This window comes from Schistocerca serialis, chromosome 1, assembly GCF_023864345.2.
Source record: "Schistocerca serialis cubense isolate TAMUIC-IGC-003099 chromosome 1, iqSchSeri2.2, whole genome shotgun sequence".
Classification (NCBI taxonomy): domain Eukaryota; kingdom Metazoa; phylum Arthropoda; class Insecta; order Orthoptera; family Acrididae; genus Schistocerca; species Schistocerca serialis.
The window spans coordinates 719360300-719648657 of NC_064638.1; the positions used below are offsets into that span (position 1 = coordinate 719360300).

At 42.1% G+C, this 288358-nt stretch overlaps 1 protein-coding gene and 2 pseudogenes across 2 annotated transcripts; 1 reads left to right on the plus strand and 2 right to left on the minus strand.

Moving 5' to 3' along the window:
* Nucleotides 1–585: 585 nt before the first annotated feature.
* On the minus strand, nucleotides 586–199997 carry LOC126481303 (venom protease-like). 2 transcript variants are annotated; one of them, XM_050104965.1, is made up of 10 exons: nucleotides 199873–199971; nucleotides 194318–194402; nucleotides 161561–161598; nucleotides 43136–43218; nucleotides 31850–32128; nucleotides 23324–23453; nucleotides 17480–17643; nucleotides 15880–15981; nucleotides 903–1054; nucleotides 586–814 (listed from the first exon to the last, which is right to left on the minus strand). In XM_050104965.1, the coding sequence occupies exons 4-10, from the start codon at nucleotides 43197–43199 to the stop codon at nucleotides 659–661; spliced, it is 1047 nt and encodes a 348-aa protein (XP_049960922.1). In that variant the 5' UTR covers nucleotides 43200–43218; nucleotides 161561–161598; nucleotides 194318–194402; nucleotides 199873–199971; the 3' UTR covers nucleotides 586–658. The 2 variants fall into 2 exon arrangements, with proteins under 2 accessions (XP_049960922.1, XP_049960915.1); XM_050104958.1 differs by lacking the exon at nucleotides 194318–194402 and having other exon boundaries at nucleotides 199873–199997.
* Nucleotides 22541–22658, plus strand: LOC126429659 (5S ribosomal RNA; annotated as a pseudogene).
* Nucleotides 199998–284906: 84909 nt separating the features above from the next.
* Nucleotides 284907–285024, minus strand: LOC126426742 (5S ribosomal RNA; annotated as a pseudogene).
* Between the last annotated feature and the right edge of the window lie 3334 nt (nucleotides 285025–288358).

Sequence of the window (288358 nt, forward strand, 5' to 3'; positions counted from 1 at the left end):
TGCAACTGACGATTAAATTTTATTCTGAAATATATACTACAATTGCTGAAAATTACAGCTGTGAATAAAATAATAAATCAAATAATCTTTTGAGACAGAGCATGATCTGGTGTACAAAGGCTCCATGGATTCTAACGAGGTACTTATTGGAGGATATAATTTTTAGTACATTACGACTGACCTGTGATACTAGCAATCAAGAATTCCATGGTACCTGTAACGTTCACATTAGTTGTTAAAGCTTTAACTGTTCTCACTGCCAAATTTTCCTGAAATTAGATATTAGATACGAAATCTATGAATATTATATTATGGTTACCAATGGCAGGCAAAAATTATTGATGAAAGGAAGATATCTATTGTAGAATATAGTCACGTACTGCCGCAGCTATCGGAAGCGTATCACAAAATTTTTTCTGCCCAGTTTTTCCTGTGGAATCAAGGGGAATAAATCGAAGCTGACGACTGTCATTTTTTAGATCGTTATATATAACTATGACCTTCTTTATAACTACATCGCCTTACCATACTTTTCTGCTGTACTTTGAAAACAAAGTTTCATTCTGTGAAATAAAATTAAACTGATTAACAATGAATTAAAAAAGTTTATTAGTGTTAAAGTTTTGTTTCATTAACAACTGAAACAGAGTTTGATGATTCAGTCAATATTGTTCTTGATCCAGTCAAGGAATTTTGTGACCCTCGTGTATACTCCTGGGACTCCCGGTTCGGCGCAGTTGTGGCCGTAGGACACGACCCCGATGGTGTAGAATATCCTGCCCTGTGGGAGCATCAGAGGACCGCCAGAGTCTCCCTGAAATGAAGACATCGCGCGTGGTTGTATTCATAATATACAACTCGAATGTGCTGCAGCTCGGAAACAGTCTTGTAAAGAGACTTACCTGGCAAGCATCCTTCCCGCCCTTAGCAAATCCGGCGCACAGAACCCTGTCGTCAATTACTGCCGCATTAAATCGTTCGTACGCCTTCTCGCATGTCTCTGGTTCAACGACTGGCAGCTGTGTTTCCAGGAGATCTGCGCTTGAAGGCCCGCCTGCAATTACGAAGTCAAGTTATTTCTAAGTAAACGTTTAAGTTTTTAAATCAAGCTTCTTTCGATACCACTTTACATTAATGGTGCTAATGTCAGTCATTAGTGCACGGAATTGTCGTTCTTTAATAGCTACTGAAATACGAGAAATCAGCAGTGAGAGTAAAAAGTTTGCACATGCAACCAGTATTCTACACCCTTTTGTTCCTCATGACTGACAATGAAAGAAACAAGATCTTTGCCCCTAATATCTCACTGACAATAAGAAAAAAGTGTCTGTGCCAGAGCTCCTTACCAATTTAATTGGCCGGAGAATTCAAGGCGTTTTAGATTGCCTCTTTCATTCTATCCATTACTCACTGATCTATTTTATCAGTAATTTGAATTTATAGCAACCATACAATCAGAGATACTGGTGAATGTATGTGCAGTATTTTCATGGAGGTCAATATTTTAATGAGTGGGTGTCTTCTACGGAGTAGACCTCAGCACAGTATGGACTAGTTTGGCTTGGTCATGTGGAAGTTGCGCTTCATGGTCCTTAAGGTACAAAACAAAACACAAAAATGGTTCAAATGGCTCTGAGCACTATGGGACCCAACATCTGAGGTCATCAGTTCCCTAGAACTTAGTACTACTTAAACCTAACTAACCTAAGGACATCACACACATCCATGCCCGAGGCAGGATTCGAACCTGCGACCGTAGAGGTCGCGCGGTTCCAGACTGTAGCGCCTAGAACCGCTCGGCCACCCCGGCCGGCAACAAAATACAGAGATGTATACGAATCATTGCTGTCATTTCCACGGATGAAGAATAGAAAATTTTCTGTTTAAAGCGAATTTGACAGACGTTAGATTGTTGTGAAGTGACAGATGGCAACAAATATTGTTATGTTGTGATACGGGGGTCATTTGCATCGGATGCCTGGGGATGGCAGAAGGGTAGTAATGTACCACGTAAATATCATATTGTCTTTGACCACGTGCATTCTTTCAAGGCTTACACCGTCCGCCTGACGTCTTTTTCTTTTCATACCTGCAGCGCAATAAATTTGACAGGAACGTATTCAGACAGAAGAGAACTCAACACATCATTCCTAACGGTGGCAAATAGTCGGATATAAAAGCAACCTTGACCATGCCCCACGGGAGCGTTAAAGAGCTGTTACTACTCACAGTATATACAAATACTCTGGTAAATAGCGTCGGAAGCTCTGCGACAGTGTTTGCGGTCAATGCTGTTGTATGTAGCAAAGTCACAAAGTCGTTCAGCTACTGTGATATACCGGAAGACCTATAGAGAATTGGCGCTTGATGCATGAACTGGCAGAAGATTTTCAACGTTAAGAAATGTAAGGTATTGTGCACAAACAGTCGAAGAGGAACTTACTTTTTGATTACACTATTGACGACAAACCACTGGTAACAGCTACAGCCGTAAAATATTATGAAGTACCCTCCTGGGTACCTCCTTCTAACCAACGCACAGCAGTCACCGGCACAGAGGCAGAACCAGCTTTTCTCAGAAACCACAACATGCCTCCTACTTTCCCACCAAAGGAGCTCTCGCTTGACTCCACTGAAGTCGCAAATGGCGGTGATTTGGGATCAGTGGAACGCACGCTACAGGGCATTTGGCTCAGAGCTGTTCTTGAAGTAACCGCTTGTAACTGTTCGTTGTGTCACTGTAGTGCCAACTGCTACTCAACTGCAGAACAATGCGCCATAGCTATATGGGAACATCCCTTTCAGTACCCTCCGTTTCAGTAGTGCCACAGAGCCCGGTCTTCTTGCGACCGTATATTCTCGTGACCACTGCTGCCAGCTATCATATACAGTGGCCACTCGAGGCCACTTCCTGCCTAGTCTTTCTGCAGTATCGCAGAAGGAACATCCAGCTTCTCATACCTCTATTACATGATCGCCTTCAAACTCAGTGAGGTGTTGATAATGGCGTCTCTGTTGTCTTAAAGACAATCTTCACTAACATCAGCTCACCACATCCCATCTCAAAGGTAAATAATGCTCACGACCGTTACAGAGTGTATTTAAAGCAAACCTGATTTGCATTCTCATAGAGACGCTTCTAGCGCCACTCTTATGCTACTGGCGCGAAATTTGAATAGACATTTCCTTTGGGATGTAAACACACGCCTACCAACTTTCTACACAAGCCATACAACTTCTTCTTGATGCTGCGTATTTTTTCTCTCAGCGTATCAGTGGCAACAGGTGAAAATTTGTGCCAGACCGGGGGTTAAACACGGGTTTCCCGCTTCACGCGAGGAGTTGCCTTAACTGCCTTGGTCATCCGCGCACACTTCGCTTCCGACACAAATTTCCAGCGTGTTAGTCACTACTGACTAAGCAACACCTACCCATGAACCCCTTACTTGGAGACACTGATCCGCACAAGAGCCTGTAGGAGATTAGGCGTGGTGTGCATCTACATGTACCCTGAAAGACACAATCACTGCCTATCGTCACCACATATAGGGTGCCTGGCTTTGAGCTATCCTTGAAGTAACCGATTTGTAACAGTTTGTTGTGTCAGTGTGGTGCCAACTGCTGCTGAAATTGCTTCTGCAGACGCAGTGCAATGTGCGAGAGCCATATGCCAAACACGGCGGTCTTCCCTTTCGGTACTACCAAGTGGCCTTGCCGGAGCCCGGTCTATACAACCGTGCATTCCCGTGACAATAGCTGCCAGCAATCATGTACAGTGGTTACATTTCTCCGGAGACTTTCTCCAGTGTCGCAGAAGGAACATCCAGCTTCTCGTAGCCCTGTTACATGGCATCGTTCAAACTTAGTGAGGTGCTAATAATCGCATCTTCATCGCCTTAAAGGCATTCTTGACTAACATCAACTCACCACGTCCTATCTCAGAGATTTTCACCTTCCATATGTGGAAACAGCCTACCAACTTTCGTTTATGTCGTACAACTTCTTGGTGTTGCGATTTTTTTCCCTTCAGTGTAGCCAGCTGTATATTGTGAGAAGATCCTATCATTCTCAATTCTATCAAGTGATAAGTTACAGAGTACAGCAACCAAAATGGTTCAAATGGCTCTAAGCACTATGGGACTTAACACTTGAGGTCAAGCCGGCCGAAGTGGCCGAGCGGTTAAAGGTGCTACAGTCTGGAACCGCACGACCGCTACGGTCGCAGGTTCGAATCCTGCCTCGGGTATGGATGTGTGTGATGTCCTTAGGTTAGTTAGGTTTAACTAGTTCTAAGTTCTAGGGGACTTATGACCACAGCAGTTGAGTCCCATAGTGCTCAGAGCCATTTGAACAATTTCGAACTTGAGGTCATCAGTCCCCTAGACTTAGAACTACTTAAACCTAACTAACCTAAGGATATCACACACATCCATGCTCGAGGCAGGATTCGAAACTGCGACCGCAACAGCAGCGTGGTTCCGGACTGAAGCGCCTAGAACCGCTCGGCCACGGCGGCCGGTAGTACAGCAACCGTAACAAATAAATGACATCCCTATGGATATGGATTTTTTCCAAGTTAAGTATTTTATGTTGTGCAAACTGTAACAGAGTGATTTAGTATCTTGTGTGTGTTGTAGTACCTTCTGGACCTCCTCCAGATGTAAGTCTAGGCTTGCTAGGACCCATTAAACTGCCGTCGCAAATGTCTCAAGTGTTTTTTCGTCCAGTCCTAAAAATATTTTTGTCCCACAGGCCATTAACGCACAGCATTAACAGAAAGGGTCTCACTTCCCTGAGGCACGACTGAAGGTTCTTCCACACCTGACGATCACTTTCCGTCCAAATAACGCGGTGCGTCCTCCCTATAAAAAATGATCAGTTCAGTCACAAAATGTCGTTTGATACTCCATATTATCGTACTTTCGTTGATAAACATTGGTCTCGTACTTAATCATATGCCTCTGAAGCCACGAAATATTGCATCCACCTGATTACCCTGATCCATGGCTTCAAAGGAGATACATCATAAGGCACGCGATGAATTTCGCACGACATCACAATACATTCTAAGATTCTACAACATATGGAAGTCTGATACCAGACAATAATTTTCTGGATCACTTTTGCTGTCATTATTTTAGGCCAATGTGACCCGTGCTTTCTTCCAACTACTGAGCTCAATGTTTATTCAAGCGATCTATAGTATAATAAGGTTGAAAGAGGGGATAATTATCTGCAAATTCTGTATAGAATCTGACATTTGTTAGGTCCAATCGTGGGGTTTTGTTCAGTTTTAACAATTTCAGCTACTTCTCTATGATGCTGATACTAATAACTATATCGCTCATCTCTGAAGTGAAGCGAGAATTAAACTGCAAAGGTACACCTGACTTTTCCTTTGTACAGGAAAATTTGATGCGAGAGCTCAGAATCTCTGTTTTTACTTTGATACTATCAATTTGAGTTCCAGTGTCATTGATTAGTGGTGACAAGTGTTTCTGTAAGATTCTAGTACAATAGTCATTGACAGCTTGACGCATTGCCCTTCTGAAGCCCAGTGTGTTTCATTTAACTTACCTGTATCTAAAGCATGTCTTGAGTGGCCGCTGCTTCCTTAGAAGGTTCTTTTCAGTCCTAATATGCCGTGGAGGGTCCCTCTCACCATAAACTGTTCTACTAGGCACATACACAGGATGAAAAGCTTGTAAGCGTATTGCAGAAAAGGTTGTGCTGAGAAATAACTGTTCAGAAAAAAATTCTGTACGATGCACCGTTTCCGAGTTAATTAGCACGGAAGTTAGCCAATCATGCTCTTGCGTGCGCAAATTCAAGCAGCCAGCCAGAGACGGTGTCGCCAAACGTGCTCTTCATTTGGTGTCCTAAAACCGAACAAGGGAGCGATACAAAAATTGGGCATGGGATGGTGGTAAGGATCGAATGCGAGCCAAAGGCGGAGCAGTCTGCGCTATCATCTACCCTATGAGAACAACTGACACTAATTGTATGTGAGTGGCCGGCCGGGGTGGCCGAGCGGTTCTAGGCGCTACAGTCTGGAGCCGTGCTACCGCTACGGTCGCAGGTTCCAATCCTGCCTCGGGCATGGATGTGTGTGATGTCCTTAGGTTAGTTAGGTTTAAGTAGTTCTAAGTTCTAGGGGACTGATGACCTCAGAAGTTAAGTCCCATAGTGCTCAGAGCCATTTGAACCATTTTTTTGTATGTGGGTGGCTGCTTGAATTTGCGCGCGCAGCGGCCTGATTAGTTAACTTCAATACTGATTAACTTGGATTGTTGCTCTGTACAACCTACCTTGCCACACACTGACAAGCTCTTCAGACTGTTTCGACCATCCTGTATGTCCAGTACTTGGTCAACTATTCTTCTAAACTTGAACCATTCTACGGTCGATATACGGACGCCTCTTTACCTAGTTTACTGAGCATGTGAATCTTTCTACTTATTTTAATTGATAGTTTCACTTTGGTGATCATTTCTGTTGCAATTGCCTGAAGATCCTTGATACCAGTTTCATTGTGGAAATCGTCAAAGAAGCCATTATGTCTGTTATACGTTGTGAGTGCGTTTACAGAATGTCTGTTCTAAGTAGTTTTCAGAAGAAGCATTTAGTATTGTTTCACAGGCTGCCTTGTCTTTCTCATTACTTACAAAAATATAATTACCCCAATCGATTCTTCATGATTAAAGTCTCCACTACGGAGAGCGGGAGCGTTCGCACGAGTGAAATTAAGTCTGCATTAAAATTTTCGGTTACGTCTTGGGGTAAGTCTGTGGTCGATATAAGGACGCAGTTACAAGTTTACGTGTCGTCACAAGTTCTGCTTCTTCCTTGTGTTACGCTAACGTAAAGTTAAGGAAGTGTACATTCTTGATTGTGTGCATCTGTTCTTCTATTCCTAAATATTACTCATCCATTTCGATACAGAAACTCAATAGCTCACACGTTTACTCATAAACACTATGATCAATTTCCCCCGTCTGAGAGCTCTTCGTTAACAGAAACTGCGTCGCTGAAATTTGCTGTTTATGCATTTTCACTTGCCAGTAAATATTTGTGCTGGCAAAAAATGAAAGCGTAATTCCTGAACGGAAGTTTTACTTCATCTAAACATTTAACTAAAAAAATTCTGAAACTTAAGAAATACATTTTTCAGAAATAAGTAAAAACATTGAATTCTCTCCAACAACAATGATCAAGTTGAACCGACTTTTATTTGGCACTAGCTGCTTGGCACAGTTCGCCACGATGTGCTCTGGTGTAGAGACTGTTCAAGATCTCTGTTGAGAGTCCATCTCATTCCTAAGGAAAAGAGCTGAATGGAAGCCTGGAATGAACCCATGGACTGACAGACTGCGCGTTAGAATAAAAAAGAATGCAATTCGTCTTATGGAAAAGGCAGCTAACGAAACATCTGAAAATAGATCACAACACTAACTGGAAAATATTCATCTAGGACAATGAGGCGCCATAATTCAGGGACGTACGAGAATCCAGTCCATGTGACGACACCTTCAGGCAATTTAAAACTGAAGAAACTTGTTTATTCTAGATATTTTCGCACGTTAATAAGTTGAGAAATCATTTTTAGGGAAACCAAAAAACCAAACCATTATTCGTGAAGAAATAATGTTTTTAGAATAGAGAAGCGAGTTATAAGAATTATATCTCACGTTATTTATAAAGCAAACTGCAGAGAACCGTTAAGAATACTCTGATTTTGACCTGTTTCACAATATAAGCTTTTCGAACAAAGTTTAATGCCACTTATGAATCTACGAAAGTGTATGGGCTTAGGAGTCAAGGAGAGCAGGAAACGAAATGATAAGCCTTACGAAACTGGAAAGTTAGGTTACTGTGAAATACCATCCCATAACGTGACTGACCTACTCCTCTTCTTAACCCGTGGTGTAGTGTGTTTTAGATGTACATGACAGCAACCCAGAACGTGACTGATCTACGTCCCTTCTGAATCTGGGGGGAGTGTGCCTGAGACATATACAGTACCAGCCCCAAATTTGAGTGACCCACCTTCCTTCTGAATCTATGGAGCAGTGTACCTGAGATATACACGGTACCAGTCCCAAAACGTGAATGACACACTTCCCTTCAGAATCCGTGGAGCAGTGTGGCGGAGACGTAAATGATATCAGCCGAAATGTGACTGACCCACCTCACTTTTAAATCGGTGGGGCAGCATGCCTGAGACGTAGATGATACAAGCCCAAAATGTGTGTCACTCACGTCCATTCTGAATCTGTGGGGCAGCATATCTGAGACAGGGATTGCTATCAGGCTGCCTCCACACTATTCTATGACAATCGTCACGGGTGAGGCACATCCTGCACTCGCCAGGAACCTGGCACCACTACTCCAGGTTCCATTCCAGGTGTTCCCTTGTCTGCCTACTGCATGCACCACGTTACTGGGTAGTTTGTAATCTTATTCCTAGTGGATTTCTAGAGGTCAAATTTGATCCTGTGGAGACCGTTGCGTACTGTTTGGGTCGATACAGAACCTCTCCAAAATGACAACACAGTTCTGTTGCGTTCTCCTTGGGATACCAACGAACCATAACTTGTAAGCGGCAGTCATCAGGTAGTGCTGTCGACCACTGTGTGGCACATCTCTAAGTTTGCTGACTCATAGTGGATTTTGAATGAAAGTCGAGGTGTTGTATGCCAGTTCGGCGGCCAACTTTCCATGCTGACAAACTTTCTAGCAGTAAAAGTAACAGTGTACTCATAACTTGCTGAGATTGTAGAGGATTTTGTAATGAGCCAATCGGAGTTTATAAAGAGGAGACTTATACCAATACCGAGTAGGACGCTAGAATGAACTGGTCATTTGTTGTTCAAAATGTATTTATTAAATTAACGGTTTTCGGGTGCATCCCATCAGTAGACATCAAAAAGAAAAGTCTCCATACAAACTCAGCTGAGGTGAGTCTAGTTTATGTGACTGCATAATTTGTATGAAGATTTTTCTTGTTGACGTTATGATGTAATGCTGAGCCCAAAAGGCGTCAATACAATAATGTTGTGCCCTGGGAGCTGGTGTCACTTTGTGTACAGAAGGCTCTGCGCAGAATGTGAGAGAGTGGTCCAGAGTATGCCTGGAGAAGTTAGTGACACAGTGGTATCTGTAATAACATTAAATTACCTGGATGAGTTTACACATTTATAAGGTTATTTCAGTGCACTGGATGGCAATCAAGCATCAGAGCAAGCTGCAAATGCTGATGTGCCTCATCAGATGTGCCTCATCGCCGGCCATTTTGACCGAGCGGTTCTCGGCGCTTCAGTCAGAAACCGCGCTGCTGCTACGGTCGCGGGTTCGAATCCTGCCTCGGACATGGATGTGTTTGATGTCCTTAGGTTAGTTAGGTTTAAGTAGTTCTAAGTTCTAGGGGACTGATGACCTCAGATGTTAAGTCCCATAGTGCTTGGAGCCATTTGAACCATTTGTGTCTCATCACCGGCTCATGACGTTTGAGTTACTGGACGGTGAGCTGCAGCCGAGTGTTGTCGTGAAGACAGCAGCATGGAGATGGGCAGACACTATTCGCCTCGAACATTTTTGTGGTACAGTACAGCCCATATGTCAGTGCTCTCATAGACAGCCCGCTGCATGATTAGCTGAGGACAGCCAACTTTGTGGTCCAGGATGTCGGTTGTCATGAAGAGCAGACCCTGCTCATCCACCACGGATCCATCAAGACTGCAGCAGATTTTCTAGTCAGTCAGAGCCTATACGAATACGCTATGCCTGGATGGTGTGGAGATGTCAGATTGCAAATCACCTGCAATTGACTGAACGAGGGCTGGCAGCACATAAGTCTTCTCCTCATCCGTGAGAGCCCAGTAGGCTACAACGACAGACAATGGCTGTTGTTTGCAACATGTTGGCCGCATCTTGGTACTGAAGTCAGGAAGCAGATAGCAGGTGGACTATCATCAATCAGAGTGTTGTGGTGACAGTGAAAATCATCAGGCCATCTTCCTCTCTGGTTATAGCAACACAGACAGAATGGCGGGATGACTGGATATGTCTTTGAGCTGCAAAAGCCTTATTTAAACAGATGAACTTAGACCTCTGACGTAGTGACTCTAGGTGCATGATCGAATTTGCTCTCATTTACTTGGGATTGCCAGCTCTCTTTGTCTCTCTGTAGTGCTTCAATAATTATTCAGTGTTGCCGAGCTTGGGTCTTTCTGCACTGTTTGACTACTGCAATGACGCTCTGGTACCTGAAGTTATGGAGTGTTAATAATTTTAGGCATGTGCACTGAACTTATTCTGCGGTGCAACACTCTTCTCTTGTTCCAAAAGATTAGTCCAGAATTTTGCGTCTGATCGTCCTCTGTAACACTCTCATACTTTTTAAATGCAATTGTATGCTGTGCTCATTGTACGAGCTTTTCGCTTGTGTGAGCTGACACATATAGATCTACCTGTTTTTCCTAATTCTGTACTATTTTTCCTAACTTTCGTTCTGCTGAACGCTTTTCAAATTTCACTATTTTGCAAGCTGCCACAAGATTACAGTTCTTTTCTTACGCTGTTTTCTGGACAGGTATCTAATTTGTAGGTAATACGGTGAATGGCTACTTCCAAGTCTGAGACAAAAGTAAAGTACGCAAATTGGTATCAGAAACATGCAAGACTGGTGGCTGTAACGCTTATACTTATTAGATTTTGACATCGGTTTCTTGATATTGCTGAATGTGCTGAAGCATTTGTCCCATGGAAATTTTCCCTTGCCTAGATGCTTTTAGCGTATCTAAAGAGCGTATGACGTCGGGATTTAATATTAAGATAGAGTAGATTTTGAGCTGGCAGTACTTTCAACTGTTTCTGTAACCAATACAACGCATAGTGGATTAGTTGAAGTATAGCTGTAGCTGCTATTGCAGCCGGGGGGCAGAAATCTATACTAGCTATCTCACAATCGTGCTGTTCACCAAAATACCCCTATTGTGTAAATTTTATCTTGCCCTTGGGGTCTCACATTCTCATAGGAATTCATGATCACGGTTTCCGGTACAAAGATTAAGTACATCCGATGCACTCCTACACTCTGAAAATGAGATGGAAACAATATTTCCTTCTGGCATCCTGATGCTCCTACTTTTCCTAGAAACAGTGGTACTTCACATGTCTGCATTCAGACTGCCCTTCTCTGGCTGGGCAAATGGTGATTTCTTCCTACAGATATTCCCGTAGGTCTCCTAATGATGTAAGAGCATGAGCTTACACATGCTCAGATATTATTAATACCTCTTACATCTTCACTTGTACCCATTTACTTATTGTCCCTGAGGAAAGAAACTTTCATTATTCTCTTCCTCCTTCCAAAATACTTATACAAAACAACTAACAGATAATACATAACCAAAATACAAATGTAAAGTTCTACAATAACTAATATGAATTCAAAATACACTCGAACAAAGAAAATAATGACATGTATTAAATAGATCCCAGAAATAACATAAGTAAACTCAAATATTACTACACGATGGATGATCTCAGTTTTCAGGGTACACTATGCACATCATGCTTACCAAATGGTGTATGCTTCTTGACTGATCTTGCCTTTTTCATGCGGCATGACTCTGTGGTAGGGGTTTGTGGCAATCCATCCATCGTTCCTTTAAAAGATTTACCATATTAACGTGGATGATAGATGTTTCTGTCAGAAACTTCACTGGAGAAGTCACCTCAATGTCTTTGACAACAACCCCAGTGTTTAGTTAAGCAATTCTGTCTTTCCTTTAGGTGTGTAGGGATTAACGACTAACACCACTTGACCCACTCGATTTTGTGACGATTTTCCATCATGTTGCACTGACTGCTCTTTTTGTTCCAAAGCTCTAGTTTCGGTTTATTCCATGTCTCCTGTATGCTTTCCAATCACTTCACGTGCTCTTGCATATACTTCAAGAATACCATCCAAAGAATGTCATCCAAATATACCATATAAGTATTTGTCTTTAAACCCCCAACTAATAACATTTTGAATGTGGCTGGTCCGTTCTTAAGCTCAAGCAGCATCTTCCTATGCTGGAAATGTCCCCATGGAACCAAGGAAGCCGTCTTTGGTCTATCTTCTGAGACTGCTTCCAGCTGATGATATTCACTTCTTAGATCCACTGTTGTAAAGTAATGACACTGCCCTAAGTTGTCTAACATTTCTGAGGTGGTAAGGATGGGATACGTATCAGTAACGGTTTTTGTGTTCTGGTAGTGGTCACTGCAACAGAATCTGTACTCATTAGTACCATGTGATGAGCTTTTCAGAATGATGATCACAGTCACACCCCATAGGCTATCACTGTACTCTTATACCCTCCAATAACTTTTGATCGATAAACTCCGCCTTTACTGGTTGGAGATACTTTGCTATGCAGTATGGCTTTCTGTAATCTGGTGCATTATTGCCTGTAGATGTACAGACCTGGGTAATATTTGTTGCTGGTAAAGGATGCTTCATGTTAAATAAACCCATAAACCCTAGTACCAAAGCTTCCATTGCCTTCCAGTCACAGCTTGCAAGTGACCCACTTTTTTTTTACCTAACACTGCTGGATCGGTGGTGCATTTGTGGTTCTGGTCATCATGTGACCTATCAATTTCGTCTTCATCTAAAAGCTCAAATGTGGCAGTCATTAAGCCCCTGAATAGGCTAACCATATCTATGCTGAAGTTATCCAAAATAATAAAATAATCATTAATACTACTCATGTGTCTGTGCTTCTGCAAACAAAACAATGCATTTTGTCTATCTGTTCAGTTTCCACCAGCAGTTATACCACATATAATGCTTCACAGGGTAAATTGGTATGAACGGATACCCTCAGTACCTTCCCTGTACCTGCTGGTATCTTATCACGAGACCCACTCTTTAGCATATATGTTAACAGTGTAGTCAGCAACACCTTCGTGAGGGGCGTGTCTTGTGACATTGCCTCGCTTGCAACTACATACCTCTATGCAAACAAAGTCCCATGAGTTCTACTGTATACTGTGACAGATCGATTTTAACATGATGTTTGTCCAGAAAATCTAGCACTACTTCCAAATGTTAACGAAAATTCTTAGTTTCAATAATAAAACTGAGTAGTATCATACCTAAATAATCTGTTATTGTCACCAACTCCATGTATTTTATAAGCTGGAAACCCAAGTTTCCTCCTGCCTACTAGGACCAGGCTGATGAACATGTGCCCGCCTGTGTCTACCAGGAATTTATGTTCATTGCCTCCCAAAAAGCCTGCCAAGCAGCATTCCATCTGTGCATCTGTTGTGCAGTGTTATGTCATATAAAATGCCTTCTGATGCTTGAAGAACTCCGTTTTGTATGTAACAGCTACTACGATTTATTTTGTTTTGACCTGATTCCTGCAGTGTCCAACTCATCCACACTTATAGCATTCAGGTTGCCAACATTGCTTCTGAACATAGCTTTTATGCCCACGTTCGTAAGGCACACATCAATCTTACAACCACTTCATGACACCAGTTGTTGCAACACGATGACCTGGGGTCACTCTGTGTGCAGGAGTCCGAGCACGGAATTTGGAAGAGTGGTCCATAGCATGCCTGGAGGCGTTAGTGACACATTGGCATCTGTGATAACATTTTGTTTGCCTGGAAGAGTTTACGGAGTTGTATGGTTGCCTCAGTGCGTTGGATGGTGGTAGAGCCATGAAGAAGTGCTGACGTGGCTTGTCAGCGAGACATGACGTCGAAGTAGCAGGACAGTGAGATGCAGATATGTGACGCGATGCGGCGGTGTGGAGTCGGGCAGGCGCTGTTCGCCCCTAAACATTTGTGTGGTACAGTACGGCCAACTTCAGCAGCCCTGTGGACAGCCCATCGTGCGCTTATGTGAGGATAGCCGACTGTGTGGTCCAGGAAGTCAACTACCGTGAAAACCAGGTCCTGGTCATCCAACACTGATCGACCAAAACTGCAGCAGCTGTTTATGAGTCGGCTAGGGGGCTGTGCGACCTTGCCACGCCTGGACAGTGTGATGGTGACAGCTTGGGAATCATCCACAACTGACCCTCAGCGGAGGAGAGCTGGCAGAACACCAGTCTTTTCGTCATCCGACATGGCCCAGTAGACAGCAATGGCAATCATAGCTGTGGTTTGCATCAGGTTGGCTGTGCCTTAGTGTTGAAATCAGGAAGTGAGTGGCTGGAGAACCATCATCGATCAGCTTGTTGTGGTTTCACTAAAACTCAATAGATCGTCATTCTCTCTGATAGCGCGACTGGATGTGTCTTTGAGCTCCAAAAGTCTCATTACTTAGACTCTAGCCTGTGGCGACCCTGGGCGCATGACCGAATTTGTCCTCGTTTATTGGTCTCGTCATCACTCCTTGCCTCACTGTGATTGGTCAATAATTATTCTGGGTCTCCGAGCTCAGTATGTCCTGCAATGTTTGACTAGTGCAGTGGTACTCTGGCGCTAGAAGTTACAGAGTGTTACTTTACCTGCCCAGTTGGGTAGCATTGCTGCTTTTGCGATTTTTCTACGCTTTCTCGGAGGTTGTATGGCAATACTCGCCTGATGCCCAATCTTCCACTACATTGGTGGTATGCCTTGTTGACAAGCTGATTGACACACTTGACCTCTCGGCCCTCAGCTCACTGGGCAGCACTTAAAAAAAATATCATGTACACCAATATTCTGATGTGCAACATTAAATAAATTTTGGACAACAAAAGACCAGTTCATTTTAGTGACCTAGCCAGCTCTGGCATAAGTCTCCTCCAGTTCATCTCCTGATTGCAGGTCTCCTTCGCGACTTTACATCGCAGCTCAAGTCAAACAGACTGTTAGTGACATATATTTTCGGTGCAATGGACGGCTCATGGAATATGTCAGATGCCAATCGGATTGTTACAAACAGGGACTATTTGTGTGGCTAGGAAGTCTTTTGTAATGGAGTCCTTAGATAAAAAGTTATCGGTTTATTTGCCGAGTCCAATTCGGGTGTAACGTAATCCAGCGAGAGAAATGCTGTCCTCTGGGCATGAAAGTGGGAGCCTCGCCAGTTTCACGACAGTCAGACTTAGCCCCTGATGACTGTGATGGAAGTAATCATCCAAGGCTCTCGATTTTTATCAGAATCTGGTGTGGCTAGTAAACCAAGAACTTTTCATCCAGGGATTAGTTGTGACTTTTAACACTATCTCGCGAGTTATGACAGGTTGGCATCCTCTATGAAAAACTAATTCACAAGCAGTGCAGAAAGTAAAGGTTTGTTGATTGACAGTTTCTTCATTGACAGTGGTGCATATTGGGGACAAGCTGGGGCTACTTAAGTGACATTTTTTCTATTCTCTGAAGCCTGAAGTTCAGCACCTGCCACAGTGCAGTCAGTGAAGCACATCAGGAATTCCAATTTTATTGTTTGAATCTCACTATGAACTCAACTGAAACTGGGACACCAATGCAATATGTGGACCTAGCATACGTAATGCATAAACTGGTGTTATCATGTGCTACGCTTCTCTAAGAGGCAGTTAACACCAACAGTCGATTGTCTATACACATGCAGGGGCCTTGTGGAACGTGATTGACATACCAGTATCACACAGCACTAATTGTCAACATCTTAGTGGTGATTATGGAATTCGTTAGTAAAACTTCTTTAGTCCTACTTTCTTATTACCTTATGATCTTTTATTATTTCACTATACGAAGTAATTCGTATTATCGTAAGAAACATTAGTACATAATTTTAACAGTTGCGATTTTGTAGATGAAAATATAAATTATTGAATAATTTTATGAACATTGATTGACGTACTCAAAATACTTGCAACAACAAATTTCTTGCATACTTACGAAACTCGATGGCTCCCCATCCGGCTATGAAAGGATTGTACCTGACGAAAGCGTTTGATCTCAGATCGTCAGCGAGCGGCAAGCAAATTGGATGCAGATAAACTGTGAGAAGAGAAATAAGTGCTGTAATTTAACTTCTAAAATGTCGTGAACAATGTCTTTCTAAACATGTGCAATTGATAGTATTACTAACACTCGATAACTACTATATTTTGGATACTGATAACGCAGTATGCCTTGAAATATAGACATAATGGTATACAAAGAAACATGAACTTATAGTTTCCTGTTTGAAATGCAAAATTGCTACACCAACAAGAGTTGGAGGAATCCATTGGCTTGTAAGTTAGCAAAAATGAACTTAAATTCTCACTGGACCCAATTCAAATAACTTAAATTAAAAAGAACAAGAAGATATTTTATAGTTACTTGTAAAAGAATGACTTCCTACATTTCATCTAGTTGCAAAGGACATACCGATTTTTGTACATCAGTGAATTTCCTTCTGGAATATTAGTTTAAATGGGTTAGAGACTGATCGTGTTGCAGATAAGAATGTGCGTGACAGCTAGTATGTTATTTTCCTTTAAGATTTATGCTTGATTGATTTCATATGAATAATACGAAGTACGATGCTCGTGGAACAAAAACTTCTAAGTTTCTAAGCAAGAACGAGTTCTTACAACGTGGCCCTGCTGCCATATTCTTGTAATGCTCATATAAAAAACTAAGCAGAACACGAAATAAATCTGTAGTTCCGAATATGGACAATTTTCAGCTCTATAATGGAATGACAACAATGAAAATTTGTGCTGGATCGGGACTCGAATCCAGATTTCCCGCTTATTGAGAGCGGTCACTTTGCCATCGGGCTATCCGAGCAGGCTTGACAGCCAGATCCAAACTCTCATAGGTCGTCAACCATGTGTCTACAACTTGTACCTGTACATCCATTATTACAGGGAAGACATTTTAACTGAAAGTCGCTTGCCCGGTGTCGGCGGCCGTGTTGTTCAGCAGTACGACGCAGTGTTCCTTTGGACACGCATGCAGCAGCATTTAATAGTGTTGAAGAATCCAACAAGAGCACATTTTTTAAGCGATCTTATTCATAAAAAATACAGTGATAATAATAACAGTAATAATACTGTGCTTCTTTCGGCCATCTTATATAACTGTTTCTAACTCCACTGGGGTTGTAAGGTGCTCTTAGAATACAACTGATGGAAATACTAGTCGGCGGAAGGGAGGGAAGGAAGTTAGGCTATCATAAACTGAGCACTAGCTCAGTGGATCAAGGAAAGATCCTGGACTGGTCCTAGCCGAGCGTGGCACTCAAGTGATTGACGGTTGCCAGTAGCCGGAAGGGAATCTGAAGCTCGTTACCGCCGATTGTTGAGTGCACACCTTATCCATTACAACAGAAATATACCACCAGTGTTAGACAAGGGTTGCTATTTGGAGTGACCACACTCCTTTTTTATTTTTGAATTTACAAGATACGCATTATTGTTCATTTTTCGTCAAACGCACAGACAACTTGGTTTGTTAACATTATCATAATACACTTGTCTTGCCAACTGATTTCCTAAACACTTACATGAGAAAGGAATTTTGTCTTTCAGTTTAAGAATTGCGATGTCATTCTCAAACCGACCCTTGCGATACCCTTCATGCATCTTCTTTTCCAGTATATCTGATTCTATGGGCGTAGCACCATCATCCTCTGCGAGAAGATTGAGATCTCCAATTCGAACTTTATATCTGAAAAACAAAGGATTAAGAAACAACGATGTATTTCACATCTATGGAATACTGTAAAAAGTAATTTCAAACTTCTGAGAAATTAATAACTTATTATAACGGAATCATGGGAGCAAGTGTTCGGAATATTGTTAGAATGACAAACTGCCGATCGTTTTGCAAATCAGTTAAATAAAATAAAAGAAGTGGGCCTGAGTTTATTAGAATATGTTTTTTTGCATTAATTAGGAGCAATCCTGATAATTTTTCCTCTGATGGAACACGAGTTGCCAAACGCAGGTTTTATGGGCTCAGTATTTTCGTTTCCAGTCCGTATTTCTTACTCCGTTGACAGCACAGGTCCCTTGAATGACTGTCTTCACTGACCTCTAGTAATGAACCATAGAAAAGGATCTTTGTCACCTTTTCAAAAGTGTTCATTTATCACTCCCCGCTAATATATTTGGTCACATTACACGTTAATGCTCGAATAAGATCTTAAGTGCAGCTTTTCTTATTTTGTAGGATTTACTAAAGGGCCATTAAATCAAATCCGGTTATAATATTCGCTAAAAAGACAATATTCCAAGTTTTAATAAATTGTGTTGGTACGGCTAGGAGTGATGAAGGAGCGGGTCAGATAAGAACGAATCTGCTGGTTTTGCTGTAAGTTTATAGGAGGGGTGGCCAGGAGGCGGAAGACTAACATTAGTATGGCACGCGACAATTTCCAAAGGAACAAAGAATTTCCTAAGCGGTTGTCTGAGGGCAAGGATCCACATGAATTTGTGTTTCTTGAAGAATTTTACAGGCAGGAGCATTTTGAAATCAAAGATATGGCTGTCCAAGGGCTTATATATCGAATACTTGACTAATCTGGCATGAAGAAACAGGTGGCCTTGGAAACAGCGTCACTGGAGAAAAAAGGAGATGATGTGGACGGTCCATACCCGAAAGTCGATGGTCAATCTTTGAAAACAGAACTTTTTCATCTGTGATACAATGTAAAATACCAGAATGACACAAAAGATGTATTGGTTTCTTAAAAAAAAAGGTCTGGAATTATTTGCTAATGCTGAAGGTGTGAAGCAGAACGCAATTTTACTGCTCTAAGACGAGTGAAGAACGCTGTGGGTTCGAGAGTCACGCAGCACAGGCAAAATCATGTAGCAGTCTGCAGTGTGCACAAGTTCTGTTGAATCAAATAGACTTAAGAAATGTTGCTAGAAAATTTATATCCAATTCTGCAAGAAAGGATAAATATATTTGGCTCACTACGGGACGAACTTTGTAAGATTATTTTACATTATGCTGTTGACATAGTATGTAATTGCCATTTCGGACTTTTTAACTACTTACTTTTTTATTCCTACTTTTCATAGTTTTACATTTGCCTTTTTAAATGTATTTTATATGTTTGAAGAATAAAATAAATCAAATCGTGCATGTGATACCAGTGCTCTATTTAGATTTCCAGCAAATATTAAACTTAATTTAATTTAAAAAACTATTCACATTGAAACTGTTTTAGGAGGTAATACGTAATAACCACGTACGCACTAATAGATTTAAATGTTAATATTACACAACTTTTTTATACTCGGTAATCGCAAAATACGTTCCAGTCCAGGCTTAAACTGGCACGGTTAAGAGTCTGAGGCATCCAGTATGCACAAAAAAACTGGCTTTCGGTCCCAATTTTTTCAACTTTTTTCAATGGGATCTCCCCTTTAGACCCCCTTGTGATGCATACCGAATCTACTGAGTCGTCCCGCCCCCTCGCCACCTCCCAATCACTTAGGACTGGTGATGCCGGTGGACTTAGGATCTTTGTGTTGTAACCAATGTGCGATGAAGAATAGTTACTAATAAATAAAGCAAATGTGCAATCTGCAGATCTGCTGTGTATTTAATTAAACAGAAAGGTAAATAAATCAATAATAAATTAAAAATAACATATTAATTAAAATAAAGTAATTAAAATTAATTGAAATTAAACTGCTGATAGCACATACATCACTCAAATTCCATATATCCTATCTAGAAAAAAAAACTGCAGTACTTAAAAAGAGATCAAAAACCAACAAATAGTTAAAAAAAGTGCAATAGAATGTATAAAAGTTATGAAATATTATAATATAAATGATAAATATATATTATATTATAACTAAGACATTCCGTCGAAAGCTTAATTCATTTCACGTTTGTTGTTAGAGTCTCTGGGGCGATGCCACACCCTCAGACAGTTCATTAACAAACATCATAACCATGTATGTGAATCTTTTCTGGACTAATTTTAAACCTTTGAAGTTTTTATAAAGAATTTTTAATACGTTAAAGTGATGTAAACGTGACAGGAAAAGGAGCCTGTATTAAAAGGAGACAGTATCCCAAGTTACCCCGAAGTCATACACACAGCACATACACGTCTTATTACAATGAGGTGACAAAAGTCATTGGATAGCTATATGCACACATACAAATAGCGATAATACCGTGTACAAAAACTATAAAAACGGCAGTGCATTGACGGAGTTGTCATTTGTTCTCAGGTGAATCACGTAGAAAGGTTTACGACGTAATTATGGCCGCACGACGAGAATTAACATACTTTGAATGCGGATTGGTAGTTGGAGCTAGACTAATGATACATTCCATTTTGGAAATCATTAGAGAATTCAATATTTCGAGATCCACGGTGTCAGGAGTGTGCTGAGAATACCACATTTCAGGCATTACCTCTCACCACAGACAACGCAGTGGCCGATGGCCTTCACTTAACGACCGACAGCAGTGGCGTTTGCGTTGAGTTGTCGGTGCAAACACGCGACACTGCGTTAAATAACCGCAGAAATTAAAGTGGGGCGCAGACGAACGTATCCGTTTGGACAATATGGCGAAATCTAGTGTTAATGGGCTATGGCCGATGACCGATGCGAGTACCTTTGCTAACAGCAAGACATCACCTGCAGCACCCCTCCTGGGCTCGTGACCATATTGGCTGGACGGCAGACAACTGGAAAACTGTAGCCTAGCCTGATCTATATCGATTTCATTTGGTAAGAGCTGATGGTAGTGTTTGAATGTGGCGTAGACCGCACAAAACTATAGACCCAAGTTGTCAACAAGGCACTGTGCAAGCTGGTGGTGGGCCGGTGTGACCGTGCGGTTCTAAGCGCTTCAGTTTAGAATCGCGTGACCGCTACGGTCGCAGGTTCGAATCCTGCCTCGGGCATGAATGTGTGTGATGTCCTTAGGTTAGTTAGGTTTAAGTAGTTCTAAGTTCTAGGGCAGGGCTTCACAACATACGTGCTCACGGAGCAAGCTGTGAGCAGCAAGGCGCGAGCATGGAGCAGCGCGAGCACGCTAACCCCACTACCGGACCAGAGCGGAGAGTGGGGAGAGTCATTTGGGGTACACAACAGCTGCCGCCAGTCAATGTAAATGCGCGGCTACCTGCAGGGATATCACTCACGAATTATTACTGCGACAAATGAAACAAATAAAGGAGAATGTACACGTGCCACATAATTTTATTAGCTTAGTGTATGCCTCTACCATCTGTAGACACTGAAACTAAAGAATTCCACGACAATCCTATATTTTCAACACTTTCTTCAACACTACTTAAAATATCACCTCCGGTTGTAGTGTTCTTCATGGCTACTACATCGAGGAGCTCCTCCCTCACCTGAAGATCTCTATTAACACCTCTAATAAATATGGCAAGCTGCGCTGTTCCAGTGATATCAACACTTTCCTCCAGAGCTAGAGAATACGCCATAAAATCTTTACAGATATTTGCAAGCTGGCTCTGGACGTCGTCTGCCATGTCCTGTACGCGACCCATAATGGTCATGTTAGATAATGGCACAATCCGAAACTGTTCAACTTGAGATGGACACAAATGTTCCGCTGCAACTACCAAACATTATTTTATTAAATCGCCATCAGTGAAGGGGCGCAGGGATTTTGCTAAAAGCAAAGCAATTTTGTAACTCACTCTGAGAGCTTGCTCAGTTGATTTTTCTTCGTCGCCCAGATCTTCTTCGGATAGCTTCCTTTTAAGTTTAATAACTTCCTGTGCACGATCTGGTCCATCACATTTTCCACTTCCGTAGTCTTTCGCGTGGTACGACATATAATGTCGCTGCAAATTAAATTTCGTAAAAGAATTCGGCGTTTTATGACATACTAAACATTTTGCAACACCATCTTTTTCTGTAAACAGATAAAATTCCTCCCAATGGGGGTTGAACTGCGAAAGCATGGTTGGGGTTACACATCGGCGACTTGACATGATTCTTAACCAGCGAAGTGACTGTTAGAGCTGATCGTAGTACTTTAAACGTTACACAGTCGGCGCGAATTCAATAGGCGCGCGCATTTCCCCTCCCTCCCCTCCCTCCCTACTCCGCGACCTTGCACCTGCTCGCGAGCACGTGCCTGAGCAGACGCGAGTACTCGCGCTCAAAACCGGCAAGTTGTTAAGCCCTGTTCTAGGGGGACTGATGACCTCAGTAGTTAAGTCCCATAGTGCTCAGAGCCATTTGAACCAAGCTGGTGGTGGCTCCATAATGGTGTGCGCTACGTTTACATGGAGTGGACTGGGCTCTCTGGGCAGACTGAATCATTAACTGGAAATGGATTTGTTCGGCTGCTTAGAGCCCGTTTGCAGCCATTCATGGACTTCGTATTGCCAAACAGCGATAGAATTTTTATGGATGACAATGCGCCATGTCACCAGGCCACAATCGCTCGTAACTGGTTTGAAAAACATTCTGGACGATTCGAGCGAATGATATAGCCAGCCAGGATCCCATCGGACATTTATGGGAAATAGTCGAGAGGTCAGTTTGTGCACATAATCCTGCATCGATAGCGCTTTCACAATTATGCGCGGTTATACAGACAGCATGCCAACGGCCTTGCCACAGTGGTAACACAGGTTCCCGTCAGATCACCCAAGTTAAGCGCTGTCGGGCTGGGCTAGTACTTGGATGAGTGACCATCCGGTTAACCGAGCGCTGTTGGCAAGCGGGGTGTTCTCAGCCCTTGTGAGGCAAAGCGAGGAGCTACTTGATTGAGAAGTAGCGGCTCCGGTCTCGTAGACTGACATACGGCCGGGAGAGCGGTGTAATGACCACATGCCCCTCCATATCCGCATCCAGTGACGCCTGTGGGCTGGGGATGACACGGCGGTCAGTCGGTACCGTTAGGCCTTCCAAGGCCTGTTTGGACGGAGTTTAGTTTAGTTTAATTTTATACAGGCAGCATGGCCGAATATTTTTGCAGGGGACGTCTAACGACTTGCTGAGTCCATGCCACGTCGAGTTTCTGCACTACGCCGGGAAAAAGGAGGTCCGACGCGGTATTAGGACATATCTCACGACTTTTGTCACCTCAGAGTAACTGACATAAATCCATCTGATCATGGAAGCTTGAACAAACAAAACGCGTAGTGGTAATAAAAATAAATAGTGAGTCGTTACGGTAAACTTGTAATTGCAATTGAAATATTCTTTCTGTCTGAGCACGTTTAACATCATACTCCATCCCAACACTATGTCGAGGGTCATAGCAGAGGTCCGGCATCGGCGGGTTCGACCGACCCGAAAAAATCGATCGCATATCAAACTGTGGGATTAAGGATGTTGCGCACGCCACAGCTCGGGCGTTGCTGGGTGGGCGGCTTACGTACAGGTCGGATCTGTTGTAGACGCAGTGGGCGGCGGTGAGCACGTGCTGGTCGGTGATGAGCGCGCCGCCGCACAGCACGCGCGGCCCGTTGCCGCCGCGGTAGATGAGCGCCGTCAGCCACGGCCACGCCCCTGCAACACGGCACACCCGCCACTCAGCCCGCTGGCAATACAACACACCGCTGGCTGACCAAATTGCAACAGTTAACATAGCTGATAATTAAATTTTAAACTAGAGTAGGAGAAACACTTCCCTAAATTTGTATTTCATTTGGCGGTTGTAACACCCCAACGACCCCCTTAAAGTCAATTAAGACAGAATATCATAATATGAAGTAGCGAAGAGTTATCTTGGCAAATACATCTTTGCTGATAAGCTAACACCAAGAAGATTTGATAACAACAACATTATACATCACTGAGAGTTTTTGTTATGAAAAGCGTAGGAAGAAACCTCAGATTTAATTAATGGACAAATATCCAAGTGATAATTGCAATTAATATCTTCAAAGCTAAGTCCAAGGTGATGTTAGTCAGAGATAACTTTTATGCGGAAGAGAATTTTAAGCGCAACGAAGAAATTCAATGCGCCTACAATACTCTTTCACAGAAGAAGTCGCTTGCTGGCTCTAGTCCTGTAAAGACGTGCGAGAACAATTCTTGTCTCAGTTATTGAGAGTACGGAACACGACGAGATTGTTTTGCGTTCAGAAGTGTTTCTTGCGTGACGTGATTCACGAACTTCGGAAACTGATTCTCTAAGCAGAGACAGGAACTAATAGACGCTTTTAACCGTGCATAACGGGTTAATTTAACTTTATTGACGAAACTAGTGAATATTGGACTTGACTTTCAAATAGTTGGAACTAAAAGAAGAATGGATAGTATATCAAAGGACTACACTCAATTAGTCTCGAGTAGGACACAATTACACGACTTCACGAAGATACTACAGTAACGCTGAAAAGTCAAGTTGTCGTAATTGTCAAGAAACTTAATTTTAATAGAATTAACTTTACCAACCAACTGTGTGTGCGTGTGGTGCGAAAGTTATAAAGTATTTAGTGGTCAATGAACAATAAACTGTTCGTTCGAAGTGAAATATCAAGCGTGGACTACATTATTAAGTGATTTAATCAATGATAGTTAACCAACGACTGTTCAGCAGGGACAATTTAATCTGAATATCAAAATACCTACTTCATTAATTGAAAAGAGAACTTTTGAACATTTTTTTTTTTTTACATTACGGCGTAGGTTCACTCGGACGTGATCAAAGAGTATCTGTGGATCTCGCTTCATACAGGTTCAACAACTCCATAGCAACGAGCCAGCAACGTACGAGAAGACTGATAATTACAATGTTACCTCGCAATTGGTGGTGTGTACGATGCGGATGAGATAAGATTTAACAACTACTGCATATCCGGGCAATGAATCATTCAATCTTAAATCAGAAGAAGCATCCATCGTGCGAGTTCACATTTCTGTCTCCCGTTCACCAACGGGGACCTACGTCATCCCGCATCGTGTCTCAACTCCACTGAAAGAGCTGTGGCAGTAGCAGCTCTACGGCGTCGACAATATCAGCACGCGGTTGGAGTGCGGGGACGCCACAGGGTGTACAGGGTGGGCAGCAGCAATGGCTCTTACCAGGCTGTGCATCCAGTCGAACAACAGACATGGTCTGTCATTCCGTGGGGCTTCAGTTGCATGGCAGAGTTCGTGATGAGGGGGCTACGCTCTCCGCTACCCATGGTCAGATGTTTTCATTGGCGTGAGGGATATGACCATGGCGACGGCCGAACAACCACTGTATCACTGTATCACAAGTTTGGTTGAGATAGCATAGGCAACGTGCACCCTTGCGTCGTCTTGTTTAAAACGCATTGACGTGGAGGCCTCGAAGCTAGGGCTCAGCCACTGGCCTTATCACGTCGTAAATGTAACGCCTGATGTTTAAATTACCGGCTATGCGAATCGAAAATGATAGTACAGTGTACCCAGTGTCTCTCCGCACCATCGTGTCAGTTGGTGGATCCCTGTGACGACGATGAATGCAATCTGACTACGTCCATTCTGTACACAGATATACAATTATTGAATTATATGAAATAAATTCGTCATATCTTCTGAACAGTTTGCGCTAGGACGTTCAAACTGCACGGTTGACCGCGGGGCATGATGGGAATTAGTATACGCATCCGCACATGCCTTGTTGTTGTCGGCCATCTGCACGTGAAAATGGCACCGTACAGCGTGCCTGAGCGTATAGCGCTTGCCAAGCCCTACTAAGCGAGCAACGAAAGCCCAACCGCGGCTCAAAGCAAGTTTGCGACAGAGTTCAAGTTGAAGACAACCGGTCTAAGTGTGTTAACAATCAAGAATTTGATTCGCAAGTTTGAGAGAAAGGGTAGTGTTCGTGATGGTAGTGTTAGGAATGTCGGTCGTCCAAAACAGTTGAAAACACCTGAAAACATTGAGAAGACACGCTCTGTGTTTAAAACCAGCCCAAGGAAATCGTTCAGACGAGCTGCACAACAGGTGGGAATCAACCGGGAGACACTGTCTCAAATTGTTGTTGAAGACCTGCATCTCTCCCCATACGAAATTCAAACCCATCAATCATTAAGCCCCAGGACATGGAACAGCAGCTGTGTTTCGCCAACACTATTGTCCACAGAATTGAGGAAGCCCACTTTCATTTGGATGGATTCGTCAGTACGCAATATTGGCGCATTTTGGGGGACTGAGAATCCGCATTTCGCGATCGAGGTATCTCTTCACTTTCAACGGATGACAGTGTTGTGTGCGATATTCCTTGATGGTACGGTGACTACCGAACGGTACGTGAAGGATTTAGAAGATGACTTCATCCTCATTATCCAAAGTGACCCCGATTTCGACAAGATGTCGTTCATGCAAGTCGGAGCTCGATCTCATATAAGCAGGACAGCATTTGATGTCCTGCACTAGCACTCTGGATACCGCAATCTGCCCTGGGGTACCCGGAGGCCACTGGCATGGGCCTCGATTGCCCACCATATTCTCCGGGTTTGAACACATGCGACTCCTTTTTGTGGGGTTATATTAAAGACAACTACCCCAAAACCAGTGCTAAGCTGTAAACAGCCATTCAGAAGGTCATCGACAGCATCGATGTTCCGACACTTCAGCAGGTTATGGAGAAATCGGTATTCATCTGCGCCACATCGTCGCCAATGATGGCAGGCATATCGAACGTGTCATAACCTAAATCAGATTATCTGTAGTGACGTTTATATGTTAATTAAAGTGTGTGCACGCAGCAGCTTATGACTAATTTACGTTTTTCTCATATAGTTCAACTGTCATGCCGCATTAGTCATGATGCTATGTGTAGAACTGAAAGATAACGTGGTGCTCACTCCTACGTCCTGAGTTGTCCTTGGGCTCGTTTCTCTCTGCTGCCGCATCAAGGGTAGTCGCAATAATGGTCACTGTGCTGGCAGCCTGTGGTTATCCAGACGTCGCTACATCATCTATGCAGATACGTGTCTTCATATAAATAAGCCCAGTTCCTAAGTGAAGATACGTGATGTAGCTATACGGTCCTTCATGACCGATCGAGAATATGTCTGCCCTCTTGAGTGCTAGCCGCATGGAGCATGAGGGGGATCGCTAAACGGCATCTCTGACTTGTATCTCTATCTGTGCACGTGTAACTAAAGGTGTTATGTAACTTCCATGATCTGTAAGTGACAGTAAAATAAAGTTGTATGTTAACAGACGTTAAATCACCTTCTGATAGCTACCACAATTTTTTTTGGTGGCGAAACCGGGAAAAAGAGTTCGGGGCCGGAAACTTTTGGAATTCTCAGACCTCAACGATAATTCAAGAAGACTTACACATCGAGTTTGCCTTTGAAATTCGGCTGAATGCTCAGGGGAAATAGCCAGTGGGTTTTCGTTAATCATGTCCTCGTTAACTTTGTCAACCTGCCGTACAATCAGTCCTTTCAAAACACATTCCGAAACTTTTGGGATTTAGAGACAATAGGCTAATATGTGACGATCAGGACAGAAGAGTGAATGCGAAGGACTCAGCACATGTTGACGGATTTCAAACTTCCTTCTCTACCGAGTGTCAACGAAGAATGGAGGATTTATTCAGGAGAAAGAGCTTTACAAATCGAGCAAGTCAATAACGCGTTGGTCGTCTCTGGCCCTTATGCAAGCAGTTATTCGGCTTGGCATTGATTGATAGAGTTGTTGCTTGTCCTGATGAGGAATATAGTGCAAAATTATGTCCAATTGATGCTTTATATCGTCAAAATCCCGAAAAGGTTGGAGGGCCGTGCCCATAATATTCCAAACGTTCTAAATTGGGGAGAAATCCGGTGACATTGCTGCCACAACTGTTTTGACTGGAGATATTGACATAATGATGAACAAGTAAAGTAAACAAAAGTAAAGGAGTAATGTTGAGCAATGGATATTGTTAAAAGCAACTGTTATGCATTGAAAGACAGGAATCAAGGTTATTGTACTTACCACAATACACAGATTAAAAAAAAAAAAAAAAAACAACAGAGAAATTCTTAGACGTATACGAAATTCCAGAGAAAAATGAACAACTTCTTTGAATGGAGATATTGATATAATAACACTAAGCAAAACATGTGAGAATGATGATAAAACACGATAAAATAAAACTTGGAGAATAATTACAATATGTGGTATAAATAGCGCTACGACATTTTATGGCCCAAGAAAATAAAATGAAGATATATATTTGTAACGTCTTTCATATGAGTAGCTGTAAAAGTATTTTCATTTAAAAAAAAAGAAAAAAAAAACAACAAACCTAACTTCAACCTGTGCTAAATCAACCTAATTTTTTACACTCTCAGGTATCTGTCGTCCTTCGGTTATTATCATCGAGGAGGTAGTTAGGTCCTAGTGCTCATGCCATGCTTATTTCATAAAACTATTTACGGTTTTTGTTTTTATGTCCCAAATATGTTTTAAATTGTTGTCAGTTGCATTATGTTCTGTGGGTGCTACAAATTTAATGGTCAGAATTTTTGTTATAGAATTGTTTTTGCTATGGGCAATTCTCGATTTTCGATACTGCAAAACAAATCTCTTCCACTGTAAGCTCTTTGCTTTCCACATTGTGGGAAGTGATGGTATGGGCCAAAACAAGGAAAAAATGTCCAGTAAACATCTGCTCTTAATTGCATACCTTAAGAGCTATGAGCACTTGTACATCTTCGCTACTTTGAAACAGAACTCTTCTAATGAACAAGTGCTCTTAATTTTTAAGGAATGCATTTTAGAACACATGTCTACTGGGCATTTTTTTTTATTGTTTTGGTCCATACAACAACTTCCCAAAACATGGAAAACACGGAGCTTGTAGCAGATCTGTTTCACAGTATCCAAGATCAAGAATTGCTCTTGGCTCTTAAGGTATGCGTTTTAAAGTGCAGGGTTACTGACTTTTTTGTTTCGAATGATCATTCCTGTTATATCCCTGAATACTGACCATCACTTCTGAAACACCCTGTATGTACATATTTGTTTCTTTGGTGTATCTGAGAATTTACTTAACCATTTCCAATGTGTGTTTAAATTGTGCTTTTATTTCTTTTATGTAGGTGTACAGAATGGAAGCTAGATAATACCTTTATGTGAATACTTGACCTTTTCATTGTGGTGTGATTGGTCTCTAAGTTAATCTATGAAGTTTCATTAACTGAGCCTGGTGGATCTACATCTAGATGGATACTCTGCAGATCACATTTAAGTGACTGGCAGAGGGTTCATCGAACCACCTCCACAATTCTCTATTATTCCAATCTCGTACAGCGCGCGGAAAGATTGAACTCCTATATCTTTTCGTACGAGCTCTGATTTCCCTTATTTTATCGTGGTGATCGTTCCTCCCTTTGTCGGTCGGTGTCAACAAAATATTTTCGCATTCGGAGGAGAAAGTTGGTGATTGGAATTCCGTGAGAAGATTCCGTCTCAACGAAAAACTCCTTTCTTTTAATGATGTCCAGTCCAAATCCTGTCTCATCTCTGTGACACTCTCTCCCATATTTCGCGATAATACAAAACGTGCTGCCTTTAATTGTAATACCTAGGTTTTTAGTTGAATTTACGGCTTGTAGATTACTGATTTATCGTGTAATCGAAGTTTAACGAGTTTATTTTAGTTCAAAAGTGATTCAAATGGCTCTGAGCACTATAGGACTTAACTTCTGTGGTCATCAGTCCGCTAGAACTTAGAACTTCTTAAACCTAACTAACCTAAGGACATCACACACATCCATGCCCGAGGCAGGATTTGAACCTGCGACCGTAGCAGTCACGTGGTTCCGGACTGAGCACCTAGAACCGCTCGGCCACCGCGGCCGGCCTACTTTATTTTAGTACTCAAATGGATGACCTCACAGTTTTCGTTATTTAGGGTCAGCTGCCACTTTTCGCACCATTCGGATATCTTTTCTAAATCGTTTCGTAGTTTGTTTTGATCTTCTGATGACTTTATTAGTCATCTGCAAACAACCTAAGACGACTGCTCAGATTGTCTCTCAAATCGCTTTTACAGATAAGGAACAGCAAAGGGCCTATGACACTATCTTGCGGAACGCCAGAAATCAATTCTGTTTTACTCGATGACTTTCCGTCAGTTACTACGAACTGTGACCTCTCTGACAGGAAATCACAATTGCAGTCACATAACTGAGACGATAATCCATAAGCACGCGATTTCACTACGAGCCGCTTGTGTGGTACAATGTCAAAAGTCTTCCGGAAATCCAGAAAAATGGAATCTATCTGAAATCCCTTGTCGATAGCACTCAACACTTCATGTGAATAAAGAGCTAGTTGTCTTTCACAGGAACGATGTTTTCTGTACCCATGTTGACTGTGTGTCAATGGGCCGTTTTCTTCGAGGTAATTAACAAGATTCGAACACAATATATGTTCGCCGCGACGGATTAGCCGAGCGGTCTTAGGCGCTCCAGTCATGGACTGTGCGGCTGGTCCCGGCGGAGGTTCGAGTCCTCCCTCGAGCATGAGTGTGTGTTGGTCCTTAAGATAATTTAGGTTAAGTAGTGTGTAAGCTTAGGGACTGATGACCTTAGCAGTTAAGTCCCATAAGATTTCAGACACATTTTTGAACAATATATGTTCTAAACTCTTGAATCATATCGACGCTAATGATATGGACCTGTAATTTAGTGGATTATTCCTACTACCTTTCTTGAATATTGGTGTGACCTGTGCAACTTTCCAATCTTGGGTACGGATCTTTTGTCGAGCGAACGGTTGTATATGATTGTTAAGTATGGAGCTAATGCATCAGCATACTCCGAAAGGAACCTAGTTGGTATACAGTCTGGACCAGAAGACTTGCTTTTGTTAAGTGATCTAAGTTGCTTCACTTCTCCGAGGATATTTACTTCTACGTTACTCATGTTGGCAGCTGTTCTCGATTCGAATTCTGGAATATTTACTTCGTCTTCTTTTGAGAAAGCGTTTCGGAAGGCTGTGTTTAGTAACTCTGCTATGACAGCACTGTCTTCGATAGTATCTCCATAGCTAACGCGCAGAGAAGGCATTGATAGTTTCTTGCCGCTGACATACTTCACATACAATCAGAATCTCTTTGGATTTTCTGCCAGGTTTCGAGACAAAGTTTTTTTGTGGAAACTGTTATAAGCATCTCGGATTGAACTCCGTGCTAGATTTCGAGCTTCTGTAAAAGATCGCCAATCTTGGGGATTTTGCGTCTGTTTAAATTTGGCATGTTTGTTTCGTTGTTTCTGCAACAGTGTTCTAACCCGTTTTGTGTACCAAGGAGGATCAGCTTCCTCGTTTGTTAATTTATTTTGGTATAAATCTCTCAATTGCTGCCGATACTATTTCTTTGAATTAAGCCACATCTGGTCTACACTTATATTATTAATTTGTAATGAGTGGAGATTGTCTCTCAGGAAGGCGTCAAGTGAATTTTTATCTGCTTTTTTGAATAGATGTATTTATCGCTTATTTTTCGAGGATTTGGGGATTCAAATATCCAGTCTCGCTACGACAACCCTGAGTTCACTAATCCTTGAATCGGTTTTGATGCTCGTTATTAACGCAGGCTTATTTGTTGCTAAGAGGTCAAGTGTGTTTTCACAACCGTTTACTATTCGCGTGGGCTCATGAACTAACTGCTCGAAATAATTCTCAGAGAATGCGTTTAGCACAATTTCGGATAATATTTTATTTTTTACTTTTAGTTTTGGAGACACTGTGTTGTTTTGATGTTGTTAACACAAAAGGGAAAATAAAAATTGGCTCGTGTTAAAATTAAATAAAATGTTATTTAACATGTATCAGCACATTACCTCTCCCAACACAACCACTGCCCTACCGCCTGATGCTGTCTATGGCATACCTGTTGAAACTATTGTCAACGGTAGAAGCCATGTTACAGGGTACCAGAGCGGTGTCTACCGTTCGGAGTGCTCACGTCGGCCGCTTACCGAGCTCAGCCTTCTTGCCGCCTATGATGCGGACGTGCGTGGTGTTGCTGTAGCCGCAGCGGCCGGGCGCCGGCTCGCCGGGCACCGGGATGGCGGTGCGGCTCTGCAGCTGCGCCTCCTGGCGCGGGCAGCAGACGCGCGGGTCCGAGCCCTCGTAGCCGCACAGCGAGTCCCGCAGCCGCTGCGTCACGCCCGGCTCGTTCCTCCGCGACAGCAGCGCCAGCAGCTCGTCGCACCGCCGGATGTTGATGCACACCTCGTTCTGCTTGCAGTTCGCACCTGTTCCCGACACAAACACAGAGATACAAGAGCTAGACAAAAATATGGAAACATAAAAAACATGACACGTCACCACTTACGTGAGTATGCAGGCCATTAAAAATGCTACACTAAGAAGAAATGCAGATGATAAACGGGTATTTATTGGACAAATATATTATACTAGAACTGGCATGTGATTACATTTTCACGCAATTTGGGTGCATGGATCCTGAGAAATCAGTACCCAGAACAACCAACTCTGGCCGTAATAACGCCTTGATACGCCTGGGCATTGATTCAAACAGAGCTTGGATGGCGTGTACAGGTACAGCTGCTTGTGCAGCTTCAACACGATACCACAGATCATCAAGAATAGCGACCAGCGTATTGTCACGAACCAGTTGCTCGGCCACCATTGAACAGACGTTTTCAATTGGTGAGAGATCTGGAGAATGTGCTGGCCAGGGCAGCAGTCGAACATTTTCTGTATCCAGAAAAGCCCGTACAGGACCTGCAACATTCGATCGTGCATTATCCTGCTGAAATGTAGGGTTTCACAGGGATCGAATAAAGGGTAGAGCCACGGGTCGTAACACATCTGAAATGTAACGTCCACTGTGCAAAGTGCCGTCAGTGCGAACAAGAGGTGACCGAGAAGTGTAACCAACGGCACCCCATACCATCACGCCGGGTGATACGCCAGTATGGCGATGACGAATACACGCTTCCAATGTGCGTTCACCGCGATGTCGCCAAACACGGATGCGACCATCATGATGCTGTAAACAGAACCTGGATTCATCAGAAAAAATGACGTTTTCCCATTCACGCACGCAGGTTCGTCGTTGAGTACACCATCGCAGGCGCTCCTGTCTGTGATGCAGCGTCAAGGGTAACCGCAGCCGTGGTATCCGAGCTGATAGTCCATGCTGCTGCAAACGTCGTCGAACTGTTCGTGCAGATGGTTGTTGTCTTGCGAACGTCCTCATCTGTTCACTCAGCGATCGAGACGTGGCTGCAAGATCCGTTACAGCCATGCGGATGAGATGCCTGTGATCTCGACTGCTAGTGGGTGATACGAGGCCGTTGGGATCCAGCACAGCGTTCCGTATTACCCTCCTGAAACCACCGATTCCATACTCTGCTAATAGTCATTGGATCTCGACCAACGCGAGCTGCAATGTCGCGATACGATAAACTGCAATCGCGATAGGCTACAATCCGACCTTTATCAAAGTCGGAAACGTGATGGTACGCATTTCTCCTCGTTAGACGAAGCATCACAACGTTTCACCAGGCAACGCCGGTCAACTGTTGTTTGTGTATGACAAATCGGTTGGAAACTTTCCTCATGTCAGCACGTTGTAGGTGTCGCCACCGGCGCCAACCTTGTGTGAATGCTCTGAAAAGCTAATCATTGCATATCACAGCATCTTCTTCCTATCGGCTGAATTTCGCGTCTGTAGCATTTCATCTTTGTGGTGTAGCAATTTTAATGGCCAGTAATGTAAATCGAATGTGGAGGGGCAGAAAGGAATGGAAGGAGAAGGAACTAACGATATCACCTGCGGGTAGGTGGCGCTGGGTGGGAGTGTGGGTCGGCCGGGGAGCGAATCGAGATAGTCCGAGTATTTGCGATAAATGCTCCGTCTGGGTGGCGCAGTGGTTAACGCAACTGCCAAGTAAGCAGGAGATCCCGGCTTCGAGCCCCAGTTTGGCACACATTTTCACGGGTCGCCACTGATTCCTCATAAATTCCCGATTCAGGTGAAATAATTAGTTCCTTCCCTCTCATTTGTCCCTCTCTCTCCTTCAGTTTACATGATATCTATCACAGCTGCGGATTCCTTGTAGTGTACGTTCTTTCAGACATGTTCCAAAGAACAGATATCGTGTGTTTGTATAACTGATTCACCATAATGGGGAATGAATCCAGCTTTATTTTACATTGTAATACGTAGCTGACGCATGTGGACATGAATACATCTCACTCCTGTGCGTATAATGCACAGAAACAATATACTATTGTGCATGGTTACGTCTATCAGCCAACACAAAGAAAAAGAATAAGTGATAAATTGTTTTGGAATTTCAACTCGCCCTGCAGTTGGCAGTTCATGGAGCCCTTCGTCTTGTTCTGAAGGTGACACGGTTCGCGAGTGCGACATTTAGTTCTGCTCTGACTTTAGCAGCTGTCTTCTTATTTTTCGTCACAGTCCTCTTCGACGACCGTCTGTCACGATCACTCCACACACAATTTCGTCAGCGTTCTGACTTAGCGGATGACGTTTCTCGCCCGTCCCGTATGCGGTGTAAATCTTCGATAAGATGCCTCTTGAAACACCAAACACTTCGGCTACCTTTGTTATGGAAGCACCCATCACAGGAGCACCAAGAATTTTCCCACGTTCGAAGTCGCTTAGCTCCGACATAATGCACTCACAAGTACACAGAACACTGTTCTGACCACGGATGATACTTCAAACGAATTGAGGACATTGAGGACATTGCGCCTGCCGGAGTGGCCGAGCGGTCTAGGCGCTACAGTCTGGAACCGCGCACCCCTACGGTCGCAGGTTCGAATCCTGCCTCGGGCATGGATGTGTGTGATGTCCTTAGGTTTGTTAGGTTTAAGTAGTTATAAGTTCTAGGGGACCGATGACCACAGCAGTTAAGTCCCATGGTGCTCAGAGCCATTTGAACCATTTGAGGACATTGCACAGGTGCTGTTTGTGGTGAGATTTCTAACAGCACAACCGGCAGGCTTGGATAGTATCTGCATTTATGTTCAAGCATGAATTTATCGCCATGTTTCTGTATTTTCGTCAATTCTCCGATCTCTTAAAGATTTAATAAACTGTTCATTTGCTTGACCTGTTGTTTCCTGTCATATTGATTCGGCATCGGACTATTTGTAGAGAGCATTATTTAAACCCACAAACTTTGGGAGATTGGATGGAACATCAAAGCAACCATTTTTCTTAATGTCATAGTTTGTTGTGAACATTATTTAATCCAGTAGAGACGTATTCATTCTTCAGTTGTAATGAATGATTTATTGTTGTAACGGGCCCTGTTGTTCCGTAGCGAGCATACTTCACTCTTTAGTCGTAATAGCATTGGCATTTAATTTTATGTCATGATCCAGCACGGTACTTCCCTACTAATGGAGCGGTGCACCTGGAGAGAGTACACTGGTACGGTTGGTGCTTACTACATAGCGATGGGGTCTTCAACATTCACGGTTCACATGTCTGGAGTGAGTTTAATCCTCTTGCCACATTTACTCGCGCTCATCAAGTGCTGTTTTACGTAAACAGGTAGGCTGATGTTATTGGTGATTATTTAATTGGGCCATATCTCCTACCTAGGCATTAAATGGCAGAAATTACTACAAATTCCTCACAAGAGCATTGCCAGAATCCTGGAAGACGTGCCACTCCTTACAAGTTAGCGCATGTGGTTCCAACATGACGGGTGCCGGGAAATTTCAGTAGTCTTGTGCGTCGATTCTTGAACCGACAGTATCCAGAAGAGGGGGTTGGCAGAGGTGGTCCAGTACCATGGCCTATTCGATCCCCTGCTTTGATCCCTCTGAAAAATTTTGTGTGGGGAGAGATGCGCAACCAACGCTTGTTGGATCAGAATAGGATCTGGTTGACTGGATAGTGGCAGCAGCAGGAGAAGAAATTAAGGACGATTCTGCAGTTTCTGACCGCGTTAGACAGAGCATGACCCGCCCGTATAACCTTTGTTTAGAAGCAAAGGAGGCATTTTTGAAGTAACTGTTTTGCATTAATGTTGTTGTCCCTTAAATGCCGTGTGACTAGGGCCTCCTGTCGGGTAGACCGTTCGCCGGGAGCAAGTCTTTCGATCTGACGCCACTTCGGCGACTTGCACGTCGATGGGGATGAAATAATGATGATTAGGACAACACAACACCCAGTCCCTGAGCGGAGAAAATCTCCGACCGTGCCGGGAATCGAACCCGGGCCTAACGGCGTTGACGTTCTGTCGCGCTGACCACCGGGGGTCAGTTGTTGTCCCTTGGTAATAAAGATTTAATTACGTTTGCCTTACTTTTTGTCAAGTGTAAGTAAGATTTGATGTCCTCGTACGATGGTACCTGACACGAAAATTCATTAGAAAGAGTGTTTTCAGTGTTCCGTACAACCTCACATAGTTTGTTGATTTAATCAATTTTTTTCCATAGAGAACTTCTTCTACCAGTTTAAAATATGACATTACAGATTTTTTTTGCGTCCCGGGCAATCTCCTATAATTTGTAGGTTTAAATAATTTTCATATTGTATAATTACACGTAATACAACCTAATGGCCTAATTTTTGTTCTTCAGTAATAAAAAAAGCAGAAAAATCGCTAGGACTCCCACTGTTCTTTTGATAAAACCAAGTAAGCCACCTAAAAACAAATAAGAAAAAGTTAAATCAATTGCGTATTGTTTGCATCTCGAGAGCAGCTACTGTTAAATATTGTTGTCGTGAAATGGGTTACGAGAATGAAACATGTATATGGATACATGCTGTTCATTCACAGCTCAGATTATAAAATATAAAGCAAGCAAAATGCCAAAGCTGAAGCAAATAATCTGTAGCATATGGGTCCAAATAATTTGGAAAATATAAAGTAAAGCCTTTATGAGGTCAATTATCATCATTGTGGACTACAAACAGTTCAGTACGTAATGGTACAGTAGCCTTACATATTACAGTAATTGTAGAGGATATCAATGTAACGTATCCCATAAGGTAATACGAAGTTTATCGCTCAGGTCCAACAATACCTTTTTAGGAGGCACGGCAAAGAAAGAGGTCAAACGCGTCACTTCTGTGTGAGCCACGGCATGGTCAGAAAATAAATGCAGCTTATCTCTACTTTAATAATTTCAGAGAGTAATTCTGGCACACACTAATAGTCAGGATACTTTTTTATATATGTGACGTGTAAACTGAAGCGGGAATCTTCATTAATTAGCGTGTCAGTTAAATTTGTACTTCATCAACTTGATGTAACCGTTGCTAGATTTTGAAGTAACTCATCAAACAATATAAAGAGGAAATGTATAATACGAGTACGTAGTCGCCACAGGAGGCGCTAGTGTAAAGGGAGATGATACGCTTACAAGTATCTGCAAGGACTAAAATGCCAATTATCATATTAAAAGGCTAAAAGCTCGTGCTTCAATGCGTTGATGCCCGTAGAATTCCTTGGAAGACTACGTGGAAATGAGTTTCGTGTATCTGTGGGCATTGTCATCAGGAGTCTTCGACCAGGGTGTAATCAATTAGATCAATAGCTGAAAAGCAAATTTCATTAGGTAATTTTGCGTTATTCGCGTAGAAGAAAAAGCTGTTTCTCAGTAGCAGAAATAAAGGATTCAAGCTTGATTTTTTACCACCTGAAATTCAGCTTATCCTAGTCAGTTACCAGCGGAACTACAGTCTAACGTGGGATTCGGTCGACAGAGAGACATCGTATTTCTCTTGCAGGAAAAGTATTATTAAAACTGATAGTCTGGTTATGCGACTGAACTATCCTCCCCATTACTCGCCGTTAATTCGACGTTGGTGCGGTAGCGTTAGGTCAGAAAGAGGCTGTTTCGAATCTTGCTGGTGGAAAGAATTCTCCAAAAGGAGAATGGGTGCTAATATATAGTTCCTGATCCGGATCTTGCACCATTCTACTGCTTTAGATTCTAAAACTCTGCACAGTCTGTCATGGCGCCGAATGAGTGCGCAAAGTTTGGTTATTCCCCTGGTGTTACTGGAGAGAAGAAGGTTATGTTCTGACGCTAGGCTACATCCTCTCCCTTCTCCCTTATCGTTATCAGCAACACTACGCACTCATTATTGTTCTCAGAGAGGTTGAATGCCCTGAGTGATAGTCCAGCGCACTCGTTCACTGGTCTCAGTATTTTCTCATCTCGCTCGTTGCACCTTTGTCGCAGTACGGCTTACTGTCGTTCTTTGGAGAGTTTCGGTAGTTGTAAAAGACATAATTATTTTGCTTGGACAAATGTTTCTATTTCTTCAGACAGTAGGAGGGTGGTTCGGTATTAAAATCACCAAACTCGATGTGAGGTGAAGATGATCTTGTGAGGTTATTTCACTTCTCACCTCAGCACTCCTCAAGGCAGTTATCAACCTCGCCAGAAAATCTAAACGCAGGGTTGTCAATAGGCAGTCCAGAGATATCTCGAGAGACGCTGATTCATCTCACGCCCTTCACAGATCTGTTGCAAACTATCACGCATCAGTTAAGTGCAGATGTAAGAGTTTTGTACTCACTGCGACTTTGAAACTCTCAGGAATAAACTACAGTAGTGTGACGAGGGTTGGGTTTTTTGTCGGATACTGACTATCTGGAAGTGTACGCAAATAAATTTCAAAAAAATAGTCTGGGAAAGCTCTTGGAAACGTGTACACTATGATTAAATTTTTCTTTATTGGATATTAGTAACAAGTTGCTCGCTGCGGGTGGTGGATCTCCATTTACAATCAAACTGCGAAGCACAAATATCAGAGAGCAATGATATAAGCACCCATTTTGCTTCTTTTGGGAAATTGGATCGTAGCCGTACCTTATTATTCGACCTAAAACCGTAAGATCTGTCACGTATCAACGACTAACAGGTAGTGACTTCTTTGATTGTTCGCTAGTAAGCGTTTGTTGTAATACTAATAATCAGTATACTGTATTTGGTCTAGAGAGCGGTGTGCTGACCCCACGCCCCTCCTATCCGCATCCTCCACGGAGGATGACACGGCTGTCGGATGGTCGCGGTAGGCCACTCGTGGCCTGAAGACTGAGTATTTGGTCGCAGTGTAATGACAGAGTCATGAAGGTTTGCCAGAAAAATAAAAAAGAATTCATCTAAGTACTAATAATAGTAATAAGCGTTGTAACTTACATGGAGACATACAATGCCAATCGCTTTCGACTCTTCGATATGAGATCATAAGCATTAGAAAATTGCTGATTTCACGCTCGCTGACTGCATATTGAACGCAAAAGGCGACACAATCAGGCAATATCTGTAAGCAATAAGGCCCAAACGCAGATCATACTGGGTATCCCAGAAATACTCCGAATACTTCATCGAGTAGTAGAGGGTGTTTTGCGGAACAAATCGAGGATAGGAACCCGCATCCAGAAACGTCATACAACGACACTGCAGAGCATCAAAATTGTAGGCACCGGCGCCTGCCACTGCACCACACCTTCGGCAGCAAAGGTGGCATTTTACACTGACGGACCGTAGGCAGAACGTCTCTCAATGTTGTTTGTTATTCAGTGATCGCAACTGACTGCCGTGACCGCCACTGGAAAAGATGTAGCTAGCTGCTACGTACACAGTCATTGTTTCCTATGAATGCGATATTTTGTTGCCTCTGTGGCAACCCTCTTGGAAACCTCTAAAATCTCATGTGGTCCAATGTTTTCGGCATACAGGAGAAAAGTAAACAGCAGGTGGAAAACTATATGTGAAACCATCATCTACCGAGGCAACAGAGCATCGCATTCATAGAAAAAAAGTGTGTGTACGCTGCAGGTAGTCGCACTATCTTCTCCACTGGCGATTGTAGCAACCAGTCGCGATCAGCGAATAGCAAACAACATTGCGAGACGTTCCGCGTGTTGTCTGTCGGCGTACAAAGTCACGTTTGCTGCCGAAGGGGAAGCGCCAGCGCCGGCGCCTCTAACTTCGGCGCTCTGTAGCGTCGTCCGATGACGTTTCCGGACACTGGTTGCTATCCTCTATTTGTTCCTCAAGACACCTTCTACAACCCCTCGAAGTTTGTCGCAACATGTCTAGGACGCACTGTAGAGGCCTCCACTCGACAAGCAGGGCAGAGTTCCAGCAGCAAACGTCGACCCTGACGCCCACCGAAACCAGCGCCTCAGATGGCCACCAGCCGACAGCAGGAATTATGTCACTGAGAATTATACCCAATTACGCTTTTACGCTAAAACAGACTTTTAAAACTTGCTTATGTGCGTACGTAGACTGTGGATTTGCCTATTTGTACATATTTCTCGTTGTCACTTCAATTTTGTCGTGTAAATGAAGGGTTCGATCAGATCAATACAAACTAACTCCTTTCATGATTCATGGTTTCAGTATCATCTCCAGACGTTACTGAGTGCATCCTACTCCTAACAGAGTTGGTTGGAGCATTTAATAACAGTGTGACGCTACAAGTCTCGTTTGTGTTTTACACTTAGTGGGACTCAAATGATAAATCAGTATTTGTGCTCTTCAGCAAGTTCATCTACACACTTGAAAAAGCTTTAAAAGCCGATGTCAACCCATGGCCTCAGTTCCTTATTAATACCATATCTGCCTCCTTAGCCTGATATCCTAGTCTCCAGAGAACTAAACATTCTTAGCCTAACCCTGTCGCCGTCTCACCCCTTCACGTGGCCACTCTTGTGCTAGAGGCACATAATCTAAACTCCCACGTCGTTTCCAATCTGATTATGAGATTCAGAACAAGTATGTAGCGACTGACGTCGGGTTACGACAGCGTTGTTGTACAAATCACACAAATATCTGGAACGGCCATAATTTCAAGGGCGTCTCAAAAATTACTGAATGCAGATTGTTATCGGAAATCCGTACCGTACTGATGCAACAACCTCTTTATTCGACACCAACAAGAGCCCAATCCATTCAGGAAAATGTGTAAACATACTTTACTATCTAAGAATTCAACAGTAATAAAAGGAATGAAATGTTAATTTAGCAAAGACTTTGTAACACATATATCGATTAGAAGTAGGTTTATATCATGTAACTGTGTATCTTCAATTATGAAGCGCGTATTATTTGTTATTTAAAGCCCTTGTTTTGTGGCAGGAAAATTAGAGCTTTATAATGTATATATGAAAAAGGAAAATGATTTGTTAAAATGATAAATTATTATAATAGGTGTATGTTCATGAAAAGAAAATGCTTATTGAAAGCTGGTTTATGCTTAGGACACTTGTATTTGTAATATATAACAGATGTAGGTAAGTCCCTCCGCAACGGAACTGGCATGGCGCGATGTAAAAGGTGGTTTTGATGGTCGAACTGAGCTGCTCCTTGGTGTAAACTGTAGGCAGTATGTGGCTAGCCGTAGCACGGTACACTTCGACGGTGCCAAGAGAGGCAATTGGAAGCTGCTTTGTAAAGGGTTTGCCTCTGATGTGGATCTAGCTATTATTTGGTATTCTCGGCAAGAAGAGATTTATAGAGCATTAGAACATCGAGAGCCGTGAGTACATTCAGCCGCCATGTCGCTTGTTACCAATCTTCACCACTGCTTCACTAACTTTATACATTCAGTAATGTATATGGACATGGACCAATTAATCTGTGTGTGGTTTTAATAATAATCACAAACACAAGCTTGTGTCCGGAACCATATTTTCTATTCTGAACATGAACCTATGCAAGGTCCTCACCTAAGTGCTGCTAAAACTGAGTATCCTGATTTAAATGAACAATTCATGCATTGAAGTGTTTAAAAATGAATTTTACTCTAATGCAACAGGAGTAGTGAGAGTTAAAGTTAAAACCACAGAAGTAAAGTTAGATAGGGTTTTGCTAAAGTACCATTAGTTTATTACAAAATATAGTTTTTTAGGCATATAGTGTAAGATTATGTAAATATTATTGTCTAACATCCCTGCTTCACAGGTTAGAAAAAGGCAAATAAGTTAAGCTCATTTTAGAAATAGTGTGGTTTTGATTTATATCATGAATGGTTCCTTTTTTGAAGTTAATTAAGCTCAGTGTTGCATTTTATTGTCTTGCAAAGTAAATTACGAACTACACCAAGTGAAGTGAATGATTAGCTATGTTTGACTTAGTCTTTTCCATTAGAATAATCATAGATCTTAACTAGTGAAAATATACTAGTTTATCGGTCTCCATCATATTTTCCACTTATTAGAAAATTGAACTATTACTGCTGCTAAGGAAAATGATATATGTAGAGGAGTCTAAACAGTGTATTTATGATATTATTTATCTTTGCCGGCCGCGATGGTCTAGCGGTCCTGGCGCTGCAGTCCGGAACCGCGGGACTGCTCCGGTCGCAGGTTCGAATCCTGCCTCGGGCATGGGTGTGTGTGATGTCCTTAAGTTAGTTAGGTTTAAGTAGTTCTAAGTTTTAGGGGACTTATGACCTAAGATGTTGAGTCCCATAGTGCTCAGAGCCATTTCTTATCTTTATTTGTTTTTTCATGTCAGTTAAGATAGAAGCCCCTCATATCCAAATTTAGTTCTGCACTTCATGCAGTAACATTTCAGTATCTGGTTAAGTGATGTCTTGAGTGTAGCTTGGTCAAATTTGCCTTCTATAATTACTGGTGTGTGCGTTATTGGTAACCGCTGCTACACGCAGTTCAGAGTGCACTGTGTCAGTTTGTGTCCTGTGTGCCATTCAAAGGGAAATATTAATGAAAGTAACTTCAATAACCAATATTAAGTTTCCTTAAACATATATTTCCAAATTCATGTGCCTAATTGGGCTGGCGACCGTTCATTTTTTTTCATTCACTTATGATTTTACCACTTTCATTAACTCCCAAGGTTAAAGTACGTTTAGTTTTTTCTGTTAAATTCAACATATTCAAAATTATAGTCCGATACCTTTGTCCATTAGACACTCGCGGGGTCAATCTTCTAAATCCTCTCAGAGGGTAGCATTAGCTTGTTTCACGGCCAGTTAGTGTTATAACTTCTATGTCCAAAGTACAGAATTGGTTCAGTAAGATGAGCGGGTAGGATCAGTATACAGCCCTCGTTCAATAGTCTTAAAGAAAACATAAGTGACCGCATCGTGTTTCGAACGCTGTTATTTATAGAAGTGGCGTTCATTTCGTTTATCTTGCTTAAAGTGAGCCTTCCTCCTCGACAACGGCTGAATTATCCTATGATGGGAAGTATAATTGCAAAGAACAGTAGGAATTATTACAATAATTATATTGACAGCTCCCTACATGTCTAAGTACCTTCTGATTTCGCAGCAAGAAGTACAGCCAGCAGGAGAGTCAGAGCAGCCCTCTGCAAAACCATTGTTCTCCTCTCGACAGACCTATAACAGAAACAACAATATCAGCAAACACAGTCTTGAAAGCAGAAAAACAGTACAAATCAGAAGTCTATAACATATTGTAGTAAAGAGTTTCAGAGGGCGTTAATGAACTGAAAACTAGCAGGCATCAGTTATCCCAATAACGAAGCACATTGATTAACGTCATGTGCTACACAAGCAGTAGGATCTGCCGTCTTGGGGAGTATATCGGATCTTATAGATAGGTGTATATCGTGTCGTAACGTAAGTTCAGTTATTGAACAGCAATTTCTAATTGTGTAAAGAAGACAAAGAAGGAAATCTGCACTGAACTTATAGATATTACGAGAGAAAGCTTTCGCTGCGTCCTGAACAAATGAATGTTGCGCATATTTTAAACTCCCTACTTAGGTCGGAGTCTGTCCTTCGTAGCCGATTTGTACAGCATGGAGCACGGTTCAAATCAGAGCCTGGCCACCCAAGTATCTCAGTTTCCCAACATAATTTCAATATATGCTGAGCTAATTCCTTAAAAGTGCACGAAATATATTTTATCTGTGTCTGTGGAGAAAACTGTTATTTCTTCATGGGGTGAGCATGGTGCAAACGAAAATTCAATGATTAATTACTATGCTTACCACTGGCTCCTACCTAAAGTCAACACACAGATGTTCGGTGAACTGGAGAATTAATGAAGTAACCTTATTCACAGTAGTGTGGTTCAGCTGAGTTCTTACAAGCAGATTCTTCCAAATTTCGTAAGACCATGCCTCTCAGTCTCCTCCGCTTGATTCAATTCAGCTTCAATGGTTCCCTTACAGCTTTATTACTGTTACCAGACAATTTATCTTGACTTACACCATTGAATAATACACATTCTGATTCACTAAAATGAGTTATATTTCAACATATCAGTTCTATTAAATGTTACTGTCTTCTTACGTTCACTTTCAGAACTACAAGTGACAGTAATTGAACCTAAGAGATGTGTTTACCAAAATTTTTATACGTTTCTTAGAGTACATCTTATTTTCTTCTTTTACGATCTGATAATTTCTTGGTATTTATTCACAAACATCTGCGGTTTCTGCACCTTCCGAGGAGTCGCATAACCCACATCCAACGATCCAGATTTAAATTTTCTGTGGTTTCTTCAGGACACATCCAGTACTGCCAGGATGGCTCGTCTGAAAATGGTCTGGCTGATTTCCTGTTCCTTCCATATCGGATCTGAGCTGGAGTTTTGTCTCTAATAACCTCGTCATCGACAAGGCAATAATCCCTGTTCTTACTCTCGCTTGTATTTCTTTAAAAAAATTTCTCCTCTTTGAACCTTCGCTGTGGCACCAGATCCCTTTTGTATATATGTTTGTCGGGGTAAGTAGGCGAGGATAACAGTGAAGGCTTTTATCTTGAATAACTTGTAAATCCATGTGACACTGTACTTTATTTCAAAGCAAAATGTCTCCTTTCAGCCACTTCTTTCAGCCCTACATGAACTGAAGCAGGATTACGTTCAAATCACGTGGTCCTAAAACCGCGTGACCGGAAGCCCCAAACATCAGCGACAATCAGTTTGAGTCAAACCTAGTATTGTACCCAGATAGTGTTTATGACAGCTGTTCGCGAAACACAGGAAATCCAGGTTCGAATTCCAGTCCGACACAAATTTTCAGTCGTCAGCAAAGTGTTCATTACAAGTTCAGCACATCTGAACAGTTTGCGCCGTTATGATTTCATGTCTTTCCATAGTCGTAGATTTCATCCTCGTCGATCCATTCATCTCATTTCAGTGTATTTAATTCATTTCTGAATATTTACGTTGTTCCTCTGGACACCAATGTGTTTCTTCTGGCATGAAGTTGCAAGTCTCATACCCTGTACGTGTTATCGTTTTAGCTTTTCTCCCGAGATCTTCTGGGTCGGTTTGTGGGAATAAGCGGGAAGGTTTAGATGGTAAGCATGACGTCTAATCTGTCTGAAATTAATTTCAAAAATATAGTTGCTGAGGAAATTGCGCCACGTCCACCGTCACCGACAGCAGCGTCTCGCGGGAGACATAGCTTCCCTGATCGTAGACAGCGGCAGCGGGGTCTCTTCTTGGACCACGACACGCCCTTGATACATTATGCTGAGCAAATAACGGGGCTGAAACTTCGAAATTTCAATGTTTGGTATGAATACAAAAAAAAAAAGAAAAAAATCGGTCAAAACGTTTCGCTGCGAATTAACGACCGGGTACACACGCGTATATAATAGACCACTCCAGACATTGATGCGCAGGGCAGCCTAACTGTCAGGCGCATGCATCTGCGTTTGAGGGCAAAGACGTAAACGGTACTGATCATTGGGCCATGGCTGAGCGACAAGACTGGCGGGGAGGGAGGGATACTCTATGGTTTCCTTCTAAAAGAGTTGGAAGTAACTTAAAGGAAGGATCTGCAGTTTGAGCACGGTTCATCCTTAATTAATGAGTCTCCTAAGTGATAGGTCAGCCTGCATAAACTCACTTAAACTCAAGAGGAAGAGAGCGAAAAACATCATGTTGAATGAGATCTAATTAAATTAATGAAAGAAACCGTAAACTTGAACTAATTTATAGCCTGAGAACGAATGTAAGCCAGCTAATGAAGATATGGACTTTTTTAAGCCAACTTACGAAGATTTGCAAATTATTTTTTTCATTTCACCCCTTCGTTCGCAAGACAGTGCAAGCGCTTTCAGGTCTGCACCCTACTTTAACAGTCTGTTCTGGGATAAGTCACTGACGACGTAACTGACCGGCTAACGCTGAAGTCCTCTTTGTTAACACGTCTCACGTGCCAACACACTATCGCTGCCATATGTTCATGCTACCTGTCCCGATTCGCTTGGCGCTTGTTGCTATAAGTCGCCACGGAACTTTACTAGCTGTAAATACTTCATTTAAATGAATCCTTTTTGTCTATTCCGGCTCACGCGTCCCATCTGTCCGCACACTTTTAAGTTAAGCTTGTGACACCTTTCAGTGCTACCGGCCTTCTGACCTACTCCATTCGTGAGACAGTGAATGGCAAAATGTTCAAACGTGTGTGAAATGCTAAGGGACCAAACTGCTTACGTCATCGGTCCCTAGACTTGCACACTACTTAAAGTAACTTAAACTAAGAACAACACACACACCCATGCCCGAGGGAGGACTCGAACCTCCGGCGGGAGGGACCGCGCATTCCGTGACATGAGACAAGGTATGTAATCGGCCGATCCACATCTGATAAATATCGGCCATCGCAGCGATCCCAGCTATATTTGAGTCGAGAGAGAACAAGAGAAAACAGCGATTCAGAGAAACTGCAGCTCCCTGTCCTGCTGCTCTCGTTTAGGTTTTTCGTAATTTTCGATATTCACTTGAGGCGAATCCAGGATGTGGGACTTTAAATATTTAATTTTAAAAACTTTGATGTTGAATATCATATATAAACTGACTCCTCTAAAATAAGTGTTATCAGAATTTAGTATAATTACCACACTGACTCCATTAGAGTCGGAAGGAAGGTGTATACCAAGAACTACTATAGGACTCGACTGAAATGACTGAGGGAACAAAGGAAACTTTGTCTAGGCTGCAGTTTCCTCGCAATTCTCACGAATACAAGAGAAGTGTCACAATTACTGCGCCCCCTATACTGACACTGGCAAGGAAACTAACAGACTTCGAACGAGTAAACCCGAATAAAAATAATTTTACAACAAGGAGATTTGTCGGTAGCACCACCCAGCAAGATCAGTTATCAATACAATTCTGCACTTGGGTGCAATCGATGACTAAATGTCAATTAGTCTGAAGACCGTAGACGCAGAAGTCGCTGAGAAAACAGCGTGGCACAATCAATTGTGACCAGCAGATTCAATCATAAACGAGGTATTATTTAGAAAAAAGTTAACCATTTATCCGAGTTAAATTTCTTCTTTCCTTACGGTCATCTGCTTCCATTCTTGGCATAACATTACAATTTAATGTTAAATATATATATATATATATATATATATATATATATATATATATATATATATATACTCCTGGAAATGGAAAAAAGAACACATTGACACTGGTGTGTCACACCCACCATACTTGCTCCGGACACTGCGAGAGGGCTGTACAAGCAATGATCACACGCACGGCACAGCGGACACACCAGGAACCGCGGTGTTGGCCGTCGAATGGCGCTAGCTGCGCAGCATTTGTGCACCGCCGCCGTCAGTGTCAGCCAGTTTGCCGTGGCATACGGAGCTCCATCGCAGTCTTTAACACTGGTAGCATGCCGCGACAGCGTGGACGTGAACCGTATGTGCAGTTGACGGACTTTGAGCGAGGGCGTATAGTGGGCATGCGGGAGGCCGGGTGGACGTACCGCCGAATTGCTCAACACGTGGGGCGTGAGGTCTCCACAGTACATCGATGTTGTCGCCAGTGGTCGGCGGAAGGTGCACGTGCCCGTCGACCTGGGACCGGACCGCAGCGACGCACGGATGCACGCCAAGACCGTAGGATCCTACGCAGTGCCGTAGGGGACCGCACCGCCACTTCCCAGCAAATTAGGGACACTGTTGCTCCTGGGGTATCGGCGAGGACCATTCGCAACCGTCTCCATGAAGCTGGGCTACGGTCCCGCACACCGTTAGGCCGTCTTCCGCTCACGCCCCAACATCGTGCAGCCCGCCTCCAGTGGTGTCGCGACAGGCGTGAATGGAGGGACGAATGGAGACGTGTCGTCTTCAGCGATGAGAGTCGCTTCTGCCTTGGTGCCAATGATGGTCGTATGCGTGTTTGGCGCCGTGCAGGTGAGCGCCACAATCAGGACTGCATACGACCGAGGCACACAGGGCCAACACCCGGCATCATGGTGTGGGGAGCGATCTCCTACACTGGCCGTACACTATTGGTGATCGTCGAGGGGACACTGAACAGTGCACGGTACATCCAAACCGTCATCGAACCCATCATTCTACCATTCCTAGACCGGCAAGGGAACTTGCTGTTCCAACAGGACAATGCACGTCCGCATGTATCCCGTGCCACCCAACGTGCTCTAGAAGGTGTAAGTCAACTACCCTGGCCAGCAAGATCTCCGGATCTGTCCCCCATTGAGCATGTTTGGGACTGGATGAAGCGTCGTCTCACGCGGTCTGCACGTCCAGCACGAACGCTGGTCCAACTGAGGCGCCAGGTGGAAATGGCATGGCAAGCCGTTCCACAGGACTACATCCAGCATCTCTACGATCGTCTCCATGGGAGAATAGCAGCCTGCATTGCTGCGAAATGTGGATATACACTGTACTAGTGCCGACATTGTGCATGCTCTGTTGCCTGTGTCTATGTGCCTGTGGTTCTGTCAGTGTGATCATGTGATGTATCTGACCCCAGGAATGTGTCAATAAAGTTTCCCCTTCCTGGGACAATGAATTCACGGTGTTCTTATTTCAATTTCCAGGAGTGTATATATATAAACTTGTAAATATCTTTGATTTTTGGCTTTCCCTTACTTATCATGTAGATGCAGAGTTTGAATGAAGTGAGTAAAACAGAGACGGATTGTAACAGCTCTTTGCAAAGACCTGGAGAATGTCATCCATTACTTTGACTTTTGGAACTGGACTACTGCGGTGATGTTACACCCATAAGGTCGGAGCATGTCCGCATGTTGTTCTTGCCATGTGCGCGTACTGTTCCATTCCGCTTTGTTTTAATCACTTCACTGAAATTCCACATTTACACTTCAATGGCGACAAAAGGAGGGATGTACGACAACACAGTAACTGCTACTTTGGGAAGTATGAGTCTGTAAGTACTGCATGCCTTAACGTGAACTGTTTCAAGGAAATGATTACATTTTTACAATATCGCAAAGCCTGTGTTTGTAAGAAGTACTATGCAAAGTTCCTTCGAGCAGGCATGGCACTTCGGCGACTACCGATGTTCTAAAATACAGGAAATGTATTGGCAAATGCGCATTCGGGCAGCTTCCAACTGTAAAATGGAATGACACCGTCAAAAATTTGTACCGGACCGGGACTCCGTGCGCGGATAGCCGAAATGGTTAAGGCGACCGTTCGTGACAAGCGGGAAATTCGGGTTCGAGTCCCAGTCCTGCACAAGTCTTCGATGTTACCATCCTATTCTACAGTTGTAGGTTGCCGGCATGCGCAGCTGTGAATGCATTTCTTGTTTCCTCTTTTCTCAAGTTTTGCACGAAATGTTTAGAGTCGTCGACCTTCAAGCATCGACGGTACACAAACAGAGTTTCACAGGTAAATGACTTTCGCGGGCTGTGTAGCAGACACAACCCGCGGTTCTAGCTGGCCGAGCACGAGTACTTTCCATGTACATGGGGAACTTCTCAGAAAACGCAACTTGAGCGTCTGAGAGAGGTGAGCTATGGTTAACAGCATGGATTCACGTTTGGAAGGAGCTGCACTCATATTTTTGTCCGACCATTCAGATTCTATCGCTTTCCTAAATCGCTTCGTACAGTGTTGGAACGGTTTCCACAAATCAATTAAATCGAATTTTAGGGTTTTTAAAACAATTCCACACTCGATTTTTGCTCCTCAAGTCCCCTCCTCCTTTTCATCCAACTTTCGTCCTGCTAGATGTACGTCTCTAATGACCTCGCCGTCGACGGCACACTCCCGGCGCGACAGTAATGCAGCGCAGCTTCCAATCCTTGAACACTGTTTTGTTCCTGGCACAACGCCGGTGTTACTCCCTCCTAAACGAATCATGTAGGGCCTTGTGTAGATCGACACCAAACACAACATGCTGTTCTTTTGTTGTTGTTTTTTTTTTTTTTAATGACGCACGGTTACGTTGGAGAGTAAATGTACTTACCTAGGTGTCACCAGTGCACTACGAGTAAACCAACAGCTGGGCTGCGCCAGTGGTATGCATGACCACGCACTTCTGTCCGCTAGCTTTGGCAACGATCGTCATATTGTTGTCCTATGAGTGTATTAACTGATGTGGATAACGCATCCTACCAAGGTTTGCTCCGGTCTGAGGTAATTAGTCATTAAAAGCCATGCCTTGCTGATGTATCACCCCTTATTACTCTCACCGTCTTTTTAATTTGGTTCTAAAAGTGCTGCAGTTCATTCCACTGACAACACTTTGCAATACAGAGTTCTGGTAAATTTTTCTTAACTGCGTTATCTTAAGCAATGTCCTGCTCTCTTTAATTTCGTTCAGTATTTGTTTATTGGATTTTATTTCAGTCCAGGTTCTTCATATCCACACCTCTAGTGCTTCTACTGCTTCCTTCTCCTCCTCCTTTTCCACAGTCCACTTACATCCATACAAAGATCACGCTTAATCATATCGTATTCAATGCAGAAATAACTAAAATACTGGAACGGATAAAGTTGGCCGCCTGCCCGCTGAATATTGGGATAAACTCGACCCTCAGCGGCACATTAAACAAAGTAAACGAAACAGTCCTTTTATCGAAAGTAAAATACGTGATTATATGCCGTGGAAACAGGGCTTAACTCTTCTTGCAATTGCCAGCTTCTGCGGCTGAGATTGTAACACTGCGCTGAGAATTCTTGGCTGACATGGGTGCATCTGCACAGCATCAGCGGGAGCGGAGGGCGTGCCGCACTGCTGATGGTGATTCGGTGCACGTCGGCGACGAGCGCTGCGATCTCTGTGTGGTGTATGATAGAGTGGGCTGTGTGGCGGCAGAGGGTTCCCATCTTTCTATTTCTTTCATGAACCGTTTCTGTAGCCGAGGTCGCTAGCTCACGCCTGTGCGGTGGCACTTGACTTGATGGAAAGTATGGTTTCATCCCGGTGGTGGGTGAAATTATCACTACAAGAATTTGGCCGGTATATCAAGGAGAGGTGGTAGCGTACAGTTCCTGATCACCAGTCATTGCTCCATTGTCCTAGACTAAATTTCAATACTCTCCGCACTGCCTCATCACAGGGTTAGTAAAGGGGCTTACCGACAATCATTCTTCCCACGTGCCATTCGCGAGTGGAACAGGAAAGGGGTGATCAATTAGTGGTACCAGAAGTACCATCCGCCACACACCGTCAGGAGCCTTCTGGCGTATTGATGTAGAATCACTAACAGCCGTGGCCTGCGGTCGCTGAACACAATGTAACGCCATTCGTCAACAGTCCACTCTTCCCAGCCACGACACCACACCAAACGCAGCCGTTACGGTGGTTCCCTAATCCGACTGTTGCTAGTCTCCGGCCTGTGGTGTGGGATGACACAGAGGAGTCCATTACTTGTCATCGGATGCCAGGCGCAGATTTCGGATGTAGCGACGTGCTCGACGCGCAATACGACAATCCTCCCTTTTGGTGGACAGAGGTAGTCAACCGGAACGTTGACGAATATGCCTGCTCTCCCTACTCCGTCCAAAATACGGCCCCTGTCACAAGCGAACGCCCTACAAATCTGGATATTGCACGATTCGACTAGCCAGCCAAATGGAAAATGGTTCAAATGGCTCTGAGACTATCAGTCCCCTAGAACTTAGAACTACTTAAACCTAACTAACCTAAGGACATCACACAAATCCATGCCCGAGACAGGATTCGAACCTGCGACCGTAGCAGTTGCGCGGTTCTGGATTGAAGCGCCTAGAACCGGTCGGCCACCGCTGCCGGCCAACCAGATGGAAACCGACAATGAAGGCCCCTTTCAAACTGTCAGGTGCTCATAATGCGGTCTTAGACGAGTATGCGGAATCTTTGTGGCCTTCACCGTGATCGCTAAACATCTGACGCTGTTCACGTCCTTTATTTACCCTAACAGGCCTAGCAACAACACTAAACACGAACAACACTAATACAATAGTCCCGTTCTACGTGTCACAGAGTACTGCAACTCTTATCATTTACTTATAAATAATTTAATCTGATCTGATCAGGGCCTTCAGGCCCTCTCTTACATCGGGCCATGATTTCAAACATACGGTACCTCTATGTGTACCAAGTTACGTCGACATTGTCCGTGTCTTCTGTGTGCTTCACTTTTTTGCCATTCAGTTGTACTGATCTTGCCACTGCAGTTTTTATAAACATTATTGTACAATCATGTAATTACGATTCCAAAACCGTTGCCAAGTCAGATCATTTTATTCGTTACAATAGGCCTATTTTGACACATAGCCATCGTCAGGTTATCTGTACGTGAATTTAACATAGTGTTGATACAATATTTCTAACATTAAAGGTAAATATTAACTACAAAACATATCTATAAAATTTGTTATATACGTGAGATTTATTGGATTTATTAAAATTTATTGAAATTGTCAATCAAGAGAACGGTTGTAGGCATAAAATATTACGACATTACATCATAGTAAACAAAATTGATTGTAAGCACGCAATAAGTCAAATAATTTGTAGTATAATTATTGCTCTAAAGAAAAGGAAGACAAATTGAAAATTATACCAAATAGCCAATAAGATCTAGTACAACCAACCGTTATTACTCCTAAACACTAATGGAGTGTAACTAAAACAGAGAGACAGGACAGAACCACGATAACGTATGGATGTGAAACCCATTCGATGTATGTGACAAATTTTATAAAAATGTTTTCTAATTAATATTTTCCTATAATGTTAGAAATATTGTATCAGAATTATGCACCATTTACTTACAGATAACCTGGCGATGGCTATTTTCCGAAATAGGCCTGCTGTAACGAATAAAACAATCTGGTTTAGCAGCATTTTTGAAATCGTAATTGCATAATGTCCTTAAAAAACACATGCTACGCAGCGGGCCCAAAACACTACAAATTATTGTACAACGTTACACCTAAAAGGACTGCAACTAACCTTGCTTGTATTGAGACTTGGCAACAGCACGATGTCCACATTTCCGCAATAACAATCAGTTTATTATTCCATATAATCACTTCCAATTTTGAAGTTTTTTTCGCAACCACCTTGATCCGTTTAGTCTCTTTGTATTTTCGTTACTGTCTACAACAACATCTCAAACACATGTACACAACACTACATCTAATTTAGGACAATAATGTTCATCAGAATCCTACATTTCCGGTAATACCGCGTTGTACACAATGTTTACGGATGCAAATAGATCTGTGGATTAACTAAATACTCAGCGTCAAAACAAAACCAAACATGTAGCCCATAATATTTAGTTAGTACCAGAAACGAAACATAATCACTTTTGAAACTGAATCTCTTGCTTCCAAACTCAGAGGTTGCTAGTAGCATTATCTGTATCCTAGTTACGAAAAAGCTCTGATGCTCTCTTGCAATACGGAATTCGGGTCCCGGTCCAGCATACAACATTAATCAGGATGGAAGTTTCACTGAAGATTGAAAGATACATTCTGGAATAACTGAATAATAGCCGCAACAGAAATACGAAAGGTAGTTGTTTTCCGACAAGGATTATCTTGCGTACGTGAGTCACGACTGGCGATGACTGATACCCACCAACGCACTGGTTCACGCCTGCTGCGCGCGTGCGAATGTGGAGAGTTGACGTCACACTGGCATACAATGTGACCTCTCAGAGGACAGATTTAACCACAGCTTTCTTCGAAATCATAGTAGATTCAGCTACACGCAAGTGCGACGCAGCTCACGTATTCTGACGTACGACACGTTTACTGCTCACAAGGAAGCGCTGACTTGAAGGACAAGATTACTGAGAAGTTCACGGACTGTGACGTCGTGGGGTGGCACCACTGTCTCCTGCTGTGCAGAGGAGATTGCAAATCTGAGTCCTGCCACGGAATTGGGGGAAGGTGGGAGGGGGTAGGGTTATTTGTGCTTTCAGTGCGTGTGTCCACTGACCAGTCAAGACGTTGTGACCACCTACCTAATTGCCGGTTTGTCCACCTTTGGCACGCACAACAGCTCGACGCGTCATGGCATGGAAGCAATGAGGCCTTGGTAGGTCGCTGGAGGGACTCGGAACCACATCTGCACACACAGCTCACCTAATTTCTGGGGAGGGGGCTATGAGCTCTGGCGTCATGTGCAATCACATCCCAGACGTTTTCGATCGGGTTCAGATTTGGCGATGAGTTAGGGGACCATAACATCAAATGGAACTCGCCAAAGTGTTCTTCGAACCACTCCATTACACTCCTAGCCCTGTGACATAGGGCATTATCTTGCTGAAAAATGCTACTGCTGTCGGGAAACTTGATCGTCATGAAGGGGTGTGTGTGGTCTGCAACCAGTGTACAATACGCCTAGGCCGTCATAGTGCCTTACACGAGCTCCACTCGACCCATGGGCGTCCACGTGAATGTCCCCCAGAGCATAATGGAGCTGCCGCCAGTTTTTGTTCGACCCAGAGTACAGGTGTCAAAAGAGCTGTTTCCCTGGAAGACGAGGGATTCGCGCTCGCCCTTCGGCATGATGAAGAAGATGGAGATTCATCAGACCATGCAACGCTCAACAATTGCGCCAACGTCCAGTTCCGCTGGTCATGTGCCCATTTCCGTCGTAGTTGCCGATTTGGTGGTGTTAACATTGGCACATGCATGGGTCATCGGCTGCGGGGGCCCACCTTTGGGCGTGTTGGGTGCACTGTGTATCCAGACACACTCGTACTCTACCACAGCTCTCACCTGTCCCGTTTTACCAGTCTGTCCAGCCTACTACGTTCGACATCTGCAGTGAGGGTAGGGCTTCCCAACCCCATGACGTCTGGAAGTGGTTTCACCTTGGTTTCGCCACATATTGAAGACACTCACCACAGCAATCCTCGAACACCCGACAAGTCGTACAGTTTCCGAAATGCTCATGCCGAGTCTCTGGACTATGACAACCAGCTCTTGGTCAGACTCAGATCGCGCGCCTTCCCAATTCTACACACGGACAGCACGCTCATAAATACTACATACGTGTGTCTGACTAGCAGTCGTTCCTCACCAGGCGACGCTGCTGTCGCCTGGACGGGTTTGTATAGATAGTAGGTCTGTGGTCATAATTTTATGGCTGATCAGTGTATACGTGGTGATTTCATATTAAATGACAGGGAAAAATGGATCGAAGCGATTAAAAATGTGTGATGTTTAAATAAAAATATAGATGATACTTGTAAATTAATGGACTGGATAGTTAGTTTCTGAAACTAGATGGAACTGCCGTTTTCTCTGTTGCTTACAAGGTGTGCTACAGTTTACTAAATTTCAGTTACGACACTGTCGTGTTCACAGAGTTGAAAATGGGCATTAATGTTTCATATTAGGTCAAGTGTGGAATCTGTTGTTGTGAAACATGACTATGATTGTCTGCGTCGAATATTGACCAATTCTCAATCATGTTTTGTTTTGTATGTATTAAATTGGCACAGAAGTTCGTGGTGTTTTTTTTTTTTTTTTTTTTTGCTGGTATTCCGGTTCTATGGGTTTATTTGTCGACCGTCACTTTTTGTTTGTAGTTCACCGTTGCTATTTGAGTTTACATGTTGTCATTTTTGTCATCTGGAGATAGTGAGTAGAGCTGTGGATGGTAGAAAATGGAGCGCCAAGTGAAGAAATCGGAACATTTCTGACATATTGTTCTGTTTGACTACAATAGAGGGGTGACAGCAGCGCCATGTTTGAAGATAATCCCACTGTACAGATCACAGCAGTAAAATGGTTTTTTCGTCTTAAGGAAGATCGTTTTGACATTAGATGTGCTCCACATTTAGCAAGACCTTCGGAGTTTGATGTAGATCGTTTTAACGCGTTAAACCTTAATGATCCATTTCAGTGTACTCGAGCACTTGCAAATGTGACGAACTGTGATCATTCCACAACCGTGCGCCATTTGCATACAATGGGGAAGGTTCAAAAATCGGGTGTGTGGGTATCGCATGCTCTAAGCCAAAAATCATAAAAATCAGCGAACGGCCACATGTATATCTCGGTATGTTCGTCATCAGTTGGCTCGTGAACAACACTGACTATTTCTATCCTGCATCGTTACTAGTGATGAGAAAGAAATGTTTGAGCCCAAACAGAGCACCAGCTCCCCGTACAAAGATCTACATGCATTCACAAAAGATAATGTAATGCATCTGCATCTGATGAAACAGCGATGGTGCGGTGTACTACGGGTTGCTTCAGTGAGGTGTAACCATCGCTGCTGACTTTTATTGTCAACAACTGAGGCGACTTGCAGAAGCAATCCAAAAACACCGATCAGAAAAACTGCGTGAAGTAAAGCCAGTTCACGATAACATCCGTCCGCATTCTGCTAGACTGACAAAAAACACTGCAGGAATGGGGTTGGGAAGCCATTCCGTACCCACCTTATTCACCTGATCTTGCGCCCTCAGATTTTTCAGCTTTTCCTCTCTGTATCGAACAACTTTACAGGAACTTCCTTTCTGGATGAAAATGCTTTCCGAAAATAGGTCGACGAGTTCTTCGCCCCAGAACCACGTGATTTTTATAGACGCGGAATCGAAAAGCTAGCTCAGCGTTGTCAGACTGTTGTAAATAGTGAAGGAGAATGATATATTACTGATAACTAAAGTCTCTGTTTTGTGTATCTGTTGTATTTATTAAACTTATGAAAAACTCTACGAACTTATACACCAAACCAAAGCGTCTGTGGAATGACATCATACGTACTCACCCTGAAGATAACACAAAAATCAACAGCTTTTGCTGCTTAGAGATAAGATATCCACATTTAGGGGTCAAAAAGGACTACATCGAGCTGAGTGTTTTCTTCACGGATCCGCTATTATTGTGCAATGAATACCACAAATACTGGAAAAGTCACAATAACGAAGGCAACTCTAACCTTAATGAAGGTTAACTTCAAGATTAATGTTAAATAGAAAAAACCGGTAGTCACTTTCTAAATTACATACTAAAGTCATTGACAGTCTCGATTTCAGTAATTATTTCTTAAGCGTTTATCTTGTCGTGGGGGGTGATTAGAAAAATTTATTTAAATTTAACTTTGCGTCCAAATACCGTTCCTGTCACCACAACCGTCAATTAGTATAGGGAGGAAAGTCATCTGCGCCACCTGTCTGTGAATCGTGAAACCTGTGTTTAAATGTTCGTGTATCGTACTTTCTGAGGCGTAGATTGGAGACCAGCCCGGCATGTCCATGCACGAGCGTGGAAGACCACCTAAATACCACTCAGACTATCTGGTGTTCGAGACCAACAGTCGTTACTCCGCCGTGAGTATTCGGAATGTCTGGCACACTTCCCTGTCTTTCGAGCTAGCACGCTGCGCGGTAAGTAACACGAATAAGTGGGTAACTAACTTGTAATGACGGCATTTCATCATTTCGACGAAAAATTCAATAAATGGCGGCCACTGTGGCCGAGCGGTTCTAGGCGGTTCAGTCCGGAACAGCGCTGCTGCTACGGTCACAGGTTCATATCCTGCCACGGGCAAGGATGTGTGTGAAGTCCTTAGGTTAGTTAGGTTTAAGTAGTTCTACGTCTAGGGGACTGATGACCTCAGATGATTAAGTCCCATAGTGCTTAGAGCCATTTGAACCATTTGAACCATTTGTGAATAAATTTGATACATTAATGTTGTGTGGCATGGGTGCTGAAATTTCCAGGAAGCGTTTGATATAATTCCGCGTTATGGCCTATTGACCGAATGCGAGCAAACGGAATAACGGGCAAGTTTTGCGATCCTAGCAAACAGAATTCAGCACATCGTTCTTGACGGGTGGAAATCGTGTAATGAGAAAACGACTTCTGGTTTACGCGACGCAAGTGATGGAGGACAATTACTGTGTGTGTGACCTGATCGTTTGCGGCGGAATGTTCATGAAGCTCTTCGCGGATGCTGCTGTTTATAGGCGATTCGTCTAAAATCTGTAATGACATTCAGGAACACTTACAGAGGGACCATGCTGTTGCTTAAGAATTGCAGCTGCCCTCATCATAAGTAAAAGTAGCATATCGTGCTTGAAAAACACTCGTTCTTGAATCTGGGATTCACAGGTGAGATACAGAAAATCCAAAGAAGAGCGGTCGTTTCGGCACGGGATCGTTTACCCGGTGCGAGGTGGTCGACAAAGTATCACGCGCAACGCATCTGAAGATGGCTTGCGGAGTTTAGATGTAGTCGAACGTTGTGCCAACATTACGAAAGAGCACTGCCCAAATTATTTTCTTACTGGCCGCCAAAAGAAAAGAAAGCTTGAGCGCCCTTGGAGTCAAATGTAGACAAGTCGGATTCAGGTGTTACCGTTATTTGAGATGATAAATAAATCGTGGAAAAACTGTTGTACAACTGGAATTAGGTGCGTGTGGAATAGAAATACAACGTATAATTCGCTGCGGCTGTAGAATACATAGTGGTGTGCTGTGCCGGAACGACATAACAGAATTGGTATCTTCATTTTATGCGAAATGAGTGTCCTTTCTCAACTACTAGTAACCCGGTCTTGGACGCACAGGTCGTAACACGTACGGTACGTGACTCACGCTACACGGCTCTCGGCAGGTCGTCTATAAAAGGTTCTGAGGCGTATCCACGCCATGTGTGCAGGTAACTTACGACCTGCCGCAGCTAAGCAAGAGCGTATAACCTTCGTAATGTATGTGTTTGTCAGTACCATATACCGTACCGTCCACCTTGTCCCTTTAGTCTGCACACGGACGTTCCTCCAGTGTTAATGTACGGAAACTACGTAGTGGTGTGGAGATACTCGTTAAAGCAAAATCCGAAAGTGCCGTTTAATTTATTTACCGAAAAAGTATCAGAAGAACATCAGATTGATTAATCAGGTCTATTAATCGTTTTACACAAAGCAAATGATTTTAAATTATCCGTACGGGAAATTTAACTATAATATTTAGAGGACAAATTTCAACCTCCGCACTCTTGTCGATGCTTACTGGTTCAGAGGGTACTGTCGGACTATAAACAAATCGATTGACGCGGTCGATTTCCGATCGATGGTAATGTTATTCCTGTTAATACTCTTTGTAAAATCCATGTTAGAAAATGATGTGTAAGGGATGTAAGGGTACACACACACACACACACACACACACACACACACACGCAAACACACACACACAGACTGTAGGCACAACGCAATGCGCAAGTAACTTCATACAGCGACATTTTTATGTATAGTTCATATGTATTTCAAATCCATGGCTTAGACCAAAGGAGCTCTGATATTATGTGTGTCACGCATTTCATCTTGACGTCTCTTTTTAAAGAATCGGAGAAATGCTATGCCAACCTCTGGAATTTATTCATCACAACATTGGCTTGAGTATTCTTCTTCGCCGCTGAAAACGCTAAAGATCACTGTGATAGAGGATGTTTTAGGAGACTAAATCTACATTTGTGCGTAGTTCTTTCAGTACAGGCTTAAAAACACGGTATGTGATAAAGATTTAATTATTAAATGTAGAAGCAGACACCCTTGAAACATAACATACCAATACATATTACATGATTATTGGAGCTCGAATTTTCATACGGTAATATTATACAAGGTGTTATTATCAAATTAGAAAATGTCAATAGACAGAAACTTTGGGTAATAATGACGAATCACGGATATCCAAAGCATCTAGTAAATGTGACATAGAGTTTATATCAAGACACAAATATCACTCTAGATCTCAATGGTAAAACAACTAATGGGATACCAACTAACAAAGGGGTACGACAAGGCTCCTGCATCTGCCCAACTTTGTTCAGCATCTACATTAATAAAATTATACCTATATGGAAATCAGAATTTCAGAAAGGCATCTACCTAGAAAGAAACGTTCTTTTAAATAATTTGCTAGATGCTGATGATGCTGTGATAATAGCATAAAATTAACATGGAAGTTTCAAAAGAAAAAACTAAGACAATGGCCTTCATGGGGAAAGAACCGATCAGAAAAAAATAGTTATAGATCAGAAGATTTTAGAGCAAGTAAACCATTTCAATTATCTCGGATGTGAAATGACATATGACTACAGCAGAGATATTGAAATTAAGCTTAGTAAATTCAGCTGGGTATGTGGAACAATTAACAGAAACGTAAAAAACAAAACCAGGAAATATACTCAAATTAAATTTTACAACACTGTTGCAGTTCCCACACCGCTCTATGGAAGTGAGACCTGGGTGATTACCAAGAAGCAAGAAAGCCGGATTCAGGCACAAGAAATGAAATTCCTTAGAAGCGTTAAAGGTTGCACAAGAGAAGACAGGCTAAGAAATCAAGATATTAGAGAAGAACTGAAAATCTTTAGCCTCAATGATAAAATTCGAGATTACAGAACAAAATGGAACGAACATCTACAAAGAACAGAGAGTGAGAGACTTCACTTAAAGCCAAGAAATTATAAGTGCCATGGGAGAAGAGACAGAGGAAGCCCCCGACCGATATGGGTACCGTAACAGACAATTCCTGCTTAATACCTGAAGAGAAGATGAAGATGATGAATTAAAACGAATGAAAGTCCGTATGAATGCCTTAGTTGTTGATTACAGTCCATTCAAAGACCCATTTTCCAAGCAGAGCCGTGCAACATTTTATTTCCTTGCACACACGTTTCGCAAAATTATCACGACGAGAAAATCAGAAATAGGTCTTTGACGTGTCCTTCATGAATGGACCAGGAAACTTCAAACTTCCAACTTCGTTTAGTAAGCTTTTTAGCATCTCGGAAATCCTGATCCAACTTGAATAGCAGAGACTACCATAGAAGGGCTGTGTAGGTTTGCCGTTGGAATACAGACAATGTTCTGCGAACTGAGTGTCCTTTCTCAGACAATAGTAACCTGGCTAGCAATAACTTGCTTGAGTATTAGGCTTCACCTCTGAAAATTCTGAAGATCACTGAGATGGTGGATGTGTTAGGAGACAGAAATCTGAATTTATATGTAGTTATTTCGGTACAGAGGGAGACCTCGGCATGAAACAGTAAACATAGCGTTGAGAGTTGGTCCGACAGACTAAGAAAATGACTCATTGAAGCTAACATTGATTATTGTCGGATTTGGGCAAGAATATTCTTGAACTGACGATGATCTCCATAGGTTAAAATGTGAGATCAGTCTGACCACATCTGCGTACAACATACATCGACACATAGACAGAGAAGTAGCTGTCGTAAGAAACTGAGTTCGCGGTCGGGGTATCTGGATGGTACATTTGAAAATGAGTGTCTTCTCGTTTGAATCATCCTCACGGTTGCGTTGCTTCCATTAGTTCTTCTGGCTCATGTTGCGGCGTGCCTTTACTCCAGCAGCAGGTCTGACCATCTTGTGGTCGGGCGCCAGTGCACTTGGTTGCCCAAGTTGCGAACGAGGTCGTCCTCCGACATACGGGCTGCCGCATAAAAACGATGCGCCGCCTGCCGGAATCGGTGTTTGAGCAGCGGTACTCCCTCTACTCTGTGGAGTTGTCCGATGCTGGAGTCTCGTGGCAGGCGAAGTGCTAACCTAAGCGCCTTGTTCTGGACCGTCTGCAGCTTTGCGATGGACGAGTCGGCCGCGTTGCCCCACACCTCAGCAGCGTACTCTTAACACTGGCCTGATTAGTGTCAGTTACAGAGTTACGCCGCAGTCTGGGGGACAGGGTCACCGCTGGGTTGAGTAAGGGGTACAACAAGCGCAATCTGCCAAGCGCTTTACCCCCTACTTCCCTGATGTTCGCCTTCCACGTCAGGCGCTGGTCCAGAGTATCGCCTAGGTAGCGTCCGGTGTTCGATCATGGGATGGGGGTAGTTTTCCGCGACACCCGATATGCCTTATAAATCTTCCACTCCTAGTGCTGCCATCTGCCGTCTGTGAGTGGGTATTGCATGTTGGCGTCGAGCTTAGGTGGTGGTCTGTGACTGGACCGTGTATTACTTGCCACACTCAGTTAAATAAACGAAGAGATTTCCTCGAGAAATATATACAAACTCTCAGACACAATCTCTGGAAGAATATTTTTTTGCAAAGAAGTTACTACTACTCCTGTGGATGACTCTCCATCCAAGATAAAATCCTCAACCTAGTCACAAATTTTGTTTGATTACCCCATGTATCAGACTTTTCATAATAAACTCTGGCGTAGCACTATAAATTCCATATTGATTCTGCTATAACGCCCTCTGCAAAACAACAAAGTTTTTCTTTCCTTTTGTTACTGAAGTGTAATGAAATTTTCGGTGACACTCGCTGCCAGTAATCGTTGACCCAATGTATATACAAACAATTCTACAAGCTGTAAGACATGTGTTTGTTATATCCCTACAGAAACTGTATTTTTTTCTTTTTATGTAACGGCTGATCACGGGACTTCTTTGAAGACGGGTCGTGCTCTCGAATATCTGGTCACAAGCCGTAATGGTCGGAAGGCCATCGTCCCTCAGAGCAACGGTCACACATTGTCAAGGTTTTTTCTGTGAGACGTTCATCGTAATTTTTGTAACGAGTGGGTAAATGGAACTGATTTGAATGTAATTAAGTTTATCAGACTGGTATGTTCATTCTAATATGCAAAAATCATAACACAAATAATGTTTTTATTCTTCGTTGAAGCTTAAATACGGTTTCTGGACGTTAGCCATTTCCAAGATTGTGACAAACAATGTTTATCGAATATGTAAAGGAATTGCAATACTTTCTCTGGATTTGTATTTACTGAATTTTTGTGGAAGAGCCGGAAATCAGTTTTTATGACAAGAAAACGTTATAGATTTTTCAATACACTGGAGCCTGGAGAGTTGTTATGTCTGGTCGTATGAATTCGAAAACAACTTTAAGAGAGAAGAATGTGATTCACTATTTTTGACTCCTGTTATCTCTTTCTTCTCACGCTGTAGAAAGCCGAACCTGTAAAGGAATGGAAATTAAAATCATTAGTCAACGAAAGAACAAGTGCCATACCTATGATCTTTCTTGTTCATTAGTATGTGACATGTTGTTAAGGAATAAGTTGTATAATAACAAGGCGCTTAATTAAACCCAAAACTAATACGCTGCACTTGGTGTACAATTACAACAAAATAAAACTGTGTCATATAGTTTGTATACCTAAAACATTAATGTAGTAAAGAAGTTAAACCTCTAACATGTTTTCACCAAAATAAATTGAGACCCACTGAAGATGACAAACAGATGTCGTAAATGTATGCGTAACAAAAGGAAAGAAAACCTTCTTAGTTTCACAGAAGACGTTATTATAAAACTCACAGAGGAATTATACTACCACCCTAACATTTACTAACAAAAGGACGATTATATGGGGTGTTAAACAACATTTGTGACTGGGTTGAGGATTTCTTGGTAGGCAGGGCGCAGCGCGTCATCTTGGCTTCAGAGACATCGACAGAAGCAGAAGTAACTTCAGGCGTATCCTAAGGAAGTATGCAGTGAACCTTGCTGCTAACGTTGTATATTAATGAGCTCTCAGATAATATTAACACCAACCTCAAACTTCTCGCACGTGATGCAATTATCTATCATAAAGTACTGTCTGAAAAAATCTGCAGAACTATTCAAAAAGGTGTTGTTAAGATTTCGAAATGGTGACAAGAATGGTAATATTAATTAGTTATTTGGTTGGTTACATGTACCATAGATCATTTAAACGAATCTTTTATCGAAATAATATGGAATGGATCAGTTTACAGAATATGTATACGCAATTAGTTTTAACGTTGAGGAAAATATTACTTTTAGTCTTTCTCGCGTACTCTTGCAATACACTTAAAAAGTACCTTTCTTTTATAGGTTACCAGCTTTTAAATAATAATTCGTCCATTGAGTAGGAGAAATTGTCTAGGAGAAATTATTTTAGGTTAGATTCAAAACATACCCGTACTTTTTTACCTGTCAGACTTTTTATTTAATTGGGCAGTTGATCAATTTTTTTTTTTGTTTTTTTTTTTTTTTTTTGCGTATTTAACTCCTTTTTGAGCCATTGACAGCTTCAGTAATGGGTAGCAAAGGTCATTTTTTCCTCTAGTTTTGTAGACTGTGGAAGGATGCATTTTTAGAGAATCACTTTATAAGTCCTTCAGAAACACCATTAACAATCTATTAATTTCTCTCTAAAAGGTTTTGTTAGGACACTCGTCTGCAAAATGTGCCAATTCTGCATGATGAATGTTAAGTGGAAGGCCATTCACATTTAGAACGAATATGAGTTGCCCCAAAATTGAAACCTTGTGGGATTTCCTTTATGATTTCTCCACAGTGACTAAATTTTTCTCTCCTTCCGACATGGTTTCAATTATTGAGCATGACTTTTTGCATTCTGTTCATTAAGTATGATTCATACCAGTTGTGTGTAAAGCCATCAGTTTGATACAACTTAATTTTTTTTAAGAGCATAACATAACCCTACACATTTAAATGTTTTGGAACGATAAAAAAATACTAACTGGCGACATTTCATTATTTAAGGGTTGTAATGTTTAGTAAGTGAATGTATAAATATTCTCAGTCGAGCAATCCTTCTGTAATCTAAATTGTGAACTGCTAAGTGAATTGTTTATACTGAAGTGTGAGACTACCCTCCAGTACATTACGTTTTTCGAATATTTTGGAGAAGACGTCAGTAAGGAAACTGGACGATAATTGTTTAAATTTCTTTTGTCACCTTTCTTATAAGTAGATTTAACAATTTCATGCTGGTATTTTAACCTATCTGATGAAACTCCTTGTGCGAATGAAGCATTTCGTATGTCACTAAGGACTTTACTTACAACTCTAGAACAACTTTTCAGAACTGTGATTGAAATCCCATCATCATAATATGAGCTTTTGTTTTTACGATTTTTGAAGTTGTGTTAATGTCAGTGAATGATGCTTGTGCTGTTTGTAATTGCGTAAACTTACGTGAAATGACATTTTTAATATATTTTAATATATTCTCTTGCTTTTCAGTCGAAAAATTTAATACTATTTTAGCTGTCATATGACACCGTCAACTTACGCCTGCTAATGAATAAGCTGTATTCCATTACCAGGGACTTTGAATTCACATCCACAGTTAGAAGTCTGTTAGAGAACCGTAGGTTCTCTGTGGAATTCCAAGGGATGCATAGCAGGTGGCGGGCCCAGAAAAATGGTCTCCCTCAGGGCAGCGTACTGGCACCCTTACATTTTAACATATACACCAACGATCAACCACTGCCAGCTGGTACGGAAAACTATGTCTACGCTGATGACCGTGCTATGGCCGTACAGGGTGACTCCTTATAGGATGTTGAGACAAAGCTCACGGATGCGCTAGACATGCTCTGTCAGTACTACGCCGACAATCAACTCAAGCCGAACCCTAGCAAAACACAAGTTTGCGCCTTCCATCTCCGTAACAAGCAGGCATCCCGTAAGCTGCGTGTCTTCTGGAAGGACACACTCCTCGAACACTGCGTTAACCCCAAATACCTAGGAGTAACCCTAGACAGGGCTCTGACGTATAAACAGCACTGTATTAACACCAAAATGAAGGTGAGCGGCAGAAATAATATTCTTCGGAAAATAACGAACTCCTCCTGGGGCGCAAAGCCAGAGGTAGTGAGGACCACAGCACTAGCAGTTTGCTTCCCAGCAGGCGAATATGCAAGCAATGTCTGGTACAACTCTACCCACGCTAAACAGGCCGACATTGCTCTGAACGAGACCTGCAGGCTCGTCACTGGATGTCTGAAACCGAAGCCAACAGACAAGCTCTACCATCTTGCTGGGATTGCACCTCCTGCAGAGCGAAGAGAAGCGGCAGCCTATAGTGAATGAGTGAGGGCTGAGATGGCAGAGCCACCCCCACCGCAGAACTCAGCCAGCCACCAAACGCTTGAAATCTAGACGCAGTTTTCTCAGAGCAACCGAAGATTTTAGCGACCAACCTGGATCTAGGGTGGAGAGATGGAAGCGGTCGGGAGAAGGGCACTGGATGGAACCAAAGGAAGAATTGGCACCAGGTTACGATGAGGATTGGGTGGTCTGGAGATCACTAAACAGGCTACGCACCAACACTGCACGGTCAAGAGATAACCTTCTGAAGTGGGGATATTCTACTACATCTAATCTCTGCGACTGTGGAGAGGTGCAGACGACCCAGCACATGTATAACTGCCCTGAATGTCCTTCACACTGCACTTTAGAGGATCTGATGTTGGCAACCCCAAATGCTGTCGACGTAGCCCGCTTATGGGCCAAATGCCTATAACATTTTGTTTCTGTGCACTCATATTTATTTATATATTTTATATATATTTTCATATGCCTGTAATTAATTTTTTTTTCTGTGTGCTATTCATTTTTTTTATATTCCTGTATCCATGGTGCTTCTGACACGAAAAAAAAGCTGTTATATTTAGAAACTGAGAGTAAAATAATTGCGATTTGTGAATTATCAGCCACACCATTGTCATTTAATTTGATTGTTAAGGACTCTTGTACACTGAATGGTGTCCTGTCTCCTGTTTCACAATATTTCATATGGTTTTAATCTTATTATCTGGATTATTAGTTTCGTCAGTACTTCTATATTTCTGGATATTTTGTTTCCTTAAAATATTACGGCATTTTATAGAATGTACCCTTTTCTTATTGATAAGCGTCACTCCCATGTACGAATATGCCTCAGTGCTTTAAGGTGCTACATTGTTTATTTGCATTAATTGTGCATCTTAATCAGATAGTCTATTAACAGTTTGGTATAATTACACTACTGGCCATTAAAATTGCTACACCAAGAAGAAATGCAGATGATAAACGGGTATTCATTGGACAAATATATTATACTAGAACTGACATGTGATTACATTTTCACGCAATTTGGGTGCATAGATCTTGAGGAATCAGTACCCAGAACAACCACCTCTGGCCTAATAACGGCCTTGATGCGCCTGGGCATTGAGTCAAACAGAGCTTGGATGGCGTGTACAGGTACAGCTGCCCATGCAGATTCAACACGATACCACAGTTCATCGAGAGTAGTGACTGGCGTATTGTGACGAGCCAGTTGCTCGGCCACCATTGACCCGACGTTTTCAATTGGTGAGAGATCTGGAGAATGTGCTGGCCAGGACAGCAGTCGAACATTTTCTGTATCCAGAAAGGCCCGTACAGGACCTGCAGCATGTGGTCGTGCATTATCCTGCTGAAATGTAGTGTTTCGCAGGGATAGCTTGAAGGGTAGAGCCACGGGTCGTAACACATCTGAAACGTAACGTCCACTGTTCAAAGTGGCGTCAATGCGAACAAGAGGTGACCGAAACGTGTAACCAATGGCACCCCATACCATCACGCCGGGTGATACGCCAGTATGGCGATGACGAATACACGCTTCCGATGTGCGTTCACCACTATGTCGCCCAACACGGATGCGACGATCATGATGCTGTAAACAGAACCTGGATTCATCCGAAAAAATGACGTTTTGCCATTCGTGCACCCAGGTTCGTCGTTGAGTACACCATCGCAGTCGCTCCTGTCTGTGATGCAGCGTCGAGGCTAACCGCAGCCATGGTCTCCGAGCTGATAGTCCATGCTGCTGCAAACGTCGTCGAACCTTTCGTGCAGATGGTTGTTGTCTTGCAAACGTCCCCATCTGTTGACTCAGGGATCGAGACTTGGCTGCACGATCCGTTACAGCCATGCGGATAAGATGCCTGTCATCTCGACTGCTAGTGATATGAGGCCGTTGGGATCCAGCACGGCGTTCCGTATTACCGTCCTGAACCCACCGATTCCATATTCTACTAACAGTCATTGGATCTCGACCAACGCGAGGAGCAATGTCGCTTTACGATAAACCGCAATCGCGATAGTCTATAGTCCGACCTTTATCAAAGTCGGAAACGTGACGGTCCGCATTTCTCCTCCTTACACGAGGCGTCACAACAACGTTTCACCAGGCAACGCCGGTCAACTGCTGTTTGTGTATGAGAAATCGGTTGGAAACTTTCCTCATGGCAGAACGTTGCAGTTGTCGCCACCGGCGCCAACCTTGTGTGAAAGCTCTGAAAAGCTAATCATTTGCATATCACAGAATCTTCTTCCTGTCGGTTAAATTTCGCGTCTGTAGCACGTCATCTTCGTGGTGTAGCAATTTTAATGGCCAGTAGTGTAATTGTGGCAGCCTGAGCACTGTCTGTAAAAATGTTATCAATCAAGGTTCTGCTACTTGATACACACTTTTCGGTAATAATATCGTATGACTACAATATTAATGATCCACAGTTACAGTCCGTCAACTCATACAAATACCCGGATGTAACAGTTTGTAGGGATGTGAAATGAAATGATCACATCGGCTCAGCCTAAGGAAGGCAGGTGGCAGATTTCAGTTCGTTGGCACGATACTGGAAACATGTAGATAGGCTTATAAAATGTGACCGCTTACAAATCAATTGTGGGTCTCATGTTACAATATTGCTCAAGTGTGTGGGACCCATAGTACTAATAGGGGGTACTGAATTCATACAAAGAAAGGCGGCACGAAAGGTCACAGGTTTGTTTGACTTACTGGAGAACGGTACAAGAACATTGGAAAACCTCTTGAAGAGAGACGCCTATTATTCCGCAAAATTCTACTTACGAAATTTCGAGAACCAATATTCAGTGGAGAATCTAGAGAGATTCTTCAACCCCCTGCGTATCACTTCTGCAGGAATCTTGAGGAAAAGGTTAGATTAATTACAACACACACGGAAGCGTTTAAACAGGCATTCTTTTCATGCTTCATACATGACTGGAAGGAGGAGAAACCCTAACGTGTTATGTTATGCCACGCACTTCACAATGCTTGCACGTATGTGGATTTAGGTGTAGAATTGTTTCGCCTAATACGCTGGTGGCCATTAAAATTACACCATGAAGTCAGCATGCAACAAACACGAAATTGCTTGGATTGGCTAATGATTGGCATTGCAGTGCAACGGCACTAAGTATGTAGGAATGACGCTGTCTAGAGTCTTTGTATGAGGAAACATTACGCTTAGAAACCGCAATTTAATGGTGCTTGTTTGAGAACGGATCATTTTTTACTTCGTGTAAGAAGGAGAAAGGTCTATTAGCACGTGTTGGGAATCGTAGCCTATCGGGCCTGCGGTTGGGACATCGCTGCCCGCGTTGGTCGGGACTGCACGACAGTCATGCAAATGTTGAATCTGTGAGTTCAGGAAAACCACACTCATCGCCGTGCATGATATCAACGGATACTATCTCGCTATAGAGGGTGTTAGACCGGTGCCTGTGGCTGTACCGACTGACCACATCTGACCAAGGACTGTTGAGAGACAGCGACACCACCATTCGCCAGCCACTACTCTGGCGCAGAGCTGAAGACTCAATCAATAACGTAAACGTATTTGCCATCCAAGTTCAGTTCGACTCGATGCGCAGCCGGGTTGGAACCATTGTTACTTCCAGAGGTGACAGTTCTGCTCTGTATAGCTCCAGACCTAGTAGAAATTCAACAATGTATTCTTCGTACTATACACCATATACACACAATGCGTAAAATTTCGTCTTCCGTTATCCTGCGAGGTGCCGGGGCTAGCAGTGTATTTAACACTAAATTCTTCTCGAATCTTTATATGGAAATGATGCTCTAAGCCCCCCCCCCCCCCCTTTTTCTAACTCCTACTTTTGCTGTTGCACATGGATTAAGAAGAAACGCGAACTGACTGTAATCGAACCTGCAAGTGGAGTAGAAAAGAGTTTGGCTCCTGCAATAATTTAATTTGATAGACATTAATTAAATAAAGGAAAGTTTCAGTAACGTAGTGAGAAATGAAAGGGTTCCTCTACCGGTTAACAGAATGAAAGTTCTGTCCAAAATAACAATATGATTTATTATGACTACACTCAAAATCATAAACAAAACACATGAAACATTTACAATACATCAAAATGGATCAAATTGGATACTCAAATAAATGCTGTGAAGGTGAAGTTGTCCATAAACTAGATTGTGACATTAATGACGAAGTGGTATGTGGAGCCAATCCCTTGCAACTCAAATCTTAAGAGAAACACACAACCAACCCAACATTAATTGCTGCTACAGTAGTGAGAACTCAGACAATGAACACCCAAGACAGAACAAAGTTAGAAAAAGACGAACAGCCGCACTTTGCTGAGCTCTGATTATCACAGTGCAAATTCCCTAATCTGCCGGTGCTGCGGACATACATTACCAAGCTGTCTTCTTAACTGCAAGGACACGATCTGGCGTACCGGAAGCGATGGCTGGTTGCTTCGACGTCCCGTTGTGGTGATGATAATGTCGCGAGTATAGCCCGAAACAAATTGTCCTGGTCTGGTTGTTCCAGACTAAAGACTTCCTATCAATACAAATGCGCCTCTGAGGGAGACGAAGAAGGCTCGCCACACAATCACTGACGGTACAGTGATTGATTTTAACAATCGAAGTCACACAGTAACTCCGATACAATCAACTTTAGCCAAAACTGCCCAAGACAGACAACATAGGCCGCTTGTACGCAGAACGCTCAATTGGCAACTGTACTTGGAAAGTTACGTTGAAGTCGAAACTTCAGCAACTTCGTTAAACAGTTACAATCAAATAAAAGTATATTAGACAGCCAACGGAAGACAGGCTGTCCAGAGCAGCGAGAGCTCAGTCTTGTAACCTACTCCGACCGAAAGGCGAGAGCCGACTCCCCCAAGAGCCCCCATACAAACCGAACACAGAACATTCCCGCCCCCACGACAGTGGTCATGGTTAAACGTTCCACTCAGCAACTCGAAAACCGGCGGAAAATCCCACTTTAGTGCTGAAGCACTACCATTCCACCAATGGAGATTCTTGGCGCCAATTTCTGCGCCGATTTTGCTACGTCACGGAGCTATTCCCTGAGCAAGCCAATCACAGTTACGATTTTGCAGAAAAACGCGGGAATTTGCCCGCCAAGACTGCTTGGGAACACAAGTCATTCCCACGCCTCTCTGGTAGCCCCCCAGAAAGTGTTTTTGCTAAGTTTCTGCGAAGTAACGGAATCTCCAGCCCAGCCGCTCCTTCAGGTTCCTGCGGGCGTGTCTCCGCCACTATTATGACAATGTCGGCGTCTGGAAAGCATTCACTCGACTCCCTCACACCCGTCGGCTTAACCCTTTCAAGATCAGCAGTGCCCGCCTGTCACCGGACCACCCGGGTGACGAGAGACACTGCGTGGGAAGTCTGCGTGTGAAGGAATAGCAACATTTCACCGCATGCAAGTAGAGAGGGAAATCGAATTACTCAGAGTAAGACAGAAATATGAGAGGGTGCTTCTGCCACCTCTCAATCCTTCTTTATGTTGCATTTTTATGGTTTGCATTGTAGATGTTTGCATTGTATGTATAGTTTGCATTGTAGAGTTTAGCTTACTTTCAGTTTGTACAAGTGAGGTAATTTTCGTCCTGACTGTTGCCATTGGGAGGCAGACGCACGAACGCTGTAGTGCTGTGCATCTGATACCAGTGTGACAAAAAAAGTTACCATAACTCTCATTAAAGAAATGTTGAACTGCCAGTAATAAACCTGTTATCTACAGTGGATGGCACTGATTTCCAAGTACCGTCGAAGGTCGATACGTGTATTTTGTACAGATTTTTCTGTTTCTCGAAATGTATTCAGGCTCCATCAAGGATTTTCCCACTTCCTCTTAGCTGACGCAGGACTGCTGTTTTAAATTTATGCCAGATGGCGTCAGTTAAGGAAAAGAGTGCCAACTATTGTATCGCTTTCAGAATTTAAATCAGTCGTTAGAAAAGAAATAGTACTCCAATCATATGTGCATTAGAAAGAAACGCACGATCCAGAGAAGAAGAGAGATATTCGTGTTTTCTCTTGGTGCATCTGACGAACTGGTAGGGAGGTTTCTTCAGTCGTGTATCTAAAATGCAGATAACTCGATAACTTTGCTCTTTGACAAATGCAGGTGTCAGGAACGACTGTATGATAACAAGTGACAAGATGTCACCTTGTGTGTATAGAAAACGCAGATTTGCCAAGAGCAGCAGCCAGAAGGTAAAATGCAAAGCTGTCTTTAGCTATCTATCGACAGGACAACTTTTTCAAGCCTGTTCTATATCCCCACAGTAATAATCATAATTCTGGGATCTGCGCAAACCCAGAGCGTCGAGGGAAACGTGCGGTAGTTCCTGTGTGAATGTTCAGGGCAGCCTTACGTGCAGAGAGAGTTTTGTACCGTTTTTCTAAGGCGGGAAAGTGCTGTTGCGAGTATATCGTATGGACTTCTAGATTTTTCCTTCTGTGTAATTCTTGTAGTCAAATTGCTTATATCACTCCACGTGTGGCAAGCTACGAGTGAAAAAAGATACACATGCAAACCAAATGTAGTTATAGTTCTACTGTCTTCCTGTTTGTGCACGTATGATGTCACGCCACATCATTACGTTACGGGTCAGTGCCCGTGTTGGGTATCGGTAGAGTCAATTTACCCCTGCCCATTGAACAGAAAGATAAGATCTGATAACTTACTGGTATCTTCCTTTGTATAATATCATCACATTATTAATTATTTTTTTGGGACTCAATATATAGCACGAATTTAGTACCTGATAGTAGAGGTTGTGGAACAGGGCAGAGCTGTGTTAAGGTTTACAGTAAAGAATAATTTCGTGTGGCTCAATGGCCTGGTGGAAGCCTCTCAATTGGTCGTCACTGAGTGTTCATAATCTGCCACAGTTATCCAACAGGAGAAAGGGGACTCAGATTTAACGTGGAATCTGAATCACGAGTCGTTCTGGCGAACGTACATATCATTGAGAGGCGAAGGCAAAATTGAAGGCAGATTGAAAATTTTGATGGCCCGGCTGGAACTCGTTACTGCGACGTCTCGGTTTCCAGGCACTCAATTTTTACCACTAGACCACCAGGCCGGACTGGTAGACAGATGTAAATCGATAAATGCGACAAAGGAGCTCGTATAGTAATTTTTTAAGCTCGATGTGTTGGTGTCCTCTAGTACGAAAGATAATTTGTGCCCTAAAGCAGAATAACTGAGTTGAAAAAGTGTAATCTTTCTATAAAATTAAGAATGACAATTAGAAGCAAAGTTGATCATAAATGTATGTGTAATATATCATTGTTCACATATGGTGCTGTTTCCTTAAAATTATATTTTAAGTACGAAACATTTATACGCTTAGGCCTGAATTACTGTACACCGGTATACGCGAATGTTTACGCTCAAGGCAGTCGTCATCGTATTGTCTTGTAAAGTTTTACGCAACAAACAACTCTGGTTGCAATAAATATAGGAGAAATGAAACTTGTCTGACGTTTACGTTAGCCCGATGAATCACAAATTTGGAAACATTCACACGGTTGTAGGCGCTTCAGTCCCGAGCCGCGCTGCTGCTACGGTCGCAGGTTAGTTAGGTTTAAGTAGTTCTAAGTCTAGGGAACTGATGACCTCAGATGTTAAGTCCCGTAGTGCTTAGAGCCATTTGAACCATTTGAAACATTCACAAATTCAAAGCATCCATTGATTTTGTCACAACCAAAGAAAGAAAGAAAGAAAACAAAAAAATTACAACACTAGAAAATAATTAATTTAAAGTAATGAAATTTTGGGAATATGTCTAGGTGACATATTTAAGTGATTAACATTACAAGATCACAGACTGATGTAAGTGCGACATAAAATATAGCAAATGTGGAATGCTGGTGCATTAATAACCTGTGTAACCGCCAGAATGTTGTATGCAAGCATGCATTGTGTTGTACAGGCGCCGGATGTCAACTTGTGGGATGGGGTTCCATGCCTGTTGCGCTTGGTCAGTACAGGGTCGGTTAATGCTGTTTGTGAATGGCGCTGGAGTTGTCGTCTGATGATGTCCCATATGTGCTCCTTGAAGACAGATCTGGTGATCGAGGGGGCCAAGGCAATGTGTCGACACTGTAGAGCTTGTTGGGTTACAACAGCGGTACGTGGGCGGGCGCTATCCTGTTGGGAAACATGCCCTGGAATGGTGTTGATGAATGGCAGCACAACAGGCCAAATCACCAGACTGAAGTACAAAATTGCAGGCAGAATGCGAGGGATAGCCACGAGAGTGCTCCTGCTGTCATACGAAATCGCACCCGACTGGAACTGCAGGTGCAGGTCCAGTGTGTCTAACATGCAGATAGGTCAGCTGCAAGCCTTCAACTGGCCTCCTTTTAACCAACACACGGCCACCACTGGCACTGAGGCAGAATCAACTTTCATCAGGAAACACAACAGATCTCCACCCTGCCCTGCAATGAGCTCTCTCTTAACACCACTGAAGTCGCAAATAGCGGTGGGCCGGGATCAGTGGAACGCACGCTACAGGGCGTCTGGCTCGTAGCTGTACTTGAAGTAACCGATTTGTAACAGTTCGTTGTGTCACTGCGACGCCAACTGCTGCTCAAATCGCTGCTGCAAATGCAGTACAATGCGCCAGAGCAATACGCCGAACACGATGGTCTTCCCTCTCCGTAGTGCCACGTGGCCGTTCAGAACCCGGTATTCTTGCAGCTATATTCCCCTGACCACCGCTGCCAGCTTTCATGTACACGCAAAGGAACATCCAGCTTCTCGTAGCCCTATTAGACGACTTCGTTCAGTCACAGTGAGGTGATGATAACGGCGGCTTTGTTGCCTTAGAGGCATTCTTGCCTGACATCAACTGACCACGTCCAATCTTAATGGTAACAAACGTTCACGCCCGTTACAGCCTGTATTTGAAGCAAACCTGATTTGCATCCTCATAGTGACGCTACTAGCGCCAGTCTTACGCGACTGGCGCGAAATTTGAAATGATAGCATCTTTCAGATGTAGAAACACACGATCTTCAGTTCATGTCGCACAACTCCTTCTCGGTGTTGGAATTTTTTTCCGTCAGTGTATTTGGCGCATCGCTGCATCTAGTCTTTCATTTTGAAGATATTCTTGACAAATTCTCCTAATGTGTCATTTCATCATCAAAGAGACTAGTTACGACACCTGTGTAATTGTTCTCATCATTTCGAAAATAGGATTGATACCGCTGTTGACGCTAGTCTGTCCATCTTATTTTGCAATCTAATATTTTAAACGTTATCTGACATAATTCGACTACACTTCATTATGTTTGTTTTAAATTAGTTGTATGCATCTTGTACTTCTTTTTGAGATATTACCCTTTCCGTCAACTGATATACTAAATGCTTTGACTTTTCTGATAGAATTTCAACGTCAGCGGCAAACCTTAAAGTTATCATTACTTCTCCCTGAAGTTTAATTCTCTTTTTAAATTTCTCCTTAGCTTAAGTTACTCCTTGATCTACGAGTACGTACAGATTGAATTGCATGGGGGATAGGTTCCACAACTGCCTCGTTCTACTGACTCCCTTTTCCTTTTCTGCAAACTGAAGAGGTCCGCGTGGATGCGGATACATCCTTCGGTACCTGGCGTGATATATTACTTTACGGTTAAAAGTTAAAATAATTGTGTCAATATTACGATTATCGTCAGTAAGATTACACAATAGCGATAGTAATAATTAATATTGTTTTAAGTCATTATTATTACCCTTTTAAGGTTCAAATGGTTCAAATGGCTCTGAGCACTATGGGACTTAACAGCTGAGGTCATCAGACCCCTAGAACTTAGAAGTACTTAAACCTAAGTAACCTAAGGACATCACACACATCCATGCCCGAGGCAGGATTCGAACCTGCGACCGTAGCGGTCGCGCGGTTCCAGACTGACCCTTTTAAGGTGGAGAGTCACTAAGTAACCTGGAATGACGGCGTCGTGAAGAGTGTGGATTCTTTGTTGATATGTGGAAGGGTGAAAGATGACGTCGTACCTTGTTCCTTTTTTTTCCTCATAATTACACGTAGATTGTTAATTATTTCTGAGGTGCCAGTATCTGCCTTATGTATGAGTTCATTCTTGCTTCGCTTGTGCAAATATTTAACGGTTATCGAAACGACAGGAATACTATTCGAAGACTTTCCATCGTTTGGAGCCTTCGCTTCATTTCTGACTCCAATTTCTGTTTCTTATAGAACAAGACTATCTATCGTTTGGACTCTTCGAGTCATTTCTGACTCCTGTTTCTGTTTCGTATAGAACATAAATAATGTACGGCAAAAAACCAGCGAATCAAAGTTCTTCTTAAATGTACAGCATTTTTAACTGCGCACTGCCACGCTTATTACACTGAGAAATGTAGCATTTTGACATGATTTAACATAATAGTGAATTAACGTATATTTAATGAAGGCAGTTCATTAATAACATTTGAAAGGAGACAATATGTGGTGACAACTTGAAACTACTTCATTTGTTGCGGAAAAGGTCCGCATAAAATTTCGCAAAATCTGTTTCAGTAATTATGCCAGAAAACTGTAATGTTTGAACGTATCATGAATGGTACAGGTAGTGCTACATTAAAATATGGTCATGATCTACGTCTATATTCTTGGTCAAAGGAATGTAAACTGTGATATCTCATATTCTCAGATGAAAATTCAGGCCAAGCGGCAGCCTACCGTCAGAGCTCCGGTATACAGAACGGAATGAAGTGATTTGTGAAATTTTAAAATCCATGGACGCAGCTGATTATGAAATACTTACAGATGTGGATAGCATTTCTCTTATCCTTACAGATTTTAGTAGTCGGGTTATTATACATATCCTAGGTAACGTTTCGCTCCCTATATTTCATCCCAAATAAACTCAGAATTCCAGAGAGAAAAGTTGTTAGTTTTACAACTGAAATTATTTCCCTTGAAGACCTGTAGCTTGCAGCTCGAGTCCCAGTAAGCACGTTATGCCAGAACGCGCCTCGTTCTTGGGGCCGGCGGCTGCGTAGCATCGCCGCTCCTCTGCACTTGTCGCCTGGCCTCTTGCGCAGCGCGCTTGGGACCGTGTCGCTATAAATTATCGCGCAGAGAAAATAATCCTCCGCAGTGGCGGTTCTGGCGAAGACAGCATCCGGCTCCGACTCCCGTTACAGCTGCGGAGTTCCCCAGACGTCTCCAACGGAACCCAGGTTGCTCGGATTTGTGTAGAACGACGTTCCAACCACGTTCCGCGTGCTGCGCCTGCTGCAGGGTGGGGGGGGGGGGGGGGGGGGGGGGGGATGGGGGCGCCGCCCTGGCAGCCTCGAGGCAGCAGAGCGTGTCTCGTGTACCGAGCGCTGGCGGCTGGCAGTAGGGGCTGGCGGGAAGTAACCAATCCCACGGTCTGCAGCGCTGCTCCAGCTGAAGAGTAAAGAACCATTTCCACCGCACTGCCGTGTATAAAATCGTCAGTGTAGGTGAATAAAGGCTCTGTGTTACAAATACGGAAATGAGGACAAATCTGAATCGTATGTTCTCTCTCGCGCATCCTACACTGAGGAGCCAAAGACACTGGTACATCTCGCTAAAATCGTGTAGGGCCCCTGCAAGCACTCAGAGGTGCGCAACACGACGTGGCATGGACTCGACTAATGTCTGAAGTAGTGCTGGAGAGAGCTGACACCATGAATCCTGCAAGGCTGTTCATAAATCCGTAAGAGTACGAGGGGGTGGAAATCTCTTCTGAACAGCACGTTGCAAGGCATCCCAGATATGCTCAATAATGTTCATGTCTGGGGAGTCTGATGGCCAGCGGAAGTGTTTAAACTCAGGAAAGCCGGCCGCAGTGGCCGAGGGGTTCTAGGCGCTTCAGTCTGGAACCGCGCGACCGCTAAAGTCGCAGGTTCGAATCCTGCCTCGGGCACGGATGTGCTTGATGTCCTTAGGTTAGTTAGGTTTAAGTAGTTCTAAGTTCTAGGGGACTGATGACCTCAAATGTTAAGTCTCATAGTGCTCAGAGCCATTTGAACCATTTCTTGAAACTCAGGAAAGTGTTCCTCGAACCACTCTGTAGCAATTCTGGACGTGGGGGGGGGGGGGGAAGGGGTGTCGCATTGTCCTGCTGGAATTGCCCAAGTCCGTCGGAATGCGCAGTGGACATGAATAGATGCAGGTGATCAGGCAGGACGCTTACGTACGTGTCACCTCTCAGAGTCTTATCTAGACGTATCAAGGGTCCCATATTACTCCTACTGCAACCGCCCCACACCATTACAGAGCCTTCACCAGCTTGAACAGTCCCCTGCTGACATGCAGCGTCCATATATTCATGAGGTTGTCTCCATACCCGTACGCGGCACCCGCTCGATGCAATTGGAAACGAGACTCGTCCGACAAGGCAACATGTTTCCAGTCATCACCAGTACAATATCGGTGCTGAAGGACCCGGGCGAGGCATAAAGCTTTGTATCGTGCAGTCATCAAGGTACACGAGTGAGCCTTGGGCCCCGAAAGCCCATATCGATGATGTTTCGTTGAATGGTTCGCACGCTGACACTTGTTGATGGACCAGCACTGAAATCTGCAGCAGTTTGCGGAAGGATTGCACTTCTGTCACGCTGAACGATTCTCTTCAGTCGTCGTTAGTTCCGTTCTTGCAGGATCTTTTTCCGGCCGCAGCGATGTCGGAGATTTGATGTTTTACCGGATTCCTGATATTCACGGTTCACTCGTGAAATGGTCGTACGAGAAAATCCTCACTTCATCGCTACCTCGGAGATGCTGTGTCCCATCGCTTGTGCCCCACTGTAACACCACGTTCAAACTCACTTAAATCTTGATAACCTGGCATTGTAGCAGCAGTAACCGATCTAACAACTGCGCCAGACACTTGTTGTTTTATATATTCGTTGCCGAACGCAGCGCCACATTCTGCCTGTTTACATATCTCTGTATTTGAACACGCATCCCTATACCGATTTCTTTGGCGCTTCACTGTATAAAGCAAGTGTTGTTTTCTTCTTGTTGTCTTCAGTTCGAAAACTGTTTTGATGCAGCTCTGCATGATACTCTAGCCTGCACGAGCCTCTTAGTCGCTATATAACTACTGCAGCTTACATCCATTTCAATCCAGTAACTGCCCGTTGGTTCCACTCTAGAAATTTCACCCCCTCTCCTCCCACAAGCGCACACACACACACACACACACACACACACACACACACACACACACACACACACACTTCCCTCCATTGGAAACTGACGATTTCTTGAGACTTCAGAAATTGTACTATCAATCGGCCTTTCTTTTGCTCAAGGTGTACCATACAATTCTTTTTTCCCCATGTCGGGCCGGCCGCAGTGGCCGAGCGGTTCTAGGTGCTTCAGTCTGGAACCGTGCGACTGCTACGGTCGCAGGATCGAATCCTGCCTCAGGCATGGATGTGTGTAATGTCCTTAGTTTAGTTAGCTTTAAGTAGTTCTAAGTTCTAGAGGACTGATGACCTCAGATTTTAAGTCCCATAGTGCTCAGAGCCATTTGAACCGTTTTTTTCCCCATGTCTTCTGCTTGTCGTCTTGCTTATTGTTCACGTTTCAGTTACGTACAAGTCTAATCTCGAGACAAATACGTTCAGAAAAAAAAATTTTTTAATACTTCAGTTTATATTCGATATTACCAGCTTTCCAATTTTCAGGAACGCCTTTCTTGCTCTTGCCAGTCTGCATTTTGTAGCCTCTCTGTTTCGCCCATAATGAGTTATCTCGCTGCCCAGATCGAGAAATTCATTTATTACTTTTAGTGCCTTATGTCTTACCCCAATTCCTTCAGGATTGTCTGATATATTTCCACTACTTTTAGTTAACATTGTGTTGTTGACGACATTCACCTTATAGCCACTTTTTAGACCCTATTCATTGCGTTCAACTAGTCTTCAAAGTCCTTTCCCGTGCTGACAGAATTAAAATCTCATTGGCTTGTCACAAAGTTTCAATTTCCTCTCCTTGATCTTTAATTCCCTTTGCATGTTTCTCCTTCATTTCCTTTACTATTTCTTCAGTGAAAAGATTGAAAAACATCGGAAATAGACTACAGCTCTGTCCTACTCTCTTCTCAACCACTGTTTCCTTTTCAGTACTTCACTCTTAAAGAACCGCGGTCTCGTTTCTGCACGAGTCTAAATAACCTTTCATTCCATGTATTTTATACCTGCTCCCTTAAGTATTTCAAAGAGTATGTTCCAACCAGTATTATCAAAACTTTTAGTAAAACAGCAGCGTTACATTATTCAGTACTGTTCCTTAAGATGTTGCCGGCCGCTGTGGCAGAGCGGTTCTAGGCACTTCAGTCCGGAACCGCGTGACTGCTACGGTCGCAGGTTCGAATCCTGCCTTGGGCATGGATGTGTGTGATATCCTTAGGTTAGTTAGGTTTAAGTAGTTCTACGTTCTAGGGGACTGATGACCTCAAATGTTAACTCCCATAGTGCTCAGAGCCATTTGAACAATTTTGAACCTTGAGATTATTAAGCACTTCCACTGTTTAAGAGACAACTAAGAACTAAGGTTCTGAAAGTCCTTCTGCACTTCCCCTAAATTTTGAAGTCAAAAGGCCTTAAGCGTTCCTCATTAATCACAGTATTTATTGTAACCAAGAATTTTAGTAGGTAGTAATTACACGAATGTTTGTGACCGAATACATCTTACATAATAATAAGAGTCTATGAATCGTTCAGGACAAAAATAATTTTTTTCTTGAAGTACTGTTCGAGTAAGTTTATATTACTTTCATAAATCGCTAGGCATATTCAAAATGATACAAACATATTGCAGCTGCATTTCAGGAAACGTTTAAATAGTACTACGCACTGTAAGTTTAACAAAGAGGATATAAAAGACGGATTTTCTTCAACAACGGTGCCTACAGGAAAAAACTAAGCAAAGCAGTTAGAGCTCAGTCAAAATTCCCCCCCCCCCCTCCTCTCAATCCCTGAATCTGAACAGAATCGAATTACCACTTACAAAACAGCTGTCTTATAAGAAAAGCTAGTTTTTCACGCATCTCGATGTTTATGGCGTCATATCTCCTGAACTATGTGCCGTAAAATGACATAATTTTGCAGGTACATTCATGTGGACACTCTCTGCAAAATGTTTTGGAAATTGAGTAAGTAGTAAAGAAGTTATGACTTGAAACGTCATATCTGATGCTCAAGTTTTACGGCATAAACAACAAAAACGTGTTAAGCGATAAACGTTTTTCTTTGTGGCGAATATCAGTGTGGAATGGGTTTAAAGTTATGTGGATAGCTTGTTGGAAGTCGGTCAACTGCTCTAATTCTCAAATACTGGATGAACACATTGAGCAATTTGTGAGCTGTGAGCTACGCTGCCTCAAGTTACAGGTATATATACAGTCTCTATCTTTAAAATTTTCATTCTTGTGCTAAGCCTGTAATGTAAGATATACCTCCACTGAGTAAACTATGACAGCATTTTAAATCCGATCAATATTTATATGAATTCCACCACCAGAGGCGAGTGGTCAGCGCATCTGACTCTCATGCAACCGTCCCGGGTTCGGTTCCCAACTGGGTCGGAGATTTTCTCCGTTCAAGGACTGGGTGTTGTGTTGTTCTCATCATCTTTCCATCATCATCAACATGCAAGTCTCCCAGTGTGGCGTCACCTGAAACCAAACTACCTCACATGGGGTCTTCTGGCCATCAATGCCATACGATCATTTAAATTTTTCATTTACATGAAATAATGAAAATCAAATTTTTGTTGTCACTGGAGACCGTTAGACAGGCAACTGCAAGTGGTGACTATAAACAATGAGCTATGAACCGTATTAGCCGTTGCAGATGGTTCACAACTCACGTCGTTGCTAACTCTTGCAGAAGGTACTCAGGGTAGTTAATCTACGGACAATTTCGAAGTTTTCATGTTAGAACAAATCGCTGCATAGAATGCAACAATCTAGTTACAAATTACGCAAAGACGAAACATGATGTGTCTTACTGTCTTAGCAGATTGGACATTTAAATGCCCACAGTATCAAGAAATCCGGAAACGCGTGTAATATTTCTGCCTATTAATGTTAAAACAGCCTATGTTGCCTTATATTTTCTATGCCCTGACTAGATCACCGGAGGGTCCTCTTAATGAGAAAGTGCTTCAACGCTAACCATTTGACGATAAGGAGACATAAGATCAAACGAATATGAACGGCTTTTTGCGGCCTCCCTGATTTAAAGTTCCCCCGTATTGCCGCAGGGAAATTTTGAGAATGATGTCGGTATTAAACATTGGAATAGCTAGTTTGAGCTCTGACTTTACAGTATTCAGGTACAATTGAGATGGGAAGGTCAACTTAATATTGTAATCTCCTTGTTCTATTCGAAAATTTAGATTTTGGAACTATGTAAGCTTAAGATTTCGGATAATGTACCAGTGCACTGGGAAGACCGTTTCACTTCACACCGCGAACTAATTACTCTGAGGAATATCAAATTCCAGCACCATGAAGACAGCATGAAATAAACGTTAAATTACGTAACATGAAGTGTAGTACACGCTCGGATATGTAGATCATTAGCACTTTAGGGCAACCAAACAACGTAGATAGAGCTATCGCCATCTGTATTCTGTCTATAAGGAAAGATTACGCAGCGGGTTTCTCATTCAGAAATCGCGTTTGAACGTTGGTTGTATGTCAGAAAAACGTGTTTGCTTTTGTGTCAGATTTCGACTGCCGCATGATCTTGGTCTGTCGTTTCGCGGGAATGCTCTTTGGTCGAAATCCCACCGTTGGCAGCGGATTTCGAATCGAAGGGCTTAGGACGGTCACACTCAACGCCGTGCAGTATCTCTACGGTGCCACGCGACTAATGCTCGATAGACATCGTATTATTCGCTTCACCCGTGTGGTATCGTACAGTCACAGGTCAGGAGACGGGCTCATTTACAGCATGTACTCACGCGGGAAGCGCGACGACATCTGGAGCACCACGGACTCTCGCCATCTTTGCTGTCTCCTTTGATTCATCAGCAGAGATAGGCGCGTCGACAGTTGTGCACCCAGCGATGCACCGGACACATGAGTTGACAGCACATTGTCCTCTAGCCGAATCTCCGTCATGCGTACAGCTTCACGACGGACGTCGCCTTGTGTGGAGGTTCTGAGATGAAATGAACGTTGCCGTATTGCAGTCGTCATCACACCGGCCCAGCGCCCAGCGCGATGGTACGGGTGGCAATGGGTACACAACACGATCACCTCTCGCTCGCATGGAAAGTAATTTGGGGAGCAGATGTTACGTTCCTGATGTGAATGGGCCAGTACTTTTTCACTATCTTGGAGACCTACGTGGCGTTATCTTTGAAGAAGACAACATAAGGCGGTAAGTTGCCTGTGCTGCCTTGATCTACTTCGGTACAGAGGGTGTTCGACTCTCGCCCCAGTCAGTACATTCTCCCGATCTCGCACCTATAGGAAGCATCTGGTCACGGACTGCCACATGTTGCCAGCCACTCTGATAATGAACTCTGGGATTTTGGTACCATCTTTACCACCAAATCACCTACAAATTTCGTACACTACTGGCTATTAAAATTGCTACACCACAAAGATGACGTGCTACAGACGCGAAATTTAACCGACAGGAAGAAGATGCTATGATATGCAAATGATTAGCTTTTCAGAGCGTTCAAACAAGGTTGGCGCCGGTGGCGACACATACAACGTGCTGACATGAGGAAAGTTTCCAACCGATTACTCATACACAAACAGCAGTTGACCGGCGTTGCCTGATGAAACTTTGTTCTGATGCCTCGTGTAAGGAGGAGAAATGCGTACCATCACGTTTCCGACTTTGATAAAGGTCGGACTATAGACTATCGCGATTGCGGTTTATCGTAAAGCGACATTGCTCCTCGCGTTGGTCGAGATCCAATGACTGTTAGCAGAATATGGAATCGGTGGGTTCATGAGGGTAATACGAAACGCCGTGCTGGATCCCAACGGCCTCGTATCACTAGCAGTCGAGATGACAGGCATCTTATCCGCATGGCTGTAACGGATCGTGCAGGCACGTCTCGAACCCTGAGTCAACGGATGGGGACGTTGCAAGACAACAACCATCTGCACGAACAGTTCGACGACGTTTGCAGCAGCATGGACTATCAGCTCGGAGACCATGGCTGCGGTTAGCCTCGACGCTGCATCACAGACGGGAGCGACTGCGATGGTGTACTCAACGACGAACCTGGGTGCACGAATGGGAAAACGTCATTTTTTCGGATGAATCCAGGTTCTGTTTACAGCATCATGATGGTCGCATCCGTGTTTGGCGACATCGCGGTGCACGCACATTGGAAGAGTGTATTCGTCATCGCCATACTGGCGTATCACCCGGCGTGATGGTATGGGGTGCCATTGGTTACACGTCTCGGTCACCTCTTGTTCGCACTGACGGCACTTTGGACAGTGGACGTTACATTTCAGATGTGTACGACCCGTAGCTCTACCCTTCATTCGATCCTTGCGAAACCCTACATTTCAGCAGGATAATGCACGACCGCATGTTGCAGGTCCTGTACGGGCCTTTCTGGATACAGAAAATGTTCGACTGCTGCCCTGGCCAGCACATTCTCCAGATCTCTCACCAACTGAAAACGTCAGGTCAATGGTGGCCGAGCAACTGGCTCGTCACAATACGCCAGTCACTACTCTTGATGGACTGTGGTATCGTGTTGAAGCTGCATGGGCAGCTGTACCTGTACACGCCATCCAAGTTCTGTTTGACTCAATGCACAGGAGTATCAAGGCCGTTATTACGGCCAGAGGTGGTTGTTCTGGGCACTGATTTCTCAGGATCTATGCACCCAAATTGCGTGAAAATGTAATCACATGTCATTCTAATATAATATATTTGTCCAATGAATACCCGTTTATCATCTGCATTTCTTCTTGGAGTAGCAATTTTAATGGCCAGTGGTGTATATTACCGCTGCACTGTATACGCGGAGCAAGTAGCATTTGGTTACTTTCCGTAGTTCCTGATACTGCGATTTTAATGGGTAGCAGTGTAGGTATGAGCGACGACGCGGGAGAGTCCTCCGGCAGCCGCGCGGCGAGAGGAAGCTCCCGTCCTTCTCCCGGCGCGATCACGCCGTCGATAGGCGGCTCACGCGCGACCTTGATGCTTCTTGCGGGAGCCCGGGCCCCATTACGTCACGCTACCGGGACGCGCTTTCAGGCGGCTAACAAATGTCAGCCAGGTGGATTTCCCGTGACAATGTCTTTATTACGAGTCTCCTCCTCGCTCGCAGTACGTAATTCTGCACCTGATTCACAAATCACAGCTTGGGATCATGCGGTGCCTTTTTCTATAACTCTTGCCTCGACAGCCACCTCATTTTATGAATGAAACATACTTCAGCGCATGATGTCGTTACTCACTTTGAACGACGATGCAGTCTTAGTCAGCTACTTCAACCAAATGCCCCATCAAACATCCCAAACTAGCCACATGGTTCAAAAAATTAAGGAAAATAATTCAAGTAAAAACTTTTTCTAGGAAAGACACTACACAAGTGAAAGACATTTCTTTTGTCGTTTTGACAGTACACAACGGGATTTTTATTAATTTATCATTAATGTTAATGTTGTGGTCTACAGTTGAAAGGCTGATTAGATCTAGCTCTGCACGCTAGTCTATCCTATGTCTGCTTAACTACTGCAACCTACATCCATACCAATGTCCTTACTGTACTCAAGCATTCACCTTCCTCTGTAATTTTATAATTTTATCCCTCCCCAACCACATTCGAATACGCGCACTACCCTCCATTTATAAATTGACTATTACATTATACCTCAGAGTTTGCCCTGTCAACGTAGCTCTTTTTTAATTCAAGTTGTGCCATAAATTTCTATTCTCTCCAGTTAGAATCTCTCCTTTAGCCACCCACATGATTTTCAGAACACTTCTGCAGCATCAAATTTCAAAATTATCTATTCTCTTTTTGTCTGAACAACTTACAGTCTACTTTTCACTTCTTTAAAAGGCTATACTCCGGACAAATACCGCCAGAAAAGACTTCCTAACGCTTACATTAAATGTAATAGGTGTAAACAAATTTCTGTTATTCAGAAACGGTATTCTTTCTATCGGCAGCCTGAATTTTATATCCCTTCTACGTCGACCAACGCCACTTATTTTGCTGGCCAAATAGCAAATGATGCCTCTCTAATTATTAGTCCGAAAACGAATGCTTTGACTTACAGGTTGGCGCATAAAAGTGTTAGAAAGTGTTTGAAGACATCCACAGTACGATGTGATTGCGCCTCATTCTGCATGAACCAGGTTAATTTCCTTCAGGAAATGTTCAGAGATTGGATCGTTGCCCTGGACAAATTATCGTTCACTGGACACGGTGTGGAATGACCTCTTTATAGTCCCGATCTCAATCCGTGTGATTATTTCCTATGGCGCAATTTAAAGGACAGAATCTTAAAATATGCACCTTCAACACCCCTGGATCTTGGTACAGCAATCTCCAGAAAGATTTATGCAGTCAAAAGTGATGTTCTCGAGAAATTTATCACGGAATTCAGTTCGAGGCTCTACACACTCATTGTTGCAGAAGGAAAGCACTTTGAAAACCTTCTGTATTAAATTTTAGATTGTCTGCTATAGCAGAAAAGTGATAACACGAATCTATCACCACACATTACGACGCAGCGGACAAAAACTTTTAACACCTATTTTGCACCATCCGGTGATTTGACAGTGATTGTGGTCCCTACTGCTACACTGCAAAAGAGTTCGTCGCTTTCTTCAACGTAGAGCTGTATCTGTGTTATGGAAAGGATAAGACCAGAGGCAGCGAAACCTGGTACAGGCACGTATTTTATTCCTCTCGAATAATATCAAATGGGTCCCAGAACTTAATGTTTTTAACCTGCAGATTGATCATCATCAATCGTGTCACCTCCCCACACTTCATCAGACAATGCACAAGGCTTAACAAAGGTAATTTGCACACAGTTTAACAAATTGTCGGACAAAATCTCTCTTCCGGTTATGAGTCCTTCGCCCATTAGGATTAAACTACCATCTCCGGATCGAACGCAAACGAGAGTGCGTTTGTGGCGTTACTAGGTATTCAGTTTATGTAGAGACAGCAGCTTAATTCACCCCTCGACAAGGAGATATGCACATTATTGCAAAGTATCTTAAATACGTTAAATGTAATGACAATATTCTATCATAAATAGACTGTGAAGTCAGATGGCTGTGAACATTTGAGATCTGCAGCTATGCTCTTGAAAGTGTTCTGATCCCACCAACATAAATAGTATATTAATCGACAGTTTCAGTTTCGAAATTGAAGTTGCTGTTGTCTCTTCCGAAATACTTCTAGCCGGGCAGCAGTATTTCATGAAAAGATAGGAAAATGTCGTCTTTGGACTTTCAAAACTTCCCATTGTGATAGTTCAATAGAATGATGGATATTTTCGGAGCAAAATAAATAACCAACTTATGGAGTAAATTCTGTTTAGCAAGAAATTTTTAAAGGAATCACAACATGCAGTTACAGTTACGTAAGGGAAAATAAAATATTTGACATAGTGTTTCTAAACAATTCACTCACAGTTACAGCAAATTTTTATTACTTGTATACGTATTATGTGAGAGAGATTGTGGATAGAAATAAGCAAGTGTTAAAGATGTTTAATGAAACAGATGGACTTAAGGGGCTCCGGAAAGGCTCAAAATCAAGAAAAGTTCAATTTTTACTTTTTTGCGTTTTCTGAATCTGCAGACTATTACCTTTTAATAGATATATAATTTATTCAATTCCGAAGACTACAACTATTTTTAAATTTTTTTTGAAATGTGTTCTACATGGGAGTGACCCACTGTGGCGCTGTTAAACTGCTGTCAGATGGTGTTATTATTAACGTCCGTGTTCATCAGGTACATTTTAGTGATGTGAGATAAAGTATGTGTTGTGGCTAACCTGTGATGTTTCAATATATATCGTTGGTGTGATTGTCGATTGTTTCATGTTTATTTACTCTGTCGTTATCTCGAAAATATTCGTAATTAATTCTGTTTCTTGAGTCTCTGTTTTGTTGAAGTATAATAATGAGTAAAAGTAAAGTTATTAGAAATCCTCTGAAGGCTTTTAAGAAAAGGAGAAATGTTGGAAAGCCAAAGGTATGTGTTATTACTGTAAACAATAAAGACGATAACCAAGTGAGTGAACCTAACCTCTCAAGTACACCTGCCCATAACAGTCAAAGTGGGAAAGAAAATACTTCACAGAAGAAGCTTGGTTCAATGAGTGAAAACTATGAATGTTTTATGGGCGAATCGGATGTGAATGAAATATTTGATATGTCGGTTCTCAAAGGAATTTTTTCAAACTGTGTAAGATGTATTCATTGTAGTGAAGTTGATATGGAACTCTCCATAATAAAGCACGTAGGACTTGCTAGTGAAATACAACTGAAATGTGATAAGTGTTCATACATGACCACCTTTTGGAACAGTGTTGCAGTAACTGCAACTGAAGAAAATGGTAGCAAAATCTACGAACACAACAACGAGCGATGCTTGCTTTAGACAAGGAACGCCTTCGGGCTGCAGACAGGGCTGTAAAGAGTCTAGAAATACAAGCAAGAGTAAACAGGAGGAGGAACAAGAGGAAGCTGGAGGAGGAGTTTGCAGAGGATGAAGATAATCCATCCTATGGTCCAGGAATGCACTAAAAAGTTAATCCAATCTTTGTCGCTCGATTCCCAAAACTTTTATTTTCTCATACTAATTACATGTTTTCTAAGGATCTTCCAAACATATTTGTTTCAGACTTTCAGTAAATGTTACACAGTACCTTCTGCATAATTTAACACAGCCTTTTTCCAAAAAACTGTATATTTTGAATATATAAATAAAAAATTGCAAAAAAATTTGTGAATTTTAATTACAATTGAAAAAAATCATCTTTAATAACTGAACTAAAATTTTGTAAAATCCCTGTGGTAAGTTGTAGCCCATATTCCAATAAATAATCTGTAAAAAGTTCAACTTCCTACCTCAAATACTTTGTGAGGAAAGATGTAATTTATAAGCGTTATTTTAACATTGCAAGTATAGGGCGTTCCGGAGCCCCTTAAATGTTCCAACAGAGAATCCAAGCTGTATGCTACTTCGTGAAGTACAAGATATTCATGCTGATATCTAATTACAATCAAAGACCATACAATATAATACTAATTATTTGCTAGTGTTACGTTGTGCACCTTGTTCCCATTCTAAGTTAATTTTTGAGCCTTTGGGTCATGAAGTCAAAGTAAACGTTTAGTATGCATTGCTCTTGTCAGTAAACGCATAATGATAACAGAATTTCGTTCAATGTGCATTTGCACAACTGTGAATACTGGCCATGGTGATAGTTGTGTCGACCTATATGTAACGCACGACGTGGACAATGGTGCGTTGGATAGCTATGAGAATGTGTAATGCATGTGAATAGAAATTACCATCACTTAATTGTCAGAAAAGTAACCTTTGAAGGTTCCCCTGTTCATTCGGCACTTTCATTTCTTTCCATTGCATTCTGCTTTCAGTAGATCACGACATTTATCTTTGCAATAACTTGCGTGCATCTGCTACAATTAGTCTCGATTAATAGAAGTAAGCACTGTGAGAAGCCTCGTTGCTTGGTCGCTGTACTTGATTATGCATCTTTGGGGAGTCGGTATGTTTCGACGAATGGGAAGCCTTCGCAGGTTGGAAGCCACGAAGCTGGCCTAGTTTGAAATAGCATTCATCATTCTCCTAGTTTCTGGTGGTGAGGGAGTCCTGTTCTGTGTTCCACCTTATGAGGCAGACTGTCTTTGTCTAGAGGCTATCTGTGACGGTATTGAGATTCTAAAATGATTATTAGGTTATTTGGCATCGCTTCGTCATAGATCCTCCGCGATTAGGCAGGCAGCCCTGTGCTTGCCGTGGTGAAATGGAAACTCACACCTGGTTGAATGGAAGCCGATTACAGCGTCGTATATTATTCTTTCAATTCGTCATGCTGTAATTTCAAAGTTTTCATCCACTTCTTAGTTACAAATTAGTTATTACTTTGTTCAGAGTTGTGGATTAGGAACGTGATGTTTCGATCGCTCGACCTTAATGTGAGTTTTATATCTGCTGCTTTGAGGACCCATGTGGGGTTATAAACCATTTACCTGCGTTTAGTAACTGCATATATGCTTATCAATCTACTTCTTCTGGCATTATTTCGATCTAAACCACATCATTCCTTGTTACTGATGCATAATATAGTACCACGCCGCATAGCCGTCATCTCGTTGTGCACCGTGGTTTCGCCTCACAATCCATAAATATTCTTGTGTATCGATAAGCACATACTGAGTTGCAATCACGAAAAAATGGTTCAAATGGGTCTGAGCACTATGGGACTTAACTTCTGAGGTCATCAGTCCCCTAGAACTTAGAACTACTTAAACCTAACTGACCTAAGGACATCACACACATTCATGCCCGAGGCAGGATTCGAACCTGCGACCGTAGCAGTCGCGCGATTCCAGACTGTAGCGCCTAGAACCGCTCGGCCACGGCGGCCGGCTGCAATCACAAGTCACTAGTAATAAGAAGTTATTCTTCGGATGCTACCTGGCTTCACGTGCAGACGAGATAGGTTGACGGATGCTGTTACGACGATTTCTGATTGCTGGTTGTTGTACAGAGTGATCTCGCATATTGCTATGGTGCTGCGTGAAAAAGAGAGTTGCGAATTATGTATTGGTGCCGAGGCTTTTATTTTTCTTTGTATTTAATATCAATAACTGCAGAACTGAGCTAGAGGCTATAAGCAGAAAGCTAACTCTTGTTCAGTTTTGATTCATTGTTTTGATGAATCATTGCTCATTGTGTAATATTCAAGTACTAACTATGTAAACTAATTTTCATCAGTTTCACCAAATTATGAAAGTACGTATGTGTGTGACTGTTTGTATTGCACTTTAAGAGTCAGGTAACGTGTCCAACTTGTTTTCTGGGGCGTAATAATTATGTTTTTTTTTGTATAGCTAGAAAGTTTCAAGGCTTATGGCAGCAGTCATTGTTTTCTGACAAGTCGTCCTTAAATATATGGCAGTCGTGAGACAGAAGGTCAAAACAGACAGTACACTGAGGTGAGCAGAATTGATAACTGCAGTGATGTGGCAAAACATTACGACTACTGCCCACTCCCAGATTAAATGTTGCCTCGTGGTGCTGGGGGACGTGGCGAAGTAAGGAAACACAGACGAGTAGCGGTGATGCTGGCCGCAAATGAGGAAATCCACTGGCATAGGTGACCTTTACAGAGGGCAAAATGTTATGGCCGGGGGCCCGGTACCTCGCATATTGGAAACGGCGAAGCTGGTCGGCTGTTCGCATGCTGCCATCGTCAGCGGCCATGGAGAACGGTTGAAGGATAGTGGAACCACGAGTAGGCGGCTAGGTGTTGGACGTCCACGCCCCATCATAGAACGTGGAGGTCGGAGGCTTGCCCCCTTTCTAAAGTAGGATGGGTGGCAATCTGTGCTAATCTGAAGGCCGGGTACTCGTACAATCCGGGTGCAGGCACAAGTGCTGCGGTGCGCCACCGTTCAGTGCACTTTTTTTAACATGGGGCTCTACGGAGACGACCCCTGCATTTTCTCGTGTTGAGCATACCGTATTGTCAAGTACGACAGCTGTGGGTACGGGATCATACAGATGTGGTGTATCAGTGTAAAGTGTCGCCTCGCCGGCTGAATCTGGATTTTGGCTACACCAGTTCGCTGAATACGTCATCCAAGTGAACGGCTGTTCGAAACACGCGTCTCACGACGGACGCAGGCCACTGGGGGTAGCAGCGTTACAGCCCTTCTTTGTGTGAAAACCTGCATGCAGAATCGAGGTTTGGGGGAGATCTTGGTGCTCGGTTCCTATTTGAGCAAGGAACATGGGGTAAAATGTATATGATTTAGCCCGGACCAGCGGCAATTTATACAGACATTCGAACCCCTGTCTTACTGTAGCTATGTTACAGTGTATTAAGAAAGGTTTGAACGACGATCCGATGCTGGCGCCCAGGCAAACTGTGTAAATCGATTAATTCCTTTCGGAAAAAAAATAAAAAATAAAAATAAAAAAAATTAATAGGGCTGAAATTAATACGCAGCTAATGACACCTTGTGTATTTGCACTGTTCGGAATTTACGTGCAAAGACAGTCACCCTTAAATATTTCCGAACTGGAGCGCACTGATGGTTAAAGTTTGATCCACCGTATATCACACCTTGGTTTGAGGTGAGTTTTAATCATTTGAAAAAATCCTCCTTGGTTTGAATTTTACGTGGAAAAAACACGTTTTTCTGGAAGGGTTTTCAAGCACCAATTTCTATACTTTAAACCTGTAGGAACTTTGACGAAGGTAGATAAATAGATAAAGTCAAAACTTTTTTTTTTTTTTTTTTTTAAGAATCTGTATCCGTTATCGAGATACGGCGGCTGAAAGTCGAACTAAATGTAGCACGTAAAATTCGTTCTTACGTGAACTGAATGCGCGAAACAATTTAAGTGAATAAAGTAAGTAAAAATACATTCTTATGATAGAAGTGAAAACGCGCTTTCAAAAATCTAGCTTCATTCGTATTTTACGTGCAAAAAACACTTTCTGAATGTTTTTGCACGCATCACTTCTGTGTATTAGACTTGTATGTATCGGTTCAAATTTTGTAAGAAGATACATGTAATTAATGGTATTCCTATTGTTTTGTAAAAGCTTTTTCCGTTGCCACGATATAAGCGAAGCAACAAGTTTCGAACGACTACAAAGTATGCTACACCGGATCGGTCGTTGACCAAGTGGACAAAATTCTACATCGGTTTCTAAGCTGCGGCTGTCTACTCTCAAAATTATGGTAGACTAAAGGCTGGGGAACAAATAAAAAATGCCCCTATCATAGCACAAAGAGGTGCATATGACGTGGGTAGAGTTAGGGATGTAAAAGAAGGGAACTGACTTTTCGAATTGTCTGGTGGCTTCAAAGACATTTAAATCTAAACATCTTGACACATTCGCGTTTTTTTACGAGTTCACTGTTCCCCAGCGCGGTGAGATCTCTTAGACCCAGGCTCGGTTACACGTGTTGTGAGGAGTTAAGAACAAACACACCTAAGTTTATGTCCTCTTACAGAGTGGGATGCATCTACAGTAGGAAGTATCCGAGAGTCGCGGTGCATCTATGATCGGCAGTATCTCAGAGTGAGGATGTATGCATCTAAACTTCAATGACAAGTTGTTTCATATTGGTCGACATCTCAAACGTCATGTTGGATGGCATGATGGCATATGTCATGTTATACGACTGACATCATGTATCATGTGACTTTACTTGACACGATGCGTTATATTACATGACGTGGATACTAATACTAAGAAGTAAAAAACCGCACTCGGGCATGGATGTGGATGATGTCCTTAGGTTAGTTAGAGGACTGATGACTTGAGAAGTTAGGTCCCACAGTGCTTAGAGGCATTTGAACCATTTTTTGAAAAAAACCGCAAATATGTCAAGATGTTTTTATTTAAATGTCTTTGAAGCTGCCAGATAAGTCGGAAACCTAGTTCCGTTCTTTTACATACCTAAATCTGTCCAGGACATATTCGCCTTTTTTTGTGCTACGACAGGAGCATTTTCCATTGTGTTTGTTCTGTTGGGGGACATTCATCTCTGCTTCCATTATACGTATGGTAGTAATCGAAGGCAGCATGAAAACTATTGACTACGTGAACATATTGTTGACCAAATGCACCCCTTCTTGCTTAATGTCTTTGCGATAGCAATGGCATATTCCAGGAGGATAACTATTCGGTCACAATGTCGGAATCGTCCTACAGTGGTTTGAGGAGCACTATAGTGAACTTAGCTTGATGTCTTGGCCACTTGTACACCACCAGCCACTAACAACAGGGTTGCCATGCGCCACCGCCTCCGGCAGACATTCATGGTCTGAAGATGATCTGATGAAAAGATCGAAACCGGTCACCATTAAAAAAGTTAAGCGATCAAGACTGCTTCCAGTTTATTTATAATAATTACAGATCGCTGTTTTCCTATATAAGAACTATGTTCTTTAAAATGTTAAATATATGTCGACATGCTTAAGAACTTTCTTTTCCCACAGTTGGAGACTGATTCGAACAACTTCATTTACCAACAGGATGAGGCACCGCCATACTGAGATCTGGAAGTGCGGGAATTTTGGAATCAAAGTATTACTGAACGATGGATCGGTCGTACTGGACCAAATGATTCAGCCGTACATTACTGGCATCCAAGGTCACCAGACCAGACTACGTGATAATTTCTTGTGGGAATTTATAAAAGACTCCGTTTATGTGCCTCCGTTAATAACAACAATGAATGAACTGAAATCTCGCAAAACAGCAGCTGTGGAAGTTGAACTCGAGACATGCTCGCTACAGTGTGGGAACGTTTGAATACCGCATTGACATACGCCTTGGATCTCAAGGGGGGGCATATTGAACACACATTAAAAGGTAAGAAAAAGAACTTTTTGAGTTTCCCGTTCATCAAAAAACAAAATTAATTGTATGTTTTATTAGTTTCAGAAATGTGGCCGTACTAAATCGGATGATTCTGTTTGGCACAAATAGAGCGCTAGTTTCCTATTGAACCGTAGCGATGTATTTGAATGAACAAAAGCAGTCAGCCCCATCTATGCAAAAAGGGTTTACTATTGATTAGTGTTTAATATCCTACTGCTGACATAACGCTTAGATTGGCATCTATACTGCTGGCCATTAAAATTGCTACACCACGAAGATGACGTTCTACAGACGCGAAATATAACCGACAGGAAGAAGATGCTGTGATATGCAAATGATTAGCTTTTCAGAGCATTCACACAAGGCTGGCGCCGGTGGCGACACCTACAACGTGCTGACATGAGGAAAGTTTCCAACCGATTTCTTATACACAAACAGCAGTTGGCCGGTGTTGCCTGGTGAAACGTTGTTGTGATGCCTCGTGTAAGGACGAGAAATGCGTGCCATCACGTTTCCGACTTTGATAAAGGTCGGATTGTAGCCTATCGCGATTGCGGTTTATCGTATCGCGACATTGGTCGAGATCCAATGACTGTTAGCTGAATATGGAATCGGTGGGTTCAGGAGGATAATACGGAACGCCGTGCTGGATTCCAACGGGATCGTATCACTAGCAGTCGAGACGGATTGTGCAGCCACGTCTCGGTCCCTGAGTCAACAGATGGGGAGGTTTGCAAGACAACAACCATCTGCACGAACAGTTCGACGACGTTTGCAGCAGCATGGACTATCAGCTCGGAGACCATGGCTGCGGTCACCCTTGACGCTGCATCACAGACAGGAGTGCCTGCGATGGTGTCATCAACGACGAACCTGGGTGCACGAATGGCCAAACTTCATTTTTTCGGATGAATCCAGGTTCTCTTTACAGCATCATGATGGTCGCATCCGTGTTTGGCGACATCGCGGTGAACGCACATTGCAAGCGTGTATTCGTCATCGCCATATTGGCGTATCACCCACCGTGATGGTACGGGGTGCCATTGGTCACACGTCTCGGTCACCTCTTGTTCACATTGACGGCACTTTGAACAGTGGACATTACATTTCAGATGTGTTACGACCCGTAGCTCTACCCTTCATTCGATCCTTGTGAAACCCTACATTTCAGCAGGATAATGCACGACCGCATGTTGCAGGTCCTGTACGGGCCTTTCTGGATACAGAAAATGTTCGACTGCTGCCCTGGCCAGCACATTCTCCAGATCTCTCACCAATTGAAAACGTCTGGTCAATGGTGGCCGAGCAACTGCCTCGTCACAATACGCCAGTCACTACTCTTGATGAACTGTGGTGTCGTGTTGAAGCTGTATGGGCAGCTGTACCTGTACACGCCATCCAAGTTCTGTTTGACTCAATGCCCAGAAGTATCAAGGCCGTTATTACGGCCAGAGGTGGTTGTTCTGGGTACTGATTTCTCAGGATCTATGCACCCAAATTGCGTGAAAGTGTAATCACATGTCATTCTAGTATAATGTATTTGTCCAATGAATACCCCGTTTATCATCTGCAATTCTTCTTGGTGTAGCAATTTTAATGGCCAGTAGTGTATTTTCATTCCCTTAGGAACAAGCACCACATTGCGACTTTAGCACAGCAAGCCCTGTAAACAGTGACGGGATGCAGCATATGAGCCTAAACGGCTTCCAATCGTAGACCCATGATGTGTGACCTAGCAACAGCTGGACCCCTAAATTCTTGCTCAGGGGGGACATGCTTTGTGTATCTCCTGCTCGAGTGACGCGGCTGTGTCGGCCAGCTTCTGGGAATCTCCGGCCAGCTCTGACGTCACTGCTCCCGACCGACAGTGACCCCGGGAAGGCACGGCACACCCGTGGCCCTCTGGCCATCAACAGAGGGCCAGGCTGGTGCTGAAGGACGTCCGCCGGTGGCAGAGCGCAGTTTCACAGGAAGGCGAGCGTCGCAGACTCGGAGGCTAGTCGAAGAGGCAACTGCCCTGGGTTACATACGCTAATAGCAGCCATGCACTCAGTAATGGTCACGTGACTAATTCTGATCTAACCTTCGGAACTTGAAGCACTGTTTGCGATAAGGTATTAACAAACCTCTAAATATTCATGAATGATGCCACTGTTAATTGAAAACCGTTTTTGTTTTTATGCTGTGTTCTTGTCAGTGATTTGAAATCAATGACTGGTGATTTCAGCTACGTAAGATTTAAGAGTTTACATTTGATAGGGAATATGCAAATATAAATCGGGATGCAGCTGCATAAGAACCATAATAGTTCGAAAACCTTGCATGCTACTTTCAACGAACTCGCGCCAAAACCCAAGGTTTCCTATCTTGGTCATAAACACGTGGGCATCCGTGCCTGGCGTCTATACTTACATGGATACTCTGCAAGTCACATTTAAGTGCCTTGCAGAGGGTTCGTCGAACCACCTTCACAATTCTCTATTATTCCAATCTCGTATAGCGCGAGGAAAGAATGAACACCTATACCTTTCCGTACGAGCTCTGATTTCCCTTATTTTATCTTTGTGATCGTTCCTCCCTATGAAGGTCGGTGTCAACAAAATATTTTCGCATTCGGAGGAGAAAGCTGGTGACTGGATTTCGTGAGAAGATTCCGTCGCACCGAAAAACGCCTTTCTTTTAATGATGTCCATCCCAAATCCTGTATCATGTCAGTGACACTCTCATATTTCGTGATAATACAAAACGTGCTGCCATTCTTTGAACTTTTTCTATGTACTCCGTCTCTCCTACCTGGTAAGGACCCCACACCGCGCAGCAGTATTCTAAAAGAGGACGGACAAGGGTAGTGTAGCTCTGTTACATTTTCTATGTCTCCTGCCCATAAAACGCAGTCTTTGGTTAGCCTTCCCCCCAAATGATTGGAAAAGAGCACAGGAAGTCCCAGTCTTCAAGAAGGGTCGTCGAGCAGATGCGCAAAACTATAGACCTATATCTCTGAAGTCGATCTGTTGTAGAATTTTAGAACATGTTTTTTGCTCGAGTATCATGTCGTTTTTGGAAACCCAGAATCTACTATGTAGGAATCAACATGGATTCCGGAAACAGCGATCGTGTGAGACCCAACTCGTTTTATTTGTTCATGAGACCCAGAAAATATTAGATACAGGCTCCCAGGTAGATGCTATTTTTCTTGACTTCCGGAAGGCGTTCGATACAGTTCCGCACTGTCGCCTGATAAACAAAGTAAGAGCCTACGGAATATCAGACCAGCTGTGTGGCCGGATTGAAGAGTTTTTAGCAAACAGAACACAGCATGTTGTTATCATTGGAGAGACGTCTACAGACGTTAAAGTAACCTCTGGCGTGCCACAGGGGAGTGTTATGGGACCATTGCTTTTCACAATATATATAAATGACCTAGTAGATAGTGTCGGAAGTTCCATGCGGCTTTTCGCGGATGATGCTGTGGTATACAGAGAAGTTGCAGCATTAGAAAATTGTAGCGAAATGCAGGAAGATCTGCAGCGGATAGGCACTTGGTGCAGGGGGTGGCAACTGACCCTTAACATAGACAAATGTAATGTATTGCGAATACATAGAAAGAGGGATCCTTTATTGTATGATTATATGATAGCGGAACAAACACTGGTAGCAGTTACTTCTGTAAAATATCTGGGAGTATGCGTGCGGAACGATTTGAAGTGGAATGATCATATAAAATTAATTGTTGGTAAGGCGGGTACCAGGTTGAGAGTCATTGGGAGAATCCTTAGAAAATGTAGTCCATCAACAAAGGAGGTGGCTTACAACACTCGTTCGACCTATGCCTGAGTATTGCTCATCAGTGTGGGATCCGTACCAGATTGGGTTGACGGAGGAGATAGAGAGGTTCCAAAGAAGAGCGGCGCGTTTCGTCACAGGGTTATTTGGTAACCGTGATTGCGTTACGGAGATGTCTGACAAACTCAAGTGGCAGACTTTGCAAGAGAGGCGCTCTGCATCGCGGTGTAGCTTGCTCGCCAGGTTTCGAGAGGGTGCGTTTCTGGATGAGGTATCGAATATATTGCTTCCCCCTACTTATACCTCCCGAGGAGATCACGAATGTAAAATTAGAGAGATTAGAGCGCGCACGGAGGCTTTCAGACAGTCGTTCTTCCCGCGAACCATACGCGACTGGAACAGGAAAGGGAGGTAATGACAGTGGCACTTAAAGTGCCCTCCGCCACACACCGTTGGGTGACTTGCAGAGTATAAATGTACTCGTAGATGTAGATGTAGAACATTTTGTATGTGTTCCTTCCAATTTAAGTTGTTCCTAACTGTAATACCTAGGTATTTAGTTGAATTTACAGCTCTTAGATTAAACTGATTTATCGTCTAACCGAAGTTTAACGAGTTCCTTTTATCACTCATGTGGATGACCTCACACTTTTCGTTATTTATGGTCAACTGCCAATTTTCGCACCATTCAGATATTTTTTCTAAATCGTTCTGCAATTTGTTTTGATCTTCTGATGACTTTATTAATCGATAAACGACAGCGTCATCTACACACAACCTACGACGGCTGCTCAGATTGTCTCCCAAATCGTTTATATAGATAAAGAAAAGCAAAGGGCCTATAACACTACCTTGGGGAACACCAGAAATCACTTCTGTTTTACTCGATGACTTTCCGTCGATTACTACGAACTGTGACCTCTCTGACAGGAAATCACAAATAACTGAGACGATATTCCATAAGCACGCAATTACACTACGAGCCGTTTGTGTGGTACAGTGTCAAAAGTCTTCCGGAATTCCAGAAATACGGAATAGGTCTGAAATCCCTTGTCAATAGCACTCAAAACTTCATGTGAATAAATTTCATTACAGTCCTTCTGGGTGTGCTGATGCTTAACATGCTAAAATATCCGATATTTCAGTCATGTTGTAGATGCGCAGTCTATCCTCCGAGAAAGGCCGCCGCAACACACCTGAAAAGCCCAATATTTTTGTATTTTAGAGTTTCAAGTATTTTGTTAGACAGAGCTGAAATACATCCAAAATAGTGGTCGTCAAACTTGAATGCTGAAGAGCCAATAGTGACATTGTATGGCGGCATCTCGGGCGGCATTTGTACCGGTCTTACTATCAATTGGTAACCTACGTAAATCGGTGTGTTATGAGCCTCCAGTGGACTATCTACAGTAAGGGCGCGATAAGTTGGCCGCCAGCCTCTAAGTACTGTTCGTTAAAAGTCGGCGACGTTCAAAAAATTTCGTGTCATCAGTTCTCTGTTTCTGATTGCTGCCAAACTCAGCGTCCCAATAGTTGTGACGTTATAGTTTCGTGGTGAAGTGGTGTTGCCTTTACTACATGTGCGAATGACTTTGATTAATAATTATATTTGTACTTACCTATATTAAATGCACTATTTAATATGAGATAACAGCACAAAAAGTTTGATAAATGATTTAAATACCTTTCTTCTACTCACTGCCTTGTATTACAGCAGCTTTAATTAATCTAATATTCCTTGCTTCAAGCAAGTACCGCACTTGACCATCTCCGTAATGCACATTCCTTTTATGTCAAAATTTATACAATAGCAGCTGATCGGTACGAGTTGCGCACGCCCGTCAGTTTTCAGTACTGGAAGACAATGAAACATTCCCCCTCTCCCATCGCCGATTGCCGCAGAGGCTGCCTACTTGCTCCTTTGCCTCTGAGGAAAGCTGCCAACTATACGTACATCACGACCAAGCCAGCCTCACGAATGCTTGATTTGGGCTGCAATTTGATGATCACTGATTCAGGACTGTCATGAGATTCTTATATCTGGTTTCGTGTCTCAAAATAACTGCCGTCGCAGCCCTAATTGCTTATTTCATTTTTGAACCAATTGCTCTGGTAACAATAAAACTTTACGTAACTTATTTGCAGATTGCTAATTCATTTCAGGGCAGCTTTACTAGGTACAGACATACAATATATCAGCGACACATGAAAATTTTTGCGGGACCGGTATTCGAACCCAAGTTTCCCACTTATCGCTAGCGGTCACGTTTACCACTTCGAGTATCCGTGCACGCTCCCGGACTGATCCAGATCTCCGCATGCCACACTGTGCACTTCCTCTAATGTTCATACATTTGATTCCCACAACAGGGAGGGACCAAAGTTATTACCTTCGTTTGAGCCCGTATACGCAAGTAAATTTATTTTATTTTACAATGTCTACAGACATTTCCATGTATCCACAACTCTATTAAAAATTACGAAACTTACTCGCTGGTTGGGAATTCATTTGACGTCTCTTGTACTATATATGGTATGGTGTGGCGTGTGAAGTGTGCATGGATATCCAAAGTGGTTAAGGCGACAGCTCCCGATAAGTAGGAAATGTAGGTTCGAGCCCCTATCCGGCACGGGTTTTCACATGTCAGTAATAGACCGTATATCTGTTCTAGCACATCTGACGTCAAATGAATTCTTAACGTGCGAATAAGTTAAGTCATATTTAATACAGATGTGAATCACTAGCAATATCTACAGACATTATAAAACAACGCAGAAATAACAGTTCGAAATTAACGCCTTATCAATTTCGAGGTCATCAGAGACGAAGTACAAGTTCAAGTGGCCATGAATGGAGCAACAAATCGGTCACATCCTCGTTAACCACCACTCACCTAAATTGATATTGTAAAAAGAGTACAACAATTAAATTGGATGGGTATTTGTTTTACACTCCATCAGGAGTGGGCGAACTTCAGTATAATGCGATACTGAAAAAGCAAGGAAATAATTATGTAAGGAATAATGTTAAGATATGGTATGAGGCAATCTTACGGATAAATGGACCAAAACACCAACTGCGGACATTCTAGATAATTACCCGCATTAGTCAACCATCCAGTTTTTGATTTGTCTTAAAGCCCGGACCATTTTCCACCACAAACTGACCATGTAAATAGGTTGATGAAGGCATTTGATGCCACTCACAAAGAAGCCCCAGCTCACTTCGCTATGCACTTCCGCATATAATTCAGTACATATTCCTGACAGAACAGGGAGGGTCTGCGTGCTAATAGAACAGTTATTCTGAGCCCTATTCCAGTTAAAGACAATTATGCTCTGTGGTGTCATCCGCAGAACGAGGTCTCATGCAAAAGTTGAAACCTCACGACGGCACCACAAGTAAAGACAGTCGCTGTCAAAAGCAGCAGCGAATCGGAGACGTCGGTGTAGACACACCCCCAAGTAACTTCATTCCCAGTTAAAGACAATTGCACTCTGGTGTGAAACTGCCATTCTGCAATAAAATCAGCGACACCATCAAATAAATGTGTGGAAACACTTGGGGTCGAGTCTACGCCGACGCCTCCGATTCGCTGCTGCTTTTGACAGCGACTGTCTTTACTTGTGGTGCCGTCGTGAGGTATCAACTTTTGCATGAGTCCTCGTTCTGCGGATGACACCACAGAGTATAATTGTTTTTAATTTGATATAGAGCTCAGAATAACTGTTCTATTAGCACTCAGATCCCCCTATTATGTCAGGAATATGTACTGAATTAGATGCGGAAGTGCGTACCGAAGTGAGCTGTATCTCCTTCGTGTGTGGCATCAAATGTCTTCATCAACCTATTTTGATGGTCAGTTTGTGGCGGAAAATGGTCCGAGCTTTAAGCCAAACCAAAAACTGGATGGTTGACTAATGCGGGTAATTATCTAGAATGTCCTCAATTGGTGTTTTGGTCCACATATCCGTACGATTGCCTCATACCATATCTTAAAATTATTCCTTACATAATTTTTTCCTTGCTTTTTCAGTATGGCATTATACTGAAGTTCTCACACTCCTGATGGAGTGTAAAACAAATACCCATCTAGGCATCCTAATTTAATTGTTGTAGTCTTTTTACAAAATCAGTTTAGTATGTGAAGTATGCTAGCGGCAAGACACAATCAATGCTTTCTCTGCGCGATAGCAATGGAGATACTATTGAAGACAGTGCTGGCAAAACAGAGTTGCTGAACACAGCCTTCCGAAACACCTTCACAAAAGAAGACGAAGTAAATATTCCAGAATTCGAATCAAGAATAGGTGCCAACATGAGTAACGTGGAAGTAGGTAACCTCGGAGTCGTGAAGCTACCTGAGTCACTTAATAAAAACAAGTCTTCTGGTCCAGACTGTACACCAATTAGGTTCAATCCAAGGTATGCTGACGCAACAGCTCCGTACTTAACAACCATATACAACCGTTCGCTCGACGGAAGATCCGTATCCAGGGACTAGAAAAGTAGCACAGTTCACACCAATATTAAAGGAAGGTAGTAGGAATAATCCACTAAATTACAGGCCCATATCATTAACCTTGATATAGGCAGGATTTTGGAACATATATTGTGTTCGAACATTATGAATTACCTCGAAGAAAACGGTCTATTGACACACAGTCAACATGGGTTTAGAAAACATCGTTCTTGTGAAATACAACTAGCTCTTTATTCGCATGAAGTGTTGAGTGCTATTGACAAGGGAATTCAGATCGATTCCGTATTTCCGGAAGGCTTTTGACACTACCACATAAGCGGCTTGTAGTGAAATTGCATGCTTATGGAATATCGTCTCAGTTATGTGACTTGCTGTCAGAGAGGTCACAGTTCGTAGTAATTGACGGAAAGTCGTAGAGTAAAACAGAAGTGATTTCAGGCGTTCCCCAAGGTAGTGTCATAGGCCCTTTCCTGTTTATTATCTATACAAACGATTTGGGAGAGAATCTGAGCAACCGTCGTAGGTTGTTTGGAGTTGACGCTGTCGTTTGTCGACTTGTAAAGTCACCAGAAAATCAAAGAAAATAGGAAAACGATTTAGAAAAGATATCTGAATGGTGCGACACTTGGCAATTGACCCTATATAACGAAATATGTTAGGTCACCCACGTGAGTGCTAAAAGGAATTCTTTAAACTTCGGTTACACGAGAAATCAGTCAAATCTAAAGGCCGTAAATCCAACTAAATACCTAGGAACTACAATTACGAACAACTTTAATTGGAAGGAAAACATAGGAAATGTTGTGGGGAAGGCTAACCAAAGACTGCGTTTTATTGGCAGGACACTTAGAAAACGTAACAGATCTACTGAAGAGACTGCCCACACTACGCTTGTGCGTCCTCTTTGAGCATACTGCTCCGTGGTGTGGGATCCTTGCAAGATAGGATTGACGGAGTACACCGAAAAAGTTCAAAGAAGTGCAGCACGTTTTGTATTGTCACGAAATATGCAAGAGAGTGTCACTGAAATAATACAGGAATCTTCTTACGAAATTCCAATCACCAACTTTCTCTTCCGAAAGGTCCGCCCCCGGTAGCTGCGTGGTCAGCGCGACAGACTGTCAATCCAAAGGGCCCGGGTTCGATTCCCGGCTGGGTCGGAGATTTTCTCCGCTCAGGGACTGGGTGTTGTGTTGTCCTAATCATCATTATTTCATCCCCATCGACGCGCAAGTAGCCGAAGTGGCGCCAAATCGAAAGACTTGCACCAGGCGAACGGTCTATCCGACGGGAGGCCCTCGTCACACGACATTTCATTTTTTCCGAAAGTGAAAATACTTTGTTGACGCCGACCTACGTAGGAAGAAAAGATCACCACCATAAAACAAGGGAAATCAGAGCTCGTAGGGAAATATATAGATGTTCGTTCTTTTCGCGTGCTATGCGAGATTGGAATAAAAGAATTGTGAAGGTGGTTCGATGAACCCTCTGCCAGGCACTTAAATATGATTTCCAGAGTATCCATGTCGATGTAAATGTGGATGTAGATAATTTGTGTGTATGTGTTATAATACGTGCTCGTTCTCCTCCTACCATACACCACGTTAACAGATCTCTGTGTTATCAGTTCTTTCTTTTGGGGACATCTACGGTAACTTCATATGAAGCATTGACATAAAAAGAATGAAATAACATGCAGCGATTGTAATAGCCTGTAGTGGGTTTCGAAACGCACAGATATAACAATGCTTGTGCAAAACAGCGACAGTTAGAGGGCATTCAAATGCTGAGGACATGTACCAGCAATAATGATTGAAAATAAACGACGTGAAAAGGGTAAAAGCAAGAGTCAGTATCCCCGACGACATCAAAGAGTAGAACATCAGCAGTGAACCGTTTCGAATGGAGCGGAATTGCCGGTCATCGGGATGAGACATTACGAGTGGTACTATGAAATTTCGAAAAGACTTGCAGATTATGTCAGGGATTAATTAAAAGATTGATTACTTACTCTCAATACAAAGAAGTTTAATTCGTCCACTAATTTTTAGGTGTTTATTTTAGTTCATTTGTCAGAAAAATCCGATTTTTTGTTATTTTCCTGCTTATTGGTGAAATGAAACGCCGACGGTTGCGTAGATCGTCTTTCCCCATCTAATGAATTGTGAATAAATCAATGACTGATCAAGGTTGGTACAATTACAGACAGTACATCATATACTAATATTCTAAAACAATCGGAATAACGCCGTAGTTCGAATGCCAATCGTTTCATCTCGTGTGACTGTTGAGAAATAAATATCGTGGATGCCACCATCTTCACTCACTTGGCAAAACGCACTTCATAATGCACTTTTAATTATGTTTCCCAGCGAAAGAATCTTGTTCGCTGATGCAGCGTAGTTGGGAAGCCGGTTTCACAATACAGAGTAAATTATTTAATAGAAAAAGTTGTTTCATGTGTGACACATTTTTGCCAGAAGCCTTTTACCCAATCTAAGATTTTCAGGAAAGGAGTAAGAACCAGCGTCCTATGGTCACGGAGTTAACTGCGTCATTTTTCATAGTGCTGCCTAGAGCACGTCAGTGTAACTCACGTGACACGGAACTGGGTTTGGACAGTTAGATGTTACCGAAAATGGAGCTCAGATTACTCTTACGTTTGTCCACGTGAGGTAGAAACGCAACTGGCAACCATGTGAATGGTCGCTATGGGGAAGTGCGTCTGGTGGAGATGTGACAGCTTTGACTGTAGACATAGGGAGCTGCTCCTTAGATTCTCTGTATTGTGAGCAGGGACCTCCAACCAGCTAGGGATATTGACGATATAACGCGCCAATTGCACAGAGGTTGGCACTGTCCCTCAGGAGGACATCCAGCAACTCTGTCAGTGTCAAACCGAGTAACTGCTTGCATTAGGGCCAGATGTGGACCAGCTCATTATTGACTTGCACTATGTTTGGAGCTCTTTCCCTTGAATAAATCATCCAATTTTTTAAAAAAATTGTAACCAGTTGTTTGTCTGTACATGTACTTCACACTTATCAGTTTATGTCCAATTCGGATAATTTCTTCGTAGTGTGGAGCTTTTTTTTTTCTTAGAGTGTATTAAGTAACGCATCGTAGTACTGTTAAGTGTGAAGAATGTTCCAGTACATTCTTCCGAAAATATTATAGCTTCGAATAAGCTTACAGTGCGATACTATCCGAAACGTAGGAAGCCTACTTAAAATGCTGAGGTCTTTTTCGTCTTGCCCGAGCTTAGTGTTTCAGATGTATTATGGCGACCGTGAGGAGTGCCAGTACAGGGATAAGGTTGAGACTGAATTCTATGGATAATGGGAAGTGGTAATACGACGCCTGGTGTGGGTCCAAGGCTTACATCCCTCGAATGGTACCAGGCTGCTACCGAGCTTGGCCGCCCCATCCCACTGACAGCCAGAGATTTAAAAACACGGTTTAATACCGTTGAATTGATAAACGTGTTGTTTTAAACCGTTTAAAACCGCGTAAGAACGGTAGGAATGGGCCTTTCCATCCCGGTTGTCGCGCAACCTGCTATACCATAGAGCAGCGTGTACTGCATATGCATCAGGGGCTAACGTACTGGCAGGAACGGAACGAATCCGGAAAAACCTAGAGAACTAGGGTCACAGCTTATAGTTGTATATGAAGCCGGAGAATGCTGTCGCGGCTCAACTGACGTTGCGCTTAGCTGTCTTACGCAATCAAACCAGATAGTTCAGTTAGCGGAATGTGTCCTCGATCAAAGATGTGGAATAGCTTCTATGTAAAACAAGATTTTTGTAAGAAAATTATTGGCTTTCGGTACGTGCCCATACAGCCATATCAACAGTGGGAAGACGACAGTGCGTTGCGACAATTCAGAACATTTGTAGGAGTCTAGCTGCACGCTGGTACGAAGTTGCGTACAGTATGCTTAGACTTGTCATGTGACGCCATCCAGGCATGTCAGTTATGATTATACGACGATAAGGAGAACACAACACGCGGTCTCCAACCAAAGAAAATCTCCGACCCGGCCGGGAATCGAACCAGGGCTCCTTCCATTAACACTCTGAGGCGCAAACCCGCAGCTACCGACACGGACGTAAGGCAAGTTGATGGTGAGAAAGAGGCAACATGTAAATATTGTAAAGTATTGTTAAAAGAACATCTCACCTGATGCGATCTTTATCGTCCGTCTGTTAAGCGGTTAGCTTCGGATGATGCATTCCAAGTAAAAAGGGAAAAAGACAACAAATTAATTAGAAAATTAAGTATCAAGGACAGCGTCTTCATCTATGCCATCGTCAACGCCTTCCGGTTCTTCTCTCAGTGAACAACTTAGGATAGATTCACCACAACCCTTTTCGTACGGGCATAAGTGTATCCACCGGCCGTTGCTAGGGCTATAAATGCTTCAGCTGCTCCACTACCTATGCTGAATTCGTAATATCGGCGGGAAGCATTTCACAATGTGGCTGTGAGCCTCCTGGTCACCACCTGCTTATCACATGATTGCTTTCTGCCGAATATTGTGGTGCGAAGACATTATCACAAAGAAATCGAATTCTTCACCTGCTCTTGCATTGATTTCGGATGGATGAACTGATGTGTCAGGGAATAATGTCGTGAAAGTGGCAAGACTTCAGCCAATATTTATAAAAGCTTACAACCTGGAGGGAAAATGGAAACTGCACAGTATATTCTCTCGTAAATATTTGAAGTTGTTGGTAAAATAGGTGCGGAGAGGTTCGTAGTAGTGCTCACAGACAACGTGAGCAATGTGCATGCTGCGTGGAAAGCAATAGAGGAAAAATATACACAGATATACTGTACAGGCTGTTTAGCACATATCTTTAATCTACTAACAAAGGACACGATGTCAATGAGGATTCTGGAAGAATGCTTCCATCTAGCGAAGGAAATAGTAAAAACCTTAAGAGCACTTTGTCCCCTACGCTTTATTGAAAATAAAGGGGAAAGAGAAATACAGTCATACCTATGTGACACTAACGTTTCCATCACAAATCCATTAGGCGGGTACTGCGATTTGTTTGGACAGCTTATTCAACAATAAAAAGGCGGTATTACAAACTATTTGTTTAGAGTGATCGTGGTATCAAGCAGAAATCTATAGACTCATGAGTCGGCAGATGCTGTTTGAGGTGGTCGCTATATCAAGCAGAAATTTATAGATACCAGTCTTTGAATGCTGGCCCCTATTTTGACCGGAACCGAGGTTGGAATCTGCCCACACGCCGGCCAGAGGACCTGAAGATGGGATCATCGCCGAAACTGGTAACCCAACAACATAACAGTTTGGAAATTAGACGGCTGAAAGGTGTTTGATTTGACATTCTGATTTATATATATATTTGAACTTCAGGTACATGGGTGACTCATGGGTATTCGAAACATTCGGGCCATCGTGTGACGACGAATCTGATTAATATCGTGGTAACTGACTACCAGAAAGTATATTTCTGTTTGTTCCAAAGATTACACGGTAATCTATTTGTTGTTGTGCTTTTTCAATGAAAATTTTTTTATAATTTACCGTGGACTATGTGAGGTAGACGTTTGACAAAGTTTTCTTATAATGTATTTTCTGCTCCTGATATTTCTAGTACAGTTTATACACAGTTTGGAGTTACATATTGAATAATAATGTATTTCTATGCTGTGAACTTCGGACTGTGTCTAAGAAATAAAGCACACATTGTAACATTTTTGGAATGTTATTTTTTTATGTGCACTGAAATTACCAATCTAATCAATTACGAGGGCTGTCCAGAAAGTAAGTTCCGATTGAACGCGAAATGGAAACCACAGTGAATATCAGAAATGTTTTATTTGTAACAATTAGCTACACCTTCCTGCTACTTCTCTACCCAGTCGCCGTTCTGACTTAGACATTTGTCGTAGCGTTGTACCAACTTTTCAATACCCTCATAATAGAAGGCAGCCACCAGTGCTTTCCGCCAATTCTCCACGCTGGCCTACAGCTCGTTGTCTGTGCCAAAATGTTGTCTTCATAGACAGCGGTTCGTGTGACCAGAGACGGAACTCAGAGGGAGACAATTACGGGCTGTATTGTGGGTAATCAAATATTTCCAATAGAAAACGATGCCCCTGCAAAATGCGGCTGAGAATTGTCTTGAAGAAGAAACAGCACGACAGTTATGTAAAATGGCTGCATAGCTTCAGGCGAAATTTCTCACCACGCCCTCGTACTTGGCGGGTGACACTATTTTCTAGACATCTTTACGCGCTCACTGTGAGCTCAGAAATGAGAAGAGCGACGTGATGTTATCTGGGGTCATACTAGAGACACTGCCCAACACATCTGTGTAAAGCTTAATCGGATTTTCATAGTAGTTTCCATTTCGAGACCAATCGGAACTTACTTTCTGGACACCCCTCGTATACCAACACTGAGGTGACAAAGATCATGGCATATCTCCTACCATCGTTTCGGACCTCCTTTGTGCGGCGTATGCAGCAGATAAATGTGACATGGACCCAACAAGTTGATGAAGTCACCTACAGAAACGTTGAGCCATGCTTCCTCTATAGCCGTCCATAGTTGCGAAAGTATTGCCGGTGCAGAATTTTGTAAACGAACTAACCTCTCCATATGTCCCATGGATATTCGATTGGATTCATGCCGGGCGATCTGAGTGGCCAATTTACGCATCGAACTGTCGAGAACGTTCTTCAAACCAGTCGCGAACAATTGCGGCCTGGTCACATGGCACATTATCACCCATAAAAATTCCATTGTTGTTTGGAAACATCAAATCCACGAATGGCTGCAAATGGTCTCTAAGTAATAGAACATAACCACGCGCAATCAATGACTGGTTCTGTTGGACAGAGGATCCAGTCTGTTCCACGTACACACAGCCCGCACCATTATGGAGCTACCACCAGCTTGCACAGTGCCTTGTTGACAACTTAGGTCCATGGCCTCGTGGGGTCTGCGTCACACTCGACCACTACCATCAGCTCTTACCAACTGATTTCTGGACTCATCCGACCAGATCGCTACTCTCCAGTCGTCTAAGGTCCACCCTACGTTGTCGCTAGTTCAGGAGAGGCGACGCAGGCAACGTGCTGTTAGCAAAGGCACTCGCGTCTGTCGTCTTCCGCCATAGTCCATCAAGCCACATTTCGCCGCACTGTCTTAAGGATACGTTCATCGTACGTTCCACATTGATTTCTGAAGTTATGTCACGCAGTGTTGCTAGTCTATTAGCACTGACAACTCTACGAAAACTCCTCCGCTGCTCTCGGTCGGTAAGTGAAGGCCGTCGGCCACAGGATGTGGCGAGAGCTAATGCCTGAAATGTTATATTCTCGGCCCGCTCTTGATACTGGGGATCTCGGAATAGCGAATTCCCTAACGATTTTCAAAATGGGGCGTCCCATGGGTCTAGCTCCAACAACTATCGCCGTCTTTAATCCCCATCGTGCGGCCATAATCACGTCGGAAACCCTTTCACATCACCTGAGTAGAAATGACAGCTATATATGTGCATATCGCTATACCACGACTTTGGCACCTCAGTGTACAGTACCTGGTATTAAACGGCTTAAAACCCACGTTTGGGATTTAATCCAGGACGTTCGTTCAAAGTCTGCTGAGCAGAAATAGTACCCTGTCGTATTTCGTCTTCTTTCCTTCCAAACATTGGCGTCTGCATTATGCATCTCCAAGATTCCAGACAATTTCAGAATCTTACAACAGCTATTTAGCCAAACAGTGTAGTAAATTTCCGTACATTTGTGTTGCATCGAAAACGTACGACCGTACTTTCTTTTGTTTTACGTGGTACAGTGCATATTCTATCCCTGATTACTTTGTACGTTTAGTAGCCAAAGAACATTACAACAACAGGGATTTCCGTTTATGCTGTTCAGAGCAATTAAATGGCACAGTGTATTTTTTGGTTCTGGTTGCTTTGTACGTTACGTAGCAAAAGAACATCAAAGCAACAGAGATTTCAATTTCCTTTTAACAGAAAGGGACAGGTTTCCTCTGCAACCTTCAAAGATGAAATATCAAACTATTTTAATTATTTTACATGCATTGTACCTCAAACTTCAGTTTACTGTTTATATTCGGTATGTTACTTCTGTTCAGGGTTCAGATAATCTGGATACCCTAGATGTGGCGTAGTCGTTGGAGACGTTTCTCGAATACTCGGTAATGTGAATTAGCAAACAAGACAGTGACCTATCATGAAAATTAGTGAATCACATTTTTTGTGGTTTTCTGAAGTTGGTGCAGTGCGTTTTTGTCCTTTATGTGAAAGAATTTCGGTCCTTCCTAAAACTGAGAGCGTCTATAATGAGCTCGCTGTCGAAATAGCCCTACAAAACGAAAGAAGCAATGGCCCACGCCGACTCGCATTTAAGCTCTACACTGGATCTAAAACGCTTTTAATAAGAAGCAGGCCATAAGACAGGTCCACCAAGTTCTTTTTTTGTGAGGACAGCGTAGTCAGAACGCTGAAAAAAGGCAAGACGTGATTCACGCCAGTAAAAATGTCTGCGTAGAGACGTGTCTCGCGATACGTACATTCCGGGAAGGTCGGTACTGCGGTCAGAGACTGGCATCGTGTTGTAATGGGCGTTGCCTGTCTTTATTATTCCCGGACACGTATTTGCATTTTAAATTCCGGCGGAGACAGTTGTCCTTGGTAAGGCCCACGTTCCACTTTGACATGTCTGTTGACGAACGTACGAGGGGACACCGTAACCAAAAAACAATCTGTACCGGAACATTCTTCCGAGAAAACAACCAATGCAAAATTTAAAGAAAGTTATTGTTTTATGAAGGGAACGAGTGGGAATAGAGTATGTTTCATTTAAGGTTGAAGACAATACAGATATACTTAAGAAAAATGTGTCCGTAAATATCATCGCTTACTGTTATAAGTATTCCGTTTTTTATAACGTTCACAAATATCAAAAGAACTAGAAAAACCATTTGATTATCAACAATTTTTGATTTGAATGCAGCCGAGATAATTTTTAATTTGTTTAGAAAAAAGATCAAAATAAAATGAGGTAAAAAATTACAGTCTCCTTGCAAGTGAAAATGGCTATATGTGAGGCTAGTATCCTACAACTACTACATAAATCCAAGCAAATAAATAAATAAAATAAAAATAAAAAGAACATCGTTTTAGGTATAGTTTCATGAGTAGGACTGAAAATTTTTTTACGAACTTCCAACATGCTGGAGTAGCTGTGGGTCAGCAAATTCTGTTCATCAGTACAACGAAAAACCAGGCCAAAGCTCCAAATTTTACGTTTTTTATTCAGTCGATGATTATTTTCGGGCCGGGACTCATTGTCAGATACTCCGTATGCGATGAAACTGTTCGTTGCACGTTTTTGACATAGTTTTCACATATTAGGAAATAGCATTTTTGACTGTTATGACGATTTGAAAATAGGTCTCGGTCCGAACTAGTCATCGAATGAATAAAAAAAGTAAAATTTGAGTTTTTGGACTGGTTGTTCGTTGCACTGAAAAATGATTTGTTCGTTAATGTTAAAACTAATCATATGGAAACTAATCTGTTATACACATTCTTTAAATTGACTCATTTCACATAAATTTGGTAAAAAAAGAAACGTTCAGTGATCAGTGGAACGTGTGACTAACAAACTACGCCAAAGCAATGCTCCCTAGAGGCACAATTCCTCGTGCGATTTATTTCTTGCACAACACTTAAATTATGAAAATGATATCGTTAATTTTTAAAGTGAAAACGTGTTTCATTGTACTGCCAGTTTCTGCATTTACTCATCTGAATATCACAAATTAATGCTTAGGGAAAGGGTGACAGTTTCTTCAGGAATCTAATTTAGCAGCAATGTGGAAAATGAAGAGGGCTTAGGGACAACAGGCAGAAAAAATGTTTACGGAAATCCCTTATTACACTAAGGAACCGATAGCTGTAACACGTGCTAAGACAGTGCATCCACCAGTCGTTGTAGTAGCACGGGACTGGAAAACTGCGTCTCACTAGCCGAAACATTCATTTCTATTAAAAATGTGACTTATTTCAATTCTGATAATTTAATGAAAATGCCTCTTGGTCTCAAATTTAACGGCAATCGTGCTGTTCCTCCCCTCTGTTGCATTACTTCGGCGTAGCGCCTAAGGAAAAAAAAACATAGTTGTGGCATAAGACGACACAGTACTACTGAATGTTGTACACATTGTAGGAGATGCCAACGAAAAACTATTTCGTCATGCAACACCGGAAGGAGAAGTGTGTGAAAAAAAAAATGTAACTGATCGTAAATCAGATTTCAAGCTACTAGCCAAAGGGCACATTCAGTCGGTTTCTGTTTGTACACATGAGTTTGAACTCTAAGAGCTCCAGTTGTAATCTATTCCAACAAAAATGACAGCATTACCTAGACATGTGTACGAACTTGCACAGAGGAATAAGTACGCATTCTCTCATGCTCTATGCATGAATGAATCAAGAAAAATCTGAATATATAAAACAATAAAATGTAAATTCCGAAAATTACGTTACTTATTGCTCTTAAACCTAAAGTGATGGAAGCATTTCGTTCTACGTAAGATTCTTTTATTACCAACTTTACCTTCCCCTATCCCGAAGACAACTGGAAAAGATAAAGTAAAATGGAATATGGTTAAGTTATCAAAATTGATGCTATGAAACAGAGATCAAATTGAATTTTAAACCAAGACGCATGGTTTTTTTCTTTTTTCCCTTTTTACAAACGAATACAGAAAGCGGAAAATATAGCTGAGGGCTTTACTGTAAACAAGAAAGTTAACGTCAATATTGCAGCTATTGCAGGATTCACAGGGAGAAGAACTTGACACTTTCAAAAACTAGTGGAGGGTATTCAATCGAAATCATCCAAATCGATGCGGTGATGTGGTCATGTTGGCAAAAAGGGTTATAGAAGATAACAAATGGCCATGAGAGATTTTAATGCAAAAGTAGGACAAAACCTAAACAATAATTTGCTATGAAACCTCAGATATCATAACAGAAATAACCGGGGTCATATGTCAGCATAATTTTCCGAGAATAATAGTATTTCTGTCTTTTTACACATTCTTCAAGGAGAAAATGAACCGCAAATAGCCTTTGCACGAAGGAAATTATACTAACACGAAACTGACTACATGTTATCGAAATAATTAATATGTTGTACAGGATGTTCAAAGTAACGTTTGAATAACAAGTGATTATGGACTAATAAGATGCAGATTAACAATATATCTGAAGCTATGAAAATAATTAATTGGCGAGGAAGTCTGACATGTAGATTATGAGTATATAGGAAGGGCGTTCAATGAATAATGCAAGATATTTATTTCTGAAAGCAGATTGGTTTTATTCAGAATTCCAATACACCACGTTATTCCTCACTCTTTTGGCTACAAAATCCTAATTTTTCAACATAATCTCAGTTCGATGTGACGCTCTGATGTCACCTTATTGGGAGAGCCTGTATGCTCACATGGTGCCATTCTGCGGTCGACGTAGGAGCCAACGTCTCGCTCCATCAATGGCCTCCCCATTATCCATGTACTGCTTCCCGCTGAGTGCATTATTCATTGGGCCAAACAGATGTAAGTCTGAAGATGCGAGATCCAAGCTGTAGCGCGGGTGAAAAAAAAAAAAAGAAAAGAAAATAAAATAAAAAGAAAAAACAGTCCAATGAAGTTCGGTGGTCTCTTCTCGGGTGCGCAGACTTGTTTGAGGCCTCGTGTTGTTATGGAGAATGAGAAGTATGTTCGCATTTCTGTGGCGATGAACACAGTGAAGTTCCTTCAGTTTCGTGATGGTAGCAAAATACTCGTAAACTTCAGAGTTGATCGTTGCACTGAGAAGGAGGACATGAAACAGAATACAAGCAATATAACCCCTTCAGAGACCAGGAGACCGTCGCCATGACTTTAACGGGTGAGGGTGCGGCTTTGAAGTTTTTATTTCGAGGAGAGGTGGTGTGGCGCAGTTTTACCGTTTTAGTTTCCGGTTCGAAGCGATGAACCCATGTTTCATCGCCTGTTACGATGTTCGACAAAAAATTGTCACGATCAGCCTCATAAGGTGCAAATCAATTCCGCAAAGATGGACTTCGTTGCTTCTTATGGTCTTCTATTAGGCGCGAGGAACTAGTGTGCACGCACCTTTGAGTACTCTAACTCAGGGGCCTCCAAAATTTTTAGTCCGCGGGCCACATTGACTCCTCCACGAAGTCATAAGGGCCAAGATCTACCTAGTGAGATTAAAGCATCCTAGCACTCCCGTGATCACCGTAATGTAAGGCTAAAGGAAAGATGAAATCGCAAAAATCCAAGGTTGTGGGAATAGCTAGCACTGAAACGAACTACTATTTTTATTTAATTACATAATTTTGATTGATGGACGTACCTGACCGAAATTCTGGCGTATTTTATTCTGGCGAATTTCGCCGACAAAAAAGTATGTCACTGCACATTCTTCACGAAAGCGTCCTGCAAAGTTGACGAAATCTCAAAATCATTGCTAGCAACAATATTACTGCAAGACGTAACAGAGGTAGAGTATGTCAACGCATTGTTATTTCAAGCGGTGCAACAATAAGTTTAGTTATGTGGTCTTGTAGTGAGGAGCAGAGCCAATGTCGCGGTGTATTGGTCGCGATGGGCCTCGAAACTCAATTGGTGGCAGTATAGGTAGCACCTCAAATATTTGGCGGGTCGGATACCGGGGATGTCCGGCCAACTAACGCGGGCTGGTTTCCCAGCCCTCGCCGGCCGGTTTCGGCCCGCGGGCCGTAGTTTGGAGACCCCTGCTCTAACTAGCCGGCCGCTGTGGCCGAGCGGCTCTAGGCGCTTCAGGCCGGAACCGCGCTGCTGCTACGGTCGCAGGTTCGAATCCTGCCTCGGGCATGGATGTGTTTGACGTCCTTAGGTTAGTTAGGTTTAACTAGTTCTAAGTCTAGGGGACTAATGACCTCAGATGTTACGCCTCATAGTGCTTAGAGCCATTTGAACCATCTGAAGTACTCTAACTGGTGGACGGATGTGTCAACACCACCAACAGAGACGTCCAGTTGACCAATGAGGTGTCTGCTGGTGATCCATCGATCAGATCGAATGAGAGTGTCCACAAGTTCCCACACTGCAAAAGTCACAGCTGTTTGCCGCCGGCCGACAAGCGGGAGATCGGACAGGTTTGCGCGACCTTGGGATTATGACAGACGTCTCGCCCAAGACTCACCGTAATTTTGTTCACTGACAGGCCTCCGCAGACATTCCGTGAGCTCCTATGATTATCTGCGATGATCCGGTTTTCCGCCAAAAGAATCTCAACGACAGCTCTCTGCTTGGAGCTCACCTTCGTCACAGACGCAATTTTTAAGGTTACGTACAGCGTCACTACCAATCGGAATTTCATGAAACTACAGGGATTGAAGCAGGAATATTCGACGATGTCCCACACCAAATTCCGCATTTTTCAACAGAAGTTGGCCGAGATAAAAGTGTTGGATTATTTATTGAACACCTGTCGCAAGTAAAAATATGGAAGTACCGGGTGATCAAAAAGTCAGTATAAATTTGAAACCTGAATAAATGCCGGAATAATGTAGATAGAGAGGTACAAATTGACACACATGCTTGGAATGACATAGGGTTTTATTAGAACCAAAAAAATACAAAAGTTCAAAAAATGTCCGACAGATGGCGCTTCATCTGATCAGAATAGCAATAATTAGCATAACAAAGTAAGACAAAGCAAAGATGATGTTCTTTACAGGAAATGCTCAATAGGTCCACCATCATTCCCAAAAATGTCCGACAGATGGCGCTTCATCTGATCAGAATAACAATAATTAGCTTAACAAAGTAAGACAAAGCAAAGATGATCTTATTTACAGGAAATGCTCAATATGTCCACCATCATTCGTCAACAATAGCTGTAGTCGAGGAATAATGTTGTGAAAAGCACTGTAAAGCATGTCCGGAGTTATGGTGAGGCACTGGCGTTGGATGTTGTCTTTCAGCATCCTAGAGATGTCGGTCGATCACGATACACTTGCGACTTCAGGTAACCCCAAAGCCAATAATCGCACGGACTGAGGTCTGGGGTCCTGGGAGGCCAAGCATGACGAAAGTGACGTCTGAGCACACGATCATCACCAAACGACACGCGCAAGAGATCTTTCACGCGTCTAGCAATACTTGGTTTTTTTTTTGTTCTAATAAAACTCCATATCATTCCAAGCATGTATGTCAATTTTTACCTCTCCATCTACATTATTCCGTGGTTTATTAAGTTTTCAAATTTATACTGACTTTTTGATCACCCGGTATATTAAATCAAACAATACGTTCATCATCTTATAAAATGAAGAAGACACGTGGATCAAAGACACAATTACTCATGAAAGCAAATTAGAGTAACAGAAAAAGATATTGCAGGTATGAAGAGAGGAAAAGAAGAGAAAACTCAACAGTAATGCATAGAAAGAGCGAGAAGTTTAACGCTTATAGCAGAATACGCTCAACTGAACGGCACTGTTCAGATACGTTTTTGAGAAGTTACGACGCACCATATGTGAATGGAACGGCAATAATGATTAATATATGGTACTACTAAAACTACTCTATCACACATTTCAGTTATTTACAGAAAACGTATGACTAACGATTGAAGTCTTGCATGTAAGTACTGTCTATGCAGCAAGGTGTTATGCGGTATCTGACTTTCGTTGAAATATCTGAGATTCTGTAACTCCTTGGTGACCTATTTCTATTGCAGAGAGAGCCGCTGGCCCCTGGCCAGATTTTGGACGAATTGAGGCTTGGGTGATACAGTTGATACCTCTCATGCTGTGACAAATAATATAGACAGTAATAGTGGATGCAATGACAGCATGTTACGCTTGGAAAGAAATATTTGTTAGGGGTCTGCAGGTGACTGCAACAAATAAGTATCTTGTAGGACCTGCAGATATTGCAGAGTTGTGCGCCAACACTTGCAAAACACTGTGAGGAAGGTGTCTCATTGAAGTTCCCAAGGTTAAGAGCTTCATCGTTGTGCAAGGAAACCTGTTTTTCAGCGAGGTGAATAAAAGACCTGTCGCAAACGATGGACGGCAACCATGCAATCCTCAGATTTTCAAGTGACACAGAGCTAGTCGGCGATACGGGATGAACGCTGTAAAATAAAATAACAGCAACACGAAGAAGAAAACCTTTTAAATAAAACTATATGGTTCCAGAGACGTTTACAAGTCTCAAACATTTAAGATGTGTATACGCTGACTGAAGTCACGAATGAAAATTTGTTAAAGTTTAGAGGTAGATACCAAGTGCGCTGAAGCGTGAACGGGAATCTGGACTGAGGAGGAAGGCGTGCTAGGACAGTCCGTAGTACAGGTGTGCAAAGCCACTGTGCCACGTGGGGTAGTGGTTAGCGAATCCGCCTAGTGAGCAAGGAACCCGAGTTTATATTCCGCCCTTGGTGCAAATTTTCATTCGTCGGTTTAGTTGGCATATATATATCTTTTTAAAGTTCGCGATATATTTTTCAACAGTAGACAATTAAAATAATTTTCTAAAAACGCTACCAGAAGTGGAAATTGCACCTAAATATTGTAATAGAATTTTTGTAACGCAGTAATGGTCTGTTGATTACACGTGAAAGTTAAACCAGCTGTCGCACCCGGATCGCTCCTTTCTGAGGGCAGTACGCCATCAGCTGTGGTAGCTGAGCACTTTGGAGGACCATATTTAATGCTCAACGTGCTGAAGAGACTCTCCCACGACGCTGTGGATATGAAAGTATAATGTGGCGGGAAGCTTGGCTTTTCTTCAATCTCGAGTATGTTACTGACAAGGACTTGTCCTACGTGTCTGCGAACCATATATTATGAACTTTGAGTGTGAAAAGTGACATCTGTGCACCTGTTTAAAGGAATGGGAAAGAGCCTGTAGCTAATTGCAATTCGAGTGAATTCGTGAACAATATCCATTCTCTGTGGAAGTTTGGCGTATTGTGTGAGCCACGATTTGGCACGAAGCTCCATCTCGTCACATATGAACCGAAAGAGTTTGTTTTGCTTTCGGAATTTGGGGTGCGTTCTGCAGTCATTGTATAACGTAGCAAATGTCGGAGACTGTTTCTGACAGATCAAGGGAGAACAGGAATCCTCAAAAATGCTTTGATGGTCCCTGTTGTACTCAACAGAGTGAAAAATAAACAAACTGCCGTTGTGTTTTGCTACGAAGTATCTTCCACCATATCGTGAGCAGTTGTAGATATACTTTCCACTCTCGTATTCATAAATAGCTACGTTTTGGATGTGTGCTGTTGAAACACGTGTTGCAAGCTTAAAACATTCGAAGGAACCCTGAAAGTAAAGAGTCTCCGTATCACATTTTAATAAAGGCCTGCCATTCCACGTATAGCATTCATTTCACAGGCCACTACATTCACAGGCCAATAAACTGACGCGCCACTATGATGAATGATCTAATAATTATTACTAATGTTGTTCAAAATCAGCTGAATTCTCTGAAACTCAACGAGCTACCATATCGCGGCGGCGTTCCTGTGAAGTTCTACACAGAATTTGCAAGCGAATTAGCTTAATTCTTGACCACAATTTACTCCAGGTCACTGCAACAAGGAACTGTTGTTGAGTGACTGGCAAAGAGCCCAAGTCAATTCGTATCTCTTCTCATACCATCAGCAGCCACTCATGCCATTGTACTGAAATCCACTGAATGGCGAAGGCCACCTCCGAACATCTTCACGTTTTACGATCTTCAGTTTCTCGCATCCATTTCGATCTTGCACTTCTTCTAACCTCATCTGCCCACCATCCATTACGTCGCCGTCTTGGTCTTTTATTGTCTCTTGAAATGCGTGATAATACTCAATTGATTCGTGGATTATCCATCGTATAGCTATATATCACCAATATTTTATTTACATTTTAAAAACTCTTACTTACGGATTCCATTCTAGTCTATTTGCTGATTTATTTATAAGTTTTCCTATCTTTTCTAGTGATTTGTAACATTCACATTTCAAAAGGAAAAAGGAAGATTAGGGTTTAACGTCCGATCGACACGGAGGGGAGGTCATGAGAGACGGAGCGCAAGCTGAGATTGTTTCAAGGAACGGAAAGAAATCGGCCTTGTCCGTTCAAAGGACCCTCCTGGCATTTGCCTGAAGCGGTTTAGGGAAATCATGGAAAACGTAAATCTGGGTGACCGGACGGGGATTTGAACCGTCGTCCTCCCGAATGCGAGTCCAGTGTGTCAACCACTGCTTCAGCTCCCTCTGTGATATTTCAGATATTCGCTGAGCATCCCTCTTTTTTATTTAATAGCTCTCGCATTAAAAGACCATGTCTGATTGCTGTAACTCACAGTTATCGCCCACCTCCCTATATGTAGCAGAATTACAGAACGTATTTCGAGAGGACAATATGAATATCCGACAATGTGGATTATTAGAAGAACGACCGTATTAAATACAACTTCCACTTCTCACACATGACATCCTGTCTGACACTGATAAAGTTTGATTCATTGTTTGTAGATGTCTGTAAGTGCTTTCTTTCCGAATCACACGCCACCTTTCACCAACTACATAACGGCCATATCCGATGTGTCACTAAGTTCAGAACTTGACTGAAAACTTTTGAGAGACGACTGACAGCACTTTCTAATGGGTTGAAAGTTAGTAATGCGCTAAGCGAATGAAAAGCCTCGATTCATCAGCAAGGCACTCAGAATCTACAGCTTGTTTACAAAAGAGACATCTTGGCCGTACTGCAGTGCGACCAAAGTGTGCTGAATGAAAATCAGATCAGGCAAACAGGAGACATTGAACGTATACAAAAAATGGCTGTGCGATACTCAGATTTTTTGGACGTGAAAATCTCCGAAAAAATATGAGTAACGTTGCCATATATCTAGCGATAGTTTCTTATTTAATTTTACCCTGATTACCTTTCATACGCCTACGTGGTCCCCAGGTGATGAAGAGACTGAAAAAATGTATGATTGGAAAAAAGAAATTCAGTTCGTTAACACGGACCGGTGTAAAGTGATGAAGGGAGAAGTCAACTGATGGAATTTTGCACAGAGCACAGCTTAATCGTTGCTAACACTTGGATTACGAATCGTGAAAGAAGGTTGTGTTCGTGGAAGAGACCAGGAGATACCGAAAGTATTCATATCGATATATAATAGTAAGAGATACTCTCAGCACATTTTAAGATGCAAACTATTTCCAGAAGCAGATGTGAACTATGGACGTAATTTACTGGCAATTAACCGCAGATTAAAAGTGAATAAAGCACAAAATGTAGAAAATTAGGGAGATGAGGACTTTATACATTGAAAGAACCAGACATTCTTGAGCAATAGGCAACGATTAACTGGAACAGGGAAAATCACGACAGCAGGAGAATGGATAGCTTTGAGAGATGACACAGTGAAGCCAAAATGGGATGAAATACAAAAAAAAGGAAAGCCAAGAAAAACATTCAGTATATAAAATTTAATCGATGAAAAGAAAACATAAACATTGAGAAAATGAATTAAAGAATAGGAACGTCTGAAAATCAGACTGACAGAAACTGCAAAATCACAAATCAGTAACGCCTAGAGAAGCTGTAGAATAGGTAGATATCAGTTAAAGAAAAACTGAAGAAATCTTTGGAGAAAAGAGAAGCTCCTGCATGAATATTAAGAGCTCAGATAGCAAGTCAGTACCACCCAAAGAAGGGAAGGCTAATAAGTGGAATGAATATACAGGAAGGCTACATTAAACAGGTGACATAACCTAAGACTTCAAGAAGAGTGTAATAATCCCAAATCCGAAGAAGACAGGTACTGACAGGTCTGAATGCTACCGAACCATCAGTTTGACAAGTCATGGTTGCAAAATACTTACGCAAATTATTTGCAGAAGAATGAAAACTCTGCTAGAAGACAACTGCGAAGAAGACTGGCTTGGGCTCCGGAGATACGTAGGAACGCGCGAGACAATTCCGATTCTTTGACTTAGCTTAGAACATACATTGAAAAAAGACAAACTCACATTACAGAATCTGTAGACCTAGACAAACACTTCTGACAGTGTTCATCGGAGTATTTGAAATTCTGGAAGAAGGAGGGATGAAACACAGTGAGAAAGGTTATTTGCAACTTGTACAGAAACCAGACTTCAGTTACAAGAGCCAAAGGAAATGAAAGAGAAGCAGTAATTAAGAAGGGAGTGAGAAAGGTTTTTATCCTATCGCCTATGTTTACCAGTCTATAAATTGGCAAGTAGTACAGGAAACAAAAGAGAAACCAGGAAAGGGAATTAACGTTCAAGGAAAAGAACTGAAAACTTCCAATTTTTCGATGACATTGTAATTCTATCACAGACTTAAAAGATCTATTGAAAGAAACGGATAGTGCCTTAAACAGAGGCTGTGAGATGAATGTTGGCAAAAGCAGAAAAAGTGGTACTGGAGTGTAATAAAATTATACCAAACAGTGCTGAGGAACCGAGATTAGAAACTGAGACGCTAAACGTTGTAGAAGAGTTTTTTTCCATCTGGGCAGCAAGATAAATGACGGTGGTCGAAGGAGAGAGGATGTAAAACTGGCAATAGCAAGAAAAACGTTTGTGTGAAAGAGAAATTTTTTAACATCTGATAAAAATTTATGAGTTCTGTAGCCTTTTCTGTAAGTGTAGACAGGGACGATAAGTAAACTACACAAGAATAGTGGCTTTAGGAATCGGATGATATTTGACTGAAAGAAGGGATCAGTTGACAGAACATACAGTGATTCCAGTGAGGCGTCAATTCGGTAATCGAGGGATGCGAGTTGGGTAAAAATTATAGTCAGAGACCAAGGCTTGACTACCGTAAGCAGGTTAAGAGTGAAGTGGGTTGCAGTAGGTATGCCGAGAGGAAGAAATCTGCAAAGGACAGATCAACATGGAGAGTTCCATCACAACAGTCTTCCAACTGAAGTACACTACACCAAGTACATCGAAATGTTAAACCCTATGCGAACTGTAGGACTATCAGGAAAACAAAAATCTAATTTATCGTTAGTGAATTGTACGGTGACATGTTTGTTCGAAATAGATTATAACTTTATTCCTAGAGAAAATTTCACAGCTTATAAATTTAAATCGATCAAACAATCCACTGAAACTTCCTGGCAGATTAAAACTGTGTGCCCGACCGAGACTCGAACTCGGGACCTTTGCCTTTCGCGGGCAAGTGCTCTACCATCTTTTTTTTTTTTAATTCTTTGTTGATCTCATTTTGTTCTATTTTGTTCGTTGTATATGATCGGGCGGACGTCTCATGACAACCGTTCAGGTTGTTCGTTGAACAGTTCACTCAGTTTTTTTATTACAGAGGGTAGCTAAACCCTCTGACCGAACACGCTGAGCTACCGTGCCGGCTAACCATCTGAGCTACCGAAGCACGACTCACGCCCGGTACTCACAGCCTTACTTCTGCCAGTATCTCGTCTCCTACCTTCCAAACTTTACAGAAGCTCTCCTGCGAAACTTGCAGAACTAGCACTCCTGAAAGAAAGGAAATTGCCGAGACATGGCTTAGCCACAGCCTGGGGGATGTTTCCAGAATGAGATATTCACTCTGCAGCGGAGTGTGCGCTGATGTGAAACTTCCTGGCAGATTAAAACTGTGTGCCCGACCGAGACTCGAACTCGGGACCTTTGCCTTTCGCGGGCAAGTGCTCTACCATCTGAGCTACCGAAGCACGACTCACGCCCGGTACTCACAGCTTTACTTCTGCCAGTATCTCGTCTCCTACCTTCCAAACTTTACAGAAGCTCTCCTGCGAAACTTGCAGAACTAGCACTCCTGAAAGAAAGGATATTGCGGAGACATGGCTTAGCCACAGCCTGGGGGATGTTTCCAGAATGAGATATTCACTCTGCAGCGGAGTGTGCGCTGATATGAAACTTCCTGGCAGATTAAAACTGTGTGCCCGACCGAGACCCGAACTCGGGACCTTTGCCTTTTGCGGGCAAGTGCTCTATCATCTGAGCTACCGAAGCACGACTCACACCCGGTACTCACAGCTTTACTTCTGCTCAGATGGTAGAGCACTTGCCCGCGAAAGGCAAAGGTCCCGAGTTCGAGTCTCGGTCGGGCACACAGTTTTAATCTGCCAGGAAGTTTCATATCAGCGCACACTCCGCTGCAGAGCGAATATCTTATTCTGAATCCTCTGAATTCTGTATGAGTCCGCCATTCGATAACAGAAATTCGGTACAGTTCTAAATTGGTGCGCAGTTGCCTAGAATATTAGTGGAAGAAGGAAAATTAACAATTAAAAGTTGAACGACAGACGAAGGAGAAGTAATGACGTAAATTGTTTCTTGAAGTTTTCGCGGCGGATAGAATATGAAATCATTTTAGGGCGTGTATCCGGGATATTATTTACTGTTGTACCGGTATTTCAGCTGACAATCTTTCACCCATTCACAAGGTTAGTGGATTGCAATGCTCGTAAGATTTTTAAAGCCTTTTACACTGTGTTGTAATTGCACTGCGTCCAAGATTGCACTACTGATAACAGAATATTTAATCCAAATGTACCAGTTCACTCTGCTGGCTGTCAGCATCGGACACCACATTCCGTAAGAACGGACATACAAAATATTAAATTAACAGCTCTACAAGTGAAAACGCAGATCAACCAAGAGAGGACCAAGAAGACAGAGGCGTAAAGTCTACGTCCGTTCTACCGTACGTCGTAAATATTTCTTCGGAAACTGCAAAAATAGTAAAGAAGAATAAAGTACATGTAATCCTCCTTCCAGTATAAAATGTCAAATCCAAACACCTTCAGCCGTCTAAACTTCCAGTTTTATTTTATTTGTGCAACCTGTTTCAGCGTTACATTAGGCCATGGTCAGGCCCTCTGACCTGATCGACGTGTAGGAAGAATGATGATCGAAGGGGTCGCTGTGTTAAGACGAGATGTATGGATACAAGTCGCTGAGTGCTGGCCCCAATTTCTAGTAGACTGGAGTGGGATTCCTCCTACGCGTCGGTCACGGGGCCTGAAGATGGCGTAATGTAACGATGACACTGTTTGCACAAATAAAATATAACTAGAATTTAGACTGCTGAAGGTGTTTAGATTTGACATTTCATATTGAACAGTAGAGATCCCGCAACCATCTTAAGTGTGGTAAAAGGTACGTAGGACAAAGAACGTGAACTGTGATTGAACGTTGCACTGAATACCAGCGATACATTCTCCTACTACAGTCCTACAAATCTGCAATGGCTTAACACTGTCGTTCCATTGAACACTCCATTGATTACGGGTAAGTTAAGATTACTGGCCACAGCCTCATCCCACTGGGATTCAGTGGTCAAGGAGGCCATGCAAATACAATCAGCAAACGACCTGCTTAAACGAGAGGAGAAGAGGGTTTCCAGCTCGACAAATCATGGAAACCATCATTTCACTTCTGCTCTCTCAAGGTAATATTGTTCTTAATCTTCACAATACTCGGAAACACTGGATTCGCGGCCTCTGCGCTTGCTTTGTTTAGCTCTTAGAGGCGTAAAGTTATGTATGTGACTGACGCTCTTATTATCGATAGTGCTATCCTTGATGCATGCACGTTTACTTGCATGCGATTCACCTTGGGAGTGGCTGAAAGGCTGTCAGCCGAAATATCGACACAAGAGTTAACAATATTCCGGACTCACTTCCGAAAAATGGTGGAATGTGATGACGTAATACTAGTGTTCACGAGACTTTGCACCTATGTCCTGGGCTAAATCCCAATCCTCTTCCCTGTGCCTGACAAAAAGTGAGTATGTGGCACTGTTGACCGTGATGAGGACGTCGGATGGGGACGTGAATCTCGACAGACTTCTTGATGTGATTCCAGAGCAGCAGGCTACGCACTCTTTAGCGGCTTGTGGGGGGTGTGATGTACAAAGACGTGACTCGTAGCAACGCAGACACAGCACTAGCACTTGTCACCCTCAGCCACAAGTTACAGGTTACAAGTGCACAGCAGTCTCTTAACTGAAGACAGTACACAAACACACCTCTTTAAAACATTGGAAAGAAAACAAGGAAATCTTTTAATGCGCCGTATCTTACAATAAAGTATGAGACTAACTATGATTCGAACGACGTAGAGCGAACCACAATAACGTAAAATTTTCAAAACTTTTGCATAGACAGTGAATAAATAAATAATTATAAAGCATTTCCCACTCTCAGGAGACACACATTCACATTTTTGTGGAAGACGTCCCAAGACTGACGTTCTTGGTGCGAACAGTAGGAAATGACTCCGTAACAGTTACTAGTTAAGCCTAGTTTCCTTCAGTGAACTGATGACTCGTATTATGGCCGTGAAGGAGAACCTCTGACGTCAACTTGACCAACGATGTCCGCCAGCTACTGAAATCCAGGTGCCACATCCGTCGACTGAGAGATAAGTCTGAGAGAAGAGCTGATAAGTCATTCCGGTGCGCTCCTCCATGCGTGGAATGTAACTTGACAGCATAAAAACAGTCTTCTGCGTCTTGTCACTAATGTGGTGTTGTTTGTTCAGGAAGTGTCTTTGAACTGCTGTCGTTTAGACGTGGCACAACGCATTTAGCATTGTCTTAATACGTAAGAACAAGTTCCTCGGGACCGATGACCGTAGCAGTCTGGTCCCTTCAATCCTACAAACCAACCAACCAGCAAGTACCTCCTCATCGTCCTACCGCCTTATGCAGTTACTTATAAGGAGGACGTACAGTGTAAAGAAGATTTCGGACAGTGACGCAGTTCGGCATTTTTCATATTAACAAAGAAATCATAAGTGTTACATAAATTCCCTGCAGGTGAGCGAAGACCGAACCCACGACCTTCGAAGCGGTCGTCCGGCACTTTACCACTGAGCCACCGAGAAACCCAATGCAACGACAGTGAAGTACTCACTTCAGTCTTCATCTGTGAGAATGGTATTCTGAAGCAATGAAAGCACTGAAAAAACTCGCATAAAGATGAAATTTTAATCAACGCATCCCAAAAGCATGGGAATATTCAAGTATCATTTTGGTAGTGTTCTGTCAGGGTGTTCATGCTGTAACACTTCCCTCTTCGTAGATACAGTCATCCTCAATGACACAAAGAAACATTCTGCGACAATCTCGAAAGAGTCGAACGAAATACCCAAACACGATCATAGTGTGAATGGAAATCTCCGTGCTACTGTTAAGAAGCCACGAGAAGAAAATGAGAAGACGTCTGTACGCTACTCAATGAAGATGTTGCAGTGCATTCAGTGCAGCAATGAAGTCTCAACAGAAATGCAAAATAGTAGGAAATATCACTGAGCAGTATCTGTCAACAGTGTAGATCCTGCAGTGAAATCTTCAGTTGGGAGAAAGATTACTGTGTGATCGTGTCTACTGTCGATAACTGCTTGCAAAACAATAATATGCGCATCAACATAAAGCAGAACGCATTCATACTGCATGCTTTGCAGAGAAATGATCTCACAGTGGAAAAATAGTAATTATGAATCTACGTTCCCAGGGTCCTGAACTGAATACTGTTGAATAAGTAAATGAGACGCTGGAGCGCTGATATCGCTCAAAACCGCACATCGAATGAGGCCAGCATTACAGCTCTTCGTGGAGAGCGAGCTCACGTTCTCCGAGGAAGCTTTTCGTCGCATAAGCGCTAGACAGTCGCAAGTATACACGGGAGAACGGAGGTTGTAGTGAGGGTTGCTGAACCAAATACCTACTAGGTGCCACTATTTGATGTAGGCTCATGAGAGAGCATTAGATGGAATTTCTACTGTGTAATACATATTTTCGGTAACAAAGCATATGTGAACATTAACGAAATATTATATGTACGAATGGATGTCTAATAAAACGATGTTGGATAGCAAATGCTCGTGGTATATCTCAAACAAGACTCACCTCTACACTAGGTATTCAATGCAGATAAGACAACAGAATACAAGCCGATTCTATTGAATATCTATAGGAACATTTACTGACCGTAGTCAGTGACATACTGGAAGTATTTCGCGGGATTGGAGACTGAAAACCTGATATAAAATTACTGACGAGAACCTTATCAAAAACAACTAACAAGAGGTCTGGAAAGTGACTAGCAAAACCAAACAGCTACAAGAAAGAAATGACAAAAGGAGCTATAAGCTAAAAAATTAAATTACAGATTTAAGTTTTACACACACACTCACACATGCGCGCACACACGCACATACACACATATGAATTAGGGTTGCGCTTTTTTATTGTTTTTTTTTCATCATTTGGTTTTTGGCCGCCAATTAATCCAACTCGAAAAGTTCTCTAGATATATATATCATGTTAGGTGCTCCAAAACGTTAGCAGACTACTGTTTACGATTGCTTCTTGTTATTAGTTTCTGTCGTGTACACGCAGCGATTGTTTTACATAGAAAATATCACAGTGCATTCGTGACGTTTTTCTGGTCTTAAATGCATCTCTGATCCAGTAATACGTCAGATTTCGTCTCGTAACATTCTTTTAGTTATATATTTCGAATAACCAAGAAGTATGTGATATAAAAGACTCCTTTCGTAATCCAGCATTTTCCTTAATACAGACTGACAAAGTGATGTTCGTCTATGTCCTCTTCCAGAAAATCCTGAGAACATACGAGCATTTTGCTATGGTCGTTTTCCAGTCTTTTTTTCTCACAGTGTTGTCCCAAACAGCTTCCCTACTTAGATTGATGGGTAATCTAAAGCCAAATGACAAAAATAAAACCACTACATTAAAAACAAAAAGCGCAACCATAATATTCACACACATAAAAGGAAATACCGGTTGTACGAGTCCACTTACGAATAACGTGTAATTCCTTTACACTTTCGATAATAATCATAATGATTAGTATATCTGCGAACGATGGAAGCTGGCATGGCATTTTTTATCAAAACACTTCCACATACTTTTTTTTTTTTTTGCTACTAACATAATGGACCTCGGTTTCTCGTTTGTGACGTCATGCAAACTCTCTCCGTAAGTGAAACGCTAGGAACCTCTGTGCTTATCACAGAGAAACAACAGTGCACTACAATGGTACAATTCATCAAGGAACGAGATCAGTTCTCTATGTTGAAATAAAAAGCTTTGGAGAAAGAATCGGCCAACACAGATAGATTTAAAATTAAACAAATCTGAAATATCAAACTATCTCGGAATGTAGAAAGTGTAACGCGTATCGAAACAACAATACGCAGCCAGCAGAGCAGGAAGCCATAATCCAAGACCTGAGAAAACAGACTATAAATGGTAAACTGCAAAAATATAAGACAGAAACAGAATTTTGGGCGAATGGATGACAGAAGTTTACCTAAACAAGTAGTGCAACACCGTAGCGGGCTTCAAGAAATCACGTATGTTTATTCTTTCTTGGTAAACGTAAGTTCATTGAAGATATTGTTCCATGGTCATGGACAGAGCCGTTCGTGTAGTAATTACCATTGCTATTTTCTGTTTGGTAAATGTGTTCACCCGGTGCAATTACAATCCACAATGTTTTGAACAGATCTTTACAAATAGCTCGACTACTAGTTTTGGTTATTATTCTCATGGCATTTCCCTGGAGTTTGAAAGCTGTATTCATATTTTGTGTATTTGATCCTGTCACACACTGAGGACGGGACTCTAAGGGTAGAACATGCTGATAATCTTCTGTCTGCAAGTATCTTTGTGTGTTCACACCACTCCAACCGAGAATTAATATTCCTAGATTTTTCTTTACATTGTCTATAGAGGTGTCACATACATTTGATTTAAGAGTGACATTTATCCTCTTCATGCTGAAATTCATGACATTGCTTTTTTATGTTCAGTGTCATTTTATTGCTTATTTACCAACGGCAAACTTCCTTGAGGGTTTCATTTGGTTTCTCTGTAAGGAGTTCTCTTCATTTCCCAGAGACTATAATATTGTTGTCACCAGCAAAGAGAGTTTTTTTCCCCATGGCTGATACTAGTGGGCAGATCATTGACGTGAAATTTCCTGGCAGATTAAAAATGTGTACAGAACCAAGCCTCTCACTCAGGATCTTTGCCTTTCGAGGGGTAAGTGCTCTTCTACCAACCCTGCTACCCAAGCACGACTAAGGACTTGTCCTCACTGTTTTACTTCCTTCAGTACGCTCTGTTGTACCTTCCAGATATTTCAATCATTCTGGAAACGTCCACAGGCTGTGGTTAAGCCATATCTCCGCAATATCCTTTCTTCCAGAAATGTTAGTCCAGCAAGTTTCGCAGGAGAATTTCTACGAAGTTCGGAATATATGGTGGAAGCATAGCTGTGAGGAGGGGTCTCGATCGTACTTGAGGAGCTCAGTCGATAGAACACTTGCCCGGAAAAGGTGAAGATTCCGAGTTCGAGTCTCAGTCCGGCACAAAGGTTTAAGCTGCCAGGGTGCGTCATATCACCGCACTCTCCGCTGCTGAGTGAAAATTCATTCTCATAAGTCATTGATGCTACCATGAGAAACTCCTATATTAATGTATATTGGCTCTGGTAAGTGTTTTGGTGAAACTTTAGGCTATTTGAGGTATTTGTTATCCTTACCCTTTGTTCAAATGGCTCTGAGCACTATGGGACTTAACTTCTGAGGCCATCAGTCGCCTAGAACTTAGAACTAATTAAACCTAACTAACCTAAGGACATCACACACATCCATGCCCGAGGTAGGATTCGAACCTGCGACTGTAGCGGTCGCCCGACTCCAGACTGTAGCGCCTAGAACCGCACGTCCACTCCGGCCGGCTTTACGCTTTGTACTCTACATGCTAGGTGTGATCGGAACCAGTTATTAGCTCCTGTCTTATTCCTAAAGCTTCTAGCTTATTTAGTAGAATTTATGGCCAACAGCATCAAAAGACTTAGAAAGATCTAAAATATGTCTGTGACAATTAATGTTTGTCAGGAGCGTCAAGTACCATTTTTAGGGTCCTATTACAAGTGATTCCGTACTTCTACCACTTCGGAAACCGAAATGTGATGCAGTTAAAATATAATATATATTCCAGTACCTTCAAGTAATTCATCAATCTGTCCTTACTTGATTCTATTATGTGACAGCAGGGAAATGGGTGAGTAATTTTCTGTCTTCTGTATTACCTTTCTTTAGCGCAGGAACAACTCTTGCCTGCTTTACATGCCCTGGAAATTTCACTGATGTGAAGGATTCGTTTGCTGTGTTTGTTAAGGGGGCTTGTATACTTTCTATACATTGGTACTGCAAAAATGCGTGTGAAATCTTATTGGAATTAACTGCTAAGGTCATCAGTCCCTAAGCTTACACACTACTTAACCTAAATTATCCTAAGGACAAACACACACACCCATGCCCGAGGGAGGACTCGAACCTCCTCCGGGACCAGCCGCACAGTCCATGACTATTGGTACTTCATCTAGGCCTATTTTCTTTCTTTTTTTTTTTGATATTGTATAGTTTTAATGACGTCATGCGTGGTGGTAGTCGTTCCTATACGCTACTACTTGAACGGAATGATCCTGTGACAACTGGGAGAATTTACAAACGCAGGCCGAGCGATAAATTCTTATTCTAGACAGAAGACAGAAACACGAGGGGTAAGACAGCTCGCTTGCTTCGCCCAGTTTAATCTTAGCCGCGTTTTTTTCTTGCTTTTTTTCGGTCAGTTTATACACCTCATATCCATCTGTGCCCTTCCGGGGACCGTTGTCACCACTCCGTCGGGACGGCCCTGCCGAGTTGACGGTTTGATAGTTGTTGATGGTTTTCCCGAAATTGTAATCGTCTTAGATATTGCAATTGCAATTTCCTTCTATAAAAATTACATTCCTTAGCTAGCACTAGTACGTTATTAATATCTATATCCTGGCCGTCTTCTTTCTTATGCTACATTATTATATAGATTTTACACTTCGTTTTGATGGTTTGTGAGCTTCGATCTCTTAATCGCGTTCTTTTACTGTCCTCTGAGTAGAGTGAAGTACGAGTAGGGCAGGCTCCTGGATGCTGCTTTCATGTCTGCACTTTGCCTGCGAAACGCTAACAGAGGCGAGCGGCCGTGTGAATGAGCGGTGCGCCGGTTGCAAGGCACACGTGACCTCACAGGGCCGCCGCCTTGGCAGGCCGAGCTGAGCGCAGAGCCCACGCCGCAGGTTACTCACTGCCCAGCCCGACCTTGTTCGCCGGAAACGCCTCTTACCGTAAATACAGAGGAAATGTCGTCACGGATACGATTCCGTCAGCGTCATGTGTCTTTTACCCACTGTTGGGTAAAGGCCTCATCGAAACTTCTCCACAGACACCTATCTCTATTTTAACCCATTCTACTATGCTGTTCCCATTGACTGATTTCGTCTATCCATTTTCCGTTAGTATGTTGTCTAGTTGTTTCTTTTCACGGCTAGTAAACATCCCCAAAATGTCATGCACTGCAAGACAATCAGATTAGTAAGTACAGCCGCTGAATCACTTTTTAAGTCGCTTGTCTGATTTCCCTGCACTTCGTAATAGCCGGCCGCGGTGGTCTAGCGGTTCTGGCGCTGCAGTCCGGAACCGCGGGACTGCTACGGTCGCAGGTTCGAATCCTGCCTCGGGCATGGGTGTGTGTGATGTCCTTAGGTTAGTTAGGTTTAAGTAGTTCTAAGTTCTAGGGGACTTATGACCTAAGATGTTGAGTCCCATAGTGCTCAGAGCCATTTGAACCATTTGAACTTCGTAGTACACATCAAGCTGTTGCCGTTGTATTTTATTGCTGGCAGTGTTCGAAGATTTCCCTTCAACTATTTAAAGAAGTACGTGGAAATATTTTGTCTGCAGTATTTACAGAGTTAGATGTTGTTTGTGACCTCCTGTGGGAGTTTGCATCGAAACTGGTGTCAGCTATCATGAGACAGTTCTAGAAACAATGATTACCGAAGCACAATGGGTAACTAAAACAAGTGGAAAACTTTATTTGTTCAGTAAACTACGTAAAGAAATAGTAATGGCGTATCTCAATGAGAAACTTAAAACTTCTAGCTCAGGACAGGAAAAAAGTGGAGGAACTATGGCTCGTGTTTAAAAATTGGTTCTACATCTACATATACATTTATACTCCGCAAGCCACCCAACGGTGTGTGGCGGAGGGCACTTTACGTGCCACTGTCATTACCTCCCTTTCCTGTTCCAGTCGCGTATGGTTCGCGGGAAGAACACCAAGTGCCTATCCGCTGCTGATCTCCCAGCATTTCGCTGCACTTTTTTTAATGCTGCAACTTCTCTGTATACTACAGCATCATCCGCGAAAAACCGCATGGAACTTCCAACACTATCTACTAGGTCATTCATGATGGGAGGGACAAACAGTGGTATACAGGTTTAGTCACCGTAAATAAAACTTTAAATAAACAGAGAATACTGCTCAATGCGTGTAAAACAAAGCATAGGTGTATACAGAGCGATTCAGTTGTCCGTACTGGTGTCGTTTTATGCAACCCGCAACGTTGTATTTGGCCTTCAAAAACCACACGCGGGATTCCCATATTCTCTCGCTCGCTACGCGCAAACTACTAGTCATACAAAAACATGGACAGGAGCATTTTGTACGAAATTTAATGTAGGTATTTAAATTTTATACTGGAACACGTTTCGCAAGAGGATATAATTTTCAAATCATTGAAGAAAAAGGTTCAAAAGCAACCGTCAAACGCACCCCACTCCCACACGCAGCCGCCACCGATCAACATTTATGTTGTTCATGGCCCCCCCCCCCCCCTCCTACCACATACACAAATTTGCGACTGCACGAAGTATTTCCCACATTCGACCTTTTCTGGTCTTCATTAACTGGTCTTACTACGGCGCCGACTTAGTCGAGCACTTACAAAATATAACACGGACGTTTGTGTAAATTTTACCTAACAATTTTGTGAATTTTAGCAGCATTTAAGAAACAGTTACACCGTTGTATTCGTCGGATTTTTGACGACCAAACTACTGCGCTTGTAAGGGGTAAGTCTGGATCGAATTGTCAACGTAATTAGTTTTAACCAAATATTTACAAAAATCGTCTCCCTTTCATTACCCCTATGGGCACGCTTAAATTAATAATATCAAGGAAATAGCTGACGATGTTGATTGTAGTAATAGCCTAAACGAGAGAGACCAAGGAAAGGTCGAATATCTGGAATAGTTCGGCAGTTTTTTTTACAGTAGTAGGAGCGAGTGCCACGAACAACATACTAGAAACCCTGACTAGTGAGGGATGAGTGTGTGTGTGGGGGGGGGGGGGGGGGGGGGAAGGGGGAAGTTGTGTCTGAAGGTCACTTTCATACGCTTTTCTCGAATAACTCTTGCGAAAACTTAGCCCATTTCAAAATTTAACTACATTAAATTTTCTACAAAACGGCCCTGTTCATTTTTGCTTATCATTAATAGCATGCGCGTGGCGAGCGAGAGTATATGGAAAACTCGCGCGTGGTTTTTGAAGACCAGACATAACATTGCGGTTTGCATAAAACGACACGGTAGGTGCAACTGAATTACCCTGTATATAGGGGATTGCTAAATGAAAAGTGCTTAGCTGTGCAGAGAACAATATGCAAAGCCTCCAGTGACCACCGTAGCAGAATACTATTGAAAGATCTTTCACTAAACCCAAAGTCTTATGTAAAGACTCTCAGTGGCACTAAAGTTAGTGTTTTGGCTCTGATGAATGAGAGAGTAATTTAAACTGAGGGGAGTAACGCAAAAGCAAAAAATTTTAACTTATTTTTCAAATGTTTGCTGCATTACAAAGGATAATCCAGGATAACTGCCTCATATCCAACCCCAGTGAGAAGATAAGTGAAATGATATTAATATCAATTGCGTTGAGAAACAGCTCAATGTTCAACAAAGGTCCAGGGCCCCATGGAATTCCTATCAAGTTCTGTACTGAATTTGTGGCTGAGCTAGACCCTCATTTAACTATAATCTACCGTAGATCCCTCGAACAAAAAACCGTGCCAAGTAATTGGAAGAAAGCACAGATCAGATCCATCTGCAAGAAGGGGAGCAGAAGTTATTCACAAAACTACTACCCAAAATCATCGTCATCAATTTGTTGTCGAATCTTAGAACACAATCTGAGCTCAGACGTAATGAGGTATCTTGAACAGAATGATCTCGTCACTGCCATCCAGCACGGATTCGGAAAACACCGATCATGTGAAAACCCAATTTGCGCTTTTCTCACATGGCATTCTGAAATCTTTGGATCAAGGCAGTCAGGTAAATGCAATATTTCTCGATTTCCGAAAAGCATTCGACACAGTATCACATCTACGCTTATTGTCAAAAATACGATCGTATGGTGTATTAAGTGGAATTTGCAACTATTGTTTGTATATTATTTGTATGTTGAGAATTTTTTGATAGAAAAGACGCCGCAAGTTATCTTGGATGAAGAGACATCGACTGACGTAGAAGCAACTTCGGCTGTGTCTCAGGGAAGTGTGTTGAGACCCTTGCTGTTCATGTTGTATGCTAATGACTTTTCGCACGATATTAATAGGCTTTTCGTAGATGATCCAGTCATCTACAGTGAAGTGCTGTCTGAAAGAAACTGCGCATACTTAAGTCAGATCTTGATAAGATTTGAAACTAGAGCAGAGGCTGCCAACTTGCTTTACATGTCCAGAAACGTAAAATTATACACTTCACGAAACGAAAAAACTTAGTGTTGTATGACTATAATTCAATGAGTCACAGCTTTAACAGGTCAACTCATACAAATACCTGGGTGTAACACTTCGTAGGGATATGAAATGGAACTATTATATAGCCTCAGTCGTAGGTAAATCAGGTAGCAGACTTGGGGTTGCTGGTAGAATACCAGGGAAATGCCATCGGTCTTAAAAGCAGATAGCTAACAAATCACAAATCACTCGCAGGACACATCGTAGAATGTTGCTGTGGGACCCGTACCAGATAGGACTGACAGGGGATGTTGAACGTATACAGAGAAGGATAGCACGAATGGGCACAGGTTTGTTTGATCCGTGCTACAGTGTTACAGAGAACAATCGTGAGAAATTCTACTTACAAAGATTCAAGAACCGGATTTAAACGAGGACTCTAGGAACATACTACAGCCCTCTACACATCGCTCCCGTAGGGATCGTGAGGGGAAGAATAAATTGATGAGATCACGCACGGAGGCACTTGAAGAATCATTTTTCCCACGCTTCATAAGCGAATGGAACGGTAAAAAGCGCTAATGACTGGTAAAATGTGATGTGGGCTACCCTCTGCCGTGCACTTCACAGTGAATTGCAGAGTATAGATACAAAGATTATCCAGGTGTGTGTAGAATCAAATTATTTTCATATTTTGAACATTCCCTCGTCATGGCATTTTAGTCGTGTTCTGTGATCCTTTCAAACCGATGAACTGTAACTGCCGTAACACCGTACAGATACAGTTCTTTGTTTTGGGCAGTTAACTCCGGGGCGTAACTAGGTTGTGGCAGCCGGAGCACGTACCTTAGACGCCATTTCCTTGTGGGGACTGTTTGATAACAACGGAAAACACACGCAAAAATGGAAAGGTACAGGGTACGGGAAGGGGTAGGAAGAGTAAGATGCAAGAGATTAAGAACGGATTGGATACTAGCAAAATGAGGAACTGTATGAAGATATTTTCATTTATTTTGATTGGATTGTGTTGAGCAAGAGCTCCGTAACACATAACTCTTCCAGATACATACGGGGGTCACCACTATAGCTGGGCCAGCTGAGCCAACGCAGCGAAAGAGTAAACAGGACATTTGCTATTTGTTGTTCTGTTTGTTCCGGGTTTACATTGATCGGCCATGAAACAATGAAAAACGATTCGCAACTTTGCTTCAAGCAATGTGAAATTGGATTTCGAATTGTACCATCCAAAAGAGAATTACTCAAATGTGTACAGTCTTCTGCATTCGGAAGTCGGACTGATGTCACTAACCAAGTGAACATGTGAAGTACAGTGGAGGATGAAAAAAAAAAAAAGAGGACTTAATCGGACGACTACGAAGGAGGAGGAACGGAGGAACGGTCACAAAGTCTAAATTTGCCCTGGACGCTGATAGTCCTACAGACGTCCCTGAGTATACCACAAATAGAATAAAATTGGAAAATTGGTGAAGATAATAAAGTAACTCTTGGAGAACACCGTTTTTTTTATTACTTAAGAATGAACATGACCAGTCACAATCGCAAGGAACTTCTTTTTTTTAAAGTGGTTACAGGTTTCGATCTATTTTTAGACCATCTTCAGACTTATCATCATAATGGTAGACGTTGACGGTGAAAGGATCAGACGCTATTGTCTCCCCGAAGCTGTTAGTAGTTAGCGTTCGTGGAGACCTAACGGCTGACCCTTTCATCGCCACCGTTTACCATCATGGTGGTAGGTCCGAAGATGGTCTAAAACAGGCCGAACGCGGTATCCTCATAAAAAAAGAAGTTTCTAGCGGTTGTGGCTGTTCATGTTCATTCTTAGGTTAATACGAGACTGGAATAGAAGGGAGAACTGACAGAGGTACTCAAAGTACCCTCCGCCACACATCGTCAGGTGGCTTGCGGAGTATGGATGTAGATGTAGATGTAGAATAAAGTGTCTTGACTGTTCATTGTCTAGAATTGAGACACGGGTAGCTGAATTAATTGTGGCCACATTTTTTTTTAATGGTACTCCAAAATTTTGCCCAGAGATGAAAACATCGACGAAGTACGTAATGTGTTACCAAATGTCGGGTGTCAAAAATGTATATAATAGCTAACACCAGAGGCATTCCTGAGAAAACAGTAAGCGAAATTTTAAGAGCACATCAAAAATGAAGTGTGACAAAACTAAAGCCGAACAGTAGCAAATGCCGAAAATTAATTTGTCAGGAATTTTTGGGCGGTTTCAAAATAATCCAGGTTCTCTTGTACGCCGATCTGGTACAGCGAGCCCGCTGCACAAAGCAAAGAAGGCTGGAAGCTCTGCACCAAAATGGCGGCATCGTCGTCGACATCATCTGTGAGAACCGACGGCCAGTGTTTTATGCAATGTATGAGGGACCTTTATTACAGATGACTTTGAAACGTGTAAAACAATAAACGAAAACCATATTTGGTACACTCTGACCTCTAGAGAAAACAGAAAACGTTTTGAGTAGAAAGACAGGATACGGAAGCTGTAAACGATTCTTCAAACCTCCCAGAATGGTATTTTATGGATGGTATCTTCACAGTGTAAAAATTTCAATCAAACAGGATAACGGCGAACTTTAACTTCTTTCTTTTATTACACAGGAAACACCGTTTTTCATAGTGATCTCTCAGTTCGTGTTCCCTGCTGGTGAACGATGGTACGAGGGTTGTTTGAAAAGTTCTCGGAACGGAATAGAAAAAAAGTACTTACATCACTGAATTTTTTTAAAATTCTTCCATGTAGTCTCCTTGTAGATTAATGCACTTGGTCCAACGATGTTCCAGTGCCTTGATCCCATCTCGAAAATAAGTTTCCTCCAGGCCTGCAAAATAGTTGTCAACTCCGGCTATCAATTCTTTGTTTGAAGTGAATCTTCGTCCACGAAGAAAAATATTCAGTTTTGGGAAGAGATGGACGTCTGACGGAGCCATATCGGATGAATAAGGCGGATGTGGAAACATTCATACTCTAGCTCGTGTAATTTTGCGGGTCAAAATGGCTCTGAGCACTATGGGACTTAACAGCCGTGGTCATCAGTCCCCTAGAACTACTTAAACCTAACTAACCTAAGGACATCACACACATCCATGTCCGAGGCAGGATTCGAACCTGCGACCGTAGCAGTCGCGCGGTTCCGGACTGCGCGCCTAGAACCGCGAGATTTTGCGGGTCGACGGTACGTGTGCGGGCGCGCATTGTCTTGATGGAAGATGACTTTCTTCCTTGCTAAACCTAGCCTTTTTTCGCGTATCTTTTGTTGTAATTTTTCCAGGAGGTTAGCTTAGTATTCTCCAGTAATTGTTTGCCCAGTGGGGAGATAATCTACAAACTGAATCCCCTTCGCATCCCAGAACACTGACGCCATGACCTTTCCCGCCTTTCTTTGGTGGCGGAGAATCAGCATGTCTCCACTGCTGTGACTATTGTTTTGTCTCTGGGGTATGGTAGTGTACCCAGGTTTCATCTGTGGTCACAAACCTGCGCAAAAAATCTTGTTGATTTCTCCTAAAAGGGGCCAAATCTTGTTCCGATATGTCCATTCTCATGCGTTTTTGGACCGGAGTCAAGAGTCGAGGCACTCATCTTGCAGATAATTTTTTAATTCCTAATTCTTTAGTTAAAATGTGATATACCTTTCAGATGACATCTGGCAAGCTTGAGCAATTTGACGCACTTTCAATCGGCGATCCTCCATGACCATTTTGCGCAGTTTTGCAATGATTTCTGGAGTAGTGACACATCTTGGTTGACAACTTTTAACATTTTGAATGTTCGGACAATAAGTTGCCGTCTCTTTAATCTAAGAATAGATTATCAATGCAGCTGGCCGCTGTCTCTGTGTAATGTCTTGTCTGCATAGACGTGTATCTGTTATCTTTAAGATCCCTTCACCTTCACACCTAAGTCTATACAGTAAAGTAAGGCCCTCCCAGTTCTTGGCTGATCCGTGATAAGACAGGCGAAAAATTAGACTAATGGAGGATTATTAGTATTATCTCTATTTTCATTCGCTCTCTCTCTTTCTCTCCTTTATCTATGTACAGTTTTTAATATAATATTTCACTACGTGAAATCAGCCACATAGAATCTTTGGTGGAGTCCTTCGTTTTGGTAATCAGCGGCTGGCTTGCTGTAAGAGATCTTTACATTTATTATTACTGTTAAACACTGCAGTCAGTCGGGAGAATCAATCGTTTGGACAATTTGTTCCTTTTACGAAAGATTGCGAATTCCAGATGTGTACGAAGCCTTTTTGGACGATTTAACACAGACTCAGTGATTGCAGGTTCTCTTCGACACAGCAGAAACTTCCCCACTAATAACAGGGCCAACGTGATCAACAAATGATTCATAAAAAACTCATTCGTTCATTCACTCCAGAAAAAAAAGTCACAAACCTTATTTATGGAGGAAATCTTGTATTAAATCCATCTCCATTACATGTCCAGATCTCCGGTGATTCCACGCCTTAATTATTTTCCTTTTACAAGCTCTTTCTCTTCAAAACAAACCGATAGCGGCACAAATGTTAATTGGATCGCTTTAGCGAGAAGAAAAACAGAATATATATCTCTCAGAAACACGTCGATCCCTCAACAGATACTCCAGAAGCTGTCCCCGTTACCACTCTAACAACCATGGAGAATGCATATATGCATCTCTGTTATTTCAAAGAATAAACGCACTAGAAAATACTTTGGCGTTGACGAGCTGTCGCCGCATATATTACGAGAAAATCAGATCAGATAACTTTTCCAAAGTGAATGAATGTGGATGGTTTGATTGAAAATGATTAATTGGTGCGTGGTAGAGGGTATTTGCTGTGGGGACATTACACACTGCGCGGATCATCATCTTAGCTCTCCCGACCAAATTTAAATTCATTTGTCCACTTGGCAACAGTTGAATATGAAGGAGCAGAGTCCTCCAGTGTGTTCCGGAAATCTGCATGAATGTCCTTTGCTTTCATACCTTTCTTTACGAAGTACTTAATCACTGCTCTAACCTCGATTTTTTCCATCTTCGCAGACACTATGCGGGAACAACAGAGCTCTTCCAAGAACACGTGTTTACAGGCAAAACGTCCAATGAATATCACGTGAACAACTCGTTGCGCTAGCGCTGACCTCTCGTGGTGGTTCCGAGAACTTTTCAAACCACCCTCGTAGCTACACATCGTTCAAAGTATGCTCAAGGATTCCGTAATCTGCTTCAGGCAAATATGGGAATGCAGTATTTACGAATGAGCCATAAAATTATGACCACTGCCCACCACGAGACAGAATTACACGTGCTGACAAGCTTTGAAACGTGACGCGTTATGGAAAGTGTGTAAACTGAGCATAGACGAATGGGGAACCATTCTAGCGCAAATAGGGAAATCCGTCGACATAAGCGACTTTTACACTCCTGGAAATTGAAATAAGAACACCGTGAATTCATTGTTCCAGGAAGGGGAAACTTTATTGACACATTCCTGGGGTCAGATACATCACATGATCACACTGACAGAACCACAGGCACATAGACACAAGCAACAGAGCATGCACAATGTCGGCACTAGTACAGTGTATATCCACCTTTCGCAGCATTGCAGGCTGCTATTCTCCCATGGAGACGATCGTAGAGATGCTGGATATAGTCCTGTGGAACGGCTTGCCATGCCATTTCCACCTGGCGCCTCAGTTGGACCAGCGTTCGTGCTGGACGTGCAGACCGCGTGAGACGACGCTTCATCCAGTCCCAAACATGCTCAATGGGGGACAGATCCGGAGATCTTGCTGGCCAGGGTAGTTGACTTACACCTTCTAGAGCACGTTGGGTGGCACGGGATACATGCGGACGTGCATTGTCCTGTTGGAACAGCAAGTTCCCTTGCCGGTCTAGGAATGGTAGAACGATGGGTTCGATGACGGTTTGGATGTACCGTGCACTATTCAGTGTCCCCTCGACGATCACCAGTGGTGTACGGCCAGTGTAGGAGATCGCTCCCCGCACCATAATGCCGGGTGTTGGCCCTGTGTGCCTCGGTCGTATGCAGTCCTGATTGTGGCGCTCACCTGCACGGCGCCAAACACGCATACGACCATCATTGGCACCAAGGCAGAAGCGACTCTCATCGCTGAAGACGACACGTCTCCATTCGTCCCTCCATTCACACCTGTCGCGACACCACTGGAGGCGGGCTGCACGATGTTGGGGCGTGAGCGGAAGACGGCCTAACGGTGTGCGGGACCGTAGCCCAGCTTCATGGAGACGGTTGCGAATGGTCCTCGCCGATACCCCAGGAGCAACAGTGTCCCTAATTTGCTGGGAAGTGGCGGTGCGGTCCCCTACGGCACTGCGTAGGATCCTACGGTCTTGGCGTGCATCCGTGCGTCGCTGCGGTCCGGTCCCAGGTCGACGGGCACGTGCACCTTCCGCCGACCACTGGCGACAACATCGATGTACTGTGGAGACCTCACGCCCCACGTGTTGAGCAATTCGGCGGTACGTCCACCCGGCCTCCCGCATGCCCACTATACGCCCTCGCCCAAAGTCCGTCAACTGCACATACGGTTCACGTCCACGCTGTCGCGGCATGCTACCAGTGTTAAAGACTGCGAAGGAGCTCCGTATGCCACGGCAAACTGGCTGACACTGACGGCGGCGGTGCACAAATGCTGCGCAGCTAGCGCCATTCGACGGCCAACACCGCGGTTCCTGGTGTGTCCGCTGTGCCGTGCGTGTGATCATTGCTTGTACAGCCCTCTCGCAGTATCCGGAGCAAGTATGGTGGGTCTGACACACCGGTGTCAATGTGTTCTTTTTTCCATTTCCAGGAGTGTATAAATGACAAATTGTTATGGCTCGGCTCCCGAAACCGAGCATATCTGAAACGCCGTAGCTGGTCGGCTGTTGGTGTGCTACTGTCGTGAGCGTCTATGGAAAATGGATGAAGGAGGGTGAAACTAAGCGCGGGCAACTTGTCGGACGTCCACGCCTCATCACAGACCGTCAACGTCGGAGGCTGACCTGCACTGTAAAACAGCATAGCGGAAATCTGTGGCAAATCTGCCTACAGAGTACAGTCCTGATACAGACACAGGTGTTTCAGAGCACACCTTTTAGTGCACACTTTTGGACATGGAGCTCCGTAGCAGACGACCCCTACGCGTTCCCACGTTGACCCAATGACGTCATCAATTACGGTTGCAGTGAGCACGTAATCGTAGAAATTACACCGTGGATCAGTTGAAACCTTTCACCTGGTCGGATGAATCACGTTTCTTGTTATACCAAGCAGATGGTATTACCAGGACACGCAGTATCAAGCTAACGGCTGCTCGAACCATGCACCACTACATGGACGATAGCTGGCGGGAGCAGTATAACGCTATGGGGTACATTCGCCTGCGCATCCAAGGGACCTGCGGCAGTATTCGAAGGTAGCATAACAACTGCAGACTGTGGACCACCTACATGTCTTCGTGCTTGATGTTTTCCACGACAACGATTACATCTTGCAGCAAGATTATTGTCCGTGTCACAATGCCATAATCGTCTTGCAGTGCTTTGAGGAGCATGATAGCGAACTCAGGGTTGCCATGAAATTCGACTGTTCTGAATCCGATGTAACCCATCTGGAACGCTATCGGGTACCAGCTCCGCGATCTCAAACCACTGGCCCTCAATTTAAGGTAGGTATTTGACCTGTTTGTGGATATCTGGCGATATATTCTTACCTCCGGAATCCTATCAAGGATTTGTCAAATTCGTGACACGTAGAAGCGCTAACTATTCGATTCCCGGTGATTTTCTACTATTTGAAGTTTCATTGTCGGGTTCAGCGTTTCACGTACAACTACAGCGTTACAGTAGCAGCAGTGAACAGCAGCAGTAGTGTCCGTTTGAGACAGTAGGAGGTGTTGCCAGCCCTGGACGGCCAAGGCGCGTAGGAGTGTCGGCTGTTGCTATAAAGACGGCGACGCTGCTGCGAGCGCAGTGGGTGAAGGCCGGTCCTCAGCTGTTGGCTGACCTTCAGACGCAGTGGTGGCCGCGGTGGAATCCATGAGGTGGCGCACTGCTCCACATTTTGTACTCATATTCGGAGGAAAAGCTGTTCAAATATCCGCATGATATCCAAATTTAACTTCCTAATAGTTAACGTGTTCCCTTAAAAAATTCACGGTATATTTCCTTCCCCATCCTTGCCCAGTCCCAAAATTTACTCCGTCACTAGAGATATCGATATTTATGTGTGAAAACGTTGCATTACACTGTGTGTCACAGTATTTTAAATTCACTGTCCTTACTTAGACACTGTATGGCTCGCTGACTCAGTAAGCCGGCTCGTCAGCTCAGCGTGTTCGGTCAGGTGACTGGCAACCCTCAGTATAAAACTAATCTGAGCGAAATTTACAGCGATGGAAGTAGAGAGATCCTAGTAAAGCACAGTGGTGTTCAAAGCAATCTTCAGACTGTTGGCAGCTTTACATTTTTCTTAATTATTTAACTGCCCTATGTCATTCTGGACCTACCCCAGCATACTTCCTTCAATGAACCTACCAACGATTCCATCTATTTCTCCAATTGAGTCTCTAGTGGTACCAATTTCGACACATCTTTGAGTTCTAACCCACTAATACTAAAGACCCGTTATTTCTTCTAATAAATTGGCATTGCAAAATCATGAATCGCAATTCAACAATCTAGGAACGCTCACTGCACCACTGAAATTTATTTTTGTCTAGCTTTAGTTGAAAGAAAAACGAAAAGAGTGCATTGCTCCTGAATCTCTGAATATTATGGAACAAAGACGGAAACAAAGGATCTACAAGTCGCAGTTTGGATTTCTAAATGGTACCGATATTGATAAGGCTATCTATACAGTAAGAATGTGCTTAATTCATTAGACAATAAATTACAGGCCACTTGTATATTTTGTGATCTGTCAAAGACATTAACTGCGTCAATCACAATATCCTTTTAAGTAAATTAGAATGTTACGGTGTAACACGCAATTCTGCAAAATGGTTCAGATCCTACTTCTGTGACAGAAAACAAAGGGTGTCTGTAGGAAAGGGACGGGTATTAAGCTATCAGGCATCATCCAACTGTGAACCAATAAAATGTGGTGTCCCCCAAAATTCCATCTTAGGGTCCCTTACTTTTTATTGTATATGTAAATGATCTTTCATCAGTAATATTACCAGATGCCAAATTTGTTTTGTATACAGATGATACAAATACTGCAATAAATAGCAAATCAAGTACAGCCTTAGAAAGCACGACTAATGAAATTTTCAAGGACATTAACAAATAGTTCCTGGCCAATTCTTTCTTACTAAACCTTGAAAAACATCCTACATGCAGATCAGAACATGTAAAAGGTTTCCTGCTAATATGTGCCTAAAATACAGTACGATGACAAGTAGATAGAAGAACTTGGGAAGACCATACCACAGAACTGGTGAAGCACATAAACAAATCTCTGTTTGCTATGTAAATGTAGCCAGACATAGGTGACACAGGTGTTGCCAGACATAGGTGACACAAAATTAAAAAAGCTAGCGTACTATGCTTACTTTCATTCCATGTCATACAGGATTATTTTCTGGGGTAACTCGTCAGGTCAACCTAAAGTCTTCCGAACCCAAAACATTTGCAATGCGAATTGTTTGTGGGGTGAAGTCAACAATGTCCTGCAGAGGGGTGCTTAAGGAAATGGGGATATGGACTACTGCTTTCCAATATATTTTTCCCTTGATGAAGTTTTCCATTAAAAATATATCATTTTTTTAAAAAATCAACAGTTCCGTTCATGGAATCAATACTAGAAATAAGAATAAGTTTCACAAATATTTAAAGTCACTTAGTTCGGTTTAAGAAGATTTCCACTACTCAGCAATACACATTTTCAAAAACATGCCAGCAAGTTATAAGAAGTTCAACTAATAATACAGTTCAGTTTGAGTAGAGTCTAAAGGATTCATTGGTGCCTAACTCGTTCTACTTAATTTGATGAATTTTTTAGCAGAACAGACTGATGCCTGTATGTTATTGATGATATTGAATAATGTGAATATTGTGTACAATCTGACTTCTGTACAAATTTTGTGCAGTAATGCGATCATTGTAAGTAAGTGCCGTAAAATGGTTCTTTTCTTTTTTTTATTAATGATGCATGGCTGCAATAGCTTAAGAATTATCATATGCATTTACGTAAGTGTATTGAACATTTAATATTTGGTGACATGTTTTATATCCTTTTAAATGTATATGTGATTATGTTTTTTTTTAATTTTTTAAAACTGGTTCCACATCTACAAGGGCAATTTCATTTGGGAGCTGAGGAAGGTCATTAGGATATCTGTTCTTATTTTGCAAATATTTATTGTGCATTCTTGTTTTCTTACATGTTCCACATCCCAGAGGATCTCCTCACTATGGATCAGTTGGAATGAAAAGTATATCTAATCTAATCTGAACTAACAGAAAGACAACAATCTGGAAAACGAAGTCAACAGGGAGGCAAGACAGCAAATTGACAAATCTGTTGAGGACGTCCACTTGACAGTGGAAAATGATATGAAAGAAGGAAACCTATATAGAGCGTACAGATTCTAAAATCTGTTCTTTACGCAAAAGAGACAAGTGAAGAGCAGACATGGATAAAAAAGACATTGTGCAAGATGATGATGATGATGAAACTACGAGCGAGTGGAAACACTACACAGAGATAAAATGTACAATGTTGGAAAACTGTCCGGAGGTGTCATTTCATCGCTTTTTTTTTTTTAAACTGCATTGGTGAATTTATCTTAAAAGGGGAATTCAAACTAGCTCTGAAAAAAGGTCTGGCTATAGACAATATTTTTATCGAACTGATCAAAGCGGGGGGCAGAGAAATGAAAAAGCGGCTTATGTGTAACGCATATGAACCGGGAAAACTGCCTAAGGATTCTGCGAGAAACCTTATAATTCTCATCCTTAAGAGGACGAATGCCTTGAATTGTGAAAGTTACCGAACGTATAGCGTGCCTGTGAATGAATGGAAAATAACAAACAACATAACCGTCCTCAGTCATCAGAAGATAATCGGCTTATAGCAGTCCTTCCCTTCTTCGGAGCTACAACAAATAAAATAGAGTCCCTGTCAGACACGATATTCAGTCCATTTTCCGAACACCCAAGGAAATTAGAAAAAAATGGTTCAAATGGCTCTGAGCACTATGGGACTCAACTGCTGAGGTCATTAGTCCCCTAGAACTTAGAACTAGTTAAACCTAACTAACCTAAGGACATCACAAACATCCATGCCCGAGGCAGGATTCGAACCTGCGACCGTAGCGGTCTTGCGGTTCCAGGCTGCAGCGCCTTTAACCGCACGGCCACTTCGGCCGGCAGGAAATTAGAGTGCCACACCCAGTAAAAGACAGCCTTGGTCTCAAATTACGATTTGGTTTGAGAAACGGAAATATTATCCCACGCTTATACAGACTGGGATACTGTCATCTAAGAAGTCAATGAGATCAGACTGTGTTACAGATTTAATCGGGTCAGCGGCTATACCCTTAGTGATGCGTTGTAATGGGCGATCGACGCTGAAAGGCAAGTGAGAAATAAGCTGACTCATCCAGCATCTAACGTCACTATCAGTGTTCTTCCATCATAGACATCGACATAATCTCCGGTAGCGTATGGAAGTTCCGTGACATCGTGACGTTTCCATGACATAATTCGGCCAACTAAATACTGCAACACACGTCCTACAGACGACTCCCAACGTTGAGGATGGAGGAAGTCATGGGAAGCTTGAGATTACAGACAAATCTGACGCGGCAAGAAATCCGTGAATTGTTTGTTCAAGAATGTCCTCGTAACAAACCATGTTTTCATAATGATCCTCAAGCCAATAACAAAAAATTAAAGCCACATCTGAGAAAATACGTTGAGTTGTTACGAGAACTGAGGAACCACAGATGGAATATTAGCTTTAAAATTGTAGAGAAACGCATGGAAAAGAGTTTAACGGCATGGATAGCTATTGCAGATATACAGAAGGCGTTTGGTAATGAAAACTAAAAATGTTCAAATGTGTATGAATTACTAAGGGACCAAACTGCCGAGGTCATCGGTCCCTAGACTTACACACTACTTAAACTACCTGACGTTAAGAACAACGCACACACCCATACCCGAGGGAGGACTCGAACCTGAGGCGGGAGGGGCCGCGCAGTCAGTGACATTGCGCCTCTAACTTTGCGGCGTTGCTGAAGAAACAGACTACAGAGACAGAGAGATGATATGAACTTTTAAAAAGCTGAAACGGTGGTCACTGGTTGACTCACAACACAAGATGCAGCACAGGCTCGGAACGGATTCTTCTCCATCCCTTCCCCTGCGCCTAGAGGACAAATACTACAGTCTTCGATCAGGTGTTACGCTGAGAGCTTGCAAACTCTTGCTTTTTTGTTATTGAACATGAGCTTGGACGTGTTTTCATCCTCGTGATGCTAATTTGTCCATATTAAACGCCATCCTTGCTACTTTGGAAGCAGAAGTAACCACACGATCGCCTAGAATCGTCCGTTGAGTGTATTCATTATGTAAAAATAGGATCATTCTGGAGATAAGGTATAGACTGAAGCCATTTTTTAACTGGCTCCAAAAGTCTATCCTGTGGTCAGAAAAAGACAAAGGCATACCAACTCCAATAGAATCACGCCTAAAAGGCACTTGGTGCGGAACCAACCTTGAGGTTGTGAATAACTTTAACTTTAACTTCCCGAAATAATATGATTTACATCCTGCTCTAAGCTGTTTGAGACGATGTACTATATCTACAACTTAATGAGAGCAGTTTGAGGAAATATGAAGTTACTTTTTCTAACAAACCTTAATTTGTAACACATTACTTTCTCGAAGCCTTCAAAATGAACGCACGTATCCGTTACATATTTGAATCTAACAGTGGTTTGTGTTTCTATTGTGGAAGTGGAGGTTCTCCATTCTTATGACACAGCTGACAGTATAGTAAACAAAACGTCAAAGCCGAGCAACGAGCTCCAAGAACTCCTGAGAGGGCATGATTTGCACTAACGCGCGAGGCCACATCTGACGGCCTTGGGGCCGCCTTTACAAGTAGAAACTCAGTGGCGCGTGAGTTGTAGTTGCAGTCCGCGACGTCTGCAGCATTTGCTGTGACAAAATAAATCAGAAAAAACACCCTGGAAACCTCTTCCCCCTCTCCCAAGTATTCCTCCTGCAGTCCCACCTTCAATCTCTTCCAGCGCGTCTACGCGGTCAGAGTACGAGATGTACGACTGCCACATGTTGCACTCGAGTTCTATCTCTGCCATTGCAAAGGCAGAAAGATCACCGGGACCACTTACCCTCGTAAGGCCAAACCAGAAGTTGCATTGTGACTATGAAGTAGTAAAACGTCGTACTAGTTATCAGGGTATAGATGGACCACCAGAAACCGATGCAATATTGACTGCCCTGAGATAAACGCCTATAACTTTTTAAAAGAATCTATAATTCATCTCAGATTTCGACATGGAGAGCCAGAAAATCAGTAAAAGGATGTCACAGAAAAGTTGGAGTCGTAGATGATGAGGTAGCACACGACTGATTCAGCTGTGTATGTGAGCTATTGGTTCCTAAACCAGAGTCGGCTTCAGAGTTTGTCGTGGTTGGCCGGTTGCACCATAGAGTCCTCGCCGGCTGCCGGAAACAGGCGAGGAGCGGGCTGGGTGATGAGCAAGATGCTTTGTAGATGTCGGGAAAGAGCTGTCCGGAGCTGCACTGCTGTCCACGTCGAGTGCAGAGAGTTGTGGAAGCTACTGTCCACCAGCCGGCAGGCGGCAAGGCAAGTGACGAATCAGAGGCAAGCTCTCTACGAATGTTCCTAACTTGAAGGGGTCTGACAGGAAGAGGAAATATTGAACGTAATTAAGAGAGGAGAGTGCTATAGTCCGATCCACGAACGATGGCGGTTCGCCCACTCGAGGCGTGAACGGGAATGGCATTGTTGACTATTCCAGACGACAGTTGCAGTGCGCGTACTTTCAGATCGAAGGTAGCGTATATACTGGAAATTATGTCTCTCGCCTGCTTATGCAGAATTATGACTTACCACCATCACCAGCGGTGACAGCACGCAACAAATGAAATAGAAATTCACTAAACAACTCCCTACGATCATGTTTAATGCTAGCATTAGTTACGACATTCAGAAAAGAGCGCTCAGAACACTACTGAATGCTCATTGGCTGTCGCAGTATGCGTGACGTAGGTGCACAGGACAAGCCTAAACTCAACCGCCACCGCTCGTGACTCTAAGTGTAGTAGCAGCGAAAAGCATCGTGATAGAAATTTGTGAATCACGATGGTTACCTATACTCTCGTCATACATCACGTAAAGTATTCGGTAAGTATTTCACTTTTCAAAGAGTATTATTATTTCCGAATCACTAGTTTCAAGGCGATCCTGAGCCTAAATTCGAGTGGTGCTAGCAATTTTTGTCTCGATGGGTTGATGTTGTCGTGGTCTTCAGTCCGGAGACTGGTCTGATGCAGCGCTCCATGCTACTCTATCCTGTGCAAGCTTCTTCATCTCCCAGTACCTACTGCAACCTACATCCTTCTGAATCTGTTTACTGTATTCATCTCTTGGTCTCCCTCTACGATTTTTACCCTCCGCGCTGCCCTCCAGTACTAAACTGGTGATCCCTTGATGCCTCAGAATATGTCCTACCAAGCGATCCCTTCTAGTCAAGTTGTGCCACAAATTGCTCTCCTCCCCAATTCTATTCAATACCTCCTCATTAGTTATGTGATCTACCCATCTAATCTTTAGCATTTTTCTGTAGCACCACATTTCGAAAGCTTCTATTCTCTTCTTGTCCAAACTATTTATCGTCATTGTTTCACTTCCATACATGGCTACACTCCATACAAATATTTCCAGAAAAGACTTCCTGACACTTAAATCCATACTCGATGTTAATAAATTTCTCTTCTTCAGAAACGTTTTCCTTGCCGTTGCCAGTCTACATTTTATATCCTCTCTACTTCGACCATCATCAGTTATTTTGCTCCCCAAATAGCAAAACTCATTTACTACTTTAAGCGTCTCATTTCCTAATCTAATACCGTTAGCATCACCCGATGTAATTCGACTACATTCTATTATCCTCGTTTTGCTTTTGTTGATGTTCATCCTGTTTTCAAGCCACTGTCCATTCCGTTCAGCTGCTCTTCCAGGTCCTTTGCTGTCTCTGACAGAATTACAATGTCATCGGCGAACCTCAAAGTATGTGTGGTATTTCGTTGTATCTTTGTCGTGAGTCAGACGTAATGTAGACGTTTAGAGAAGAGTAAATTTAGAATACCATTGCCATCACAATGATTTTTGTCTTCCAGTATCAAGCGTGCTTTCATAGCCGTTTAAGAGATAAAAGTTTATTCCCTAATTGGCGGATTAAGTGATATGTGGTCACATTGTGTATTCTCACATCTCTTTGAATAACATCTTGTGGTCCTAAAAGCTCTTACATGTTAGTCTTGTTTCAGATCTCAAATATAGCCATATTCCGCTTGAGTACTGGATTTAACTGTTTGGCTGCCCGTCTGCATACGATCTCCATCCTTCCATCTTCAGAAGATGTTCTGTGTCACAAAATTGATTCGACCATGAGCAAACAATATTTAACAGAGTGTACAAAATTAAGCGATTGTAATTCAGACTTAACTACAATGTATTCTGAAGCAAGAACGCCAATGAAAGTAAGTCAAATGCCAGAACATAATAATAGTAATAATTCTTTTATGTCTTAATTCCACTTCCAGACCACAAACTTATACAACAGCCAATTAATTTGGGCCTACGATAATCACCTTCAAAACCTGAGTACAAGCGTTTTTCTAACACTGCCAACCAACAAATGTAAGTGTGATACAGTCAGAGAATAAGTCAGAGTAAACCATGAAACGACGTAGGACTTCTGGCAAATGGGAATGAATCAGAAGTAAGCTATGAAACGATGTAGCTTTTCTGACTTATTCTTATTCACTGACTGTAGTATACAACATTTGATGGCTTGATATATTAGAAAAGCTTATGTACGCAGGTTTTGAAGATGATCGTCATAGACAGGAATTAGCTACCTGTTTTGTTAGATCGTGAACTGTAACTGGAATTAAGACATAAGCCGTTACCTGCGTAACTATACTTTTCTGCGACTATGCATCAACTTGTGCACTACATCTTTGATACGCCACATCCATGCGAGAAATTGTTTACTTGAACGATCATTTTTGTGTTACCAAATACGTACCCTGAAAGCGCATAAGTTTCGTTACAGCATATTGCTGATGAAAGAGAGCAATGAACCTTCAATTTTGCAAAATCGTATTTTGGACTTTCTTTCAAAGGTATATAACTCGAATGCTTTTATTTGACAACGTTATTTGTTTTTTGATCAAGACCGCTTGAATTTTTGTCTCTAAATGACACCATCTTCTTTTCCTTATTATTTCGTAGAGACATTTCTTCCCCATATATATATACAATATTTTTATCGAACTGATCAAAGCGGGGGGCAGAGAAATGAAAAAGCGGCTTATGTGTAAGGCATATGAACCGGGAAAACTGCCTAAGGATTCTGTGAGAAACCTTATAATTCCCATCCTTAAGAGGATATATATATATATGGTGCCAGATTAAGATTGGAGTGGAATCATTCGTAATAAAAACCGGTAGCGTTCAAACCACCCCATGTGATGTTGATGGGATTTTTCCACCTTACACGCAGAAGGAATATAACGTGAAACGGAAAAGGTTAGAACGAGCTGAAAACACCTAAGATGGCAGCGGTTTCGCGTGGCGCCGGAGTCGTAGAGGCCGCTTCGAGTGTTTGCACCAACGTGTGAAGCGGTGACTCAAACATTCGCGCTGCGGCCGACGCCCGCCGCTCTTGTCCAAAGTACACCGACGGCCATTGAAATTGCAACACTAGGAATAAAGAAAACAGCGAAATTATATTTAGTGTGCGAGTACAGTACATCAGGGTGCAAACATTATTCAGTTAGCAGGTGATTTGGGGGTATATAGGGAGCAAAATTAAGTATAACAAGCAGCCGCCTCCGGCTCAAAAAATGGCTCTATCACAGCTGGACATTATATTGAGCCTGGATAAGGGTACCTCATTCCATGCTGCTTTAGTTCACCAATTGTAGTAATTGGCGCCAGATCCTCGGTAGCTCATATTTTTTCAGTGGGTGAGATTTGTGGAGACAGCATTGGGCAGGGAAACAGTCGAACACCCTCCGTATCATGGTAGGTCAAGATAGCACTGGCAACTTGAGGCCTTGCGTTATCTTGTTGAAAGATAATGCCACAGATACAACGAAGACGGGTCCTTAATACTTCAGAAAAGTAATGCTTGCTGTTCATATTACCAGCTTTGCGAACCAGAAGTGATAATGTTGTGTACTCCATGTCACCCCATACCATTATGCTGGGTGCTGAGCCTGTAAGATGATGAAGAATGGTTTCTGGAAACGTTCGTTTTCGGCAACGGTCGACATGCTGATTGTCGATCGCTAGACGTCTGGATACTTGTCCTGGTGCAGACGTGCTCATTACCTGACTCATGGCGGAGACCATAGGAAATGCAGGCCCTGCAACAAACTTGTGACGTTACACTAGTTGCATACCCGATATACGAGGGTTGGCTGAAAGGTAATGCCTCCACCTTCGTAACTCTCCAACAGTTGGCAGCATTGGTATGCGGCAGGTACCGGCTTGTTCCGTAGCCTCTGCTCTACAGTTCCAGTTGGCGGGAAGCCTTAGCATTGAACGGTTGTGTTGTTACAGTGTAAAGTATGGAAACCTGCGCAGACGGTCGGTCAGTGCGATTTAAGCAACGTGCAGTCAATGAATTCTTAATAGGAGAAGGTGTCACACCAAAGGAGATTCATCAGAGAATGAAAGTAGTTTATGGTGATTGTGTTGTGAGTACTGTGCGTCGTTGGGCAAGTAAGTTTAAAGATGTTGAGGCGGGAACATCTGACCCGCGTGACAAGCAAAGAGTTGGACGTCCTGTGGCAGCAACCACCGAGTTTCACAAGCAAAATGTTGATAAATTGATTCAGGATGATCGTCGTATACGACAGAAATTGCAAGCACAATCGGCATTTCACAACAACGTCCCAAAGGAAAAGGGAAATGTTTTCCTGGAGCATGACAATGCCAAACCACACGCCGGCCGGTGTAGCCGGTCGGTTCTAGGCGCTTCAGTCTGGAACCGCGCGACCGCTACGGGGCACGTTCGAATCCAGCCTCAGGGAAGGATGTGTGTGATGTCCTTAGGTTAGTTAGGTTTAAATAGTTCTAAGTTCTAGGGGACTGATGGCCTCAGATGTTAAGTCCCATAGTGCTCAGATCCATTTGAACCAAACCACACACTTCACGTGCCACCACAGCAGAACTTCAGAGACTGAATCTCACCACCGTACGGCATCCTCCATACAGTCCAGATTTAGCTCCGTCTGACTTCCATCTGTTCCCAAAAATGAAACACATCTGCGGGGATATCGTTATGCTCCTGATGAAGACGTTGAGAGAACTGTGAGACTGTGGTTGTGCAAACAGAGTGTCGACTTCTTCCTTGACGGCTTCAGAAAACTTGTTTATCGTTGGCAGAAATGTATGCAACTGGCTGGTCATTATGTGGAAAAGTGTATATTGGTAATTAAAGATCACCATCTAAGGAATATTTCTGCGTTTGACTTATTAAAATATTCCCATCCCAACCTAATTAACGAAGATGGAGGCATTACTTTTCATTCAACCCTCGTACATTACGAACGCTCGGCTCCGTCCGCGGCTCGTGGGATATCAATACGTCAATGAAAAGGTTCTCATAAAAGGTGTTAACTTGCTCATGTGTTGTCGAGAACCTGCGTGTATTTAAACGTGCTGTTACGAGTTGTTAAAAGGTCTGAATTACTAACTCGCTTCCCGCTGGAGACGACCTCTGGAACTCGTAAGACCTTTAGTGTCACGTGCTGAGATGCACGCCTCAGGTCTAGTATATCTCGTTAGCCCCACACTCAAGGCACGTGACGTCGCTGTACGATCCTGCACAGCAGAGCACACAATATGTCTTTCCTCTTTGGCGCTAGTCGCATGGGGGGTGATCAGGTGTTCCATAGCGTTGAATATATGCCCGTCCTGAAACCATGAATTCCATATTCATATGACAGTTTTGGGATACATGATCCTCCGCTGGCAAATTCCGGCACGTGCTGCTCGGCGTTTGTCCTTACATGGCAAATTTAAACGCATTTCTGAATTATACACAAAACGTATGTAGCCTTATTCGCACATACTTCGTGTGAGTGCGCTTAGTTGTCAATCATTTGCATATCCGAGCGTGCAGTACACGTCATACCAACTTGACATTTATTGCATGCTTTCCCCATCGTGTTGTAGGTTTAACGACCATCAGTACAGTTACCCCTTATTACCTTTAATTCTACGAAGGTGGCCTGCACGTTGTCATTAAAAGTAGATCGTTATATCGGCTATTGTAAATAATGTACTCAACAACCAAAGTGCAAATAAAAGACTCATCCATAGAACTAGCTTACTTGCATACGTGCATCGCCTCCGATAACAATAAAGCTTGCGAACTGGTATGTTCGCAGTATCAAGCATAACAGTTTTTGGAACACTATCTCTTGCTTGGGATACCCATTCAGCTGATTTTGTTTGCGTTTTATTGTTGGTGAATAATGGTAACATTTATCGTTTTAGCGAGCCACATCAATAGAGGTAGACAATTTGAACACTGCTACAGACTAAAGATGATATAGAAAAAGTTAATCATTCTCAAAGTGGCCTTTCTCTAATAGTTTCAAATTCCTGAACATTAAATTCAAACCTCCCCTCTTTCGTTCTTCAAGCTCATAAAAGGCGTGATCGATCTTCATTATCTACAAACTACCTTACAGGCTTGATTTGAAAACCACGGTACTTCAGTAGGCATGGTACTATGATAACTGGTATGCTCTTTCCTCCCTCTCATGTTTGACTGACTTAGCCAGCCAGTTATATGAGGAAGTAACGTTAAAGATGGACTCCGAATCACGGTTCGATTTGACGTTTCTGACATTAGTAAATCATTACCAGAGGTTATAATAGGGGTAAGTGACAAGAAATCTAGGACTGTCTTAGGATGGTATGCCAAACCTTTGCAATTATAATCTGATGCTTACGAATGGGCCACATTAAATAATGGTTTACTTAGAGGCATAAGGCAAAGAAACAGCAGTCGTATACGAAATAATTAATGTCAAGTTAGATAAGTTCCATTCCTTGAAAATATTGACCTCCCAAAGAAAGTTGCATGCCATGAATTAACAGAAGACATGATGAATTCAGCAAACAAAAAAGGAATAATACTGGAACAATACTTTATTCTACCAACATTCAAGATTTTCCCCAGGAGAATCTGCAGTTTAAGAATGCGATAAGTAAGATCTTATACCCCATCGATCATGTTAACATGTGGCAAGCAAGATGTTAGGAAGTTGCAGGGACATCTTATCTGCTCAGAGGAATTGATCGCGATAGCTGTTGCAACTAGTGCTCCACATATCTCATAGTACTTCAATCGAGCCGGAACATTGTTTGTTTACCTTTACAAACATGTTAGATAGCAGCCGTTTTTCCAGCGAGACAAGTAGCAGTAGTGTTTTAAATATTTGGGCAGTTCTGGGAAAGAAGGACATGAGGTGGGTCGTCTGGAATAGAACTTCCATTGATAGCCCTCCTCCTCCTCCTCCTCCTCCTCCTCCCCCCCTCTCCCCGCGCCCAACATGGCGCCGCGGTTATCATTTTGGACGAATATCGCACTAGGGATGCTGCACTGTCTCGCAACATACGCAACTTCGTTTAGTTGTGATCTATGAATAAGAGGAAACAAAGTTGTAAAAACAATGGGAACCAATGTGACTGTGACGTGTGAGATTCGGGCATTAAATCACTTTCAAATTCTAGTAAAAATCCCTGTCGAGTCTGTGAAGTTGATGTGAACGAGGCAAAGAGTGAAACACTACTCCCAAAGTGGGCGTGACTGTCCAGCACAGGACTCGGCAAATTTCGTGGTTCAGTCCAACTGACAAGTCGATGGAAGGGGTTGATCTGATGACTGTTATTGCTTTCCAGTTCCAGAAATTTCACGATTATCCTCCACGAAACTGTTACAACCATAGGTGCAGGCTTTCTTGATGGCAGTATACAAAAAATAGTTCTTCACTAAGACGAGGTGGCAGAAACACTGACAACAAAAAAGTACTGTAAGGTAAGATTACTGTAACACCCCACCCGTCACTTATCTGGTTTTGGTGTGTGTTCACCCCAGCTAATTGACTAACAGACCAACAGAGAGTGCAAAACTGCCGCAATATCGGATAACGCAAAGAAAGTAATAAGGCCCTGTGACTCCTGATTGAACTGCGGTGGCAGTGTTGACAAGAATTGATTCAGAACTGATCCCTTTTATTAAAAAGGGGTGCACATTGATGTTATATTCAGCTATTGAACACCAGATGCAAATGTTGAACATTAAATTAATTAAGAAAGTGACTTGGGATTTCAACTACTTGATTGAAAACAGATGCAGTCGATTAGCACAAAATTATATTTACTCACGACCTTCAATCATCACATTACATGACTCTCCTAACAGGCAGTGGGAATAAATTGCGTTTACGTGGAGTGAAACACGATAAATCAAAATTAATTCCTATCGACTGACCCAGGCGTAGTGCGAAGTGCAAGAAGAATTCTACAATACGCGGCCCATGAAACCCTCGTGGAAACTTTGCCGACGTGATCCAACAACTTAATCAGTGGCCGGAGTGGGCGCAATATCACCGAATTCAGCGTGGCGGGGCGGTGTCGTTGTGTGGACGACGGTGCTGCAAGGCTGCGCTCGTCTATTCACTCCTAGCTATCTTGCTCAGTACATAGCTAAACGAAAACTTTCTATCCAAGCTCAATCGTTCCGTTTGCTAAGTCCTAAACTGCAGAGATGCTCACTCTCTCTCAGGCAAGCTGAGTAAAGAGCGCCACGTCCCCACTCTAGGCAAGCTTGGAACGGAAGACCTCTACGGAGACTTCTGCCAGTCCGCTCTTCGCCTCGGTTTTCCCTCCAGCAAAATCACTTACGCCAATTGCAGCGCAAGTCCCGTTAATTATGCGTCGTTTCCCAGCGCCGACCAATGCCTGCTCTGGGAAGTGAACAAATTCCCACAAAATTTCCCTTCTTCTCAACTTCTGCTATTTAGTTCCTCCCAGGCCACCCATCAAGGTTAGCGTCTTCACAAAACACCAATTTTTCCGAAATTCTGACTTCCAGGAGAGTACTTCAAATTCCTTGGTCCTACGTTCCCATCGGAGGCTGGCGTATTTCATTCTGTCGCTCTTCACCTGATTTACTTCAGACTCGGTGGACCGTGAATTCAGCGTGAAGTTGCTATAGTCACGAACACACATATTTTGGCCTCTGTTGACCGCTTCACCGTAGCTTTGCGCGGCTTTCTCGTATGTTTCACTGAAAACGGGACGACGGACATTTATCAACAGGCGTACAAGTTCTCTGTCTGCTTCCCGGTACACCAGCATGGGGTCAACCACCCTCTCACTGTCACTCATCTTAAGGCAGCTGGAGGCCGCGCCCCGTTACCGCTTTCTCAGAGCTTGAGCCACCCTAAGCTGCCTATTGTCGCTTCCCTTCGTGCGCCGCCACCCGGCCGCGGTCAACTCTGAGTACTTCCCTGGGATAAACTAGCCTCCAATAAATCGATGCGTTTCCACAAAGTTTTCACGTCGAGTGAATTACTTTAAAACGATCACCCAACATTAATTATTCCAATACGTCCATACCCTCTACAAGATGCGTTGTGCCTTGTCAGTCATTTTTGTTCAGCCCTACTGTTCGCTCAACGTGAGTTCGGTGATCTTTAATGACTTCATGAAAGTGGCACAGTTCTTGCCATCTTACAATACAAATGTAAATGTTGTAGTTTATTTTCTCAACTCAACGGAACTTCAGCTGTATTATATGGTTGAACAACTTTCTGTACCTTCTACACGCACTACATCCACTTCATCCTATCGACCGCCACTAAAGGCAATCGGAAATTTTACGCTATGTTACTCCACAACACGACACCACACTTCGTGAGGAATTCTGGTTCCATCATCAGGTACGCTGTCGAAGTGGCTTCTACAGACTTGCGGTTGACTTATACCGCTTTCCCCAGCGTGTACGGAACAGTGTTCCGTCGTCGCCTTCATCCGAAGCGCGTTCTGAGCGAATAGGTGGCAGTACTTTCGGCGACTGCAGAGATGGTATTGGTGGCTTACCTGATGTTGCTCCGTCCGCCTCGGCAGTCTTCTGTTATGGTTGATGAGTAGCTCTTGCTTCTCATTAATAACACTAAGGGATGTTCCCACTCACTGCTGAGAGTTTAGCCACAGTTACTGTTTCTCAGTTGGTCTTTGGTTTGTATTTGGATGGCTTTAGTGATGACACAGACACATTATTTGGATGCTTGTGCCAAAATGCTGCAGCCTTCGTATTCCGTAGCTTGTAATTCGAACAAACAGTGCTCTACAGCCATCGACTTGCTGGCTGTGATAAACGGGTGAGCTGCTGGCGTTCACGGGAGCGACCTGCTACTGCACGTGTCGCTAGACCTATGTACTGTTTTCCTCACTGGCAGGGGACCTGGTATACCCTTTTGAAGCCCTAATTCGTCCAGTGTGGACAAAGCCTTTATCCAATAGACTGGCTCTTTTTCGGGAAAGACTTGACAGATCCCTACAAAACACCACGTTATGACAGTATTCTCTCCACCAGCTAAAACTGGGACATTGCTGTGGAGCGTAAAAATGATCTGGGTCCACGTAAGGCCGGGTGACAGGATTGTTCGCCGAAATATTGCACCCGTTGCACACCGAGTGTCGACAGTACACTATGGACTGTTCTGACGATATCAAACGCCCTTCGTGGAATGCTGTGACCTTGGTAACTTCACCGTGTTCATCATGGTAGAGCGTAATGATACGACTGGCTTGCGGAATATTTACGTGCATCTTCCATCTCTCATTCGTGTGGAATATGGACGCACCTAACCCTCCTTATATATATATATATATATATATATATATATATATATATGGTATTTAATATAAACTGCCACTGCTTCTCATATCCTGGCTGCCAAAGGCTATCTCCTGTCCTCACTTAAACGGCATACATTCGTATTCCATCTCAGTGGTTTTGCTTCGATTGCATCCATTATAGTGGTGCCTAGGTTCATTCTCTTACGTATGTCTTTATTTTTAATTTTATACTGTAGTGTCAGCCTACAGCAACACCTTGAGTATCTCATCTACACTGGCAGTAAGTTCCTCCTCATTCTTGCAGTTATTTCCTACATTTCTGCTCCAAAAGTTGTTATATATCCTACAATAATTTTAAATATCCTATTATTCGTTTCTGATCTAACATGTGTGTTCCATGAAACTCCATTTAATTGTTTGTTGCTCTTCTGCCTTGACCGATGCGGTTCTTAATTTCGATTTTACTGGATCCACCTTTTTAATAATGAGTCCCAGATATTTAAGACAGTTCACAGATCTCACTAACTTAGAATCTAACTTCAGGTCTTGACTCGCTCCTCCAGTAACTAAACATTCCGTTTTCTCTAAAGAAATCGCTAAACCGCATTTTTGGAAGTAACCACCACCGAAATGTAGTCGGCTTCAAGACTACCTATGACGAAAATGCCTGGCAGTTACTGTGAGTTTCGTTTGGTTTGTCCACACATAAGTTTTCCTGCAAGTGAATATATGAGGGCTGTTCGGAAAGCAAGGTCCGATCGGCCGCTAAATGGAAACCACAGTATAAATCAAAAACGTTTTATTTGCAACAGTTAGCTGCACCTCCCATCTACTTCTCTATATAGTCGCCGCTCCCACTTACGCATTTTTCGTAGCGTTGTACCAACTTTCCAATACTCTCATCGTAGATGGCATTTTTCGTAGCGTTGCACCAACTTTCCAATACTCTCGTCGTAGATGGCAGCCACCTCTGCTTTCTGCAACTTCTCTCTGCTGGCTTGCAGTTCACTGTCTTAGCCAAGATGTAGTATTCGTAGCCAGCGGTTCATGTGAGCAGAGACGAACATCTGAGGGAGCCAGGTGACCGGGCTATATGGTGAGTGATCACATACTTTCCATTGAAAAAGCTTCAAGGGTGTTCTCATTGCCCCTGCAGTGTGCGACGATTGAGAATTGTCATGAAGAAGAAAACAATTGACAGGTAAGCTATGTAGGGTTGCATGAAATCAGACGGAACCTCTCAACGGGCGCCGTACTTGGCAGGAGAAACTATTTTGGAGACAGCTTTACGTGCTCACTCGTAAATGAAAAATGCGACGTAACGCCATCGACAGGCGTACTAGAGACACTGCGCAACACATAGGTGCAAGGCTTCACCGGATTTTTACTGTCGTTACCATTTCGTGCCCTATGGGACTTTACTTTCAGAATAGCCCTCTGTTATCAGCATTGCAATGGATGAAGGGAGCACTCACAAAAGATAGTGAACTGGTTGTGCTATTCCAGGTAGTTCAGTCCTTTTGCTCCCACGTTACGACACGATGTACACATTCAAGACACGTACAGTGACTGATGAAAGAAGCAAATCGCAAGCAAGGTTGAAATGCTGCATTTGGCCACCATACATGTTTCTATGGCTTACGGGTCGAAGCCAGCAGTGCCGATTCAGGCTCTACTTACGCAGTCGGCACTCGAATATGTCGTTGAAATCAGGACACCTGAAAAGAACGGAAAATTTCTTATAGAACAAATACCGTAAACAATAATACATAGTATAATATATGACAGTAGTATCTGTTCCCGAAAGAACAGTTACCGTGGATGACCATGCAGCTTTGCTAGAAATGAAATGATAATTAAATGGACACCCTAGCTGCACACAGGCGTTGATGTATTTCGTTGGGGACATGTTGAAAATGTGTGCCCCGACCGGGACTCGAACCCGGGATCTCCTGCTTACATGGCAGACGCTCTATCCATCTGAGCCACCGTTGGCACAGAGGATAGTGCGACTGCAGGGACTTATCCTTTACACTCTCTCCGTGAGATCCACATTCCCAATATGTCCACACCACTACATTCCTAGTACGCCTAATAGATGTTTGCCCACCATACTCATTACTCGTGGCAGATTAATCTACCAAGTCCCGTACGAGTTCGGGCATAGCGTGTGCGTTCGCACAAGAAGGTCAATGACCGGGAAGCCATATTTCACTATATATAGTTAAATATGGCTTCCCGGCCGTTGACCTTCTTGTGCGAACGCACACGCTATGCCCGAACTCGTACGGGACTTGGTAGATTAATCTGCCACGAGTAATGAGTATGGTGGGCAAACATCTACTAGGCGTACTACGAATGTAGTGGTGTGGACATGTTGGGAATGTGGATCTCACGGAGAGCGTGCAAGGGATAAGTCCCTGCAGTCGCACTATCCTCTGTGCCAACGGTGGCTCAGATGATAGAGCGTCTGCCATGTAAGCAGGAGATCCCGGGTTCGAGTCCCGGTAGGGGCACACATTTTCGACATGTCCCCAATGAAATACATCAACGCCTGTTTGCAGCTAGGGTGTCCATTTAATTATCATTTCACATAGTATAATAATGGATAGTATCGGTAACCGTATCTTATGGTATAAGGAAAGAATATTAGCGCTCAACCATCCATCGACAACGAACTCATTACTGACGGAGCACAAGCTAAGAGTGAGACGTATGAGGAAAGGTGTCGGCCGTTCCGTTTCAAAGTAATCACTCCGCTTTAAACGAATTAGAGAAATCACAGAAACGAAAGTCTGGATGGCCGGACATGAATATGAACTGCAATCTTCGTTCAGAACGCGTGTGCCACGTGCATTACCACTGAACCAGATCATCCGATTCATTTGATCTAATTTGTTGTCTCCATCATCATATTGTATGTCAAGAGCAACTTAGTCCCAGCCGACAGCCGCACAGAAATCTCGGCACGAATCGTGAACACTTGTGGTGTTGACATGGTTACGAGGTAATTGCATCTGTGGTGGTAAGTTCCTGTGGAGCCAAATTGATGAGGTCATCGGTCCCTAGGCTTACACACTATTTAATCTAACTTGAACTAACTTACACTAAGGACAACACACACACACACACACACACACACACACACACACATGCCCAAGGGAGGACTCGAGCCTCCTACGAGGGAAGCCGCACGAACCGTGGTAAGGCGCACAAGACCACGCGGCTAGTCAAATCTGTGCCAAAGTATTCACTCACTGGTTGACGTACAATTTACGTGACTGAGAGATACGAACACGCCCAGTTGCGTGGAAAGTATATCATTTAACATACGAGGGCCATGCAATAAGTAATGCAAGACATTTTTTTCTGAAAGCGGGTTGGTATTATTCAGCATTCCAATACCCCACTCATTTGGCTACAAACTACAAAACAGTGTTTTTCAACATAATCTCTGTTCAATGCGACGGCCTAAAACCACCTTACTGGGAGGGCCCGTATGCCCGCATGGCGCCATTCTCCGGTCGATGCCGGAGCCAACGTCTTGCTGCCTCAATAACCTCTCCATCATCCACGTGCTGCTTCTCACAGAGTGCATCCTTGAACGGACCAAACGGATAGAAGTCGGAAGGTGCGAGATCCGGGCTGTAGGGTGGATGATGAGCCGCGCGGGATTAGCCGAGCGGTTTATGGCGCTGCAGTCATGGACTGCGTGGCTGGTCCCGTCGGAGGTTCGAGTCCTCCCTCGGGCATGGGTGTGTTTGTTTGTCCTTAGGATAATTTAGATTAAGTAGTGTGTAAGCTTAGGGACTGATGACGTTAGCAGTTGAGTCCCACAAGATTTCACACACATTTTTTAGGGTGGATGATGAGAAACACTCAATCAGGTTTTGTGAGCTGCTCTTGGGTGCGCAGACTTGTGTGCGGCGTCGCGTTGTCATAGAGAAGGATATGTTTGCATTTTCGTGGCGACGAGCCGCGCGGAGTGGCCGCGCGGTTTGAGGCGCCATGTCACGGAATGCGCGGCCCCTCCCGCCGGAGGTTCGAGTCGTCCCCCGGGAATGGGTGTGTGTGTTGTTCTTAGCATAAGTTAGTTTAAGTAGTGTGTAAGTCGAGGGACCGATGACCTCAGCAGTTTGGTCCCTTAGGAATTCACACATTTGAACATTTATGGCGACGAACACGTTGAAGTCGTTTCTTCAGTTTCCTGAGGGTAGCACAATCAATACACTTGATCGTTGCACCGTGAGAGAGGACATCAGACAGAATAACCCCTTTAGAGTCCCGGAAAACCGTCGCCATGACTTTACCGGCTGAGAGTGCAGCTTTTAAATTTTTCTTCGGAGGAGAGGCGGTGTGGCGCTGTTTTGTTTCCAGCTGTGGTGAACCCATGTTTCATCTGCTGTGACAACGTTGGACAAAACATTTGCGCGCTCCGCTTCGAAACGCGCAAATAATTCGGTACAAGTGGTCCTTCGTTGCTTTTTACGGTCTTCTCTTAGGCGGCGAGGAACCTAGCGGGCACACACCCTTGAGTACCCCAAATGGTGGAAGAGAATGTCAACTCTACCAACAGGGACGTCCAGCTTGAGCAGAGAAGTTTTGATTGTGATCCGTCGATCATATCGAATGAGAGTTTCCTCCCATTCCAACACTGCTGGAGTCAACAGCCGTGTGCTGCCGGCCGGCACGCTGGAGATCGGAGAAGTTTGCGTGACCTTTTTACGATGGCGACAGACGCCTCTCCCAACCACTCACCGTGCTCTTGTTCACTGCCAGATCTCCGTAGACATTTTGCGAGCGTCTATAGATATCTGCGATACTCTGGTTTTCTGCCAAAAGAAATTCAACGCCAGCTCTCTGCTTGCAACGCAACTTGGAACGGTCGTCACTTTGAAGGCTACTTACAGCGCCGCCACCAACTGGAACTTCATGGAACTATAGAGGCTGAAGCGGGAATATTCCAGGATGCCCCGCAACAAATCACGCGTTTTTTCAACCGAAATTGGCCGTGAAATAAGTGTTACATTACTTATTGAAAGCCCCTCGCACATCTGCAAGAGGACTCTTGTGTGTGTAGCAAACTTCCTAGAAATTAGTCACGACAGGAATACTGAGGTTCGATTCTCAGTGCTACACGCACCTCTCATTCGACGCATTCGGCTGAGTACGTCTAAAAATGGTTCAAATGGCTCTGAGCACTAAGGGACCCAACATCTGAGGTCATCAGTCCCCTAGAATTTATAACTACTTAAACTTAACTGAGGACATCACACACATCCATGCCCGAGGCAGGATTCGAACCTATGACCGTAGCGGTTGAGCGGTTCTAGACTGAAGCGCCTAGAACCGCTCGGCCACAACGGCCGCCGGAATACGTCTACATAAGCGGAAAACTCGAGTGCTTTGCTGTCACCAGTGTTATTGTAGCTGTTGGGTACTAAACCAAATTACTTTAAGCTGTATTGTTAACAGATTTCCCATTAAATGTACTGAAATATGTATCGCCAAGGGATTGAGCAATTCAGAGAAATGTTTGGCGGTATAAAAAGAAGGATCCTATCCTATTACGAAAAATACTTACAACATTATCTAAGAAACCTTGAGTTATACGACTAATGCATCAAAGTAATACCGGATATTCTGTAAAGGAATAGGCCTGTTAGCGTGCCACATGCCATTCTTCCATGGTCTACCAATGAGAACAGGGTATACTGTTGTACAATTTCATTCTTTTCAGACAAATCCCAGCAAGCTGGCAATGACGCAAAGGTATCCCCAGTTGAGAATATTTAGGAGGAATTTTTCTCTTTCAGCTCTCTCCTGTTAACCATGGAATATCTTTCGAAAAAAATTGTCGGGACAGGAGGATTGTAGCTGCCTTGTTTGATCTGAAACAATTTTGTCCGTTAAAATGTGCGCGAGCGTGTTTATTCGTAAGTTATCTGTAAATTCTCGAGCCGAGGATGCAAAATTCTGTCGGCCTGTGTGGCCAAGCGGTTCTAGGCGCTACAGTTTGGAACCGTGCGACCGCTACGATCGCAGGTTCGAATCCTGCCTCGGGCATGGATGTGTGTGCTGTCCTTAGGTTAGTTAGGTTTAAGTAGTTCTAAGTTCTGGGGGACTGATGACCTCAGAAGTTGAGTCCCATAGTGCTTAGAGCCATTTGAACCATTTTTTGATGCAAAATTCTGATGAATAGCGCAAACAATTCTGCCAGAAACCACTGCTGCTAATAGTCAATGGTCTTCTTTATTTCTTTATCTCGTGCATATTTACAAAATTATAAGAGGCCGCTGTTACTGGTAAAAGGCTAGTAGCGTCCGACATCAAAAGTTGTAACAGGATTGCTCAAGTAAAGGTATGACCATCGTATCTCTTGTATTATTGTAGTAAAATTGCAAAATGTAGAGTTAAGTTCCGATTAACAAACAACATAAACCTTGTGGTTTTCTGCTTCTGTTTTAGTTTTTTCTTCGTACCCATTCAAATCCAGACATTTCTACCACCTGAAACATAAAGTTTGATTTTTTTTTCTTGTGTATTTTCTGGTAATATCTGATTTTGGAGGGGATTTGCCACAGCGCTACTACATGTTGTTGTTGTGGTCTTCAGTCTTGAGACTGGTTTGATGCAGCTCTCCATGCTACTCTATCCTGTGCAAGCTTCTTCATCTCCCAGTACCTACTGCAACCTACATCCTTCTGAATCTGCTTAGTGTATTCATCTCTTGGTCTCCCTCTACGATTTTTACCCCCCACGCTGCCCTCCAATACTAAATTGGTGATCCCTTGATGCCTCAGAACGTGTCCTACCAACCGATCCCTTCTTCTGGTCAAGTTGTGCCACAAACTTCTCTTCTCCCCAATCCTATTCAATACTTCCTCATTAGTTATGTGATCTACCCATCTATTCTTCAGCATTCTTCTGTAGCGCTACTACATAACTACGTGATATCGGTCGGTATGGTCGTCAATTAAAACCGTAATTATTTAGTTCTTGACTACGTTATGTTACATTAATTTTAATACGCAGGAATTGTTGATATAAGGGTCTGATTGATGAATATTCATACTAGACACAGCTCTTTTAATGTTAATGAAGCATGCAGTGTGTTAACTGTATATGATAAACAAAATCTGGTGTCTAGAGCAGTCCAGATTTAATCAGTCTTAACGCGACACAATGAGCAAATCAGCAGAGCTTCAATACGCCCACGGTAGCTTGGTAATAAAAAAACTGAGTTAATCGATCAACAACGATCTTAACCGGATGTCTTACGACGTCCGCCCCGAGCAGACGCAACGAAAAAAAAAAAAAAAAAGAAAGGTCAGCGCGGCAGAATGTCAATCCAAAGGGTTCGGGTTCGATTCCCGGCTGGGTCGGAGATTTTCTCTGCTCAGTGACTGGGTGTTGTGTTGTCCTAATCATCATCATTTCATACCCATCGACGCACAAGTTGCCGAAGTGGCGTCAAATCGAAAGACTTGCACCCGGCGAACGGTCTACCCGACGGGAGGCCCTAGTCTCACGAAATTTACATTTATTTTTTATTTAGCAGAGCCTCAGCTTATGATTGACACCCAGATTTACTCATGCATGAGTCCTTGTTCAGCACATAATTTGACCTCGTCATATGTATTCCTCAAGCGTATACTTTGTCAAGAGCAAGGTAATTCACCTCTTGTGGCTGCCGTTAGGCAATTCTCCACTAAGTGCAGGAGAAGCAAACTTCGGGGAGTCGTGGGAGAGTTTCTGTGGGAAAATGAGTCACAAATTTTACATAGATCGAGTGTTTCTAATGGAAAAGCCCTGGCCACCTAAGGTGTGTGCCCTGCTTCGAATTTCAGTCGGGCACACACTCCTTTCTTGGTTTATGCCAGTTCAGATGATGGATTCTTCTGTCACTTATCCATAGGGCAACTTCGTGTTTATGGTTGAAAAACAAACAAACTACGTTTTTGTTCTACTAATATTGACTAGACGCTAGATGTGTAGGAAACCCAACATTAGAAACAAAAATATTGCGTACGTAAACAGAATCTTTGTTCGCGACTTTACATGAAAAGTGTCAGATTGAAGGCTCAACACTCACGTTATGTGCCAAGCACGTTTAAGTACAGTTTATAAGACAGGCAGTAAGAAACACAGTAGGTAACGACAACGTGGTATTAAAGTATACAACTTGTATGAACATGATATTGAAGGTTAGGAGTCAAAAGCAAAATTCGGTGTACCACAGTTCCATTGTGGAGATAAATACAGTCATTGACATTGATGCCTGAGAGTATGTGGCTGGTTGATTGGATCATGTGAAGCTTAAGAGTGGGAACGTTCACAGCTGTAGACGATCATTCAGAACATGGTGGTAAGCTAAGTGCCTACTTACCTCAAGTGCTTCATATCACAGACACAAAAGTGCTACAGCTAGCCAACGGTGCAAAAAAACTTATTTGTTAAGCACTTACGGTAAGTAAGCACTTACCTCGAAACCCCCAGCAGGTTCTGAATGATCAGTTACAGCTGAGCACGTCCCCAGTCTTACGCTTCACATGATGTAGTCAGTTAGCCATATACTCTCAAACATCAATCCCAATAGCGACATTCATCTCCACAACTTATATCACAATATGATAGTATATCTTGCTATAATTTTTACGTGTAACCTTTTATACTGTATTCGCATGGCTTGTACAGTGTGTGTTCCCCTTCTGTACTGTATTTTTTACTATCCACCTTGTAAAGTGCAATTTAATACTGTAATTTAATGTGCTTGATGCATAACATGAATGATGAAAGCTTAGTTTGACGTTTCTGGTGTAATATCACGATGAAAGATTCTGTGTGCCTTGATAGTGTCATCATAGTGTAACACATGCCATCACGACACAACTGTTCATTTTTGTTGTACAATACGACGGCAGCACTCCAAGCGGGCATAAAGCTACACTTTGAATACGATATAGGATGATTGCGAATTGATTTGCACGTGATTTTTACAGTAGCGAGGGTGTGTAGTGCCATAACAATCGACACTAACTAAAAAATGACACCAAATTTGTCTTTCTTCAGTTTCCAAGGAAACTAGGAAGTATGAATCGATACATTACAAGTACATCTCGGAATCTACAGATATTTAATGATGAATATCGATTTTATTTTAAGAACAAAAAATGGCTAGTTAACAGCAGAAAACCCAACTTCTTGAAGAAGGCGGCACACTTCTACTCCACAACGTGAAGTTTCGTTCGCTACAATTCCAGTCAGATCAGCGTATGTGGAACGTAGGAAACTTGTATGGAATGCAATACCTGCATTATTGAACGTATCAATACGCCACCACAACTGTGTCTGATGGTAAAAATCAACGAGTGTGATAATAAAACCTCAACAGCAATGAAACTGTTTTCCAATTCAGAAGAAACCAATACCGCAGTTGTTGCTGTATCTTGGCCACAAATGACAAGAGTCATCAACACATTCGCTTTTGAAGCATAAGTAATTATTACGTTTACAAAAACACTTGTGTATCAGAAAGTTGAGTGAACTATAAAAACATGCAAATGAATCACACCCTACACAGGCACAAGTTTCTGCGGGCATCAATGTCCCCATCACCAAAAAACAAAATAATACAACGAGAGACACAGTTTCACGAAACTAGCGGTTATCTATTGCGGCAGGATACCTTGCTAGTGACCGTTCATTCGAAGACGTAAAATTTACAAGTGCAGTTCAATCATACAGTATTGGAGAATTAGTTATAGAAACGTGTCACGCAATAATACTGCACTGAAGGATTATATTTGGGTAATTAAGGTACACACACACACATATATACACACACACACACACACACATATATATATATATATATATATATATATATATATATATATATATATATATATATATATGTTGAAGAGCCAAAGGAACTGGTACACCTGCCTAATATCGTTTAGAGCCACAGCTAACACCCAGAAGTGCCGCAACACGACTCGACTAATGCCTGAAGTAGTGCTGGAGGGGAGTGACATCATGAATCCTGCAGGGCTGTTCATAAATCCTCAAGAGTACGAGGGGATGGAGCTGTCTTCTGAAGAGCACGTTGCAAGGCATCCCATATATGCTCAATAACGTTCATGTATGGGGACTTTGGTGGCCAGTGGAAGTATTTAAACTCAGAAGAGTGTTCCTGGAGCCACTCTGTAGCAATTCTGGACGTGTGGGGTGTTGCATTGTCTGCTGGAACTGCCCTAGCACGTCGGAATGCATAATGGACATGAATGGGTGCAGGTGATCAGACAGGACGCTTACGTACGTGTCACCTGTCAGAGTCGTATCTAGGCTTACCAGGGGTTCCACATCACTCCAACTGCACATGCTCCACACCATAACAGAGCCTCCACCAGCTTGAACAGTCCCCAGATGACAGGCAGGGTACGTGGATTCATGAGGTTGCCTCCATACCCGTACATTCGCTCGATACAATTTGAAACGAGAGTCGTCCGACAAGGCAACATGTTTCCAGTCATCAACAGTACAATATCGGTGCTGAAGGGCCCAGGCGAGGCATAAATTGCAGTCATCAAGGGTACACGAGTGGGTCTTCGGCCCCGAAAACCCATATCGATGATGTTTCGTTGAATGGTTCGTACACTGACACTTGTTGATGGCCCAGTATTGAAATCTGCAGCAATCTGGGGAAGGGTTGCACTTCCGTCAAGTTGAACGATTCTCTTCAGTCGTCGTTGATCCTGTTCTTATAGGATCTTTTACTGGCTGCAGCGATGTCAGAGGTTTGATGTTTTACCGAATTCCTGATATTCACGGTACACACGTGAAATGGTCATATGGGAAAACCCTCACGTCATCGCCACCTCGGAGATGCTGGGTCCCATCGACCGTGCGCCGACTATAACACCACGGTCAAACTCAATTAAATCTTGATAACCTGCCATTGTAGCAGCAGCAACCGCTCTAAAAACTGTGCCCAGCACTTGTCTGATACAGACGTTGCCGACCGCAGCGCCGTATTCTACCTGTTTACATATTTATGTATTTGAATACGCATACCTTAACCAGCCTCTTTGGCGCTGTGTGTCTGTACCTTAGTTACCCAAATATAATCCTACAGTGCAGTTAATAAAGTTTTTAAGAATATTTACCTTTGTAGCCGTTCCCTATATTTTCTGAGCAACAAATTATACGATTCATCATTCTTAACAATTCTGTTTTCGTACCGTATGAATATCAAGAGCTCAGATGGAAACCCAGTTCTATGCAAAGAAGGGAAAACAGAAAGGTGGAAGGAGTATATGAGGGTCTATACAAGGCTATGTTCTTGAGGACAATATTATGGAAATGGAAGAGGATTTAAATGAAGTTGAAAGGGGAGATATCATACTGCGCGAAGAGTTTGACAGATCACTGTAAGACCTAAGTCGAAACAGGGCCCCGGGGGTAGACAACTATCCATTAGAACTACTGACAGCCTTGGGAGACAAAACTCTACCATCTGGTAAGCAGGATGTATGAGATAGGCGAAATAGCCTCAGACTTCAAGAAAAATGTAATAATTCCAATCCCAAAGAAAGCAGGTGCTGACAGATGTGAAAATTACCGAACTGTCAGTTTAATAAGTCACAACTGCAAAATATGAACACTAATTCTTTACAGACGAATGGAAAAACTGGTAGAAGCCAACCTCGAGGAAGATCAGTTTGTATTCCGTAGAAATGTTGGAACACATGAGGCAATACTGACCCTACGACTTATCTTAGAAAATAGATTAAGGAAAGGCAAACCTACGTTTCTAGCATTTGTAGACTTAGAGAAAGCTTTTGACAGTGTTGACTAGAATACCCTCTTTCTAATTCTGAAGGTGGCAGGGGTCAAATACAGGGAGTGAAAGGCTATTTACTATTTGTACAGAAACTAGATGGTAGTTACATGAGTCGAGGGGCATGAAAGGGAAGCAGTGTTTGCGAAGGGAGTGAGACAGCGTTGTAGCCTCTCCCCGATGTTATTCAATCTGTGTATTGAGCAAGCAGTAAAGGAAACAAAAGAAAAATTCGGAGTAGGAATTAAAATCCATGGAGAGGGAATAAAAATGTTGAGGTTCGGTGATGATATTGTAATTCTGTCAGAGACAGAAAGGACCTGGAAGAGCAGCTGAACGAAATGGACAGTGTCTTGAAAGGAGGATATTAGATTAACATGAACAAAAGCGAAACGAGGATAATGGAATGTAGTCGAACTAAATCGTGTGATGCTGAGGGGATTAGGAAATGAGACGCTTAAAGTAGTAAATGTGCTTTGCTATTTGGGGAGCAAAATAACTAATGATGGTCGAAGTAGAGAGGATATAAAATGTAGACTGGTAATGGCAAGGAAAGCGTTTCTGAAAAGAGAAATTTCTTAACATCGAGTTTAGATTTAAGTGTCAGGAAGTCGTTTCTGAAAGTATTTGTATGGAGTGTAGCCATGTATGGAAGTGAAACGTGGACGATAAATAGTTTACACGAGATGAGAATAGAAGCTTTCGAAATGTGGTGCTACAGAAGAATGCTGAAGATTAGATGGGTAGATCACATAACTAATGAGGAGGTATTGAACAGGATTGGGGAGAAGAGAAAGTTGTGGAACAACTTGACTAGAAGAAGGGATCGGTTGGTAGGACATATTCTGAGGCATCAAGGGATCACCAATTTAGTATTGGAGGGCAGCGTGGAGGGTAAAAATCGTAGAGGGAGACCAAGAGATGAATACACTAAACAGATTCAGAAGGATGTAGGTCGCAGTAGGTGCTGGGAGATGAAGAAGCTTGCACAGGATAGAGTAGCATGGAGAGCTGCATCTAATCAGTCTCTAGACTGAAGACCACAGGAACAACAACTCTTCTCTCCTAACATCGGACAATGGCGGCAGTGATTTATACATTTCTATGCACTGTAACTGCAATCCTCATTCGTCTTATTTTGAACTCATTTTCCACACTACAATAAAAAAACCTAATCTCCCTGATCTATGTAGCACACGAGATACTGTCAAGGAAATTGTCAATATTGCCCACAGACGGCTCAATATTTCCAGGCAACGCAATATATTTCCAAAGTTTTTGTTCTCAATATTACTGCACAACCTCCTAATCTAACTCTTAGACAGTCAATATTATTGCTCATATGGGAAATATTATTAGTGTTATTGCCTACCTAGGGGCCGCTTAAGGGTACACTAACAATGGAGCTGCGCTAAGCGGCAAGAGCGACGCTATTGGCGACAATCGAAAAGGTCGCCATAGCAGCATTGATGTTGCGACGCCGCTATGGGGCAAGTGCGTCTGCTGTGGCGACACAAGGCGAGCAGCAGTATCCGTGTGTCTGTCGTGTGGCAGCGGTCCTTCAATGAACTGAGGCTAACCTCCCCTGCGAGGCGGTTGCAGTCGCGCAACAACAAAACGCCGCGTGTCTCTTAGGTTGCCTTCCGTTCATACGAAAGGAGTGCTGCCGCTCGACAGACCCAGGGACACAGCCGCACGGACTGTGTCGCCAAAGCCGCCGCACCGGAATCGCTCCTTCAGATGCTGAGCAGCGACAAGAGAGCTGACGATCACTGCTAGTGTTTAGTCCACTAATACCGAGGGTGGATGTCGGGAATTTTATTGGTGATATACCCTCCAGTACTGTATTACAGGATCATAAACACAAAAAACAACCAAATTTCGGTTCGATTTTGGCAAATGTTGAAATGAAATGACACTTAAATTGAAAACAAAACATATACAGGAAATTTAAGTTAGAATCTTCTGGGTTATTAGGCCGCGTCATGTTTCTTCTAAAATGTTCGACGTTTCGACCCCTCTCCTGGGATCTTCCTCAGGATCTTTTGGTGTCCACTACTGCTAGAACACTGGACACCAAAAGATCCTGAGGAAGATCCCAGGAGAGGGGTCGAAAGCAAAGAGAGTTTCACTGCAAGTTTAAACGCAGCCAAAACCTCTCAGACAAACAGAAGCTAAACGATGTCAAAGTTAGCGTAAGGAGGGCTATGCGCGAAGCGTTCAGTGAATTCGAAAGTAAAATTCTATGTACCAACTTGACAGAAAATCTGGTCTTACGTTAAATCAGTAAGTGGATCGAAACAGCATATCCAGACACTCTGGGATGATGATGGCATTGAAACAGAGGATGACACGCGTAAAGCTGAAATACTAAATACCTTTTTCCAAAGCTGTTTCACAGAGGAAGACCGCACTGCAGTTCCTTCTCTAAATCCTCGCACGAACGTAAAAATGGCTGACATCGAAATAAGCGTCCAAGGAATAGAAAAGTAACTGAAATCACTCAACAGAGGAAAGCACACTGGACCTGACGGGATACCAATTCGATTCTACACAGAGTACGCGAAAGAACTTGCTCCCTTTCTAACAGCCGTGTACCGCAAGTTTCTAGAGGAACGGAAGGTTCCAAATGATTGTAAAAAAGCACAGGTAGTTCCAGTTTTCACGAAGGGTCGTCGAGCAGATGCGCAAAACTATAGGCCTATATCTCTGACATCGATCTGTTGTAGAATTTTAGACCATGTTTTTTGCTCGCGTATCATGTCATTTCTGGAAACCCAGAATCTACTGTGTAGGAATCAACATGGATTCCGGAAACAGCGATCGTGTGAGACCCAACTCGCTTTATTTGTTCATGAGACCCAGAAAATATTAGATACAGGCTCCCAGGTAGATGCTATTTTTCTTGACTTCCGGAAGGCGTTCGATACAGTTCCGCACTGTCGCCCGGTAAATAAAGTAAGAGCCTACGGAATATCAGACCGGCTGTGTGGCTGGATTGAAGAGTTTTTAGCAAACAGAACACAGCATGTTGTTCTCAATGGAGAGACGTTTACAGACGTTAAAGTAACCTCTGGCGTACCACAGGGGAGTGTTATGGGACCATTGATTTTCACAATATATATAAATGACCTAGTAGATAGTGTCGGAAGTTCCGTGCGGCTTTTCGCGGATGATGCTGTAGTGTACAGAGAAGTTGCAGCATTACAAAACTGCAGCGAAATGCAGGAAGATCTGCATCGGATAGGCACTTGGTGCAGGGAGTGGCAACTGACCCTTAACATACACAAATGTAATGTATTGCGAATACATAGAAAAAAAGAAGCCTTTATTGTATGATTATATGATAGCGAAACAAACACTGGTAGCAGTTACTTCTGTAAAATATCTGGGAGTATGCGTACGGAACGATTTGAAGTGGAATGATCATATAAAAGTAATAGTTGGTAAGGCGGGTGCCAGGTTGGGATTCATTGGGAGAGTCCTTATAAAATATAGTCCATCAACAAAGGAGCTGGCTTACAAAACACTCGTTCGACCTATACTTGAGTATTGCTCATCAGTGTGGTATCCTTACCAGGTCGGGTTGACAGAGGAGATAGAGAAGATCCAAAGAAGAGCGGCGCGTTTCGTCACAGGCTTATTTGGTAAGCGTGATAGCGTTACGGAGATGTTTAGCAAACTCAAGTGGCAGACTCTGCAAGAGAGGTGCTGAGCATCGTGGTGTAGCTTGCTGTTCATGTTTCGAGAGGGTGCGTTTCTGGATGAGGTATCGAATATATTGCTTCCCCCTACTTATACCTCTCGAAGAGATCACGAATGTAAAATTAGACAGATTCGAGCGCGCACGGAGGCTTTCCGGCAGTCGTTCTTCCCGCGAACCATACGCGACTGGAACAGGAAAGGGAGGTAATGACAGTGGCACATAAAGTGCCCTCCGCCACACACCGTTGGGTGGCTTGCGGAGTATAAATGTAGATGTAGATGTAGATGAAACGTCGAACATTTTAGAAGAAACATGACGCGGCCTAATAACCCAGAAGATTTTAACTTCAATGACAACAGCCACGAAAGCCTGCAGACTTACATATACAGGGTGGTCAGAAAATGTGTGAAATGTTTGTAGGTATTTTACAGGGCAGGTTGTACTGAGGCATAAATGTTAAGAAAAAAATTCGAAACGTTGCGCCGTTTCCGAGTTATTTAGCATTGAAGTTAGCCAATCAGATCGTCGCGCGCGTAAATTCAAGTTTCAGCTAGCGAGTCAAAGCACTCGTTGGGCAACACCGCCCCTGGTAGGCCGCTTAAATGCGAGCGCGCGACGCCCCGATTGGCTAACTTCAATGCTAAATAACTCGGAAACGGAGCAACGTATCGAATTTTTTTCTTAACATTTATGCCTCAGTACAGCCTGCCCTGTAACATCCCTACAAGCATTTCACTCATTTTCTGACCACCCTGTATATAGGAAAGTTTATTTTCACACTAATGAGTGTAATAAGTAACTTTGGATCCTGACAAATATAAATGTTAAAGAGGTTACGAATATTTGGGGCCCATTAATTTGGTATTCTGTAGGAGGTTTGATTAGCTGATTAAATATTGCAGAAAGCAAATGTATTTCACATTATTGTCGGCCACAGCTTCAGAATGCTGTACTTATTTGGCTAATATTCTCAATCTGGAAAAAAGAACAGCAAATTTTAATGGTCTTCGCGCTCGTGACAGCATAATTTTGAAATATCCTTTGTCAACTTCTAACTCATACCTCCCGCTAGTTGCACAAATATTTATGAATTTAGAATTAGATTCAATCAATCTTCGTAATGCAGCAGAACATTATGTTTGGAGTTTTTGAACACAGAGCCAGAATGATCAGGGCAAATAACTCGAATTCGTTTTCCATGTACACTTTCTGCGGAACCAGAAAAATCCGAATATTGTAGTATATATTCACTATTATTCTGAAATTGTCGATGTCTACAAATTTCATTTTTGACAATCTTGCCGTATAACGTAAGTAACCTCTCTTACGATTTTCATGACATTTACGACTCCAACAAGAAAAGACAACTGGGCTTACGAAAGACTGACCATAAACAGATGTCTGTAAAAGTTGTAATTCAGAAAAACACTTGTATTCCTTCAATTGAATTTGTATTTATCGTTGTGCGGTGGGGTTTTTCGAGAGTGAAGTATTTTGCAGCACGAAATAAATGGAAAGGTTGACTGATAAATGTAGGACAACTTTGGCTTCATTCCAAAGGTAAAACAAACACGCTTTGTCACCATCCTGCTCCACCTTGTAATCAAAGCTCCGTCACGAACGCCTCATAAAAGCTAAGAGCAACGCTTCGCTTTGTCGCTGCTCTCTTCGACCCTCGTATTGTCCATTACGGCTACAACATAAAGTACCTAAGGCAGAGAGCCTCTTAGAGCTCTTTGTTAGATTTGGAAGAGCCTTCTGTCAGTTTTGATGGGACTATCATTGTAAAACAAATAATTTTTATTTGTTTTATTTTATCTTTTTGCAGCGTAGCTTAAGAATAAAGTAAAAGAATTACAAGCCAAGATCGCTTAAATCTGTTTACTGGATAACCGGTTTCAACACACTAAAGGTGCCATCATCGGATCTGAATGTAGCTTAACATTCACATCCGATGATGGCACCTTTAGTGTGTTGAAACCGGTTATCCAGTAAACAGTATTTAAGTGAGCTTGGCTTTTGAATTATTTCTACAACAGAGTGATCGCTCCACTACGCACTATGTGTTCACTGTAAAAGAATTACGCCGAAAATTAAAATAAGATTATTAGCTTATATCCCATTGGCCTCATTCATGCATTCTTCATATGCTTGTGTTATACAATTTGTATTAACAACAACAAGAAAAATGTCTAATTAATGTTAAAGTGGTGTTTTTCCTAGCTCTTCGTGCCACGTGCGTGAGTGCTGTTTTCATAAACAGGGAGATTTAGAAGAATTTTGATTTTGGAATACTGTCATTGGTAGTTTTCACACAACCGTGGAAAGCTGCGGCTATATCGAAATCTCGTAGAGAAAATGAAAGCAGTACATTTGAAACGTGGCTATGTGTTGGAATGGCAACGCTTCAGATAAGCCATAGAGTATGAGGTGACTTCTGAATTGTGGTACGGGCAATGAAGTTAAAGTTATAGCCTTCTTAATTAAGCGAGCGCCTATTAGAATGCAACCGGATAGCAGACAGCCGGACGGCCAGAGCGGAGATAGCGTGCCGAAGGGTTATGATAACAGCGGAGCCGGGCGCGGTAAGCCAGCACGGTGACTTTGAAGAACGTAAAGGCGGAAGGACACAGAAAAGCCAGGGGTAGCTTAGAAATATGACGCAGCATCCACCAGCGGACAAAAAAAAATGGCTCTGAGCACAATGGGACTTAACTTCTGAGGTCATCAGTCCCCTAGAAATTAGAACTACTTAAACCTAACTAACCTAAGGACATTACACACATCCATGCCCGTGGCAGGATTCGAACCTGCGACCGTAGCCGTCGCGCGGCTCCAGACTGTAGCGCCTAGAACCGCTCGACCACACCGGCCGGCACAGGCGGACACCCTTTGGGGATGATGAAGATGGACTGTTCCGACCAGAAGCTGCGGAAGGGTAAAAAAGTAGTTCGTTTGAAAAAACTTTAAATTAGAGCAGAAGGCCAGAGTAAAATTTGCAGAAGAGTATAAATCAAAAGTGTTGTTGTTGTTGTGGTCTTCAGTCCTGAGACTGGTTTGATGCAGCTCTCCATGCTACTCTATCCTCTGCAAGCTTCTTCATCTCCCAGTACCTACTGCAACCTACATCCTTCTGAATCTGCTTGGTGTATTCATCTCTTGGTCTCCCTCTACGATTTTTACCCTCCACGCTGCCCTCCAATACTAAATTGGTGATCCCTTGATGCCTCAGAACATGTCCTACCAACCGATCCCTTCTTCTAGTCAAGTTTTGCCACAAACTTCTCTTCTCCCCAATCCTATTCAATACCTCCTCATCAGTTATGTGATCTACCCACCTAATCTTCAGCATTCTTCTGTAGCACCACATTTCGAAAGCTTCTATTCTCTTCTTGTCTGTGTATATGCGCAGAAAACAACAGGTAAAATGTGTCTGTTTTAATGGAAGAGATGGTGGCTGATGTCACAAGCGGTTTAGTGGGGGAGAAGGGGAGCAGAGCACACCGTTATTGAGGACTAGCGGTTTGACGGGGGAGCAGTACGGATCGCCGGCTGTTACGCTCCCGGAAGACTACAAACTAAGCTTTGCATTTTAGCTACATCTGAATAAGGCCGTGACAAAGTAACTTTCGTGCAGGTGGTGAAGTTATTTTGACTCTGAATGAATGATTATCTTAATATGTGACAATTACTGAGGCATAGACGCAAATAGTTAATAGAGCAAAGCCTATTGCGTGCAACAACAGGACAGTCAAATGGTTCAAATGGCTCTGAGCACTATGGGGCTTAACATCTGTGGTCATCAGTCCCCTAGAACTTAGAACTACTTAAACCTAACGAACCTAAGGACATAACACACATCCCGGCCCGAGGCAGGATTCGAACCTGCGACCGTAGCGGTCACGCGGTTGCAGACTGAAGCGCCTAGAACCGCTCGGCCACATCGGCCGGCCAACACGACAGTCATTGAATGCGGTAGGTCAGCTGCTGTGCTCGCTCCTGCTGTTGCAATTCTGTTTTTGTTTTCTGCCAATGATCATTATGACCAATTAGTTATGACCATGCTTATTTTTATGTGGGGTCTCAACTGTAAATAAAGACTGATTTCCGTGGCATCTGGTAATATAAAATCCTGGCCTTGTGCATTAAGCGACCCGCGTGGCAGCTGAGTGAATCAATTATTCAAAATGACAGTCACAATCACACTATTTATTTTGCCGCCAACCGGTTTCAACCCGCGATGGGGTCATCTTAAGGGTAATTTACACCATTTGGTCGCTCGCTGGAGTCGTCACCCTGCCTGTGTACGGTTGGTAACGGATAGTTACCAACGGATAGTTACCAACCGTGCATAAGCAGGGTGACGACTCCAGGGACCGCCCAAATGGTGTAAATTGCCCTGAAGATGACCCCATCGCGGGTTGAAACGGGTTGGCGACAAAATTAATAATCCGATTGTGACGTCATTATGAATAACTGATTCTAAGTAAATTAATCGCTGTTATCTCCACACAACTATGTTGTCTAAAAACCTGAGTGAATTATATTAATACGATCACAATTGGGATTAGCCTGATTGAGACAACAACCAAATGCAACCGGTGTCCGACAGAAGTCTTAAACCCACTTAGAGGAGCATATGCGTCTGACCGCTATCTGGCTAGATTCTTGTGTGCAAACTACGATTTTGCAATTTGTTTGTAATAAACCGTATCAAAGGATTTTGAGGCCAACGTGTCTCTAGAATATAATTGCTTTTATCAGAGCTGCGTTGCATTATTTAGTAGCACCGGAATTTCTCTCTAAAACTTAGTTCTACATATTTGCTAACTCCAGAACCCACAGGAAGCCGACTAACGTACGAGCGGTTGATCTGCAGGTAAGGGCAGGTAAGATTACAGATTGAGAAAATGCGGAGGCTGTCTATGCTGCCACGCACCCCTGTAAATCTACCGCTTACCGGACCAGACAGTCCAAGGGGTTCAGTTCGTTATAAGTTAGGGTTTGTTACTCCGCAGAGGGAATGTTACAAAGTGGTACATCGGCCTAGGGAATGTTACACATTCTGCATGAGGTTCCAATCGTGAAACCTATTCATCAAGTGAATTTCCTCTGACAACATTTTGATAACAAGGGGGCCATTTTTTTGTGTAACATTAATTACAGACAATAAACAGCAAACAAGAGTACAAATAAGTACAGTAATAAAGTTCTGAGTTTTAATTTTTACCTGTTATTTGGAACCCACACCAACTAAAATGTGAAATTATAAGAACATTTCAGAGTCCCTACAGTGTAAAAAGTAATACATATTTTGGTTACGAATTAATGAGAAACAGATGAATAAAAATTTTCTGTACCTCGGGTGAAATAGTATTGAAAAAAACTATTGTCAGTAAAGAGGTTCCGAAGAAATCTGATTTCGGCAAGTTGGGGCGAGTTTCATGATAATGATCCTGGAAAGTGAGAGACGTCCATCACACAACGGCAGTTACAGCTCCAGCTAACCATTGCATACATTTTATGAAAACTGTGAAGCAGCGTTCGAAGTACAGATTTGCGCCACGGCTGAATTCTCAGAATATCGAGCAAGAAATGACATGCGCTGCCGTCTCCTATCCTCGCGCTCGGAATAAATGTGTTCAACGACTCTTAATCGACAGTCACTAGGGAAGGAATCACTTCGTTTTCGTAGCGTGTCGCAAAACAGTACTAAACATTCGCGAAGTAAAACAGTTACATAAAAGTGTATGATTTGGCATATAAATGAAATAACACTAACGATCTGACTCTTAAACTTACTTCCATACTGCGTTTCACATGTATTGCAAAGTAAAGTAAGTGAAAGCAGTATGTCAGCACAGTGGAGTGATTAATTTCTCCGTGTGGTAATGCTATATATTCCAGAGGCCATACGTTTGGCATAGTCTCCATTCCTCGAAAATCAGAGTTTAACATCTTGACATAGAAATTATTAGAGACGGAGAACCGAGCTATCAGTTGGGTGCAGGGCAGAAAGGAGATTCGTAATAATTGTCTTGAATAACCGGTCTGTCATTCGCATGGAGTAATTTAGGGAACAACAAATAATGTAAATAAGGTTGCCCAAACGGTGATACGGATCCCATTCAGGAGGTACCCGAGTCCAGAGGCTGAACAATGCGTGACCTATATCCATACCAACAAGGACACTGTGGCTATGGCTATGAAAGAAGGCCTTTTTATAATGTGAAAATAATCATACTATCAGTCTAGAGCTGAAAAGTTTCGCGCTGTCGAAAATAAAATCGTGCACGCGAAGGACTCAAAATGGAAACGAAAATTATGTGAAGTGGTTAGAAGAAAAAATAAGTAGGACTGGTTTCAGATTACAAAAAATACCGTTCTTTCCTAAAGAAAGTGATGAAAAAAATCCAGAAACATTTCTATAACGCCAGAAATCAGTAACTATGTAATAAATTTACATCTGTGTGGACAGTTGTTAAAAGAGAAATAAGTACTAATTTTAAGTGCTGCATGTAGTAATGTAAACAGCCGTCTATTGGGTAACGAAATCCTGGATTTTTCGTGCCGATGTTCCAATCATAGCGCTAAGAAATAAGAGGGAGTGTAAGTCTTTTGCAATTCAAAAATTCTGGAGCGTCACTGTAAGGCGAATGCTGATGGACACGGGTTTTCAAGTTTTTCTAAGTAGCTTTCAGCTGCCACGCATTACAAAGCCTTCTTCTAGTTCCACAATCTACTGAAATCATCCAAGATATGGACCCTCCAGTTGGTTCTTGCGGCAGGACAGTACATTGCTGGAATGGATTTAATAGCTGACAGTATTCAGTAAGAATATCTTTAGCTGCAGTAGTATTAAAGGTTCTCGAGCACATGCTCTGAAACCATAATCTTGCCCATCTTGTCATACGTCAAGACTTCTCTGAAAGGACAGGAATTTTCATTTGATGAAGGGCACCTGCTGGTGTGGTGTGATAACTGTGCCCATTTGAGTTGGGACACTTGGAAGAAAGATCCGATGATTGGCGGAGGGAAGGGGTAACTGTTTTGTACGAAGAGTCCTGATCAGTGGCACTGAAATCGACCCCTATTTGATCAATACGTCAAATCACCAAGTAATGGCTCAGTAAAAGGTAAAACGCTTGAAGACGACTGCACAGGAGGAAGCGCCGTAGCAAAGGAATGAAAAAAAGCTTTTGACTACTGTCGCGGAATTTTCGAACTGCAAGAATTTCTTGTTGTGGTTGTATCTTAAGATACGACGCGGGAAATAAATATCGTATTTGAGGCAGAGAATAGTTTTGGTAAACACCATACGGTAGTAATAGCTTTTCTTCATAGCCAAGCCAGAATATGTTGCTGAGTTGGAGTAAAGTAAAAATGTTAAAAATAAAATTCAGACGCGCTGATTTCGATTTGGTGTGGCTCTTTTAACAACTTCAGCCATGCACGTTACTTTGTAAAACCAGATATATTGAGAAATGGATTGGTCAATAACTCATTGCCCAACAATAAAAATGTTTCGGGCTCAAAAATAACTTATCCTTGTGTATTTCTGCCTGCTGAATTCAAAAATCACGATAAAAATGAGTGATTAGCTCTTGCTTTGCACATAGTATGACATGTCGGTTTTTTCTCGGTCTACATTTTTAACTTAGGGCTAATTTTGTTTTTGGAGTTGTGACACGTGTTAAATGACAAAACACAACATTCTCCAGCTGCTTATGGATTATAAACATTATTATTCTTGCTGTGGCTGTGAGTTTCATGTTGTTTGCGTTGTAATTACTACACAATTTCTGGTTCCCACGGCTTCTGAAGCGTAAAATTTGTTAAATCAAAGTGCCACAAAAATGTGTAAGTTCAGTGAATAATTTTGGTTACATATGTAGTGAAATGACATTTTCGTCATAGAAATACACTCTGACGCATGTTAGGAAGACTGCCTATCAACATTATGTTGGTATGAAGGCAGATGACCGACTCTACATATATGTTGAACCTCTTGTTCAGTTGAACTAAGAAAAAGGCTGAAAAATAAAAAATTCTGTGGCTTTTTTGCTATTCCTATGTTTTGCCAGGAAGCTACTAACCATACAGATAACGGCTATTTCTACTTGATTCCACCTGCAAAGACAGGATTGAAAATGAAAAAAAAGAGGAATAGTTCAGTACCTTACTCTTCCATCTGCTATTCGACCTGTTCCACATTCAGATAGTTTCTCAGTTCCTATTCCATACCTAAAGTTGTGAGCCTGAAGCAGAAAATGAAGAGGGATGAGAACCTAACAAGGCGACCACATCCCACGAGTCTGATCTTTACGAAAAAGATGATAAACCAAGTTGTGGAACTGTCACTAATGAATATGAAGAAAGATTTCATTAGGATGTTTTTGTAATGGAATGAAGTAATGTTTGCACATTACTGCTGGTCTGTTATGTAGCGAGGCTCCAGACCTCACTTACCACATAATTCTCTTCTGACCCATCTAAGAGCCACGCATTCTGACTTCAATCTGGAACTCTTAGAACGTGACTGTCATTAAAGGAATGCCCAATGGACTTTCATTGTTGTTGGAATATGCAATTAAAATGTATCGCCTTCTCTTCATCCATTGAAATAGAATAGTTCCACCTATTGTACATCACAGAAAGCAGAGCTAAGATTTTTTCTTTGTCATATTGGTTTTTCTCAACTCGAAATTGAGCAAACATTAAATTTCTTTTTTCGTGAACAGTGTAATGCCACCGTGAAATTCCTCGTTGCTTCTTGCCCTGCAGCACTACGGCTCTGTTTCTATTACCACCCTTGGGGACTGTGCGACAAACTGTGACACGAAACATTTCACGTATTTCTCACCTAAGGTGAAACTTAATACAATTTAAACCACCGCGAGAAAAAGGGGATATACTTTGGTAGAAAAGCAAACAAAGACGTAAACAGTTAACTGGTACGTGCATGATTGTCAGACAGGTTGCTTAGCATAAGACTGATACCTGTTAGACATATGAAAGCAATACTGTGTATTGTGATATACTGCCGATGACTCGCGTCGTATTATTAGAATAGGTTTGCCATCATGCTTCTACTGTGGTAACCGGAAATCTGCTTGACTAGTCCAAAACAACATGTGCTGAAGTTCTGAAATCCGCTGTTGGTTTTACAGGGTGACTGCGGCCACTTTGAGATCCGCCCGTTCTGCGAGCACAGCGTTACGTACAGCTTGCCTGGCGCAGCTACGGCTCGCTACACGGCGACCTTCCGGCAGCGCGCGGCAGGGACGCTTTGCGGTCGCTGCTTCTCGCAACATCCTTGGGAGGCAAGTGCTATAAAGTGACTGCTGTTCTGCCACGTAGAAACTAAGAGCCATCTCTGTGCTTGCTCGAGTGTTGACATAACTGCAAATACTCCTAATAAGAGAGTCTCATTTTGTGTGCATTCCCTAATAAATTAATAATGTTTTCATAATGCGGAGCCACAGTCATAATATATTTGTTAAAAGCCATTAGACTGTCGTTTATTTACAGTGTTATATTTATACTTACACAATCATGACTTCGGCTTCAAAGTGCCATTATCAAGTGTTTTAAGTATTATAAATTGCCAAGATGACATACTGTCGTATTAAAATACACTATTAGACACATTGTCTAAGAGTCGATATTTCTGGCAGAGCCTACTGCCTTATTTCATTACTGAGCACACCAAGATTTGCTGAATGCGCTGAAAGCCATTCAGTGCGTGCTTCCAGCAGATACGTGAATTCATCTGCTGTTACTTGGCTCCTTGCAGTCACTAAGGCGATTTGAAGTCCCCTGATAAAGCAATGCTGTTTTATGCAAAGTTACCTCTTCTGGTGAGAGTAGCCAATAGAATGCGCTGCTTTTGTTGAACATCTGCTTGCGCGTCTCTATTTTGAACGACGGCACCCAAAGTTTGAAACGCTTAATAAAATTTTATTCATTTAAATAGCTGTTTAATTTGGTTCACAAGTTGACCTAAACAAACAGGTCTTCTATTTTGTTAGTTTTTAGACCAGTGTATAGCCTTTATGCGTGAGTCTTTATAGTGATCTGGCATGACCCTTGGCGTGCCACAGGGGAGTGTTTGGGACCATTGCTTTACACAATATATGTAAATGACCTAGTAGATAGTGTCGGAAGTTCCGTGCGGCTTTTCGCTGATGATGCTGTAGTACAGAGTGAAATTGCAGCATTAGAAAGTTGCAGCGAAATGCAGGAAGATCTGCAGCGGATAGGCAGTTGATGCGGGGAGTGGTAACTGACACTTAACATAGACAAATGTAATGTATTGCGAATACATAGAAAGAAGGATCCTTTATTGTATGATTATATGATAGCAGAACAAACAGTGGTAGCAGTTACTTCTGTAAAATATCTGGGAGTATGCGTGCGGAACGATTTGAAGTGGAATGATAATATAAAATTTATTGTTGGTAAGGCGGGTACCAGGTTGAGATGCATTTGGAGTGTCCTTATAACATGTAGTCCATCAACAAAGGAACTGGCTTACAAAACACCCGTTCGACCTATACTTGAGTATTGCTCATCAGTGTGGGCTCCGTACCAGGTCGGGTTGACGGAGGAGATAGAGAAGATCCAAAGAAGAGCGGCGCGTTTCGTCACAGGCTTATTTGGTTAGCGTGATAGCGTTACTGAGATGTGTAGCAAACTCAAGTGGCAGACTCTGCAAGAGAGGCGCTCTGTATCGCGGTGTAGCTTGCTGTCCAGGTTTCGAGAGGGTGCGTTTCTGGATGAGGTATCGAATATTTTGCTTCCCCCTACTTATACCACCCGATGAGATCACGAATGTAAAATTAGAGAGATTCGAGCGCGCACGGTGGCTTTCCGGCAATCGTCCTTCCCGCGAACCATACGCGACTGGAACAGGAAAGGGAGGTAATGACAGTGGTACATAAAGTGCCCTCCGCCACACACCGTTGGGTGGCTTGCGGATTATAAATGTAGATGTAGGAGTTGTTAGCTGAATCAAAACAAAAAATAATGTTGAAAACTGATTTTGATCTCCTATTCACATGTTGAAAGTTGCACTTTCATTATACTGACGGAAAAATACACGGGTGTCCGTTTAAAAGGAGTTAGTGTAGGAAGAATTTTAGTATTTGAATAAGCTTTTTTTTAGGCGTTGGAAGTAGGAGAATATTTATTTAGAATACTCACTTTAAAATATTTTTTGTACGATGCCATTGCCTTTCTTTCCTCGGGCACAGGCTGATTTTTTCTGCATTTTTTGCAGTTATAACGAAGAAATTAAAATAGCGATAGTGGCCGACGAACACTCCCATCAGATGGTCAGTTGATAGCGTAGTACGTGACAGCTCCTCTATATATGAAAAGTTTACGTTAGGAAATGCAGAATAAAGTATACTAGTACGATTTTTCGAACATGCAGATGTATTTTGTATCGAACACTTAACAGCCGATCGTCGACCTGAGCGCTAAGGCTACCATGGAACAGTAATAACGGGTTTTACTATACTTATTTGCGGTACAGTACTTTTTTATTTTTATTTTCTCCTCGTAGCTAGAACTGAAAGAAGCGCCACACGCCCTTTAAAATCGAAAGGTTATGCGGTCAATAATTGGACAAATCGGTGGAACGTAACGCGAAATAATTGCTAAAGGTTGTATGGGGCATATTGTTGCAGAAATGCAACAGAACCTGCTCCTTGGATTTTTAGACTTTCATCGAGGCACGGTCAACTTTTACATAACTGAAACAATATAACTTTAATTCAACGACAGAATTACAAATTCATTAGGATAATCAGTTGTGTGACCAAGTGAAAGAGTGATAAACGTATTAATTCTCAGCGACTAAGTCTTGATAACCAAAAACGGAAGTACATACTACCAGTGTTAACGTTCCACAATAAGATTTACTTTAGATTGTCTTGTGAACTATCTTTCAGCTTTCTAGACCGTCATCGGACAACTTGAGTTGTTCATGGCTGGATATAAAATAAATATAACTATGATACATTAGTATTGTGTAGTACTTCAGTGTTTAATATCTCTGTCTTCTTCCAAGTACCGACGGAATATACCATAAATGTGGGCCTTGACTTCTGAAACTTAGACAATGATAAGGGCAAATCAGTATCTTGTGAAATCGAGATAACTTTTGATTTGGGGACGCCTTGATTGAAAATCTACTTTTTCTGCTTTTATTCTACCCGAGAATTCTTGTGTGTCCGTGATACGAGGTTTCTTATGTTCATTTCTTATCTTTCACACTAAGCGCCTCTGATTTACCATTTCGTGTTAGAAGATAAAACTCAGAAGGCAAATAGTTCAAACGGCTCTAAGCACTATGGGACTTAACGTCTGAGGTCATCATTCCCCTAAACTTAGAATTACTTAAACCTAACGATCCTAAGGACATCACATATCCATGCCCGAGGCAGGATTCGAACCTGCGACCATAGCAGCAGTGTGGTTTCGGACTGAAGCGCCTAGAACCGCTCGGCCACAGAGGTCGGCTCAGAGGGCAATTTTGAATTATAAACTTATTTGTAGTTAATGACTTGTAATAATCCCAACTATCTATCTTAATTCTACGGCTGTGTGGTAAAAGAAAAGCTCTTCTTAATTTTACTATCGGCATCTCACTGTGAGTGGAATTTGAATTTAAAGAATTAAACATACAATGTCAGATCTTCTAATACAGATGATTGATTAGGAATTTAAAAAAAAATACAGCTGTTCGTTAATTAGGGAGCTCCCTGCTATTCAGAAACTCAGCAGGAAGGCTGCTTCATACAAATTGATTAATGAGACCTTTTTAAGCAATTTTTCACAGACAAATTATGTGTGGGGGTGCTCTTCGCTTTTACTGTGTTTCCTTGTCGGTAGTACAGTTCTCAAACTTTAGTGCCTGATATTACGATAATAATTTATTGCGATTCTACCAAGAGAGTTATACTGTACAGATGACTAGTCAATGAAATTTGACATTCGAAATTGAAAATAGAACTATGGTGTGGAAGTTTAAGATGTAGAAAGCTATATTTGTTGGGTATATGATATTCTCAAACATCTGTTTTATTATATTTCGTTAGAAACTACGTTCAGATTATATAAATTGTCTCAGAATTGTCCACATTTCATAAAACTAGAGTAACAAATCTGAAGCACATAAGAGCTTTTATTCTAAACTCACATAAATTCTTATTATTACTCTGCAAAGGAACGCTCAGAAACTGATGAATGATCAGAGAGTTTCCGTTCTTCTTCGCATGGATTTAATTTGAAGCTGACGTTTGATTCTACAACTATACTAGCTACAGTACAGTATGTAATTGATGAAGTCATCGACTAGCTTGTAAGGAAAAGGAGCAACATCGTTGGGTCACTACGCCATCAGACTGTTCTTATGTACTGAACAGTTACAACTGTGCGAGTCTGCGAGTCCGAGGGGATGGGATCTCACTGGGTTATTAACACCACACTCCTCCCCCACAAACAGCCGCCCCCCAAAGATATCCAGATTCTTGCTAGGGTGCCGCAACGATAAAGATAACCGTACAGTAGATGCAAGCACGACGGCGGGATGGGTATGTGTGAGAAGCCAGGTTAACGCGTGGTTCCTGAAGAGGATCAGCAGAATTTTTAGTAGGTGCAGGGGCAACAGACTGACCCATCTGGGCTTGTAACATTAACCAACATGGACTCGCTGTGATGTTACTGAAAACGGCTGCAAGCAAAACGAAATTTTTTTCCCGAGGACATGTGGCTCCACTTTTTGGCTTAATGATGATGGCATTCCCTTCCATAAAATATTTCTAAGGTAAAAGAGTCGCCCATTAGAAACTCCAACAGTGTAATACTCAGGAGGATGTCGTCATCGAGTAAAACCGAATTGGAATTCTAATGGTTGGAAAGTGGAGCGTTTAGATTCCTTAATCGGGAAGACAGCTTAGAGAATTTAAAAACGGAAATTTGCAACAGAGACTTCACAGATCGACGATCGGCAGTTAATAAGTGGGAATTTTCGATACAAAATACATGTATATGTTTGAAAACTCCTGCTATTTTAATTCATTTTGTATTTTCTAACGTTTAAGTTAGACGCAGTAGGAATTAGCGAAGTGTGGTGACATATAAAACAAGACTTCTGGTCATCTCATTACAGGGTTATCAATACAAAATCATATAGATGTAATACAGGATTAGACCTAATAATGGGTAGGAAAATGAGAATGCAAGTAAACTATTGCGAACAGCTTATTAAATGCATTACTGTAACCAAAACAGACACGAAGCCGACACCCATCACTGTAGTACAAGATTATATACCAATTAGCTCTGCAAATAACGAAGAGATTGAAGGAATGTACGACGATATATAAAGGAAAATGTGCAGACAGATAAGGGAGAACAAAATTTAATTGTGGTTGGTGAGTGGAATTCAGTCTGGAGAAAAGAAAATGATGGATAAATAGTACGAGAACATGAACTGTGGGAAAGGAATGAAAGAGGAAGCTGCAAGGTAGAATTTTCAACAGTTCATAGTTTAATCATCGGCAACACGTTCTATAAGAATCGTGAAAATTGGTAGTAGATATGGTAAACACCTGAGTACTGTGAAATGTTTCAGATTGACTATATAATGATAAGACACAGACTTCGAAAGCAAATTTTAAACTGTAAGACATTTCCAGGGGTATATGTGGACTCTGACGATAATTCAGTGGTTCTGAATTGCAGATTAAAACTGAAGAAATTAAGAAGATGGGACATGAGTAAATTGAAGGAACCAAAGGTTGCTGCGAGTTTCAGCGACGGTGTTAGAGGACTTTCAATCAAGTGATTTCAGCCATCTAAAAACGAAATTAACAGAAAGTGCAAAGCAGCTAATCAGGAGTGGTTCGATGATAGATGCAAGGTCTTAGAAGCACGCATATCTAGGAAAAAGATAGATTCTGTCTATAGAAAAATTAAAGAAACATTTGGATAAAAGAGAATCAGTTGTACGAATATTAAGAGCTCAGGCGTCAAGGTAGGTATAAAGCAAAGAAGTGAAGTCTGAAAGGTTGAAGGAATGTATAAAGGCCCTATAAGGGGGAGTAAAACTAGAGGACAGTATTACAAGAAGAGAAGAGGAATAGAAGATGAGATGGGAGAAGTGATACTGCGAGGAGAATTTGACAAAGCACTGAAAAACTTAAGTGGAAACATGGCTCCTGGAGCAGACAACATTCTATAAGAATTACTGAGATGCTTGGGAGAGCCAGCCATGATAAAATTAGTCCACCTAGTGTACAAATACCATCAGGTTTCAGTAAGAATGTAATAATTCCAATTCCAAAGGAGTTTGATACTACCAAGTATGAAATAAGTTTTAATAAGTTGTGGTTACAAAATAGTGAAACAAATTATTTACAGAAAAATGGAGAACCTGGTAGAAGCCTACCTTGTGGAAGATGAGTTTACGTTGCAAGAGACGTAGGGACAAGCGAGGCAACACTAACCCTACGATTTATCTTAGAAGATAGGTTGAAGAAAGGCAAACCTACGATTATAGTATTTGTATATTAAGAGAAACCTTTTGCCATTGTCGACTGGACTACACTCTTTGACATTTTGATGGAAGAAGGGATAAAACACAAGGGCCATCCGTTAATTACAAACTGTACGCAAATCAGACTGCAGTTATTAGAGTCAGAGAACATGAACGGGAACCCCTTTTTTGAGAAAGGAATGAGACATGGTTGTAGCCTAACCCCTATATTAATCAGCCAGCTCATCTAACAAGCTGTGAAAGAAACCAATGAGAAATTTGGAATGGGAATTAAAGTTCAGGGAGAAGAAATAAAAACTTTGAGGTTTACTGATAACATTGTAATTTTGTCAGAGACGGCAAAGGGCTTGAACGCTATTTGGGTAGCAAAGTAATAGACGGTGACCAAAACAGAGAGAGTATATAAAATGCAGAGTGGCAATAGCAAGAAAAGAATTTCTGAAAAAGAGCAATCTGTACACATGCAATTTCAGTTTAAGAATTAGAAAACCTTTTCTGGAGATGTGTGGAGTATATCTTACGTGGAGATGAATCCTGGACGATAAGCAATTGAAACTAAAAGATAACAGAAGCTTCTGAAATGCGATGCAAGGGAAGAATGTTGAAGATTAGACGGGTAGTTCGAATAAGAAATGAGAAAGCAGTTAATAAAATTGTGGAACAAGAAATTTGACACAAATTGATGAAAAAAAGGAATCAGTTGATAGGACACACCCTGAGCCATGAAGGAGTTGTCAGTTTGGTAATCGAAGGAAGTGGGGAAGGGGGGAGTAAAAATTGTAGAGGGAGACCAGTGCTTGAGTACTGAAATCAGGTTCAAATGTACGCAGATTGCGGTAGTTATGCAGGGATGAAGAGGCTTGCATAGGATAGACTAGCATGGGGTGCTGCATCAAACCAGCCATCACTCTGAAGACAACAACAACAACAATTTTCAGTTGGTTGCCGGATGGTTAACCAACATGCCTGTGCTTGTGTCCTGTCCGCCTGTGGAGAACATTTCAATCGGGTAATGGTATACATTCACAGGCTGACTGCTGCCGACAGTACATCCGAAACGGTTAGTAAGTAAAAGCATAAAACTATGGGAAGTTGAATAAAGCAAGATAGGAAGGGAAAGATCCTTTACTAAGAAAAAAGAAATTACGGGATGATTGAGTTTCCCGACCGGAAGAGGAAACAATTGAAAAAAACTGCATTCGCCACCTCAGACATTGTCTGCAGATCTGTGCTGACAGGCGTAATATTGATGAAAGTGAGTTCATAGTTGGGTTTTATGTCGTGAAAATAATCATGTTGTCGAAACTGTGAGACTTCATTGCTATGACAATTCTTAAGTCGAATGCGTGACACATGAACTTCTCAAATTTTCGAACCAATGCTTTTAATATCACTCATTTTACTGAACTGTAATTCATTGTAGTAACGCTAAAGCAACGTTCTGAACACTAATACAAACAAATTATTATTAATATATTTAAACATTTTATGTATTATATAATTATTATTTATATACTAGGCAACAACGGTACGTCAAAAGTGGTGGTGACGGGTGTTATATTTGGCTTCCGCGGGCGCGGCAGGGAAAAGTCTACATTAAGCACGTTTTTGTATCAACGCAGATATTTGCTGAGGTCCCATCTCGCTGGAACCACGGATTGACGCGCGCAGTAATAACGATGTGCCAAACAGTTCCAAAAATTTAGTACGCAGAAACTGATAATAAACTACATTGCATATGTTTAGTGGTAGAAATACAGGTCTTAAAATATGGTTCCACAGTTTTCACAACCAAGATTTCAGAGGAAATCTTCGCTGGCGAAATTTAACAGTAATCGCGTGGAAAACGGAATTTGAGTAAGTAAATATTACATCAGTTCCATACGAGGTTAAAATTGTGTGGTCCTCGTTCCTGCACCTTCTGATGGTCGTACACATCAGATTGTACTCTTTAATACTAGCTACACGACTACTTCATCTGTACTCCTAGTATTTGGTACAGCCTGCATACTTGCTGAAGATTCATAACGAAAAATTTTCATCACTGCATCCTTAAAACTCCTTGTCCATACCGCACGCTTGCCGTCGTCTACGTGCGCACAGCAATGACTCACTGTTCCTCGAAAGCGCATATGCAGTGCAACAAAGGGTACTTTGGTATGAATCTCTCCTGTTGGAAACCGATGCTCGAAATTACGATGCAAATCCCTTGCCGTTGTCCTTCTCCTCACTGTAATGCAAACTGTTGTCAGTGAGCTCAAACAGTACGTAGTAGTCAACATTGGATCCAGAACTTCACATATAAACACTAACAGCACCTGGTAAGCCACACGAAAGTGTTAGAAGGAGAACAAATGCAACAACTGCGAACTGAAACATAACTCACGAAAGACTGCTTAAAATGATACTATCCTTAACAAACAAAACAAAAACTTCCTCTCAATGCGTCGCAGAGTCTAAATTTATTTGGCCATGTTTCCATGCTGCGGCAGTAGCGAGTAATCGCATCAGTGCGCCCTAATTTACCCACGAAAAGCAAAGCCCAGCTTGAGTTGGACAAGGACAGAGTTGGCCTCAGTCATCAGCTCTGTGCCGAACATAGCAATAAACACCGCCTTAATACCGGAAAGGAAACTTTTTCCAGGAGCAAAAAAACAAAAGTTAGGCATGGAATCTCGAACATCTTCTAACCTACGTCATACACACAAAGAACCCACATTGGGAGACTGGCTCAATAACCTGCTTCAACAACACAGGGTAGAGCAAAATAAAATCGGCCAGAAGTATGGGAAGACATTCCAGAAATAGCTTAAGATTGCACTTTCGGCACCATAATCAGGACTCATACAAAAACATGGGGTCAAATTATGTTTTAGATTCTTGAAGATATTTAATTTTAACATTTTTTATTTTCAATAAGTGTGTTAGTTTTCAATAATACTTTTAGTTTCAAAATTTTATTTTTCAATGAAAAAAGTGGTCTAGAGATGGCGCCTTTGAGTACTGAACCCTAGATCCTGGGTCCCAATGCTCGATTCCATTTATTGCTTGCATTCTGAAAAAAAATTGTTAGCTACGACCAGCAAGGATTTCCAGTATAAGAAGTAACCTTCATCCTTCCAAAAGCCTTGTCAAAAGTGGGCATAGGGGATCCTGACAAACTGGAAGAATCAGCGATTATCAATAGCATGGGGATGCAGAGGGTAATGGAAACAATTGCATTAAGGACAGATAGTGTGTTTCCACAGGATATGTAAACCTCTAAAATAGTCCCACGATAACTAGTTCCTCTGCAAAAACTTTCAGTGATAAACCAGTCACCTGTTCGGATATCCGGGTGGAAACTGCTGAGGAGAACGAAAAACTAAGCCAACGTTCTACGAAGAGGAGCGTGGAATGTTGGAATCTGAAAAGACAGAAAAGTAGGCTGACTTTAGACTTACAGGGATTAGTACAGTGTAAAGGAAAACAAATAGAGATTTCTGGTAAGATGATTATGGCGCACTAAAGACTGCTTCAACTAATGAGGTGTCGGCATTCTTACGAACGGGAAAATTGGGGAGCAAACATAATAACAGAATTATTATTCTAATGAATGAAACTAAGCCAAAATCAACTACAATTTTGCAGATTTACATGTCCATGTCACAAGATGATGAGAAAGTAGAGATAATACACTGAAGAGCCAAAAAAACTGGTACCCCTGCCTAATATCGTGTAGCGTTCCCACGAGTACGCAGAAGTGCCGCAACACGACGTGGCATGAACTCGACTAATGTCTGAGTTAGAGCTGGAGGGAACTGACACCATGAATCACGCAGGGCTGTTCATAAATCCGTAAGAGTACGAGGGGATGGAGATCTTTTCTGGACAGCACGTTGCAAGGCATCCCAGATATGCTCAATAATGTACATGTCTGGGGAGTTTGGTGGCCAGCGGAAGTGTTTAAACTCAGAAGAGTGTTCGTGGAGCCATTCTGTAGCAATTCTGTGCTTGTGGGGTGTCGCATTGCTCTGCTGGAATTGTCCAAGTTCGTCGGAATGCACGATGGACATGAATGGATCAGGTGATCAGACAGGATGCTTACGTACGTGTCACCTGTCAAGTCCTATCTAGAGGTATCAGGGGTCCCATATCACTCCTACTCCCAACACCATTACAGAGCCTCCATCAGCTTGAACAGTCCCCTGCTGACATGCAGGGTCCGTGGATTCATGAGATTTTGTCTATACCCGTACACGTCCATCTGCTCGATACAATTTGAAACGGGACTCGTCCGAAAATATAACATGTTTCCAATCATCAACAGTCCAACGTCGGTGCTCAAAGGTCCAGGCGAGGCGTAAAGCTTTGTGTCGTGCAGTCATCAAGGGTACACAACTGGGCCTTCGGCTCCGAAAGCCCAAATCGACGACATTTCGTTGAATGGTTGGCACGCTGACACTTGGTGATGGCCCAGCACTGAAATATGCAGCAATTTTTGGAAGGGTTGTACTTCCGTCACGTTGAACGATTCTCTTCAGTCGTCGTTGGTCCCGTTCTTGCAGGATCTTTTTCCTGCCGCAGCGATGTCGGAGATTTGATGTTTTACCGGATTCCTGGTACTCATGGTACACTTGTGAAATGGTCGTACGGGAAAATCCCCACTTCATCGCTACCTCGGAGATGCCGTGTACCATCGTTCGTGCGCCGACAATAACACCACGTTCAAGCTCACTTAATTCTTGATAACAGGCCACTGTAGCAGCAGTAGCCGATCTAAAAATTGCACCACACACGTTTTCTTATAAAGGCGTTGTCGACCGCAGTGCCATTTTCTGCCTGTTTACATATCTCGGTATTTGAATACCCGTGTGGATACCAGTTTCTTTGGCGCTTCAGTGTATATGAGCAAATATAAGAATTGATAAACTGTGTGGATTAGGAAGACAATTTGATAGCGCTGAACGACTGGAACGCTGTTATATGGGAGAGTAACAATAGAATATTGGTTGGGGGAAAGGAATGAGAGAGGAGAGACACTTCTAGAATTCTGCTTTATGTTTTAACTAGTTGTAACGAACACGATCTCCCAAACGGAAAAGAGAAGAAGATGTACTTGGAGAGGATCATAGGGAGTTATCAACTGGAGTATATCATGGTTACACAAAGATTTAAAAATCATACTCTGGACTGCAAAACAGACCTAGGTGAGGATGTAGACCACAACCTAGTAGTGATTAACGTTAGATAAAAGTTCAAGAGGATAAATCAAAAGAGTATCCTTTGAACTGGAGTACTGAATAGCTAGGATATAGTGACCAACGGCCTCGCCGCGTTAGTAATGTCGCTTCCCGTCATATCACCGAAGATAAACGCTTTTGGGCGTGGCTACTACTTGGAGGGTTACCATTCGCGTCTGCCGAGCGTTCTTGACGAGCAGGGTGCACCCAGCCCTCGTGATGCCAATTGAAGAGGTCCTTGAATGAGAAGCAGCGGCTCACGAAAACTGACAACAACCGGGTAGCGATGTGCTGATCGCACGCCCCTCCATATCTGCACCCAGTGATGCCTGTCGGATGAGGATGATACGGCGGACGGTCGGTACCGTTGGATCTTCCGAGGCCTCTTCAGACGGAATTAGGATAGAGTGAGACGAAGGGAAAATTCTCCGAGGCAATGACCATTGGCCCAATAAAAAGTGACTAACTAGCTAAGAAGAAGATGAATGGAAAATAATAAAGAAAGAAATAAGTAAGGCAGGTTGGGATACGGTAAATGTAGCGAAATCAAAGGTGAAGAAGCTAGGAACGACTCAGTAAGTCCTTGTGCTTATTAATGGAAGGAGAAAATGTAGTAATCTTAAGAATGAGCTTAAAAGACTTAGGGATAAAACTAACAGGAACTCAAATGTTATATGAGAGTTAAAAAGAGAAACGTAAAGTCACTAATAAATATATATTTTTAGCGAAAGTTGACACGGCGTGCATGAAGGCTAAACGTAACTTCACTGAACTAATAAAGATGTTAAGCTACGAGATACTGATGAAAAATCTCTATTAAATGTACAGGATAGGTCAGGCAAATGGCAGCAATACATAGATGAACCGTACAATGGAGGGCTACTATGCCGCAGGAAGAAGAGGACGAAATGTATCTAGCAACGCGACTAGAGCTTGGCTGTGAGGAACTGAGCTCAAAAGGTTATTTGCGTTGGTCAGAAAAGTCTACGAAACGGGTGACCTACCATCACATTTCCACGACATCATCATCATCATCCTATTAAAAAGAAAGGAAGTACTGACAAAGGTGAAAACTATAGCACGATTAATCTCGCCTTTGACACTTCTAAACTGCAGACCACAATAATATGCAAAACAATTGAAATAAAAACTGAAGACCTGCTGGACGAAGATCAGTTTGGTTTGAAATGGAAAAGGTACCAGAGAAACAATTGTGATGTGCTTAGTGACGCCAGGCAGACTGACAAATAAAAAAACTATGGAAAAATCGGTCAATTGCTTTATGAAGTGATTTGTCTAAATGTAAGAAAAAAACAGATTAGAGAAACATTTGAAGCATCTCATTTGCTGTATATTATTTGGAGCATCATTCAAAATGGCATTCAATGTTTCTCTAATCTATTATATTTCTTACTTTTGAACAACCCATGTGACAAAACATTTGACCGATTCTTTTTCGAAGTTTTTATTATTTTCAAGTTTATTTTGAAAGCATGATATTATTGACACCTCATTTACTTTCCTAGCGTCTTCTGTCCTCGAAATGTCTCTAATGTAGCACACGATTATTAGGAAACCATTCTACAGGTAAATATCAATTTAAAACGCCAAATACGTAGGCCTCGAAGAGATGAATTTTTTGACGATCCATCTTTTCTTGAGATATTTCAATTTTCGCTTAAATCAATAATAACATTTCTCTTAATTACCATATTACTTTCAAGCAATTAATTTATTTTTCAAAATTGTACCTCACGCTGGTCAACTCGATACCCAATTTATCTATTTCCCACTCTACGTTTGACTATGAAAATTCGGACAAAAACCTATAATGTAATTTATAGTAAGTCCTGACCAGCAAACAGGATGTTTTCATATCACACGTGGACCTAGAGAAAGCTTCTTAATATTGTCCGCAAGGTCATTAATATACAACTTTAACAGCAAGCATCCTAACATATTTCCCTGGAGCACACCCGAATTTACATCTACATCTGATGATGACTCTTTCCGTCGAAGATAACATGCTGCATCCCACTAAAAAAAAAAAAAAAAAAAAAAAAAAAAAAAAAAAAAAAAAAAATACTCAGTCCAGTAGTAAATTTCGCTTGATACCCGATATGAGCGTACTTTTGAGAAGAAGTGTAGATGTGGTTCTGAATCAAATGTTTTTCGATAATAAAGGAATACTGCATCTGTCTGGCTGCCTTGATCCAAAGCTTTCAGAATGTCACGTGAGAAAAGTGTGAGCTGGGTGCGCATGACGGATGTTCTCGGAATCCGTGCTGGATCGCATGGATGAGGCCATTCTGTTTGTTCGAAAAAGCAATGAAGATATCAGAAGTAGATTAGTATAGGGAAAGAAAGCTTTCTTCAGCCGAAGAGCTGTGCTCGTATGAGGAAGGAGTTGCTGAAAGTTCATGTCTGGAGCTCAGCACTGCATTTTCTGGGCCGTCGTGAATGCGGAAGAGAAGAAACTGTGAGCCTCTGCAATGTGGTGCTATCGAAGAATGTTCACAATTATGTGGAGAGATAAAGTACGAAATGAAGAATTACAACAAAGAATAGACGAGTGAAGAAGTGTCTGGAAGAAACGAGCCATAATAAGGGACAGATTGCTGGGACATACGCTGTAACATTCAGGCATAGTTAAGTTGGCGTTGGATGGAGTAGTAGAAGGCAAGTGGGTACAGGCAAAGACTAGACTGTTCTAAACAAACTATATAAGATTTTGAGAATAGTGGTTAGGTAGAGATTAAAAGATGAGCATAAAAAAGGAAAGATTGAGTCCATCATGAAACCAGGCGAAAGAAGAACGACTTAAAAAAGGTACAAATAAAAAAGGACATCTAGTGTATGCAAACCGTAGTGTGTAGATCGTCAGTGATATTTCTATCAGTTACTGGTTTCTCTAGTCCCAAAGACCAAGAAATAGTCTAGAACTGGGTTGAGTAACAAACAACTACCACAGTGAAATCCATACCGTACCAGTGTTCACAGGACATTTTCCTTTAGAGTGTATTTGATAGTTACTCTTAGTCCGTCACTTACTGTCTGTGAAAACATTGTACATCTTGCGCTCATTGTAGCATTGTGCAAAAGGGTTCTGTAGGTTACCCTAAAAAAGTTATACAAGACCTCCGTCCAGTGCCTGACCTGCCCGTTCTCAACGATCTGCGGAGGAAAATTCTTACTATCTTCACCGTAAACTGTAACTTTACCAAACACAGTAAGGCAATAATTAACAAGCACAAAAAAAAAAAAAAAGGTCACCTGAATACACAAATACAGCGACCTGATGACGAGAGAATACGCACACAAAAGTACCAACGGTTTTGAATAACTTAATCATAAGTATAGTGACTGGTAGCGATTTCGTAAAACGAGTATTAAAATGGTTAACAATTATTCAGCACGAAAGGGTTATGGAAACAAACTCATGACGTTGCGTAGTCTCCCATTATGCTGTTTTACGTGATATAAAATTAAGATACACTCGGACTCGTCAGGCTAAATAGTATAAATATGTCTTTTGTCGTTGAATTGTAGCACCTAAGATAGTGTATAAACACACAAAACTCCTCGCAAGAATGGTAACTTATCCTGAAGGCGAACCACATCAATGAGAACTTTATCAAAGCAAATTGTACGCACCACGGAGGGAGTGCTGCAGCTGGTGAGACCGTGCAAAGCAGACGCAGGACACGCACTGGGACCTCCAGAGACGTCGCAGCTGCCGCGACGTCCGACCGCGTCTGCGCGTGCGCCGCTGCCGGCGACTGGCCCAACCGGGGCTGACGTCAGCGGTCAGCCTTCGGGAGGCGGCGACGGCTTCTGCGGGTCACCGAGGAGGCGGAACTCCCCGCCGCCGGAGCAGCGGCCAGGTTGCGTTTCCTGCCCTCGGGGCAGCCCGCCGAGTCAGTTATGACCATCCGGCACAGCAGCTAGGCGTTAGAGAATCAGGTGCTCTCAGGTCTTCTGGGCATTTGGAGTAGTGTTGTCAGCAGTACTGTACGTCAAAGGTCGCGAGGGACTAGCAAGGAGAAGATGATAGAGGTGGTCCTACAGGTATTCAGCTACTTGAAGTTCTGGGAAATCTGGGTCCGTAGGTGGTACTTTGAAGTCTTTATTGTGCTCTTCCTGCCAGTGCGGACAGTTGTAGCAGCGTAGCCGGTCGCTGTGGCCGAGCGGTTCTAGGCGCTTCAGTCCGGCACCGCGCTGCTGCTGCGGTCGCCGGTTCGATCCTGCCTCGGGCATGGATGTGTGTGATGTCCTTAGATTAGCTAGGTTTAAGTAGTTGTAAGTCTAGGGGACTGATGACCTCAGATGAAAAGCCCCATAGTGCTTAGAGCCATTTGAACCATTTTTGTAGCAGCGTAAAATGGTTCAAATGGCTCTGAGCACTATGCAACTTAACATCTATGATCATCAGTCCCCTAGAACTTCGAACTACTTAAACCTAACTAACCTAAGGACATCACACATATCCATGCCCGAGGCAGGATTCGAACCTGCGACCGTAGCGGTCACGCAGTTCCAAACTGAAGCGCCTAGAACCTCGTAGCAGGGTAAGAAGACCCATCATACTGGTGTAATAATTCGTTTTCCCAGGAAATATTTCATGTACTGGAGGACGAGATCTCCGAGGGTGGATTCACGACTAAATCAATGAAGAAGCCTTTCTTTCAAATCTATTACTGGGACCTAGGAAAGGGCACAAATACTTAAGTCCGTCCGTAACAGTGCTCCCATTCAGTAGATAATAATTCTTTTCCAATTATGTATGCCGAATACTGTGACGTCCAATCGTTCAACAAGGCAGAAAATGTCACATCGATTCGATACTGTGATCAAATTCCAGTGGTTTTCTTCTATTCTGTATCGTTACCACGGGCTAGGTGCCACCCTGTCCAGAATTGCATATGCAGCCCCCTCCAATAGACTACCGTGTCAGACATGAGACTGCCTGCTCCTCGGTGTATGTGACTTGCAAGCTTTTGGACTCAGAAAATCGGTTAACATTCATGTGCGTTGGTAATTAACCTACACTTCATAAGTGGTTGTTTAGTGACAGTTTAGGTCATAAATGACGTCATTTCCAGTCATGCTGCATTCACACACTCACTGTCCTTCACATTTCCTGTAAAACTCATGCGGAAAAATCGATTGGTTTGCGCATAATCTACTTTTCCTTCAGAAACATGGAAATGAATTTTCATATCTGCGAGAAAATACAAATGACGGAAATAGTCTGCTTCTCCTATACTGAACAGCAGAACTACACTGACGGAAAAAAACGTAACACCGAAAAATAATTAATGTAGAGAAATGAAACACGTTTAGGCAGCATATTTCAGTGGTTAACATTGCAAGATCACAGGTTAATGTAAGCGCCAGATAAGCCATTGAAAACTGTGAAATTCTGGTACATTAATAACAAGTGTAACAGCCGTAATGTTGAATGCAAGCGTGCAAACTTGCATTCGGACAGTACAGGGATGGTTAATGTTATTTGTGGATGATGCTGGAGTTATCGTTCGATGTGTTCGGTTGGAGACAGACGTGCTCCGGCCAAGGCAACATAACGACACTCTGCAGTGTATGGTGGGTTACAAGAGCGGTATATGGGCGAGCGTTATCCTGTTGGAAAACACCCCCTGGAATCTAAATAGTCTTCACGGGTTTGCCGCCAGGTCACGTTGTGCAAATTCCACAATATTTCCTCGGAGCAACTGTCCGACATGTTTAGGTGGTTCAGCCTTGTTGGTGGCTAGGTATGACTAACGGCATCCCCACGTCGGCGCCACTTTTATAGAACACGCGCGCGAAGAATCCGCAGCGGCGGAAATTGCGCTTGCGCAATGGTTTGCCATATTCAAACTCCCTCTGCCGAAAATCGCAGAGCGGCTCTCCTGCGTGTGCGCTGTTCGCTGCGTTTGTCAACTGTGCGGCCAGGCGTTGCTCACCAACGGCCGTACTAGGCCAGTGTTATGACGGGCCTGTTATCGAAGAATCTTGATTTTCGAGTCGTGATTTAATAGCAGCCAATGCAGGGTTCCAGGCTGTGCTCAGCTGAAATCGCGTATCGTTGTTGATGGGTTGCGAGGGATTAGCCGAGCGGTCTTGGGCGCTGCAGTCATGGACTGTGCAGCTGGTCCCGGCGGAGGTTCGAGTCCTCCCTCGGGCATGGGTGTGTGTGTTTGTCCTTAGGATAATTTAGGTTAAGTAGTGTGTAAGCTTAGGGACTGATGACCTTAGCAGTTAAGTCCCATAAGATTTCACACACACATTTGTTGGTGAGATTATCGGCTGTACGCATATGTATTGCTTCCTTAATGATGAAATCCCGGAAAGATGATGCCGCAGATAAAACTTCTGTCTTCTCATAAATCATACGATGTCCTGTATTCAGGCAGTGTTCCGCAATTACCGACTTTTCCGGTTGACGAAGGCGTGTATGACGCTGATGTTCATCGTAGCGTTCTTGTACTGTGCGGCATGTCTGGCCTATATACGTTGCCCCACACTAACAAGGAATCTTGTAAAAACCACATTTCCTCAGGCCAAGGTCATCCTTAACCGAACCCAACAAAATGGTTCAAATGGCTCTGACTACTATGAGACTTAGCTTCTGAGGTCATCAGTTCCCAAGAACTTAGAACTACTTAAACCCAACTAACCTAAGGACATCACACATATCCATGCCCGGGGCAGGATTCGAACCTGCGACAGTAGCGATGGCACTGTTCCAGACTGTAGCGCCTAGAACCGCTCAGCCACGCCGGCCGGCGAACCCAACAGGTTTCTCAATTTTACAGATGGCTGAAAAATACACTTAACTCCATATCTTCAGAGGACGCTTCCGATTCTTGGCGACATGGCACCAAAAGCCCAAAGTTGTGGGTGTCTTCATATCTTCGTTCTGCTCCATAGATTGAACTCGCCATGGCCTGAATGCATTACGAATCTGTCTCTGAGAATAACCGTTTTGTCGGAACACTGTCTTCATATGTTGTATTTCAGTCGACAGGCTCTCAGGATCAGATACCACCGTATGAAGCAGAATGAATATACGAAGACACCCACCACTTTGGCCTTTTTGCCGTATTTTGGTGCCATGTGGTCAAGAATCGGAAGAGTCAAATGGCTCTGAGCACTATGCGACTTAACTTCTGAGGTCATCAGTCGCCCAGAACTTAGAACTAATTAAACCTAACTAACCTAAGGGCATCACACACATCCATGTCCGAGGCAGGATTCGAACCTGCGATCGTAGCGGTGACGCGGTTCCAGACTGAAGCGCCTAGAGCCGCACAGCCACACCGGCCGGCCTCGGAAGAGTCCTCTGAAGATATGGAATTAAGTGTGTTTTTCAGCCATCTGGAAAATGAGAAACCTGTTGGGTTGTGTTAAAGATGACCTTGGCCTTAGGAAATGTGGTGTGTACAAGATTCCTTGTCAGTGTGGGACAACGTATAGGCCAGACATGCAGCACAGTACAAGAACGCTGCGATGAACATCAGCGACACACACGCCTTCGTCAACCGGAAAAGTCGGCAATTGCGGAACACTGCCTGAATACAGGACGTCGTATGATTTAAAAAAGACAGAAGTTTTATCCCTGGAATCATCTTTCTCGGATTGCGTCATTAAGGAAGCAATACATATCCGTACAGCCGATAATCTCATCAACAAGGATACGGGATTTCAACTGAGCACAGCCTGAAACCCTTCATTGGCTGCTATTAAATCACGACGCGAAAATTAAGATTCTTCGATAACAGGCCCGTCATAACACTGGCCTAGTACGGCCGTTGGTGAGCAACGTCTGGCCGCACAGTTGACAAACGCAGCGAACAGCGCACACGCGGGAGAGCCGCTTTGCGATTTTCAGCAGAGGGAATTTGGCAAATCACTGCGCATGCGCGATTTCCGCCGCTGCACATTCTTCGCGCGCGTGTTCTAGAAACGTGGTGACGACGTGCGAATACCGTCAGTCGTACCCAGCCACCAACAAGGTTGAACCACCTGAAGGTGTCGGACAGTTGCTCGGAGGAAATATTGTGGGATTTGCACAACGTGATCCGGCGGCAAACCCGTGAAGACTATTTACAAATACATCCGCCAGGAAAGCTTAAAGAGTCACACTGTAAGTAGGCTGTTTAGGTTTTTATGTTGGTAACGCCACGTAGCGCTCTGTATGAAAATCACTGACTGTGCTGTGTGAAGTCTTTGGCTGGTTTGTATTGTTGAAGTATTTGCTATTGTAGTGTTGGGCAGTTGGATGTGAACAGTGCGTAGTGTTGCGCAGTTGGAGGTGAGCTGCCAGCAGTGCTGGATGTGGGGAGAGAGATGGCAGAATTTTGAGAGCGGACGATCTGGACGTGTGTCCATCAGAAATAGTAAATTTGTAATACTGGATATCATGGTCAAAATCTTTCATTTGCTAACTATGCCTATCAGTAGTTAGTGCTTTCAGTAGTTATAATCTTTTATTTAGCTGGCAGTATTGGCGTTCGCTGTATTGCAGTAGTTGGAGTAACGAAGATTTTTGTGAGGTAAGTGATTCATGAAAGGTATAGGTTATTGTTAGTCAGGGCCATTCTTTTGTACGGATTATTGAAAGTCAGATTGCGTTGCGCTAAAAATATTGTGTGTCATTTAGTGTTGATCAGAATAAGTAAAGAGCGAAATGTCTGAGTACGTTCAGTTCTGCTCAGCTGTTTGAAAATCAAATAACGTAGCGGTTTACCAGCACAGTAATTCATTAAATTTTCTAAGGGGACGTTTCAACATCCTCTGGAATGTTCATGAATTATAGGACCAGACTGACGTACAAATCTGCAGTCAATGTGCGTGCGATAACCACGAGAGTGCTTCTGCTGTCATACGAAAGTCGCACCCCAGACCATAACTCCAGGTGTAAGTCCAGTGTGTCTAAGCACGCTGACAGGTTGGTGGGAGATCCTCAACTGGCCTCCTTGTAAACAACACACGGCCATCACTGGCACCCACACAGAACTGACTTTCATTAGAAAACCCAACAGACCTCAACCCTGCTCTCGTCAGTGTTGGTGGTTTGGGGTCAGTGGAATGCACGCTACGGGGCGACTCTCTCAGATCTGTCCTTGAAGTAACCAATTTGTAACAGTTCGTTGTTGTGCCAACTGCTGCTCGGACTGCTGCCGCTGATGCAATACGATGCGCCAGAGTCATACGCCGAAGACGATGGACCTCCGTGTGGATAGTGCCACGTGGTCATTCGGAACCTAGTCTTCTTGCGACTGTACATTCCTGTGATCACCGCTACCAGTGATCTTGTACAGTGGCTAAATTCCTGCCACGTCTTTCTACATTATAGCAGGAGGAACAGGAAACCTCTCGTAACCCTATTGTGCGACCTCGTTCAAACTTAGTGAGGGTTGATTATGGCGTCATTGTCGCCTTAAAGGCATTCTTGACTAACATCAACTCACCATGTCCAATCTCAAAGATAACTAACGATCACGACCGTTACAGCTTGTGTTTAAAGCAAACCTGGCACGCATTCCCATTGTGGCGCCACTCTTATGCGACTGGCGCGAAATTCGAATAGACATCATCTTTCATATATACAAACATGCCTACCAACTTTTGTTTATATCACACCTTCTTGGTACTGAGATTTTTTTCCGTCAGTGTGTTATTGGGACCCAGAAAAGGTCACGAGGCAACAGTGCTCCCATACCACAACAGTGTTCCCATTCCGCAGACGATACCTGAAGAGTGTTTCTTCTCCTATCATGTAAGTCAAATACTCTGACATCCATTCGTGCAAAGAAGCAGAAAATGTGCACTACTGGCCATTAAAATTGCTACACCACGAAGATGACGTGCTACAGACGCGAAATTTAACCGACAGGAAGAAGATGCTGTGAGATGCAAATGATTAGCTTTTCAGAGCATTCACACAAGAATGGCGCCGGTGACGACACCTACAACGTGCTGACATGAGGAAAGTTTCCAACTGATTTCTCATACACAAACAGCATTTGACCGGCGTTGCCTGGTGAAACGTTGTTGTGATGCCTCGTGTAAGGAGGAGAAATGTGTACTATCACGTTTCCGACTTTGATAAAGGTCGGATTGTAGCATATCGCGAATGCGGTTTATCGTATCGCGACATTGCTGCTCGCGTTGGTCGAGATCCAATGACTGTTAGCAGAATATGGAATCGGTGGGTTCAGGAGGGCAATACGGAACGCCGTGCTGGATCACAATGGCCTCGTATCACTAGCAGTCGAGGTGACAGGCATCTTATCTGCATGGCTCTAACGGATGGTGCAGCCACGTCTCGATTCCTGAGTCAACAGATGTGGACGTTTGCAAGACAACAACCATATGCACGAACAGTTCGACGACTTTTGGAGCAGCATGGGCTATCAGATTACGGCTACCCTTGACGCTGCATCACAGACAGGAGCGCCTGCACGAATGGCAGAACGTCATTTTTTCGGATGAATCAAGGTTCTGTTTACAACATCATGATGGTCGCATCCGTGTTTGGCGACATCGCGGTGAAAGCACATTGGAAGCGTGTATTCGTCATCCCCATACTGGCGTATCACCCGGCGTGATTGTATGAGGTGCCATTGGTTACATTTCTCGGTCACCTCTTGTTCGCATTGACAGCACTTTGAACAGTGGTCGTCACATTTCAGATGTGTTACGACCCGTGGCTCTACCCTTCATTCGATCCCTGCGAAACCCTACATTTCAGCAGGATAGTGCACGGCCGTATGTTGCAGGTCCTATACGGGCCTTTCTGGATACAGAATATGTTCGACTGCTGCCCTGGCCAGCACATTCTCCAGATCTCTCACCAACTGAAAACATCTGGTCAATGGTGGCCGAGCAACTGGCTCGTCACAATACGCCAGTCACTATTCTTGATGAACTGTGGTATCATGTTGAAGTTGCATGGGCAGCTGTACCTGTACACGCCATCCAAGCTCTGTTTGACTCAATGCCCAGGCGTATCAAGTCCGTTATTACGGCCAGAGGTGGTTGTTCTAGGTACTGATTTCTCAGGACCTATGCAACCAAATTGCGTGAAAATTTAATTACATGTCAGTTTTAGTATAATATATGTGCCCAATGAATACCCTTTTATCATCTGCATGTCTTCTTGGCGTAGCAATTTTAATGGCCTGTAGTGTATCTCATGTATCCTATACTGTGGTGTTTTTTTTCTACTCTCTGTCGTTATCATGGGCACCATTTCCTTCAGGACGGCATACGCAGCCATATCCCATGAACTGCTGCGTTAGATATGACATCGTCTGCCTCTCGGTATATGTGGCACGTAAGCTTTTGAACTTAAGAAAGCGTTTCACATTCTTGCAGCGTGGTAATTAATCTTCACCTCGTAAGTGGGTGTTTAGTGGGTGTTTCTATTTTAACCACCAATTACGTCATTTCAAGTAATGCTACACCCGCACTCTCCCTTTCCCTCTCTGCATTTGCTGTTAAACTCTTGGGAAAAAATCGGCTGATATAGTCCACTTGTACAAAAATACGACAAGAAATTTACATTTCTGCGTGAAAATACAAATGCCGGAAATAGTCCACTTGTGCTATACTGAACAGCAGAACTAGGTCACTCGCCCTATGTAAAAATGGCGGGAAATTCAAATACTACACGTTAAAATGCTGGAACTCCGAATTAATGGTTCAAATGGCTCTGAGCACTATGGAACTCAACTGCTGTGGTCATTAATCCCCTAGAACTTAGAACTAGTTAAACCTAACTAACCTAAGGACATCACAAACATCCATGCCCGAGGCAGGATTCGAACCTGCGACCGTAGCGGTCTTGCGGTTCCAGACTGCAGCGCCTTTAACCGCACGGCCACTTCGGCCGGCGACCGTAGCGGTCTCGCGGTTCCAGACTGCAGCGCCTAGAACCGCACGGCCACTTCGGCCGGCGAACTCCGAATTAAAGAATTACGCGAAGATAAACTAACGGTAAAAATTCAGCTACATTTGAAACAGCCCAATTTTCAAATAAAACTACAGTACGGCCACTATTATTGTGTTTACGTCTTTTAGGTCCTGAGTTTGGGTTCAAGGGGATGTAAATTTTGTGGACTGTGCAATTTGCAACATGTTCCACTAATACTGCGCTTAACAGGTGTTTTACAAGTAACTTATTATTTCTGCTTGTCTGGACTCAGATACGTGTGGCGGATTCCAATCGACTGACGCGGTTGCTTCTGCGAATTTTGTAATTTCTCAGACCCTTTTTTGTAACTTACAACGGTCCCATCATTTATACCAATCGAAATGGCACTCTAGGTTTTCTGGCAACACTTTACCAAACTAGGACATATTTGACACTTTAGTAGCTCTATTTCCATTATTTTTTTCGTGTATAATGCATGGATAACGATTTTATTATTTTTTCCCAGTGTGTCAGTATTCAGGAGGATACTACTTACGTACTTGCATTCTCATGTTACCAGACCGTCAGACCAGTTGTTTTACACACAGCCACATAATCACAAACTCAAGACTCTTCTCGCCTCTTCCCGAAACAGATACTCACAAATCAGTCTCATTCATACAAGTGAACAACCTCATAGACACTCATCAAAACACACACCCAAAAACACGTGTTAAACAGTACAAACCGACACGTAATCAAGCTGGGAATCTTACTATTATACACACATTCAAACACACACTTACAAATAAAGAAGTACAAAGAACCACACACACTCACTTCCACTAAGACGTCACAAAGAAGTGCACAGATACTCGTGCACATTCAAATATTCAGTCACACGCACATACAAAATCAAGCACCAAAACATTGTGTACATGCACACACGATCGACAAAATGCATCCACATACACTCAAGACTCCGCGCGCTAGTCATTCTTTTAACGAAACACGCCGCGCTCCGTTAACAGAATGAACGCAGCGTGAGAGAGCGCACTCGTGCGGACCGCCGGCGATATTTCCAGTGCAGGGTCAGCGTCCGGGAGCTCTTGCCCCTTTTTATATTCCTTGCTTTCAGCCGGCAGGTGCAAGCTGCTGCAAACTCCTACGTCGTGGCAGACTGCCCACAAGTCGGAGGTAAAAACGATATCACAACTAGCAACTAATATGAACAGGTAGCAACAGAGCTGCCTTCATCGACGATGTGACACTCTTGAGGACGCCAGAACACCATTTCATTTCACTTCACTTACCATGATATTAAATACACTCGTGTTCATATCACAGGGCATTTATGCCACGATTTAGAATCTTTTCCGAAAAAATTCTGTGTCATTGCACAGTTGTTTCGCCGCCTCCAGTAAGTCATTTTGAGCGGATCGTCAGTCTGGGGTCGAAAGAGGGCGGTGTGCATGACGTGGGTATGTGGTTACCATGAGCGCCGCCGTAGCCGAACTGTTCGCAAGCACGTACCAGACAGCTGCAGCAAGTGGAACAAGCAACATCTTCCGGCGACCAGCGCCGTCACTGAGGTGGAGAAGCCTGTAGCGCACCGCCAGGGGACGTACTGGCGCGGTGGCCGGGGCGTCCGTAACGGCTGGCTTAGCCTGAAGCTTTTGGCGCCAGTTGGTGCACGGAGACGAAAGATAGAGTTGTCGAAGCTCTCGGCCTCTGCTTTGCTCAGAACTCGCTCACTGGCCTCCGTGCTGCAACGACCACTACCCCTTCAAGCCCAGCCTGCAGTCAGCGAAGTATCAGTATATGTTGTGGGCGCGATAAATGATCAGGACTTCCGGTGTGAAGCTACACACTTGAGCTAGTTATATTCAAGGTCACCCCCCACTAATCTCCCAGCAGGTAATCACCGGCAATTGTTCGAGAGTACCCACGGTAACACCTGTCCTATCCATGGACCTCAGGCAAGTGGCCTAGTTATATTTAAAGTTATGATTTAACTTGATACCAGTCACATGGTCTTGTGTGTTATAAAACTGGCGGGAAATCCCTCCCATCTTTCAGCCAATAGGAGAACATTAAAATGGCAGCTTAACCCTACACTCCCCTCCCCTCCCCCCCCCTCCCTCCTGGCCAGTGAGATTTCAGCTCTCCCTCCCTCCCCTGCTTCTTCTATTATAACTAGAGCACTTGAGTGGGTGGCTTCAGTTCTTGTTGTGGAACGTAGGATGAGGATCTGGGTGTGGCTATTTGTTAATAGCAAAATAATTTTATTGTAATTACGTTTTGTCGTCAGACTCGAGATCTAGGGAAAAGACGAAGTGTAGATATTTGTTAGTAACAAATTAAATTAAATTTATTATAATTATGCGAATTTCTTAATTCGAGGCAGCAGCAGATATAAACCACAACAATTAAACAGATTATAAGTACTCTCATCGTCCACTTTTCTATATTTATCAACATTTTTCTTATATTTCCATATTTTTTCATATTTTCCAACAATTTTATGTATTTTTTCACATTTCTATAATTTTTCTGTATCTCCCCAAATTTTTCACAATTTATACGTTTTTACATATTATTCCATATTGTGGAATCCTGCCCACTCGCGTAATATAGAGTGCCTAGGAAGCTGCTTTCTCGGATAGCCAAACAGCATACAAACAAATATAATTAACGGAGTTTATTGCAGTAATTGAATTGACAATAGTTGACTTCCGTTTCCACATGATGGCTCGCAAGCAATTGGCGATATGCCAATAATCATTGTCCTTTGAACGATACAATTTCCATGCAAGATAATCACACTAGTTCATAAATCACTCTTATCGCTAATATCACTGCGGCTCTTCTAGTGCGCGGTTTCTAGTGCGACCTAGGCTAGGCGGCGCGTCGCTTTTATTGTCTTTGTGTGGATGCCGCTCCAGTCGTGGTGTCCTATCCAGCGTACTATTGGCTGACCTCGTCTCACAACCCTCTCTGCTATTGCGTTCTGGATCTTCGTGCCGGCGCTTGTCGTTATGCCGGAACACATTTTTTTCCGTATTTTCCATAGTCTATACGTAAATGGACAAGAATATATAGCTCTTATTGCAGATCACCACAACGATTTATTTAACAACAAATAAGCTCTTCCAGGGACTTTAAAGTTAACCAAATACCACTGTAAGATAGATAAACAAAATAAACGCTTGCCACGCCTTTCCTACACAACTAGTGTATGTTTTAAAACAAGTGTGTTGTCCTCTTGTTAGAAATAATTATATCACTCCGTGTTGTGCCAAATCTCGGTAAATAGAAACTAAGTATTACGACGCCACAGTCAAATTCCGAGGTTTACCGATTTCTAGATACGCTCTAAATGTTGAAGAAATTCCACAGCTTTATAGATAAACGCTTGCTAAGTCACACCTGCATTATTAGACGTCATAGTACATGCGTTAAAATAAGTGTATTGTTAGAAATACTGACGTCATTACATATTACGAAAAAATCTCGGTAAATTCCCTATGTTATTTTGTTCGCTTCTGATGCTTCGCCGGCCGCGGTGGTCTCGCGGTTCTAGGCGCGCAGTCCGGAACCCTGCGACTGCTACGGTCGCAGGTTCGCATCCTGCCTCGGGTATGGATGTGTGTGATGTCCTTAGGTTAGTTAGGTTTAAGTAGTTCTAAGTTATAGGGGACTAATGACCACAGCACAGCAGTTGAGTCCCATAGTGCTCAGAGCCATTTGAACCATTTGAACCATCTGATGCTTCGATGTTCCTCATATACTATAAAATTGTTTTTGTATCTTCCTTATGTGGAAATCGAGTTGTGGGAGGAAGTAACACGTTGTCTGACTCTCCCGGGAAAGTTCTCTCTCGAACTTTCAGTAGCAAGCCTCTTATTGATGCATAACGCTTTCTTGTAACCTCTGTCAACGGAATTTTTTGAGCATCTTGGTAACGCTCTCGCGCCGACTAAACGGCCCCGTGACGAAACGTGCCGCTCTTTATTGGATTTTCTCTCTTTCTCTCTCACTTCTATCTGTCCTACCCGTTAAGGATCCCATGTTGTAGAACAATACTCACGAATCGGTCGAACAAGCGCCTTATAAGCCACTTCCTTCGTGGATGAGTTACATTTGCTTAATATTCTCAGTCTCATTCTGGCATCTGCTTTATGTACTATTTGTTTTATGTGGTTATTCCACTTAAGATCGCTCTAATTGTTACTACTAGATATTTTACAGTGGGTACTGTTTCCAGCTCCTTCTCATCATTAGTGTTGTTGTACAGCAGTAGCTTTCTTTTTCTATGGATGCGCAATATGTTACATTTATTTACATTCAGAGTCAACTGCCAGTGCCTGCACCATTCATCATGCCACCTGCAGATAATTTTCAAATTGATACTGTCCTCTGGCGTTGCTACTTTGTTATACGAGGGGCATTGGGTAAGAAATACAACACATTTTTTTCTGAAAGTAAGTTGATTTTATTCAGGATTGCAATACACAGTATTATTCCCCAACCTTTCCGCTGCAAAATACTGTTTTTCAGCATAATCTCCGTTCAATGGGAGGCCCTGTATGCTCACATGGTATCACGACACTGGTCGACATCGTAGCTGTCTTGTTGCATCAATAACCTTGCCATCATTCACGTACTGATCCCCGCACAGTGCACCCTTCATTGGGCCAAACATATGGAAGTCGGAAGGCGAGGAAACCAGCGGGCACAGACCTTTGATACCGCAACTGGTGGACTAGTGTGTCATCACTATCAACCAAGACGTCCAGTTTGGCACCAACATGTTTGATTGTGTTCAGATGATCACCTCGAATGAGAATGTCCGCCGGCCGCCGTGGCCTTGCGGTTCAAGGCGCTTCAGTTTGGAACCGCGCTACCGCTAAGGTCGCAGTTTCGAATCCTGCCTCGGGAATGGATGTGTGTGATGTCTTAGGTTAGTTAGGTTTAAGTAGTTCTAAGTTCTAGGGGACTGATGACCTCAGATGTTAAGTCCCATAGTGCTGAGAGCCATTTGAACCATTTTTGAGAATGTCCGCACGTTCCAACACAGCAATCATAGCAAAATTCTCAGGTTTACTGATTCCAAGACTGTCACCAAAATATGGCATGTGTATAACAGCTAACACAGTTCTACAAAATACGTGCCTAGAGAGATGACCAATCTCCAACCATCCTAGCAAAAAGTGAGGCGCTTGTGGAATAGACCACTCATCAAACGCTAATACATACGGATTTTATAGACAGGTCGTAACTGATCTATGATCGTGCACACTACGCTAGCTTACAACCCAGCACTGGCTGAGAAATTTGCATTATTTAATAGATATATGTGTAATCGTCTCCTATGTCACCGTTCTGGTGGCTGGCAGAAAAATCGATGTTATAGATTCAAGAAATCAGGGAGGAGCACCTTGTTCACAGTAACAATGGCATACCGGTCGTAAACTCTCAGGAGAAATATATGGACAGTTACGCAGGTAAGTGCCAAGCACTCCCCTTCTGTCTCTCTGGACCATTCGGAATCATGCTCCCCAACGATCCTGCTTTCTAAACTAGAGCTTACGTGTGGGTAACACCATTTTCACCCAAGCAGATCTACCAGTTGAAATGATGATGATGAACGTATGATATTTAACAAATAAAGCCAGCTACATCAGTAGTATATGTGGTAGATGAACACAGAAAAAATAGTCCATGTCCACCGCTATTAACATAACTTTGACCAATCCGTAGAACTCCAAACTCACATGTTGGACAGCTACTACACTCTAGTATTAAAAAAATCTGTTGCTATGACGAACTTATCCATGCACTATTTTGTATATATGCCTTCATAGCGGAGAGTCGATGCATTAATATTAATGTGCCACAATTTTTGCAAATAAAATCTGCAATACTATTTATTTGCGACAGTGCTACAAAACTCCTAAATAACTAGGGAAAAACCTTCAAATGTCCTTCCGTAACACATGAATATAAACAATTACACCTGTTCAGTAGCATAACAAAAATGTAGTAACAGGACATGACGATTATCCGCAATGTACTCTTTAGCAACTAAATACATTCATTATCGTTTCGTCTGGAAGCATACTGATGAAGATCTTGTCCCTCCATTACTAATAAAAATTTACATGATTCTCCCTCAACATTCCAAAGACGCACTCATAATTACAATCAACCTGCCACCAACGGGACTGAACTTGTGAACAACACAAGCACATTGACTACTAGAAAAAAATGTTCTACACACGCTTTATAAAATTAAAATCCCCGTCATCTCTTCTTGATTCCCATGACCGTCTCTAGTGCACCCCACCTCCGACACCTCACAGTCGCGACGGCACACTCATTTTTCTTCAGAGCCGTCCCCAGTCTGTCTTCGCCTCTATATATCGCATGTATGCTCTGCCACACCAAGAAAACAAAACATTGGCTGCAGGAAAAAAAAACTTCGTACACATGAGTGATAAATGTAGATTCCCAGCCACTGGACAGAACAAAGTAAAAATAAAGTGAGGAATCACACGTATGTGCTGGCCGGTCGGCGATGGAATGATGCTCAGTGAAGTCCGACCCGCCTCTGCTCACAACAAATACGTTCTAGAACATAGACAGGTCGTTAAATGATACGAAGCATGGTACACGCCTATTGGCTATTGGGAAACGGCCGAACAATAAGCTTAGAATTTTCCCCCTCAAGGTCCAGTCCGCTTTCTGTCCCTGCCGAACACACAGATGCATCAGAATGTCCAGATACCGCTGGCACCTGTAATCGCCATATGCAGGGGCTAGATAATCAGACAGTGGGTAACTATTTTAAGCTCCCTGTGGCAGAGATGTATTAAACACACACTAATATTCTTTCATACAGATCTCTCGCTAATACTTAGAAAAAACCATGACACTGGTCTTGCGCTGGCGACTGGAAACACTTTGATCAATATATATTAATTCCTCTGTTTTTTTTAAATAACATTTGCTGTTTTGAACTTGTTACTTTTATGTTTGTAAGGCTGCTGGCAGCATTTTAGAAAATCATTTCGTAGTAGTAAATCCAATTTTGCTAGTGGGAATCTATATCGCGCCCCTTTCTAACTTTGTAGAAGACATTATCAAAAACCAATAAGCTAGACTTGTTACCAGGTCTGAGGCACACGCGGTGGTCACGAAAATGTACGGTAGCAAGAAGGCAGGGCTCCGGACGGCGAAGTGTCACCACGGACATGGAAGACCATCGTGTTCGGCGTATGGGTCTGGCGCAGTGTACTGCATCTGCAGCAGCAATTTGAGCAGCAGCTGGCGCCACAGTGACACAACTAACTGTTACAAATCAGTTACTTCAAAGACAGCTTCGAGCCAGACGCCCTGTTGCGTGTATTCCACTGACGCCAAATCACTGCCATTTGCTACTTGAGTGGCGTCCAACTAGAGTTCATTGGAGGGCAGGGTGGACGTCTGTTGTGTTTTCTGATGAAATCTGCTTTTACCTCTGTCCCAGTAATGGCCGTGCGTTGGTTAGTAGGAGGTCAGTTGAGGGCCTGCAACTAACCCATCTGTGTGCTAGACATACTGGGCCTACACCTGAAGTGATGGTCTGGGATCCGATTTCGTTTGGCAGCAGGAGCACTCTCGTGGTTATCCCATGCTCACGGACTGCAAATGTGTACATTAGTCTGGTGATTCGACCTGTTGTGCTACCATTCATGAGCAGCATTCCAGGGCGTTTTTTTCCACCAGTATAACGCTCGACCACCTACCGCTGTTGTAACTGAGTATCGTCTACAGTGTGTCGACATGTTGCCTTGGCCTGCCCGATCACCAGAACTGTCTTCAATCGAACACATGTGGCACATCTACGGAGGACAACTCCAGCGTCATCCACAAACAGCAAAAACTTTCTCTGTATGGACAAAATGCGACAGGCACGACACTCCATCCCACAAACTGGCATCTGTCAATTGTACTACACAATGCATGCACCTTTGTATGCTTGCATTCAACATTGTGGCAGTTTTAAAACGGTTATTAAGGTACAAGCATTCCACATTTGCAACGCCTTATTTCGTGTATAGGTAATTCTGTGGTATTATAACTTTTAATCACTACACACACACACACACACACACACACACACACACACATATATATATATATATATATATATATATATATATATGGGTGACTTGAATTCGACAGCAGGAAAAGGAAGAGAAGGAAACATAGTAGACGAATATGGAGTGGGAGCAACAAATGAAAGAGGAAGCCACCTGGTAGAATTTTGCACAGAGCATAACTTAATCGTAGCTAACACGTGGTTCAAGGATCATAAAAGAAGGTTGTATACACGGAAGAAGCCTGGAGATATTGGAAGGTTTCAGATACATTATATAATGATAAGACAGAGATTTAGGAACCAGGTTTTAAATTGTAGGACATTTCCAGGGGCAGCTGTGGACTCTGACCAAAATCCATTGATTATGAACTGCAGATTAAAACAGAAGAAACTGCAAAAATGTGGGAATTTAAGGAGACGGGACCTGGATAAACTGACTAAACCAGAGGTTGTACAGTGTTTGAGGAGAGCATAAGGGAACGATTGACAGGAATCGGAGAAAGAAATACAGCAGAAGAAGAATGGGTAGCTTTGAGGGATGAAGTAGTAAAGGTAGCAGAGGATCAATTAAGTAAAAAAGACAAGGGCTAGTAGAAATGCTTGGGTAACAGAAGAAATATTGAATTTAATTGATGAAAGGAGAAAATACAAAAATGCAGTAAGTGAAGCAGGCAAAAAGGAATACAAACGTCTCAAAACTGAGATCGACAGGAAGTGCAAAATGGCTAAGCAGGGATGGCTAGAGGACAAATTTAAGGATGTAGAGGCATATATCACTAGGGGTAAGATAGATACTGCCTACAGGAAAGTTAAAGAGTCCTTTGGAGAAAAGAGAACCACTTGCATGAATATCAAGAGCTCAGATGGAAACCCAGTTCTAAGCAAAGAGGGGATAGCAGAAAGGTGGAAGGGGTATGTAGAGGGTCTATACAAGGGCGTTATACTTGAGGACAATATTATGGAAATGGAAGAGGATGTAGATGAAGATGAAGATGTATTGGAAGATATGACACTTCATGAAGAGTTTGACAGAGCACTGAAAGGGATTAGACAACAATCCATTACAACTACTGACAACCTTGGGAGAGCCAGTCCTGACGAAACTCTAGCATCTGGTGAGCAAGATGTATGAGACAGGCGAAATACCCTCAGACTTCAAGAAGAATATAATAGTTCCAATCCCAAATAAAGCAGGTGTTGTCAAATGTGAAAATTACCGAATTATCAGGTTAATAAGTTGCAGCTGCAAAATACTAATGCGAATTCTTTATAGGCGAATGGTAAAATTGGTAGAAGCCAACCTTGGGGATGATCAGTTTGGATTCCGTAAAAATATTGGAACACGTGAGGCAATACTGACCCTACTACTTATCTTAGAAGATAGATTAAGGAAATGTAAACCTACGTTTCTAGCATTTGTAGACTTAGAGAAAGCTTTTAACAATGTTGGCTGGAATACTCTCTTTCAAGTTCTGAAGGTGGCAGGGGTAAAATACAGGGAGCGAAAGGCTATTTACAATTTGTACAGAAATCAGATGGCAGTTAGAAGAGTCGAGGAACATGAGAGGGAAGCAGTGGTCAGGAAGGGAGTAAGGCAAGGTTGTAGCCATCCCCAATTTCATTCAATATGTATATTGAGCAAGCAGTAAAGGAAACAAAAGAAAAATTCGGAGTAGGTTTTAAAGTCCATGGAGAAGAAATAAAAACTTTGAGGTTCGTCAGTGACATTGTAATTCTTTCAGAGACAACAAAGGACTTGGAAGTGCAGTTGAATGTAATGGGAAGTGTCTTGAAAGGAGGATATTAGATTAACATCAACAAAAGCAAAACGAGGATAATGGAATGTAGTCGAATTAAGTCAGGCGATGCTGAGGGTATTAGACAAGGAAATGAGATGCTTAAAGTAGTAAATAAGTTTTGCTAATTGGGGAGCAAAATAACTGATGATGGTCGAAGTAGAGAGGCTATAAGACATAGACTGGCAATGGCAAGGAAAGCGTTTCTGAAGAAGAGAAATTTGTTAACATCGAGTATAGATTTAAGTGTCAGGAAGTCGTTTCTGAAAATATTTGTATGGAGTGTAGCCATGTATAGAAGTGAAACATGGATGATATATAGTTTGGACAGGAAGAGAACAGAAGGTTTCGAAATGTGGTGCTACAGAAGAATGCTGAAGATTAGGTGGGTAGATCACATAACTAATGAGGAGGTATTGACTAGAATTGGTGAGAAGAGAAATTTGTGACACAACATGCCACTTATAATACCTTGTCTTTCGTGTTTAGAATCATGTTCATCTATTGTAACATAGAAGAGTTCATTTAAGAATAGAAATGTTTTTCCTGTATTTGTGTTTACTACAACATTTAATTAAAAACATTGACACTGTCCCCTACTAGATATCGACTTAGGATTTCCTGGTATTAACTGTAATGTTTACAAATTTATCATATATATCATACTGTCAACAAATGAAACAATTTCACTACCTAGTCTTTGACATATTCCACCTATTTTAAGTAAATCTAGGAGTAAAATTGTGAACCAATTAGTTATTACCTGTGATTTCAAATCACTACCTATCAACACCTTCTGCTGATAAAAAATACATAAAATTCTCTTCACAAATAATAAGTGATAGACCTTCTTAAATTAATATATAGATTCAATTGGTTCAGATGAAAGTACTGAAATGTTTTTCGATGTAGATGATTGTGTTGTTGTCAATATTTTTTTCCAAACAACCTTTAAATAATATAGATGTTATCTTCAGATAATCCTAGATATGAACCATTATTGTACAAATACATTATTGCTCCATCAACATCTGTGTGTTTTTGATATAATGCATGACCAATTCCATGAACCAGAACTTCAAACAGATTGATTTTATCTTTTGGTGTATTCCCTTAGTACCACAACCCTTTGTCATCCATATGTATTTCCACTGGAAATTTCTTAGTTGGAATAGTGCATGACCTAACACAGTACCATTACCATCTAGATATTTTGGAGAACTGTGACCATATATTTCATAACTCTGTACATGTCTTATATTTGTAATTAAAATGTCAAATGAAAGTGAGTGTCAGTATACTTTTGCCATAAATGAAAAGCTCTCTTTGTTACTTGTAATATCATTTTAGCTGCACCTCCATAAAAGAAATTTATATTTTTCTTATTCAGTTTATAATACAAGTTGCATAGTTACCATTTACACCTTGTACTACACACGAGGTTTATTCACAAAGTTTCTTCACTTAACACACCATTTATTTCAAGATCATATGTGTTCTGAAATATCATTAATGCTTCTCTAAATACAACATCATTCACTTGACCAAGTTTTGTATCATCCTGAAATCTAAGGAACAATAATCATTCAAATATTTCATTACTTTATTCTGTTCATCTGTAACTACTATTTTCACAAACAGTAATAGTGCAAGTAATTTCATTTATATAGACTAGGAATATTATAAGAATGATCTATACCCCTCCAATTTGGAGGTATTGAAAGGAAATGAAAAACCAACTACATTTATTAATGAACCTGACTTACATGTAAAACTTTTATTAATAAAAATAAAAATCTAAGAAAAACTATTTTTATAAATTTGATTCAGTCATCAACCTTGTCAGCAACAAGCTTATAAATAATAATAAGCAGGTTTTGTAATTGTTGATGAAAAGAATAATCCGTTATTCTATACAAATCAAACTGCTGACCTATAGGATATGAACGTTTGAAGATTGGCCATGTTAAAGAAAATATTGTAAAAAAAATATAAAATTTCAATAGCAACGAAATGGTGATAACTAAATATATACAAAAATCAACGAGATATATCAATTAGCCTGGTCTATATTCTTTAATTATGGAAAACAAAATGTCTTTGTGGAAAATTTCCATACTCGGTATATGAAGAAGCTTTACCATCAATTTGTTAACATAGAGAGTATAAAACTTAAAATGAAGTGAAAATTGTATGTTGGGGTAAATAATTCACTTGAAAAATATAAATAAAATTAAGGAACATACAGAAAATGTAATTGGAATATTTGATAATATTATGGAAATAATACTAGAAAGAAACAGAGAAACAGATATTTTATTACCTCACATTGTTGTTCAAACTTAAGATCAGAATTTAAAACCAACTTTTGTTGTTTTAAAATTATTTGATGAAAAATTAGAATATAACTATAATGTCATTAGATCACAATGAAAGGTAATTGTATAGAATCGAAGATAGGTATCCAAATTGTGAATAAATCATAAAACTTAATTCTAATCCTAGTTCAGTAAATCTGTACCAAAGAATGAATGAAACTTTAGGAATTGTTTGTTGGCATAATTATTTTAATATTTTGGACAAATATACACAAAAACAATTGATTAATAATATATCCTCTCTTCACCAGCTATAAATTTTTTATTAACATTTCTACACATTGGATAAGTAGCACGATCTGGATCTGCTAACCATTTATTAATACATTCCTTAGGGGAAACCCATGATTACATTTAGTTTTTACAAACTGATAATCGTCATCAATTAAGCACATAGAACAATCGCTACCTTCAGGCTGCTCCATTATTTCATAAGGTTTATTAATATTTTTTATGAATTATTCAAATAATTTTTGAGAGCTTAAAACATTTTTCCAGTTTACTTTATCTCGAAATTCTATTAAAAAATTTCAGATGATTTTTGTGTATGTGGTATATCATCTCAGTTTAATTTATCATGAAATTCTCTCATAAAATCTTCAAATAATTTTTGATGATATACCTTATTATCAAAAGGTAATTCATCATGAAATTCTATCACAAAGTCTTCAGATAATTCTTCATCAACTGATAGTTTTTCCAATTTAATTTACTTCAGTGTCTCACATAAATTCTTGAGATAATTCTGCAAAATGCCAATTTATTATTCCAATCAATTTTTTTCTTATATTGTCTCATAAATTTATCAGTAATATTTTTTTACTTGATGTACAAGACGAATCTATTCATTTATAAGAAATCTGTTTTATTAGAAAAATATAAAACTTTTTCTTTCCAGGCAGTAGGTACTTGGCACCTGAGATTGTGAGGATTTTCATGTCTCTTTATTAGAAGATAATAAAGTTTTCCTTAACAAAATATTTCAAAAGATTTTTCCTGTTAAATCAAGTCATTTTTAGATAACGTCAACAATAAGCTTTTATGCAGTGATAATTATTGACAAAATAATAATCCATGATTCAAAGCTTAGGTACCAAATTACAAAAGAACAATAAACGTAATTATTATTAATGTTGATGCTAATGATAAGGAACATTGTAGTGAGTTGAAAAATATCTTATCTAAAGGTAAATATAAACATCCTCATACAGTATTCCTCAATAAATGTGGCTTAACTTGGTTGTTACAAAGACATTGACAGTTACTTCAGAAAGTGAAATAAAGAAGTTAGTAAATGATTTTGATTTGAAACTAAATTTAATGCCATGATCAAAGAAACAAAAATTTATTGTTGTCATTGTCAGCTGCTTCAAGAATGAAAACCCTGAAATACAGTTCGCATTTGGAAAACAGAGGTTTGATCTATATTTCAGAGAATACAGAATTCCAGTTGAATGTGATGAAAATGGTCATAATGATCGAGTTATAACAGAATAAATTAAAAGATAAAAATTCATAGAAGAACAACTGAAGTGAAAATTTATTCACTTCAATTTAATGTTTATGATGTCATCAAACAAGTGAAGAATAATAGCTAAACAATGGACAGAGAAAACAACCACTGGTGTACTGATGTAAAAATTAAATTTATGTATCATATTAATTACCTCACATCAGTTTTCAATCTATTAATAAACAACACATAACTCTTCTCCATTAAGATTCTACAATAATTCACATTCTCATAAGTTAATTAATCTATGAATGTAGATACATATATAGGGTGAGTCACTAACTATTGCCACGAAGAATAACTATGAAAGTATGGTAGGAGCTGAAAAGTTTATGAGGCAAAACTTGCATACACAACAGGGGCCATAATATGACGTTGGTCTTTTTGTTGCTAGGTGGGGTCGCTTCAGAGACAGGAAGGTCACATTTTTTTTTTAAATGGAATGCTGTAGCTGGGTACTTATTTTCCAATAGTGGCTATTGAGACGAATTCAATGATGTGTAACAGTAGTGTCTTTGAATTTCAACAAAGGTGGCATGAACGTCCATTTACAGGTGTTCGATGTGATGACCATTGGTATCAATGCAGTGCTGCAATCTTCTTATAATGGATTGAGTGGTATTTCTTATTACTTCAGCACTTATCGAAGGACATGCTCTGACAATTCTCTTTTGTATATCATCAAGTGCAGTTCGAACATCTTTATAAACAATGTCCTTTACGAACCCCACATGAAAAAATCCAGAGGCATCAAGTCTGGTGAAAGAGCCAGCCATGACACATCTCCATGTCCAGTCCAAAGATTTGGGAATTGCCTCTGCAACTCATTTCTACACAACAGCGAAAAATGTGCCAGACACCCATAGTGTTGATACCACATTCGGTTCCTTGTTCCTAAAGGTATTTCTTGCAATAACAGACCTAATGTTTCTTGCAGGAATGTGGTTTACTTCCTACCATTAAGATTTCTTTTCATGAAATAGGGACCTATAATTCTGTCCTCCAGAATCCCAAATCATACACTCACCAACCATGGTTTCTGGTGTTCAACTTACCCCAACCAACATGGATTTTCAGTTGATCAGTACTGCATTTTATGCAAATTAACGTTTCCACGATTCATGAACGTAGCCTCATCAGTAAATAAAATCAAATTGATACAAGTGTTTTCCCACTGAATCCGAAGTTTTGCCCATTGGTAGAATTCAATGTGATGCACACAAACTGTGTGCATGATTATGTATTCATGAATCATGAAACACCCCAAAAGTATTTAATTTTAATTGCTCAACAAGTTTTTCCATATCACAATTACTTAATACATTATGATACATATGAATTATATTTTGAAATTTTTTTATTCCAGCGAGAGCTTCCTTCTCAATTACTAAATTATGCCTTTTTTTGTTCTTCTAATTCGTTATCACCTTTTTTCTTGTAGCTTACTGCTTTTGCAATACCAGGTGCTCCACCAGCTACTGAACAAATAGTTCCTTAATATGGTAATGCACCCAATAATAAAGGAAGAAATCCTCCTCCATGTTTTATTACTCCTGAAACTGCATTCTTTTTTTCAAGATATTAAATAATTTCTTTCACCACAGGTATATCTAATGTTATGAGTAAATTACAGCCAGTTTATTGGTATCACTCTTTTTAATCAGTTAAAAATTATCAGTACTATGTAAGTAATAACTATTAAGTTTGATTGTAATTGAGTTTGGTTTAGTTTTGTCATTAGGTGGCAAAGTATAATTAGTGCTGAATTTATTCATGTATACAGATAAATGTCCAAGATCCATAGATAATTTACTCTTTTCATATATTATTCCTGTAACTGCAGTTGCTGCTAATTTTCCACCAATTGAAGCATTAGAACAAACATTGTTTCTTTTGCAGCTAGTTGAAGTTCTCTATCTGCTTCAGGCATCTTTTCTAAATCTTTATTATAAGTATATGCAATATACATATTTTTACAGGCTTCATCTAGTGGATTTATTCCTTGAGCTCCTTTAGCTAGTCTTCCATCTGATTTGCTCCCTGGACTATAAAATCTATAGCCAGGTAGATGCATTTCAAAAGATAATTTATTAATTAATGTGTTAACTAATTCTTTTCCATATTTTTCATTATTCCAAAAAGTGTGTGTCAAGTTTTTCAAAAGTCTAATCAGGTATGGTATTTCTTTCACGTTATTGACAATAAAACCTCTAAATTTATTTGTAAATGCTTGTGTTATTCCCACTTCTTCATTTTGATAGTTTTTATTTTGTATTCGTTGTTCTCCATGAATAAGTGCTAATCTCTTGATTAAATCTCTATCATCAAATATATTCATTTGCTTTTTCGGTATATTTTTATCACCTAGTTTCTCAATTGACTTGAGTTTCAATCTACTTCTGAGGAATATATATTTCATTGGAACTGACTTACTTCTGTGAAGATGTCATCAACAAATTCCTTTAACAGTTCATTGTATTTAATAACTTTACATCATTTTATTTTATATGGATTTTTTAGAATATAATGCTTCTGAATGGTACAAAATACCAATATAATTTAGCAAATCAATGCCATAAAATTTTTACACATATCATTTGCATACAATGTTTTCAATTAACAGATACAATGATCCATCTGTACCTTTATATGTCTTATCACCAACTCTTAATTTATATACTTCAAATTTTACTTGTAATTTACCAAGTAAATTAAATGTGCCAACAGGTTTCAATCCAAAAACTATATCTTCACTATGGTTGATATTCTTTAACATTCTTTCGCTTATATTTATTTTTCTAACATCACCCCTCTTTATATTTTAACAGCACCCTTTGTTTGAGCTTTCTTTTTTCTATCTTTAAGCCTTCCATCATATTTTGTCAATAAATCTTCTATTTCTGATTCACATTTTGTGTAGTCACGTTGAGGACTATCATAGTGTGTAATTTGTGTCATATCTTTAAATTCTCCTTGATGATGATGAATGTAAGGAACAATTTCATTTGCAGCTTCTCTATTTTCTGCAGTAGTTTTCAGCACATTATCACATAATCGTTCAATTCCTTTTTTTAACTTCTTTGATTGTAACAATAACAGTTTGATCCTCTTTTTCATATTTTTCATATTCTGTTCTTGATTGTTTTTCTTCAAAAACTTGAATCTTTATTTCAATTTTTCAAATTTTTTCTATTTTGCTTAGCTTTCTTAAAAATCTCTGAGTCATATTTCAAAATGTTAACCCAGGATAAGAAATCTATTTTTATGTATGGATTTATATAAATTAATAAGATAATGCATTCAGTGTTACACTTATCAAAAAATAACAACCACATATACTTGGCCCACATTTAGCTTCTTTGCTAGCTCATGAACAATTAATATAATGTTGACTAAGGACCAGTTTTTTCAAGCTTTTCGTATGCTGTTCTGTACTCAAGAACTTCTTTAAATTCGTTTATATTTTCAAGTAAAATACCATCATCATGGTCTAAAAGATATGCAATAATATCTTTTAAAGAACTCGTTTAGTAAGGAAATCTTTTATAAGCTAACTGTATCTCCCTTATTAGGTTTCCAAGTCACGCCTATTGCAAAAAATACCACTTACTGATCATTCCAACAATTATTGTACATTTCTTTAAAATCATCAAATTATAAATCACCGTCAACAAACTCATGGTACATATGATTTAAATTTGTATCATCTTGTTTAGAAATAGTTTAAAAATTTAGATTTTCCATTAATAATTGTTTTGGTATTTTTTAATATGTCTGTGCTAAATAAGAAAAATCTATTCCTTTATATTTCCCTCTAGTAAAATATTCTCAAACAGCGTCTTGAATTTCAAGAATGAAATTGTTGAATACTAAAAGTGAATTATCTTCACATTAAACTAATTGTGCAATTGTTTTCAATAAATGTAGTAATTTTTACATATTATTTCCTTCAACACTTTTACACATTTTTATAGAGTCTTGATATTTTGATTGATTAGGTTTCTTGAATAAACATACAAGTGGTTTACCTTATTCCAGGCTAACCATACTTCCACTAGAATACAATTGTCAGTCATTAACGTTGATTTTCCACAAAGACTTGGACCTATTATAGCACATCCAATAGGATCAGGTAAAAGCTCCCTGCCGCCGTTGGATAAGCAGCTGAGCAGCAAGTCGTATACTCCTAGCTCACTCGTTTGTTGCATAGTTTAATTCTTAATTTCTTTGCGTGTTTTCGGTACTTGCATTGTTTAATTCATAAATTTCGGGCGTATTATAGTATTTGAGAGTTGTAGCATCGCGTTTTAGTACCTGAATAGTGTAAATTCGCGTAGTCGTTTGTCTACTGTTTTTGTTTTGAAGGCCAGTGTCGGTTGGTCACAGTCAGCGTGCTCCCTGCCGCCGTTGGATAAGCAGCTGAGCAGCAAGTCGTATACTCCTAGCTCACTCGTTTGTTACATAGTTTAATTCTTAATTTCTTTGCGTGTTTTTGGTACTTGCATTGTTTAATTCATAAATTTCGGGCGTATTATAGTATTTGAGAGTGTAGCATCGTGTTTTAGTACCTGAATAGTGTAATTTCGCTTAGTCTCCTTTCGCCGCCGAGCAGTGTCAGCAGTGCACAAGTAGCAGCATTACTGCATTTACTAGGCAATCTTGTATTTTAATAACCGTTTAAATTTTGTCGATTTGTTTGCGCTCTCTGTAGATTAGTTCAGACGTTCTTTGCAAAACAGTTTTTAGCATGGATAGGGACTGCAACTGCTGTGTTCGGATGCAGGCTGAGTTGGCATCCCTTCGCGCCCAGCTTCAGGCAGTGTTGGCTTCGGTCACACAGCTTGAGGCTGTTGCCAATGGGCATCACTGTGGGGGTCCGGATGGGGGTTTGTCGGGGACGGCTAGTTCGTCCCACGCATCCCCTGATCGGACTACGACTGTGGTTGCCCGGGATACTGCCTGCATTGAGGCTGATCCCTCACCTGTGGTAGAGTGGGAGGTCGTTTCAAGGTGTGGCAGGGGGCGAAAGACATTCCGGAGGGCTGAACGGAAAGCCTCTCCAGTTTGTCTGACGAACCGGTTTCAGGCTCTGTCTCAGGCTGATACTGATCTTCGGCCTGACATGGCTGCTTGTCCTGTTCCAGAGGCTGCCCCTCAGTCTGCAAGATCCGGGCAGTCGCAGAGGGTGGGCTTACTGGTAGTTGGGAGCTCCAACGTCAGGCGCGTAATGGGGCCCCTTAGGGAAATGGCAGCAAGAGAGGGGAAGAAAACCAATGTGCCCTCCGTGTGCATACCGGGGGGAGTCATTCCAGATGTGGAAAGGGTCCTTCCGGATGCCATGAAGGGTACGGGGTGCACCCATCTGCAGGTGGTCGCTCATGTCGGCACCAATGATGTGTGTCGCTATGGATCCGAGGAAATCCTCTCTGGCTTCCGGCGGCTATCTGATTTGGTGAAGACTGCCAGTCTCGCTAGCGGGATGAAAGCAGAGCTCACCATCTGCAGCATCGTCGACAGGACTGACTGCGGACCTTTGGTACAGAGCCGAGTGGAGGGTCTGAATCAGAGGCTGAGACGGTTCTGCGACCGTGTGGGCTGCAGATTCCTCGACTTGCGCCATAGGGTGGTGGGGTTTCGGGTTCCGCTGAATAGATCAGGAGTCCACTACACGCAACAAGCGGCTACACGGGTAGCAGGGGTTGTGTGGCGTGGGCTGGGCGGTTTTTTAGGTTAGATGGCCTTGGGCAAGTACAGAACAGGCAACAGCCTCAACGGGTGCGGGGCAAAGTCAGGACATGCGGGGACCAAGCAGCAATCGGTATTGTAATTGTCAACTGTCGAAGCTGCGTTGGTAAAGTACCGGAACTTCAAGCGCTGATAGAAAGCACCGAAGCTGAAATCGTTATAGGTACAGAAAGCTGGCTTAAGCCAGAGATAAATTCTGCCGAAATTTTTACAAAGGTACAGACGGTGTTTAGAAAGGATAGATTGCATGCAACCGGTGGTGGAGTGTTCGTCGCTGTTAGTAGTAGTTTATCCTGTAGTGAAGTAGAAGTGGATAGTTCCTGTGAATTATTATGGGTGGAGGTTACACTAAACAACCAAACTAGGTTAATAATTGGCTCCTTTTACCGACCTCCCGACTCAGCAGCATTAGTGGCAGAACAACTGAGAGAAAATTTGGAATACATTTCACATAAATTTTCTCAGCATGTTATAGTCTTAGGTGGAGATTTCAATTTACCAGATATAGACTGGGACACTCAGATGTTTAGGACGGGTGGTAGGGACAGAGCATCGGGTGACATTATACTGAGTGCACTATCCGAAAATTACCTCGAGCAATTAAACAGAAAACCGACTCGTGGAGATAACATCTTGGACCTATTGATAAAAAACAGATCCGAACTTTTCGACTCTGTATGTACAGAACAGGGAATCAGTGATCATAAGGCCGTTGCAGCATCCCTGAATATGGAAGTTAATAGGAATATAAAAAAAGGGAGGAAGGTTTATCTGTTTAGCAAGAGTAATAGAAGGCAGATTTCAGACTACCTAACAGATCAAAACGAAAATTTCTGTTCCGACACTGACAATGTTGAGTGTTTATGGAAAAAGTTCAAGGCAATCGTAAAATGCGTTTTAGACAGGTACGTGCCGAGTAAAACTGTGAGGGACGGGAAAAACCCACCGTGGTACAACAACAAAGTTAGGAAACTACTGCGAAAGCAAAGAGAGCTCCACTCCAAGTTTAAACACAGCCAAAACCTCTCAGACAAACAGAAGCTAAACGATGTCAAAGTTAGCGTAAGGAGGGCTATGCGTGAAGCGTTCATTGAATTCGAAAGTAAAATTCTATGTACCGACTTGACAGAAAATTCTAGGAAGTTCTGGTCTTACGTTAAATCAGTAAGTGGCTCGAAACAGCATATCCAGACACTACGGGATGAAGATGGCATTGAAACAGAGGATGACACGCGTAAAGCTGAAATACTAAACACCTTTTTCCAAAGCTGTTTCACAGAGGAAGACCGCACTGCAGTTCCTTCTCTAAATCCTCGCACAAACGAAAAAATGGCTGACATCGAAATAAGTGTCCAAGGAATAGAAAAGCAACTGGAATCACTCAACAGAGGAAAGTCCACTGGACCTGACGGGATACCAATTCGATTCTACACAGAGTATGCGAAAGAACTTGCCCCCCTTCTAACAGCCGTGTACCGCAAGACTCTAGAGGAACGGAGGGTTCCAAATGATTGGAAAAGAGCACAGATAGTCCCAGTCTTCAAGAAGGGTCGTCGAGCAGATGCGCAAAACTATAGACCTATATCTCTGACGTCGATCTCTTGTAGAATTTTAGAACATGTTTTTTGCTCGCGTATCATGTCATTTCTGGAAACCCAGAATCTACTATGTAGGAATCAACATGGATTCCGGAAACAGCGATCGTGTGAGACCCAACTCGCTTTATTTGTTCATGAGACCCAGAAATATTAGATACAGGTCCCAGGTAGATGCTATTTTCCTTGACTTCCGGAAGGCGTTCGATACAGTTCCGCACTGACGCCTGATAAACAAAGTAAGAGCCTACGGAATATCAGACCAGCTGTGTGGCTGGATTGAAGAGTTTTTAGCAAACAGAACACAGCATGTTGTTATCAATGGAGAGACGTCTACAGACGTTAAAGTAACCTCTGGCGTGCCACAGGGGAGTGTTATGGGACCATTGCTTTTCACAATATATATAAATGACCTAGTAGATAGTGTCGGAAGTTCCATGCGGCTTTTCGCGGATGATGCTGTAGTATACAGAGAAGTTGCAGCATTAGAAAATTGTAGCGAAATGCAGGAAGATCTGCAGCGGATAGGCACTTGGTGCAGGGAGTGGCAACTGACCCTTAACACAGACAAATGTAATGTATTGCGAATACATAGAAAGAAGGATCCTTTATTGTATGATTATATGATAGCGGAACAAACACTGGTAGCAGTTACTTCTGTAAAATATCTGGGAGTATGCGTGCGGAACGATTTGAAGTGGAATGATCATATAAAATTAATTGTTGGTAAGGCGGGTACCAGGTTGAGATTCATTGGGAGAGTGCTTAGAAAATGTAGTCCATCAACAAAGGAGGTGGCTTACAAAACACTCGTTCGACCTATACTTGAGTATTGCTCATCAGTGTGGGATCCGTACCAGATCAGTCTGACGGAGGAGATAGAGAAGATCCAAAGAAGAGCGGCGCGTTTCGTCACAGGGTTATTTGGTAACCGTGATAGCGTTACGGAGATGTTTAATAAACTCAAGTGGCAGACTCTGCAAGAGAGGCGCTCTGCATCGCGGTGTAGCTTGCTCGCCAGGTTTCGAGAGGGTGCATTTCTGGATGAGGTATCGAATATATTGCTTCCCCCTACTTATACCTCCCGAGGAGATCACGAATGTAAAATTAGAGAGATTAGAGCGCGCACGGAGGCTTTCAGACAGTCGTTCTTCCCCCAAAACCATACGGGACTGGAACAGGAAAGGGAGGTAATGACAGTGGCACGTAAAGTGCCCTCCGCCACACACCGTTGGGTGGCTTGCGGAGTATCAATGTAGATGTAGATGTATTTATTTGTTATTTATTCTCTGGAATTCTTATTTTTTCCCAATCTGTTTTTATTTAGTTAAATAAAATTTCACTAATATTAGATGAGTCACCTATTTCAACTGAGGGTTAAGTCATCTGTTGTCAAAAAAAGATTGACTATACCTATGTGAGAAAGTTATAGTAATATTTCACTAGTTAGTTTTTATACAACATTTCGAACTCCAAATATTACACTAAAAATAAAAACTATGTTGTTTTGGAGAATTGATAGAAATTTCTATTGGCCAATATAGTTTACAATGTTTTGAAAAATTTATTTATTCAAAAAAGCCAAATTTGCCTTGAAGCTTTTACATGGACTTTTTATTCAGAGTGATGTTGAATTACATATGGATATAAAAAATTGTATTGGAAGTGTGCATTGATTTAATAATCAAATTATTAAAGCCAATAAAGAACTGTTGCTAATGATATTCTTAAATTTATTCCATTCGAATTAATCAGTATAAATTTTAGTCTAGTTAATGGAATGTTTGTGAAGCATACTGAGCATATTAATCAAAAATCTAATATTATTACTTCATTCAAACCTAATACTGAATTTGGTGTAACAATAATTCATGAACCATATTATCCTCTGTATATTCCAATTTTTAATACTATACAGGAGTTAGAAATTACTGTTACTGATAAAAATGATAATTTGATTGGCTTCAGTTGTGCTGCTGTAACAGTTACTTCGGAAATCGTCTAATACATTTTAATCTTCAATAAGTAATGAACGAAATAGAGAGCTATCTGTTCTATTCATTCCCTGTGAATGAGAAAACAAAAAATTTTCTCAATATTCCTAACAAGGATGTAGAAATTAACATAAATGTAGGAGATGGATGGCTTTATCCTACTCATGCTTAGTCATACATGAGCTTCGGTATTATTGCAGCTGACAGTACAGATTATCCTATTTATGATGGAAAATCTAATGAAAAAATGATTGATAATCATGTGGCAAACCTATTTGATTTTATAACCATAAAGAAAGGAAATAATGCCATGTCTAGAATAGAGCATTCTTTTATTTTAGCATCTCTTAATGGTAAAGTAAGTATGGAGGGACATATACTTAATAGTTGTAAAGCACAGATTAAAAAAATGCAGTGCTGCATCCACTGAATAAGCTAGGTGCTTTCTTTAGGAACTTCAAAGAAATTAATGGGAAAGGGATCTGCAATTTTTCTTGGAGTTCCAGTGCTGATTAGATTAGATTAGATTAATTATTCTTTCCATAGACCCACAAAAGAGGGGATCCTCCTGGGTGTGGAACATGTCAGATAAACACATCAAAAATTAATTTAAAAAACTTGAGTTTCATTAATTTTAATGATCCTCAGTCAATAAACAGTAAAATTATGTATATGAATTAAAATTAAACTTCTAATATTTACAGCTTTAATACTTACATCTGCTTTCATTAAATCCATCATTCCCACAGTAGCTACTTTCTTGGCTATTACAACCAAGTATTGTCAAAAATTAAAGTATAATAAATTTTCATTAAAATGGTCTACTGCACTTGTTGATAAATTCGTGGATGGAATACATGGCCACCAAAAATTCTTTTAAATTATGTTTAAATTGTGCCTTGTCTGAAAATAAACTCTTAATGGTTGCTGGTAACTTATTGAAAATATTCACTGCTGAATACTGGAATCCTTTCTGGGCAAGAGTAAGTGATTTTAAATCTTTATGTATATTGTTCTTATTCCTAGTATTGATACTGTTTACTAAGCAGTTAGTTAGAGAAAGAGATGTATTATTTACAACCAACTTCATTAAGGAATAAATACACTGAGAAGCTGTGGTTAGAATGCCCAATTCTTTGAATAGGTTTCGACATGTTGTTCTTGGATTTAGACTACACGTTACTCTCATTATACCCTTCTGTACTCTAAAAATTTTTCTCGGTTTGTGGAGTTACCCCAAAATATGATTCCATATGGCATGATAAAGTGAAAATAAGCAGAATATGCCAGTTTTTGTGTATTTAAATCTCCTATGTCTAACATCATTCGATTTGCAAACACAGACTTGTTAAAGCACTCTAGCAGTTCATTAGTATGCCGCTCCCAACTGAATTTATTACCAAGTTGTAATCCTTAGAATTTTACACTCTCAACTTCTCCTATTTCCATGTCATCATATTTTATACACATACTAGAAGGAAATCACTTGGAAGTTCTGAACTGCATATAGTGGGTCTTTTCGAAGTTTAATGAGAGTGTTTTAGCTATTAACTGCTTATTAATGCCAGTAAAAATTTGATTAACTGCCCCTTCTAATTTTATATTTGATTTACTATTTATTGTAATGTTTGTGTCATCTGCAAATAAGACAAACTTGGCATCTGGTAATGTAACAGATGACAGGTCATTAATATACACCAGAAAAGGTAGTGGACATAGTATGGAACCTTGGGGAACACCACATGTAATTTCAACTCAGTCAGATGATGTCTGATTGCTGAAGTGTTACATAATGACACCCTTTGGTTTCTGTTAGTATGATATGACTGAAACCACTTTGCAGCACGACCAGTGATGCCACAATATTTTAATTTACTTAAAAGAATGCTGTGATTCACACAGTCAAAAGCCTTTGACAGGTCAAAGATTATGCTAGTTGCCTCTAATGTGTTGTCTAATGAATTAAGGATATTTTCACAGTAAGTGTAAGTGTAAGTGCTGGAGATGCTCTTCCTAGATCGCCTAACTGCAATAATGCAGCCAGCCAGTGTGGCCGAGTAGTTTTAGGCCCTTCAGTCTGGAACTGTGCGACCGCTATGGTCGCAGGTTCGAATCCCGCCTCAGGTATGGATGTGTGTGATGTCCTTAGGTTAGTTAGGGTTTAAGTAGTTCTAAGTTCTAGGGGACTGATAACCTCAGATGTTAAGTCCCATAGTGCTCAGAGCCATTTGAACCACTTGCAATAATGCAAGAGTTGAAGTAAGAGATACGGTTCCAAAAGAAGATAAAATTGTAGTAGAAGCTATGGAAATTCAAGCACTATTGTTAAATATGAACCGAATTATGAGCTTGAATAATGACAAAATATACTGAATTACAATAGCAGGCTTATGTGGGGAGAAAACTTTCGAGCCAGATCTCATGACTTGTGTAAGGGGTTCATTAGAGGTTCATTACTATTTGCTAGCGCACTTGAGCAGAAGTAATTTCGATGGACTTCTCACGCACTGTCTTCAATATGGAATATCTATGCTTCAATAGAATTGCAGATCAGAACAGTGTTGGCAGTAAGTCGAATTTAGTAGCTCACAGAGAGCTCTCGTGTTTTGTAGCTCACACAGAGCACTTGAGATATGGAGTTCGGACAGGGCAGTGCAGCAGTTGACTTACATTGGTCCGGTCATGCAGAGCGATGGTGGTGCCTGAGCGATGTGGTATAAGGTATTAAAATAATATTATTATTCTTTGTTGCTGCTTGCGTATGTTAATTGTCACAATTGATTTAACCACAATTGTAATGTTAAAGTCCCATGTAATTCCTTACAGAAATGTTTCAATAATAACTTTTGCCTTGAAGAAAACTTTTGCCAGTCATTTATCTGAGTTTAAAGAGTTTACGAATTCCGCAGTTCAAGTCCATCTGGATGAGAACATCAGCTGTCAGCAGCTCTTTTCTGTACATGCCAATGTGTACTAACCAAGACACAGCCAGAAGAAAGAAAATGGGTGGACGATGGTTAGCATCCAAGTCGCAGTCCAAAAGCAATGTTCAGCACAAAAAAAACCGTTGAGGTCAAAAGAAATAAAGTGAGTACCATCAGAAAAAAACTGTGTCAGGCATCCTTACAGAAGGCACTGAAAGGTTTTGCTGAAATTTTGTGTAATTTTGTGTCTCAAATTATTTTTTTAAATTAATTCTAATGTGCTCAAAATGCCTATTAATTTAACTAAAATTTTATTTCATTCCATATGGATTTTAATTAGGAATGTAAAACTTCCCTATTTTTAAAACTTAATTCCGGTGTGCTCAAAATGCCCATTACTTTCAACTAAAATTTTACTTCTTTCTATTTAGATTTCAATTAATGTGCTCAAAATTGGCTTGGATTAATATGTATAGTAGTAAGTGAATACACTCAGGGACTTACATGTTTTTAATGCGTAACCTTTTTATGAATTATTTAAATTAATTATATTATGTTATATTAATAATACAGTATAATTAATTCATAAAAGAGGTTATGCATTAAAATCATTCCAAGTGTGCTCAATGTACCCAGTTACTATTATCATACGAAGGCACACAGACAGTTATTTTCTGTAACACTATCTGTGAGTGAAACAGGAAGGGACTTGACTACTTGTGATATAATGTGTACTATGCCACTATGTGCTTGTGGAGTATGCATGTAGATGCAGATGTAGATGTAGAATAATAGCACTCCTGTGGGATTTACCTGCAGCTCAGTGAGCTGTGGTAGTAAAGGAAGTAGCTGCTGCTGCAGCTGCATTGGTACAGAATACCCGAATACCAGGTCTGATAAATCAGGAAGACCACCTGTGGGCTACTGCTGCTGTGGTGCCATGGACAGTAATATACTGACCACTTGTCCTCATTTAGCAGCTCTGCTGCTGCAGGATGAGGGGCATACTAGAACAAAAAATGGAAAAATGTAAGTATGAACAAATATATCTATTAATAATAATTTTGGTGATTATAATATTGTTAATAGATACTTCCTTTGAAATCTGTCTCATTCCTCTTATAATCATGCTCAGGTGGTGTATGGTGCTGGCTGGTTCCTGCTGGCACTTCATGGTGATTCTTTCACTATAACACACAAAACTCGAATGAGGGGGCTTAGGCAAATGGATTCGTAATATAGTAAAGGGGAAGGGTGGAGAAGAACTCATTCTTATTGGTATAGCGGTTTCCAGTTTTCGTGTTGTCCCATGGACAGAGGGTAGCATGGGTAGGACAGGAGTTATGCTGGGTGACCTTGTACAGTTGCCAGTGATTCCCTGGGGGCAAGGGAGCAGGGTGATGAGCTTGAGTATAACCAGCCTAAGTTTCTATCCTGACACCAGAAGTTCTTATCAGTCACTTTGAAATAAGAGAGTTATCACTGTCAGAATTGGCACTAATAAACCACTAACACACACTGGCAAATCCATGTCGTCAGGTGCTATAGGCCTCTGTCTTCTTCCATTCGACTTGGACACAGAGCATACATGCTGAAACTTGGGCAGCACGTACTCAAAAATAAACTCCTGTTTGAAGGCGATTGCTTTGTACAGTGAGACAGAGGGTTGGAATCTGGCTGTAGAGGGAATTGTGTTGGATGAGCATTGTAATTTACCAGTGGAGAATATATTGGGTCCTCTCTATGACAAACCCATTTTATATTCTGAACAAATGCAAGTGAGTCTTTATTTTTTAGTCACAAATAATGCTTGTTTTAAAAATATAGTTCCTTAGGAGAAGAAAAACGTCTTAGCTCACAATAAAGCACTGCATTGGGTAGATGTGGTACTGCAAGTAATTAGTTGGAATCCAGATATACTGATCGACTGTGTATTTACCTATTTCACTTTGTTTACTTGTAATATAAGAGATTCTAGCTAGTTTGGCTCCCTGTGGTACAACGGCGTCGAATGTAGTCCTTGACCTATGCAGCATTTTATATGACTTTATAAGTGATGATATTATTTACTTGCAAACCTAAGGCGAAGTTACGGGCTTCCACTTTGACGTCACTGAGTAGTAATATCTGGTAGCATACAGGCGCTAGGCGCCAATGCTGTTTAGATCTATTGTGGCTAGGACCTCTGTACTTTTAACCTTATGTTGCCATACGTAGACCTCGAACTATGATGCTGTATAAAAGTTTTGATGTAAAGTCTTAAATATACAGGTACAACTATTTCTTACTTAAAGATAGGGTGTATCCTCATGTATGCAACTGTAGGATGTGGAAATTGTTCATATGCTTGCCTTCAGTCTCGAGCTACACTGGTGTGTGTTTGTGTTTGATCATCTACTTCACTTCTTGTAGCTAGTGGCCAGTTTTGTGCGGTTGTATACTGAAACTAAGTTGTCAGACTGTTTTTATGTATACTGCATTAGATCTTAAATATTTTCACTTAACATTGTTGAAGGTTAATCTCGAGCTGCAGTGCTGTATAAATGGCTGAGTCTTGAATACCCCTTAATATCCCTTGCAATTCATTGGACACGTAGACGAAGGTGTTTTCCTAGCACAGACTATGCAGTCGGATATCTCTTATTTCTGTATTACTCTACAGTGTTTACTATATGATAATAATCTACGATGTATTTCATAGTCAGGTTTCTTGCGATGGTTTAGCCATCTACTATTCATATAAAGGGGATATTCAGTGGCTAGGAAGTGTGAAGGCTGCATATCATAACCGTTAGTCCCTCAGGAAATTTGGACATTACCTTAATGTAAATTTCGACCAACGTTTGTGTGGATCTACATTATAACTGTTAGATAGATGACAGTAAGGCTCTATTGCAGACACAAGCTAGGTCGTCATTGTGTTTGAGATCGAAGTTGTTTGTCCTGGAATTAGTTCCAACTTTATGATGGGGATGTAGGTATTAAGCTGCACTGCTGTACAATCGAAACGTTATTGAATATCTCCTCATATCTTATGTACATTTTGGTGTAGATAGAAGGCAACAGACGCAGTTGTTTAGGCCGCTAGATGTCTCGTATTTTGCTATGACTCTTCAGTATTTGGTACTGTAATTTATGATGTATTTCATAGCTAGACATCTAGCAGATTTATAGAATTCTACTCTTCGGATAGGTATTTATTGTGGTTAGATCTTTAGTACCTGTGACTATATGGTGATACACATGGACTTTGAGCTACAATGGTGCAATAGGAATATTTATTAAGGTAGTCTCCAAGTATTCTAGTATTAATTATTTGAGCCCATGCTGGATCTTTGGCATATCATATTGTGCGAGTTATTCAAAGTTCCACACTGAATTGCCTTTGTGTAGGTTGATGGATAAAGACAGATTGTTGAGAGCATGACAATATTCCTAGGCATCATTATATATTAGTTCATAATTTATACTCATGTAATAAAATGAATGAGCTTTCGTAGGGGTTGTGATTCAGGATCACTTTTCTTCTTCTTCTCCTTCCTCTTCTTTTAGTACTATTTGCCTACAGATGTCCATGTGCCCTGTCTAAGAAGCAGGCTGTAACTATTTTTGACCGCTTTCTGTTTGCATGCCACTTAGTAATTGTGGCCTCGATATAGGCAATCGCATCATCTAATCCTTCCATACTCTAAGCATCGTGAGTTGCACTATAATAGTATAATTTTAAGAGTAGTTGCCCTAGCTCCAGACTTTGGGTTGAACACCATTGCATTTTAATAATTTCCTAAAAGTTTTTTGGCATTCAGTCTAACTTTTTATAATGTTTAAAAAATTTTAATTTTCTTTAGAATGTGTGTTGCCGCTTACTTAGCTATGCGGTACTTGCAGTTTTGTGATGATATAATGCATTTATTGTAAATATTTTGTATAGGATATTATGTTTTGTCAGGAAGAAATCACCAAGAAGTTTTTTTAGCGCTTTAGAACTTTTATATTTGGAATCATGGTTGGTTTTCAGTTATGTATTTGACTTTTAATGGTAGAAACTAAGCACTGCAGCGATGGTTGTCATACTTATTATCAGCTAATCTCATGCACTGGCTGTTGACAACCAGTTTTGTGGTGCCCTAGTCGGTATGACGTGTGATCATATGGATGCAGTGTTGTGGCAATTTGTGTACATAGCAATTTTAACTTTTACTTTTGATGGACCAACACATTCTTCTTATAATAACCCGTACGAAGGTATTTTGTCATTGATTACTCTGTGGGTTAATCTGGAATTATTTGTTAAAGAGTTTCTTATGTTACTATAGATTTGATGACGGTAACATAATTTACCGAAACCGGTTAGCCACAACACAGTGTTTTATTGCGATCTTGGCTAAAACGTTGCTCTTCTCCTAAGAAAGTAAATAAAGATCACCCCTTCATACTCAGTATGAGTAAACTAACTAAAAATATAATAGTTTGATAGGTCTTTGCAGGGGGTGAAATTGTCTCACGAAAGAATAATTTTATAGTAACTAATAAATTAGTAGACTTCAGACATCGCTTGCTATAACAGGTAAAGGCTCCATAATTTATGTTACCCTGAAGCATATTTTCCGGATCCACTATCGTTGTGAGCCGTGGAAACGGACAGAGTGGCTGGTAGGGGGGGGGGGGGGGGGGGGGGGGAAGGTCAGAGTCATGTCGTATTGTTCGTGGTATTGAGCTCACATTCGCAGACCGACAGACGAGGTGCAGTGGATGAGGCGCGGGGGCATCATATTCGAGATGAGTGGGTTACAGATCTCCAGTCGTCCATGCACCGTTATGTTTCCAGCGTTTCCGCTAAACTACAGGCAAATTCTGCGATAGTGCTCTAATAGGAAACGGCTCGTTTCCTACACCATCCTCGTCTAAGTTGGGTATTCTCTGCTGTTCTCCCTCTCTACTAACATAGATTCTGGATGGACGTTATCCCTAACCTTCCTTCCTTTCCTCACGCAATGACTTTTATTCAGCAACTAGTTTTCAGTACGTGCCCAAAAACGAATGCAGTCAGTAAAGATGAGAACTCAGTCCTGGTAAGCACTGAAACTATCAAAAGTCGATCAACTTTCAGGAATGTTATACAATCTGGTTTTCCAGATAAACAAAGAAAGTGAGAGTATAGAGGTCAGTATGGACTCGCTTAACACTGAAATCACTCCTTTTCAGAGACGGATTGAGACCGGTGTTCTCTGAAGCGGATGTTCCAGCATGCGTTAATTCCAAATTGCATTAATTCAAGGATCCACTTTAACTAGTCTTCAATGGTCTTTACGAAAGACGGGTTAGTGACTTTAATACCGACTGCCCCTGTCACTCTTGTACAGTCACAGATACTTCGCATTTTCCCTCAACTCCTTCGTAATTGTAGACGTACTGCAACTAACGGAACGCAAAGAGGAATGTTGTACAGCGCAACACATCGACACGTGCAGTCATGCTTAAAGGTTGACGAAAGTATCCGAGAACTTCATGAATGATGAAGTGTTTCCACGAGAAAAAGGGAACGAGGACAAGGCTACTTCGAGGCGAACACTCCCGGCTGGGCAGTGCGACTGTGTGGCAACGACGAAACGACGTAGTCATGCGCGGGAGCGCGGCAAAAACTGAAAGGTTCCTGGAAAGCAATAGGAGGCTCAAGTCGTGCACTCTTCACCACTTCTCATACAGTAGCAGTTTCTAAGTATTAGCAGGTGTTCTAACTGGTTTCTAATAACGTTCTCTGCTCGCAATGTCGTAGAGGAAAGCAATCACTATGTGTGGTCTGCCCAGTATCGTAGCTGAAAGTAGATGTTCGTTTTAGAGTTGCACACATACATGAACAGAGGACAAGTGCCTTCGTTGTGAAGTGTGGTTCACGAAGAGTTGCGTGCTTCCTTTCACACGAGACTTTGCACTTTGCCGACAAATGAATACTGAATTCTTTGGTGGAGCAGAAATCATTATAAATATGTATGTGGGTGGTATAACGTACACCACCGAAGAAAAATCTAATAATGAGAAATAAAGAGGTTATTTTGGTGTATTGAGCTCCACCAGGAGAACGTTTCTTAACTTTAGTCCGACATTCTCTTTCAATGAACAAATCCTCACCTTTCGGTGCTTATTCTCCGTCTTTAGTAACCTCGCCATCGCTTGTTAAACTTCAGTCTTCCTTCCTTACACATACAATACGAGACGACCTGCCGCTTTCCGCAGATCCCCGCAGGCGACTGCTGGACTGTGTGAATCCATCAGCGAGGTCATTAACCACCCACAGTTCTTGCCCAACCGATTATTGCTCCAACTCGCATCATTTCGATTCCGACGAAAAGCTAAACTCGTACCTACTTCCCGTATTTTCTTCCTTCAATTTTTATCAGTAAAAAAATACTTCTGAAATGTAAGCCTACTTCGTCTGCTAACGCTAAGATAAGACAAGGGTGGTAATGAAACCGAGGCATTGGAAACCATTTAGGTTCGACAAAAACTTTGAAAATGCACAAAGTTAAAATTAATTGAAAAAGAGAATAATATTTAGAAAACAATGAAAGACAAAATCAAAGTCACGCAAAAATGGTAGGGGAGAGCGTTGTATCTAGTAGGTAGTGCACCTAGGGGCATGTTTCCTGGTTAGCTTTTCAAACAACTAATCGATTTTACCATCACATTGTAAGACGTATTTTGCTAAAAGTTACTTTTTGTGTGTAAAATTTTGCGCAATGATACAAGACCAAAGAGTCCGCACAGCCTTCAGTTTTTTCGAGGGCAACTATGAGATGCCTGGCTGTTCGCTCTTGTCTTTTGCTATCAAGATTTTGTCACGTAAGCATCGTTCTTTGTAGCTCTGAATAATTTCCAGTATGTTATGCTAATTCTCGTCCAAAATGTGTTCGAATACTTTAATGTCACACTGGTCCACATATGCATGTTAACAGTCGTTGTACTGCCAGTTCCATTTTTCAGCGTTTTGTGGGAGGGACGCAACATTTCGACATGGCAACGATCCGCCATTGCCGTGACTTTGTTATTAATTTTCTGTATATTTTTTCAAAAATGGCTCTGAGCACTATGGGACTTAACATCTGAGGTCATCAGTCCCCTAGAACTTAGAACTACTTAAACCTAACTAACCTAAGGACATCACACACATCCATGCCCGAAGCAGGATTCGAACCTGCGACCGTAGCGGTCGCGCGGTTCCAGACTGGAGCGCCTAGAACCGCTCGGCCACTCCGGTAGGCTATATTTTTTCTCTTCTCGTGCAAACTGAACCGGCAGTCATTCGAAGAAGAGATCCGAGAACTGAAATGAATTACTCCCCATTGAGCAAATATCAGATCGTGATATGCAATTTACATTTTCCAAAATTCCATCGGTCTACATTTTTAGTTGCGCGTCTTCCAACCCCTGTCTGAGACAATTGCAACGTGCATTATTTCCCCGGTTCAGCATTTATTTTGTGAGAGGAAGTGGAACCCAACTCACAACATGCAGAAACGGGCACCAGAGATTGCCATAAGCAGTTTAACCAATTTCCTACCGTTTTTGCCATCGTGAGATATGAGGGTGTGTTTTATGCAGCATTTCTAAGTATTATGAGTTGTACACACTTGAGTGCTGATAATATATTAAATTTATTTTAAGAATATTGTTAATTCACAGTTACAGAGTGTTATAGTGAGTAAAATTCGATATATTTTTAAAACAAGTGGACGTTGCGATTCTTCTTGTGTCCTGATCTTTTTACCATGGAGCAAGTGATATTTACAAGTGAACTGGGTTTCTTAAATATTTTAACTATTTTCCCTTTCTCTAAAATGAAAATTTGTGTTAGTTGCCAACAGCTTCGATTTCAAAATATTTTTTAAATTGTAACTGGTTTTTCTCTTCTTAATTTGATTCCTCTTGCTGACTAATGATATGTAGTAGATAATAATGTAACACATGGACTGTTAAAAACAGTAATAGGAGGTGAAGATCCACATTCTAGTCCTAGAGAGGGCTAATAGTTTACGGCCGACCGCCATCTCAACCTCCGACAATGGCGTCATTGGATGCTGTATGGAAGGGCAAGTGGTCAGCACGCTACCCTTCCAGTCGTTGTCAGGTTTCTTGACCTTGGAACCGCTACTAATCAGTCTAGTAGCTCCTCAGCTGGCCTCACGAGGCTGAGTCCTCCCACCAAGGGAACAACCCTGGCAGTACAAGGAAACGAACCCAGATCCTCCACATGGCAATCAACTGTACTGACCGTTCATTTACGGAGGCGAACAGTAAATATAATATTGACAGGATTTTCTCGACTGCAGCACTTTTAAATCTGAATAGAATATTTCGTATGTACGTCGCCGTGTTGTACCGTGGAACAGTTTTCCACATTTGGAAAAAATCTTTCTTTTCTGGTGCAATTTTTGTAATTTCAGAAAAAGACTGCAGGCAGCGCACATAACACAAATGCAACAATTTAAGACGGAATAAGAAAATACATTAAACTCTTATTACAGGGCCGGCTAAGTGCGAACGTCTAAAAAGTTTTCCGTTGTGCAACACTTTCCCAAACATCAAAAATAACTCTCGGTAGGCCATTTCGAATATTAACTTTAATATTTTAACTGTTATACTTTTAGAGTCGATAGGATGAAAAGACTGATTTTCGCTTTTGTTGTGGTTTTCAATCTGCAGCTTCCCACAGTAGTCCACTACATTCACATCTCATCGTCTCTGTGAAAGTACTGCAACTTTCACCCATTTCAGCCAGTCCCCTGTACTGGAGCCTTGGCCCCCCTCTTTAATTTTTTACTTTCCACGGCTTCCCTTCATTACTAAACTGAAGATACCTGTCAACTGATCCATTCTTTTAGTCACGTTGTGCCATGGATTGCCTTTTTTTTGTCAGTTCGATTTAGTACTTTCTTGTCTGATCTTCAGCATTCTTCCTCAGCACCACATTTCAGAAGCTTGTGTTCTTTTTCTTGTCTGAACTATTTTTATGTCCATGTTTCGCATCAATACATACTTACAGTCCAGACAAATACCTCCAGAAAAGACTTCCTAATATTTAAATTTTTATTCTACTACCTGACAAACCCGACATTGCCCAGGTATTCATTTTGCCAATTTTCTATTAGAAACGAAAACAAGCCGAGCCGTGTTCGTAATGCAGTATCACAGACAGTTTCTGTACCCTGGGCGCAGCTGCTCCATGTGTCTTCAAAGTGATTTTGTGAAGGTCTCTATGACAGCGCCTCTACAGCCATTGTTTTCGCCTACAGCCGTTTGTGCTCAGCAGTTGGAAGCTGTCAAAAGCGCTGCCAGGTGTCAGCGATTTCCTTGATTCGACTGTAGGAGTGTCTTAGTAGTGTGGAATAAACGTATTAAAACTTCATGCATGATGCACCATTTTTTCACGCATCGCAATGTTTAAGACGTCATACTTCTTGAATTATGAGCCATACATAGGTACATTGATGTAGACACATTTAGCAGAATATGTGGATACTGTGTACAAAATGTGTTGGGAACAGAATTAGTACCAAAAAAGTAATAAATTTAAACGTCAAACATAATGCGGCAGTTTCTCGTACGTCTCTGTGTTTATCACGTCATATCTCCTGAACTATGTGTGATGCCATGACATAATTTTGTAGGTGCGTTTAGTGGCATACGCTGATACTGTATGACTAATTTATTGCACATAAAGTTAGTGGCAAAGGAGCAATAAATTTAAACTCATGCACGATGCGGTAGTTTTTCACGCATCTCGTTGTTAATACATCGAATCTCCTGAACTATAGCAGATAGGGCGATCTTACCTCCACAGCGATTGTCGCTACACAGTAAGGGATATGTTTACCAAGTTTGGTCGGAATCGGTCCAGTAGTTTAGAAGCAGATGTGAACATATACAAATACATACATTTTCATAATATCTATGGATGTTAACAGATTTCTCAAGAAATGTTTTCCTTGATATTACCCATTTGCAATTTATGTTCTCTCTCTGCTCAAATATGAAAACTCATTTACTACTTTTTGGGTCTAATTTGTTAATCTAATTCGCTCAACATCGCCTGATTTAGTCTAGCTACCTTCCACTTCTCTTGGTTAAGAACTGTTGATGTTCATTTTATGACCTCTCTTCAAGACTCTATCCGGCCGATCAAACGTTCTTCCAAGTTCTTTACCATCTCTGACCCAATTACAATGTCATCAGCAAACTCAAAGTTTTTATTTCTTCTTCTAGAACTTGAATTCCCTTCTCAACTTCTCCTTTGTTTCCTTCACTGCTTGTTTAATGTACAGATTACACAACATCAGAGATAGGCCATAAAACTCTCTCATTCGCATCTCAACTATTACTCCCCCTTCATGTCCTTCCCTGTTACAATTTAATAATAAGCAGAGATACATCGGTCTTGAAGTTGGTGCTCTGAGAATGAGATAAGACAGCTTAAATAACCAGTTTTAACAGATGTCGTCTAGGTATCATTTAGCCTACTGGATGAGCTGTGATAAAGGTGCGTGGGAGATAAGAGGCAGTTGAATGTATGTTTGTCCATTCCGCATGGGGTGTGGTAAATGCAGATTCATTATCCAGAAAGTTGTAATCAAATTCTGTTCATGTTTCAGAAAACAAGACAGTCAGTGTGAAAAACAGTTAAACAATCTAATAACATTATTTGAGAAACTTCAATCTGATGCATATGCTGTAAACTAGACAAATACATTTCCTTAAACCAAATTCTTCCACAGTACTGAAGATATATGGATGGAAGCAATCTTCGATAACATATTTAGAGCAATAGACGATCTACTGACACCCATGAATCTAATCAAACTGCAGTCTTTTCTTGGTTAGGTCAACTACTATGGTAATTTCTTCTCAAAGCAACCTAAATTTCGTACATGTTGAACTTGCCCAGAAAGAAGTGTGCCAAATTCAAGGGAGCTCCGACAGGCGAAAAGGCTGTCTTACATTTAAAAAGTGGATGAAATTTGTTCCCTGCGCGATTACTCTAACGCCAGGCGATATTCGTGACAGACACCTCTCAGTATAGCACTGCCACATTCTCTCTCATAAGAATGCTAAAGGTATGTAGCAACAAATAGCCTTCGTCCTGAAAACCATATTAGGGCACAAACTTGCTACTCTTTGATAGAGAAGTAAACTTCAGCTTTAATATATGAGATTAACAAGTTTCGTGTGTAATTCCTTACAACAAAGCTACACTTAACAATTCACCTTAATTTACTGATTACACTGTTTTGCTGCTAGTCCGAACTTCCTCAGAGAAGATCAGTCAGCAATCACTAATGCCCCTTTCCCACTTTTGTATGGAGAATGACATTGAGTTTGACAAGTATGAAACTATGTCTCCCAAATATGTGACAACTTTTGATGGCTCTTCGATGTACTCCCCAGCAAAGCCCCGGAAGTAGAACAATTTGCGTGGCAGGATCTGTTACTGCGTAAGGTACTTTTGGCAATTCAAAAGTGGTGGCAGCACTGAGTGTCTTCTTGTAGAGTATGATCAGTATAGTTAAGGTATATCAGATATTTTTTATATACCGTCCTGTGTTTTCTAATATACTTAATCCACATTTCGAACAAGAAACATGTGTTTTGAGAGTTCATATAATTCTAACACGCTTGAGTTTGGCCAACTTCAGTACCACTAAAATCATATAGATTTTTAGTTACAATTTTATTGTGTAGTAATGTCGGATGGCTTCACAGGTTTCTGTCAGCCTTAAAAAATTGGTAACAGAAATTTGTTTGTGAATTTTTTTGAAGACAGTGTGAGGTCTCTTTGAAACTCAGAAACTCTTAAGGCTGTTTGGTCAGTAACTAACGACGCGATAGCACTGGCAGGCAAACAATCAACATCTGTTGATACCCTGAATATGACACACACCGAAGTAAATCGGTTGAAGACAAGGTCCTTTTCAGGACCATCTAACACTGAAAGTAGGACAAGCCACCTGAATCTTTTAACTGAACATAGAGGGCATAAGCAAAACTAAATGACAATAGATTTCAAGGCTCTTCTACGTCTACATCTATGTGAACCGCTCCATAGTGCATGGCAGAGGGTACGTCCCTCTGTACCGGTGGTAAAGGCTGTCTCACGTTCCAAATGGCTCTGAGCACTATGGGACTTAACATCTATGGTCATCAGTCCCCTAGAACTTAGAACTACTTAAACCTAACTAACCTAAGGACATCACACAACACCCAGTCATCACGAGGCAGAGAAAATCCCTGACCCCGCCGGGAATCGAACCCGGGAACCCGGGTGTGGGAAGCGAGAACGCTACCGCACGACCGTCTCACGTTCCATTCATGTATGGAGCGAGAGGAGAATGAATCCTTACAAGCCTCTGTGCATGTGGTAATTAGTATAACCTTGTTCTCACGATCTCTGTGGGACTTATATTAAGGGTTGTAGTATATTTCTAGAGTCATCATTCAAGCCAGTTCTTGAAACTTTGTTTGTAGAGTTTCTCGAAATAGTTTCCATCTGTTCTCATGAGCCTAACAGTTCAGTTCTTTCAACATCTCCGTGAGACTCTCCCACAGGTCAAATAAACCTGTGACCATTCATGCTGTCCTCTGTATGCGTTTAACATACCCTGCTAGCCCTATTTGGTATGCGTCCCAAAAACTTGAGCAGTTGTCTAGGGTGAATCACATGAGTCATTTGTAAGCAATCTTCTTTGTAGACTGATTGCATTTCCCTAGTATTCTACTAAAAACCAAAGCGTACTACCTGCTTTATCCGCGATTGAGCCAATGTGATCGATTTCTTGGTACTCCAAAGTGTTACATACAGGTATTTGTATGAGTTTACCTGTTTTACCTGTGACTCACTGATATATTCATAGACTACTGTGATTTTTCGTTTTTTGAAGTGTACGATTTTACATTTCAAACATTTAGGGCAAGTTAATAATTTTTGCGCTGCTTTGAAATCTTATCAAGGTCTGACTGAATATTTGTGCAGCTTCGTCCAGACTGTCCTTCATTGTAGATAACTGCGTCATCTGCAAAAAGCCTGAGGTTACTGTTGATACTGTCCGTGATGTTATTAACATAGAAAATGTTAGTTTTTCTTATCCATGAATCACAGTTAGAGAATGAAGATCAGGCTAAAACAAATGCAAGAGTTCCTGGATGTGATATTTTAGGGATAATCTACCATCGAAATATGGATATGTAACGCGTATACAAACTAACATTGCAGAAACGTACCTATTGATAACACAACAGACTATGACATCCCATTAAAACCAGTCATGGTAGGAGAAGTCACATCTGCAAATGCATACAAACGCCCTGCAGTTCTTTAGCCATTTATATGTCTTGGAAACTCATCAGCATCCATCAGTTTACTGTGAGAACTTCAATAGTCATCATTGTGACTGGAAATAAGTACAGTATAAATGGAGAACTTCTATCCAAGCGGGCAGAAGAGAAATAACGTTCAATTAATTTTTTATTCCAAAGATACAGACACTTTCAGATCATGGAATAATGATGTTCAGCCCTGACCTGATTTTTGTCTCGGCGTAGTAGAAAGATGCTTAATGATTTTTGCCAGAAAATAAACGAAGTGAGCTTTTATTCAAAGAGTTTCTTAGGAATGATATCACAGTGGACTCATAGAGAAAAGTGGATGCTGACAAAGAAAATTCTTAATTTCAAATAATCCAGTAAAAAAGCTTGGTAATTACAGCTTGGAGCAAGTCGAGCCATGCAGAGAAAGAACAATCTAATAACGCCAAATGAAGTTGCTGAATAAGTTGTCTCGCTATCAAGAATCAAAAGGCAAAGCTTATACAAGGCATGGAAGGCAAGATTTCAGAAGAACCAAAGCTAATTCTGAAACACACGTTGAATATTCACGCTCGTTCACACAGAAGGATGCTGGTATAGCGGTAAAGAGCGTAAAAGATGGGAGAGTCCGAGGATTTGGTAATACATACGACGAATTTCTAGTCTTTGTGCTAAATAGTGGTTGGGAAGGTACCTTATCAGCATTCTGAAGACTGGACTGATTCTCAATCAGCAAAGAAAACAGAATTAATCGCAATCCCCAAACCAAGCAAACCGACAGTAAAGAAGACAACTATCAGCCTACAATTCTCCTTAGTTCTTGCCGTAACTTCTTAAAAGATTAATCCTGACTTGAATTTGGTAGCAAAATTATGGAATACAGCACCAATTGAACAAGCTATAATTCGAACATGCAAATTCGTACAGATCAAGTCCGCAGTCTCACAACTTTCACTGGAACAGGCTTTCAAGAAGGCCTGAAAAGATCCATAATATCATTTTTTGGTTGTATTGCAGTTAATGATGTCGTGTGGAGAGAGGGACTTGTACAATTTGTAAGAATGATCCCCTGTAGACCTCTTTTTCAGCTTTTAAATAATATGTTGCGTGACAGATATTTTCCAAGTTATCTTAGGTAAGGAAATCGGCAACAAAAGAAATCTGAAGAATGGATACCCTCAGGACTCTGTACTAGCACCAATCCGTTTCAACCTGTAAGCTGCAAATACAGGGCACCACAAATCTTTTAGCTCAAATTGAAGCAGGTCATAATGTGTGTACAACCGATGATTTTGAGATAGGAAACCAACGCTTGTAAATGTATTTTTATTGTGTTATCGACATACACAGCGTACACTGCAGTGCAACACGTAGCTCATAGTAATTGTTCAAAGTGACGACCGCCAGTCTCAGCACAACAGCGCTTGAAGTTCTGCTGCACTCTCTCAAAGATTCCTGGCGTCTGTTGTACAGGAGACAGGCAGCTCGGATCTTAGCAAGCAGGACTTCAATCGTTTTTGCTGGGGTCTCATACCACAATGCCTTGATGTAACACCAGAGGAAAAAGTCCAGAGATGTGAGATCCGGCGACTGCACTGGCCGTGGGACAAGACTTCCCCTTCCAATCCGACAATGAGAGTACTTGTTTTTCAGGTGCTTGCGGACATTAACTGTGAAGTGGGCTGGTGCACCATCGTTCTGAATCCACATCCTTTCACAGACAACAAGTGTTACAGTCTCCAATAACTGTATCTTCACATCTCACAGGAACACCAGGTAATATGGACCAGTCAGATTGGTAGGTGGCAAATGGGGTCTTCTTAGGTGATCTTAGACACTGTCAATCCATTTGTTGACAGAGAATCGTTACTGGTGGCTACCAAAGTGGGTGGCGTGAGGATTATCCTCACTCCAGAGTTGGCTGTTGCAGCTGTTGAAGGCACCATCACAGGTGAATGAGGCCACATCTGTGAACGATAGAAATTCTGTAAAGTTTGGCACTACAGCACTACAATGGATAATTCACTAACAGAAGTGAACATCGGGATCAGGATCCGTTAATCCCATAGGAGTGTAATACCTGTTGCATCAGAACTCTCCACACTGTATCTTTCAAACTGTGCATTCCATGGGCACGGTGGTTGGTGCTTATCGCTTTGGAATGCTATGACGTCAGTATAACCGTGACTATACAGAGGCATCCCTATGATTCAGTACCATATCCTCAAAGTCTGGTGTTTTGACTTGTCTTTAGATGAAACCTTAGTCAGCTCTCTGTGGCAAGATTGATCCCACCTCTCGTAAATTTGTATCCACAGAGATAAACTAGTTCCAATTAGGTTGAAACTTATTGGAAAAGCATTCTCTGTACATTTGTGCTGCTTTATGGACACTACATCCTGCTGCACTGTACATGAAATGCATGTCTGTCAACTCTCGTGACGAGTAACTTTCCATCTTTGACTAAGCGTCATGCAATGCCTGCCTGGCTAGCCGCGCGGTCTAATGCGCTGCTTCCCGAGCGGTAAGGCGTGCCGGTCCCCAGCACGAATCCACCTGGGGAATTAGTGTTGAGGTCCGGTGTGCCGGCCAGCCTGTGGATGGTTTTTCAGGATGTTTCCCATCTACCTCGGCGAATACGGGTGGATTCCCCTTATTCTGCCCCAGCTACACTGTACTACACTGTATCGGCGACTGCTGTGGAAACACCGTTTCCACGTACGCGTACACCATAATTATTCTACCATGCAAACATTTGAGGTTACACTCGTCTAGTATAAGAAGTTCCCAGGGGATACTGGGGTCAAACCGCACAATAAGCCTGGGTTCGGTGTCTGGCAGCGATGGGGTGGTGGAGTGCTGCGGTCAGTTGTGGGGTTGTGAACCGCTGAGGGCTATGGCGAGACGTAGCCTCTCTGTCGTTTCTAGGTCTCCGGTTTAATACATACGTACATGCATACATACAAGCACCATGCACAGTACACAATAACATACCTGATTGTGAACACATCACGAGCTGTCCGATGCAATGGACAACTGACACCAGGGATAATAGCGTGCATGTGGTACAGGTTAATGCGTCAGCGCGATGTATGTAGTCGTCACATGACACATGTGCTATATGAGCTAAGTTGTGTACAGTATGTCTGTTTGATGACCAGAGGTCTATACTGTCTATCACCCACTCCCTGTTCCAGTGTACAACAGACACCTGGAGAGTGAGACAGAACTGCATGTAACATTGCAATACAAGCATTGATACTAACAATCGTCAATTTGAACAATTACTATTGAAACGTCCCCTTTAAACAATTTATATATGAGACTGTGCTTAAACTGACACACAATATTTTGTTAGCGCAACGCAATCTGACTTTCAAAATTCCCTACAAAAGAATGGCCCTAACTAACATTAAACTATACCTTTCACAAATCACTTACCTCACAAAAATCTTCACTGCTCAAGCTACTGCAATACAGCGAGCGCCACTACTGCCAGCTAAATAAAAGATTCAAACTACTGAAGGCACTAACTACTGATAGGGATAGTTAGCCAATGAAAAATATTAATAGAGAACAAACAATGTATTTACCTTGATATCATCATATATAAATATAGCAGTTCATGACAAATTTCAAAACTCCGCCATCTCTCTCCCCACATCCACCACTGCTGGCGGCTCACCTCCAACTGCGCAACGCTACGCGCTGTTCACAGCCAGCTGCCTAACACTACAATGGCGAGTATTACAACAATGCAAAGCAGCCACAGACTGCACACAGCACAGCCAGTGATTTTCATATTGAGCGCTACGTAACGTTGCCAATAAGAAAACATAAACAGCCTACTTACATAGAGAAAACATAAACAGCTTACTTACATAGCCCCCATGCTCCCCACAAAAAATTTTACAAATTTTTTTTGGGCAGTGGCCAATAATGATTTGATAAAATTTTTCATAATTACAATAACAAAGAAATCAAATGCACACACTTATTGATACAATGTTGGTCAAAAGCTAAAATTGTCTCACAGTCCATAAAGACAGTCCTAATCGTACATAACAGGAGAATAGCAGTGTTTTTCTCAAAGTCTGAGCAGTAAAAGAAAATGCACACGGAAGTAGTGGATTTCCATGGAGTCTTGAAGAAGCAGTGTTGTCCTCCCAACGGAAAGACAGTGCTGACTCTTGACATGCATACAGGTAATGGGCCACAACAGAGCAAACCCACAGCAGAGTCAGTCGTAGTTTGGAAGAATATTGGTAGGTAGGTCATCACAGAACAGACCCACTGTAGTCCTGGTAGAGATTACGGTATTGGTGGGCCACCAGAGGTGCAGACCCACTGCAGTCCTTGTAGAAATAATGGTATTGGTAGGTCATCATAGATGCAGACCCACTGTAGTCCTTGTAGAGATAATGGTATTGGTGGGCCACCAGAGGTGCAGACCCACTGTAGTCCTGGTATAGACGGCCAGCAGCCATCCGTTGCGACTGTGCAGGTGCACAATCACCATCGAAGATTCTTGCAGAGAATATAGCAAGTCCATAAACCACCACTTGTGCACTCAGAAAGTTTTTCTTTTAATTGTCCTTAGAACCAGCAATGCTGTTATCCAGTCCCTTGCTGAATTACCAACACACGTGCAAACACTATCAGTCCCTACTTCTCACATATTGTCCATATACTATGACCAACAGAAACGTGTGCAGTGAAATGTAACTAACAAGTTAATAATATCATGAACTGGTGACAATTACAATTTTATAACATAAGAATACAATAACAAAGGTACAAAATACATCATTAAAAACATAACAATATAGATAACATTTGTAGTACAGGCTTTACAAAAGAATAGAAATAGACATATACATCAGTGTTACAGGAATTATGACATGAGTACATACATAGAAGATCAGAATAACTTGCGAAACATCAACTTCACACATGAGCATTTAAACAGTATGAATAATGTCTAATATCTTTACAAAGTAAATAACATATTATTAATGCCAATTATATTTGAGGATACCAGTATTCCTCATCATAGTGAATGTAGCTTAATATTAAAAGAAGAAAAAAATTCTATGAAACTACACAGAGACAGGAAGAAAACAAATACACAAGGGTACACAAACACGTACTGGGATAACACAAAAGGAAAGGACAGGGTTCGTTTTCAGTGTAACATTTGGTACTGCAGTCCAACCTAAAACTTCATATATCTTTCCTTTTATTTCATCCGTTGTTTCCACCAAAAAAATTCTATCTAAGCATGCTTTCTGTATTTAAATGTTCACACATTTCGTACCTCAACATTTATTTCCAAGAAAATCCTACCTAAACCTGTTTTCTCAATGCATTTCTTCCAATTCATCGCAACTCATTCTCTTAGAGGCTACCCCCTCTTAAGCTAACTTAAATCTACTGAGCTCAGATGCTAAACTAAGGGACGAGGCAATGCAGCATCACATAACAAATCAACACAAACAGCAATGCAAAAAAATGCAAATTGGCAAAGCTAGCAGCATAAATGAGCAAAAGTCAAATTCAATAACACTATGCCTGGCAAACAGCAGCAACTTATACCTAAACATGACATAGCGCAAGCAGAAAAAATATTACACTAAAATGGCCATGTCTAATACCTATGTCACATCTTAACATTAGAGTGATGCATCACAAAAACTTACGCTAGTAGATAAGTTACCAAATCGTAAAAAAATTATTTATGCAATTCCTGTGAAGGGAAATTTCTTTTTGTGCTCCCTCATTTGTTTTGGATGGATCATAAAATTATTTACTGGATCTGTAGGCATAAAATATTTATATTAGTACATATATTAAATTTTATTTTAACCATTGCTGCAGTGCAGCTAGAAACTTGATATTAAACAAAATGTGTAAATAAATACATAAAGCAACCCATATGGCATTTTTCTTAACTAGCAAGACAATAGCTGTGAAATGTTTCTCATCGATTCATTAGGCATTTCAGTAAATATCATAAATTACGAGCTCCACAGTATGCTTTCAACAAGGAGATGTCAGTAGCGCGTACAACGGCCTTCCCTTTCTTTTTTTTTCTACCTGTGCCGCTGAAAAGGGCTCGCAATAATGGCTTTTTCTCCAGGCGTCTGACACAGCTGGGTGCCCGCGACGCATTACGTGCAGGTGGTCACTTAACTTTCTTACGGAAATATTTACCACTAAAGTGACAGTCTGATATAAAAATATTTCACAGGTCAAGAATTTGCGTTACAAATCTGTAGAAACAAAATGCTATTGATATAACAGTGTCCAAAAAAATTTTCGTCTGCATTGTAATACATTCACGCATATACACACACATTTCATAACTCTTAAAGTACGTTTCTTGGTTTCCAACATCCTTTTCATAAATCAGAGTCCCTAACCACTATTCATTATTCCTTACCTTATTATACATATACATATTCGTCGACACTTCTTCAATATTTCATCCTGAGAAACATGTAGCATAATCAAATTCCTCATATACGGTATCATCATCTTATTGATCATAAACATACCTCAACAGCATAATACACATCGTCGTCGTAATAATAACATCATAACACCTCAGTCAAATCTCAAAAACGTCGTAGCTTTCTGCAATAATATCAAAACCTAAAAAAAATTCTCTGCTCATGTCAAAAGTGTCAGCTGCCTCAAACGTACTTTAAAAATCATGATCTCATACCAAATACATCATTCAAAGCTCTCATAGTATCACAATGGTTCCGAAAAAATATGAAGAGTTCACACAGTACAGACAAAATACAATTTCGTAAGTGTGAAGTTATCCAACGGTGTAATTACGTAAACATCTGTCACTGATATAGTAAAATAAATGTTTGTCTCTCTCAGTTACATGATCAGATAGCTGTGTAATTTGTGTGTTAGAGAAATATGGTACCGATGTGTAAAGTTGTATAAGCAAATACCATATTAGCTAGGGTTCCTTGTGGTTGCCACACACATGGTACACAAAGTAGACGTGTACCCCCCTGAGGATTAATGTAATTATACCCTCAGGTGTTACAGATTACAGGAATAGAATGAAATATATCACGGAAAACTTTCTTTGTAATTCAAAAATCTTGAAAAATAAATGGCTTAAGCACAAAATCTCTCAAATGCGTGTCCTGTAGCGCTAAATGTGCGTCTTGCTGTAAGATAATTCTGTGGAAGTGTCGTACTTATCGTCCTCCGAAAGCCAAGTTCTGCAGAAGTCAATGTACTTACCTCATGATAAACAAAAGTGAAATGCTTTATGTATAGATATCTTAGTTATTACGCTTATTGCCGTGATGAAGAAAGTACTGTGCTGTAACGTATTGTTGTGCTACGGAAAAGACAATCTCATTGTTGCTGTACCACAAAAGTTACTACTAAAACATGTTTTACTTTCCAGAAGAATTCAGAAAAACTGTGCAGATATAAAACAGATACACTGCAAAAGCAACATTGTAAATTGTCACTCATTAGTAGCGTCGTGATAAAACCGTGTAGCTGTCACATAAACTAACCTCTGTGTCATCTGGTATCTCTCAGAAAGCACATTAATTCAGAATGTATTTTCAAATAAACCAAAATGTTGCATTAAAATCTCATTAGCAGTACTGGTAAATGTTCTAAGTATGTGAGCCTTATAGTCGTTACGTAATTGTGCAACAAACAAGCAAGAATGTACACACACAATAACACTGTGACGTCTGTTCACTATAACAATGCATTCGTCATTTCTGTTTAAATAAGTTCTCTTGGTTCTTGATTGGATATTGTACTTCAAACATTGTTGTATGTTAACAGTTTCTTAAGCATACTAGTAACGTGAAGTGAAACGTTTTATGGCAAAGACAAAGTTAAAAGGCAGATTATCTGTCAATAAATGGTTTTACATGAGAAATGTGGTGTAAACCTTTACTCTTCCTAGTACGCAGAGTTTCAACTTCAACGCAATTATCATGTGGTATACGTCGGATTCTGTAAGGTCCATTGTAAACTAGAAAGAATTTGTGACTCAAGTGTTTCTTCTTATGTGACAATGAATGAGCTTTAATGAGAACTTTCTGACCAATATACAATTTCTTTGCATTTGCTTTACCGTGTAGTTTTCTCCTTTTGTCTGCTGCAGATTTTATATTTTTAAGAGCCAAATCAATTATGTCTTTGTGTCGAAGTTTACGTGTATTCGGGAAAGGTACAAGCTCTCTGATTCTGTTCGGTGGTTCTTCATTCTTCAGTACAAGAGTAGGTGGTAAAGCAGTGGAGTCGTGAGGCATTTCATTCAGCACGTTTTGAAATAAGTGTAAATATCTGTCCCAATGCTGATGCTTTCTGTGACAATAAAGTCTGCAAAGCTTATTGATTTCTTTCATAATCCGTTCAGACGGGTTGCAATGTGGTGAGTACAATGAAATAAAAACAGGTTTGATTTTATGGTTGCGAAGCATGCGTGACCAAACAGCAGATCTGAATTGCGGTCCGTTATCTGAAATGACTTTACTAACGTGTCCAACTTCACGTAAGAAATTTTTAACAAAGGCGTTGGATACAGACCGTCCAGTGGCTTTACGTAACGGAGTGAAAGAAACAAATTTTGAAGTAAGTTCAACAGCGACTAGAACGTACGAAAATCCATTGGATGTTCTGACAAGCGGTCCCAAGAGATCAACAGCAGCAAATTCTTTTAATTTAGCAGGAATAATAGGAAACAACGGAGCACGATGTGAGACAGTAGATGGTTTCGCCTTTTGACAAAGTTTACAAATAGACAAGACTCTTCGAATTCGCTTTTCCATATTGTTAAAATAACAAGTCGTTCGAAGAATATGATAACATTTTCGTGGGCCAAAATGTGCGTAGCTGAAATGAATGTACCAAATGAGCTTATTAACAAAATCGTCTGGAATGCAAAGTACCCATAGCTTGTCATCAACAGTGCAGCGTTTGAAGAGTATGTTGTTTCTAACCAGGTAATAATGCCGAATCTGTGTGTGTGTCTTTTCATGCCATTTGCTCTTGATGTCTTTCCAAATCGGATCTTTATCTTGTTCATGAGCAATGTCCTTTAAAGATGTGGTGATGAAGTTTTCAAAGGCGACTTTCTGAATGTAAAGAATACTGAAATTTTTCTCGAGGTTGCCTTCTGTGGTACTTTTCTCAAGCCCAGCCGGTGCGCGTGACAGTGCGTCCGCAACAATGTTCTCCTTGCCGGGAATGTAGACTATTGTGAAGCGGAATTCTTGCAGAAACAATGCCCAACGTTTTAACCTGTCATGATTTAATTTTGAAGACATAAGAAATTGTAATGCACGATGATCACTGTATACTTTTACGTGCTTACCAGAAAGAAAGAAACGGAATTTGTTAAATGCCCAAACGATAGCTAAAGCTTCTAATTCAGTAACGGAATAATTTTTTTCAGATTTTGTTAGCACTCGGCTAGCAAAAGCAATGGTTTTCTGAACGGTAGTGTCATTTTCTATGGCTTCTTGAAATAAATGGGCACCAAGACCGACTTTAGAAGAATCCGTGCTAAGGCAGAAATCTTGTGACAGATCTGGATGTGCTAGTATTGGCGCGTTAAGTAGCGATTCTTTCAAAGAATTGAATTCCAACTGTGCTTGTTCGTCCCAGTTCCAAATAGTATTTTTTCCAGTGAGAGAACAAAGTTTTGGTGTAACTAGAATTTGCATATTCAGAAAACGACGGTAAAAATTTACGAGACCTAGAAAACTGCGGACTTGTCTTTTTGTGGATGGAACTGGAATGGCTCTGATTGCTTCTAACTTTTCAGGATCCGGCTGAATGCCTTCAGAAGAAATAATATGTCCCAAAAACCTCACCTTTGACCTACCGAATTCAGACTTTTCCAAGTTAACTGTAATTCCTGATTCTGCAAAAATACGTAACAGACTGTTGAGGATGCGATTATGTTGTTCCCATGAAGCTTCCGCTATTAGAATATCGTCCACATACAAGGTGATGTGACGTTTTAAGAACTCAGGTAATATGGAATTTAGCCCGCGAATAAATGCTGCTGAAGAAATGTTCAAACCAAAGGGAAGTTTCCGAAACTGATAACAAACGCCGAAACAAAGGAAAGCTGTGTATTTTCTGCATTCTGGATGAAGTTCGATCTGATAAAAGCTGGATCTGAGATCAATGGAAGACAATACTTTTACACCATTAAAATTTTGAAGAAGTTCTTCCATCGTCTGCGGCCTGTCTGTTTCAGGAATAATGATAGTATTGATTTGTCTCGAATCTAAGACAAGTCTGATCGATCCATTTTTCTTTTCAACAACATGTAATGGATTGTTGTATGAGCTTACTGCAGGCTCAATAATGCCCTCGTCAAGCATAGATTGTATTTCTGTTCTAACACGGTCCCTATAATGTGCTGGAATTACATATGGTCTAACACAAAATTTAGTATGCTCACGAACACGAAATTGGTATTGAAATCCCTTGATTGTTCCTGTTTTATGAGTAAAAACTGTGGAATGTGCTTGTAAAATCTCAAAAAGGTCCTGCCTATCAGTGTCATTACAATTCTCAATTGTTTGAATTTTATTCTGAATTAACTTATTAATGTCAAATGCGCCGTCGATATCATCCCTGTCAGTACTTGTAGAGTGATTGTTAGTGTCTAGTTCCGTAGAAAAGTCCGAACTGTTGTCTAACAGAAGGTAAATCCGATTAATTTCCTCGTCATGGTTTGAGAGCCAGTCTTCAAATTTCAAAGCTATTGACTTACCTTCTTTCTCTAAACCTATTTCAGCATCGTGAAAGTTTAAGATTGCTTTGTATTCATTCAAAAAGTCTACTCCCAATATAATTTCCGTCGACAATAATGGAACAATGAGAAAGTTCATAGAGAAGCTGTGGCTTTGACAAAAGAATTCTAAATTGGTTTGTTGGCGTACATCTACACTTTTTCCAAAGATTGCACCTTGTAATTTAATCTTACGTAACGGAAGTGTGGGGCAATCGTTCGATTTGTTGCATTTGCTAAAGGCTGTTTCACTGATTACTGAAATGGGACTGCCAGAGTCAAGTACTGCCGTAAATTTTACTTCATTTACTGTAATGTGAATCACAGGATATGCAATGTTGTTATGTTTTACGTCGTGTTCTTGGAGTAAGATGTCCCTAATGTCTTCCATTTTTACGTAATTACTAGCTACGGCAGCTGCGTCGTTAGTTTCATACGTGCGTTTTGTGGCTGCCTGCGGTATGAGTCATTGCCTATTGTCTCTTTGTTGGCGCGCGTCGTTATTGGGATTTGGAGACCTAACTTCTACAAATTCACCGTGACGAGAGGGCCCTGCCCTGTTTAAATCCCGCCAGTTCTGATGCAATTCAGGTCTGTCGTTACGATCATATCGTCTGTCGTCATGTCGGTAGATGCCATAGTTTCTTTCTTGTCGGTCACGCGGTGGAGAATTTCTCCCTGAATCGAAACTGCGCGCTGGACCGTTGCGTCTAAAGTTATTCTGTCTCCCCTGATAATATTTATTTTGGTTCCCATATTGTCTGTTTCTCTGATTGTCTCTGTGATAGTCATTACCACGGAGAGGTGATCTTTCCCTGTAGTTATTACTACTCTGCCAACGGTTGTCATACGGGTGGTGTCTATTTTGGTCACGATTTGTGTTGTGAGAATAGCCTTGTCGTGTCCAGTTATTACTTCTTTCATCGCGGATTTGCGACGGATGTGACCTGTAATTGTTGTGTTCCTGGTTTCGCGTTCCGCGATTGTCAGTGTCAATTTCTAATTCTTGTAACAGTCCCTGAAAAGCTTCAATGTCGTCTTTGCAACGTCCTGCTAAAATAATATGTCGTAAATGTTTAGGCATTTTGATTAAGCAAATGCGGATGAGTTCTGAGGGGCTGTATGGGTTTGACAGGTATTGATTCTTGTGCAACATGTCTTCAAAATATTTCACAAGACTGGAAAATTCAGATTGTTCGAAGTGTTTCATCATTATGATGTTATGTTTTACACGGTCTTGTGTAGCTTGAGACCAATATGCTGAGAGGAAGGCATGGTAAAATTCTCCTTCACTGTGGCAATCGTGAATGACCGATCGCATTCTTACAGCTGGTTCATTCTCTAAATAGCCACACATGAATTCTAATCTGTGTTCTAACGACCAGTTGGGAGGAAAACAATGAGAGAATTGATGGAGCCATGATTGTGGATGAATGTCGTTGCCAGAATTCTTAAATGTTTTGAATTTACGTGTAGTAATGAACAGCTTATAGTCAAAATCATCATGTCGGCAAGTCGCATGTCGGTCATTGTTACGTCGTTTCGGCGGTTCCATCTCAAAATTCGGCGTACCTTGCCAACTTCTTTCACAATTTCCGAAGTGCCCTGTGTTGTTATTTTGTGTCTGTTCCGTATTTGTATGTCCCTCTTCCCGTATTGGGGCGCGAGTATCCTCTGAAATACGTAATTCTTGTACTACTTGTGCCAACTGATCTTGCACTTCGCGGATTTCTCTTTTGTACTGTGTATTGATTTGATTTTGATTTTGTTTGAATTTTCTAATTTGTTCATACTCTTCAGTGTCCATGAAGGCTACAGGTGTTGTGTCATTCAGATCATCATCTACCTTTGTAGATAAGTTAGTGAATTGATCCGAAAGTTCGGCTACTTTATCCGATAGTGAAATCATTTCCTCTCTATGTTTTTCTGAACCAAGTTTCAGAGTGTCCATTTGTTTTGCAATCGTGTCTACTGTGACCTTTAAGTTTTCCTGAGTTTTTGCAAGTTGCATAACCGTATCGGTAGATGCAACTGAGTCAAATTTTGCTTGCAAGGTCTCATGATTTTCATGAACAATAGTTTGCAGTTCTTTTATGGCTGCTTCGTGATTCTGTAGTGCATTTTCATGACGCGAAAAAATAGGTTGGAAATGCTCACAAATTTGTGTTTTTACGTCATTACAGACTTTTTGACATTTCGATTCAATGTGATGTAACTCAGCAGTTAAATCCTCACGTGTTCGTTCAAGAGTTTGCTCCAATGAGTCTAACTTTTTAAGATTTTGTTCCATTGTGTTTAACTTTTCAAGCTTTTGTCCCATTTGTTGCATTAATTGTAATAACAATGCACTGGTGTCTGAAACATGTTCCTCAGTGCTTTTCGGCAGTGAATTTACACCGGAAACATTCACATTTTGACAAGCAGAAAATGTGTCTTGACTTATTTGAGAAAACGGTGAGGATCCAAAACCTGAATCTACAGTATTTGCGAGATCGTGTCGTGTCTTTTCGGCTTCCTGAGGCGAGCTATTGCCGACCGATCGATCGATAATGCTTCCCTCTTCACTAATTGTTTCACTGTCCACGCCATTGTTTGACGCCCGCTCCATTTCCCTGTGCACAGTTACCAAATTACTACTTTGAACATTAGTAAATTCATTACTCGGTGGCGCTAACACACTACTTTCATTTTCACTGTCATTTCTCAGTTTACTTTGGAGCCAAGTATTACGTTTTTCACACGCCATTATTGTCACAGTATTTCACACGACAACACAGAAAAACACAATTTGAAGAGCAAAAATAAGAGAACACATTAACATAACACTGAAAATAATATCTAGTTAATTACAGCTGCGAAATACTTGGTGCAAATCTATATGCATGCCACAACTGTTTTACTGTACAACAATGAAAGACTGCAACTACAAAGGAGATTTTCTCTACAATTACGTGCTAGCAATAAACAAAATCTACACTAATTACACAAACTACAAGAAAAAATCAGAAGATTCCAGTGAGGTATCCTGGCAGGGTCGCCATATGAAACGTCCCCTTTAAACAATTTATATATGAGACTGTGCTTAAACTGACACACAATATTTTGTTAGCGCAACGCAATCTGACTTTCAAAATTCCCTACAAAAGAATGGCTCTAACTAACATTAAACTATACCTTTCACAAATCACTGACCTCACAAAAATCTTCGCTGCTCAAGCTACTGCAATACAGCGAGCGCCACTACTGCCAGCTAAATAAAAGATTCAAACTACTGAAGGCACTAACTACTGATAGGGATAGTTAGCCAAAGAAAAATATTAATAGAGAACAAACAATGTATTTACCTTGATATCATCATATATAAATATAGCAGTTCATGACAAATTTCAAAACTCCGCCATCTCTCTCCCCACATCCACCACTGCTGGCGGCTCACCTCCAACTGCGCAACGCTACGCGCTGTTCACAGCCAGCTGCCTAACACTACAATGGCGAGTATTACAACAATGCAAAGCAGCCACAGACTGCACACAGCACAGCCAGTGATTTTCATATTGAGCGCTACGTAGCGTTGCCAATAAGAAAACATAAACAGCCTACTTACATAGAGAAAACATAAACAGCTTACTTACACTATGAGCTATGTTGTTGCTATGCAGAGTATACTGTGTATGTCCATAACGCAATAAATACGCATTTCCGACCATCGGTTCCCTATCTCAATACAATCTGTTGTGGACCCCCTATCATCTGTTACAATTTGACCCAGAAGGTTTGAAAAACCCTGTGATCTTCATACTGAAAACAGGAAATCTTTTTACACAAATAACCTAGCCATTGGTACCCACGAAAGTCCACAGAGGAAATTGAAAGGATATTGAGAGATGACCTCTAAGTCTTCCAAGCAAAACATAGTGTTCTAGCTTCCATATGAATAACAGACATAACAGACATGCAAGTTATCAACTATAAATCTATTTTAATGGATATCCAGTAAATTACAAGTCTATCCCAAAGTATTTGTATGCTACACTTCATCTATCGATGAAATTTGACCAATACTACTGCCAAAATTCACAGTAGGAGCAGTGTCCTCCGAAATCTATGTAACTCTTTGGGATCAAGCAGAATACTGTGTTCCTGCACTGACAAACAACAGCCCCACCAGCAAGTTCGACACCCAGCTCAACACAATAATGTGTACAGTCACAGGCTTTCTAAAAACAACACCAATTTACTGGCTGCCACTCCATATGTGCTCAGCAGGCAGGAAGCTTTGTTACATAAGTTTAAGAAGATGCTGGACAATCCCGAGCTTCCCATTAAGGACTGTATCCCAAGTGCTATATCTGATAGACTAAAAACCCAGACAACCAGCAATACAAACTGCTGCGAGTTCGTTATCCTGCTCCTCAGTGCACTGAAACATGATTTGGCCATGTGATATGGATAGTTGTCATGCTGGAAGATAGCTTCGCTGTTTGGGAAAGCATTAATAATGAAGGAATGCAGGTGATCCGCAATAATGGTTATGTAATCTGCAGCCGTCATTGTGCCTTTGATTACGAAGACAGTTCTCACGAAAGCCCAAGGTAATGTCTCCCATAGCATAATACTGTCTACACCGACCTGAATATGTGGCACTGTTCACGTTACGAGTGCCGTTCGCCTAGATGACGGCGTACACGGACACGATCATCTACCTATCTAATAAAAAACGTGATACATGGGAACAGGCACACGTCTCCGTTGATCCACGGTCCAGTGCCGATGGTCACGTGTACGCTCCAGTGGTTGGATAAAAAAGGGAACAAGTAGCGGTCGTTTTCTGCAAAGTCCCATGTTCAGAAATGTGTGCTGAATGGTGTGCTTTGAAACAGTAGTGCCTGGACCAGGACTGTACTCTTGCGTCAGCCCTGTCGCAGATCGTCGCCCATCATGCTTTACAGAATATGCATGCCTCCTGTCTCCAAGTTCTGTGATGAGACGTGTACGTCCAACACGTGTGTCACCTACTTGTGGTTTCACCGTCCTTCAACAGCTTTCCATAGATGCTCATGGCAGTAGCACCCAAACAGTCAACCAGCTTCGCCGTATGCGAGATGCCCATTCCTAGGCGCTAGGCCATATAATCTGTCCTTTATCAAAGTCTCTTATGTCTGTGGTTTTCCCATCTGCAGCGCACGTCGTCGCTAGAATGATTCCTCACACATCTCTGCTCGGCATATATATTTTTCTTGTGTAATATGTTCACAACGTCATTATATCTACACCCTTGATTTCGCAATGTAAGTGGTGAAGCAGACGCCTAGTGCCTGCATCTCTCTTCGGCTGCCAATAGGAACGTATGAGATTCCTCTCTGCAGTCGAATCTAAGGCGTGTAGCAGGAGTTGGTGCGATTGATCTGTGGGACAGGAGCGAGGAGGGCCTGGGGCATGCATGCACCGCCCATCAGAATGTGCCTAATGTCTGCGCGGCTCCTTCTCTGCCTTGCAGCAAGCTCTGCCCAACCGTTTATGAAACATGTGAAGGTCGCAGATATGTAACTCATAGCAGCAGCAGCAAAAGAACAGTTCCTAAAGAACAGTGTAGTTATAATTAAACTTTTGCTATTTGAGAGAGCCCCATGAAAAACGAGTGATCGTAAGACAATGAAACTTTGTGAAAACATTTGTAAGGACATACGGAAGAGCAATGACGAATAAAGAAGTGAAAGAAACGCATTTTAGTGGACCCAAAACTGTTTACTGTATGGGTACCCAGCTTTATAAGAGTGATGTCCCGACAGTGCACTGCAGAATTCGCATTGTTAATGGTGTTAGTGTCATAAGTCGTGTTAGATGACGGTAGAGATACGGAGACATAGAATGGAAACACAAACATCAGTGCGCATTCATCAGTGGGCGTTACAGCTGTAGTCAGTCAACATCGATGTAAACAAAGTGAGCAGAGCTTTACATGTAAAGCTGATTTATCAAAACAACAGCAGTCTTTTCACACTGGGGTTCAAGAACGTGATTCGTAAGTTCGAATTAACTGCCGACTTGGGAACTGCTCCTGGGAGAGGCCGACGGCCACTTGCGCTACAAATCGCTGAAGTTACTGTTGCTGTGGCGGAGAATGCTGAACGCAATCTGCGATCTTCAGTCAGTGTACGAGTTGTGTCAGCTGAACATACCATGGTTCACCTTCCGAAATGTGCTGCAAACAAGTGTGAAACGGTATCCATGTAAACTTCACATTGCTCACCAACTTTTACCATCTGACACAGACATGCGAGTAGACTTTGTTCTTATGTTTATTGTAGATGTTCAAATTCATGACATGTGGCTTCAGAACATTTTGTGGAGTAATTAAGCACACTTTACCATCACTGGGGCAGAGAACACTCACAACTTTCGCATTTGGGGATCGTCACCACCAACGAACATTCACGAAGTTCCCCTACATAATGAATGCATCACTGTGTGGTGGGGCTTCACAGTAAAATTCATTATTGTCCATTTTTCTTTGAGGAACTCTGACCCCAAGGACCAAGGACGTGCAGTGTGAACAGTCCACGTATCTGTGATCTGCTTAATCGGCATGTGATCCTTGCTTCACGGGAGTGAGGTGCTTTGGACTCAAAATACCTTGATGCACCATGGAGCTCCATCTCACACTGCTTTTGAGGTCGCTCAGTTACTCCATATCACACCTAGAGACAATAGGATCATTGGCCAATCGTTCCAAACTGCATGGCCACCAAGATCATCAGGTTCAAACTTCTGTGATTTCTGGCTGTGGGCTTACCTGAAGGACAGTGTTTACTTACGCTACACGAACACACATCGGAGGGTGAAGATGAGAATAGTGAGGCAAGTAGTAAACATCCTACAAGAGGTTTTTCGGGCAGCAGTAGAACAATCTCAAGTGCAGTGCCTGGCTGTTGTGGATGCAGATGGTCGTCACACCGAGCAACATTTGTAACCTGGAATGAAAACATGGTATGTAGTTAACAAATGTCACCTTTTCATGTTGTTGTTGTTGTGGTTTGATGCAGCTCTCCATGCTACTCTCTCCTGTGCAAGCTTCTTCATCTCCCAGTACCTACTGCAAAATACACCCTTCTGAATCTGCTTAGTGTATCCATCTGTTGGTCTCCCTCTACGATTTTTACCCTCCACGTTGCCCTCCAATATTAAATTGGTGATCCCTTGGTGCCTCAGAACATGTCCTACCAACCGAGCCCTTCTTCTAGTCAATGTGTGCCACAAATTTCTCTTCTCCCTAATTCTATTCAATACCTCCTCATTAGTTATGTGATCTAACCATCTAATCTTCAGCATTTTTCTGTAGCACCACATTTCGAAAGCTTCTATTCTCTTCTTGTCCAAACTATTTATCGTCGACGTTTCACTTCCATACATGGCTACACTCCATACAAACACTTTCAGAAATGGCTTCCTGACACTCGATGTTAACAAATTTCTCTTCTTCAGAAACGCTTTCCTTGCCATTGCCAGTCCACATTTTATGTCCTCTCTACTTCGACCATCATCAGTTATTTTGCTCCCCATATAGCAAAACGCCTTTACTACTTTAAGTGTCTCATTTTCTAATCTAATTCCCTCAGCATCACCTGGCTCTAGTAGCGTAAGTCTAGTTATAACCACTCTGTAATACTTAAGTGTTGACAGATACGATTCTGACAAGAAATGTCTATTATTAGCGAAATATAAGTATCTGTAACTTAAAATGGATTAACTTATGCCGTTTATGTGAATAATGAATAATATAAGTATATATAGCGAATATGTGAGCATAAAATATCGCAAACAGTTGAAGATAATACATGAAAGTGAAATAGAAGCGTGATGTCTGTTAACTTTAATGTGAGACAACTGTCATTAAATGATACACGTAATATAATTTGTTCATTCGGAAAACATTAAGGCTGCTGGAATTGTTATGTTGGTAATGACAGTTAAAGATATAGCAGTTGGTGACGGTTTAGATACTTATTCACAATGTTTGTAATTAACTCAAAATCATATGCATATCGCACAAAAAGTAAAAAAAATAACGAATTTGAAAGTGATTGCATTACAGAGCCAACTATGTAGGTATTTCTATGTACACTGAAGGGCCAAAGAAACTGGTATAGCCATGCACATTGAAATACAGAGATATGTAAACAGACAGAATACGGCGCTGCGGTCGGCAACGCCTATATAAGACAAAAAGTATCTGGCACAGTTGTTAGATCGGTTACTGCTGCTACAATTACAGGTTATCGAGATTTAAGTGATTTTGAACGTGGTGTTACAGTCGGCGCACGAGCGATGGGAGCAGCATCTCCGAGGGAGCGACGAGGTGGGGGTTTTGTCGTACGACCATTTCACGAGCGTACCATGAATGTCAGGAATCCGGAAAAACCTCAAATCTCCGACATCGCTGTGGCCGGAAAAAGATCCTGCAAGAACGGAACCAACGACGACTTGAAGCGAATGGTGCAACCGTTCCGCAAACTGCTGCAAATTTCAAAGCTGGGCCATCAGCAAGTATGAGCGTGCGATCTTGTCAACGAAACATCATCGATATGGGCTTTCGGAGCCTAAGGCCCACTCGTGTGCCCTTGATGACTACATGACTCAAAGCTTGACGCCTCGTCTGGGCCTCGATACGACTCTGACAGGTGACACGTATGTAAGCATCCGGTCTGTTCATTCCATTCATGACCATTGTGCATTCCGACCGACTTGGGCAATTCTAGCACGACAATGCGACACCCCACACATCCAGAATTGCTACATAGTAGCTCCAGAACACTTTTCTGAGTTTAAACACTTCCGCTGGCCAACTAACTCCCCAGACATGAACATTATTGAGCATATCTGGGATGGCTTGCAACGTGCTGTTTAGAAAAGATCTCCTCTCCCTCGTACTCTTACGGATCTATGGACAGCCCTGCAGGATTCATGGTGTCAGATCTCTCCAGCACAACTTCAGACATTAGTCGAGTCCATGCCACGTCGTGTTGCGACACTTATGCGTGCTCAGGGGGGGTCCTACGCGATATTAGGCAGGTGTACCAGTTTCTTTGGCTCTTCAGTGTATCAGGCAGTTTAGTCAGCTATCAGCCGCCTTTAGTGAATTAGCAGTCTAGTTAAAAGTTGATTACTTAACTCTCTACAGTAAGTTGTTGATTTCTTAGGATGAATAGGATGTGTGTCTGCTGAGTACAAACGCAGGAGGAGCTGGCCACTGGTCGCGAACGGCTGAACGTGCTGATGGCCGCGGCCAGCTGTCTTCAGGCTGCTACCTCGGAGTGTGGCGGCAGCGGGGAGTCTGGTGCGTCGCATGGTACACCAGAGGTGTTACGTGATTCTCCCATGGTCCCTGCTGTCGAGAATTCTTCGCGGAACCGGGCGCGTTTGGGCCACCCTCTCTGCAAGGGGAGTGGCGGGTTCAATGGCGTTCGCGTCGCATGAGGAGGAGGGTCAGTGTGGAGGCTGGTGGTGTGGCATCGCCCGCTCTGCCTGAGAGTGGACATGTGGCCGCTCCTTCAGCAAGGTCCGAGCAGGCACACGCAGGGAGGGGTTTGTTAGTGACTGGGAGCTCCAATGTTAGATGGGTGATGGAGCCCCTTAGGAAAATAGCGGAAAGGTCGTGGAAGAAAGCCAGTGTTCACTCTGTCTGCTTGCCGGGGGGTCTCATCCGAGATGTGGAGGGGGCCCTGCCGGCGGCGATAGAGAGCACTGGGTGCACCCGACTGCAAATTGGTGCTGTGCTGTTCAGAAAAGATCTCCTCTCCCTCGTACTCTTACGGATTTATGGACAGCCCTGCAGAATTCATGGTGTCAGATCTCTCCAGCACAACTTCAGACATTAGTCGAGTCCATGAAACGTCGTGTTGCGACATTTATGCACCAATGACACCTGCCGTCGGGGTTCAGAGGTCATACTCAGTTCATACAGGCGGTTGGCGGAGTTGGTGAAGGCGGAAAGTCTCGCTCGTGGGGTGGAATCTGAGCTATTTGTAGTATCGTTCTCAGAACCGATCGCGGTCCTCTGGTTTGGAGCCGAGTGGAAGGCTTAAACCAGAGGCTCAGACGATTCTGCGGAGACCTGGGGTGCAAATTTCTCGACCCCCGCTACATGTAGGAAGCTGCTACAAGGGTAGCAGAGTACGTGTGGAGTGCACATGTGGGTTTTTTAGGTTAAAGAACTCCCTCCCTAGGCCCGACAAGACGCCTCCTGAGACGCGACAAGGTAACAGTAGGCAAACCAACAGGGAATGACAGTGTTAATGTGGTATTTGTAAACTGCAGGAGCGTCTATAGACAGGTACCAGAACTGCTCTCATTAATAAATGGTCACAATGCCCACATAGTACTAGGGACGGAAAGTTGGCTGAAACCAGATGTAAACAGTAATGACATTCTATACTCAGATTGGAATGTATACCGCAGAGACAGGCTGGACAGTGAAGGGGGAGGCGTGTTTGTAGCGATAAAAAGTGCAATAGTATCGAAGGAAATTGGTGGAGATCCGAAATGTGAAATAATTTGGGTGAAGGTCACGGTTAAAGCAGGCTCAATCATGGTAACTGGATGTCTCTATAGGCCCCCTGGCTCAGCAGCTATTGTGACAGAACACCTGAAGGAAAATTTGGATAATATTTCGAGTAAATGTCCCGAGCATGTTATAGTTTTGGGTGGAGATTTTAATTTACCAGATATAGACTAGGGGACTCAAACGTTTATAACGGGTGGTAGGGACAAAGAACCCAGTGACATTTTTTTAAAGTGCTTTATCTGAAAACTACCTTGAGCAGGTAAACAGAGATCCAACTCGTGGAGATAACATATTAGACCTTCTGGTGACAAACAGACCCGAACTATTTCAAAACAGTTAACGCAGAACAGGCTATCAGCGATCATAAAGCGGTAACAGAATCGGTGATTTCAAACGCAAATAGAAATATTAAAATAGGTAGGAAGATTTTTCTGTTCAGCAAAAGTGACAAAAAGCAGATTTCAGAGTACTTGACGTCTCAATACAAAAGTTTTATCTCAAGTACAGATAGTGTTGAGGATCAGTGGACAAAGTTCAAAACCATCGTACAATATGCATTAGATGAGTATGTGCCAAGCAAGATCGTAAGAGGTGGAAAAGAGCCACCGTGGTACAACAATCGAGTTAGAAAACTGCTACGGAAGCAAAGGGAACTTCACAGCAAACATAAACATAGCCAAAGCCTTGCAGACAAACAATAATTACACGAAGCGAAATTTAATGTGAGGAGGGCTATGCGAGAGGTGTTCAACGAATTCGAAAGTAAAGTTCTATGTAGTGACTTGGCAGAAAATCCTAAGAAATTTTGGTCTTATGTCAAAACGGTAGATGGATCAAAACAAAATGTCCAGACACTCTGTGACCAAAATGGTACTGAAACAGAGGATACAGACTAAAGGCCGAAATAATAAATGTCTTTTTCCAAAGCTGTTTCACAGAGGAAGACTGCACTGTAGTTCCTACTCTAGATTGTCGCACAGTTGACAAAATGGTAGCTATCGAAATAGATGACAGAGGGATAGAAAAGCAATTAAAATCGCTCAGAAGAGGAAAGGCCGCTGGACCTGATGGGATACCAGTTCGATTTTACACGGAGAACGCGAAGGAATTTGCCCTCCTTCTTGCAGCGGTGTACCGTAGGTCTCTAGAAGAGCGTAGCGTTCCAAAAGATTGGAAAAGAGCACAGGTCATCCCGTTTTCAAGAAGGGTCGTCGAACAGATGTGCAGAACTACAGACCTATATCTCTAACGCGGATCATTTGTAGAATTTTGGGACACGTATTATGTTCGAGTATAATGACTTTTCTGGAGACTAGGAATCTACTCTGTAGGAATCAGCATAGGTTTCGAAAAAGACGATAGTGTGAAACCCAGCTCGCGCTATTCGTCCACGAGACTCAGAGGGCCATAGACACGGGTTCCCAGGTAGATGCCGTGTTTCTTGACTTCCACAAGTCGTTTGATACAGTTCCCCACAGTCGTTTAATGATCAAAGTAAGAGCATATGGACTATCAGACCAATTGTGTGATTGGATTGAAGAGTTCCTAGATAACATAACGCAGCATGTCATTCTCAATGGAGAGAAGTCTTCCGAAGTAAGAGTGATTTCAGGTGTGCCGCAGTGGAGTGTCGTAGGACCGTTGCTATTCACAATATACGTATATATGACTTTGTGGATAACATCGGAAGTTCACTGAGGCTTTTTGCGGATGATGCTGTAGTAAATCGAGAGGTTGTAACAATGGAAAATTGTACTGAAATGCAGGAGGATCTGCAACGAATTGATGCATGGTGCAGGGAATGGCAATTGAATCTCAATGGAGACAAGTGTAATGTGCTGCGAATACATAGAAAGAAAGATCCTTTATCATTTAGCTACAATATAGCAGGTCAGCAACTGGAAGCAGTTAATTCCATAAATTATCTGGGAGTAGGCATTAGGAGTGATTTAAAATGGAGTGACCATATAAAATTAATCGTCGGTAAAGCAGATACCAGACTGAGATTCATTGGAAGAATCCAAAGGAAATGCAGTCCGAAAACAAAGGAAGTAGGTTACAGTACATTTGTTCGCCCACTGCTTGAATACTGCTCTCCGGTGTGGGATCCGTACCAGACAGGGTTGATAGCAGGGATAGAGAAGATCCAACGGAGAGCAGCGCGCTTCCTTACAGGATCATTTAGTAATCGCGAAAGCGTTACGGAGATGATAGATAAACTCCAGTGGTTGCTGAATAAGTTGTCTCGCTATCAAGAATCAAAAGGCAAAGCTTATACGAGGCATGGAAGGCAAGATTTCAGAAGAACCAAAGCTAATTCTGAAACACACGTTGAATATTCACGCTCCTTCACACAGAAGGATGCTGGTACAGCGGTAAAGAGCGTAAAAGATGGGAGAGTCTGAGGATTTGGTAATACATACGACGAATTTCTAGTCTTTGTGCTAAATAGTGGTTGGGAAGGTACCTTATCAGCATTCTGAAGACTGGACTGATTCTCAGTCAGCAAAGAAAACAGAATTAATCGCAATCCCCAAACCAAGCAAACCGACAGTAAAGAAGACAACTATCAGCCTATAATTCTCCTTAGTTCTTGCCGCAACTTCTTAAAAGATTAATCCTGACTTGAATTTGGTAGCAAAATTATGGAATACAGCACCAATTGAACAAGTTATAATTCGAACATGCAAATTCGTACAGATCAAGTCCGCAGTCTCACAACTTTCACTGGAACAGGCTTTCAAGAAGGCCTGAAAAGATCCATAATATCATTTTTTTGGTTGTATTGCAGTTAATGATGTCGTGTGGAGAGAGGGACTTGTACAATTTGTAAGAATGATCCCCTGTAGACCTCTTTTTCAGCTTTTAAATAATATGTTGCGTGACAGATATTTTCCTAGTTATCTTAGGTAAGGAAATCGGCAACAAAAGAAATCTGAAGAATGGATACCCTCAGGACTCTGTACTAGCACCAGTCCGTTTCAACCTGTAAGCTGCAAATACAGGGCACCACAAATCTTTTAGCTCAAATTGAAGCAGGTCATAATGTGTCTACAACCGATGATTTTGAGATAGGAAACCAACGCTTGTAAATGTATTTTTATTGTGTTATCGACATACACGGCGTACACTGCAGTGCAACACGTAGCTCATAGTAATTGTTCAAAGTGACGACCGCCAGTCTCAGCACAACAGCGCTTGAAGTTCTGCTGCACTCTCTCAAAGATTCCTGGCGTCTGTTGTACAGGAGACAGGCAGCTCGGATCTTAGCAAGCAGGACTTCAATCGTTTTTGCTGGGGTCTCATACCACAATGCCTTGATGTAACACCAGAGGAAAATGTCCAGAGATGTGAGATCCGGCGACTGCACTGGCCGTGGGACAATACTTCCCCTTCCAGTCCGACAATGAGAGTACTTGTTTTTCATGTGCTTGCGGACATTAACTGCGAAGTGGGCTGGTGCACCATCGTTCTGAATCCACATCCTTTCACAGACAACAAGTGTTACAGTCTCCAATAACTGTATCATCACATCTCACAGGAACACCAGGTAATATGGACCAGTCAATGGGTAGGTGGCAAATGGGGTCTTCTTAGGTGATCTTAGACACTGTCAATCCATTTGTTGACAGAGAATCGTTACTGGTGGCTACCAAAGTGGGTGGCGTGAGGATTATCCTCACTCCAGAGTTGGCTGTTGCAGCTGTTGAAGACACCATCACAGGTGAATGAGGCCACATCTGTGAACAATAGAAATTCTGTAAAGTTTGGCACTACAGCACTACAATGGATAATTCACTAACAGAAGTGAACATCAGGGTCAGGATCCGTTAATCCCATAGGTGTGTAATACCTGTTGCATCAGAATTCTCCACACTGTACCTTTCAAACTGTGTATTCCATGGGCACGGTGGTTGGTGCTTATCGCTTTGGAATGCTATGACGTCAGTAAAACCATGACTATATAGAGGCATGCCTATGATTCAGTGCCATATCCTCAAAGTCTACTGTTTTTACTTGTCTTTAGATGGAACCTTAGTCAGCTCTCTGTGGCAAGATTGATCCCACCTCTCGTAAATTTGTATCCACAGAGATAAACTAGTTCCAATTAGGTTGAAACTTATTGGAAAAGCATTCTCTGTACATTTGTGCTGCTTTACGGACACTACATCCTGCTGCACTGTACATGAAATGCATGTCTGTCAACTCTCGTGACGAGTAACTTTCCATCTTTGACTAAGCATCATGCAATGCCTGCCTGGCTAGCCGCGCGGTCTAATGCGCTGCTTCCCGAGCGGTAAGGCGTGCCGGCCTCCAGCACGAATCCACCTGGGGAATTAGTGTTGAGGTCCGGTGTGCCGGCCAGCCTGTGGATGGTTTTTCAGGATGTTTCCCATCTACCTCGGCGAATGCGGGCGGATTCCCCTTATTCTGCCCCAGCTACACTGTACTACACTGTATCGGCGACTGCTGTGGAAACGCCGTTTCCACGTACGCGTACACCATAATTATTCTACCATGCAAACATTTGAGGTTACACTCGTCTAGTATAAGAAGTTCCCAGGGGATACTGGGGTCAAACCGCACAATAAGCCTGGGTTCGGTGTCTGGCAGCGATGGGGTGGCGGAGTGCTGCGGTCAGTTGTGGGGTTGTGAACCACTGAGGGCTATGGCGAGACGTAGCCTCTCTGTCGTTTCTAGGTCTCCGGTTTAATACATTCATACATGCATACATACAAGCACCATGCACAGTACACAATAACATACCTGATTGTGAACACATCATGAGCTGTCCGATGCAATAGACAACTGACACCAGGGATAATAGCGTGCATGTGGTACAGGTTAATGCGTCAGCGCGATGTATGTAGTCGTCACATGCCACATGTGCTATATGAGCTAAGTTGTGTACAGTATGTCTGTTTTACGACCAGAGGTCTATACTGTCTATCACCCACTCCCTGTTCCAGTGTACAACAGACACCTGGAGAGTGAGACAGAACTGCATGTAACATTGCAATACAAGCATTGATACCAACAATCGTCACTTTGAACAATTACTATGAGCTATGTTGTTGCTATGCAGAGTATACTGTGTATGTCCATAACGCAATAAATACGCATTTCCGACCATCGGTTCCCTATCTCAATACAATCTGTTGTGGACCCCCTATCATCTGTTACAATTTGACCCAGAAGGTTTGAAAAACCCTGTGATCTTCATACTGAAAACAGGAAATCTTTTTACACAAATAACCTAGCCATTGGTACCCACGAAAGTCCACAGAGGAAATTGAAAGGGTATTGACAGATGACCTCTAAGTCTTCCAAGCAAAACATAGTGTTCTAGCTTTTACATGAATAACAGACATAACAGACATGCAAGTTATCAACTATAAATCTATTTTAATCGATATCAAGTAAATTACAAGTCTATCCCAAAGTATTTGTATGCTACACTTCATCTATCGATGAAATTTGACCAATACTACTGCCAAAATTCACAGTAGGAGCAGTGTCCTCCGAAATCTATGTAACTCTTTGGGATCAAGCAGAATACTGTGTTCCTGCACTGACAAACAACAGCCCCACCAGCAAGTTCGACACCCAGCTCAACACAATAATGTGTACAGTCACAGGCTTTCTAAAAACAACACCAATTTACTGGCTGCCACTCCATATGTGCTCAGCAGGCAGGAAGCTTTGTTACACAAGTTTAAGAAGATGCTGGACAATCCCGAGCTTCCCATTAAGGACTGTATCCCAAGTGCTATATCTGATAGACTAAAAACCCAGACAACCAGCAATACAAACTGCTGCGAGTTCGTTATCCTGCTCCTCAGTGCACTGAAACATGATTTGGCCTTGTGATATGGATAGTTGTCATGCTGGAAGATAGCTTCGCTGTTTGGGAAAGCATTAATAATGAAGGAATACAGGTGATCGGCAATAATGGTTATGTAATCTGCAGCCGTCATTGTGCCTTTGATTACGAAGACAGTTCTCACGAAAGCCCAAGGTAATGTCTCCCATAGCATAATACTGTCTACACCGACCTGAATATGTGGCACTGTTCACGTTACGAGTGCCGTTCGCCTAGATGACGGCGTACACGGACACGATCATCTACCTATCTAATAAAAAACGTGATACATGGGAACAGGCACACGTCTCCGTTGATCCACGGTCCAGTCCCGATGGTCACGTGTACGCTCCAGTGGTTGGATAAAAAAGGGAACAAGTAGCGGTCGTTTTCTGCAAAGTCCCATGTTCAGCAATGTGTGCTGAATGGTGTGCTTTGAAACAGTAGTGCCTGGACCAGGACTGTTCTCTTCCGTCAGCCCTGTCGCAGATCGCCGCCCACCATGCTTTACAGAATATGCATGCCTCCTGTCTCCAAGTTCTATGTTGAGACGTGTACGTCCAACACGTGTGTCACCTACTTGTGGTTTCACCGTCCTTCAACAGCTTTCCATAGATGCTCATGGCAGTAGCATCCAAACAGTCAACCAGCTTCGCCGTATGCGAGATGCCCATTCCTAGGCGCTAGGCCATATAATCTGCCCTTTATCAAAGTCTCTTATGTCTGTGGTTTTCCCATCTGCAGCGCACGTCGTCGCTAGAATGATTCCTCACACATCTCTGCTCGGCATATATATTTTTCTTGTGTAATATGTTCACAACGTCATTATATCTACACCCTTGATTTCGCAATGTAAGTGGTGAAGCAGACGCCTAGTGCCTGCATCTCTCTTCGGCTGCCAATAGGAACGTATGAGATTCTTCTCTGCAGTCGAATCTAAGGCGTGTAGCAGGAGTTGGTGCGATTGATCTGTGGGATAGGAGCGAGGAGGGCCTGGGGCATGCATGCACCACCCATCAGAATGTGCCTAATGTCTGCGCGGCTCCGGAGGGTGAGTGTGAAGTAGACCCGCCCATCATATTCAAGCTCCTTCTCTGCCTTGCAGCAAGCTCTGCCCAACCGTTTATGAAACATGTGAAGGTCGCAGATATGTAACTCATAGCAGCAGCAGCAAAAGAACAGTTCCTAAAGAACAGTGTAGTTATAATTAAACTTTTGCTATTTTGAGAGAGCCCTATGAAAAACGAGTGATCGTAAGACAATGAAACTTTGTGAAAACATTTGTAAGGACATACGGAAGAGCAATGACGAATAAAAAAGTGAAAGAAACACATTTCAGTTTCCATATGAGAAGGTGTCAGGTGATGCTGAGGGAATTAGATTAGAAAATGAGACACTTAAAGTAGTAAATGAGTTTTGCTATATGGGGAGCAAAATAACTGATGATGGTCGAAGTAGAGAGGACATAAAATGTAGACTGGCAATGGCAAGAAAAGCGTTTCTGAAGAAGAGAAATTTGTTAACATCGAGTGTCAGGAAGCCGTTTCTGAAAGTGTTTGTATGTAGTGTAGCCATGTATGGGAGTGAAACGTCGACGATAAATAGTTTGGACAAGAAGAGAATAGAAGCTTTCGAAATGTGGTGCTACAGAAAAATGCTGAAGATTAGATGGTTAGATCACATAACTAATGAGGAGGTATTGAATAGAATTAGGGAGAAGAGAAATTTGTGGCACACATTGACTAGAAGAAGGGCTCGGTTGGTAGGACATGTTCTGAGGCACCAAGGGATCACCAATTTAATATTGGAGGGCAACGTGGAGGGTAAAAATCGTAGAGGGAGACCAACAGATGGATACACTAAGCAGATTCAGAAGGGTGTAGGTTGCAGTAGGTACTGGGAGATGAAGAAGCTTGCACAGGAGAGAGTAGCATGGAGAGCTGCATCAAACCATTCTCTGGACTGAAGACCACAACAACAATAACAACATGAAAAGGTGACATTTGTTAACTACATACCATGTTTTCATTCCAGGTTACAAATATTGCTCGGTGTGACGACCATATGCATCCACAACAGCCAGGCACTGCACTTGAGATTGTTCTACTGCTGCCCGAAAAATCTCTTGTAGGATGTTTACTACTTGCCTCACTATGCTCATCTTCAGCCTCCGATGTGTGTTCGTGTACCGTAAGTAAACACTGTCCTTCAGGTAAGCCCACAGCCAGAAATCACAGAAGTTCGAACCTGGTGATCTTGGTGGCCATGCAGTTTGGAACGATTGGCCAATGATCCTATTGTCTCTAGGTGTGATATGGAGTAACTGAGCGACCTCAAAAGCAGTGTGAGATGGAGCTCCATGGTGCATCAAGGTATTTTGAGTCCAAAGCACCTCACTCCCGTGGAGCAAGGATCACATGCCGATTAAGCAGATCACAGATACGTGGACTGTTCACACTGCACGTCCTTGGTCCTTGGGGTCAGAGTTCCTCAAAGAAAAATGGACAATAATGAATTTTACTGTGAAGCCCCACCACACAGTGATGCATTCATTATGTAGGGGAACTTCGTGAATGTTCGTTGGTGGTGACGATCCCCAAATGCGAAAGTTGTGAGTGTTCTCTGCCCCAGTGATGGTAAAGTGTGCTTAATTACTCCACAAAATGTTCTGAAGCCACATGTCATGAATTTGAACATCTACAATAAACATAAGAACAAAGTCTACTCGCATGTCTGTGTCAGATGGTAAAAGTTGGTGAGCAATGTGAAGTTTACATGGATACCGTTTCACACTTGTTTGCAGCACATTTCGGAAGGTGAACCATGGTATGTTCAGCTGACACAACTCGTACACTGACTGAAGATCGCAGATTGCGTTCAGCATTCTCCGCCACAGCAACAGTAACTTCAGCGATTTGTAGCGCAAGTGGCCGTCGGCCTCTCCCAGGAGCAGTTCTCAAGTCGACAGTTAATTCGAACTTACGAATCACGTTCTTGAACCCCAGTGTGAAAAGACTGCTGTTGTTTTGATAAATCAGCTTTACATGTAAAGCTCTGCTCACTTTGTTAACATCGATGTTGTCTGACTACAGCTGTAACGCCCACTGATGAATGCACACTGATGTTTGTGTTTCCATTCTATGTCTCCGTATCTCTACCGTCATCTAACACGACTTTTGACACTAACACTATTAACAATGCGAATCCTGCAGTGCACTGTCGGGACATCACTCTTATAAAGCTGGGTACCCATACAGTAAACAGTTTTGGGTCCACAATGGCTCTAGTAGCGTAAGTCTAGTTATAACCACTCTGTAAAACTTAAGTGTTGACAGATACGATTCTGACAAGAAATGTCTATTATTAGCGAAATATAAGTATCTGTAACTTAAAATGGATTAACTTATGCCGTTTATGTGAATAATGAATAATATAAGTATATATAGCGAATATGTGAGCATAAAATATCGCAAACAGTTGAAGATAATACATGAAAGTGAAATAGAAGCGTGATGTCTGTTAACTTTAATGTGAGACAATTGTCATTAAATGATACACGTAATATAATTTGTTCATTCGGAAAACATTAAGGCTGCTGGAATTGTTATGTTGGTAATGACAGTTAAAGATATAGCAGTTGGTGACGGTATAGATACTTATTCACAATGTTTGTAATTAACTCAAAATCATATGCATATCGCACAAAAAGTAAAAAAAATGACGAATTTGAAAGTGATTACATTACAGAGCCAACTATGTAGGTATTTCTATGTACACTGAAGCGCCAAAGAAACTGGTATAGCCATGCACATTGAAATACAGAGATATGTAAACAGACAGAATACGGCGCTGCGGTCGGCAACGCCTATATAAGACAAAAAGTATCTGGCACAGTTGTTAGATCGGTTACTGCTGCTACAATTACAGGTTATCGAGATTTAAGTGATTTTGAACGTGGTGTTACAGTCGGCGCACGAGCGATGGGAGCAGCATCTCCGAGGGAGCGACGAGGTGGGGGTTTTGTCGTACGACCATTTCACGAGCGTACCATGAATGTCAGGAATCCGGAAAAACCTCAAATCTCCGACATCGCTGTGGCCGGAAAAAGATCCTGCAAGAACGGAACCAACGACGACTTGAAGCGAATGGTGCAACCGTTCCGCAAACTGCTGCAAATTTCAAAGCTGGGCCATCAGCAAGTGTGAGCGTGCGATCTTGTCAACGAAACATCATCGATATGGGCTTTCGGAGCCTAAGGCCCACTCGTGTGCCCTTGATGACTACATGACTCAAAGCTTGACGCCTCGTCTGGGCCTCGATACGACTCTGACAGGTGACACGTATGTAAGCATCCGGTCTGATCATTCCATTCATGACCATTGTGCATTCCGACCGACTTGGGCAATTCTAGCACGACAATGCGACACCCCACACATCCAGAATTGCTACATAGTAGCTCCAGAACACTTTTCTGAGTTTAAACACTTCCGCTGGCCAACTAACTCCCCAGACATGAACATTATTGAGCATATCTGGGATGGCTTGCAACGTGCTGTTTAGAAAAGATCTCCTCTCCCTCGTACTCTTACGGATCTATGGACAGCCCTGCAGGATTCATGGTGTCAGATCTCTCCAGCACAACTTCAGACATTAGTCGAGTCCATGCCACGTCGTGTTGCGACACTTATGCGTGCTCAGGGGGGGTCCTACACGATATTAGGCAGGTGTACCAGTTTCTTTGGCTCTTCAGTGTATCAGGCAGTTTAGTCAGCTATCAGCCGCCTTTAGTGAATTAGCAGTCTAGTTAAAAGTTGATTACTTAACTCTCTACAGTAAATTGTTGATTTCTTAGGATGAATAGGATGTTTGTCTGCTGAGTACAAACGCAGGAGGAGCTGGCCACTGTTCGCGAACGGCTGAACGTGCTGATGGCCGCGGCCAGCTGTCTTCAGGCTGCTACCTCGGAGTGTGGCGGCAGCGGGGAGTCTGGTGCGTCGCATGGTACACCAGAGGTGTTACATGATTCTCCCATGGTCCCTGCTGTCGAGACATCTTCGCGGTACCGGGCGCGGTTGGGCCACCCTCTCTGCAAGGGGAGTGGCGAGTTCAATGGCGTTCGCGTCGCATGAGGAGGAGGGTCAGTGTGGAGGCTGGTGGTGTGGCATCGCCCGCTCTGCCTGAGAGAGGACATGTGGCTGCTCCTTCAGCAAGGTCCGAGCAGGCACACGCAGGGAGGGGTTTGTTAGTGACTGGGAGCTCCAATGTTAGATGGGTGATGGAGCCCCTTAGGAAAATAGCGGAAAGGTCGTGGAAGAAAGCCAGTGTTCACTCTGTCTGCTTGCCGGGGGGTCTCATCCGAGATGTGGAGGGGGCCCTGCCGGCGGCGATAGAGAGCACTGGGTGCACCCGACTGCAAATTGGTGCTGTGCTGTTCAGAAAAGATCTCCTCTCCCTCGTACTCTTACGGATTTATGGACAGCCCTGCAGAATTCATGGTGTCAGATCTCTCCAGCACAACTTCAGACATTAGTCGAGTCCATGAAACGTCGTGTTGCGACATTTATGCACCAATGACACCTGCCGTCGGGGTTCAGAGGTCATACTCAGTTCATACAGGCGGTTGGCGGAGTTGGTGAAGGCGGAAAGTCTCGCTCGTGGGGTGGAATCTGAGCTATTTGTAGTATCGTTCTCAGAACCGATCGCGGTCCTCTGGTTTGGAGCCGAGTGGAAGGCTTAAAGCAGAGGCTCAGACGATTCTGCGGAGACCTGGGGTGCAAATTTCTCGACCCCCGCTACATGTAGGAAGCTGCTACAAGGGTAGCAGAGTACGTGTGGAGTGCACATGTGGGTTTTTTAGGTTAAAGAACTCCCTCCCTAGGCCCGACAAGACGCCTCCTGAGACGCGACAAGGTAACAGTAGGCAAACCAACAGGGAATGACAGTGTTAATGTGGTATTTGTAAACTGCAGGAGCGTCTATAGACAGGTACCAGAACTGCTCTCATTAATAAATGGTCACAATGCCCACATAGTACTAGGGACGGAAAGTTGGCTGAAACCAGATGTAAACAGTAATGACATTCTATACTCAGATTGGAATGTATACCGCAGAGACAGGCTGGACAGTGAAGGGGGAGGCGTGTTTGTACCGATAAAAAGTGCAATAGTATCGAAGGAAATTGATGGAGATCCGAAATGTGAAATAATTTGGATGAAGGTCACGGTTAAAGCAGGCTCAATCATGGTAATTGGATGTCTCTATAGGCCCCCTGGCTCAGCAGCTATTGTGACAGAACACCTGAAGGAAAATTTGGAAAATATTTCGAGTAAATGTCCCGACCATGTTATAGTTTTGGGTGGAGATTTTAATTTACCAGATATAGACTAGGGGACTCAAACGTTTATAACGGGTGGTAGGGACAAAGAACCCAGTGACATTTTTTTAAAGTTCTTTATCTGAAAACTACCTTGAGCAGGTAAACAGAGATCCAACTCGTGGAGATAACATATTAGACCTTCTGGTGACAAACAGACAGTTAACGCAGAACAGGGTATCAGCGATCATAAAACGGTAACAGAATCGGTGATTTCAAACGCAAATAGAAATATTAAAATATGTAGGAAAATTTTTCTGTTTAGCAAAAGTGACAAAAAGCAGATTTCAGAGTACTTGACGTCTCAACACAAAAGTTTTATCTCAAGTACAGATAGTGTTGAGGATCAGTGGACAAAGTTCAAAACCGTCGTACAATATGCATTAGATGAGTATGTGCCAAGCAAGATTGTAAGAGGTGGAAAAGAGCCACCGTGGTACAACAATCGAGTTAGAAAACTGCTACGGAAGCAAAGGGAACTTCACAGCAAACATAAACATAGCCAAAGCCTTGCAGACAAACAATAATTACACGAAGCGAAATTTAATGTGAGGAGGGCTATGCGAGAGGTGTTCAACGAATTCGAAAGTAAAGTTCTATGTAGTGACTTGGCAGAAAATCCTAAGAAATTTTGGTCTTATGTCAAAACGGTAGATGGATCAAAACAAAATGTCCAGACACTCTGTGACCAAAATGGTACTGAAACAGAGGATACAGACTAAAGGCCGAAATAATAAATGTCTTTTTCCAAAGCTGTTTCACAGAGGAAGACTGCACTGTAGTTCCTTCTCTAGATTGTCGCACAGTTGACAAAATGGTAGCTATCGAAATAGATGCCAGAGGGATAGAAAAGCAATTAAAATCGCTCAGAAGAGGAAAGGCCGCTGGACCTGATGGGATACCAGTTCGATTTTACACGGAGAACGCGAAGGAATTTGCCCTCCTTCTTGCAGCGGTGTACCGTAGGTCTCTAGAAGAGCGTAGCGTTCCAAAAGATTGGAAAAGGGCACAGGTCATCCCGTTTTCAAGAAGGGTCGTCGAACAGATGTGCAGAACTACAGACCAATATCTCTAACGCGGATCAGTTGTAGAATTTTGGGACACGTATTATGTTCGAGTATAATGACTTTTCTGGAGACTAGGAATCTACTCTGTAGAAATCAGCATAGGTTTCGAAAAAGACGATAGTGTGAAACCCAGCTCGCGCTATTCGTCCACGAGGCTCAGAGGGCCATAGACACGGGTTCCCGGGTAGATGCCGTGTTTCTTGACTTCCACAAGTCGTTTGATACAGTTCCCCACAGTCGTTTAATGATCAAAGTAAGAGCATATGGACTATCAGACCAATTGTGTGATTGGATTGAAGAGTTCCTAGATAACATAACGCAGCATGTCATTCTCAATGGAGAGAAGTCTTCCGAAGTAAGAGTGATTTCAGGTGAGCCGCAGTGGAATGTCGTAGGACCGTTGCTATTCACAATATACGTATATATGACTTTGTGGATAACATCGGAAGTTCACTGAGGCTTTTTGCGGATGATGCTGTAGTAAATCGAGAGGTTGTAACAATGGAAAATTGTACTGAAATGCAGGAGGATCTGCAACGAATTGATGCATGGTGCAGGGAATGGCAATTGAATCTCAATGGAGACAAGTGTAATGTGCTGCGAATACATAGAAAGAAAGATCCTTTATCATTTAGCTACAATATAGCAGGTCAGCAACTGGAAGCAGTTAATTCCATAAATTATCTGGGAGTAGGCATTAGGAGTGATTTAAAATGGAGTGACCATATAAAATTAATCGTCGGTAAAGCAGATACCAGACTGAGATTCATTGGAAGAATCCAAAGGAAATGCAGTCCGAAAACAAAGGAAGTAGGTTACAGTACATTTGTTCGCCCACTGCTTGAATACTGGTCTCCGGTGTGGGATCCGTACCAGACAGGGTTGATGGCAGGGGTAGAGAAGATCCAACGGAGAGCAGCGCGCTTCCTTACAGGATCATTTAGTAATCGCGAAAGCGTTACGGAGATGATAGATAAACTCCAGTGGAAGGCTCTGCAAAAGAGACTCTCAGTAGCTCGGTACGGGCTTTTGTTGAAGTTTAGAGAATATACATTCACCGAGGAGTCAAGCAGTATATTGCTCCCTCCTACGTATATCTCGCGAAGACACCATGAGGATAAAATCAGAGAGATTAGAGCCCACACAGTGGCATACCGACAATCTTTCTATCCTCGAACAATACGAGACTGGAATAGAAGTGAGAACCGATAGAGGTACTCAAGGTACCCTCCGCCACACACCGTCAGATGTCTTGCGGAGTATAGATGTAGAGGTAGATGTAGATGTTACATTAATGTAGTATATGCAGCTGTTTATTAAGTTAGGAATATGTGTATTGCACCCCATTGATTATTATTATGAAATCTTTGAATGGAATGAGAAATTCTCTGCAAAAATTAAATGTAAAAATTATTTGTTTACTTTCAGTTTATCTGTAATCGATCTGAATGATACTTTAGTATGAGCTCATATCAAATGGCTTAGCGAAGCCATCTGTTGTTATTGTTATACTGGAACTGTCCGGACAAAAATTAATGGAGTTACATCACCAAAATACTAGCACCACGCAACTGTACTTTCCTCGCACATTGTTACTTCATTTTACTTTTTTATAAAAGCCAAGATGAAAAGAAAATGTTGCCACATAGAGGATTCTAACCCAGTCCCTTCGATTCTGCAGTCTACACCTAAGACTACTGCAGTTTATCGAAGTCGTGCGAATATCACCTTCTCTTTTGTTCATTAACCAAATAACACCGATACATTGTTAAACGGCATTTATTTAATGAAATCTTACGAAGGGTGATGAGTTTCTGAAAAATCTTCAGCGCACCGTTACCCTGAAATGGTAGGTCGTGAGCTGCTCCCACTAGAATAGGGAGACGAGTGGCGTCAGCAGGGTGCTCCGAGCTGCGCAGCTGCTAGTAGGGGAAGAGTGGAGGCAGATGGCTACGGTGAGACGCCTGCCCCCATCGTGGTGCTGCTGCTTGGACTGCTGCCAGAGCACAGTTGGTGACGTGGCGCAGAGCCGTTTCTTCACTAGATGCCTTGCGGTCTGGTGCCACCGTCACAACTGATTTCCGGGGTTTTCCAAGTGGCAGAAAAGATTTCTGACGCGACTCCAGCGGCAGTCTACAGCGACATGCTTGTCAGGAGTTCGGCGATGGTCGCTAGAGTGCGTCGAGCTTCCGTGGAAGTCACACGCTTTGGCGGTGCTCTTAAAAAGTTTGTGGTTGCGCAGCGTCATCGCAATGATGCCATAAAACATTATTTCTCTAATATAAACATTTAATAGGCACTACGCATTTTGACATTTTGAATCATTATATGATCCATACAATAAACTTTAACTGAGACACTAAAATTACTCATCTCAGTTGACTTTTATTACCTCCCTTCATATTTTGTGGAAAAACCTCTGTTTGGTCTAGTACTTTTTTTTTAGCACTCCGTCTTCGGGCCACGAGTGGCCTACCGAGACCATCCGACCGCCGTGTCATCTTCAGAGGAGGATGCGGATAGGAGGGGCCGTGGGGTCAGCGCACCGCTCTCCTGGTCGTTATGTTGGTATTCTTGACCGAAGCCACTACTATTCGGTCAAGTACCTCCTCAATTGGCATCACGGGGCTGAGTGCACCCCGAAAAATGGCAACAGCGCATGGCGGCCTGGATGGTCACCCATCCAAGTGCCGACCACGCCCGACAGCGCTTAACTTCGGTGATCTGACGGGAACCGGTGTAACCACTGCGGCAAGGCCGTTGCCATTGTTTAGTCTCGTAGATGATTAAATTTTGGACCATGTTATTGTTCTTTCCTAACAAGGAAAACGTTGACCCTTTGTTGTGGATATGCTGTAACAAATAATCAGTAACGTGTCAAAACTGTCAGATCGTGCAGGTGAGTGGTGTCTCGACACAATCCTAGCTCGGTCTGCCTCAGTATGGTTTCCAGGCACTCCTAAGGCCATTATGGGAAGCATTTGCACCCGTTACATTTTCCACAAAACAGAAGAACATGAAAAAAAAGACACATGTACAATAGAACACTGATACGCAGGTAGATTCCAGCAGTCATATATACAACCACAGATTTAGTCAAGGAGGGGAAGAAAGCCATTGTGCACTCCGTGTTTATACCTGTTGCAGTCTCTCCAGAAGTAGAAGGGGTCCTTCCGGATACCCTTCTCGGGTAAGTATAAAAAGCACTTCTGTCTCAAAGGGTGCAGGTCGAACACAGGAAAAATGTAGATCTAGGAACCATCGGTATAACACTTGCAAACTGACGTAGCTGTGTTGGAACAGTACCAGAGTTCCAAGCGCGAATAGAAAACACTGATGCTCAAATCATTATAGGCATTGAAAGTTGGCTAAAACCCGAGACACGTTCAGCCGACATTTTTGCGAAGGACGTAACGGTGTTCAGAAAGGACAGGCCAAATATAATTGGCGGTGGAGTGTTTTTTGCTGTTAGAAATAGTTCATCTTGTAGCGAAAGAGGGGTAGAGGTCATTCTTGGCAACCTAAATAAAATACATAATAATTGGATCCTTTAATCGACCTTCTAACTCAGATGACACAGTTTCTGAAAGGTTCAAAGAAAACTTGAGCCTAACATTAAACAGGTACCCGACTTATACAGTTGCAGTTGGTGGCGATTTCAATTTACGCTCAGTATGTTGCAACCGAGAATCTAGGGGGGGGGGGGGGGGGGGGGCAACGCGGGGTATTTGTCCCGGGCAGCAATTTCAGGAGGCACCAAATTCATATTATTGAAGGAAAACACATCCAGCGCACGTTGGTCTATCGATCTATCGATTACTCGTATGATTTTGAAACGCATCCCTGTTGGTTTTTGAAAGTTTTTGAACACCTAAGTTGATTTCTGAACGAATAATAGGTTAATTTTTGAATGCGTGCATAGCATACGTGAAGTCTCTCTCAGGGGAATTCCCGTCGCATCAAGAAGTAAAAAACTTTCGCGCAGACAAAAGGGGGTGGGGCCATACGAGCTGAGCCGAATAATCCTGAACGGGTAAATATCAATCGCTGTATGTTTATGTGGCTGACTAGGTGTGCGAATGATAAGCATTGTTGTAATTATTAGCGAAATCCATAGATTAAGACTACCAGGGTAGAAGTTGTATTCTCGGAATAGTGCGGAAAACGCATTGTACGAACACGTAATAACCGCCTAACCGCCGAATAAAAACGGGATAACTAAACCGGTGAGTCTGGCAGGGTTGGTGAGGTTAACCGGAGATCAGTTTTGACAATGGCAGGAATAGTTACAGAATTAGTGATGACGAGATTGTTTGTTAGAACGAGGAAGTAGAAGAAACGGGGACATCACACACATTATATGGAAGAATAAGACGATTCCAAATTTATATACAAATTTCGTACTACTACTTATTTCCATTTCATGCTTGAGAAACTGGAGCATATGAATGAAACGTGAAACTGTTTCCTAACATAAAACATTTTGCTTGTAGTACGCCTAATAGGCATTTGATATTGGTACTTCGTGAATTATATTCTGTCGTGTTATTTATGTAAACGAGGTAGATAAGAGTCTCTATTATTTGCCGTGTGTTAGAATTACTCCAGTATTAGAAAGATTTCTTTCGTTTTACCTAGCAGACAGCGACAAATTAGACATAATCCAATCGAGAAACCACACCAGTATTCGATACTATTCGTATTAACAGCTTTTTCAGTATTAGACAACGACATTTTGATTTATCATGTAGCAAAATGTTGATGAGGTAATAGATTCTGTCGCAGAAAGGAAAGCATGCCTTGTTAAGCTGTAGCAAGATTAGAGAGAAAAAATGCTGGGACCTAAGAATTAGCGAAATGTGTACTCTCTTGCTTGTCTCTTGTCTTTACTGGTTTTATGTTTTCTATTCCTACATTTAATTTTATGTCACACAAAAGAGAAAGTTATTAGCTAACAGGCAATAAAGATAGCAGATTTTCCAAATAGTTCTTTTTCTCCTAGTCACAAACAGTCCCACCTAGTATTAATTGTGAGGTTGTTTTTTTTTTTTATGGGACGGATGTCAAAATGGCCAACAGAGAATTGGAGAGGCACCACACGACATTTTAATTTCCACTGTCCTGAATATAGACTTGATGGCTTCCATTACAAAATATACATGTTCCAATTCCACAGAGCGAAATACAGTGACATGCAATAGAAGATTGCTTTATGAAGAGGTGTGGCACTGCAGTTTGGCACGGTTGAGACCAAATACTATGTCTTATATTTCCTCGAACATATATGTTTTATATATGAAACGTTTCAGAAAGACATGCACTGCAAAATGAACTTTTTTTTTTTTGAAACCCTCAAGTGGGAGGGGGGAGCGACACTATCAAGTATTTGCCCTGGTTCGGATATATCGTAGATCTGGGGCTGATATGTTGGCGAAAATACGTGTTGAAATGCGAAGGTACACGTAAAACATCATCCGAAATTGTGTGAACCGCATTCTCTGACAATTATTTCCAGCAGTTAGTCCATGAGCCCATTCGAATTCTAAACAGTTGTGAAAACATAATCCTCAGCTAATAACAAGCATCAAAACGGATACAGAGATCAGTGAACACGGGGTCCTTGGGTTTTCGTAGCGAGACTGAATACCTTAACTCCCATCCACCAAAAATAAACGAAAAATTAATCTATTCAAAAAATCAGATAAATATTCACTTGGCGACTTCCTGAGAGACAATGTCCACTACTTCCAAATTAATAATGGAAATGTAGACCAGATGTGGGTTTAAATCAAATAAATAGTTTCGACAACAATTGAGAGATTTATACCAAATAAATTAACAAGTGACGGAGCTGATACCTATGGTAAACAAAACAGGTCAGAAAACTGTTGTAGAAACAGCTAGAAAAGCACGCCAAATTTAAACGAACGCCAAATCTACAAGATTGATGTTCTTTTACAGAAGCTCGAAATTTAGCCCGAATTTCAATGCGAGATGCTTACAATAGTTTCCACAACGAAACTTTGTCTGACACGAGGCAGAAAATCCAAAGAGATTCTGGTCGTATGCAAAATATGCTAGCTGCAAGACACAAGCAAT

Excerpts from the sequence above, each read along its gene's own strand:
- LOC126481303 (XM_050104958.1), bottom strand. The coding sequence starts at position 43,199 with ATGGTTTTGCAGAGGGCTGCTCTGACTCTCCTGCTGGCTGTACTTCTT. Across the intron at positions 23,454-31,849 it reads CGGCAAGAAGGCTGAGCTCG|GGGCGTGGCCGTGGCTGACG; the intron begins GTAAGCGGCCGA and ends GCCGTGTTGCAG. Across the intron at positions 815-902 it reads GCGGGAAGGATGCTTGCCAG|GGAGACTCTGGCGGTCCTCT; the intron begins GTAAGTCTCTTT and ends TCTTCATTTCAG.